The 285,644-nt window shown below is 44.2% G+C and overlaps 9 protein-coding genes, 1 non-coding gene and 1 pseudogene across 26 annotated transcripts; 2 read left to right on the forward strand and 9 right to left on the reverse strand.

Moving 5' to 3' along the window:
* Nucleotides 1–1,867: 1,867 nt before the first annotated feature.
* SPG21 (SPG21 abhydrolase domain containing, maspardin) lies at nucleotides 1,868–24,701 on the reverse strand. Of its 2 annotated transcripts, XM_049905283.1 has the most exons (9): nucleotides 24,568–24,701; nucleotides 20,451–20,537; nucleotides 17,042–17,203; nucleotides 11,389–11,469; nucleotides 9,142–9,287; nucleotides 5,644–5,752; nucleotides 4,804–4,911; nucleotides 3,681–3,821; nucleotides 1,868–2,571 (listed from the first exon to the last, which is right to left on the reverse strand). In XM_049905283.1, the coding sequence occupies exons 2-9, from the start codon at nucleotides 20,511–20,513 to the stop codon at nucleotides 2,455–2,457; spliced, it is 927 nt and encodes a 308-aa protein (XP_049761240.1). In that variant the 5' UTR covers nucleotides 20,514–20,537; nucleotides 24,568–24,701; the 3' UTR covers nucleotides 1,868–2,454. The 2 variants fall into 2 exon arrangements, with proteins under 2 accessions (XP_049761240.1, XP_049761241.1); XM_049905284.1 differs by lacking the exon at nucleotides 17,042–17,203.
* LOC126057405 (small nucleolar RNA SNORA9) lies at nucleotides 5,928–6,062 on the reverse strand. The gene has a single exon (XR_007512495.1). It is a non-coding gene; the product is annotated as a small nucleolar RNA SNORA9 (small nucleolar RNA).
* Nucleotides 24,702–24,822: 121 nt separating the features above from the next.
* On the reverse strand, nucleotides 24,823–55,608 carry MTFMT (mitochondrial methionyl-tRNA formyltransferase). Of its 8 annotated transcripts, none has more exons than XR_007519830.1 (12): nucleotides 55,388–55,608; nucleotides 53,347–53,556; nucleotides 51,843–51,965; nucleotides 50,476–50,578; nucleotides 48,852–48,927; nucleotides 43,379–43,470; nucleotides 40,490–40,568; nucleotides 38,008–38,075; nucleotides 35,003–35,153; nucleotides 27,452–27,523; nucleotides 25,362–25,403; nucleotides 24,823–25,047 (listed from the first exon to the last, which is right to left on the reverse strand). XR_007519830.1 is itself a non-coding variant. In XM_049905281.1 (10 exons), the coding sequence occupies exons 1-9, from the start codon at nucleotides 55,606–55,608 to the stop codon at nucleotides 35,052–35,054; spliced, it is 1,074 nt and encodes a 357-aa protein (XP_049761238.1). In that variant the 3' UTR covers nucleotides 25,413–27,523; nucleotides 35,003–35,051. The 8 variants fall into 8 exon arrangements, 4 of the variants coding, with proteins under 4 accessions (XP_049761238.1, XP_049761239.1, XP_049761236.1 ...); XR_007519829.1 differs by having other exon boundaries at nucleotides 26,701–27,523; XR_007519828.1 differs by lacking the exon at nucleotides 27,452–27,523 and adding an exon at nucleotides 39,423–39,505 and having other exon boundaries at nucleotides 24,931–25,047.
* Nucleotides 55,565–95,468, forward strand: SLC51B (solute carrier family 51 subunit beta). 4 transcript variants are annotated; one of them, XM_049905288.1, is made up of 5 exons: nucleotides 55,565–55,649; nucleotides 59,114–60,811; nucleotides 92,420–92,601; nucleotides 93,711–93,801; nucleotides 95,100–95,468. In XM_049905288.1, exons 3-5 carry the CDS (start codon nucleotides 92,505–92,507, stop codon nucleotides 95,296–95,298), a joined length of 387 nt encoding a protein of 128 aa, XP_049761245.1. In that variant the 5' UTR covers nucleotides 55,565–55,649; nucleotides 59,114–60,811; nucleotides 92,420–92,504; the 3' UTR covers nucleotides 95,299–95,468. The 4 variants fall into 4 exon arrangements, 2 of the variants coding, with proteins under 2 accessions (XP_049761245.1, XP_049761246.1); XM_049905289.1 differs by lacking the exon at nucleotides 59,114–60,811 and having other exon boundaries at nucleotides 55,568–55,649; XR_007519832.1 differs by lacking the exons at nucleotides 92,420–92,601; nucleotides 93,711–93,801; nucleotides 95,100–95,468 and adding an exon at nucleotides 67,899–70,329 and having other exon boundaries at nucleotides 59,114–61,271.
* Nucleotides 71,038–71,541, reverse strand: LOC126087702 (V-type proton ATPase subunit G 1-like; annotated as a pseudogene).
* Nucleotides 95,427–108,872, reverse strand: RASL12 (RAS like family 12). 2 transcript variants are annotated; one of them, XM_049905287.1, is made up of 5 exons: nucleotides 108,632–108,872; nucleotides 106,714–106,770; nucleotides 101,402–101,475; nucleotides 100,482–100,672; nucleotides 95,427–97,550 (listed from the first exon to the last, which is right to left on the reverse strand). In XM_049905287.1, the coding sequence occupies exons 1-5, from the start codon at nucleotides 108,723–108,725 to the stop codon at nucleotides 97,175–97,177; spliced, it is 792 nt and encodes a 263-aa protein (XP_049761244.1). In that variant the 5' UTR covers nucleotides 108,726–108,872; the 3' UTR covers nucleotides 95,427–97,174. The 2 variants fall into 2 exon arrangements, with proteins under 2 accessions (XP_049761244.1, XP_049761243.1); XM_049905286.1 differs by having other exon boundaries at nucleotides 108,623–108,872.
* A 7,352-nt stretch (nucleotides 108,873–116,224) lies between these two features.
* Nucleotides 116,225–117,601, forward strand: KBTBD13 (kelch repeat and BTB domain containing 13). Its single transcript, XM_049905688.1, has one exon. It carries the CDS (start codon nucleotides 116,225–116,227, stop codon nucleotides 117,599–117,601), a length of 1,377 nt encoding a protein of 458 aa, XP_049761645.1.
* Nucleotides 117,602–136,662: 19,061 nt separating this feature from the next.
* UBAP1L (ubiquitin associated protein 1 like) lies at nucleotides 136,663–151,700 on the reverse strand. Its single transcript, XM_049852601.1, has 5 exons — nucleotides 151,354–151,700; nucleotides 147,574–148,146; nucleotides 145,116–145,325; nucleotides 138,166–138,267; nucleotides 136,663–137,277 (listed from the first exon to the last, which is right to left on the reverse strand). Exons 1-5 carry the CDS (start codon nucleotides 151,471–151,473, stop codon nucleotides 137,143–137,145), a joined length of 1,140 nt encoding a protein of 379 aa, XP_049708558.1. The 5' UTR covers nucleotides 151,474–151,700; the 3' UTR covers nucleotides 136,663–137,142.
* A 6,110-nt stretch (nucleotides 151,701–157,810) lies between these two features.
* PDCD7 (programmed cell death 7) lies at nucleotides 157,811–177,804 on the reverse strand. Its single transcript, XM_049905506.1, has 5 exons — nucleotides 176,851–177,804; nucleotides 174,721–174,859; nucleotides 168,583–168,819; nucleotides 168,053–168,140; nucleotides 157,811–166,949 (listed from the first exon to the last, which is right to left on the reverse strand). Exons 1-5 carry the CDS (start codon nucleotides 177,730–177,732, stop codon nucleotides 166,826–166,828), a joined length of 1,470 nt encoding a protein of 489 aa, XP_049761463.1. The 5' UTR covers nucleotides 177,733–177,804; the 3' UTR covers nucleotides 157,811–166,825.
* A 5,429-nt stretch (nucleotides 177,805–183,233) lies between these two features.
* On the reverse strand, nucleotides 183,234–227,918 carry CLPX (caseinolytic mitochondrial matrix peptidase chaperone subunit X). 2 transcript variants are annotated; one of them, XM_049905504.1, is made up of 14 exons: nucleotides 227,574–227,917; nucleotides 218,068–218,228; nucleotides 216,954–217,071; nucleotides 208,244–208,398; nucleotides 206,402–206,561; nucleotides 204,944–204,985; nucleotides 199,360–199,536; nucleotides 198,826–198,990; nucleotides 197,926–198,014; nucleotides 196,808–196,972; nucleotides 190,760–191,059; nucleotides 189,711–189,803; nucleotides 187,602–187,708; nucleotides 183,234–186,753 (listed from the first exon to the last, which is right to left on the reverse strand). In XM_049905504.1, exons 1-14 carry the CDS (start codon nucleotides 227,650–227,652, stop codon nucleotides 186,663–186,665), a joined length of 1,902 nt encoding a protein of 633 aa, XP_049761461.1. In that variant the 5' UTR covers nucleotides 227,653–227,917; the 3' UTR covers nucleotides 183,234–186,662. The 2 variants fall into 2 exon arrangements, with proteins under 2 accessions (XP_049761461.1, XP_049761462.1); XM_049905505.1 differs by lacking the exon at nucleotides 204,944–204,985 and having other exon boundaries at nucleotides 227,574–227,918.
* A 14,134-nt stretch (nucleotides 227,919–242,052) lies between these two features.
* CILP (cartilage intermediate layer protein) lies at nucleotides 242,053–264,628 on the reverse strand. 4 transcript variants are annotated; one of them, XM_049852606.1, is made up of 9 exons: nucleotides 264,498–264,628; nucleotides 262,825–262,995; nucleotides 259,241–259,333; nucleotides 258,205–258,297; nucleotides 256,945–257,124; nucleotides 256,069–256,383; nucleotides 248,269–248,377; nucleotides 247,420–247,577; nucleotides 242,053–245,117 (listed from the first exon to the last, which is right to left on the reverse strand). In XM_049852606.1, the coding sequence occupies exons 2-9, from the start codon at nucleotides 262,910–262,912 to the stop codon at nucleotides 242,752–242,754; spliced, it is 3,402 nt and encodes a 1,133-aa protein (XP_049708563.1). In that variant the 5' UTR covers nucleotides 262,913–262,995; nucleotides 264,498–264,628; the 3' UTR covers nucleotides 242,053–242,751. The 4 variants fall into 4 exon arrangements, with proteins under 4 accessions (XP_049708563.1, XP_049708562.1, XP_049708561.1 ...); XM_049852605.1 differs by lacking the exon at nucleotides 258,205–258,297 and adding an exon at nucleotides 258,298–258,567; XM_049852604.1 differs by having other exon boundaries at nucleotides 258,205–258,567.
* Nucleotides 264,629–285,644: the final 21,016 nt, after the last annotated feature.

Consider the following 285,644-nt stretch of genomic DNA (forward strand, 5'->3'; position numbering starts at 1 on the left):
AGTCAGAGGCAAAAGGACAAATATTGTATAAGACCACTGTTATAAGATCTTGAGAAATAGCATAAACTGAGAAGAACACATACTTTTGTGGTTACGGGGAAAGGGGGGAGGGAGGGTGGGAGAGGGTTATTTACTGATTAGTTAGTAGATAAGAACTACTTTAGGTGAAGGGAAGGACAATACTCAGTACACGGAAGGTCAGCTCAACTGGACTGGACCAAAAGCAAAGAAGTTTCCGGGATAAACTGAACGCTTCAAAGGTCAGCGGAGCAAGGGTGGGGGTTTGGGGACTATGGCTTAAGGGGACTTCTAAGTCAACTGGCAAAATAATCCTATTATGAAAACATTCTGCATTCCACTTTGAAATGTGGCATCTGTGGTCTTAAATGCTAACAAGCAGCCATCTAAGATGCATCAATTGGTCTCAACCCACCTGGATCAAAGGAGAATGAAGAACACCAAGGTCACACGATAACTATGAGCCCAAGAGACAGAAAGGGCCACATGAACTAGAGACTTACATCATCCTGAGACCAGAAGAACTAGATGGTGCCAGGCCACAACCGATGACTGCCCTGGCAGGGAGCACAACAGAGAACCCCTGAGGGAGCAGGAGATCAGTGGGATGCAGACCCCAAATTCTCATAAAAAGACCAGACTTAGTGGTCTGACTGAGACTAGAAGATTCCTGGCGGTCATAGTCCCCAAACTTTCTGTTGGCCCAGGACAGGAACCGTTCCTGAAGACAACTCATCAGACATGGAAGGGACTGGACAATGGGTTGGAGAGAGATGCTGATGAAGAGTGAGCTACTTGTATCAGGTGGACACTTGAGACTGTGTTGGCATCTCCTGTCTGGAGGGGAGATAGGAGGGTAGAGAGGGTTAGAAACTGACAAAATTGTCACGAAAGGAGAGACTGGAAGGAGGGAGCGGGCTGACTCATTAGGGGGACAGTGAGTGGGAGCATGGAGTAAGGTGTATATAAGCTTATATGTGACAGACTGACTTGATTTGTAAACGTTCACTTAAAGCTCAATAAAAATTATTAAAAAAAAAAAAAAAAAAGATTTAAGAAACATTGCAGCCAAACATAAAGTGTAGGCTTAGTATGGAACCTGACTGGAACAAGTCAGCTGTAAAAAGACATTTGTGGGACAATCAATGAGTAGGAACACTGACTCGATATTAGATGATATGAAGAAATTATTGGTAAATTCTTAAGTGTGATAGTGGCATTATAGCTATTTTATCTCTTAAAGGTACATACAGAAATATTTATCGATGAAAGGGTACAATATTAGAAATTGCCTTAAAATAATCCAGTCTTGGGGAAATGTGTGGAAGAAGTGAGTGTGGGTTAAGAGATGTAACAAGACTGGCCATGAGTTGATAATTTTTGAAGCTGGGTGATGGGGACATAGTTCATTATACTATTTTTTCTACTTATTTGTGTTTAAAATTTTCCAATGAGGTAGAAAAAAATAAGGTATGCAAAGTACCTGGCACATAGATGCAGTTTAACAGATGATAACTGCTGTTATTTCACAGTGAGCAAACTGTGATTTAGGGAGATTAAATAACTTGCCTAACCCCAAAAAACCAAACCCACTGCTGTTGATTCTAACTCATAGCGACCCTATAGGACAGAGTAGAACTGCCCCGTAGGGTTTCCAAGGAGCAGCTGGTGGATCTGAACTGCCGACCTTTTGGTTAGCAACCAAATGCTTCACCACTGCGCCACCAGGGCTCCACTTACCCAAAGTCACACAGAATTAGTGGAAACTACAGCACGCTTCTCAGAAAGCACAGCCCGTGTCTGTGTCTGCATAGCCTAGTCAGGCAGCTACAATAATCACAAAAGCCACTTAATGAAATTGAATTTTTATTCGAAATGACTGTAGTGGCTCAAAAGACAACAGCTAAAACCCAAAACAATTTGCATAACTGGAAATTAAAAAGAGTTGATTTGCAGGAGAGCAAATGGTGGGGTGATAGCCTTGGCACTCTGGTAACAATTATAATCAAGAAAGCGTAAAAACAACAGATGTCCTTCTAATGCGCAATCGAGATGGGCAGCATTTACAGCAAGTTACATAAAAAGAAAGAAAGAGAAAAGAAAAGGAAAACCCCCACAAAAATCCCAAAGCTCAGAAATTAACATTCACTGGAGAAGACAGTGGTGAAGACTTTTGGTAGCAAAATTCCCACAGTCCTTAAATGGGATTACTTCAAAAGGACTTCTTCAATTCAAAAGCTAGAAGAACTGAAGAGGGAACAGTCGCACTGGTTTAGAAGAACTGCCTCCTGTCACAAAGGTGACAACCAGTCCTACGTCCAAGCCACAGTGATAAGCAGAGAACTCGGCCAACCCGAACGGAGGTGGACAGGAGCACTGACGTCACCGACTGTAGGAGAACACGCTGGTTGGAGCATCCTTTCAGAAAAGCCAGTGCTACTGCTCCTCCTGGCTGATGCTAAAATTGCCTTTCTGCACCTCCAGCTCCTCGGCACTGACCATGGACGGGTCGATGGCCGCATATTTGGTTCCGTGGAACTGCAGCAAGTGTATCTGGAGAAACGCAGAGTCGTTATTTTAAACGGCTGCCTTACAGAGTGTCATGTCTACGGCCTCATAGAAAAAGCTGGTAGGAAAATGTCACCACAGTATATGAATGTTTTATACCTCTAAAATTCTGGAGTAACACACACTAACTAGAGAAAAATTAGAAAACATAGGAAAGTCAAAGAATTTTTAAAAATCACAATTTGGGACCTTTGCTCCTCACTCCTCTCCACCTTCCTACAAACTCGTCATCGTTGTTGTTATTAGTTGCCGTGGGGTCGATTCCGACTTGTGGCAACCCCATGTGTGCACAGCAGAACTGTATTCCATAGGGTCTTCAAGGCTCTGACCTTTTAGAAGCAGATCACCAGGCCTTTCTTCCGAGGCATCTATGGGTGGTTTTGAGCTGCCAACCTTTTGGTTAGTAGTCCAGCATTTAACCATTTGCACCACCCAGAAACTCCTAAACTCTCCATAAACATCTTAAATGGCGGCGTGTACCTTTCCCCTCCGCTGTAAGGTAGCTCCTTCCTCCTTCTGCTATTATGATCAACATCTCTAGGCATCAAGTTTTTCTATGTTTAGGATCCTTTCCTTGAAATACATTTCCAGTGTATCAATAGGATCAAAACACATGACTGTTTTAGAGGCTCTTGATACTTCTTGACAAATGCCAAGGCAATCACTTCTCACTATAGAGTGTCCACTTAGGAAGAGGATGAGGAGGTATTGTTGGAGTTGTTTTTTTTTCATGCGTTAAAATTAGATCATGAAATAGCTTCATGGGACTCAGATTGAACCCGTCTAGGTTTGGTGTTCTGCTTTGGTGGATGTCACCGTGTCCAGGAGCAAGGCCACTTTTTGCCAAATGGCTACCTCAATGTGTGGATGTGTGCCTGCTGTCCCTAGAAAAGGGACGGTGGAGAGTCGTGTGGGTGTCTCTAACACACCTGTTTGAATTTCCTACAGATGATAAATGTAAGCCACTTTTACCCAGTCAATGCTTCATTGCTGCAGAGAATTAAAGTTCCCTTATTTCACCATCCAAAAAAAAAAAAAAAGCACTTTATGCTTCAAGCCATACGTGCTGCTCCAGCTTCCAGGCTGGGACTCACCTGTACATAGAGATTCACCTCTGCACTTCTGCACAGGTAGGGGAAATTGCCTCCTGTTTTAAGGTGAGCTCTCCGGGCACTGGGATACAGTTTGTACATTTCTTCTTTAGCTTCAGTTGAAAGTGCACTCTGGTCAAACACCTTTTAAAAAAACACAGGCTGAATTGAAACTTACCGATATTTTAATACATTCTTCTCACATTCTAGGAAGTGCCACTCCAATAAGCAGCATTCTTTTTCATGAAGAAAGAATGCCAAGTCGTGCAGGCCAAGCCATCTCCCAGTGCCAGGCCCTGGTGACTTCTAGCTCCAACATAAGATAATAGTTACAGACTCTGCTGCTAGATATCTTTTCACATTCTTTGGGAAAGAAATCCTACAGTGAGTTTCCCTTTTCCTCAAATGTAGCTGACTCCATTAACAGAATATTCACAGTGAAGAACAGCTATGGAAAATGCCAACTAACTTCAAAGAGATCATGGAAACCCTAAAGGAAATTTTACATTTTATTATTAGTTAAAAACAAACACTTAAGTTTATGCTCAAAGGAAAAAAAAAATAAAAAAATGAAAAGAGTAGAAGATAAAAGTCCCAGTCCTTTCCCCAGGGAGCCACTGTGAGCAGTTTGGAGCATAAGATTCTAGGCATTTCCAATGCCCATACAAATTTGTTTTACACGCACAAACGTTTTTCAAAAAAAAAAGTAATTTGAAATTCTCAACAAAATAATATTAAAAAAAAAGAAAAGACAAATTCTACACTTAAAAAAAGTGTTGATTAGTAGACTGTGGAATTGTCAATTCTCTGCCCTCACGAGGCACCTCCTGGTTGCTGCCCAGATGTGTAATAGCTAAAGTGCAGTATCTGTTGGAAATACCCTCAAATGGGTAAGGACTACCACTTCTGCATAAATCTATTTTGATTTCATTGGTGCTGCCCTGCCCAAAAAACCTAGGATGAGTCATAGCAGGTTATATGGGAATGAGGCAGCAAAGGGGCAGGGGAGGACGCAAAGGCGGCATTTGAAGAGGCACGTTAAAAATTAGAGACTAATTATAAGGAGAATACTGACATACATATTGACAAAGGTAAAGCATCTCTTTTAATTAAAAGGGAAGCTTACATCCATAATGGTCACAGGGATGTCCCGAATTTTATGAGGTTCCACATAAGAATTCTGACAATTCAGGGTAAGTCTTGAAGCCAGTTCACTCTGACCCAAACTTTCCAGCTGCAGGAAGAAACATGGGTAAAGTTTTTGAGTTAATTTTGTTTTTTCATTTACGTCAAATCCACAGACAACATTTGTGCTTGTAAAGGTGGCAACAAGTGTGGTGGGGTCACACAGGCTAACAAGGTTGGAAACATAGTGTATCTGAGGGCCGTGAACTGGGCCTCTCAGGTGGCAGCATTCTCCCATTCTGGGCACATTGGTAAGGTTCTACAAACAGAACCTGAACTTCAAAGCCGTCAACCCAAACCGCCGGCTTCAGTCAGGTCCCTGTGGGCAGCAGGCTAATTCCTGCAGCTCAAAGGTGCCAGATAAACACATACGGAACCTTAGAGCTCCAAGAGACCTCAGGAATCATCTAGCCCACCTGTTCTTAAACAGAGGTCTACAGATGTGGAACACAGAATTGCCCTGGGGTCGGGAGTGGGAGGCGGGGTAAAAATACAGATTTTGAGACCCCATGCCCTGGAATTCCAGTTCAGATGGTATGAAGTTGCATTTTTAGAAACGGTATTTGTAAAAGCTCCCCTAAGCAATTCTGATAAACAGCTGGTTTGGGAAGCACTAATGTAGCCAAATTCTGATCACTTGGGAGGTATTCAAGTTAATATGGAAGACTGCTTAACAAACACCTCGAAGACATACTCAGTGAAATAGCTACAGCCTCAGGAACCAAGCAGACACGAATATTGTCAGCATAAGGTGTCCCCAGCCCAGGGCCACAATCCTTACCCTGTCCACCATGAAATCAATGGCATCAGCCATCACAGGGTCCACTGGGCCAGATGAAAAGTTTCCAAGGACTATTTTTTTTAGCATAAATGCTGGCATCAGCCAAAAGCTGTAAAAACAAAGAGCTGATAATTTACACTTCCGAGACTAGTGCACATAAATGGCAAATATCCGTTCAACACCGAAGCCTTGTATTAGCTAGGTCCTTAAGATCTTGAGAGAAAAGGACCTGGTCCCTTCCTTCAAAGAGCTCAGCATCTAATTAAAAAAAAATTTTTTTATTCAATGGTCTGAAGCTTCTATAACCTTGCTCTGTAGATGGTGTAGAGCAAGGCCTCAAACCGTGTCAAAACTGTTCTTGCAAGCCTGGCAGGAATGCACAGGGCCACTCCAAACCCAAGCACGCTGGAGGCTTACACACTTTTCCAAGCTCCTAAAGAATTAGGATGTAATATGATTAAACTTTTATTTGAGGATGTGGAATAAATTATAAGCAACATTTCAAACTACTTTTACCAAGGCAGCCATTCTGACGATTCTAAGGCTTTCCTTTTTAAATTGGCCTATTCCCAGGGGTTAAGCTATTTCCTTTGGAAAACTGAGCACTGAAGAGAAATAGTCCTTCCTTCAGGCTGATATCACCTTTTTTTCTTTTTAAGTTTTAAAATATGCACTTAATAGATGTTAGTGTAACTACCTTTTTATATACCTTTTTCCTCTCTTTTATATAATTTATTTTTGTTGTTGTTGAGAAGACACACAGCAGAACTACACCAATTCGACCGTTTCTCCATGTACCATTCAGTGGCACTGATTACATTCTTCGAGTTGTGCAACCATTCTCACCTCCTTTTCAGTGGTTCCGCCTCCATTAACATAAACTCAATGCCCACTAAGTTTCCTATCTATTCTTTGGAGTTGCTGCTGTCAATTTGATTCCATATACCTAGATCTTAAATATCACCTTTTGATTAACTGATATTTCAAAAGAGACTTCAAAATAGTACAAGAGAGCTACTGCATCTCCCAAAGTTTGCTACTATTAGATTCAGTTGGACCAAGACAATTTGATCTTTATGGATTTCCATATATGATCTTTAGTTGATATTTATTCTATTAATTTCAAATGTTGAGAGCCATCATGGAGGAGAAGCAAAATTTCTCTAAATCTATGCTGAAAATTACTTATACAATGGTACAGATTGACAGTACAAAAACAGAAACAAAACCTGTTGCCATCGAATTGATTCCTATTCATAATGATCTACAGGACAGAGTAGAACTGCCCCAGAAAGTTTCCAAGGTTGTAATCTTTACAGAAGTTGACTGCCACATCTTTCTCCGTTGCAGCGGCTGGTGGGTTTGAACCACCAACCTTTTGGTTAGCAGCCAAATGCTTAACCATTGCACTACCAGGGCTCCTTAGACTGATAATACCCAAACTCGTTGCTGTCGAGTTGATTCTGACTCATAGCGACCCTATAGAACACAGTAGAACTGCCCCACAGAGTTTCCAAGGAGCGCCTAGTGGATTCAAACTGCCAACCTTTTGGTTAGCAGCTGTAGCTCTTAACCACTATACCACCAGGGTTTCCAGACTGACAATAGCTTGGCTTAATTAGTACAGAATCTCTGCTTTGAGCACTGTGCTCTTTTAAAGAATTACCTATATGGGATAAAAGTGACAACAGCAACTCGAAAGGTTAGATAGGAAACTTAGGGGGCAGGGAGTTTATGTTAATGGAGGAGGAATAATTTGGAAAAGAAGGGTGAGCATCGGTGTACAACTTGAAGAATGTAATCAACGCCACTGAATTGTACGTGTAGAAATTGTTGAACTGGTGTATGCTCTGCTGTATATATTCTCTACAACAAAAATAAATTATTAAAACAAAAAACAAAAAAAGTGTAGGGCATCTTCTGATATATGTTCTTAGTGGACAGCCTTGCTGGAAGCTGGGCCTCTCTGCAAGGACCAGTCCTCGACCTTCCAGTTAACCTTCTAAGTTCTCACCTGCCCCCACCGCCTTCTCATTTTTGAAAGGCCGTGATTCCTCAGTTGGCACTGGGAGGGAAGACCAGGGCTTTGCTGGAAGCTCTAGCCTCAGGGTGTAGCATACCGTAAGCACTAAGACAATGAATACAAAGTAGCTGATATGCAAGAGCGCAAAGTGGGGGGAGACCTAGTATTCTGACAACAATAAAAATCACTAAAAATAATCAATAAGCTCTAAGTGCTCATCTGGACATGATGTTTTTGTAGCTGAAGTGGACAAGAAATGGCTGTGTGGATGCTGAGTGATAAACTTCTGAGATAACATCGAAGATGTTCTAAAGATATCAGAGTACAAACTAAACTCTATCGTGAAAACCATGAAAACAACGTTTACCTATAAGATTATCTGAAAATCATACTGATCACCAAGATGGGCTTTTTTTTTAGGGTAGAGTCTACCCTTGCCAGCAATGAATACATTATTCATTAAACCAGCTTTAAGGTACCATAGATACCTATCAAACTAACTGAAACGAATGAATCTATGGGATGGCTCCAAGGAAACGGGTACCCCACTGGATGCACCACAAGCATTTCCACCTTTCTGAAGAGCAGGCTGATAACAAGGGCTGTTGAGGGGCAAAACACCTGCTGGCTGAATGCTCCGGTCTTTCCATTTTGGGAACATATCTCAAGGAAATACCCCAGAAAGAGAGGAAAAAAGGTAATTTGTACAAAGATAATTACAGTAGAACAAGGTGAAAAAACTGGGAAAAGCCAAATGACTAATGTAACTGTCAGTCAATACATAAAAAGCTAACGGAATGCAGTATCAGTTATAAATGCACTAAGGAGAAACTGTAAACGCATATGAATGTCTTTACCAAGATAGACATTCTGATATTATGCAAGAATAAAAAATAACTTAGAGTAATGGAAATAGTTTAGAGTTCATCCAATACTTTTTAAATTAAAAAAAAAAATTGTTCCCAATTTTAAAAGCCAGGGACATTTCAGAATACAGAAATAGATACAGCCCTTTCCTCACTTGCTGTTGCTGTTAGCCGCCATCGTGTCAGGGCCCAGCTCATGGCGACCCACTGCACAACAGAATGAAATGCTGCCCGATCCTGCCCCATCGCCGTGATTGGTTATGGATAAGACCACCGTGATCCATAGGGTTTTCCGCGGCTGGTTTTTGGAAGTAGATCACCAGGCCTTTTCCCCTAGCCCATCTTAGTCTGGAAGCTCTGCTGAAACCTATTCAGCATCATAGCAACATAAAAGTCTCCACTATCAGATGGTGGCAGCTACACGTGAGGTGCCTTGGCCGGGAATTGAACCTGGGTTTCCTGCATGGAAGGCAAAAATTCTACCACTGAGCCACCACTGACCCCATCCTTTCCTCCCTCCAAACCAAACAAACTCCAAAAATTCAACATTTTTCCACATTCTAATGAACAAAAATAATGAAAACTTTGGCAGAATGTTTACTTTCTTACCTGTTTGCGGTCCACGTTTGGTTAAAGATGGAGGTGTCACTGAAGGAATTACAGAGGATGAGGGAGTGGACTCTGGGAGACTTGTGAGTGTACTCGGCAAACTTCTGGGCCAAAAAGCCTCCCAAAGAAGCCCCAAAAAGGTGAACCTAATTATAAACAAACACAAGGTGGATCCTAAAACATTGGTCAATCCTGAACATGAATATTGAAAAAAAAAAATTTAATTGTTGCCAACCACAGAATACGTCATCACTAGCCAACAGACTGAAATATCTGTTAACAGTTAGAAATTAGGAAATACTACATTTAAATGCAATTTATACACCCTGTCAAGAAAACACAACTGTACATCCAGATTATACAAGTGAAAAAAAACATTATTTGCAAATTGCTTTATAGAAAATGACACCACTTAGTAGTTTATTTAAGAAAACTTGTTGTTCTTCGATGCCATCAGGTCGGTTCTGACTCACAGCGACCCCTATGTACAACAGAATGAAACACTGCCTGGTCCTGTGCCATCCTCACAAGCGTTGCTATGTTTGAGCCCATTGTTCCAGCCACTGTGTCAGTCCATCTTGTTGAAGGTCTTCCTCTTTTCACTGACTCTCTACCAAGCATGACATCCTTCTCCAGGGACTGGTCCCTTCTGATAACATGTCCAAAGTATACGAGATGAAGTCTCACTACCCTTGGTTCTAAGGAGCATTCTGGCTGTACTTCTTCCAAGACAGATTTGTTCTTCTGACAGTCCATGGTATATACGATATTCTTTGCCAACAACACAATTCAAAGGCATCAACTCTTCTTTGGCCTTCCTTAGTCACTGTCCAGCTTTTGCATGCTTATCAGGTGGCTGAAAACACCATGGCTTGGGTCAAGCACACTTCAGTCCTCAAAGTGACATCTTTGCTTTTGAACACTTTAAAGAGGTCTTTTGCAGCAGATCTACCCAACGCAATGTGTCGTTTGATTTCTTGACTGTTGCTTCAATGGGTGTTGACTATAAAATGAAATTCTTGACAACTTCAATCTTTTCTCCATTTATCATGATGTAGCTTATTGGTCCAGTTGTGAGGACTTTTTTTTATATGTTGAGGTGTAATCCATACTGAAGGCTGTGGTCTTTCCTCTTCATCAGTAAGTGCTTCAAGTTCTCTTCACTTTGAGCAAGCAAGGTTGTATCATCTGCATATTACAAGTTGCTAATAAGTCTTCCTCTAATCCTGATGCCTCATTCTTCTTCATATAGTCCATTTTCTCAGATTATTTGCTCAGCATACAGACTGAATAAGTATGGTGAAAGGATACCCTGGCACACACTTTTCTGATTATAAACCACACAGTATCCGCTTGTTCTTTTCAAATGATTGCCTTGGTCTAGGTGCAGGTTCTGCATGAGCACAATTAAGTGGTCTGGAATTCCCATTCTTTGCATTGTTATCCATAATTCGTTATGATCCACACAATCGAACGCTTCTGCATAGTCAATAAAACACAGGTAAACGTTTTTCTGGTATTCTCTGCTTCAGTAAAGATCCATCTGACATCAGCAATATCCCTTGTTCTTCATCCTCTTCTGAAAACTATCGTCCAGTATTTCCGCTCCTAGGTATATGCTTAAGAGAAATGAAAACATATGTCCACACAAAAACTTGTACACAAACGTTCATAGCAGCGTTATTCATAGAAGCCAAAAAGTGGAAACAACTCAAATGTCCATAACTGATGCATGAAGAAACAAAATGTGATATTTCCATACAATGGATTATTACTCAGCCATAAAAAGGAATGAAGTAATGATACAGGCTACCATATGGAAGGACCTTGAAGATATTACGCTAAGTAGAATAAGTCAGTCACAAAAGATCACGTAGGATTTCATATAAATGGAAGGAAGAATGTATGCTTCCATTTATATAAAATGTCCAGAATAGGCAAATCTGTAGAAACAGAAAGTAGATTAGTGGTTGCCTAGGGCTGGGAGGTGTTGGGGAGAAAAGGTGAGCGACTGCTAGTGGGTACAGGGTTTCTTTCTGGGATGATGAAAATGTCTTAAAGTTGATTACGGTGATAGTTTCACAACTCTGTGAATATATGAAAAACCACTGAATTGTACACTTTAAAGGATATATTGTATGTGGACTATATTTCAATAAAGCTGTTTTGACAAAAAGAGAGCACCAGGCTTCACAATGTAAATGTTGCATCAGGATCACAGTAAATAGTTAGCTTCTGGGTACTCACTTTATCCAACTGTAGATGGTCTAGAAGTTTTCTGAATCCATCACAGAATTCAAGATGGTCCCAATAAACTGGATACTGTAACTGCAATCATAACGATATTTTGTTATCTCTTTTTAAAACCATAAAGGTAAAATGCAACTGTATAGATCTCAAAAATTCAGGACTCATGTAACAAACAGCATTTCTCATTTGCTCAAGCTCTGCTCCTTATTCAGAATATATGAAAATAAGCTCTCACCTTCTCTTAAACTTCATAATTCATTTTACCTAACAGACCAATTAAAAAAAAAAAGAATAGCTATGTAAACACTCTCTACTGGTAGTACATGAATGACAATTTCAGTTCACATCAACTTCCTTTCCAAACAGTTGAGACACTCTGAGGTTCATGGGTGTATACAGCAAAACTCATCCCAGTTAAGAAAATACTCTTTTTCCTTAAATCTAATTTCATTCTAAATTATCCTCCGGAGAACTGGGGGGTGGGGGTGGGGGGGTCTGTCCTAAGAAGAACTCCCTCTCCTTTTGGTCGCATCTCTTTAGGGAGTGTTCAGTAAAACTGTTCCACGTCTTTTAATTGACTTAGTCATTCTATCTGATTTCTTCTACTTTTATTCGTGACAAAAAAGTGTGGTGCCTGACCCTAAGTAGCCCATCAATGTTGGCGATGATGAGGAAAAAGAAGTACAAGTTACCAACTCATTTCCAGGGGACTCAGGCTTGTCACTTAAGAATTCCCCTCTCTTTAGACAAAACAGGCTTGTTGTTTTAAGAATTTAGATTCATTTTGTCTTTGACAAATCATCAGAATAGATACCATCATGTAAATCATGAGCTAACTTTAGATCTGATATATGTTACTCCTACTATTAAGATTTCCTCTTTGGATAAGATTTCCACCATTCTGAGACACTCTTTCTAACAGAAAATTTGAGAATATGAGTCAGATGATAACATAAAAGAAAAGGGATATTTTGATGAAGACTTTAAAAATAGCTGTGCCTTACACAGATAATAAAATTGTATAGAACTTAAGACATACAAATAAAGCTGGAAAAATCTGAACCAATGGATCGTATTAATGTCAGTATCCTGGGTTGTGATATTGTACAGTAAAACATGCGAGAACTGTAACCTGCATAAGGTGGTTACCTGTCATGGAAGGAAAACTCAAATATTTTCCACTAATAGAGGGAAAAAAGGTAAGACCACACCTTGTCAAAGGCCAAAAACTTGAAAAACAAGGCAGTCCCGTCGAGTTTCAACTTTCCCAGGTTTCACCGTACAGGCAGTCCCTGAGTTATGAAAGTCCAACTTAGGGACAACTCATACTTGCCCTTTAATGTTGTGTAACTTTGCCCTCACTTTGAAAGACTGAACCAACCCCTAAACCAAGAAAACCAAACCCAGTGCCATCGAATCAATTCTGACTCATAGCGACCCTACAGGACAGAGTAGAACTGCCCCACAGGGTTTCCAAGGAGTACCTGGTGGATTTGAACTGCTGACCTTTTGGTTAGCAGCTGTAGCACTTAACCACTATGCCACCAGGGTTTCTGAACCAACCCCTACTAGTAGCAAATTCTTCATCATAATCACCTTCACTTGCTGTATGCGCAGCTTTTAAATCATTGAAAAGGCTTCGAGCCTTTTCTTGCACTAACCCCCTCCCACTGCCGTTGAGCTGATGCCAACTCATAGTGACCCCATAGGTCTTCCAAGGCTGTGAATCTCTACAGAAGCAGACTGCCACATCTTTCTCCCACGGAGCAGCTCGTGGTTCCGAACTGCTGACCTCTTGGTTAGCAGTCGACTGCTTTAACCACGGAGCACCAGAGCTCCTTTCTTCCACTAAAGTACATGTAAAGCTAAATAAGAACTATATGCACCCCTTCCGGCTTACCTACAAATTTGACTTACAGACACAGTTAGGAACGGTTCTTGTTTGTAACCTGGGGATGAGTCAATTCTGACTCATAGCAACCCTACAGGACAGAGTAGAACTGCCCCATAGGGTTTCCAAGGCTGTATATCTTCAGGAAGCAGACTGCCACATCTTTCTCCTGGGGAGTGCTGGTGGGTTCAAACTGCCAGCCTTTTGGTTAGCACCCAAGCAGTTTAACCACTGTGCCACCAGAGCTCCTTCACTGTATTATAAAAACCAAAAAACCAAACCCGTTGCCATCAAGTTGATTCCAACTCATAGCAATCCTACAGAACTGCCCCACAGGGTTTCCAAGGAGGACTTGGTGGATTCAAATTGCCAACCTTTTGCTTGGCAGCCTGAGCTCTTAACCACTGCACCACCAGGGCTCACTGTACTACACCAAAAAGAAACCAAACCCACTACCACTGATTTGATTCCAACTCACAGGGACCCTACAGGACAGAGGAGAACTGCCCCATAGGGTTTCCAAAGAGCAGCTGGTGGATTTAACTGCCAACCTTTTGGTTAGCAGCCTGAGCTCTTAACCACTGGGCCACCAGGGCTTACTGTACTATAGTTCTGCAAAATGTTAGTACTGCAGGAATCTGTTAAGTGTACAAGGGACTTCTCTGTATTACTTCTTATAACTGCATGTGAATCTACAATTATCTCGATAAAAATTTAAATTAAAAAAAAAAAGACCCATTCATCTTAACTGTTAGATACTAACAATTATCTAAATGTCTAAAAAATGTTTCCTTATAGGGTCGAGCAGTCTCATCAACTGTTAAGGACAAAGTAATTTCGAAGATACTGTTGCCTTTTCTTGATTCATTATCAAGCTGATGAAATAGGGAAAGCCCACAGCAAGAAAATTAATGGCAAAGAAGAAATACCCGGCCAGAAGGTAATTTTTTTTTTTTTAAGAAGGTAAGGCTGATGTGATCTGCTGGTGTGGAGTGATAAACACACTGCAGTACTGTCAGTCAGCACAGTGCTCTCAAGTGAGACAGACAGACTCCTGGGGGCTGTTTGGATTCCCTCTCCTGGCTAATCAACATGGCCACCAAAAAAGATACTGTCATGGATCTTAGGCTGCAGAGGGCTAGGATGGGGTGGAACCCACCCTGTTCTCCTGGGGTACTTACTGTACTTGAAGAGCCATGACTGACAACCTAGACAAAAGGGAAGCTGATGTTTCAGAGACTCAAACATGTCACATGAGGCGAGGGGGATGGTGAAAACGCCAGAGATATTCAGCCAGAGAAGAAAAGGGTCGAGAAGGTAGCAGGTAGTGTTGGTGACAACTGTTTTTTCAAGTAAGTAAAAGGCTGTCAGGACGAAGAGGAATTGGATTTGTTTTGTGTGACCCCAGTTGGTGGTAACTCCAGCAGAATTTTTGGTTACCTCCCGAGAGCATAGAGATCTGACCCACATTTCTGTCCTTTAGACAGTAAATTAAATACGTAACAGCAGTACTCCCACCAGGAGTACCATTTACATTTTAACATTCCTGGTCGGAGAAACAACTGCCAGCTCCAAAGCACTAAAGAAGGGTCTCTCTTCTTCCTGGAAGTTAGGAGACCAACCTTGATTGTTTACACAGATGAGGCAAGCCAAAAAAAAAAAAAAAAAATCAGTCACAAGCAACAGTGCCCTCCCCATCCACATCTATCTCTCACAAAAGGAGATTCAAGAATGATTAGTGGAACAACCTAGGTGCCCATCAACAGATGAATGGATGAGCAAATTATGGTACACACAATGGAATACTATGCAATGACAAAGAACAATGATGAATCTATAACACACCTCACAACATGGATGAATCTGGAGGGCATTATGCTGAGAGCAATAAGTCAGTCACAAAAGGAGAGATATTGTATGACTCCACTATTATAAAAACTCAAGAAAAGGTTTACACACAGAAAGAAATAATCTTTGATGGTTAGAGGGAGGGGAGGGATGGGGAAGGGAAACCACTAACTAGATAGTAGACAAGTGTTAACTTTCGTGAAAGGAAAGACAACACATAATATAGGGAAAGTCAGCACAATTTGACCAAGGCAAAGCCACAGAAGCTTCCTAGACACATCCAAACACCTTGAGGGTCTGAGTTACCTGGGCTGAGGGCTGGGGACCATGGTCTTAGGAGGCATCTAGGTCAATTAGCATAACATAGTTCATAAAGAAAATGTTCTACATTCTACTTTGGTGAGTAGCATCTGGGTTCTTAAAAGCTCGCGAGCAGCCATCTAAAATACATCTACTGGTCCCATCACATCTGGGGCAAAGGAGAATAAAGAAAACCAAAGACGCAAGAAAAATATCAGTCCGGAGGACTAATGGACCACCCACATGAACCACAGCCTCCACCAGCTGGAGCCCAGAAGAAATAGATGGTGCCTGGCTACCACCACTGACTGCTCTGACAGGGATCACAACAGAGGTTCCAGACAGAGTTGGAGAAAAATGTAGAACAAAAATTCGAATTCACAAAAAAAAAAAAAAAAGACTTACTGGTCTGACAGAGACTGGAGGGAGCACCGAAACTATGGCCCCTGGGCACCCTGCTAACTCAGAACTGAAGCCACTCTGGAAGTCTACTTTTTAGCCAAAGATTAGGCAGGCCTATAAAACAAACAATAACACACCTGATATAGGAACAGGCTTCTTAGTTCAATCAAGTATAGGAGACTTAATGGGCAACATCTGCCCAAAAGCAAAGATGAGAAGGCAGGAAGGGACAGGAAACCTAGACAAATGGACACGGGAAACCTGGGGTGAAAAGGGAAAGGGGGAGAGTGCTGACACACTGTGGGGATTGCCACCGATGTCGCAAAACAATTTGTGTATAAATTTTTGAATGAGAAACTAATTTGCACTGTAAATTTTCACCTAAAACACAATTAAAAAAAAAAAAAGATCAGTGGAGAGCTAGCTTTAGACCAAACTCTGCTATAAAATATTAGAAACAAAAAGTTTCTTAACCAAATTGTAAGGATATAAGCTAATTAATGAACCTCATCTCAAATGTCAACAGTTTAAATTAAAGGAAGCTTTCAGCCGCCTGTATGTTAGAAGCTCCCTCTGTTGTCTAACATTCCGCAGTCAGCTCCCCGGGAAGCAGTGGTGTAATGAAGTGAGGAGTGGAAATGCAGACCAGAGACTAAGACTGAGTTCAGCTCCTCCTGCCACCACTTTCTGGCTGGGTGACCCATGGTGATCACTAAAATTACCTGGACCCCAGTTTCCTAATCTATAAACAGGACAATACTTCCTACTATTCAGGGCTGTGAGAAGAATTACAGGGAAAATGCACAGAGAAGCTGGGCGTAGAGCAGGCGTCCAATAAACGTCTGTTCCCCTTGAGTGTCTGTGTACCCACACCACCATCCTTCAGAAAGTTTCATTTCAAAATGGAACAACCGGAATGGAAATAGTGAGGGTGTTCACACACTGTGACGAATGTAACCAATGTCACCTAACAATTTGTGTGGAGATTATTGAATGGGAACTTCAACTACTTCAACTACTATGTAAACCTTCACCAAAAACACAGTATTATTAAAAAAAAAAAAAAGATTTCATTTCACATTTCACAATACGAAAACAATATCCTACCTCAATAAAGGTCATGCCCATTACTACAGCTGATCAGAAACAGAAGCACAAAAAAACACATTGCCTGGACCTGAATTTTAATGTCAAATCAATAATACTTACAGCTATAACCCGGTAACCCCATCCAGTCAAAGCCAAAATCTGCCGGAAAAATACATCTGCAGTCCCACTCACGGGGGGCAGAAATATGAGAGGGCACCTGATACTTCTGGGGCCTGCATCATACAGTGACCATATCTTACTGTCGTCATCATCTACGATAATCTGGGGGGAAAGTTGTGAGGAAACAAACATGAAAATCTCACGCATTGGGCTTTTCTATTATTTTATGCTATAATTTCACAGACAATTTTAATGCCACTGTCTTGCTTGTTACAAAACCAGATACCATGTTAGCATGCACGTCAACTGCTTTGCTCTCCTTTTCCTTCTTCAGTGTTGACATATCAGACAGAACTGCTTTATAGCTTCCCAAAACCAAAATCAAACCCATTGCCATCGAGTCTATTCTGACTCATAGTGACCTTACAGGACAGAGCAGAACTGCCCCATAGGGTTTCCAAGGAGCACCTGGTGTATGTGAACTTCTGACCTTTTGGTTAGCAGCCGTAGCACGTAACCACTGTACCACCAGGCTCCAGATCTTCTTAAGAGCTGCTTTTTCTACTTGCTTTTTAACATTCCTTTCCATCCACGGTAATACGATGAAATCTATTTTGTTTACCATCAAAAGGAAACTCTGTGTATGGCATCTTATTTCTTCCCCATACTTCTGGCTGTGTGTGTTGTGTACGTGTGTGTTGTGTGTGTGTGTGTGTACAGAGGGAGAGTCATCTATAGTCACCCTGCAATGTGTGTGTGTGTGTGTGTGTGTGTGGTACGGAGGGAGAGTCATCTGAGGTCACTCTGCAATGTGTGTGTGCGTGTGTGTACAGAGGGAGAGACATCTGTGGTCACTGTGCAATGTGGCCCAGAGGACAGGCTGGAATCAGCATGGTATGAACAGGGGAGGTAACAAGACAAGGCTCCAGGCTCTAGAAATAAACTGGGTAAAGGTGGCCCAAGCTCAGAAGGTGCTTCTGGAACCTGACCTTGACCAAGCCTCCTGGGGGAGACTTCCGCTATAGAGGAGGGATGAGACAGGTGTAGGTGTAACTGTCCCAGGAGAAGGCTTCAAACCACTCAGTCGGGGGTGGGAGTGTGGGCGCAGGGAGAAACTGGCTTTTTTGGGAAAAGTGGGGGGAGGTCACCAGGAACTTTTTTGATTTAGTGGTTCTTGACTGGCAGGGGAAAAAGATGAGCATTAAATGAGCTGAGGCAAGTCAAGTGCTCAGCACAGAGCTTGGCCCCGAGATGAAGTGTTGAGTAAGTGCTAGCTGATATTATTATTTGCTGCATGATAGTATATTTTTTGTTTTCTTTGGCTGTCTTTTGGTGTTATTTGAAAAAGTACAATAACTGCTTGAACATTTGCCAATGCAAATCAATATGTATCCTACTTTTATGTTAAAAAAATTCAAGGCTTCCAGATTCTTTTTTTCTGAGAGCTCCTAGTGGCAGTCCTGTGGACTCTGTGGTGTCACTGGCGTCACCAGAAGCAGACAAATGAGGCAAGGCAAAGTCCAGAAGAGCCTAACAATTCCCTTTTGGACTTCCCCAGGCCAGGAATGTGACAACAATATCTCACACTCACGCTTCTGCCTTCTGTGTTTTGCTACACACATTCTGGCTTTTCATGGTTTTTTTTTGCTCTGATGGCAGTAAAAAAATCTCTTAGTGGCTTTCAATACTGTGTTACTCTTGTAATTACTCTTACAATTAATCTAATCCAAGGTGCACAAATCTTTAAAATTTTCTAGGAAATTATTGCAACATCCCAATTTGGAAGCAAAGTAACCAGAACAGCATGCTCTGAAAATCAGCCATAAACTATTTGCTTTCCACTTCAACTTTCTCGAAGTTCCGCGCGTGGCAATTTCGTCAGAACTCCTTTAGAAGACATTGATAACACCTGTTTCATATTTTAGAATCTAGTACCACAAATTTTCAAGCAAACTTATAATGACTGACCACTAGAGAGAATTACAGTAATGAAATTATTTCCTGGAACTACATGTAAGAACATTTAGCCAGCTTGGGTTGTTCGGGGTCTTGTGATCAGCTTGCTGATAGAGTGAATCCGTGAAGAGGAGTCACTTGTGGGGATGGGACAGTGTAGAAGAACCTAAGGGGTCCACTCCCCTTTCAGCATAGGTAGTGGTCAACACGCCTTTGGTAAGCACGCCAAGGGTATCTGGCTTTGACACCAGGTTAACCTGATTTCAAATCTGGACTCCACAAGGCCTTAGATTTTTTAAGCATAAAAGCAGGATACACATTGATTTGCTCTGGCAAATGTGCAGGCAGTTAATGTACGTTTTCAAATACCAACAAAAGGCAGCAAGGAAAACAAAACTTAAACACATTAATTCATCTTTAGGAATCTCCAGGTTTCCTTTTTCTGTGAAGTGAGCTCACCACTACATACCTTGTTAAGCTGTTGCAAAAATCAAATGAGCTATCTGGGCAGTTCCTACAACAGTGCCAGGCATATAGGAGGTATCCTGCCATACTTGCCAAAATGGAAAGTAACTTTGTGATTAATGCAAACTTGCATTTACTTCCACAGCTGTCTATCCTGACAAAATAACCATAACAGAGACATAAAGGATCTTAAGATCATTAAAAAAAAAATCACTGCCGTTGAGTCGATTCGACTCATAGCGACCCTAAAGGACAGAGTGGAACTGCCCCATAGGGTTTCCAAGGAGCGCCTGGTGGATTTGAACTGCCAACCTTCTGGTTAACAGCCATAGCGCTTAACCACTACACCACCAGGGTTTCCCTTAAGATTATAGTAGTCTAATATTTCTGCAAGGGAATCCGCCAAGATTTTACCCAGTGGCTTAAACAGCCTTTGTCTAGTGTGATCCCATAACACTTAGGATTAATTTGGGTCTCAGAGTCAGGCGATAAACTTTAAAACAAGTATTCAGGGTTTTTGGACAGCCCAGGCAAGTAAGGCTTGTAGACAATGACGATGGCAGAGTGAGACTGTCATTGCAAATAGGGGATGTGTGATGTAACCCACGTAAATCTTAAATCCGAGGAATAGAAAAGTGCTTTATAACAGACTCTGACTGCACTTACTATACAGTTGCTGTTGCTGTAAGCTTTCCACTAAACTACACAGAGCAGCACACATACAGCTGCTGGCTTGAATATATAAAAGCAATTATAAAATAATAAGAATAGTTATACCTTCTCATAGTTTTGAATGAAGTCTCGAAAGCTGACTGCACTTGACAGGGCCGGAGGCGGGGTAGCGGGGAGCCTCACACTCTGCAGCCCAGGGTCCTGATACTGGGCAACAGCCTTCCCTCTCAAACACTACTAAGGCATAACGCCTAAAGCACACACCAAAAACAACACAAGATTTTGCAAACAAGAGGTGCGGTAAAACCAGACATACCTTTTTGAGAGGAACTGTACTTCTAAACCAGTTATAATCAGGGGAGGCTTTAATTTCTCCCATGATTAGCTGAAATGGAGGTTAATCCTGAAATAAAAGCACAAGGCATTTCATGTCAACAATTCCTGTTTACATCAGAACTAAGTGCACAGTCTGGACTAGCTGTACCAACAACAGTTTTAAGAGTAAAACTGAGGAAATGGCTTATTTTACCTTGTCAGTACACACTTAAACTACAAAAAACAACTGGGTGAAATTCTATAATCTTAAGAGCTGAAAGAGCCCTTAGAGAGCAGTATTCTAACCCCTCTAATTCCTCCAGCAGAGGAATCTGGTCTGGAAAACATAAGTGACTTACCCGAGATCACGTGGCTATGGCAGAGCTAGGCCCAGGCCCAGGCCAGTCTTTCCCCGACATCACACTGCCTGTCCTAGTTAAATGGTTCAGAACTGCAGTACCATCACCCACCTCTGAAAATATTTTAAGAATCATTTTTAATAAAGACGTTTGTTCCTCTCTGACAGAATCATGGGGAACAGTCCACTCTTGAGAAAGGCGATGTAAGCTTGCTTCCTCAGAAGTTCACAATATGCTGTGAACCTACCTCTGGTGGGACATAACCTCGCAGGTAGTTCTTAATGCAAAATGAAGGAAAACCTCTGTTCATACTGATGCAGTTAGATGTTATATAATATTCTCTGAAAGATCTATGATAAGATACCAGCATAGACTGGAGCACTATACCTAACAACAAAATGAAACATCTGCTTTTATACAAAAAACTGCGGTCTTTTGTTGTGAGGTTAGTGATTTCTGGTTCTTCTAGCTCTGGGACCCTGGATAAATCACTGGCCGTCTTTGGGCTTGTTTTCTCATCTATGACTTGCTCACTACATACCCTCAAAGCCTAGAACAGTGAGTGCCTGGCACATGGCGAGCATTATTTACTGACTAAGTGAATATGTCCTAAGGCAACTGAATTAGGCAATACTAGAGTCCTTTCTAACCCTGGCAATTGTATGAGCTTGGGACGGGTTGAACACCTTCGGTTTAAAGGCTGTCCTTCTTTGCTCAGGCATCTGTTATATCATAGCAGGAACCGGAAATTATAGTTCCCTGTTGTAGAGTCTTATTGATAAATGAGGAACTTCCACCCTAGTCATCTGTTTGGAAGGATTCAAATACTTGCTTTGCACCCTGCTCTCTGCCCCAGGGCAAGCCTGGATTTCCTGGTAGGGCTAAGACGAGTTCGAGACTCTAGGATTTTATTCCTGGCTGACGCTGAACTGTCGTTTTAGACGGAGTCCTCTGGACTGGCAAGGAGTGAGGGGTTCTAAATCCAGTGGCGCTCTTCCTCCTTAGCCCTTCAGGAACACAGGACACGCAGCAGTCTCTGCTGTCACCTCTAACCTTGAGGTGTTACTAAACTAAACCCTAAAAATAAGGAGACAGTAAATCTAGACATTCCAATACTAAACTTGATTTACAACTCGGACATTGTAATAATGGTCTCTTCTCTCAAGGCTAAGACGGTAGTTTTAGAAAAGCTTGTTAAAATCATAAGTTGCTTTGAAGTACCAAGAAAATCATCAGCCAGTCTTGTGCTGAAAATCAATGTGCACAGACGTGGTTATTACTCACACAGAAATAAAGAACACCATTCTCTGCATATCCATTTCATCTTCACAAATATTACCACGTTGAAAAATCTAAGCCACCTGAGCTGGAGTCTCTCCCTAAGCTGATTATTACTTTTAGTTAAAAGCAACTAGCACATATAATTAATCCTGTTGTATTTTTTTACCTGGACGGATTTGAAATACTAGACATGTTACAGTAATGCATCACTAGAAACAATTACTCTATCCTATAGGAAGCAATATAAAAAACATGTTTAGCAAATAAAATCTACTTGATAGATTTATAAAAACATCTTAGCTAATTAAAGGCAGAAAGTCTGCTTCTAGATTCCCCAAATTTGAGATAAAATAAACTTCAGAGTTTTGGGATCAATTGCAACATACAAACCAAACTACTGTACAAACATGCATGTACGCATCATACAAAGGCATGCAAATCCACTCAGTCACAGACTTCTTCCCCACAGCAGGCGATCAGTAGAAAGGAGTTCCTTACCAACAGTCCTCAGTCCTATTCAAAACCACCTAAGTATTATAACATTTTATAACTAACCCTGCTGGATGGAGATATAACATCCAACTGTGACTAAATTTTTATGGAGACAAGTGATTGTAACACTTGTGCTAGTTTGGCAGTACTTGAAAGGCAACAGAGATACCAAATGTTACGGCTGACCAACAGACATCTCCCTGGAAAAAATCTCACTGCAGCAAAGGCAAAGCAGCTGTGAGTGGTAGGAAAAGGAAAGTTTGTTCTCCTACCTTTTTTCCCATCCACTAAACCAACCAGTAGCTGTGGAGACAATTCTCACTCCTGGCCATCCCATGTGTTTCAGAGTAATAATTTAATTTATTGTTCACAGTTTTGGGATCAGTTGCAATGTACAAACCTAACTACTATACTAACAGGCATGTACGCATCATACACAGGCACACAAATTCACTCAGGCACAGACCTCTTCCCCACAACAGTAAGTGGAAAAGGGTTCCTCCATAGGTTTTTCAATGGCTGTGATCTTTCAGAAGTACATCACTGGGGCTTTCTTCCAAGGCACCTCTGGGCAGATTCAAACCACCAACCTTTCTGATAGTAGCTGAGTGCTTAACTGTGTGCACTACCCAGGGGCTCCTTCATCCACTGAAGTCACAAGACGTACATTCTGAACACGGCAGAGAAGATGAACCAAGGCTGTGACCAAATTGACCAGTATTAAACAAGAACGCGCATCGTGAGCTCAATACTGATTTGATCTCTCACAATTCAGTTCTTCACAAAACACAAAAGCACCTTTTCGTGCTGGTCAGAAAAGTGCCAAATAGATTAGCCTCAATCTTGCCTAAGGAAATCTGTCCTAGGGTGTGCTGAGGACACCCAGTCCTCCCTGGCCCTTATGCTGCTGGACAACAAAACTGTCAGCCGTTGAGCCTGCCTGGAGGATCAGACACTTGTCCCTCAGGATTTCAACAGAACCAGCCAGGTTACAGGCAACAAAATGGCCTTCACAAACGTTTAAGAAGTCACATAATGAGCTTACCCAGTCAGAGACTTCCCATCTTTTACCTCAACCCATAGTTGATCTACATATGGACAGTCTCTGATTGTTATTAATACCAACAATAACAAAATAATAGTACCCAGGAGTCTCTAGGTGATGCAATCGGCTTTTTAAGGCAAGTCTCCAGACCTAGACACCAGCACATAGCTATCTTTTAAATATATTTTCAGGGAAGATATATCCTTTTCTTCAGGAACCTATTCCATTATTTTCTAAACTTCATGGAAGAAAAAGCTGTCTGCTCAGCATCTCTTCTGTGACACGGCATCTTGTGCTCTCGGTATAAAAGTTTTTGGAAATTCGGACACAACTGTTAAATTACTCCTCAGTCTTTCGGATTTTTGTGCCAACTGGAGCTGGACCACCCCTTGTAGGTGAAAACAAAGCAGCAGCCTAAGCCCAAGCCTGTAGCTCCCCAGGAAAACAGACATCCTAGCGCTGTGACTTTCCTCACCCTCATCCACGAGCCTCATACCTGGCCTTCCTCAGCAATGACAAAGGCATTTGTGACTTTCAGGCTGAGGTGCAATCTCCGAAATAACCAGCCTCTGCCCAGAGTTCCTAAAAGTTTACCGAAAAAAATGTTCCTGGCTGAGGCTGCGTAGCCCGGGCTGGGTTTACAGGAGGATGCCCTGCCTGGGCAAGCTCCCCGAGGCGACCCACACACAATCCCCCACCCACCCTCACCCGGGCCCACCGGTTGCAGCCACATAAAGGCGGAGCCCCAGGCACAGCGACCACCCCCAGGACCCAGGTTCGGCCTCAGACACACAGACACAGACACACACAGGCTTGCAGTCACGCACACCGTCACATGGACCTGCCCACTCGGGGCCACCCGTACAGTCACACCGACCGAAGCAGCCGCGCACCCTACACACGCCCCCAGCCCACTTCCCACGGCCTCGCCCACCCCTCACCTGCCGTGGTCAGCCCACGGCCCTTCCCCTTCAGGCCCGGCTCGGGCCGGGGAGGCGGCTGGCCGGGGAGTCGGGGGTCCGGGCCCGGCACGAGCGCTCAGGACCCGCAGGGCGGACGGCGGCAGGGGCGCGCTGCAGGGCCGGCCTCCGAGGGGCGGGGCGCGCAGCCGAGCGAGCCTGGGCCACCGCCTCCGCCGCCGCGCTCCCCCTCCCGCACCCTCCGCACAGCGGGCGCCGGCCTTGCGCTTCCGGGTTTGGCGGCGGGCGGGGCCACGTCACGAGGAAGGGGCGGGCCGCGTGGCTCCGGCGGTCTCCATGGTGACGCGGCGGGTTGGCGCCAGGGGTCGGAGGCTCCTAGACGCTCGCGGGATCCCGCCTAAGGCTGGGGCAGCGGGCGCCGCACCTGGCTGTGGCGTCAGGTGCTGACAGGTCTGTGTTGCCTCTGGGTCGGCTTTCGGTCGCCTGTACTGAGTTGGGCATCTAGGGGAAAGTCGTGGGAAAGAAGAGAGCGCTGGGTCCCCTGGGACCCGCTTCTGCATTCAGTTCGCGTCCACTTGGAGAAAGTAGGTGCCCGCCGTTTCCCCTCTGCCGTGTAAAGCTTGAGGGCATCCCCTTGGGTTCCAGGTTTTGGGGCACGGGGTTCTGTATACTCTTTTCCTGGCACGGTAGCGAGTGCCCCACCTCCCTTTCCAGCTGTGTGCTGACGTTCTGGGGGATTTCCGGAACAGGCTCCGAAGGAGCTTCCTGCTCCATCACTTTACCCTTAAGGGCATAGAGAATGTTGATGTACTTACGATCACTGTTCTCAAGCAAGGTCCTGGAAAAGTCACGACATCCTGTCAATAAAATAGTCGCAGGTTTGCATTGAAATAATGTATAAGGCTGAACAACATGTAAATCTCCCTGTATGATCTTGCAACAAGGTCCTGCTGAAAGTGCCTCTCCCTAATCTGCTTTACTGGAAGGCCTTCTTCAGACTTTGCCCTTACCCTGTCTAGTGTTCACAAAATTCAGGTCAGGGGACATGACTAGTAAATTGCGTCTTTAGTCATGACTTCTGTCCTCTCTGCCCAGGAGCTGTGGGTCCCAGTCTAGAACTTGGACAAATACCAAATGTATTTCCCAAGAGCACAGTGACACAGTCACCTGATTTTCTCCAAATCACCTCTTTCAGAATTCAGAGTCAGTCACAGGAAGTAATCCTTTATTATAAGCACCATATTGGCGTATAGGGCATGTTTCCAACATTAGAGGGCTTTTCTCAAAAATTTAGAATAGTTTAATGAATGGAATAGCTCTCAAATCACTCCTTGTATGTAAAACCCATTATGGAAACTCATTACATTTGTTCTCTGTCCCCAAGGTGGCCAGGAGCTTCTATGGAAAGCAAAGGCAACAGGGGTTCAGCCAGTGCCATAGGACATGTCCTAATAATTTATTTCCATTAAAAACCAAAAAAATTCACAAGAACTTTAAAGAGACACTGGAAAAATACAAAAAGACATAAGGTTTGTGTTAGCAATCAGGATAAAACAGAAAGAAGACTGGAACATTGGCACAGAAGTGGGAGGAAAGCTAAGAGTCACTTAGGAAATGGCCACTGGCTCAGTCTGACAGGGAGGCCAGGTACGTATATGAGAGTGTTGTATCCCACAGAGTCAATTCCCACTCATGTTGAATGAATGAATACGTGCATGCATGAGTGAATGAATAAATCCATCCACATGTATTCCTACGATTCCTTAGACCTCACATCCCTACACCTCACTTTAGTAACAGCCCTGATGAGATCTAAGCTATGGATTGACTATGCCCATAAATATTAGAAGTCCTTGTCTGTTAGGTTTGGTAATAATAATTTTGAACTTGACTGTTGATAATAAAAAAACATATCACTAGATAGCTATAGGGTCGCTATGAGTCCATTTGACTCAAAGGCAACAGGTATAAAGCTATGTTTTGTTATGTACCTACTTTTGTTACAATGTAAAAGATTAGACCCCAAAAATAATGACTAGTTTGCTTGTTTCCATTAGAAAAAGACCCCATGGCCCTGTTTGGATCCTCAGTTGTTCCATAACACATGACAACCAAACTGCCCATTTTCTAATCTGAACAAGGAACATTTAATACCTGGGAATTCCAGCTGTCCTGTAAGGCACAGCTGCCGGCAGCAAACTTTTGACCCAGGGTACACCACAGTGCAGGCCAACATTGTGGATGTTGCTGGGAGGGTTTGCAGCTGTTGTGGTTGGGGTCTACCAGATGGTTCCCACAGCACCAGTCCCTGTGTTAGAATCTCATGTGAAAACTGGAATGCTCACAAAATATGCTGTGAACACCAAAGTAAACATGGCCAGCTGGGTCTCAGAAGGGCTCAACTCCAAGCAACTGTGTTCACACATGCATAGAGTTTAAAACACACCTAAAAGACAATTCTAGATATATCTCTATGCATATATATACATCAGTGAATTTTTTTTTTTTTAATGTTGAAAAGCATACACACCAAACAGGATAGTGATTATCTTTGAGGAGTAATTGAAGGTAGGGTGAGGGGGTGGTGAAGAAATCTTTTGGCTTTAGATGTAGTATTTGAATCTGTATAAGAATGCATTCATGTATTTGTGTGATAAAAATAATAAAACGCAGCTATGTTCTACTCTGCCCTGTAGGGTCACTATGAGTTGGAATCGACTCAGTGGCAATGGGTTTGGTTTTTTTGGATGTTTGTGCGACTCCCTGGCTTTCAATACCACTGCCTTCAAACTAAAGTCCAAGCTCGTTTGAGCAGGTCAGGCTCTTGACCGACCTCTCTATGGGACCAAGGTACTCTCATCATACCAGCTGCTGCAAGGGTCCCAAATACCCCATGTGGTTTCACATGATATATGCTGTTTCCTCCAGTGAACCGCTTAGAGTGAATACCCACATTTTGCCTCCAGGAACCATGGATCTGTGAAAAAGTGAAAAGGACCCCACAGTCATGTTTGGGTCCTGAAGTTATTCCATATCACATGACAAGCACATTGTCCATTTTCTAATCCAAACAAAACCAAAACCAAACCAAACCTGTTGTGGTCGACTCATAGAAACCCTATAAGACAGAGTAAAACTGCCCCATAGAGTTTCCAAGGAGCGCCTGGTGGATTCAAACTGCTGATCTTTTGGTTAGCAGCCATAGCTTTTAACCACTACACCACCAGGGTTTCCTGTCCAAATAAGGAACATTTAAAATCTGTGAATTTAATATCTGTAACAAAACACTTGGTTTTTCAGACAAATACCAATTCTTGAAATACCTCTCTTTAAAGCTTCTCGAGGTGTGATTAACTGCAGTGTTACATACCAATTATGCTGAAACCCAAGACTGAAAATGAATGCAGCTCTGTGTCAAATGCACACTGCACTGGATTCTAGGGATCAGACAAGTGGGGATTCTGGAACTGCCCAAGAAAGATGCTGACATGGCTCTTCTTTAGCCTGCTACCTAAAGACCCCATCAAAGAGGAGTTATATACAGTTATTTATCATTGCTAATTAGTTATGATTGGGTAACTAAGAAACCTGAGTTCTTTCCCTGGGCAGACATTTCCTCTTGAGGCCTGACTTGACTTCCCTGTAAAAAGAGTCCAAGGATGGACTAAAAGGTCTCTAAGTCCTTTCTGATTCTAAGATCTTGTATTCTATAAATTTATGAGGAACGTATTTAAAAATCTTTGCAATAGCCTTTCCTTGAAAAACTTCTGTTAATCCCCCCTTTCTGATTTCCAATTAAACTTTAAAAAAATTAGCCTATACACAAAAAATGCCGATTTAACTGAAACAGTATTTTAACTTGTTGGAAGACTTATTGTTTGTTAACTGTTCACTTATTAAAATAGGAACTGCTAAGCAAAGGTGCCGAGTTTTTTGTATCATCTGCCAACCCAGGAGCTCATAATGTCCCTCCTGTAAAAGCTGGTAATTTGCCATCTTGGGATAAAAACAGCAATAAAGAATCTTGGAAAACAAGAGTGTCACTGTTTTAATACAAAATAAAGCAGCTTCTGACTGTAAGATTCTAGAGAATTATCGAAATTTGTAAAGGTAAAAAAAAGACAGTGATTAAGTTGTGACTAAAATGAGAAAAATCTTTTTGAAACCGGATAGTACAGTCCCTGCATATAACGGGCACTGGATTAGCATGTGTGCTCCTTCCTTAGCTTCTGAAAGCCAAAGTCTAACACCTTAAATTCCCAGATGAAGGATAAAAACATTTGCAAGTAGAGGCAGCGTATTAGAATGGTTAGGCCCTCAGACTGGAGTCAGACAAACCCAAGGTGTAAATACCAGCTCACCACTTATGAGCTATTTAACATTCTTGCGCTTTGGTCACCTCATCCAGAAAAAGGAAGATAAATAACAGTACCTGCCTTACAAGGTTATTGCAAAGATAAAATGAGATAGTCCATGTCACATCCTTAGAAATGGGGCCAGCACTCAGTAAATATTAGCTAATAGTATCGGTATTGAGAACTGACTGTGTTCCAGGCACTGTGCTAGGTGTGTTATATATATTATTTCTATTCTTCATGACAATCCTTGCAAAGTAGGTATGATTCTTCATTTCATGGATCAGTGGCATCATTAAGGGGGTGTAAGGGGTACAGACTGCACCAGGCGACACTGTCAGAGGGGGTGACACCAAAATAACTGTCTATAAAATTTTTGTGCACTGTTGCAGCAGAAATTTATTATTTTTATAAAAATATCCCTGCACAGTGTTTACAGTAGCAAAAAGCTGGACGTAACCAAGGTGTCCATCAACGGATGAATGGTTAAATAAATTGTGGTACATTCACACAATGGAATACTACGCATCGGTAAAGATTAGTGAGGAATCTGTGAAACATTTCATAACACGGAGGAACCTGGAAGGCATTATGCTGAGTGAAATTAGTCAGATGCAAAAGGACAAATAATTGTATAAGACCACTATTATAAGATCTTGAGAAATAGTATAAACTGAGAAGAACACATTCTTTTGTGGTTATGAGAGGGGGGAGGGAGGGAGGGTGGGAGAGGGTTATTTACTGATTAGTTAGTAGATAAGAACTACTTTAGGTGAAGGGAAGGACAATACTCAATACAGGGAAGGTCAGCTCAACTGCACTGGACCAAAAGCAAAGAAGTTTCCTGGATAAACTGAATGCTTCGAAGGTCAGCGGAACAACGGCGGGGGTTTGGGGACTATGGCTCAAGGGGACTTCTAAGTCAATTGGCAAAATAAATTCTGTTATGAAAACATTCTGCATCCCACTTTGAAGTGTGGCGTCTGGGGTCTTAAATGCTAACAAGCAGCCATCTAAGATGCATCAATTGGTCTCAACCCACCTGGATCAAAGGAGAATGAAGAACACCAAGGTCACACGATAACTATGAGCCCAAGAGACAGAAAGGGCCACATGAACTAGAGACTTACATCATCCTGAGACCAGAAGAACTAGATGGTGCCAGGCCACAACCGATGACTGCCCTGGCAGGGAGCACAACAGAGAACCCCTGAGGGAGCAGGAGATCAGTGGGATGCAGACCCCAAATTCTCATAAAAAGACCAGACTTAATGGTCTGACTGAGACTAGAAGAATACCAGCGGTCATGGTCCCCAAACCTTCTGTTTGCCCAGGACAGGAACCATTCCCGAAGACAACTCATTAGACATGGAAGGGACTGGACAATGGGTTGGAGAGAGATGCTGATGAAGAGTGAGCTACTTGTATCAGGTGGACACTTGAGACTGTGTTGGCATCTCCTGTCTGGAGGGGAGATGGGAGGGTAGAGAGGGTTAGAAACTGGCAAAACGGTCACGAAAGGAGAGACTGGAGGGAGGGGGCAGGCTGACTCATTAGGGGGAGAGTAAATGGGAGTATGTAGTAAGGTGTATATAAGCTTATATGTGACAGACTGACTTGATTTGTAAACTTTTACTTAAAGCACAATAAAAATTATTAAAAAAAAAAAATCCCTGCAGTTATAACAAAAACATTTTTCGTAAGTCCAGCTTACATGTATCAATACATCTGTGTCATGGATTGCATTGCATCCTCCAAAAATATGTGTCAACTTGGCTAGGCCATAATTCCCAGTTTTGTGTAATTGTCCACCATTTTGTCATCTGATGCGATTTTCCAATGTGTTGTAAATCCTACTTCTATGACGTTAATGAGGCAGGACTCAATTTGCAAAATTAGGTTGTGTCTTAAATCAATCTCTTTTGAGATATAAAAGGGCGAAGCAAGCAGAGAGTCAGAGGGACCTCGTTACCACCAAGCAAGAAGAGTCAGGAGCGCGCATTCTTTGGACTCAGGGCCCCTGCACTGAGAAGTTCCTTGACTGGGGAAGATTGATGACAAGGACCTTTCCCTAGAGTTGACAGAGAGAGAAAGGCTTCCCCTGGAGCTCTCATCCTGAATTCGGACTTCTAGCCTCCTAGACTGAGAGAGAATAAATTTCTCTTTGTTAAAGCCATCCACTCATGGTATTTCTGTTATAGCAGCACTAGATAACTAAGACAACGTACAAGGCTAAAACTCTGCTAATTTACTTTTTAAACCTAATGTGCTCCAGCCGGAGCTGTCATCATACCCAACTACAATGACACTTTGAATCACATGGTTTTGTCTGCACGCATGCACTGTTTTTGTTGCTGCCAGCATTTTTATAGTCGCTGATTTTGTCAAATTTTCTGATGTTTTAGCTACAATATTGTGGTAATTAGTATTTGTGTACTTATATCAATAACTTTTTGGAGAGGGAAATAGTAATTCAAGGAAAAGGAGGAGTGATATACGGGAATTAAAATTTCCAAGTAACATTAGTACAAAATACATTACTAAGGATTCTGTATGGTCTGGTATGGGAGGAGATCCATGGGGGAAGGGGGTGGGTGACACTATGAGTTACTGTGCTGGTTGACACCAACCCTAGTGACGCCACTGTCACAGATAAGGAAACAGATTCAGAATAATAAGTAACCAGCCTCAGCTTTAGGTCAGTGACAGGGCCAGGGCTCACACTAGGTCTGTCTGACTCAGAGACTCTGCCTCTAAAAATAATATATTTTTACCTTAGAATTCCTTGATGACTATAAAGAAAAAAGGTGAAAATAGGTTTTCACTAGAAAATATACTACCTTAAATACAAAGTATAAAAGCAGTAAACATCCTTTCAGTGGCCATTCTCAAGAGCTAAATTTTATGCTCAGAAACATCTCTTTTGTCCCCCAAACCAAACCAAGATTAGACTCTTTTTTGAAAGAAAACCTCCTGTCATCATCAGGTTCTAATCCTGGTGGTGTCACTAGCTAGCTGTAGCTGAGCCCTCATTCCATCATCTCTGAAATAAAAATTGGGGCTACTAAATCACAGATCCTTTACTGCTTGGAAATTCTTTTTCTTTCTGTATTGATCTAAAGGCATCTCCACAGGCTGGTGCTGCCATCCAGAGGAGAAAATGTTGCAGATCCAAAGAGGGGATCAGAGCAGCACTGGACTGTGGTACAATACCCACTGCCTTCAGGTCGACTCCGACTCATAGTGACCCTATCGGACACAGTAGAACTGCCCCACAGGGTTTCCAGGCTGTAATATTTATGGAAGCAGACTGCCACATCTTTCTCCCACGAAGTGGCTGGTGGGTTTGAACCACTTACTTTTCAGTTAGCAGCCACGTGCTTAACCGCTGCGCCACCAGGGCTCTTTGGTGACAGTAATAGCTACTATGCCAGGCACTGCCCTGGGCATTTTTTCCATATGTATTTCTAGTCTGCCAGGCAGGTGTCATGGGTTGAATCGTCTCCCCCAAAAATATCTGTCAACTTGGCTAGATCATGATTCCCAGTATTATGTGATCGTCTACCATTTTGTAATCTGATGTGATTTCCCCACGTGTTGTAAATCCTATCACTAGGATGTAATGAGATGGATTAGTGGCAGTTATATCGATGAGCTCTGCAAGATTAGGTAGTCTTAAGCCAGTCTGTTTTGAGATATAAAAGAGAGAAGTGAGCAGAGAGACATGGGGACCTCATACCACCAAAAAAGCAGTGCTGGGAGCAGAGCATGTCCTTTGGACCAGAGTTTCCTGCACTGAGATGGTCCCGGACCAAGGGAAGACTGATGCATCACAAGGACCTTCCTCCAGAGCCAACAGAGACAGAAAGTCTTTCCCTGGACCAGTGCTCTTAATTCAGACTTTTAGCCTACTGGACTGTGAGCGAATAAATTTCTCTTTGTTAAAGCCAACCACTTGTGGTATTTGTTACAGCGGTAGTAGATGACTAAGACAGCAGGTATTATCCATACTTTTAAACTGAGAAATCTGAGTTTAAAAAGTTTAAGTTACTTGTCCTGGGTCACTTAACTAGGGCCAGAGTAGGGTTTTGAATCGGATGCCACGGGTGTCTTTTTTCAGCTCTGACAACAACCAGGATCGAAGCATCTGGCATAAGGAAGCAGTGCGTTTGCAAACCCATCCTTTCAGCCAGAGCACAGAGTAGCATTTTTGCACACCTCCCCCCTAGGAAGCCCTGGTGGCACCATGGTTAAGCATTCAGCTTCAAACTGAAAGGTCGGCAGCTCTACAGGAGAAAAGACTGGTGATCTGCTCTCATAAAGATTACACTCTAGGAAACCCTATGGGGGCAGTTTTACTCTGTTCTGTAGGGTTGTTATGAATCGAAATCAACTTGACATAACACAACAACCCCCCACCAAAGGACCTCAGTCCTAGGGGCCAGCATATGGCTCAGATCCACGTGCACCTCTTGTTAGTTAAAGCTTGTGATAATGAATGTTATGTGTCAACTTCAATAAGCTATGATTCTCAGTGGTTTGGCGGATACTATGTAATCACTTTCCATTTTGGCATCTGATGTGAGCAGCCAATCAGTTGAAAGGGGAGTTTCCTTAGGGTTGTGGCCTGCCTCCATTATATAAATGAATGTTCTGGCAAAGCTTGCCTTCTTTCTGGACCCTGTATACTTCTCATCACCTTACGTCTAGTTCTTGGGATATAAGCCTGAAGATGTTTCTGGCCTGCTACCTGACCAGCAGATTTTGGATTCACCAACCCTTGCAGCCCCATGAGCCAGCAGAAGCCTCCAGCCTGCTACCTCATGTGCAGATTTTGGCTTTGTCAAACCCTGCAGTCATGTGAGCCAGCAGAGGTCTCCAGTCTGCTGCCTGACCCACGGATTTGGGACTTGCTAGGCTCTACAATTGTGTGAATCATTTCCTTGAAGTAATTTCTTTATGTATTTATACACACTTTACTAGTTTTACTCCTTCAGAGAACCGAGGCTAAGACACTGCTCTAGCATAAAACTTATTTGATGAGTTTGATAAAATGCAGAGTCCCATATCTAGAGATTCTGATTTAAGATCTGGTGTGAGGCCCAGGAATCTACACTTTAAACAAGTGATCCAGGTGGAGCTGGTTCTGGTGAGAAACCTCCTCAATCAGACTGGACGGTGGTCTCTATAGGGGTCTGAACAAAGAGTGGGTCATGTGCTTTCCCGAGGCCTATCTCGGATGTGCACTATTTTCTTTCTCAGAGAAGGGGCTGCCATGAAGATGCCATTTCTGTATCTTGTGTTTATCTTCCAGTCCCAGGACGGCCTTGAGGCTTCTTGGATGGGAAACTGCCCTCTGTGGGGTAGGCCTTGTACTCTAGCCTCAAGATTTCATGTCTATGAAAGGTATTCCACAGAGTCCTGAGTGTATACCAGCCATGCCAGTCGTGGTGACCAACTTCCCTTTCCAGCTCAGATTGGCTATTTTTTAAGCAGGGTGACAATCACTGAAGTGGGATGGCACTGACTCACAGTTTGGCCAAGGACTAGAAGGTGGCCTGGCACATAAGGTTCTGCCCAGTAAAGGCAATGGTAATTGGCTAAACAACTAGACAGATCCCACCCAGAATGTGTTACATTAACTAGTACTAGACCGATGGGATGAACATTGGTGGTTTGGTGGTAGGATTCTTATCTGCCCCCTGGGAGGCCAGGGTTTGCTTCCTGGTCAATGCAGCTTTGACTTTGGGAGCCCTGGTTGTGCAGTGGTTGAATTTGGCTGCTATCCAAAAAAACGCTGGCAGTTCAAATCCACCATCCACTCCTTGGAGACCCTATGGAGCAGTACTACCCTGTCCTATAGGGCCCCTGTGTGTTGGAATTAATTTGATGGCAACAGATTTTTTTTTTCTTTTTTTGGTTTAGTAAGAGATCAGATAAATAGAGCACACATGTCATCAGGGAGACATGGGGGAGCAAGGGGGGTAGGGAAGGGACAGCAGCAACCCCAGAGCTGCCTTGCTCCTAACAGCTTTCCAATCCTTGCCCACTTATATTCGTGTAATAACCATCCCCCCTCCTCAACCCCTCCCCACACGTACTTTCTTAAAGGTGTTTCCGGTCATGTTCTTTGCATCCAAGAACCCAACTTCAGGCATCAAGGTTCTTGGTTTCACCAAACGCCAAAGTCTGAGGGACCTTTGAGGTTCCTTCTAGCATTCTAGAAATGCTCCTCTTGCCAAGATGGTTGCCCTGTTTTGGGGGATGACAGAGGCAGAAAATGGCTTAGATGGTGGAAGTGGAGCCTAGCCTTTCCTGGGTCACAGCTCTGGGGCCAGTGAGCTGTACCCTCGGCAAGGTTCCCCACTCTCTGTGGCAGTGTCTGCCTGGGCACATCCTTAGGCCCCTGCAGAAACCACCCTACCACACACTCAGGTACCCAGCGGGTGCTGATTTTCATTCTCTGTGCATTCCCTAACATGAGCAGAGTGCCTGGCAGGGAGTAACTCATCAGTGAATATTAATTTCAAAATAACAGCCCAAAGGCACCTTCACATAGACTGTCTCATTGATTCTCCAAACCATCCTGAGAATGGTTTTTGGTTTGCAATCCCATTTCACATACGAAGAAACTAAAGTTCAGTGATGTTAAGTGACTTCTCAGAGATCAAAGAGCTTAGTCAGTGGTGGAGCCAAAATTTAATAACCAAATGGTAACCCAGTAAGTTCTCACTTCCACCGCAAAAATCTTTCAGTTTTTCCCATTCCCACAGCCACTGTGGCACTTCGGCTCTTTACCATTTCTAACCTCCCAACACCTTCGTGCCCCAGGTTTTACGCACACTTCTGCTACTGAAGTTATCTTTCCAAAATGCAAATCTGGTCATGTCATTCCCTGATTAAAATCTATTGCCTACCAAATGTTGTTATATATATTTTTACAATTAAAAAAAGGTCTTTTGCCTACAAGATTCAGACTCTCACTGTGGTTTTCAGAGCCATGATCTGGCCTCAGCTTCCTCTTCTAGTTTTGGGTACACCGTCACATCCCATTCATATCAATTCCTGTAGTTCCTTTAAAACACCATGCTTTTTTTCCTGTATAACATGCCACTTATCTTCCATGATCTATTATTAGCTTTCTTCCCCAGCCCCACCACACACATACACACACACAAACCAAAACCAAACCTGTTGCCTTCAAGTCGATTCCAACTCATAGTGGCCCTATAGGACAGAGTAGAACTGCTCCATAGGTTACCAAGGAGCAGCTGGTGGATTTGAAATGGTGACCTTTTTTGGTTGGCAGCTGAACTCTTCATCACTGTGCCACCAGGGTTCCACATATATATGTGTGCGTGTGTATATATATAACTAGGTTATACATACAAGGAAACCCTGGTGGCACAGTGGTTAAGTGCTACGGCTGCTAACCAAAGGGTCGGCAGTTCGCACCTGCTAGGCGCTCCTTGGAAGCTCTATGGGGCAGTTCTACTCTGTCCTATGGGGTCACTATGAGTCGGAATCGACTTGATGGCACTGGGTTTGGTTTAGGTTTTGGTATACCTACAGAAGAACACATAACACATTTATTGTTTAAAGTATAAGTTAGTGTTCTTTTATGTCTTTGTACTCTACGCTTTAGGATGCTCTTCCGGGCCTTAGTCTGCATACTGAGCTCATCATTTGCAACCTTGGGTTAAGTTTCACTTCCTCTAGAAAGCCTCTGTTGACTCCCGAGGGAGACTTAATGCTTCCATTATACCTCCATTATAGCATTTGTAGTTATGTATTTTGTTTACATGTCCGCCTCCCCACTAGATTGAAGGTGCTCAATATTATTTAATCTCTGAATCTCCGGCAACCAGCATAAAAGCTAATTACACCCAAAGTGCTCAATAAATAGGATGACCAGACAACCTGGTTTGCCTGGGGGAGTCCTGGTCTATGCCTGGTGTCCTGGCATAATTAGTATAATGCCTCCTTTCACTCATGAAAGTGTCCTAGTTTAGACAACCAATTATATGATCACCCTGTCAATAAACGCTGTCGAATGAACAGGTGAACTAATGCATGGAGAAAGATTTCAACTGATGGAATCTGGGCAGAAGAAGCTGACATGAAAAGATTCTCAGGTCAAGAGCAGGACACGGCACCTCCTTCCTCCTCCAGAAATGCACAGCTCCCCTGGTGACAGAGAAGATGAGTTTGCACAGACCAGATGCTCTATAACCTTTATTTCTAAGTAAGCTGAAATTGTGAGCACGTTCCTACCTCAGGAAAACCTAAATGTAAAATGTGAATTTATAATACAGATCAATGTGGCAGAGATAAACATCATTTTTTCTACTTGATGAGAACTAGACAGTAGAGAAATAGAAATAATTGATTTAACTACTCGTTGAAAATCAGAAATGCAGATTAAGTACTTCTAAAACAGTAATATAGCTAATGGGCAAATAGGATTTTAAAAATTTAACACAGGTACTGTTTTTAAAAGGATTTCTCTAGAGAATACATATATAAACACACTGGTTACTTGCCCTTGCTCTTAGGGAAAGATACAATCTCCCTGAATTTGATATTAAGAAAAATTTTATTTAAAGCTGCTTTTGTTATTCAAGTAGAAAAAGCTGCTTTTAATTACTGTTAAAAAGTGACCATAATCTCTTCTTCCAACAGTGTCATCTCTGAAAATCAAGGTAACTAGTAACCAGTTGCCATTGAGTTGATTGTGACTCATGGTGACCCCATGTGTATCAGAGTAGAACTGTGCTTCCATAAGGTTTTCGGAAGCAGATTTTTCAGAAGTAGATTGTCTGGCCTTTCTTCCAAGGTGCCTCTGGGTTAACTTGAGCCTCCAACACCTTGGTTAGCAGCTGACTACATTAACTGTTTACGCCACCCAATGTAATTCCTTGTAAATAAGGCTTTTAATAAATTAAATATGTAACTGACTCTTGTCCATCTTCTTCCTAACTAAATACACTGTTGCATAGCAACCATTTTTTTTTTCTGCTGCTTCTTTGTTGGCAGTCTGAGAGTCTGAAATCTGCACTGGCTCGGCTGAGCCTGAGAATTTTTTTGGTACCAGGGGTGCAAATACCCATTGTAGAAATCCGTCGCTGTTAGTGTTTTCTTGAGCATCACTGAGCGAACACCAATCCAGCCATCCTAAAGGGCAAAAGACAAATAGTGAATGGGCAATGGTGGCAAAACCGAAAAGCTGAGTCAATTTTAGTTTATAAAACTTTATCATGAAAACAAATGAACCACCAAGCGTTACTACATGCGTAGCTACAAATAGCAATGTACTCAATAACATGAATACAACTCCTTGACTCTAAAAGCTTACTACCAAGAAGAGATAACAAATGTTTAAACATGTATAAACCTATTTAAACATAAAGAGAACAGAGTAAAAAGGTATGATGTTACACTTGCATGGTGCTTTAAAAATTTCAGAGTATATCCATATATCTTATTATGACTGTCATCGAAACATGTTGGTGTTGTTGGGTGCCATCAAGCGCATTCCAACTCATAGCGACCCCGTGTGACAGCAGAACTGCCCCATAGGGATTTCTTGGCTGTAGTCTTTACGGAAGCAAACTGCCTAGTCTTTCTCTTCATAGAGCACTGGGTAGGTTTGAACCACCAAGCTTTCGGTTAGTCTAACAACTCTAAAGGGTGGGCAGATCCAGAATCACACCCACTTTAGAAGAGGAAACTGATTTGTCCCAGGTGACACAGCTGGTGGGAATCACACTCTCATGTTCAGACAACCTTGGCTTTTTCTATTAGAGCAAAATGCCAGACACACAAAACATATACAGAGTCCCAGAAAAGGACAGCAAGACACATGCACCCAACACTGTCCCAGAATAAGGTAAGCAGCGATAAAGAGAGGTAAATGCAGGGGTTCTGTAGCTAAGATTGGCATAAAAAGAAAAAAAAATTTTTGCATAGTGGGGGTCAATCCAGCCCATCCTGAACAGCCCTGCTTGAGCTTGAATCTCTCTCACACACACCACGTAAGGGAAAAGACCCAGGAAATGGAAGGAATGTGGCACACTTCTCAGGACAATACCACTGTCCTACAAAACAATAATGGTCCCAAAGTAACTTTAAATAGTTAACAAATCTCCGCCCCGGCCACTGTTGAGCAGTATCACCAGCAGGATGCATGCACTGTGGGAGTTCAGTAGGTACCCTGATATGACTATCTTTTGTGTTACCAGACACAAGAGCCTGGTCATTAAACTGGATTTCTTTTAAGAAAACACTAAAGTTACTAAATCTTCTTTCATAGTTTCAGTGAATAATAATGTCTTGGCAAAACCTTACCACTTCCAAAAAATTATGCTAGAAATTCTACTGTTTCTTAAGAAGATTAAAATGTCTACTGGCCCAATCTGATGACCAGGCAGTTGACTGAAGTCCTAATCAAGAAAATGATAAAGATATAAACTATAAACTCAGTGAAGAAGTATGCCAATGCAAAACTAAATGAAAATGTACCTTGCAACAGACCAGCAGTATTTGTGACTGTTTGTGGTATATTACTGATCCTGGAATAAGAGCCCATCCTTTCAATTTTGGATCTAAAAAATAAAAATAATAATGAGAGAGAAATAAATAATTATACAACTTCACGATGCTACTTAAAAAAACAAAAAACATCCTGGGAGGCAGTACTAGACATATCTATGGATGCCTTGGAGCCCTGGTGGTGCAGTGGTTAAAAGCTCGGTTGCTAACCAAAAGGTCGGCAGTTCAAATCCAAGATCCACCTTGGAAACCCTATGGGGCAGTTATACTCTGTCCTATAGGGTCGCTATAAGTTGGAATCAACTCAACGGCAACGGGTTGTGTTGGGTTTGGGACGGATGCCCTGACTTTGTAACCCAAGACTTAGGACTGAGCTAAGGTGCTCTGTGACCATCATGAACCCAAAGGAAAGCTTTCCATCACCCAAGAAGCTCTTAACTGGTCTCCCAGTGATCAATCTGAAATGTTTTATCCAGAAGTTCTGACCACTTTGGAGAAATATCTACCCACCAATGGAGAGAAAAACAGAAGGGTTGCATTCTAAGCTGGCCCTTCCATCCCTGACCAAACAAATCCAAATTCCTAGATTCCTGGAGAACTCTATGACTACTGCTGAACTAGACCAGCTCCCTCTGTGGCTCACACTCCTTAGGACCACCATGTCGGTCCTTAGAACAGACCTGTGGCTGGCCGAACCTGAATGTTCCACGCTGGCCTAAGATTCTCCCTGAGCTGCCAAGAGATTTTCATCATGACATTCAGATGAAATCTGCCCAGTCATTGTACACTCCTTGAAAATCTTAATGTAGGGAGTCACAGAGCTTGAAATGGAGAGTACACTGCTCTGTCTGAGTAAATAAGGAAACACATGGGAGTGTATACTGCATGGACTCAAACATCAAATGGATATCAAGTGTTATCGTTACTGAACCAAAACAAACTAAAACATAGTAAATGTGACCAGCAGTAAAACATGCACATTTTCAAACAGACTATAGTGAAAACATTTTCCATGTCAGCTCTTCAAAGGTTAGTACCAGCAAGGATGGAACTGTTAACTTCCACCAGATCCAGAATTTTAACGGTATTATCCATCCAGAGTGTCTGCAAAGGCATCTGCAAATAAAATTAAAGAGGGTATGAGGAGGAAGTGTACTCAACTCAAAACCTGTTTTCAGCTACTATTTTGTGTTAATCTGGTCTGACTTCTCTCCCAATTACAAAGGAATTGGAAACTCAGTCTATACATTTTAGAGGACAGAACATAAATGTGACCCTCTGCATTAGTTTCTAGAATTTAGATATTAACTGTTATTTTTAAATCAACATTTATATCTTTATTAGTATATCTAATTAAAAATTTATGCTCATTATAAAAAATACAAACATTAAATCACTTAGGTTAAAAAACATTTTAGAAATGAAAGTATCCTTACTCTCATCTCCAGGGTAACCACTGTTAACAGTTTGATGTATATTTTCCTGTATTTTTTTGCTACAAATATTACATTCCAAAATCAGAACATACTGTTTTACAAGGAGCTTTTTTACTTAACCACAAACCGAGCACAACTTTTCATATTAGTACACACCATTTCACACTTTTTAACTGCTGCACGGTCTTCTCCTTTATGAGTATACTATAATATACCATTCTGTATACACATTTGATGAACAGACCATAATTTGTGCAACCAGTACCATCAGGGTGGATATGTCAGTTATTTTCAATTTCTTGCTATTGTAGACAATGTGGTAATAAACAGCCTTGTAGATACATCTTTGAATATTTTTATGTTTCTGGAGAATATGTATTTTATGTTTCTGGAGAATTAAGTGGGATGTCTAGGCCAAAGAACATCAACATTTTATTGTTAACACGCCTTGATAAGTGAAAACAATCTACTGCTGTTCAGTATTAGCAAGGCTGAAAAGCCTGCCACATATTTATTTTAATTTTTATTTATTTCTCTATAAATGGCCTATTTCTTTGCTCTTTTTTTTTTTTTTTTTAAACTAGGTCGTTCATCTCTTATTAGTCTGCAAAGCCTTTTATATAGTTAGGAAATTAGCCCTCTAATTCTCATATGTATTATGTTTTTTCTACTTTGTTGGCCTTTAATCTTGAATGCAGTCATTTTTTTTCTATGTCTAAGTTTTTCACATTTATGGAGTTACAGCTATCAGTCTTTTCTCCTATGACCTCAGTGGTTCACATCATGCTTGAAAAGGTCATACCAGACTTTATGATTATTAAATATAGTAAAATCATTCAGCCATGCTTTTTTCCAGCCCTTTACGGTTTCATTTTTTACATTTAAATCCTTGAGTCATCTAGATTTCCTTCTGAGTTTAAAAGGTAGGATTTGAAGGTTCTCCCTTCCCAACGGCTAGCCACTTGTCCCAATGTTGTTTGCTGGATAATCCAGCTTACTCTCCCCATCCTGATGTGAAATGCCACCTCTATCATATAACGAATTTTTAACATAACTGAGACCCTAAAACTGGACTGTGTATATAAAAATTAACACACACCAGGAAATAAGTTCTCTCAAATTTCTGACTTGAGTAAGTTTATTTTCAGACTATAATTCAATGCTCCATTTCACAAACAAGGAAACTGAGGCCCAGGGAGATGCAGCTATCTTCCCAATACCAGACACAGCTAGTTAGTGGCAGAACCAGGATCAGAATCTGTGGCCCTGAACAACTCTCAATAATCACTCACTGAATGTCTACATTAAGCCTCAATTTACTCAACTTTAAAATGGGCTAATAATCCGTACGACCTGGGGTTGTGATCCTCCCTGGAGAACCTGACATGCCGCAGATGTTGAATGGCAGTTCCTCACTTACCTGACATTAATAACAGAGCTGGTCCATTTAAAACCTCACACTTGCTAGGTCCCAAGGTTCAAACAACACAAGATGCTATCAAAATGAAGGAAAAAAACCTCACAGATGTGTCAAAGAACTGAGAATTAACTCAGACATTTTAGCAAGCTGTTAGGTATATGTGGAATTCAAGGGTTTAAGAATTTGATTGTAGAAAGTTGGGCAGGGGCAAAAATGCATACTAGAAAAAGCAGTGGATTAACCCAAACCAAGCCAAGCCTACTGCCCATCAAGTCGACTGTGACTCACAGCAGCTCTATAGGAGAGAACTGAACTGCGCTGTAGGGTTTCCACAGCTGTAAATCTTTATGGGAGCGGACAGTCGCATCTTTCTCCCTTGGAGCGGCTGGTGGGTTTGAACTGCAGACTTTTAGGTTAGCAGCTGAGCGCTTTAACTGCTGTGCATCAGGACTCCTCAGCATTGGATTAGGAGTTAGAAAATTTAAGTTCATTATTCAGTGACTGGGTAGCCCTGTTAGTCACCTCATTTCGATTTTCCTCATCTCTGAAATAGGGATAATAAAACTTATTTATTTGAAACAGCAAAATACGTATTTGAAAGTGCTTTGTAATTTCTAAGGCCCTTATAAAAACTTAAGCTTTAAAGATTATTTTTAGAATGCATTTCACTTTTCCTAAGTTGAGTGCGGGGACAGTGGTAGTTCAGTAGTAGAATTCTTGCTTTCTGTGTGAGACGCCCAAGTTCAATTCTTGGCCAACTCACCTCATGTGCAGCAACCGCAGCATGTTGCTATGATGCTGAACAGGTTTCAGTGGAGCTCCCAGACTAAGAGGGACTAGGAAGAAAGGCCTGGTGATCTACTTCCAAAAATCAGCCAATAAAACCCTATGGATCACAATGGTCCAATCCCCTTGTGCATGGGTTGCCATGAGTCAGGGGCTGACTCAACAGTAGCTAACAACAAGTTTAGTTTATGAGATTTATTCCTAAATAAAAATATTTAGAAAGTGAATCACACACACACACACCCCAATAATTAGGTAAAAGTCCAATATGACTTCCGACTTACTGTATTTCCAATGGCACGATAAAGTCTGAATATTTGCTCTGAAGTTTGCTCCTCCCATTTTATACAGCTAGTACCAGTAGAAATCTTAGGGGCTACAAGATAAAGCCAATAACAAGAATGAATATCAGGTTCAGTAGCTATGAATTGACAATTACTGAAGCTGAATAACAGGTATAAAAGAATCACTATATTATTCGACTTTTATGTATGCTTGAAACTTTCCATAATGTAAAGTAAAATAAATAAATAAAGCATATAAGTACTAGAAGAAAACACAGGTAATTTTTAAAATAATCTGGGAGTAGAAAAGCCCTTCTAACTATGACTCAAAATCCAGAAGTATGATGAAATGAGTTCCTCTACTTGGCCTTTTGCCTCAGTTCTTCCCAAAAACAGCTTGAGAGATTTTCTCCCTATGCCTTGAGGAGTTACTTTTACCCTAGTTTTCTACCCCAGAGAGTTTTACATTTGTCCAGGTTAACTGACATGTCCTGGGTAAGCCATGGACAAGGTGATGGTTTGATACTTTTTGTCTGGCCCTGGGCTGCAGCTTGCCTTGTGATTGATACACACCTGTCAGTGACTGGTCAATATACTATGCAGATGAAATGACTATATACTACACAAATGAAGTGACTATGGTCCACTGAGGGGATTAGTCAGTTTGTGACTCTGCTGGGAGTGCCATGCCTTGAAACTGACAAGGAATTTGCTTATATATGCAGCCAACCCCATAGAGGTTTCGGAAAGAAAGGAGAAAAGGCGAGAGAAGCAGAGAAAGAGGGATGAAGAACCCCCTAAAAGAGCTGTAATACTGAAGACAGTAAGAGGCCTGGGAAGGGCCCTGCAGCAGAATGGGTGGTGACGGCTGAAACCTACTGCTAAGAATGCAGCTAGGAGAGCTGAACAAAGCTACCACACTGGCTATGAGTTGGGTCAGTTAGCAATGGAGGGACCAACAGCAGGGAGACCAAAGGCAGAAAGGCCTGACCTGAGAGGGGCCAAGAGGAGGCCTGCACAGCAGAGAGAAGGGCCTGGTTGCTTGCAAGGCCAAGAGGAGCTGAGAGAGCTGTCCTGCACTGAAGGGAGGGATGTGCTGTCCACTTCAGGGGAGCCTTCCAGACTCTGCCTTGCTTTCTGATCCTGATCCAGACCCTGAATTATAGCCTGTTGATCCTGATCCCAAGTTGTACCCTGTTACTTCCTGAATAAACCACTTAACTCTGAGTTATCGAACCCAGCAGAGTAGTAGAGTGCTGTGGGGGGAATGAAGGGTGGCTTATGTCAGAAATGGTAAAAAGTGTGGAGTGGGGTATGTCTCACCTCCACCTCCTAGGAATCAGCTTTGGGCTTGATGCTGATGGTGATTCTCATTATCTCCCTGAAGTTAGACAAGGTCTGACATCACCACATTGCAAGAAGCAATTTAAAAAATATTGATAAATGTTACCACATAAAAGTAAACATTTGCAAGACAAAGAGAAATGCTATAAGCCAAGTCAACAGATAAATGACAAACTGAAAGAAAACACTTGCAATTTATAGCACCCCCAAAAAACCAAACCAACCCCTTGCCATCAAGTCGATTCTGACTCATAGTGATCCCATGAGACAGAGCAGGGTTTGCATAGGCTGTAATCTTTACGGAAGCAGACTGCCACATCTTTCTCCCACAGAGCAGCTGGTGGGTTCGAACTGCTGATCTTTCAATTAGCAGCTGAGCGCATAAGCACTGCAACACCAGGGCTCCTACCTATTAGATTAGAAAGTAATATGTGCATAAGTTTATTCATTGTGGCATAATTTGAAATAGTAAAAGATTGGAAACAACCCAAATGTCCATCGATAAAGGATCTGTTGAATAAATCATGATATATCCATATAAGTCACTACTAAGAACTATGCTGCCATAGAAAAGAACGAGGAAAATCTCTTCTTACTGATAGGAAGTGATCTCTAGGTGCTGTATACAGTGCTGCATAGCAGTATAGTGATCTCTATGCTGCTAAATGAAAAAAGGTACAAGAAAGTATATATTTCATGCCACTTTTTTATGAAAGAAAAAAGGAAAAATTAGACTATATGTATTTTTGCTTATTTTAGCAAAAGGAAATACAGGAAGGTTAAATCAGAAACTAATTATGTCTACGAAGTTCTGAACTCAGTACCCTGGCTGTATACCATTAGTAGGATATAGTCTAAGGGCAAAAAAACTGTATGGAAATCTTAAAATTGTACTGAGTAGTTTTATTATTAGCAGTGATATTGGTATTGTAATTTTGAAACTATGTATAGAAAATAAGTAAACAAGTTAATATTAATAAAAAATAGTATAAGAGAAAATACAAGAAAAATCCTGTAAAGTTAAATATGAATGAGAAATAATATGAGCTCATCACTTTTTAAAAAAATAATTCCTTGCTTTGCCCACTGACCTGCCATCTTGGAGTGACACACTGTTGTACCAGGTGGTTTCTAAATGCCGCCCTCCACTAAAATGAACAAGGGCTCCTTGAGAAATGGCTGATCCTAATATGGGGAAAGAGAATTTACTAGGTAGGCCTATGACATCTTGTGGCAGAAAGCAAGGCAGTACCAAAGATAAAGGAGACAACTGTAAGGAGTTCCCACTGGCCAATTTTGGGACAATTTAAGCTGCACATAAGAAAACGTAACTGTAAAACACAATAAATGAAAATCCACAAGTCAATGATACTTTTATAAAACTCTAATTCACCACCATAATTGAAGGCCATTATGGCAGCAACTCCTTACTTTAAAAATTGATCATTAAAGAGAAAGAATTAAGCAATCTACCCTGCCATTTTAGGATGCACTAAAATCCACTGCCAATGAATGAGGAAAAGTTCTTTCTAGAACAATGCCAAATACTAAATGTAAAAGAAATTGAAAAATCACCATATTGCAAGCCCTCATGAAATACAGGAGCCCTGGTGGTTAAGAGCTACGGCTGCTAACCAAAAGGTCAGCAGTTCAAATCCACCAGCTGCTCCTCAGAAACCCTACGGGGCAGTTCTGTCCTACAGGGTCACTATGAGTCGGAATCAATGCGTCTAATGAAATACAGGTATCCCCTGCTTTTCCAAAGTTTGCTTATGCCACTTTACTTTTACGAAAGACCTACTTTAGTGCCTGTTTTCGCTAACCAGAAAAAATCTAAAGAGGATTTCCGCTTTTATTAAAAAAAAAAAAAAAAAAACGATGAAAATCGGAAATAGGGCTCAGTGAGCGTTAAAGATGCAGCGCACACCCGGAGCAGCGAAAGCGGCGTTGCCAAGCTCCTTCCCTGACATCTACACTCAGCATCTCAGTGTCGAGCTGCCCTAGCTTTGAACTGTGTCTGTGAGCATCTGTGCTTTCTCTCGATTTATTTTGTGTATCCGCTAGCAAGATGTGTCCTGAGGTACCTCCAGAAAAGCCTAAGAGGTGTCCTAAGGGTTTTCTGTGTTATCTGGTATTTTTTGGGTCTCGGAACGCTCAAAAACTTTTCCCATATAAATTAACAGTAACTGCATCTTCCCTTTACGCCATTTTGGCTTTCATAGGCATGTCCCACTTGCAGATAGCAGGGAAAACCTGTAATTCATCCAGGCAAAGAGCATCAATCTGTGCTACAACAATTAGGGGAAAGGTTGTTAGGGAACAGGGTATTTTGCACAGTGCCAAGTACTACCCCCCGGACTACCTGCTAATTCTAAAGGGGAAGACACAGCTTTCCACGGAAAAGATCTGAGGGTCACCACCTCAACCAGTGATTAAACTCAGCTTCGCTAGCCTTGCTGCAACCTGACATTATGACTTACTGATGTAATACCGTAAGACTGGGACAGAAGCAAGACTTCTCGGAATATATCCTTTTAAATAGTTTTAACTTTTGAATCATGTAAATGTTTTATATATTCCAAAAATAGAGTTAAATCATTAAGAAAAATAACAAGTAACCCCTAAAATTAGAAGCTAACTGAAACGAATGACAGAAGCACAGTATCATCTATGAAATATTCTTCCCAAAAATTTTAAGTCTGAATCTAATTGAGCCTTTAGAACTTCTAATTTAAAGAAAATGGTAAGGCATAGAAAACAACATCAGAAGGAAATAAACAAATCAGCCAACTAGCCTGGTCTCTTCCAAAAATCAGTGACATGAAGGAAAAAAAAAAACCCCAAAATAGAAAAAAACAGTGGGGGCTTTGGAGAGTGGCGTCTGGGGTCTTAAATACTAGCAAGCGTCCATCTAAGATGCATCAATTGGTCTCAACCCACCTGCAGCAAGGAAGAATGAACACCAAAGACACAAGGTAATTATGAGCCTGAGAGACAGAAAAGGCCACATAAACCAGAGATTACATCAGCCTGAGACCAGAAGAACTACATGGTGTCTGGCCACAACCAATGACTGCCCTGACAGGCAATACATAAGAGAACCCCTGAGGGAGCAGGAGAGCAGTAGGATGCAGACCCCAAATTCCCGTAAAAAGACCAGACTTAATGGTCAGGCTGGGACTAGAAAGACCCCGAAGGTCATGGTCCCCAGACCTTCTGTTGGCTTAAGACAGGAACCATTCCTGGGGCCAATTCTTCAGTCAGGGATTGGACTGGAATATGGGATGGAAAATGATACTGGTGAAGAATGGGCAAGTAGACACATGAGACTGTGTTGGCATCTCCTGTCGGAAGGGAGATAAGAGGGTAGGGGGGGTCAGAAGCTGACCGAATGGACACGAGGAGAGAGAGTAGAGGGAGGGAGTATGCTGTCTCATTAGGGGGAAAGCAATTAGGAGTGTATAGCAAGGTGTGTATAAATTTTTGTATGAGACTGACTTGATTTGTAAACTTTCACTTAAAGCACAATTAAAATTAATTAAAAAAAAAAAAAAAAAAACAGTGGAGGAATCATTCCAGATTAAAGAGGCAAAACAATTAATTGAACCCTAGTCTGGGGAAAAAATACAGCTCTATAATTTTTAGACAATTGTAAAATTTAAATACAGACTGGCTATTAGATGCAATTAAGAAATTGTTCATGTTTCTTTGGAGATGCATGCTAAAGTATATAGGGGTGAAAGGTTCATAATGCTTCCAAATGGTTAAGCAAAATTTAAATACATATTATAAATAAACACACATATATAGAGAGAAAGAAAATATGGCCAAACGATAATAACTGTTGATTCTGGAGTACATGGGTATTCACTTTATTAGTTTTTCAACTCATCTCTGATACTTTTCAAAACACAAAGTTGGAAAAAATGTTCCAATTCTTCATGAGGCTACACGCTAAGCAGGAGAGGGAGACCTCGCCAACCATTCTTTGGAAGAGGACATCCAAGTGGGCACTCAGTCTCTAGTCGATATTAACGAAGACGTGCAAGTGAAAAAGTCAAAGCACTGAGATGTCATCATGACAAAGAAAACCTTGTAAAAGACCCAGGAGTTTGCTGCCTTCACTCACCATATGTCACCCCTTCGGTTGGCTGCTGCCTTCCACTGTTCAAACTTTCAGGCAAATTTTTCAAAACTGAAATAAGCTTCAAAAAAAATAAAGAGCAATATAACAAGGATGAACAGAACAAAAGCAGAATACATTATAATTCAGTCCCATGAGACTGGCTAGAACTCTAGAAGAGCTGTGTGGCAGGGTGGGGGAGTAAACTGGCTTAAGCTGTGAGGGTAAGGGTCTACTCTGTGGGGTTTTAGTACAGATGCCGCTCTCTGAGAACACAGGTCACTAATTTGCTTCCGGAGAATGCTGAGCTTTGCCTGGCTGTGCAAGTTTCCACATCAGGACAGCCTGTGTTCAGCTAGCCACACTCTCACCCCACAGGAAGGAAGGTAGTGGAGCCTTACAGAGGAGACTGTACTCTATGGAGTCACACAGCTCTGGGTTCAAATCCCAATTCTACCACCTACTAGCCATGTCTTTGTTGAAAGTTATACTTTACTTCTCTGTGGCCTTTGATGTCATGATCTGTAAAACAATTGAGAGCAACAATCGCCCCAAAGGTTTATTGAGAGGGTAAAATTAAAAAGTCTGAGGAGTACCTAGAACAGCCTTGGCACACAGCCAGTGCTCGATAAATGGCAACCACTATTACAACAGCATTTCCAAGGTGAGTGCCTGGAATACGAAGTACCATCTCTACAGTTGGGAAAAATGTTTTCTTCTGTATAAAATTAACTAGTTCGTATGAAAATCATTAAGCATTCACACAGACCCTACTGTATGCAGATCCAATGAGCTATATAAAGTCACAGAGACCCAAGAGATTATTTTGGGGGGGGGCGGGTAGTAGGTGTCAGCAGAATTCCAGTGCGTATGGATGCAAATGACTGGAACATCAGGACAGAAGGAGAAAGGAAGCTAAGAGTCACTTAGGAAATGGCCATTGGTTTAGTCTGACAAGAAGGCCAGGTACATATACTGGAGTGTTATGTGCTGTAGAGTCGATTCTGACTCATAGCGACCCTATAGGACAGAGAGGAGCTGCCCCATAGGGTTTCCTAGGCTGTAATCTTTACGGGAACAGATCACCAAGTCTTTCTTGAGCAGAACTGTACCTTTTAGTTAGCAGCCAAGCGCTTAACTACTGCACCACCATGAGTGAGGAGAATGACATCAGGTAGAATATTTTAAAGGCCTCGCTATCAAGTAGAGTGGACCATATAAGGTCACCTGTTTCATTTGAAAGCCTTTATTAAGTGCTTAAATAAAAAAAAGTCAAATCCACTGTTTCAAGTGGATTCCAACTCACAGTAACTCCATAGGACAGACCAGAACTGCCCAATAGGGTTTTCAAGGAGCGGCTGGTGGATTCAAACTGCTGACCTTTTGGTTAGCAGCTGAGCTCTTAACCACTGTACCACCAGGGCTCCATTAAGCAGATACTCTATAAATTCTCAAAGCCTTTCGGAGGCCACAAATGCCAGGCTAATTTTTAGGAACTGAGAAATAGAAACCACTTTTTTTTCCGCCCCCGAAGCTTAAAATTACACATTGTAAAATTGTTCCTTTTACTCTAACCACTTAGGAAACCTACTGAATGAATACAAAGTAGTGGGACATTGGAAAACTGTACCATGTTGGCACCCAGTCTTGATAACACTGCTTCCAATTCCTTTGTGGTGCTCTTAGGTGGCACAGAGACCGTTTCCTGTTTTAGAATTGGGCCTACGTCAAACCTAGCAAAAAATCAAAAGCAAATAACATGATTACCAGCTATTTCTTAAGATCAACATGTTTGTCTACACAAATGTTTACATACCACAAGGTTAGCTTAACCCTAGTCATGAACTGGACGGTTAGCCATCAGTAAGCAAGAAATGTCAGTCTGGAAGAAGGGAAAGCAAAAACTGGCCAATATTTAGATTTTAAATTTCTTTTTTCCTAAAGGCAAAAAGCATACAGTTGTGTATCAGGGATTTAACTGCAATTATAAATACTCCTATTATTTGTAATCAATAGTAGAAAAATCTCTATCTGTATATTGACAAAATAGAGCGAAGTATCTATTTTCCAAGGATGTACAATTAGAAAATCCACACAGAGGACAAGAGTTTTGCCTTGATTGTAATCACTGAGGATTAGGTAGGCGAGAGTGTATCTGTACTCCCACGAGTCTTACATTCTACATGAGCTTCTGGAAACAATGGCCATGGGTTTTTGTTAGTGACGTGCTTTATTCTAAATACCTAACTTTGTGGTTCTGTTTATTCTATTTTTAACCTGTAAGCTTTAACAATAAGTTTATTATGAAAAATTACATTTACAGAAATAGTGTTTAGTATAATGAATCACCATATACACATCACCTCGATTTTAGAATTAACAAACTTTTGCTATTCTGGTTTCATTGACCCCTCCTTTTTTCCTCCCTAAAGTATGTTAAAGTAAATCCCAGATTGTAGCCTGTTGTTCCTGTAAATTCACGAATTGCTCTTTTCTCTGAGACATAACTTGATGAAAGCAGGGGCTTAATACTCCTCAATTTTAAACAATTGTTTCTGAAATTGTAGGTATGATCTAAAAAATTAAATGTTTAAGACAAGTATATTCTACATTGGCACACAATGAATTCTTACTTCAGATTCCAAAAAAATTTTGACCAGTTTAGAAATCAAGGCCAGTAGAATCAATATTCCTAACAATGAACACAAAAGCCCATCTCACTTATATAACCTATTTTACAGAAGGCCAGTTGTTAATAAATATAACTTATTTCAATTAAAAAATAAAAAATTTCACAAGAACTTTTAAGAGACACCGCATAATACAAAAAGACACAAGGCTTGCGTTAGCTATCAGGATAAAACAGAAAGGGACAAGAGCAAAGGAAGCACCCTGGACTTACAGAAATTATGGAGCACCACCCATTACACCTCCCAAAACAGACTGACAGCAACATTTAAAATCACAAAAATCTCAAGAAAAGGAAATGTGCTGTACCTTTTTGGACTAATTTGCATAATTGTCACTCCAGTAACCGTGTCTCCATGGAGGACTGTATGGATTATAGGGGCTGGACCACGCCACCTCGGGAGGCAACTGGGATGGACATTCAATATGCCACTGAGTTAGAAAAGCAGAAAACCGTTTACAAGTGGGCTTCGCCATTTAGTTACTCATAGATAAACTACCATGCTACTTTTCATCATTTGACTTTTCCAGGAATTCTGAAAAACTTACAGTTAAATCTAGTCATGTCTGATCTAAAAGGAAGGAGTCAGAGGTAAGTTCACTCTCTACCATAAGAAAACAGTGAAACCTAATTAAAAACAGAGCAAGAACAGCTATTCACTGTTCTAAAGATGTTCTATAACATCTCCTGATGTTTGGGAGCTTTTAAACAAAAACAAGAAGGCGTCTTTGTTATCGTATAAGAAGAACCACTCAAACCTTATTATGCACCTCATGGACAACATGAACTACATTTATAATGTAGTCACATAATTACCCTCACTTCACTTAGTTCGCATATAAAGGCCTCAAACAAGCTTCCTGAATCCCCAACAAATGATCTATTTATCCCAATACACCTAGCATCCACTGATAAGCATTTTAAATACTTGACAAACCTGTTGAGTTTACTGCTGTCTCCTTCAGCATGGGCGTGCTCCTGAGCTCGTGTGCATGTGTGCGAGTGGGAAAGTTTGACATTGCTAAAAGTTCCACCGTTCAGCCCCGTTCCATTCATCCAATAAATACTACCTGAGCACAGCTGAAGTGCAGGCTCTGTTCTAAGTGCTGCTGGGGATATATGTGGCAAGGAATCAAACTGAAAAAAAAAAAAAAGAAGCTCTGCCCTCAGGGAGCTTATTTATGTACAGAGCGGGACACAAGTAATAAAAACCAAAATCTGTAAAAAGTGGAGCGTGGTAGAGACCAGTCAGAAGCCTACTTCAATAGTGCAGGCCAGGGCAGTGGTGTCAGTAATGAGACACCCTCAGACCCCAGACAGATTTTGCAGGTAGAACCCAAAGGATGTCCTGATGAATTGGGTATGGGGTGTAAGGTAAGGAACCAAGGATGACTCCAAGGTTTTGGGCCTGGACAAGTAGAAGGATAGAGTTACCATTTTCTGAGATGAAGATCTGAGGAGGAGCAGGTTTGGGAGAAAAGTTCAGGGATGTGGTTTTAAATGTGAGAGTTGTCAAGGCAGTTGGGTTTAGGGGTCTGGAGTCTGGAGAGCAGTCTGAGCTGGAGGGTAAATTTGGGGGTTGTCAGCATATGGATTTGGAATTTAAATGAGGCTGGATAAGAGCCCATTGAGAGTGATAAGGAGCTTAAGTCAATATATTTGACAACAATTCCTGCTACTACAAAGTCTTTTATTCTAAGAGAAAATACTAAAGAAAGTAAAATTAGTGTTCAAGTTACCATACTTTAGACACCACGTCTATTTATTAAGACCAAGGTTTCTATACTGTATTTCCTTATAACTAAGACTTACTAGGGAAATTTAAGAATAAGGGCCTCGCTCAAAAGTCGGCCGAATGAAGCCACTACTCCAACATCATATTCCCCAGATCCCACATCTGGCCACTCATACACTGGAAGCCCAGACTGCACGGCGTAACGCTTCACTGGCAGTCCTTTTAGTGATGGGGAGGGCACTGTGACCACCTCCAATTTTTCTATTAATTCTTCCTCTTTGTTTTCCCTAAATTGGAAAGATTGGAAGAAAATGTGACAGTTAGTGTTGCGGACAATGACTCAAAAATAAACTATCTCACGTGCCTCTAAAATATATTTATGATTAAACTCATGAACTATTCAGCGCTAAATAATTAAAATTAGTGCCTCTGAGCAACTGAATTTAAAATTTCTAAACTTAGACCACATAATTCTAGAGATTTCCTGCGCATACAGAAACATATATAGTACAGACAGACACTTTACACAACTGGGATCATTAGACATACTGTTTTGCAATGTCTTTTTTTTCCTTAACGATGCTATCTAAACGTAGTGTGCTATTATGTGAGTTTTGAAGAAAATGTATCATATGTACAAATAACTTATATGCACATAACACTTCTAGAATAATAAACTGAAAACAGGGCTGTCTCTGGAGAGAGGAACTGGGAACTGGCAGACAGAGGTAGAAAGAACTAACTTTTCACTGTATATCCTTTGGAAACTTTTCAATTTTGTACCATAACCATGTATGGTTCGAACAATATTTTTTCAAAAATAAATATGTATACCGTGGGCATCATTCCATGGCAGTACATGTAGCACTGCCTCTTCCTTTTACCTGCTGTATAGTATTCCATTGCCCAGGGGCTGGACCTTTATTTATTAAACAGGTACTGCATGCACATGTCGAGTTCTAAGAAAGAAGTACATAAGAGCATTGACGAGAAAGTGCAGGTGTTGTGGAGCTGCCAAGGGAAGCACCATCAGAAGGGTCAGGATCCGCAGTGAGAGGCGCATGTAGCCATATGGGAAATAGCAGCATGTGCAAGTGCACTACACAGTGGCATAAGAGGAACACGGTGTGTAGGGCTGGTTTCCAGGTCTGAGTAGGAGGGGGTGTGTGTAGAGATAGGAAAAGGATACCAAGGAATTGATGAGAGACTCAATGTATATGGGGGGGGCGCTGCTGTGAAGTATTTGTAGGGAAGACTTGATGAATAATGACAAATGAGTATGACGGGAGTGTGTGTCAGGAAAAGAGTAGGGAAATTAAAAAAAAAAAATGTTGGAGGAAAAGAGGCAGATCAGTATATACCGGAATAGCCACCACATACCATAGACTTTTAGGACAGGTTAGATTTCAAATACATACATTTTTTTCCAGTATACAAGATTTGTTAAAATTGTATAAATGCTAAATGTATACCTAAGAGTTCTGACTTATAAACTTATTCGTTTGGAAAAAAGTTCATTTTGGATTAAAAAAAATTTTTTTTTCACACCTCATTTCGGCTTCGGAAAATTGGGTCCCATTGTACGGAAGAAGAACTCGGGGTGCTAAAGAGCGCTATGGCTGTGCAGAGGGATGCACGCGACTGCTAGGAGGGTACAAATTAGATGGGCGGGGGGCAGTAGGAGAAGCGGAAAAGGGGAAGACTGAAGTCAGACCCGGTTTGACTCCCAACCTGCTCAACTGATGACCCTGGACAAGTCGTTTAACCTCTCTGAACCTCAGTTTCCTTGCACGCAAAATGGGCCGGGGAAGTGGCGGGACAGCACGAAGGTAATATACGCAAAGCGCCTAGCAAGGGTTTGGCACGCGGGGCGCTCCGTAAGCGCTTGGAAAACAGAAAGGTTACGCCTGGAGTGGGGGGGTGTAGAGCGGGCGGGATCGGGAGCCACGGGGCTGCGGCGCACCTTCCGGGCGCCTGGAAGACGCCGAGATCGGGGCCCGAACCGTTCCAGCGCAGCTGCTTTTCTTGACCTGGAGGCCCAAACCCGCGGGGGCCGGCCGCAGTGGCTCAGCGTCGGCGCCCCCAGCGGCCCGGCCCCCCGACCCCTGGCCCCGGTACCTGGCGGCGTGCAGCGCTCGCAGCGCCTCGCCGGCGAACTGGTCTGTGCCGAAGAAGAGCACCCGCCACGGGGGCTTCTCGCGGGCTCGGGCGCCCAGGCCTTCCTCCCCGCCGGAAGACACGCCGAGCCCGACCAGCGCTCGCCATTGTGGAGTCGACCTCACGGCCGCGGCGCGGCGGGCCGGCCCTGGGCCCCAGCAGTGCCGCACCAGCACCCTCATCGCCCCGGCGCCGGCGGCCTACACGGCGTACGCACGCCGGGGTGAGGTGGAGTCCATTGGCTGGGGACGGGGGCGGGGCTTGGGCCGGGAAGGAAATCTGGCGGGCGGGGTCTGAAGGCGACTGGGGGCGTGGCCTGCAGATTGGAGGCGTGGCCCGGTTTCGTGGTTGCTGGCCACAGAATTTGCCGGTTCAAGCGCTCTGGAGATTTTTGTTGCATTTGTTTGCACTATTTAGCCAATCCTTATAAAGAACTTTCTAGGGTACAAATCATGTGTTTTCAGACAATGAAACCTCATTTATTAAGTTATGCCGTGACATTTTTCTCAGTCCTTATAATTAATAATTACTGAGTATTACTATGGAAACCCTGGTGGCGTAGTGGTTAAGTGCTATGGCTGCTAACCGAAAGGTTGGCAGTTCAAATCCTCCAGGCGCTCCTTGGAAACTCTAGGGGGCAGTTCTACTCTGTCCTATAGGGTCGCTATGAGTCGGAATCGGCTCGATGGCAGTGGGTTTTTGGACATTTGACTAAGCATTTTGTATCCGTTATTTCAGTTCATCCTCATTATCAGCCATACGAGATAGATATTATTACAACCACTTTACTGCAGAGAACCTGAGGCTCAGTGCAGTTATGGGACTTACAGGTAGCTAAGGTTGAGTTGTGTGAGAGTCTTGTCCATGGAGCTCCAAAACCCGTGTGTCTTATCATTTGGTCCTATGGAGTAGGCAAGTCAATGTCCCTGTTTTGCCCCTGAGGAAACTGAGGTAAGTTCAGTGATTTCCCCATAGTCTTTTTTTTTTTTACTGGCTTAGATAGCTAGTGCTGCTGTAACAGAAATACCACAAGTGGGTGGCTTTAACAAACAAATTTATTTTCTTTTATTGTACATTAGATGAAGGTTTACAGAACAAACTAGTTTCTCATCAAACAGTACATGCATTGTTACACCAAGTTAACAACCCCACGACATGTCAACACTCTCCCTTCTCAACCCTGGGTTCCCTATTACCAGCTTTCCTGTTCCCTTCTGCCTTCCAGTCCCTGCCCCAGGGCTGGTGCACCGCTTTAGTCTTGTTTTGTTCCATGGGCCTGTTCAATCTTTGGCTGAAGGGTGAATCTCAGGAGTGACCTCATTTCTGAGCTAATATGGTGTCTGGGGGCCATACTGTCAGGGTTTCTCCAATCTCTGTCAGGCCAGCAAGTCTGGTCTTTCTTTTTTATTTTTTATTAACTTTTATTAAGCTTCAAGTGAACGTTTACAAATCCAATCAGTCTGTCACATATAAGTTTACATACATCTTACTCCGTACTCCCGCTTGCTCTCCCCCTATTGAGTCAGCCCTTTCAGTCTCTCCTTTCGTGACAATTTTGCCAGCTTCCCTCTCTCTCTATCCTCCCATCCCCCCTCCAGACAAGAGATGCCAACACAATCTCAAGAGTCCACCTGATATAATTAGCTCACTCTTCATCAGCATCTCTCTCCCACCCACTGACCAGTCCCTTTCATGTCTGATGAGTTGTCTTCGGGGATGGTTCCTGTCCTGTGCCAACAGAAGGTCTGGGGACCATGGCCGCCGGGATTCCTCTAGTCTCAGTCAGACCATTAAGTATGGTCTTTTTATGAGAATTTGGGGTCTGCATCCCACTGATCTCCTGCTCCCTCAGGAGTTCTCTGTTGTGCTCCCTGTCAGGGCAGTCATTGATTGTGGTCGGGCACCAACTAGTTCTTCTGGTCTCAGGATGATGTAGGTCTCTGGTTCATGTGGCCCTTTCTGTCTCTTGGACTCTTAGTTGTTGTGTGGCCATGGTGTTCTTCATTTTCCTTTGCTCCAGGTGGGTTGAGACCAATTGATGCATCTTAGATGTCCGCTTGTTAGCCTTTAAGACCCCAGACGCCACATTTCAAAGTGGTGGTCTTTCTTTTTGAGTTAGAATTTTGTTCTACATTTTTCTCCAGCTCTGTCTGGGACCCTCTGTTGTGATCCCCTGTCAGAGAAGTCAGTGGTGGTAGCTGGTCACCTTCTAGTTGTACTGGACTCAGTCTGGTGGAGGCTGTGGTAGATGTGGTCTGTTAGAGAAATTAATTTTCTTACACTTTAGGAGGCTGAAAGTTTGAGTTCAGGGTGCTGGCTCTAGGGGAAGATTTTCTCTCTCTGTCAGCTCTGGAGGAAGGTCCTTGTCTCTTTGAGCTTCTGCTCCTGGGTGATCTTCATGTGGCTTGGCATCTCTCCCCTCTCTGCTTCTTGATTGCCTGTTTAATCTCTTTTATATCTCAAAAGAGATTGGCTTAAAACACACCCTACACTAGTCCTGTCTCATTAAGATAACAAAGAAAACCCATTCCCAAATGAGATTATAACCAGAGGCATAAAACCCAAACAAAACCCGGTGCCGTTGAGTTGATTCCAACTCATAGCGACCCTATAGGATAGAGTAAAACTGCCCCATAGTTTCCAAGGAGCGCCTGGTGGATTCGAACTGCCGACCCTTTGGTTAGCAGCTGTAGCACTTAACCACTACACCATCGGGGTTTCCAACCAGAGGCATAGAGTTTAGGATTTACGACTCATAGTTGTTTAGGGACACAATTCAATCCATAACAGTCACCTTGTGAACTGAATGCTCCACTCTTGCCCCTACCCAGCAGGTTCCTTTGCACACAGGGGGTTTCAAGTTGGGTACCACATAGGAGATTCCTAGGGAATATGGGCAGGAAGACTGTCCCCAGAAGACCTCTGAGGACCTTTAGTGGTGAGATACTGCATTCCCAAGGCCTGTGCAGTGGCCTTCTTGAGTATGAGCACATACTCTTGAAGTTGGCCCAGGCTATAGAGGGGAGACCAGATTCCTTTTCTCCACCACACAAAGTCTTTGTTCCAGCGACCCTGGACCAGTCCCTTTTCCTAAAGTATGCATACTTACATCCCCACCTCTGTGCCTCTGCACGTGCTACCCTTCCGGGATTGCCGTCCCCATGGCCCATCATCTAAATGGTATCCATTCTTCAATATCCAGCTCGGATATCCCCCTGAAGCCTTGCACTTTCACCTCCATGGATTGAATGTCTTTTTCTCTGCACCCTCTTATTGCTCTGTGGGAACCTTGGCTTCCCACATGGTTTGGTATTATTGAGGGGAGTTGTCTAACGTGTGCATAGACATAGGCAAATTCACCTGTGTGCTGAACAGAGAAGAGAGAGGCAAAGAGGAAGAGACAGACTATTTCCAGTGACTCCGCTCATCAGAGTATATATGAGAGGGAGAGTGAGATGGGACTGCCAAACCTGCTATTTCCTCAGCCAAGTTCCCTTCCGGTATTTTGCCTTAGGGTAAGCAGAGTGTCATTCTAACATTTAAAGAACAGGCTTTTTCCATGCAACACAACCTATAAATGCAACCCAAATAGTCATCTGGGTAATTTTGACAGATTTTCACCCTAGAACCTGGCCGCTGTCTAAAATGTGACACTTTGTATTTGCGTTCCTGTTGTTTTTCCCGTAGCTGGTTTTAAGCTTCTGGAGCCTGCCTCACCCTACGTTTAATTTTCAGCAGTCCAATCTCGCCACAGGTAGCGCTGTCCACTAGAGCTGCTTGGAACTCCTCACAGCGCCCTCTGCCGACCACACAGGAACTACTGTGTCTGAGGGGCCCTTGTCAATCGTGTTTTCCTTCCTCCAGAGCTACCTCCTGCCATTAACATCTAATTTTCTGGTGGAAGGTCTTTTGATTTGCAGTAAATTCCCAGCCACCCCCAAAAAGAACATAACATTATTGCAATGGCTGAAAGTTATCCCAGGATGCTGAAACGAAAGTATTACTGAAACCTCTTGGTGGTGAGTGTGGGGTGTCCGGAGGGTCCAGTTCCAAGCTCAGGCAAAATCACTGCTGAAACTATTATAAAGCACCCAGCAAAGATGAGGACGCCAGGACTGAATGGCAAGAATTTTTAGGTAATAAATGAAGACGTTCATTGATGCTCGCTTCAGTTTCCAGAAACTTCTCTTCCCTGAAGAATGGAACACTTCTCCATGTTGAATCAATACCATTATCCCAGGTTTTGGGTCTGGGCGACAAGACAATGGCAGTGTCATTAACAAAGAGAAAGAACCTGTCTAGTGGCAAATATGGCAATGCCGCAGCTTTGAACTCTTTGAAACTGACTGATGAGATGGAGCAAGTGGAAATGTTTGGTAGAACACTGGAATGTGGGATTGGCCTCCATGGCTGGGGGGTGGGAGAGCTGATTCTGGAGTGGGAGGAAGCAAGAGTCCTCTCCCTGTTTCCATCATCCCACCCTACCCCTAACCCTGAATTCGGCCGGGTGAGAAGGTCGGCCACAGATTAAATGTCTGTGTGACTGTGTGTGTTTTCTACCTTGGTTAGAGAGATGCCAGAATGTTGCCTTGATAGCTTGAGGAAGACAAGCCCCTTTTGGGTGAGACCACAGGTATCTTCCCCTCCTCTCCACAGGAGGGTCCACAGAAAGTCCTCAGAATGTTCTCCGCAGGAGGACAGGCCGATGCGTCTACTCAGTGTGTGTGTGTTGTGTAATCGATGCTTTTGCATTGAGGGTCAAAAACGGAGAGCAGTCAGATCCCTGGGAGAGATGGAGGAGGGATATGAGGAAAAAAATGGCCAGAACTCTGGTCTGCAAGGTGGCAGATGCCTGAGTCCATCAGAACTCCTGCTTGTGGCCTGGGAAACCATGCCACGCGCGTGACCAGGGGAAGGTCGGCCCCACACAAGCTTCGTGCATGACTCTGGTTGCAGTCGAAGTCCACTAGGTGGCGCTGTTCACCGGTCTGTCTAGTCGTGGAGCGCGGTGGACGCTTCTCTTGCTCCAGCACCTCCACGTCTGACTAGGCTGTGTCGTTACTGTCTCCTGTGGTCTTTGTAGAAGTTGTCATTCCTCCATCTGTCCAGCCGCTCGGTAAATCAAGGCTGGGGGTGCAAGGCCACATGCTGGGCACGGACTGGGACATGCTCTTACAGAGGATACACGAATGTTAAGATGGCTGTTCTGTGCAACAGACTACCCCCAACCAGGAACCCGGGATGTCTTTCCACCCCAGGGGAGAGCTTGAAGAGGCAGGGTGGGCCCGCAGGACTGAATGGCCCCTAGGAGAGCCTCTGGAGAGGTACATGACATCTGAGGGACATCAGGAGCCCCAGGTTGGGATGCCAGATGTGGTACCACAGGTAGGAGAAGCAGCTGAGGGATACCCAAGCTAGTAAACCTGGTAAACCAAGCGATATCTCAAGTAGACTTAACCAAAACCAAACCAGTTGCTGTCCAGTCCATTCAATTCGAACTAATGATGACTCCATATATAAAACCCAACCAAACCCATTACCATCCAGTCGATTCTGACTCACAGCGACCTTACAGGACAGGCAAAACTATGGATCCTGTTTGTGTGCTTGGGTTTCCAAGGCTGTAATCTTTATGGAAGCAGATTGTGACATCTTTCTCCCCAGGAGCAGCTGGCGTGTTGGAATCGCTGACCTTCCTTCCGGCTAGCAGCCTCGCTTTAACTACTACGCCACTAAGGCTTCTTTGACCCCGGGTATGCAGAGTAGAATTGTGCTCCACAGGGTTTTCAAGGCTGTAAACTTTCAGAAGCAAGGCTGCCAGGCTTTTCTTTCAAGGCACCTCTGGGTAAGTATGAACCACCAACCTTTTAGTTAGTAGTCAAGCACGTAACCATTTGTGCCACCCAGGAATTCCTCAAATAGACTTAAAGAGATAGAATCTTAAAATCTTTAGTTTGTTTCCTATCCCCTACCCTCTGGCAAAAGAGCTGTGACAATGTTAACAGGCAAACTACTCCATGTTGTTAGAAGTTGACATCATTGCCACCTTTGAGTTTGGAAGGGCGCACAAGAGCAGCTTCCAGGTGTCTGTTAATGTCCTGTTTCTTGATCTGGGGCTTGATTACAGAGGTGTTTGTAGTTTTGTTGCAGGGCAAAGCTTCCCAGCTCGGGACTAAGCCCTGCCTAGGCTCTTGCCTTCTACTGGACAAGAATGACCAGGAGAGGCTCAGAGGTTCCACGTGAACAAAGGTTTATTAGAGTAAAGGGTTGTGAGTGGGGTACAGAGAGGGACCAAGCAACACTAGCCTCTGTTCCCCTGAACAAAGGTTTTGCTGGGGCTTATATGGGTTTGGCCAGGACAATACAGTAACGAATATTTAGTAGATTAAAGGGGCGGCTACTTCTCAGAATGATGGTTGCATACTAAATTAGGTTGCACTCGCATCTGGAATCCAGAATCCATAGCAAAGGCTTCTGGGACTGGGTGGCAGGACTTATTATGGGGTGTCATGCCTGCATAGCCCCTCCTGTGGTGCCGGTTTGATTCCTATTGTGGGTACTTGCATCAGGCAGAAGTCATCCGATGGTCACTTTCCAAATGTCTGCACATGCTCCAGGGCTGGTTCCTCTGAAAAACGTCTTACAAAGTTTGTTTTTTCCTTGTCACACATTCGAGGATGGGGGTTTTGCATCACTAGCCAAGCACATAATTTTTGTCGGTAAGTTGCAAGTTGCAGGTTTGGCAGGGCTCCTTGCCTAGGAGCTCAGTCCCTGTTTCTTCCCTGTCTCAGTTTGTGAAAAGTCAGCGAGATGCACACTTAGGATTTATGGATCCTGTTCATGTGCTACACTTCAATAAAAAGCAGTGTTAGTAAAATGCCAACAAAACATTTCAGTTCATGAGAGACTAAAAGTTTAAGACTATGTAGATGTAAGCATGGGGTCTCAACTAAATTTCATCATATTAACTAGTATGCAGACTTCAGGCAATGTTGCAAATTACGTAGACCCACAGAATCCCTCCACTTTACTCTCCTGAGTAAAACTTAGGTTACACATGTATCAACAGTGATTATTATTTAATGTAAATTCAAACTGTAATTCCAAGGTCACTAATTAAATTTAAGAACTTAGACTAAAATTAATTAAGAAATGACTTTTGGTTATCTAAAAAAAAAAAACAATGAAAAGGTATAGACATAGAATAATTCACTGTACAATATGTTTTATGGCAGTTACAAAAGACTACATGTTGTATGATTCCATTTATATGAAATACCCAGAACAAGCGAATCCATGGAGACAGAAAGTAGATTGATGGTTGTAAAGACTAGGGGGTGAGGGAGTGGTGTTGGAAGGAAATAGGGAGTGGCCACTAGTGGGTGTGGCATTTCCTTTTGGGATGATAAAAATGTTCTTACAGTCTTGGTGGTAAGGACAGTACCAAAAAAAAAAAAAAAAAAAACCCATTGCCATTGAGTCGATTCCGACTCATAGCGACCCTATAGGATGGAGCAGTACTGCCCCACAGAGTTTCCAAGGAGCACCTGGTGGATTTGAACTGCTGACGTTTTGGTTAGCAGCCATAGCACTTATCTGCTATGCCACCGGGATTTCCAAGGACAGCACCAGATGCTCTTTTTTTTTTTTTCCCAACAGTTTTATTGAGAAGTAATTCATATACTATACAATTCACCCATTTAAAGCCTACAAGTCAATGTTTTTAGTATGTTCACAAGGTTGTGCATCCATCACCATGATTAATTTTGAAACATTTTCATTATCAAAAAAAAGAATCCCACCTCCGTTAACCACCCAACCCCCTAACCCTCCACGAATCTACTTTTTATCTCTATAGATTTACCCTTCTGGACATTTCATATTAAAATAGAAGCATGCGATATGTGATCTTTTATAATTGGCATCTTTCACTTAGCATAATGTTTTCAAGAAATGTTATAGCATGTATCCACACTTCATTCCTTTGACAAATATTTAATTGTATGAATATAACACATTTTGTTTATCCATTCATAAGGTGGTGGACATTTGGGTTATTTCTACTTCTTGGCTATTACGAATAATGCTGCTGTGAACATTCGTGTACACATTTTTGTGTGGACATGTGCTTTCAAGTCTCTTGTGTATGCGCCTACAAGAAGAATTGCTGGGTCACGGTAACTTTATGTTTAAAAATTTTAGGAATTGCCAAACTGTTTTTCCAATTGACTGCACAATTTAACATTCCCACCGGCAGTGTATGAGGGTGTACCAGGTGCTCTTAACTATTGACGCTGTAGGGAATAAACTCGTGAGTTCAGGCTTCTTAGTGTGAGCTGCCTTTGCCACTACACGTGGACACCTGACAGTAGGAGCCAAAACCAAACCCACTGCCGTCCAGTTGATTCCCACTGATAGCGACCCTATAGGGCAGGGTAGAACTGCCCCACAGGGTTTCCAAGGCTCTAAATCTTTACAGAAGCAGATTGCCACATGTTGCTTCTGTGAAAGAGCTGGTGGATTCAAACCACTGATCTTTCAGTTAGCAGCCAAGCGCTTAACCACTGCGCCCGCAGGGCTTCTCAGAAAACTTTAATATCAGGGTTTCTGGGACTCCTTTTATCTAGAAGCAGATAATCCTATGAATGTGGACAGCTGACCCAGGATCTGCCCACAGAGAATTCATCATGCAGGACTGAATGAAACCAATGGTGGAACTCAGACTGTTTGTCTTGGAATTTTTTTTTTCTTCCAATTGTTCTATTCTGCTAGGAAGGAGCCAAATGCAAGCAATTTGCGATTGGCTGCTCACCAATAGATTGGTGGTTTGAACCCACCCAGCGACTCCGAAGAAGAAAAGGCCTGGGAACTGCATCCATAAAGATTATAGCCAAGAAAACCCTATGGAACAGTTCTACTCTGTCACACATGGGGTTGCCATGAATCGGGGGTCTACCTGAACACAGCTAACAACAACATTTTGCTACGCATAAGACAAAGGCCATTTTATTCCTTCTTGTCCCATCTCTAACCCTCAATTTTAGCAGGCTTTAATTGTTCAAACTGAAAGGAGCATTCTCTTAACATACACAGTTAAGGAGCTACTAAGAAAACCCTGGTGGTGTAGTGTTTAAGAGCTACGGCTGCTAATCAAAAGGTTGGCAGTTAGAATCCACCAGGTGCTCCCTGGAATCTCTATGGGGCAGTTCTACTCTGTCCTACAGGGTTGCTATGAGTCAGAATCAACGGCAATGGCTTTGGTTTTTTGTTTTTTTTTTTTTGGTTTAATCTATATCTCCCTATTAGCTTGGACCTCAACAACAAAAAGACAAATAACCTAATTAAAAAATGGGCAAAGGCTATGAACAGGCACTTCACCAAAGAAGACATTCGTTCAGGCAGCTAACAGATACATGAAGAAATGCTCATGATCATTAGCCATTAGAGAAATGCAAATCAGAACTACCATGAGAGACCATCTCACCCCAACGAGGCTAACATTAATCCAAAAAATACAAAATAATAGATGTTGGAAAGGTTGTGGAGAGGCTGAAACACTTATACACTGCTGGTGGGAATGTAAAATGGTACAAATACTTTGGAAATTGATTTGGCCCCTCCTTAAAAAGCCAGAAATAGAAGTACCATATGATCCAGCAATCCCACTCCTTGGAATATATCCTAGAGAAATAAGAACCCTCACATGAATAGATATATGCATACACATGTTCACTGCAGCACAGTTCACACTAGCAAAAAGATGGAAGCATCCTTGGTGTCCATCAACGGATGAATGGATAAACAAATTACGGTATATTCACACAATGGAATACTATGCAATGATAAAGAACAATAATGAATCCTCGAAACATCTCATAACATGGATGAATCTGGAAGGCATTATGCTGAGTGAAAATTAGTCACAGAAGGACATTGTATGAGACCACTATTATAAGAACTCAAGAAAATTTTTAAACACAGAAGAAAACATTCTTTGATGGTTGTGAGGATGGGGAGGCAGGGAGAGGGGTATTACTAGATAGTAAACCCCCCAAAAACCAAACCCACTGCCGTCAAGTTGATTCCCACTCATAGTGACCCTATAGAACAGAGTAGAACTGCCCCATAGAGTTTCCAAGGAGCACCTGGTAGATTCGAACTGCTGACCTTTTGGTTAGCAGCCAAAGCTCTTGACCACTATGCCACCAGTGTTTCCAACTAGATAGTAGACAAGAATTATCTTAGGTAAAAGGAAGGACAACACACAATACAGGGGAAGTCAGCACAAATGGACTAAACCAAAAGCTAAGAAGTTTCCTGAATACAACCAAACACTTAGAGGGGCAGAGCAGCAGGGGCAGGGATCTGGGAACCATGGTTTCAGGTGAAAACTAGGTCAATTGGAATAACAAAGTGTATTAAGAAAATGTTCTGCATCCCACTTTGGAGAGTGGTGTCTGGGGTCTTAAAAGATACAGAAAGTGGACATCTAAGATGCATCAATTGGTCCCAACCCACCTGGACCAAAGGAGAATGAAGAACACCAGAGATACAAGGAAAATACAAGCCCAAGAGACAGAAAGGGCCACATAAACCAGAGACTCCATCAGCCAGAGACCAGAAGAACTAGATGGTTCCTGGCTACCACTAATGACTGCCCTGACAGGGAACACAACAGAGAGTCCCTGACGGAGCAGAAAAAAAGTGGGGTGCAGAACTCAAATTCTAGTAAAAAGACCAGACTTAATGGTCTGACTGAGACTGGAGGGACCCCAGAACACATGGTCTCTGGACTCTCTGTTAGCCCAAAACTAAAACCATTCCCAAAGCCAACTCTTCAGGCAAAGATTAGACCGGACTATAAGACATAAAATGATACTTGTGAAGAGTGTGCTTCTTAGCCCAAGTAGATACATGAAACTAAATGGGCAGCTCCTGTCCGGAGGCGAGATGAGAAGGCAGAAAGGGACAGGAGCTGGTTGATTGGACACAGGAAATCCAGGGTGGAAAGGTGGAGTGTGCTGTCACATTACAGGGGGAGCAACTAGGGTCATGTAGCAATGTGTGTATAAATTTTTTTATGAGAAGCTAACTTGAACCGTAAACTTTCACTTAAAAAAAAAAAAAGCACAATAAAAAGAAAAAAAAAAAAAAAAAAGAAGGCTCTTGGTCCCTGGTCTCAAAGAAGACACTCTGATATGGTCAATAGAAAGCATTTCTGGCACTGTGGAAGGTTTGGAAACTCAACCCTAGGGCTTTAGGGGATCTCCACGCAGAAGTTAATTCTCTGGCTCGAATCTATGGCTCTAATTTTGCTGACCTTTAGCAAGGAGGTCTTTGCATTTATCAATGCCTCCTATCACCCCTCTAAATTAAAACATGCCACCTAAATAGAAGATACATAATTCAGGCTCATAAACTACATGAAATAGTTACCACCAATCCAAGTCACCATACAATGTTTGGAAACTCTTCCCGTATGTAGGAAGCTGATTGGAAGAAATAACATCAATGTGGAGGCAAATACTTGTTGCAATGGCAATTGTATATGTTTACTATGCCACCATTTATTAAAAAATGTAAAAAGTGAGCAAATTCAGTTAATGCAAAGAAACAGTCCTTTTCTTGACTCATATTTAAAAATTATCTGAGCCAAAAGGAGGAACTTTAAAGGAAAAATTATCCTGAATCTTGTCCAGGACAGAACTTCCTTTTTTTTTTTTTTGCATGATTTAATCCACAACTTCCTTCTGCAAAGAAATTAGGATTCCTGGTAAAATGCTCAAGAAATTTTCCAGTAAATGTGAAGAAATTAAGACTTGTTCTGGAAAACTAGCAACCCACCGGCTCAGCTGATATCAGTCACGAGTCTAGTGGGCTTTTAACTAAACATTATTTTTTTTTTCACCTACTGTTAATTAACCAACAGTGCTTACTTACCAAGTTGTTTTGACATTCCTCAAGCACATTATTGAGCAGCTTTAAGTACCTCATAATGCAGTAAAACCTGCAAAAGTTGGAACCGATGTAAGGCAGAAACCTGTCCGGGAAGGAAAATGCAAATATTTTCCACTAAAAAGAGTGATAGCAAAGTGGCAAGACTGCGCCCTGTCAAAGGCGGAAGACTTGCGAGACCAGAAAAACAAGGCAGTTCCATTGAGCTCCAGCTCTCAGAAGGTTTCACTGTAATTGAAACGAAAGCCTAATAGACTTTGATTTTATTCTACTCTTGGACTCTGATTTAGTCAGAGATTAAAGAAGGTATTTGGTTATACTGTAACCAGGAGCAAGAGGTCAAAGACAGAGAAATAGTTAAGGATTATAAATAAGGTTCAATGGTATAGAAAGTCTCAAATGCCATAGATAAGGTGAAAGGATGAAGGTGGTGGCTGCAGAATGTCTTAGAGAAAGTACATATTTTTTATTTCATTGTTTCACACACACTTCTGCTCAATCTTCCCACACTTCACAGATGTTCCTGAAATGCTTCCAGCAAAATGTGCATGTGCTGAAAAGACATTTGGTAGCTGAGATATCGTACTTCAGCAAGTGTAAAGATGGTTTCCTTTTGGACACTAAACCACCCTATTGCAGAAGAAGCCATCGAGTCAGTGCTCAAACACCAATAATTCTGGATGTAATTAACCTACCTCTTCCAAAAATTACCTCACTAATTCCAATACTTGTTCTCTCCCTTCTGGGTTTAATATAAAAATTGTCCCCTAGAAGAAACGTATGCCTCCATTGGTATCATAATTTAACCATTTTCCGGTTCTTTGACATCTAGATTTTTTGTCTTTTACTATTTTAAGCAATGCTGCAGTGAACATCTTTATACATGTATCTCTGCTCATATGTGTGGTCTCTTCTGTACATCACCGTGTTTGGACTTCATTTTATTTTCCATGAAGCTTTCTCTACTGGGAAGAGAAGGTGCTGCTATTAAGGATTTGGCAGAATTATTGCTCAAACTGAGTGTGATAGTTAAGGTTCTGTGTCAACTTGGCTAGGCCATGATTCTCAGTGGTTTGACAGATATTATGTAATCATCCTCCATTTTGTAATCTGAAGTGAGCAGCCAATCAGTTGAAAGGGGAGTTTCCTTGGGGATGTGGCCTGTACCCAATATATATAGATATTCTGGCAAAGCTCACCCTCTCTGGATCCTGCGTCCAACTCATCATCCTTTGGCCTCTGGCTTTTGGCATATGAGCCAGCAGCCTGCGGTCTCACCTGTGCTGTGAGCTGTCTGACCTGCTGATTTTGGATTCAGCAGCCCATGCAACCACATGAGTCAGGATAAGCCTCCAGCCTGACATCTGACATGGATTTGGGACTCGCCAGCCTCCACAACTAGCCATTTCCTTGAAATCTCTCTCTCTCTATATATATATATACACACACACACACTTTATATATTCTTTACTGGTTTTACTCCTCTAGAGAACCCAGCCTAAGACATTTGGTACTGACAGTGGTTCTAGAGGAACAAAATAGTAAGGGCGAGTTTTCTGAATTGGTTCTCAAATTTGGCTGATCATAAAGGCACTGATGACTCTGCCTCCAGTAGTAAAAAGGGCACTGCCAATCCATGGCATGAGGTGGCAATAGAAATACACAAAATATCACCACCAATGTATCAAATATTTGTGAGAGAGGCTCTGGGTAATGGCATATTTGATACTTCTCTACAATTGTATCAGAATGAGAAGTATGGGGGAGGTGATTGGTTGGTCCTGCTTTTGCTAGACAACTGGTGAAAGAAAGAGATGAGCTCAGGGCTTTGGAGTCAAACACAAGCACCACATAAAAAAAAAAAAAACATAAAAGACCTGAAAGTTGCCACTTGTGCCCTGAGAGGAAGCCTTATTTCTTGTAGTAACGGAGCATTTATTGCAAAAAATCAAACCCAGAGTCTTATCATAAGAGTGGCTGAATTACAAGGCTAACCGAATTCCCAACCTTGAATGATGTCTGAAGTTAAAATGAGGGCAATGATTGGGAAGAAATGGGACCCTGAAACTTGGGGTGGGGACATATGGGCAGATAATCAGGAAATTGGGGACATTGAGCCCATAAATTCTGTTGAACCACCCCTGCCAACAGAACCAGCCCTCTTACTCCCATCTGAAGAGATTATACCCACTTATCGACATGGTTAAGTTCCAAAGGCCAGGTTGTTATGCAAAAATCACTGTTACTCAAAAAGGGAGGGTGATCACACCAGATCAAAAAATAGAGGATGACTACATCATTACATAACTGTCAAATTATAGCATTACATAACTGCCAAACCACTGAGAATCACGGCCCAACCAAGTTGACACATAACCTTAACCATCACAGCAAGTGTTACTCTTGCCTTGTACCTTAGTGTTTGTTACTGCCAGACGTATATAACTAATGCACAAAATAGTCAGATAGTACATTTTTTACTATTGTTGTAAATGTGAAATGTCAGATAACCAGATAGTCCATAAGTCAAGAATAGATGTACTCCATCTTTATCTGCTAAACCACCCTGCCCAGTAAAACCATTATCCATTATCCCTTCCACCCCACCTGATGAAATTAACCCAGCTGTGCCTGAATAGTCTTTGTCTGAAATATCACCTGGGGTGGCACCTGGGGGATTGCCGGAGGCAGATGCCTCACAAGACATTGCTGAATGTCCCCAGGACCCACGCCCACCACCCATGTTTGCTTCTAGACCTGTAACTAGATTTCAGTTCCAATGAGCCCCAAGGGGTGAAGTACAAAGTGTGACCCAGGAGGAGGTATGATACACTCAGAAAGAGCTGCTCAATTTTTCTAATATATACAAAAAGAAACCTGAGGAATATGTGTGGGAATGGCTATTAAGGTTGTGGGATAACGGTGCAAGGAACATGAAGTTGGATCAGTCTGAGTTTATTGATATGAGCACAGTAAGCTCAGATTCTTTTTTTTTTTTTTTTTCATTCCAAAGAATCTTTACTTCTAAGTGATTACCAGTACATTAAGTAATTATCTATTCGATAGATGTTTGGAGTCTGTTATCTAGCAATTTCTATTAAGAGAAACTAAAAGCAGCCCAAACAACTACACTAGTGTTCATTGTTCTATCCCTTAAACAGAAAGGATTATTTTAAGGCTGGCTGCTGTTTATACAAGTTACAAAAAAGCTATTTACTACTTTTTCATTGAAATAGCCCCTGACCTTCAAGAAAGCTTTAGGGAAATGAAATATTTAACCCATTTCTGTCTTCAAAGAATTGTTTTGTTTTTTAAATAATTTTTATTGTGCTTTAAGTGAAAGTTTACAAATCAAGTCAGTCACATATAAGCTTATATACACCTTACTACATACTCCCATTTTACTCTCTGCCTAATGAGTCAGCCCGCTCCCTCCTTCCAGTCTCTCCTTTCGTGACCATTTTGCCAGTTAAAGAATTGTTTTTTTGTACTAGATATCTAAGAAAGAAAAGTCACGGAGCTATATATGTTGCTTTGGCTAAGAAGCATAGGAAAACACAGTGTATACCCATTAAATTTATATGAAATATGAGGTAAAAAAGATGAAATCTTTGGATAAACTCTAAGTTTGTACAAAGTACTAGGTTTGCTACTCTCTAAAAGTAAAGGTAACTACTATAGAATACACAGAAATAATTTAATGCCTTTTCACAAGAACGTAACTCTAGCTTTGCTAAAGCTTCTTATTCCATGTGAGAGGGCATCTAAAATGCCAATCCATGGAACAGGTGTTTCCTTTTCCTTTATCTATTTATGTGGTAGTTTTCATGGATTTCTGGGTGGATGTCACAGACAAAGGTCAAGAGGTTATCCAGGACTTCATCCCTGTTCTGCAGTAAGTAGGTCTGGAGGATAGTCATCTTCTCCTGGGTCTCCTTCTCCACTTCACTGCTGCAACTGCCATGGGACCCCAGAGCGGTAGCTTCCTTGGCCTTGAACTCTTTCTCCCTATGCAGGCGGTTCTGTTCAATTTCAGCCTGAGCTGCTTCTTTGGCCTGCTTCAGCCTCTGGTTCTTTCACTTGCGGGCCTCGGACACCTTCTCCGTGGTGCGCTTCTCCGCTTGCAGCAGCTGCTAGATACCTTGAGACTGACTGGCCATGGCGACGGAGACCCTAAGGGCGAGCTGAACCGCCTAAATCAGCTCCATAGCCCCCTCGAGTCAGGTGACCCAGAGGTTCATTGAAGCTCAGATACTTCATTCAGTGTTTCAGCTTGAGAGGTGAGAACAGGATCTAATAATTTATTTGGTTGGTTCACTGAAGCATGGATTAAGTGGTGGCCTATACTAAATCAAGCTGAAATGCCAGACCTGCCTTGGTATACTGTAGAAGAGGGTATCCAAAAGCTTAGGGAAATTGGCATGTTAGAGTGGATTTATTAGGTTGGACCCACAGATCCACCCATGGGGTGCCCAGAGGACATACCTTTTACCACAATGGTGATGAGTAAATTTGTAAAGGGAGCCCCAGCATCTGTGAAGACTACTGTGATTACTATTTTATGGAAGTCAGATTTGACAGGGGGAACTGCCCTAACTAATTAAGACCCCTAACTATAATGGGGCTGATTGGACCTCATGGTGGTAGGGCCAAATGGTGGCACTTAATCAACAAAGACAAGGTGGGTGTGGTTACAGTCAAAGCTGTAATTAGAATAGTCTGACTTGTATGGACTTACGGCACTGGCTACTTAGTCATGGTTTCCCTAGGAGTGAAATAGATGGGAAATCTACTAAATATTTATTTGATCTGTACAAGCAGAAGAATTCTAGGTCAAGAGCTCAGCAGTCTAACTTGAATTTCCAGAATAAATAAAGAATCACAGCCCCTCAGTCAGTTCCCAGACTTAAGCCAGTTTAGACCCACAATCACTTGAATGAAGGGGAGTCTGGGTCCTCTTGAAAAAGGACCCCACTACACTGCAAAAAATTTATACTGTTAATTAATCTTTATCCTAGCCTTCCTCCAATGGATCTATGGCCTTTATGAGAGTGATTGTTCACTTGGGAAAAGGAAATAATATCAGACTTTTGGGGGATTACTGGGCACTGTCTCTGAACTGACACTAATTCCAGGAGCCTCAAAACATCACCAAAACATCACTATGTCCCACCAATTACAGTAGGGGGCGTATGGAGGTCAGGCTATTAATGGTGTCTTAGCTCAGGTCCATCTCACAGTGGGTCCAGTGGCTCCCCAAACCCATACTGTAGTGATTTTCCAGTTCCAGAGTGCATAATTGGAACAGACATACTCAACTGGCAGAAGCCCCACATCGGATCTCTGACATGAGAAGTAAGGGCTACTATAATAGGAAAAGCCAAGTGGAAGCCATGAGAACTGCCCCTGCTTAGGAAAATAGCAAACCAAAACAGTACCGCATTCCTTGGAGGAACTGCAGAGATTAGTACCACCATCAAAGACTTAAAGGATGCAGGGATGATGATTCCCATGGATTCAAAGCTGGTGGATCCAAACTACTGATTTTCCATTAGCAGCTGAGCGCTTAACTCTTGCATCACCAGGGCTCCTTACCTTAACCCTAGGCTGAGGTTAAAGCACCCGGAGCTGAGGGGTCAAGACCCTGGACAGCTCAGTGAGTGTTCCTTACCCCCTCGCCCCATTATTCTTTAGGAAAAGGGTTCTCCTTTGTACTGGGTTTTTACCTTATTTAGCAGAAAAGCTAACTGGTTGGTCCCAGGGGAAAATCTACCGAGTTTGAAGAACCTGGACTTTGTCATTACACAATTGACCCCTTGGTAATGATTTCTAAAATACCTTTCCTTTTTATTCCTCTTAGAAGCTTATAAAGTTTGATAAGAAACTGAGGTCAAAAAATTTTCAGCTATGACATCTCCGACCAGCGCCTGATCTCTAAAATCTATATGATTCTGTTAAAACTCAACCACAAAAAGACAAACAACCCAATCAAAAATTGGGCAAAGGATATGAACATGCACTTCACTAAAGCAGATATTCAGGCAGCTAACAGATACATGAGAAAATGGTCTCGATCATTAGCCATTAGAGAAATGCAAATTAAAGCTACGATGAGATTCCATCTCACTCCAGCAAGGCTGGCATTAATCCAAAAAACACACAATAATAAATTCTGGAGAGGCTGTGGAAAGATTGGAACTCTTATACACTGCTGGCCGGAATGTAAAATGGTACAACCACTTTGGAAATCTATCTGGCATTTTCTTAAAAAGTTAGAACTACCATACAACCCAGAAATCCCACTCCTCGGAATATATCCTAGAGAAATAAGAGCCTTTACACAAACAGATATAGGCACACCCATGTTTATTGCAGCACTGTTTTAAAAAAAAAAAATTGCTGCAATAAACATGGGTGTGCATATATCTGTAGCAAAAAGCTGGATGTAACCAAGGTGTCCATCAATGGATGAATGATTAAATAAATTATGGTATCTTCACACAATGGAATACTACGCATTGATAAAGAACAGTGACGAGTCTGTAAAACATTTCATAACATGGAGGAACCTGGAAGGCATTATGCTGAGTGAAATTAGTCAGAGGCAAAAGGACAAATATTGTATAAGACCACTATTATAAGATCTTGAGAAATAGTATAAACTGAGAAGAACACATTCTTTTGTGGTTATGAGAGGGGGGAGGGAGGGAGGGTGGGAGAGGGTTATTTACTGATTAGATAGTAGATAAGAACTACTTTAGGTGAAGGGAAGGACAATACAAAATACAGGGAAGGTCAGCTCAACTGGACTGGACCAAAAGCAAAGAAGTTTCCTGGGTAAACTGAACGCTTCGAAGGTCACCGGAGCAGGGGCAGGGGTTTGGGGACTATGGCTTAAGGGGACTTCTAAGTCAATTGGCAAAATCTATTAAGAAAACATTCTGCATCCCACTTTGAAGTGTGGCGTCTGGGGTCTTAAATGCTAACAAGCGGCCATCTAAGATGCATCACTTGGTCTCAACCCACCTGGATCAAAGAAGAATGAAGAACACCAAGGTCACACGATAACTATGAGCCCAAGAGACAGAAAGAGCCACATGAACCAGAGACTTACATCATCCTGAGACCAGAAGAACTAGATGGTGCCGGGCCACAACCGATGACTGCCCTGACAGGGAGCACAACAGAGAACCCCTGAGGGAGCAGGAGAACAGTGGGATGCAGACCCCAAATTCTCATAAAAAGACCAGACTTAATGGTCTGACTGAGACTAGAAGAATACCAGCGGTCATGGTCCCCAAACCTTCTGTTGGCCCAGGACAGGAACCATTCCCAAAGACAACTCATCAGACATGGAAGGGACTGGACAATGGGTTGGAGAGAGATGCTGATGAAGAGTGAGCTACTTGTATCAGGTGGACACTTGAGACTGTGTTGATATCTCCTGTCTGGAGGGGAGATGGGAGGGTAGAGAGGGTTAGAAACTGGCAAGACGGTCACTAAAAGAGAGACTGGAAGGAGGGAGCGGGCTGACTCATTAGGGGGAGAGTAAATGGGAGTATGTAGTAAGGTGATATAAGTTCATACGTGAGAGACTGACTTGATTTGTAAACTTTCACTTAAAGCAAAATAAAAATTATTAAAAAAAAAAAAAGAAATTGAGGTCAAAATAACTAGCCCAGGGTCACACAGTTGGTCAGTAGCAAAGATGGACAGGCTTAGAACGCAATTCTTCTGTTGCCATATTATTCAGTTATTCAACAAATTAATATTGAGCGTGTACAAGGTATGTATTAGTCATTGGACAGCCAAAGTTTCTGTTACCAAAGAGACCCCAAAACACAGTCTCTCAAATAGTACCACACTTTACTTCTCTCTCGCTTAACATTCAGAGGTGGACAGGGGGACCAGGGCAGACAGGCTGCTCTGCTCCATGAGGTCATTCAGGGACCCAGATTCCTTTATGTTGCTTGGGTTGGCCAACTTTTGCTGTGAGCTTTAGGAAGTAAATAGCCAGGTCTTTCTTCTGAGGCATGGAATATGGCCATGCCCATTTGTTTTCATATTGATTATGGCAGCTTTCGGAGTCCTGGTGTCACCGTGGTTAAGAGCTCAGCTGCTAACCAAAAGGTCGGCAGTTCGAATCCACTAGCCGCTCCTTGGAAACCCTATGGGACAGTTCTACTCTGCCCTACGGGGTCGTTATGAGTCGAAATTGTTGACAGCAGTGGGTTTGTTTGTTTGTTTTTTATTTTGGTTTGTGGCTGCTTTCATGCTGTAGTAGCAGAATTGAGCAGTTGTGACAATGATTGTATGGTCCACAAAGCCTAAAACGTTTACTCTCTGGCCCTTTACAAGGCCGCCTGGTTAGCGCACATGGTTAACGTGCTTGGCTACTAATCGAAAGCTTGGTGGTTCGAATCCACCCAGAGGTGCCTCAGATGATCTATTTCTGAAAGGTACACAGCCATGGAAAACCGTATGGAGCACATTCTACTCTGAACACATGGGGTGACCATGAGTCAGAACAGATTTGACGGCAACTGGTTACTGGTTGGTTTTCTGTATGTATGTTATATTTCAATGAATTGCAAAAAAAAAAAAGAAAGAAAGAAAAAGTGATTCAGAAGTCACACATCACTTCTTCTCATATTTCTTTGGCCAAAACTTAGTCAAAGGACCCCTCCCAACTGCCAGGCGCATGGCACCTGGGAAGTGCATCCTCCGGCTGGATGGTGATGTGCCCAGCTAAACCTTAGAAGGGTCTTCTATTAGAAAGAAGAAGGGAAGAATATACCCTGGGAGACAATTAGCAGGCTCTGCTATAGTCTACACAGCAGCCACTGGTCCATGAAAGTTATCAAATCCTGCTGAGCATAACCTGTAAAGACCCCTTGCTCTGGCAGTAGAGTTAGTCCACTAGTTAGCCCACCTGACTGCCCTGGCCACTCTTTTATGGGAATAACTCCTTGATCATTGTCCTCCTTGTTGTCAGGGTTTGATCTCTGGAAGGCTCTTTGTCCATTATTCTCCATGGCCATGTCTTTTTGTTCTCCTTCCTTTTTTCTGCTTGGAACTGTCTATAATGGCAGGAGCTGCATCAGCCAAATTGGGACCATGAGGGAAAGGCCAAAGGAATCTCAGAAACCTCAGCCTTGATTTCCTTGAGCTTCTGACGTTAGTCACTGGCTGCTTCTGGAATTCTTATATGAGGAAAATAAATACTTGTGGATTTAAACCATTGAAATTGAGTCTTTTTTACTCAAAGCCAAACACAATTCTTAACTGACAGGGAAGGCTTCCTGGAGAAGGTGACATATAAGGATTATGAGGAGGCAGGTATTAGAACAGTAGGAAAAGTCAGAAGCCTTTCCACTCCACTCCACTGCTGATCGCCCATCATCTTCTAGGTACGGAGCCAAGAGACTGGAGAAGCCAGGAAAGGAGACTCCAGGGTAGGGTTAATTAGTCCAGAAGTGATATTTGGAGCAATGAGGATGGGAGGGCTTGGTGATATGCTCTCATCTCTGTGAATGTATTTCCTTCCTGGCACTTGCCACGTAGTAGTTATAATCACATTATCCCTAATGTCACCATCTGTATGTCTGTCTCCCCCCTAGACTGCAGTCTCCATGAGGTCAGGGGCAATGCTTATGATGGTTTACCATGAGCACAATGCCTGGCACAGAGCAGACATGGAATAAATAGTTCTTGGATGAGCTGTAGCAGAGAGCGCTATGGTAAGGGAGGAAGAAAAAGAGACAGAGAAGGAAGAGTGGGACAATCTGGAGGTGGGGCAGGTTTCTCTTACATGGGACACAATTCTGTTAGAGTCCCTGATACCCCCCAAGGCAGACAGGGAGGACTGTGGCCAGCGAGTCACTTCAGGGACCGACGCTGGAGTGGCTATCCAGCTCACAGCCTTTTCCTCCTGGCTACCTGTTGGGCGTAAGAATTGAGCTGGGCCATTCGTGGTACCTCGCTGTTGGCCATAACAGTTGGTCCAAGGATGGGTGCATGATTCAGGACAGGGTAATTAGAATCCTTTCTCAGGAATGTTCAAACTGGAGCTGAGAAAAGGGACTCCTTCCCCTACGGCTATATAGGTGTGAGCCTGGCTTTCCTGCAGCTGCATGGAGAAGGCTAGCTTGTGGAAATGAGCCCAATATCTCAAGAGAGAGAGCTAAGGATCTTCAAGCTCCTGGTCCAATCATCCCTAAGGTCAGCTCTAGCCCTGCCCTTCCCAGTTATGTTGTTGTCAGGTGCCATTGAGTTGGTTCCGACTCATAGCGACCCTATGTGCAACAGAACAAAACACTGCCCGGTCCCGCACCATCCTCACGGTCATTGTTATGCTTGAGCTCATTGTTGCAGCCACTGTCAATCCATCTCATGGAGGGTCTTCCTCTTTTTCGCTGACCTTCTCTTTTACCAAGCGTGATGTTCTTCTCCAGGGACTGATTCCTCCCTCCTGATAACATGTCCACCGTATGTGAGATGAAGTCTCGCTATCCTCACTTCTAAGGAGCATTCTGGCTGTACTTCCAGGAAGTAATAGGAACCAATAAATTCCTTTAGTGTTTAAGAGAGTTAGAGTTGAATTAGTTTCCCTCTTTTTCTTTTCTCTCCAAAACGCACCCTGAATCTGACCACTTCTCACCGTCTCCACTGCCACTTCCCTGGTCCAAACCAACTGCCCATCTATTTCCTGGACGAATATAATAGCCCCTCAACGGGTCTCTGGCCCCACTTGGGCTCCCCTACAGTCCACTCTCCACCCAGCAGTCTGAGTGATCTCAGAAAATGCCATCAGGTCATGTCACTTTCCTGCCTAAAACCCTCCAGTGACATCTCATCACATTCAGGGCAAATCACACTCCTTACCCTGCCTTATAAGGCCCTGCGTGATCTGGCTGCTGCCTACCCTCCAACTTTATTCCACACCACTACCCCTCACCACCAGGCTTCAGCCACAGTGGCCTTCTCTTTGTTTCTCAAACAGTAAGCTCATTTCCTCAGGGCCTTTGCACCTGCTGTTTCTTCTGCCTCCCAGATATTTGCATGTTAACTCCTCCTGACTCAGTTTTGAGCTTGAGTGTCAGGTCCTCAGAGAGGCGTTTCTTGATGATCTTGAAATGTTAGCTCCCGGACCCTGTCTCTTTCTATATCATTACATTGTTTCAATTTTTCACAGAAATTATCACTAGCTGAAATTATCTTATTTACGTATTTGCTTTCTTTTTTGTTGCCTATCTCCCTTAGTGTGTGAGTGCCAGGAGAGTCTTGCTTACCATGTATTCACAGAGTAGGTGCTCAATTAATATTTATTAAATGAATGAATCACTCCCAAGATGATTAGGAGCTGGAGGTCCATGCAGGTCTGCTATGTTCCCTGTTGGGTCCCCTTTTCTCTGCACCATGCTGCCATCCACACTGACATCCACACTGTCCTCCACAGTCATCTACACTGTTATCCACACTGTCATCTACACTGTCGTCCACACTGTCATCTACATTGTCCTCCACAGTCATCTATGCTGTTATCTGCACTGTCATCTACACTGTCCTCCACACTGACATCCACACTGTCCTCCACAGTCATCTACGCTGTTATCCACACTGTCATGTACACTGTCCTCCACAGTCATCTACACTGTTATCCACACAGTCATCTACGCTGTTATCCACACTGTCCACACTGTCGTCTACACTGTCATCCACACTGTCCTTCACAATCATCTACAGTGTTATCCAAACTGTCATCCATGGTGTCCTCATCCACACTGTTGTCCACACTGTCCTCCACAGTCATCTACACTTTCATCCACACTGTTGCCTATGCTGTCATCCACACGATCATCCACACTGTAGTCCATGCTGTCGTCATCCACAGTCATCTATACCGTCACCCACAGTCATCTACACTGTTACCCACACTGTCATCTATACTGTCATCCATGCTGTCATCCACACTGTCATCTACACTGCCATCCTCTCCTTGTACACTGCTTAACTGACAGAGAAACTAAGCCCGTCACTTGATGTCACTCAGTCTTTTATTCTCATTTGTGAAATGGGAATCTCACACTGTGCTGAGCCAGCTCCAACGGTTGCTGGGGATGCAAGGAGCCAGTGGGCAGAAAACCCCAGAGCCCACAGACTATCAGAATTGATTGGGTCTGGCCTGGTGGGGAGCCCCTCACTCCTGCTTCCAAGGCTTTTCCACCCCATTCTGTTTTGCTCAGCTGCTTCCCCTGCTGAGTCATTGGCGCTCAAACGGCCCAAAAGCCCATCTCCAAAGGTCTCATTTTATAGCTCCTTTCAAGTAATTCACATGATGCTATGACCTCAGGTTGTAAAAGGCCAGTTGTAAAAGGCCAGGCTCCCTGTTCTGTGGTTAAATATTGATTATACCGGGGGACAGATGCCAGGAATGAGAACAACACAAACACTCCCGCAATGCCAGAAGCCACAGGCCACAGCTCCTCTCCATCCCACTCCCCCAGACTCGCAAGAGGGTCTGGGTGTTTTCACTTGAGGCCAGCATGTAAGAAGGAAATAATTGCGCTGGTGGCTCTTTTGGATTGTGAAAACCAGGTGAAGCTTGATTGCCCTGCGAGGACACCGATTTAAGAGGTCAGTCACCCCAGGGTAGCAGGGAAAGCTCGAGGCCTGGGCGTATGCTCAGAGAAGAGCTACCAGGTAGGTCCAGCTGCCATCAGGCTCTGCAGGCACTGCCCTCACCCCCCACTCCAGGTGACAGGCGTGCCTGCCTAGGAAAGCTCAGGGGCAAAGACCGTCCAGTGCTCTGGTGAGGAGGAGGGTGAGGAGGACGCAGAAATCAGTGCCTGCTCCCAAGAGAAGATCTAGGTGAGGCTTCAGGGTGAGTCCCCTCAACCTCCCTGGGGATGGCAGGACCAGGGACCTTGACAGGAATCACAGTCCAATGGAAGATGGTTAAAACAATCAAAATCCAAATGCATTGCCGTCCAGTAAATAAGTGGTATGCATCCGAGTTCTTGGAAGTCTTAAAAGGTCTTCCTCCCTGACTTCCACCTCCACCTTGATACATGACTCACACACAGTCATGTGTGAGAAGCTTAGCTAAGTATTATATTCATATCCACGTATTTTCTTCAGAATCTGTAGGTGTTCCTTCAGCTTTCTCAGAGCATTGGGTGTTGGAGGAAACTCTGTTTTCTGTCTAATCTTTTTGACGGGCGCTCTATCTCTCTGTCTGGCCAGTTCCCAGTGGTTGTTTTTGAGTGCTTTTGGCTGAGTGTCCAAAGGCTATTTCAGGCTGAGGTCTGTGGCCTCCAGATGGCAGTGTCAGAGGAAGAGGAGGCTTGAGATCGCCCCCGGGGCTCTCCTCGGTTTCTGCCTTTGCCTCTCTCCTTGTTCCACAGTTGGTCTGTTCAAAACCCTTCTCCTGTTTTCTTCCTTTATTCACTTTTTTCTCTATGCCTGCTCCCATTTTCCTCCTCCCTCACAGACAACTATCCCAATGTGTTTAATGTGTTTCCTTTTCTTGTATGTGTTCTTGTAAAATCTGTGTTGTTTCATGAGCATATATTTTGAATTATCATAAGTGGTTTGCTATGTCCCCATCTTGGAGGTAATTTCTTTGGGATACATACTCAGAGCAGAACTGCTGTATCCTGGGGTATGTGTATATTTAATTTGACTAATTTGATCTCAAGAGTCCCTGGGTGGTACAGTTAACGAACTCGCCTGCCAACCAAAAGGTTGGAGGTTCGAGTCCACCCAGAGGCAATTTGGAACAAAGCCCTGGCAATCTACTTCTGAAAAATCAGCCATTGAAAATTCTGTGGAGCACAGTTCTACTCTGACACACATGTGGTCGCCACGTGTGCGAGAAAACACAAGTTGTAAAAGGCCAGCTTCACTCCCTGTTCTGTGGTTAAATATTGATCATACCGGGAGATAGAGGCCTGGAGTGGGCACAACACACATACCCCCGCAATGCCAGAACCCACAGGCCACGGGTCCTCCCCAGCCCATTCCCCCAGACTCGCAAGAGTGTCTGGATGTTTTCTCTTCACCTGAGGCCAGCATATAAGAAGGAACGATTTGGGCTTGTGATTCTCCCGGATTGTGAAAACAAGTGGAGCTTGACCGCCCTCTGAGGACACTCATTCAAGAGGTCAGTCACCCCGGGGTGGCAGGGAAAGCTCGAGGCCTGGGCTGACACACGTGGTCGCCATGAGTCAGAATGGACTCAACAGCAACTGGTTTAGTTTGCTCTCCAGATAGTTGCCCAATCTACACTCCCTCTATCAGTGTGTGAGGCTGTGAACCCAGAGCCCCACCAAAACCCATTGCCATCAAGTCAATTCCAACTCGTAGTGACCTTATAGGACAGAGTAGAACTTCCTCATAGGGTTTCCAAGGCAGTAATCTTGTTTTTTTAATTTTTTTTTTATTGTACTTTAGATGAAGGCTTACAGAACAAACTAGCTTCTCATTAAACGGTCAGTACACATATTGTTTTATGACATTGGTTAACAACCCCATGACATGACAACACTCTCCCTTCTCAACCTTCAGTTCCCTATTACCAGCTTTCCTGTCCCCTCCTGCCTTCTAGTTCTTGCCCCTGGGCTGGTGTGCCCCTTTAGTCTCATTTTGTTTTGTGGGCCTGTCTAATCTTTGGCTGAAGGGTGAACCTCAGAAATGACTTCATTACTAAGCTAAAAGGATGTCCGGGGCCATACTCTCCGGGTTTCTCCAGTCTTTGTCTTTTTCGTGTGTGAATTAGAATTTTGTTCTACATTTTTCTCCAGCTCTGTCCTGGACCCTCTATTGTGATCCCTGTCAGAGCAGTCGGTTGTGGTAGCTGGGCACCATATAGATGTACCGGACTCAGGCTGGTGGAGGCTGTGGTAGTTGTGGTCCATTAGTCCTTTGGACTAATCTTTCCTTTGTGTCTTTGGTTTTCTTCATTCTCCCTTGCTCCCAACAAAAAGGGTGTAATCTTTACAGAAGCAGACCGCCACATCTTTCTCCCGTGAAGCGGCTGGTGGGTTCCAACTGCCAACCTTTCAGTTAGCAGCTGAGTGCTTAACCACTGCGCTGCCAGGGATCCTACTTAACAATCCAAGCCCCACTTTTTTAATGTTAGATTCAACAGACATAAATTACTCTATCAAATCCTGATTGTTATTGTTGTTTCATGCCATCGAGTCAATTCCGACTCATAGTGACGCTATATGACAGAGGAGAGCTGCCCCACAGGGTTTCCGAGGCTGAAATCTTTACGGAAGCAGACTGTCCCATCTTTTGCCTGTGGGGCAGCTCGTGGGTTCGAACCGCCGACCCTTCGATTAGCCTCAGAGCAGTTAACCACTGTGCCACCAGGGCTCCTTTTATTATTAGATGCCCTAAAGATTCCAACTCATGATGACTCCATGTGATAAATGCTCCTAAATGTTTACTCTTAATTTCTGAACAGTAGAGGACCAGTTACAAACTGTTCACAGATGGGCACTGGTCCACAGCCCACACCGCCTAGCCTTAGGCTAGACCTTTGGAATCAGCCTGGAGCCAAATGCAGCCCGGCAAACGCACATGTGCTGAAGTTAGAGGGCTCTGGAGTCCCTGGTGGTCCAAATGGTTAACACGCTTGGCTGTTAACCCAAAGGTTAGAGGTTTGAGTCTACTCAGAAGTGCCTCAGAAGAAATGCCTGGCGATCTACTTCTGAAAAATCAGCTATTAGAAACCTAATGGAAGACGGTTCTACTCTGACATAGATGGGGGCACCCTAACGAGGGTGCACCTGACCACAGCTGGTGGTGGTGGTCCTCTTCATGGGGAGGAGGAGCAGACAGTTCCCTCCCTGCATGTCTGATGGGGCTGTACTTAAGGGAGATATTTGGGCCTCAGCTTTAGTCCGCAGCATCCCAAGTGCATTTGTTCAGATATTTTGACTTATATTGGTCAGACTCATGGGGACCTGAGTTTCATGCCAACAGTGTCTTTCCACGAAGGGAGCAACTTTTCAGGGGTAGAACTGCTTGTGCCCACCAATCAGGATAGTTCCTTCCCATTGCCCACGTGGCTGAGATACTAGGTCAGGCATCTGAGTGTTATGACCAGAAAGGATGTCACTTCAACGTCTGTAGTGACTGGTTCTTATTCCACCCAAGGTGACCTTATTTTCAAAGTCTGAACACATCTCACTCTGGTCACTATGTATATAACGATCAGGCTTCAGGTCAGCAGTTCATGAAATCCCAGGCCAAAGAGGCGGGAGGCTAGAGGTCACATGACCCAGTGTTTCCCCAGGGTATATGAGTAGGAAAAAAAACATTTTTTTTTTTTTTTAACATGAGTCCTACAAGGTGATTTTGGGGGTATATAGGTCTACACTTTTTATTTTAATAATTACATATTTATATCTCTATGACAAGTGATACTCCTTTTTAAAGATTATGATAATAATACATGGGGTCACCATGAGTTGCAATCAACTCTATAGCAACTGTTTTTTTGTTATTTGATTTCTTGTTGTTGTTGAGAATATACACTAATTCAACTATTTCTACATGTACACTTCAGTGACATTGATGACATTCTTCAAGTTGTGCAACCATTCTCACCCTCCTTTTCTGAATTCTTTCTCCCCCATTAACCCAAGCTCATTGCCTTCTAAGTTTCCTCTCCAATCCTTAGAGTTGCTGTTGTCAATTTGATCCGATATACAGGGTTGCTATGAGTTGGAATCAACTTGACAGCAACAGGTATAGATAGTTCTTAAAAGAACACAATGCTCAAGGCAGACTTACTTTACTAATTAACCTAGAGTATTGTTTGGTTGGAGCCCTGGTGGCACAGTGGTTAATCAGTCGGCTGCTAACCAAAGGGTCAGCGGTTCTAATCCACCAGCCACTCCTTAGAAACCCCATGGAACAGTTCTACTCTGTCCTATAGGGTTGCTATGAGTTGGAATCGACTTGATGGCAATGGGTTTGGTTTTTGGTATTGTTTGGCTTAAAGAAGACTTCAGGGAATATTTTTGGTTCAAGGTTTAAAGATTATCTCAGGACAATCATTTTGGGGGTTCATCCAGCCTCAGTGGCTTCAGAAAGCCTGGATTCCATGAAAATCTGAAATTTTTTTCTACATTTTTCCCCCTTTTGATCAGGATTCTTCTGTAGGATCTTTGATCCAGACATTCAGTAATGGTAGCCGGGCACCATGCAGTTCTGGTCTCATGGCCAAGGAGGCAGTTGGTCATGGAGGCAATTAGCCACATAGTCCATATCCTCTTCCTGTTGCTGATTCTCCTTCTTCCTCTGTTGCTCCAGGTGAATAGAGACCAGCTGCTGTACCTTGAATGGCTGCTTTCAGCAACTGGTTTTTTTTTTTTTTTTTTTAATTAACTTTTATTAAGCTTCAAGTGAACGTTTACAAATCCAATCAGTCTGTCACATATAAGTTTACATACATCTTACTCCGTACTCCCACCTGCTCTTCCCCTATTGAGTCAGCCCTTTCAGTCTCTCATTTCGTGACAATTTTGCCAGCTTCCCTCTCTCTCTATCCTCCCATCCCCCCTCCAGACAAGAGCTGCCAACACACTCTCAAGTGTCCACCTGATATAATTAGCTCACTCTTCATCAGCATCTCTCTCCCACCCACTGACCAGTCCCTTTCATGTCTGATGAGTTGTCTTCGGGGATGGTTCCTGTCCTGTGCCGACAGAAGGTCTGGGGAGCATGGCCGCCAGGATTCCTCTAGTCTCAGTCAGACCATTAAGTATGGTCTTTTTATGAGAACCTGGGGTCTGCATCCCCCTGATCTCCTGTTCCCTCAGGAGTTCTCTGTTGTGCTCCCTGTCAGGGCAGTCATCGATTGTGGCCGGGCACCAACTAGTTCTTCTGGTCTCAGGATGATGTAGGTCTCTGGTTCATGTGGCCCTTTCTGTCTCTTGGGCTCCTAGTTGTTGTGTGACCTTGGTGTTCTTCATTTTCCTTTGCTCCAGGTGGGTTGAGACCAATTGATGCATCTTAGATGGCCGCTTGTTAGCCTTTAAGACCCCAGACGCCACATTTCAAAGTGGGATGCAGAATGTTTTCATAATAGAATTATTTTGCCAATTGACATAGAAGTCCCCTCAAACCATTTTCCCCAGACCCCAGCCCCTGCTCCGCTGACCTTTGAAGCATTCATTTTATCCCGGAAACTTCTTTGCTTTTGGTCCAGTCCAATTGAGCTGACCTTCCATGTATTGAGTGTTGTCTTTCCCTTCACCCAAAGCAGTTCTTATCTACTGATTAATCAATAAAAAACCCTCTCCCTCCCTCCCTCCCTCCCCCTTTCGTAACCACAAAAGTATGTGTTCTTCTCAGTTTTTACTATTTCTCAAGATCTTATAATAGTGGTCTTATACAATATTTGTCCTTTTGCCTCTGACTAATTTCACTCAGCATAATGCCTTCCAGGTTCCTCCATGTTATGAAATGTTTCAGAGATTCGTCACTGTTCTTTATCGATGCGTAGTATTCCATTGTGTGAATATACCACAATTTATTTACCCATTCATCCGTTGATGGACACCTTGGTTGCTTCCAGCTTTTTGCTATTGTAAACAGAGCTGCAATAAACATGGGTGTGCATATATCTGTTTGTGTGAAGGCTCTTGTATCTCTAGGGTATATTCCGAGGAGTGGGATTTCTGGGTCGTATGGTAGTTCTATTTCTAACTGTTTAAGATAACGCCAGATAGATTTCCAAAGTGGTTGTACCATTTTACATTCCCACCAGCAGTGTATAAGAGTTCCAATCTCTCCGCAGCCTCTCCAACATTTATTATTTTGTGTTTTTTGGATTAATGCCAGCCTTGCTGGTGTGAGATGGAATCTCATCGTAGTTTTAACTTGCATTTCTCTAATGGCTAATGATCGAGAGCATTTTCTCATGTATCTGTTGGCTGCCTGAATATCTTCTTTAGTGAAATGTGTGTTCATATCCTTTGCCCACTTCTTGATTGGGTTGTTTGTCTTTTTGTGGTTGAGTTTTGACAGAATCATGTAGATTTTAGAGATCAGGCGCTGGTCTGAGATGTCATAGCTGAAAATTCTTTCCCAGTCTGTAGGTGGTCTTTTTACTCTTTTGGTGAAGTCTTTAGATGAGCATAGATGTTTGATTTTTAGGAGCTCCCAGTTATCGGGTTTCTCTTCATCATTTTTGGTAATGTTTTGTATTCTGTTTATGCCTTGTATTAGGGCTTCTAGGGTTGTCCCTATTTTTTCTTCCATGATCTTTATCGTTTTAGTCTTTATGTTTAGGTCTTTGATCCACTTGGAGTTAGCTTTTGTGCATGGTGTGAGGTATGGGTCCTGTTTCATTCTTTTGCAAATGGATATCCAGTTATGCCAGCACCATTTGTTAAAAAGACTATCTTTTCCCCAATTACTGACACTGGTCCTTTGTCAAATATCAGCTGCTCATACGTGGATGGATTTATATCTGGGTTCTCAATTCTGTTCCATTGGTCTATGTGCCTGTTGTTGTACCAGTACCAGGCTGTTTTGACTACTGTGGCTGTATAATAGGTTCTGAAATCAGGTAGAGTGAGGCCTCCCACTTTCTTCTTCTTTTTCAGTAATGCTTTGCTTATCCGGGGCTTCTTTCCCTTCCATATGAAATTGGTGGTTTGTTTCTCTATCCCCTTAAAATACGACATTGGAATTTGGATCAGAAGTGCGTTATATGTATAGATGGCTTTTGGTAGAATAGACATTCTTACTATGTTAAGTCTTCCCAACCATGAGCAAAGTATGTTTTTCCACTTAAGTATGTCCTTTTGAATTTCTTGTAGTAGAGCTTTGTAGTTTTCTTTGTATAGGTCTTTTACACCCTTGGTAAGATTTATTCCTAAGTGTTTTATCTTCTTGGGGGCTACTGTGAATGGTATTGATTTGGTTATTTCCTCTTCAGTGTTCTTTTTGTTGATGTAGAGGAATCCAAGTGATTTTTGTATGTTTATTTTATAACCTGAGACTCTGCCAAACTCTTCTATTAGTTTCAGTAGTTTTCTGGAGGATTCCTTAAGGTTTTCTGTGTATAAGATCATGTCATCTGCAAATAGTGATAGCTTTACTTCCTCCTTGCCAATCCGGATACCCTTTATTTCTTTGTCTAGCCTAATTGCCCTGGCTAGGACTTCAAGTACGATGTTGAATAAGAGCGGTGATAAAGGGCATCCTTGTCTGGTTCCCGTTCTCAAGGGAAATGCTTTCAGGTTCTCTCCATTTAGAGTGATATTGGCTGTTGGCTTTGCATAGATGCCCTTTATTATGTTGAGGAATTTTCCTTCAATTCCTATTTTGGTAAGAGTTTTTATCACAAATGGGTGTTGGACTTTGTCAAATGCCTTTTCTGCATCAATTGATAAGATCATGTGGTTTTTATCTTTTGTTTTATTTATGTGATGGATTACATTAATGGTTTTTCTGATATTAAACCAGCCTTGCATACCTGGTATAAATCCCACTTGATCATGGTGAATTATTTTTTTGATGTGTTGTTGGATTCTATTGGCTAGAATTTTGTTGAGGATTTTTGCATCTATGTTCATGAGGGATATAGGTCTGTAATTTTCTTTTTTTGTAATGTCTTTACCTGGTTTTGGTATCAGGGAGATGGTGGCTTCATAGAATGAGTTGGGTAGTATTCCGTCCTTTTCTATGCTTTGAAATACCTTCAGTAGTAGTGGTGTTAACTCTTCTCTGAAAGTTTGGTAGAACTCTGCAGTGAAGCTGTACGGGCCAGGGCTTTTTTTTGTTGGAAGTTTTTTGATTACCGTTTCAATCTCTTTTTTTGTTATGGGTCTATTTAGTTGTTCTACTTCTGAATGTGTTAGTTTAGGTAGGTAGTGTTTTTCCAAGAATTCATCCATTTCTTCTAGGTTTTCAAATTTGTTAGAGTACAATTTTTCGTAGTAATCTGAAATGATTCTTTTAATTTCATTTGGTTCTGTTGTGATGTGGTCCTTCTCGTTTCTTATTTGGGTTATTTGTTTCCTTTCCTGTATTTCTTTAGTCAGTCTAGCCAATGGTTTATCAATTTTGTTAATTTTTTCGAAGAACCAGCTTTTGGCTTTGTTAATTCTTTCAATTGTTTTTCTGTTCTCTAATTCATTTAGTTCAGCTCTAATTTTTATTATTTGTTTTCTTCTGGTGCCTGATGGGTTCTTTTGTTGCTCACTTTCTATTTATTCAAGTTGTAGGGACAGTTCTCTGCTTTTGGCTCTTTCTTCTTTTTGTATGTGTGCATTTATCGATATAAATTGGCCTCTGAGCACTGCTTTTGCTGTGTCCCAGAGGTTTTGATAGGAAGTATTTTCATTCTCGTTGCATTCTATGAATTTCCTTATTCCCTTCTTGATGTCTTCTATAACCCAGTGTTTTTTCAGGAGGGTACTGTTCATTTTCCAAGTATTTGATTTCTTTTCCCTAGTTTTTCTGTTATTGATTTCTAGTTTTATTGCCTTGTGGTCTGAGAAGATGCTTTGTAATATTTCGATGTTTTGGACTCTGCAAAGGTTTGTTTTATGACCTAATATGTGGTCTATTCTAGAGAATGTTCCACGTGCGCTAGAAAAAAAAGTATATTTTGCAGCAGTTGGGTGGAGAGTTCTGTATAAGTTAATGAGGTCAAGTTGGTTGATTGTTGTAAGTAGGTCTTCCGTGTCTCTGTTGAGCTTCTTACTGGATGTCCTGTCCTTCTCCGATAGTGGTGTGTTGAAGTCTCCTACCATAATTGTGGAGGTGTCTATCTCACTTTTCAATTCTGTTAAAATTTGATTTATGTATCTTGCAGCCCTGTCATTGGGTGCATAAATATTTAATATGGTTATGTCTTCCTGATCAATTGTCCCTTTTATCATTATATAGTGTCCTTCTTTATCCTTTGTGGTGGATTTAAGTCTAAAGTCTATTTTGTCAGAAATTAATATTGCTACTCCTCTTCTTTTTTGCTTATTGTTTGCTTGATATATTTTTTTCCATCCTTTGAGTTTTAGTTTGTTTGTGTCTCTAAGTCTAAGGTGTGTCTCTTGTAGGCAGCATATAGATGGATCGTGTTTCTTTATCCAGTCCGTGACTCTCTGTCTCTTTATTGGTGCATTTAGTCCATTTACATTCAGCGTAATTATAGATAAATAAGTTTTTAGTGTTGTCATTTTGATGCCTTTTCATGTGTGTTGTTGGCAATTTCATTTTTCCACATACTTTTTTGTGCTGAGGCGTTTTTCTTAGTAAATTGTGAGATCCTCATTTTCATAGTGTTTGACTTTATGTTAGTTGAGTCGTTACGTTTTTCTTGAGTTATGGAGTTGTTATACCTTTTTGTGGTTACCTTATTATTTACCCCTATTTTTCTAAGTAAAAACCTAACTTGTATTGTTCTATATCGCCTTGTATCACTCTCCATCTGGCAGTTCAATGTCTCCTGTATTTAGTCCCTCTTTTTGATTATTGTGATCTTTTACCTATTGACTTCCATGATTCCCTGTTATGTGTGTTGTTATTTTTTTTTCTTAATTAATCTTAATTTGTTTGTTTTTGTGATTTCCCTATTTGAGTTGATATCAGGACATTCTGTTTTGTGACCTTGTATTGTGCTGGTATCTGATATTATTGGTTTTCTGACCAAACAATATCCTTTAGTATTTCTTGTAGCTTTGGTTTGGTTTTTGCAAATTCTCTAAACTTGTGTTTATCTGTAAATATCTTAATTTCGCCTTCATATTTCAGAGAGAGTTTTGCTGGATATATGATCCTTGGCTGGCAGTTTTTCTCCTTCAGTGCTCTGTATATGTCGTCCCATTCCTTTCTTGCCTGCATGGTTTATGCTGAGTAGTCTGAACTTATTCTTATTGATTCTCCCTTGAAGGAAACCTTTCTTTTCTCCCTGGCTGCTTTTAAAATTTTCTGTTTATCTTTGGTTTTGGCGAGTTTGATGATAATATGTCTTGGTGTTTTTCTTTTTGGATCAATCTTAAATGGGGTTCGATGAGCATCTTGGATAGATATCCTTTCGTCTTTCATGATGTCAGGGAAGTTTTGTGTCAGGAGTTCTTCAACTATTTTCTCTGTGTTTTCTGTCCCCTCTCCCTGTTCTGGGACTCCAATCACCCGCAAGTTATCCTTCTTGATAGAGTCCCACATGATTCTTAGGGTTTCTTAATTTTTTTTAATTCTTTTATCTGATTTTTTTTCAGCTATGTTGGTGTTGATTCCCTGGTCCTCCAGATGTCCCAGTCTGCATTCTAATTGCTCAAGTCTGCTCCTCTGACTTCCTATTGCGTTGTCTAATTCTGTAATTTTATTGTTAATCTTTTGGATTTCTACATGCTGTCTCTCTATGGATTCTTGCAACTTATTAATTTTTCCACTATGTTCTTGAATAATCTTTTTGAGTTCTTCAACAGTTTTATCAGTGTGTTCCTTGGCTTTTTCTGCAGTTTGCCTTATTTCGTTTGTGATGTCTTGAAGCATTCTGTAAATTAGTTTTTTATATTCTGTATCTGGTAATTCCAGAATTGTATCTTCATTTGGGAAAGATTTTGATTCTTTTGTTTGGGGGGTTGGAGAAGCTGTCATGGTCTGCTTCTTTATGTGGTTTGATATGGACTGCTGTCTCCGAGCCATCACTGGGAAACTAGTTTTTCCAGAAAATCTGCTGACTGGTACGCTGGCTTCAGGCTCTGAAAACAATCGCTGCCTCTCCGTATTTGTTTGTTCTCCATCTCTAAATCTGTGTTTGTTGTTCAGGGTTCGTAGATTGTTACGTATGTGATCGATTCACTTGTTTTTCCGAGTCTTTGTTGCAAGAGGGATCGGCGGTAGCGTCCACCTAGTCCGCCGTCTTGGCCCCGCCTCAGCAACTGGTTTTTAATAATATAAAGTTTCCTTCTAAAAATCTATTTTAATTAAAGTGTGGCTTAATTTGAAGAAAAATATTAATAATAAAGGTAGTACAAGAATAAATCAAAAATTGTGTTTTGACTGAGCTTTGGTAAACACAGCTTAACCTGTTTTTATTTTGTAGGGATACAAGCAGGCTCAAATTAAGGAGCATGGGTTCGGGTTCAGGTTTTTCAGCTGCAAACAACAGAAGCCAAATCTGATGATTTATCCCAAAGAAGAAGTTACCAGGGGATTGCAGAACCCAGGGCCATACTGACCAGTCAGGTCTCGGGATGGGGAATTTCAGCAGCCAGAGTTGGCAAACCAAAACAAATCCTTGCCATTGAGTCCATTCCGACTCACAGTGACCCTACAGGACACAGTGGAACTGCCCCATAGGGTTTCCAAGTAGCAGCTGGTGGATTCATTTGCCAACCTTTTGGTTGGCAGCCAAAAGGCTCTGAGCCACCAGGGCCAGAGTTCGCAGTGACCCCTAATATCAGCTCTGGGTCACTGGTTTGCCAATCCCCAGGAAAGAGACAGTGATAGGCCCGCCTGAGCCACGTGGGAAAGAAAGGGGCCGTGGGCGTCGGGTGGGACAATGCAAAGAAACCACAGTGCAGGACTGCAGGTGCTTTGGAAGTGGGGTGGGAAAGTCGTCTGCATGGGTCTGTCCTCTTCATTCTCAGATCAGTGCTCCTTCTGTGCTGAGTTTTAATGAAGATTTGAGTCACTCCACCCCTATGGTCTCTGCCTCTCCAGTCCCCTCCTGCTCCTGAGTTTGGGCTGTTCTGGTCCCATAACGCTGGCCAGAGGAGGGCTGGATTTGGGCATCGTTGTTGTTAAGTTGCTGTTGAGTCAGTTACAACTCATGGCGACCTCATGTGGGCAGAGTAGAGCTGCTCCATAGGGTTTACGAGGCTGTGACCTTTCAGAAGCAGACCACCAGGCCTTTCATCCAAGGCACCTCTGGGTGGGTTTGAACCACAACTTTAAAGCTAGGAGTTGTGCACTTAACTGTGCCACCCGGGGACACCCTGGGCAGGAAGAGGAGGCTGAACGAGGATGGCTATCCAGTCACACACTCTGCTTTGTTTCCAGGAGTCCTCAGGGCCAGAAAGGCAGCTGGGGGGCCAAAAGGCCCTGAGAACTTTGTTGCCAGGAACACACCCCAACCAGGAGCAGCATGGACCATGGCGAGGGGGCTGCCAGAGCCCCAGCTGGCACTGCTGTGCCTCAGGAGTTGCTGGAAGAAATGCTTTGGTTTTTTCGGGTAGAAGATGGTAAGTGGCAGGAAATTTGGGGTGAGGGGAAAATGTTCCTCAACACATGGAGTAGAATTTGGCTGAAACCCGGTGACACGGGCCTCCTCCTCCCTGGCAGGCCACACATTCCTTCTCGGCAGGGGCTGAGGCTGGACAGCCAGGACCCAGAGGGCTCCGACACACCGTGGGGGCCAGTAACATGATGTGGGAACGAATGACACCCTCTTCTTCTCAGGGTGTGGTCACCCATTTACCCATCCATCTACTCATTCAACAAATATTTATTCAGCTCCTACTGTGCTGCAGACACTGTTCTTGGCACTGGGGTTCCAGTAGCGGATAAAACACAACAATCTTTGCCCTGGTGGAGTGTGCGTTACAGTGGAGGAGACAGAAAATAAACAGAATAAATAGCTACAATGCAAGGTGTGTTGGTGATGAGTAAGGAGAAATTAAGCCAAGAAGGCGGATAGGAAGTATGTGGCAAGGGTGGAAGCATCTGAAACTGGATAACGTGGTCGCATAAGGTCTGGATAAGAAGGCGACCTTCGAATAAAGACTTGGAGGAAGTGAAGGAATTAGCCGTGCAGAGCATGTGAGGAGGGACATCCCAGGCAGAGGGAACAGCAAATGCAAAAGCACTGAGGTTGGGTAGCGTCTGTTTCGGCACAGTGTGGGCAAACCGTGACTGTCCAAATTCAGGTTAGCCATTTTTATGTATTACCTGCAGCCAGGTGTTAAATCCAGTTTAACTACCACTCCCTCCCTTCCTTTCTTCCTTCCCTTCCTAAACTATACAAGCCCAGCAGCTTCTGGTCAAACTGAAGATTGTGCAGTGTGTCCTGGCCAACCTCTCTTCCTGCACATTCTTCTTTACTGTGCCACTGCACTGCCATCTTCCCCGTTAGGTTAGGGCTTCTCCAGAGCAGTTTGTCATCTTGTCTCCCCCACCCCCTTTCAGAATGGTGGTTCCCCCAGACAAGAGGGCTCATCTCCTCCCACCGCACCCGGTCCACAGCAGGGGCAGTTGATGCTGTGAGATCCGTCTGAGTCCAAGCCCCAACTCCTAGTGGGCCCGAGGGGCACCTGGCCTCTCCCTCAAAGCTGTCTTGTGTGTCCCTCCTCAGCATCTCCTTGGAATTACGCCATCCTTACCCTGGCCTCCATGGTGATCGTGATAAGCACCATACTCCTGGGAAGGAGTATCCAGGCAAACAGGTGAGGTGTTGGTCTGGGGGTGGCCTCTGGAGGTGGGGACCCTGTTTTTCCAGAGCGTACCTGTGACTCTGCCCAGGCAGGGGTCACTTAGAGGCTTTGACTGTCCACCCTCTGGTTCAGAAAAATGCAGCCTTTAGGGCCCTTACAGGGAAGCTGTTGAAAACCCAGCAGCTGTCCCTGATTGCTGCCCGACCTCTCCACCCCAGCCCTGGCCAGCAGGCAGGGCAGGGGCTGGTGTGCCTCAGAGGATATAGTCTCTGGCTCTTCGGTCACACAGACCTGGTTCAAATCCCAGCTCTGCCATTCACTAGCAAGGCAAGTCACTCAATACCTCGGAACCACTGTTTCTTCTATAAATGGCAGTATTAAAGCATTCCTTCCTCCCAGGACTGTGCTGAGTGCTGGGTAAATGATGGCTATTGCAAAGTTAGGTATGCTGCTTAAAGGGGAAAGGCTTACCCCGCTCCAAGGCCAAATCCAAGGTCGGATAGAGACCTGAGATCAGCTGAGGCTCCTGGGGTGTGCTTCTTAACCCTGGATGCATGACAGAATCACTCAAGGAAGAATATTAAAAAGTACAGAATGCTGGACCTTGACTGGTTCTGACCTAAGCCTCTGAGGTGGGATGATTCTAACATGCAGCCAAGCTCTTAACCACTGCACCACCAAGGCTCTGCTACTGCAAGGGAGGCTGGAAATGTAACGAAGAACAAGATCACGCAGGGTCTTGAATGCCAGGTGGGCAGTGGGGAGCCACTGAAGGTGCTTGAGCTGGGGAGTGATATGTGCACACATCATGACTGGCATGTGTAGGCTGTTTTGGGGAAGCAAGCAGGGAGATTCATTAGGAATTTCCTATAGTAGTTTGTTTGGGGGATGGGGTGGAGTGAGGGGGGGGATGGGATGTGGGGTGACCAGGACCTGCACTAAGTAGGATGACAGTCCTGGGATCAGAGACAGTGCGGTTTGGTAGAAAGAACACAGGCTTCAGAGTCAGGAGACGTAAGTGCTCATCCCAGGACTGAGCCACATTTCCTCACCTCTTGGGGTGGGGGTTAGGGGGGCAGTAATAGTTGAACTCACAGGTGTGGTGAGAACTTGATGAGATAACACCTGTGCAGGTGTAAGCTGTTTCTCTGCGAAGGAACCATCTTGGCTTCTCCCCAACAGCTCTCAAAAGAGCCTGTAGGATTTTCCCTCAAACTCTCTAACCCATTTGGGAAAGCCCAATCCTGCCCTAACCACTCAGTATTCCAGCTCAGGGAGTTCACATTCAAAAGCGTTTTCTCTCTTCCCAGAAATCGAAAGAAGCTGCTACTGGAAAAACAAACTCCAGAAGTCTTGTATTTGTCTGAGGCCAGAAACAAAGATGACAACAGCACGGACATCCTAAGAGAGACTTTGCTCTCAGAAAAGCCACACTTGACCCAAGTGAAAATTGAATTTAAAGATCGAGATGTCCCATTGGTTCTCACTCCAGACCTCCCAGACTCTTGAGAGCAATACCTACCCTCAGCCAGGGCCCTGGTCAGGCTCACTGGCCTGAAACCTCTCCGGTTTTGCTGCCTCTCTCAAGCAGCCTTTTTTTTTTTTTTTTGGTAAGCTGATAAAATGAATGAACTGCAATTAAGCTAAAAATTGTTATTAAATAAAAACCTTTTTATTAAAAAGGCTTTTCGAAGTGGGCAGTTGGAATTGCGTAGCTTGTTCAAATAGTCGTGGTCCACGCACAAGTGGCTGAGAGCAAAAGTGCAAATCCACAGTGGGCCTGGGGGTCAGGAAGCTTGGCCAGGATCCTCAGCATGTGGTCTTGAGTAGTTTACTGCCTCCCTCTGACCTCAGCTAGAGGCTGGGTTAGAACTGTTGTTTTCAGTCCAGGCTCCCAGACAGCTGAGAGCAGAAGGAGCAGGACTCTGGATTCAGAATCCCCTTCTTACCCTTTCCACTCTGCAGAACCCTTTTCTTTACCTGCTTATTGTTGAGCATCTAAGAAAGACCTCCAGGCCAGGGACCTTGTGGTAAAGTTAAAAAAATAATATTAAAAAAACCCCACAAAAACCTATGGAACTTCCTAACTCTGAGATCCTTTCCTAAGACCTCCTAATAGTTGGATCCCAAGTTGTATCAGCATCCACATGAGTATCCAGATCCCGTGTCTAAGCCATCATGTTTTGATATAAAGCTGTGGTGGCAACACCAAATAACTTATATACAAAAATTTATTAACCAAAATGCTTTAGGTCCTATCTTATAAAAGTGGCCTTTGAACACTCAGACCCATTGCTGAGGGTACTGGGTCCCACCAGACCGGACTACCCAAACCAAACCTGTTGCCGTTGAGTCAATTCTGACTCATAGCGACCCTACAGGATAGAGCAGAACTGCCCCATAGAGTTTCCAAGGCTGTAAATCTTTATAGAAGCAGACTGCCACATCTTTCTCCCGTGGAGTGGCTGGTGGGTTTGAACGGCCAACCTTTTGGTTAGCAACCAAGCACTTTAACCACTGTACCACCAGGGCTCCTTCCACCAGACTAAAAATAGGTATAATTTATACACTGTGTTTCTCCCTAGCAGCCTTGGGCATGCTAAGAGTGCTACTGGGTGGCATCAGATACTGCCAGTTGTGGGCGCCCTGGAGTCCTGGGTGATTGTCACTGGAGAGAACGACTTTGTTCTGCAGCTTTGATCATTAAGCTTGAGGAGGCTGATCCCGAGGGTCTGTGGACAGAGTCCCTAACGGTGGGAAAACAGGGGGCCCTGCCTGCTAGTGAAAGAGTCCTCGGTGCCTCCATACACTGGACAACCCATAGCCCTTCCTTCCACTCTTGCTGAGGAGAGGCAAAGTGCTGGAAATACCTCTTCTTGAGACTTCTTCGAGGCCGCCTCATAAGATTATTTTAACTAGATTTCATTTGGAAAACTGTAGGGCCTAGCCTAGGGCTTTTATGAGGTCAGAAGACAATGGAAGGGTCGGGCTCCAGCCTCCAAAACCCGCTGCCGCCCTTCCCTTCCCATCCACCAGGTGGCGCTAGACCTAAGGGTTGTCTCTCTTGTAGGCTGTTAGGTCCACATATATGCTGGCCTCCCGCGGAGCCTGGCCCAGCTGTTTCTGCAGTGGAGACAGGGTGGTGACACCAGGCTGTCGCAGTGGCTGTTTCCCTGCTGGGTTACCATGGAGCCTAAGGCCTGGAGGCAACAGGAGCAACATCCCTGCCTGTCCCTCCAGCTCATACAGTGACTGGGTGAAAGGGACAATGCTTGGCATGGCAGGAGGGGTCAGCTGTCCACCAGAGGGAAAGGCTGGTGGTGAGAAACCAGCCCCTGTTCCACAGCCCTGCCCAGTCGCCAAGCCCAGGACCCTGAGGAGGGCCTTAGAAGATCTTGAAGCCCTTCAGTAGGGTCAGGGTGGGTGCCTTGCGCTTGCTCTGGGCCCGGGATGACTTCACGGTGACCAGCTTGGCCTGGGCCACAGTGGGAATCTCCTTCAGGCTGACGGTAGAGAGTGTGTTGAAGGTGCAGCTGGCCAGCCCGTGCCGGGTGGTGAGCGGGGGCTGGTGGGGCAGGGTCCTCTCCTCGGAGATGAAGAGGGGCCGGGCCAGGGGGCTCTTCTCCAGCTCCCGCCGTGCCTCCCGCACCGCCTCATGGAACACATGCTGCACGTGCTCAAAGTCCAGGCAGGCAGAGACCTCGAAAAACAGACACCCGAACCTGCCTGCCAAAGCCGCACCCTCTGCCTTGGTGACCTGCCTGGCAAGGAGAACAGGGCATGACAAGGAAGTTAGGAAAGTCCCTTCCAAGTCAGGCAGACCTGGTTCCACACCAGCTCGCCTACTTACTAGAGGGAGGACCCTGGGTCAGATTCATCTTTTGGAGTCTCAGCTTTCTCATCAGTAGAAAGGGATACTCTGCCCCCTAGGGTTGTTGTGAGGATTAAGAAAGACAATTTGTGTCTAGTGCTTAATACAGCACCTGGCACGGAGTCAGCACTCAGTAAATGGTATCTGATGTCACCAGAGCCAGAACTGAGGAATGTGGCTAGGAGAGAGGGAGGAGCTGGCCTAAAGTCTCCCATGCTATGCCCTGCCTGTGGCCAGAGAAAAAAGGCCATTCCCAGCTCCATCTCTTCCCTTCCATGACATGGATCCCTCAGCCAGGAAATGGGCCACCCATAGCCCTGGCTTGTGGGATCAGCTCTAGAGAAAGGCAGTTGTTTGGATCAAAGGGTGGTAGACCACAGTATACAGAGGCATGGTGGGCTGAGGTGACTCAGGAAGGCTTTGGTTAGCAGAGTTCTCAGGACTTGTGAGGAATTTTGTCTGCCTGCCCAGAGGAAGGGCAGAGAACAGGGTGACAACATCAGAGGAGGGGGGAAAGGAGAGAGGGAGTAACACCTATTCCCAACTTGGTCCTATACCAGCTTCCATGATGGTGGGATAGGATATCTGTAACTGAGAATGTTCTGGAAGCTTCCTACCTGAAAGCCATGGGAATCGAGGTGGGAGGAAACAGCCTGGCTCTTGGGTAGGTCAAATATATATAAGAGGGAAGAGGCAGGGGTCCCTGGGGTCTTGAGGCCAAGGTTCTAATAACTGAATGTTCCTGTCCACCACCCACTGTTGAGCTGCCCCAACCGCCATTCCAGGACAGTGGCACAGCCCATGAAATAAGAGGAGACGTTAGGGTGGGCACTGGTGGGGAAAGGCTTCTCAGCCAAGGTTAATTTGACAGGAACAGAGGGTCCAGAGTGGGCTACCTCCTCTAAGTACTGACCCATGGTGGGATGTGGGGCAAGTTATCAGAGGAACAAAAAAGGGTCGAGGCAGAGCATCTAATCCACTGCCCACCTGTGTCCTCATGAACCTCTCTGAAAGAATACTTGGTATTATTTGCTTTTATGATGAACTTGAATCTGTAACCTGGTCGCTGTGGGAACATGATGAATGGACTTTCAGAAACAAGATCTCCTGTGCATGCACACATGTGTGAATGGCTGACGCGCACATAACATCATCCTTTTCCTTATTTTGTTGATGCCTAGTGAAAGTTTTATCAGCGCGTAGGGAACCACCAATCTCACCCATATTTTACCCTTTCAGCTGCCAGACAATCATGAGACATTGTGACAAATGTGTGGCTAAAAGTTAGATTTTCTGTGTCTACTGACTCCTGATCTACTGGCCCTGGAACCTAGTCAAGGAGGGAAATGGGGATAAATTGTCATGACTTGTTCTCAGCGAACTGACGTTGCTTCTTTTGAGCCCTGTATTCTTGGTGATTTGCTTTAGACCCATTTTTAGACAACCCCTTTGGCAAAGATTGGGGTTAGAATTCTCACCCCTTTCCCAGACACTGTGATTCCTCAAAGACCACCGTCAGTGGCTTTAATGTCTCTCTTTCCCTGAGCTGTGTTTTGGGTCTGAGGGCTTGACCACCTTTGAAGGCCCTGTACTGTCACTCTGCCTTTACCAGCCCACCCTTCCCTTTGCCCATTACTCACCTGACCTGCTCTAAGTAAAGGGTCTCCCTCTTGCTAACACTAATCAATGGGCCTGTGGGGCGTGGGGAAGCAGCAGTGACCAGCTGTCAGTAGGGAGGGTCTCCCTATGGCCAGAGGAAGATGGCCGTAGGGAGGGTCTCCCTATGGCCAGAGGAAGATGGCCATTCTAGCTCCATCTCTTCCCTGCCACAACATAGGTCCCTTGCCACACCTCCCAGGTGGATTGGCCACGTAGGAAGAATGGTGAAGTCCAGTGGGATTACTCTTCAAGTGTGGGTATCAATCTCAAATGCGTCAGGGGCACGCAGGCAACGTGAATGCATAAAGAGGGTGGAGGCAAACCATTGGCAGTGGGGGGCTGGGGTGGGGCGGGGGGGAGTGCTGTGGTCAGAGAGAAAGAGCACGCCCTACCTCAGAAACATTCCAGTTCCACTAAAACATGGTGCCAGCCAAGCAAAATACGGCTGCAGCATTCCGTTGTAATCTGCCCTCTGGCCCAGGCCGTGACCTCTGATTCAAACTGAACTCTTTCTAAGAGAACCTGCTTTCAGTACAGCCAACTGTGGGAGAACCTGGGGCCATACCTGGATGAGGTAAAAGCTGGATGGACCAGAACAGACACCTGACCCAAGGGAGCCAATCAGAGTCTCTCTCTCTAGAACTGGAATTGAGCACTGACGACAGAGTCAGCGGTGGGGGGGTGGGAATGGAAGGTCACACAGACTCTGGCAAGAAAGGGTGAAGCCAAGAAAGACCCCAGGGCCCCATGGGGAAGGAAGGAGTGGCCTCTCTCCTGACTTTTGGGCTCCTGTGTGGCCCAAATACCCCTCCCATCCTACAAATACCCATAGTACTCTTACAACTCACCCTGTTTTACCTGAATTAGAGTGGATTACTGTTCTTGGTGGAGTCCCTAGGTGGCTCAAGCAGTTAAGCGCTCGACTACTAGCCAAAAGGTTGGCAGTTTGAACCCATCCAGAGGTGCCTCTGAAGACAGGCCTGGCGATCTGCTTCCCTATGGAGCAGTCCTACTCTGCACACATGGGGTTGCTGTGAGCTGGAACTGACTTGACGGAAACTAACAACCGTTCTTAGCAGCCAAATAGTCCTGGAAGACACCAGCTCCCTTGACAAATGAGGAAAGTGAGCTCTGAGATGTGAGACAAAGTGTCTGAACTCACCTGTACTGGGCCATGTCCAGCTTGTTGCCCAGCAGCACGGTGGGGTAGCTGCGCTGGGTCTCCTTTGCATGTAGCGCGAGGAGCTCCAGGTAGCTGCAGCTGCTCTCGAAGCTCTGGCGGCTGTCGACGCTGTACACCACCAGGAAGGCGTGGGCCCAGTTCAGGTAGCGCTCACAGTTCCTGGGGGTGTCCTGGGGCGCAGGAGGGAAGCCCCAGTCAGGGGCAGAGCAGGTTGGGAAAGGCCTCACCTGAGCTGCCTCATCCCCCCTCGCCATTCCAGGGTCTTTGTATATTGTTCCCCAGCAGAGCCCTTTTCAAAGGGGCGTTTGAGCGTGGACTTGGCTTGGCCTGAAAGGAGACATTGTCTTGTGAACCTCCCTCCCACCATCAAGCCAGGGACTTGGAGACCTTGGCCTGTTGGACATGGAGCCAAAGATTCTGGCATGGCCCCTATGGAGACCTGGCTGTCCCTGGGTACCGCTGGTTTGGGGTCAAGTTCATGCTGCCCCTCTGGTTTCTGAGAGTAACTGGCATCCAGCCTGGGCAGGGGGTGGTGAGAACACAGAGGAGATGTGTGTGTGTGTGTGTGTGTGGCAGGGGTTACTCTGGCTGAGGGGCATTCGCCAGGAGTGTCTGTGTACACACGTGTGTGCACCTGTCTCATGGTGCATACATAAGCACAAAGCACCAGCACAGGGCCTCAGAGCAGGGGGCTGGCAATCATCAGGTCTCCCCAGCCCCGTCCCATCCCTTCTCATTTGCAAATGAAGCGATACAGGCCCAGAGAGGTCAGGGTCACAGAGCAAATTGGAGCTTAAAAGGGACCCAAATTCCCATCTGAGGCCCCCCATGCTGGGGCCAGGGCTTGTCTGATGGCTGCACTGATTCTCAGTGCTCCATAGATAACGCGATCAAGTTACCAGGTCTGCAGTGTCCATGACCCTCAGGAGGATGGGCTGGTGGTCTACAGTCTCCTCGGAGCTGTAGGTGTCCTCTGTAATACAGACAGTCAGCAGAGTCAGAGGCAGGGCAGGCCACCGTGATGGTCCCTTTGCGCTAGACTCCTGTAGGGCCTTGGGTGGGGGTCCTCAGAACCCGCTCTGGGACTGGCTGAGCTGGGACCAGTGGAAGGGGCTTTCTTTCATCCACGTGGAGGTACAGAGGGCAGAACCTCCCACCAAGGAGAAGCTGTTCCCCAGTCAGTACTCAAAGGATCAAAGGTCACTCACAGAACATGTCACGGGGAAGGGGATTGTGTTCTATCCTACGCCAGGAAACTGGCAGGATGGAATGTGTGGTGCATGGACCCAGTAAGTGGCAGAAGCCTCAGGAGCTGCACTGCCAGCTCCACACTCTTCCCCTCCAACCACACTACCTGGTTCACAGGAAGCCCCCAAGGACAACCCTCCAGTCCCCAGTGAAGAAGAGACAAAGAAAAAACAAGTAGACCAGATGGAGGAAAGGGGATCGGACCCCATTTAGGAGTTTCAAGAAGGTCTTACAAATACCCATTGTCAATTTAACAGCAAAGGAGCATGGCTTAGTCAAGTTTTAGCTTTGGAGATGTAGGCTCAAACCCAACTTCAGCCACTTTCCAGCTGCGTGACTTGGCCAAGTCACATCATCTCTCTGAGGATCTGTCTCCTCCTCCTTTTATCATAAATGGGAATAATGTAATAATACATTTTTACTCTGTGCCAGGCACTGTGCTAAATGCCTGTCCCTGCATTAGCTCCTCCTGTGTGAGGACTGGATGAGACCCTGATTATAGGGGCTGGCAACCCATTAGTGCCTGGAAAACAGCAGTGGCTGTAGAGCTCCACAGCTTGCAGGGCAGGTTTATATGCCCAGATAATTTTTTTTTACTTTTTATTTTGGAATAATTTTAGAATTCATAGACATTGCAAAACAGTACAGAGAGTTCCCATGTACCCTTCATCCAGCATCCCCCCAATGATAACATCTTACATAACCATAGTACAATGATCCAAACCAGGAAATTGACATAGGTACCGTAATATTAACTAAACTACGGACCTTATTTGGATTCTTACAGTTTTTATATGCATTCTCTCTCTCTTGTTTTTGGTAAGTTCTCATAGCCTCAAAACATGAGAAAGCAGCAGAGACCAGACCTACAAAGAGGACCCTGCTGTCATTTTAGCAATCATTCTTCCTACTCTCCACCCTGACCTTGTACCCTTGGCGGTGTGTGTGTGTCTGTACTTGGCTTTCATTTTTCCCTGGCTGCTCCCTGCCCAAGTGACCCTGAAGAAGACCCTTGTGGACAGAACTGGGGCCCCTCCTGCCTTCCTGGCAGCATTCCACCATGAGAAGAGCACCCCCAACTCTGGCTGAATCTGCAGTCAAACACTTCTCTGTGAGGGCCACTGGCAGCCAAGCTGGGCCTGGACACATTCCAGGTCCTCTAACATCCAGCATGAATCACAGACAGCTCCTCATCCACAGCCGGCTGTGGGGACTGGGATAAATGGCTGCTCTTATTCTAAGACAAAAAAATCAAATGGAAAAAATGCCCCAAATGTATAACTATATTTGGTTCACGGAGAGCTGCCCCTAGATGCCTGTCTTGTTCAGGTTTTTCTTTATTTTCCTGCCAGACTTGCCTGATGCACACCTTTAGGCCCTCTGCCCTCCCTGCGCCCTGAAACAGGAGCATGTTCTGCCCAGACTAGGGAAAAGCGCTAGCCCAGCCCCAGTCTCCTGTAGTCCCTTTCAGCACAACAGCCTTTTGACGTTAGCCCCATTGGACAGAGATGAAAAGGAGAGGCCCAGAGAGAAAAGGAACTAGCCGAAGGCCATAGGGCACCCCGTCCGCAGAAGAAACTTGAACTCAGGTCTTCTACGCTTGGTTTTCTCCCCATTGGCTAATGTGTGGATCAGCCGATCCTCCAGCCTTTTCTGGGCAGAGTCCAGAGCTGAATAACAGCCTCAAGAGAGACCAGAAGTTCTCAGTCCAGCTGGGGTGGTAGGACATGCACGGGTGAACCAGAAGAAGCCCTGGAAGTCATCTTGTTCAGCCTCCCCTATTACAGGCGAGGGGACTGGCCTCAGAGGCCAGAGAAGGAGAGGCACTTTTCCAAGTCATACAGCAGGTTGGTAGCAGAGCCAAAGTTTAATGTCTAGCTTTCCCAGTGCCAAGTTCCTGCCCTCAAAGGCCTCTGGTGCCCTTAAATCTATGGGCTCCGCAGCTCCTGATTCTAAACAATATTCTTTGTGCTCTAACACTGAGAGGGGGGTCCTTGGGACCTGCTCTGGGGCCAGCTGAGCTGAGACCAACAGAAGAGTCTTATCTCTCATCCACATGGAGGATACGAGCAGAACCTCCCACCAAGGAGATGCTGCTCCACCTATCAGTGCTCACAGAATCAGAGGCCAAGCCGGGTGAGATGCCCCAGCCCCTCTGACAGGAGAATGTTCTCCTAGAGAGCTCTATTCCCTCTGGCGGGGTGGGGTCAGCACAGGCAAAGCCCTTGTTCACAGGTACAGGATCTCTCAGCTCCCACCATTTCTAACAGATGCAATCCATAACAAAGCAACACTTCCGCAGACAGCACACAGTCAATCAGTCTCATCTTCCACATGGGGAAACCGAGGCTCAGAGAGCCCAGTGCCACACGGCCTCTGACTCTAGCCCTCTATGGCATAAGGCTGCACCCAGTGGAGGGCAACTGGAGTGGTGCCTTCTCTTCCTTTGCACCTGAGGTTCTCTGCGATGTTAGGTAAACAACCCTTTCTGCCTAGGTTTCTCCACCTGTATAATGGGAATCATAACACAAATTCTTCTTTAAAAGGCAGTCCTAAAACCAAAATTGAGTCCTGTGGTTTAGAGCATCTATGTTGTGTCTAGTACCGCGCCGCATGCTGGGGTAAGGCAGGTCTCTACCCTCAAAGGGCCCCCAGATGAACTGAAGCTCTCAGAAGAGCTTTGAAAAGGATGAAGGGTTGCCTTAGTGATGTCTGCCTGATGCTAACTCTCCCTCTGAACGCTCGGAGCTTTCTCCACAGAAAAAGAAACGCTCTGGTTCCAGAGCTGTTGCTGGAACCAGCCATGGGGAAGTGGCCTAAATGTTCAGACCCTTCCAGGTGGAACAGAACTCCTGAGGAGTGGCACTGGCCTCCCAGAATGTCTCAGGGCAGGGTGTCTGGTCAACTCTCTAGCCAACAGGCTCTCAGAGCTGAATGTGGGACCAAAGGCCCAGGTGACTAACCACTGAGGACAGCAGTCCCCCCATCCCATTGCCAGGTCAGAATGCCAAAATTACTAGCCAATCTGTGAAAAGGTGAAGCTTTCAATGTTGATATATACTGATGACTCTGTAACCTGCCTTGGGCTCGGACAGACATGGCTGTGGCAGCATGCTTGTCCGTTTTCCCATTCGTGTTTCTTCTGTAATATTCTCTGGACTCGGACAGATGTGTCTGTGGCAGCATGCTTGTCTGTTTCCCCATTCTTGCTTACTCTGTAATTCCTTTGATTTGGGCAGACATTAGCTCTGGCAACATGCTTGTCCCTTCCCACTTTTGCTTTTTGAATATATGCTGAATAAAACTCTTTTTGCTTTACTAAACTTTGTGATGTTTTTCCCTTACAACACTACTGATAAATCAATATTAGTTCATCAATTACAACAAAGGCATCACAGGAACACCTGTTAATAGGTAAAATAATGTGCAGCGGGAGGGGGCAAATGGAAACTCTCGGTACTTTCTGCACAATTTTTTTGTAAACCTGAAATTGCTCTCAAAAATAAAGTCTGTTAAAAAAAAAAAAGAGCTAGGATCACGCAGACTTCCCATTGTTCTCAGTGCACAGTTTACAATAAGCAAATATTAAACATGTGAACTTTACATTACATTTATACTAATAAAAGTATGCTTTTATTTGTTTTAGATATTGGGGTTCTATATGAGAGGTTATTTGGGGTAAAATCCCTGCTGGTAAAACACTGATTTGATTAATCTGAGGGAATATCAGCAGCCATGGGTGGGAAGCCATTTGAGGAGGAAGGAGAAGGAAGGGGGAGGGAATATGCGTTGTCTACTGTAGATCAAATACCATGCTAGATCTTTTACATGAGTTACCTCTTTAAGACTCACAGTAATTCTTAAGACAGGTATTTTTATGCCCATTGGATAGATGAGAAAATGGAAGCTCAGAGAGCCTAGGTGATTGGCTCAGGGTTACATAGCTAATAAGTGGCACAGCCAGGATTCAAACCCAGTGCTAACTGACACCAGTGCATCTCTCTTCCCAGTATACCATGATACAGCGATAACTGGAGACTAGTTTTCTCTTGTGGTTCAAAAACTGGTTCAGGATCAAAGATTCTATAGGAGAATACTGATGAAAAGGGGTGAACATCTGGAACAGAATTTTAAATTCTCATGGAATCCAGACTTTCAGGAGCCCTTGAGTCTGGATGACATCCCCCCCGCCCGCCCCAAATCACTGCCCTGAGAAAACCAAAACTATCCCTGAAGTCATCTTTAAAGCTAACAATCGTTTACCTTGATTAGTAAAAAATGCTTGAGTATTGTGCTTTTTAAAAGAATTACCTATATGTGATCAAATTGACAACAGCAACTCAAAAGGTTAGATGAGAAGCTTGAGGGGCAGTGAGCTTATGTTAATAGTGGTAAAATAATTTGGAAAAGGATATTGAGAAAGGTGACACAACTTGAAAAACATAACCAATGTCACTGAACTGTTGAGCTGGTATGTGTTTTACTGTGTATATGTTCACTAAAAATAAACACAAAACCTGGCTCAGAAGCCAGCACCACTAGAGAATTTCTCAAAATGTCTTGTCCAGCTTTTCTGGAAAAATGCAGACCAAAAAAAAAAAAAAAAAAAACAAAGTGACAAGTTTGAAGAACAATACCTAATTAGATGTGGGTGTTTTGCTGTGCTAGGTTGTCTTTTTTACCCAGTCTCATCAGATCTCTGATTTTAGGGCAAATTGGCTTCTCTCAGTACACCTAATTGGGCCAACCCCCAAGTTGTTTGGGGTGGACTGTGGAAGGATGCATTTTGGTACTTATAATATTTTCCCCACAGGATGAGTCACCATGGTGACTCCTCTTCTCTGACCCCTCCCCCAACCCATGGACAATCCTGGACAAGCCTGGGCCACCCACTGGGTAGATACCAGGGGAGTATTCAGGGCAGGCAGAGAGGTGGCAGAAGGAATGGGGAGTGGGTCCTTACCCAAGTTGGGGTCATATTCACTGATAAACCTCTTGGTCAGGAACTTCACCGTCAGGGCTGTAAGAAGCAGAAAGGAGTTGGCTCGGTCTTCCCTGCCACGTCTGGCTATTTCTTCTCCTCCCCCTAGGCTGCTCCCTTCCTTGTTTTAGGAAGGCCTTATCTAACTTCTGTGACCCCTGGGAGTTGGTTTGAGAGCTTCAAAAGAAGCCAGAAATATGAGGAGCTGTACCCCTCCAGTTGGACCCTGGGACTTTCGATTGTTTTTTTTTGGTGAAAAGAAAAGCCATGAGAGGCAAGCCTAAAGAATGTTTGTGAAGTCCTGAACTAAGGGGTCAGGACCCACACAGTCAGTTACCTGAGTCATACTGGTGATGATCTGACTGAAGGGAGACGTACCCCACCCTGGACAAGTAACGACGACTCTGAAGCACAGGGCATTTATTCCAGCTTTGGCTGTAAGCCAAAGAGAGTAAGGAGAAAGGTGATGGGTGGGCCATCCCTGGGAGAGTGTGAACCCTGAAGGGTCTAGGATTTCCAAGCGACGCCCAGGCGAGATCTGCGTCCCGAGTAAACCCACTCTATCCTCAGTGCTCCATGTCTCAAGTCCTAGCTCACTGTAGGGCCTCGATGCTCCTCATGGGTGTCTTGGCAGAGTGTAAAGCTGTAAGAAGGAAGTTCTCCCCAGGTGACATGCGTTAACCGGACTCCAATTTTGCTTTGAATTTCGCTGCATAAAGCCAACTATTCTACTGGCCTCTTAAAGAGTAATGTGATATTTTTAAGAAAATCTTTAATATTCTTTCCCAGGATTCCTAACCACGTCAGTTTGCAAACTAACACCCAGGGAATACATATTTTAAAATTTAAACTCCTTCATTCATGTCATCACTGGCTGAACTCTAATGGTGACTCAGCTACAGATCACAATTTGATTTTCAAAGCGAAGAGGTTAAATCTTTTCTGCAGGAAAACTGGATGCAGAGTCCCCTCTCTGAGCTGGGCACTGGTAATTGTCCAGCGAGTCTCAGAGAACATTCTAGAGAAGGAGACCCACAGCTAATGGAGCCCATGTTGGCCTCACACTAATGGCTGTAAATGGAAAAACAGCCTATGGAGAAGACCCCTGCCCCCTTTCTCTCCCCTTCAGCTGCTCTTTCTGGGGTCTCTGCCTACAGTGACCCCACCAGCACCCCCAGTCGGGTGAGAGCTATCAGGAGTGGCAAAGGCAGAGTTCAGTGTTGACAGAAATTATTTCAATGGAAACCCAAGATCTTGGTTCATCAAGGACAAGTCCCAGGCACCTGGGACCTGTCTGTTTCCAGAAAGTCAAGAGAGGGGTCTAGCTTGAAGGAAATACATTAGATAAGAATGCAGCTTGTCCTAGAACCCCAGGAATTGGGGTGAGGAGTGTGGAAGCGGCCCCTCCCATGGGAATCCCAGTATCCAGTGTCACCTTTCAGTGGCCACGGTGGTCTTCCTTCACCCCCACCTAAACCAGGGAGCAGCAAAGCCAGGACTAAGTGCAAATTGGGGCCCTGGGCTAGGGATCAGCCACTTCACGGAATCTTTTTGGTGCCACTCATCAGGACTGCTGGCCCCAGCAGAGGAGGTAGCAGGGAAGAGACAGAGGAGAGAAGGGCAGGAGTCATAGACACCGAGGGCAGAAGCACAGTGGAGGAAGAGAGAGTAGAGGAAAGAGGTGAGAAAAGCTGAGGGAGCTGAGAACAGACAACCCAGCAACAGAGAAACTGAGGCAAAAAAGAAAATCATAGTGGGTCTCTCAGTTCACCTGGGTGCAGACGGCACTAAAGCCAGTGGAAGACCCTGCCCCCAAGTCGACAGCAACCTGTGCTCGCTTCTCAGATCCCCGCCTAGTCCCCTCCGTTCTCCTGTCCCCAGCCCCACTCACCGGACTTGCCTGCCCCGCGGCGCCCCAGGATGGCCAGGTTGACCTCGGGGGACGCGCTCGGTGGCCCGCTGCCCGCGCGGGGTTTTCCGAACACCGACGACATGGTGACGCTGCGGAGAGCGACACGGGGTCCTCGGCCGCAGGGTCCCCAAGCCGCGCGCCCGCCCGTCGGGGCCCTAGGGAGCTGGCTCCCCTGCACTGGCGTCCGACCCCGCGCCGAGCCAGCGGGCTGCGTTCCCGGGGCGGCGGGCCGGAGGAGGGGCCGAGGGCCGGGGGAGGGGCCGCCCAGCGCCGCGCTCCTTCTAAGGGCTGGGGGGCCCCCCGCCGCGCGCCCCCCCGCTCCCGCCGGCCGCGCCCCCACCGCCAAGCTGGGCCTCCAGGGCCCGGGCGCCCTCACCGCCCGGAGCGCCCCCAGACCCGGCAGGGAAGGACCGGAGAGGGAGTCCCGGGGGATGGGGGATAAGAGGGGAAGAATGTTTCAGTCTTGCCTGACCTTCCACTCAATCTCTTCTCAGCGGTCAGAAAATCCATCCTTCCCTTAAAATTCATCCATCGCTCTGTCTTACCGAGCCGGACCTGCCTCCTCCTCCGGGAAGCCTCCCAGGTTCAACTCCGCACCTTTCCCTTTCTCTAGGATCACAGCCTGCTCAGCTTTGGCCCTACACTTCCCCGACCACCTTACCCTGCCCTTCAGTGTGAGGACTCTTAGTGGCATCACTGCAGAAGGCAGGCCACACCTCTCACTTCACTCAGACCCTTTACAGTACTCACCTTTCATGGGCACTAGGGTCCAGCTTCATGCTGGGTTACTGTTTTCTCCATGATGAGAGCTAATGAGTTGCAGGTGTGGCTAGTCTAGTGCCTCAACAGGGCGTGGCATTTTATATCTTTTTTTTTTTTAATTGATGTGAAATTCAAATAACATAAAATTAACCATTTCGGAGTGAAAAATTCACTGGCGTTTAGTACATTCACAATATGGTGTAACCACCGTTTCTGTCTAATTCCTAAACACTTGCATCATCCCCAAATAAAACCCCATGTCCTTTAAGCAGTTATTCCCCATTTCCCTCTTGCTTTAGCCCCTGGCAACCAACAGAAAAAGAAAAAAAACCCAAACCCATTGTGGTCCTTTGAGTCGATTGCAAATCATAGCGACTCTATAGGACAGAGTAGAACTGCCTTATAGGGTTTCCAAGGCTGTAATCTTTAGGGAAGCAGGCCACTACATCTTTCTCTTGCAGAACAGCTGGTGAGTTCGATCCACCTGCCCACCTGAGGGTTAGCAGCCCAGTGCTTTAACCGATGTGCCACCAGGGCTCCTTCACTGGGAACCACCAATCTGTTTTCTTTTTTATGGGTTTGTTTATTCTGGATATGTCATGTAAGTGGGATCATACGATATGTAACCTTTTGTGTCTATTTTATTTTATTTACCATAATTTTCCGGAGGTACACTTTATATTATTTGCTCTGAAACCTGGTACCCCCTTTTGCCTACAGGAATTCTGGGTTTGGTTGATGAGCCTGGTATTCCCCTTGGGACCCAGTGTAAATCCTGGCCATGCTGGAAACAGGGCAAAGGGTCCACACAGGAACCTGGACCTCGGCTCTAGTGCCAACTCCTTCACTGAGTGACCTTGGACAAGTAACTCATTTCTTTGGACTTCGTGTACCCATCTAAAAATACTAAAAGGAGGGTAAACAAAATTCACAATTCCATGATGTGGCTCAGGCCTCCTAGACAGTGGCAAAATCAGCCCTGGTGCCTTCTAGAACCCTGTGGGACCTCTCTTCTGCAATATACTCTAGGCTAGAGTGGGAAATTACAATTACCTTCTCCCCACCTGCCTAGTTATCTAGTGCTGCTTTAACAGAAATACCACAAGTGGGTGATTTCAACAAACAGAAATTTATTTTCTCATAGTTTAGGAGGTTAGGAGTCTGAATTCAGAGCTCTAGGGGAAGGCTCTCTCTCTGTCAGCTCTGGAGGAAGGTCCTTGTCTCTTCAGCTTCTGCTTCTTGGTTCCTTGGAGATCTCCTTGTGTCTTGGCATCTGTCTTACCCCATCTCTGCTTCTAGCTTGCATTTAATCTCCTTTATATCCCAAAAGAGATTGACTCAAGATAGCCCTACACTAATCCTGACTCATTAACATAAAAAAGACAACCCCTTCCCAAATGGGACTATAACCACAGGCACAGAGGTTAGGATTTGCAACACCTTTTTTGGGGGAACACAATTCAATCCAGAACACCACCCACTCACAGAGAAACCATGGAAACCCAGGTCAGCAGGCAGAGGCCAGACTGGGGACCAGGGTCAGAGCCCAAAGGGAATAACTTCTCAACCAAGAACGAAAATTATTTTTCTTGACACAACATGAATACTAACTCGGCCTAATTGTGTTTTTGGGAGATTATGGTAAACCAGCTGTGTTATTAAGACTCTAAGATTGGGAAGAATTTGTTTAGATTACACCCTCTGGCCAGAATCCTTCACAGAGTGAATGGCCAAGGGTTTTCCTTTGAGTTGTAGGAGGAGAAAAAGTGGGAGCCAAATTCCAGCCACATCCTTGGGCTGGCCCCAGGCCTGAGAGGACAAACTGGTTCCAGACGGGGCGTATGGGGACAGAACCAGTTTCACTGGAGGACTGAAGAGAGGGCAAGCTGTGCACCCCCACAAGCCCAACTGAGGGTAAACCTGGGCTCTGCTCCTTCCCAGCTTTGTGATGCTGGGCGAACTATTTAACCCCCGTGTGTTCTCAGGCTTTCAGTCTTTAAAACTCAGGCCATTCAGGTGAGAGCTGCACGGAGACAGATTCTAGCTCAGGGTGAGGGTGATCCCCCATCTGAGCTGTCCATAGTCACAAGGGACTGTCTTTGGGGAAAATGAGCCCGTTGACATTAAAGGCACCCGAGGGAGTGACTGCTTCATGATCCAGATGACATGCATGACTTGCTGGATGGGATGAGATGACCCTTCATTCCCTTCTAGTTCAGAGATTACTTGAGTGTGACTGCTAAGTGCCCAAAGTCTGGCCTTCCTCTGAGGTTTGGGAGGAAAAGGTGCCCACTGCACTGCTGCAGCCAGTCCCTTCCACTCAGTCTTCTCATCTGTGGGCTGCTCATCTAGCACCTAGAAGTGCACCTTGTGGACTAGAAAGGTCTTTGGAATCAGTCACTTACTGCCAGACCCTGAAATATACTGCTTTGCCCTTCAGGGCCTCACTTCCTCATCTTTAAATTTGGGGGGAATATTAAGGATTAGATAACATGGAAGTGCCCCATCCCTACACACGGAGTCATCCACCTACCAAGAAGTCACAACTGTCTAGTAACCATAAGTTTGGACACTTTAGGTCAAGGGAGAGGTTATTCTGTTAGAGCAAGTCCCCCAACCTTCCCTGCCCACCTCAGCGCTCTCACAGGGGGCCCTCAGGCACTGCAACTGCAAAGGGTAAGGCACCTAGTCCAGCACAGGGCCCACAACAGGGCTAAATAGATGTCTCTGGAATGAACAAGTAGGGCATGTCCAGGTCTAGATATGTGGGGCCTGTGTCGCTTTCCCAATTCTAGGTCCTACCCATGCCATCTAACCCCCCAGGAGCTGTCCGTGAAAAGCTAAGCTTTGAAACCCCTTTGTGATGTCACTACCTTCCCTGGAGGCACAACATGACAACCACTTCTGTGACTGTTCCATGACAAATTCAGATGCCAAAGCTGAGCAGAATGTTAGAAGTCAGACCCAAACACCATTTCATAGATGAAGAACCAAGGCCTGGAGAGGTTGGGTAGCTTTTGCAAGTCAGTGATAGTACCAGCACTAGAGCTGGTTCCTGGCTCCTAATCCAGTGCTCTTTCTTCTCCAGGTCCAGGCTGTGCAAGCTGCTCACCACCCTGTGTGCAGAAACACAGCCACGGGTGGTGAGGGCCAAGGCTCCCCATCAGACTAGGTGGCCTCCCAGTGCACGGGCTGTGTCTCCTCCATCAGATTGGAGGCTCCCCTTGGATAGGGGCTGTGTCTTCCCCATCAGACTGGGGAATCCCACAGACAAGCGTCCAGGGGTGTACTTAACAGACCCCTTCTGAGCCCCTACTGTGTGCTGATCATTGTGGATACAGAGATGAACAAGGCTGGGTCTGAAGACTTCCTTCCCTTGCCCCACCCCCTAATCTCGCACGGTTGGGGGCATGTAAAGTGGAGAGCGGGGTTGGTTGGGGATCGGACAGGGCCTGGGAACTCCGTGGGCTGCCCACAGCCAGGATAGTTCCTTGTCCTCTCCAAATCCCAGAGGGACACTCACTGTCCGGGAGGAGAAACTCACCAGCTGCAGACAACACCCCACTGGGGCCCTGGGGGTGGGGCCAAAGAGCTGATCCTTAGCCCAGCTTCAGAAACATGACCTCCCACCTTGGGTGTCCCCCTCCCCACTGCCTGGCTGCTGAAGGTGGGAGCCCCAACCCACTTAAACAGGGTTGGACTTGAGAAAAATCAGGCCAGGGAGCGAGCTTCAGCCAGGACTCCTGGGTCTGCACACCCTCCCCCACCTGCTCTCAGTAGAGGCTTGCGCAGTTGTTCCACCTGGTTGTGTCTGATAGTGACCAGGTGCCTGGAATGGGCTATCTGGGAGGGACCATGCAGCAGCTCCCCACCCCCTGCCTGTAAGGCCCTCAGCTTGAACTCTGCATGAGGCAGCTGTTTCCGTCCACAAAGCCTGTGGCAAGGCTACTGTGGGTGAGGAGGGGCAGCTGGGCTGGGGCTGGTGAGCAGAGTCTAGGGTCAGTGGATGAGGTTCTGTTCAGTCCCACACCCTCGTTCATGTCCAAGGAAAAGTCATCCCATCTCTAGGCCTCGCTGTCCCCATCTGTGAAATGGGAACAGTCAGACACCCTCTCTCTAACACTGCAGTCAGTGACAAAGACCTGGTCAGGACCCGGCACCACAGAGCTCACCTGCCCCCAAGAGGGAGGATTGCCATGCCCACTGTCTAGATGTTCCAGACCCTTTCAGCCAGTGTCTGGCCTCAAGGAAGGAGGGAAACTGGCAGAGGGCCTGGGACAATGCTGATGGGGCTCCTGCTCACCCCTTCCATCTCCTCCTCCTCTTCCTGTCTAGTCCCTAGGGCACAGTGTCCAGGCTATTTCTGGCTGCCTCCTCCTCAGTGCCTCTGGCTTCCCAGGCTCATACAAGTGGCCCCAACACCCCAGCCTGCTTTGATGGAGTGACTTGGGTGGGAGCGCCCTGGCTGGGGGAGGCACCTTGGTGTTGGGTCTGCAGACTCATATGCGAGGGTGTGTGCATACATGTGTCCTGGGGAAGTTCCCTTCTTCCTCCCACCCCACTTCCCGCTTGGTCTCTGTGAGTCACTCCATTCTCCTGAAGAAGTCCTTCGGTGAGGATGGGGCAGTTGAACATCTCCTGACTGGCAGATTCTATCCTATATAGGTCTTGGTTTCTTGTGATTTGGTGATTATCCAGCTCACCTGGGATTTGGCAGAATGACGTGTCAGTAGGAGATAATCACCAAGCTCCCTTCCACCTGACATTTTGGGATCCAGAGTCTTAGCTGGTCACCCATGAAAGTCTGTGCTGTGGGAAAAGTGCCCTGGGGTAGGTAGCAGAAGGCCTGGGGATGCCTGCTCCACTCTCCGTGACCCTGGGCAAGCATCTTCCCCTCTCTGCCCCAGGGTCCTCCACTGTAAAAGGTTCAACCACATGAGTCAGAGTTTCCTTTCAACTGTGACCTCCTGGTGCAAGGGGACAGCCTAGCATTTGTAGCGCAGAGAGACAGTAGAGCATAGTTAGGGGCACACACTCTAGAGTCAGACTGGCTGCGTTCCAAGCTTAACTCTGCTACTTTCTAGCCACGTGACCTTGGGCATGTGATTTAACCTCACCTGTGAAATGGGGCCATTAATAATACCTAATGCATGGTGTTGCTGTAAGCAACAAATGGCTAATACCTATTAAATAAGGGAAAATAATAGTCTTTTCATAGGATCCTTGGAGGATTATGAGTTAATATAAACGTTTACAACAGTGCTTAGCCGGAATCCACTCGAAGAGGGCAACTGGTTTGGTTTCGGCATAGTAATAGCTAAAAGAAGCCCTTGTGTTTCCCACCCATAGACATATGACCCCCTCAGCAGCCCCACTTCCCTCCCCACGTCCGCGGCCACATGGCAAAGGAGGAGTCAGGAGTCGGGCAACTGAGGGATAGACATCAGTTCCCAATTCAACCGAAAGTCAGGAAGGACATCTACATGTTATCGGTGTTGTTAGGTGCCGTCGAGTTGGTTCTGACTCATAGGGACCCTACGTACAACAGAATGAAACATGATCTGGTCCTGCGTCATCCTCACAATTATTGCTACGTTTGAGCCTATTGTTGCAGCCAGTGTCAGCCCATATCTTTGAGGGTCTTCCTCTTTCTCGTTGAACCTCTGCTCTACCAAGCATGATGCCCTTCTCTATGGACTGGTTCCTCCTAATAAGATGTCCAAAGTACATGAGATGCAATCTTGCTTCTAAGGAGCATTCTGATTGTGCTTCTTCCAAGATAGATTTGTTCCTTCTTTTGGCAGTCCATAGTATATTCAATATTCTTTGCCAACACCATAATTCAAAGGCATCAATTCCTCTTTGGTTTTCCTTATTCATTGTCCAGCTTTCACATGCATATGAGGCAACTGAAAAATACCACGGCTTGGGTTCACATACAGGGGGTTACTAGACACTCATCTGCAAAGTGGAATTGCTATGCTCCCAGTTTTACAGAGTGGAAAACTGAGGCTCAAAGACAGATGGGACTAGCTGCGAGTCAGGGGCAGAGGCCCAGGCTAGTTAGAACCCTGCTCACAGACCCAGCCTGGACCAGTTTATTTGCTGCACCTTTGCCTCTCCTTCTTTGCCTCTCTGAGCCAATGGGATGGCCTTAGTGTTAATTAATCCCGTCTGTCCTTCCCAGTTGAATGACTTTGGACAAATCTCGTAAACTCTGAGCCTGATTCTGAACACTTAACAGATACTGTCCTGATACCATAAAATAGGGGACACTACTGGCCACATTTTGCAGATGAGGAAAAGGAAAGTCAGAGAGTTCGGGTACCTGCACAGGGCACAGTGCTGGTTTAAAAAAAAAAAAAAAGAAAGAAGCCTTTGCCGTAGAGTTGATGCCGACTCATAGTGACCCTAAAGGACAGGGCAGAACTGCCCCACTGGGTTTCCAAGGAGCGCCTGGTGGATTCCAACTGCTGACCTTTTGGTTTGCAGCCATAGCTCTTAACCACTAAGCCACCAGGGTTTAGTGCAGGTTAAATGGGATATCTCTCGTAATGCAACCCTCACAGTGCCCGATATGCAGGTGGGCTGTCTAATTACCACTATTTCTCATTTGAAAATGAGTGGCCACGTGTCTCCAGATCCTCCTTGGGCCTGCAGCCATCCAGCCTGCTGGCCACTCCATCACATGAGTCGCACTATCTTTAGCCAGGGAGATATTTATATCCCCCCGGGCAAGTATTTTCTGTGGGGGAGCCCCAGAGTCTGCAGTCGGTGACTCCAGAGCCCCCAACGGCGGCCTCCGCCCTCTGGCTCGCCATGCCGCCGGACTTGGCGGCTCCTGTGCAGGTCTGGGTGGGCGGCCAGCTCTTCCAGGCCGACCGCACCCTGCTGGTGGAGCACTGCGGCTTCTTTCGCGGCCTCTTCCGCTCCGGCATGCGGGAGGCGCGGGCTGCCGAGGTGCGCCTAGGCGTGCTCAGCGCGAGCGGCTTCCTCACCACGCTGCAGGTGCTGCGCGGCGAGCAGCCGGCGCTGGCCGATGCAGAAGAGCTGCTGCAGGCCGTGGAGTGCGCCGCCTTCCTGCAGGCGCCGGCGCTGGCGCGCTTTCTGGAGCACAACCTCACGTCGGACAACTGCGCGTTGCTGTGCGACGCAGCTGCCGCCTTCGGCCTGCTGGACGTGCTCCACAGCGCCGCGCTCTTCATCCGCGACGGCGCACGGGAGCTGGCGGCCGAGCTGGTGCTGCCTGAGGCCCGCGCCTACGTGGCGGCGCAGCGGCCCAGCAGCTACGTGGCCCTGAGCGCCCACACGCCTGCGCCCGGCTTCCTGGAGGACGCGTCGCGCACGATGTGCTACCTGGACGAGGAGGAGGACGCGTGGCGCACGCTGGCCTCGCTGCCCCTGGAGGCAAGTACGCTGCTGGCCGGCGTGGCCACGCTGGGCAACAGGCTTTACATCGTGGGGGGCGTGCGTGGCGCCAACAAGGAGGTGGTGGAGCTAGGCTTCTGCTACGACCCGGACGGCGGCACGTGGCGCGAGTTCCCCAGCCCGCACCAACCGCGCTACGACGTGGCGCTGGCCGGCTTCGACGGCCTCCTTTACGCCATCGGCGGCGAGTTCCAGAGGACACCCATGAGCTCCGTGGAGCGCTACGACCCGGTATCGGAACGCTGGAGCTTCGTGGCGGACCTGCCGCAGCCAGCCGCTGGCGTGCCCTGCGCCCAGGCGTGCGGCCGCCTGTTCGTGTGCCTGTGGCGACCGGCTGACACCACGGCCGTGGTGGAGTACGCGGCCCGGGCGGATGCCTGGCTGCCTGTGGCCGAGCTGCGGCGCCCGCAGAGCTACGGCCACTGCATGGTGGCCCACCGCGACAGTCTCTACGTGGTGCGCAATGGACCTTCCGACGACTTTCTGCACTGCGCCATCGACTGCCTCAACCTAGTCACGGGCCAGTGGACGGCGCTGCCCGGCCAGTTCGTTAACAGCAAGGGGGCACTCTTCACGGCCGTCGTGCGTGGCGACATCGTCTATACAGTCAACCGCATGTCCACGCTGCTCTACGCCATTGAGGGCGGCACCTGGCGGCTGCTCAGGGAGAAGGCCGGCTTTCCCCGGCCGGGCTCCTTGCAAACTTTTCTCCTGAGGCTACCTTCTGGTCCCCTGGGGCCTGTGGCCTCGACGACGCCCGAACTGTGACCCCTGAGCTGGGCTTTAGGATGGGGACAGCTGAGAGTCTTCCCTGAGCTATGGCTGAGTTTGTGGGGCTAGCCCTAGCTGGTGCCTGGGACTTTTCTCTTCCTGATTGAGATACCCAGGCCTCTTGCCTTCTGGTCGTGTGAATGTGTCCAGTCCAGGGAAGGAGCGACGACGCTGGGGTCTGAACCCTCAAATTACATAGGCTCTGCTAAGAACCGGTGGGTCACAATGTCAGTGGAAGTGGTGTGTGGAGGGATAGGATTTGAATAATCCAGGCTGTGTGTGAATGTTCCACTAGCTTGCGGGTAGCTAGGACTGGGTTAAAACAAACAAGCAAACAAATAAAAAATCCATTGCCTTCGAGTAGATTCTGACTCATAAGCGACTCTATAGGACGGAGTAGAACTGCCCCATAGGGGTTCCAAGGAGTGGCTGGTGGATTTGAACTGCTGACATTTTGGCTGGTTAGCATCCATAGCTCTTAACCACTGTGCCACGAGGGCTCCAGGAGTGGGTTAAGTGATGTTAAATTGTCCGTCAGTAGCCAAGAATTAGGCGCCTACTGTATCCCCAAAACCGGAAACCCTGGTGGGGTAGTGGTTAAATGCTACTGCCGCTAACCAAAAGGTCGGCAGTTTCAATCTGCCAGGCGCTCCTTGGAAACTCTGTGGGGGCAGTTCTACACTGTCCTATAGGGTTGCTATGAGTCGGAATAGACTCGACGGCAGTGGGGTTTTTTTGGGTATGCCCAAAGGAGCCTTGCTGGCACAGTGGTTAAAGCAATCGACTGCTAACTGAAAGGCTGGCAGTTTGAAACCACCAGCTGCTTTGCAGGAGAGAGATGTGGCAATCTGCTTCCATAGAGATTTACAGCCTTGAAAACCCTATGGAGTCGCTCTGAGTTGGAATCAATTGGCCAGCAGTGGGTGGATGCGCCGAGCACAGTGATAGGCCTGATGTAGGCTGTAGTTGCCAGACAGGGGGCCTGTTGGAGCTTCGAGTCTAGCCCAGAAAAAACTCGGCAGTTGCAGGACACCAAAGGTTTACACATACATGTCCTGATCCACAAAATGTTAAAGGCAGTGCACGGGGGGAAGGGGTAGGGGAGACCCACAGTGTAGTAAGTGGCAAAGGAAAAATAAGGAGAGGAAGAACGTAATTCTAGCAAGGAGCAGAGTATGCAAACTGGGTGGGAGAGATAAGCAGAAGACCCTTAGCTGCTGAAAGGGGAGGTTCAGACTGTGGGGACCCTGAGAGCTCAGAGGAGCAGAGATGGGGAAGGGCTAGAGCAGATGGGAAGGGTCTCTGTGCAGCCAGCCTTAATGCAGAACAGCTGTAGCAAGAGGCAGGTGGGGAGGGGATGAGGCTGGGCTGGCTGGTAGTGGTAGCAGACAATAACTAGCTAGCCTGGAAGTGAGACCCGTCTGAGAGAGAAAGGGTTCCTCACAGCCCCTTCTGGGCATGGAGACTCTCAGAGGAGAACCAGCTGTAAGCCCCTTCCCTGCCCGCTTTTTTGCCATCCCCCGAGGTGTAGTGGGCAGTTAACCCCTGTGACTTCAGCTCACTCAAGGGATGAGCCCAGCCCTAGCCAGGTCTTCCTGCCTCCCTGTCCTTGCTTATACTCTGCTCCCCCAGGTCCATTTGCTCCTCCTAGCCTCTGTTCCTGCCATTCCCTTGGCCTCGAATGCCTTTCCTCTTCCTCTGTGTTGGCTCTGTAGCCACTTCCTCTCTGCAGGGCTGGCTGATCCAGCTCTCTGTCCTCCTGACCTTGGCTGCGTGCCTTGCTCACTGGACCCCTGGCCGTGACATCACATCATTCTCTGTGTGTGTATATATACGTGTGTGTGCGCGCGCCCCCGGGCACGTGTATAGATGATAAGGGCTGAGATCCTGTTGTGCTGTCAGCTGAGCTGGGGTACTTCCTAGCCTGCAGGATAAAATGACAGGGTCTTGAAAGAACCTAGGAAGTGGGAGGGGCTATAGAGGCCACTAGGCAGGAACCTGGTGCTGACCTCTGGTGTTAGTGAGGACTCTTGTCCCTCCTCTAGAATACTTCAGCCCTGGCTTCTGGGCAGGTACCTGCTCCAGCCCTGCAGTGTCTCTAGACCCTCAGGTAAACTTTTCTGAGTGGTCTCCACCCTGCAAGGACTGAGGCCCATGGGAAATCCTGGCCTCCTCAGAAGTGGAGAATGCAGTGTTGGCATAGGGCTTACCGAGCATGGAGGCTGGTGTCAGGGCTGTGCCCAGTTGCATCTTCCCCTGGCTTGGCTGACCTCTGCCCCAAGCCCTGGAGAGCAATGCCCTCAGAAGCCAGGGACTTTTCGGCCCTGGCGTAGCCTAGTCTGATGAGTCACAACAATAAACCCTGACTTTTGTGTCCTCTGACTGGTGTGCAAAGTACTTTCACATCTGTCTGCACTCTAGCTCCACCACAGACCTGGGAGTTGGGTACCCTATCCTGTGGCAGATGAGACGTGGGAGGCTCTGAGGCTGAGTGACTGGCCCACAGCCACACAGCCTGGCAGAGTCCCTCACTTTTGATTTGTGGCAGTATAACTTTTGAGAAGTTAAATTGGATTCATATAAATATAAAATGATGGCATGTCAAAGGTTTATTTAATCCTCTAATGAATGAACCAGAAGAATGGTAAAACTTGTTCAAAAGAGCATTTGTGAGACAGATTTATGTAGTTTGTTGGAAAAGTGCTGAAATAAGATTGCTAAGTTAGAGACAACTGGTTAATGCCTTCTAGGGCAATAAACTAACTTTTAGGGCTACCTTCTCTATTGGACAGAACTCCTTTGCATCTTTGCTAGAGAAAAATCTACACATTAACCTATAACCTCACAAAGTCTGGGCCCTAATCGATAGTAAATTGTAAATCAAAGGTACATTCCACTGGACATTTCAATCCTTAGGGGACCCATTAAACGCTGTGTCAGATGACATTAGAAGGGCATGCAGGCTTTTCTTTGCTTCGTTCCCAAGTTAGGGATAAATTTTCTTCTTGGAACAGAGCACGTTCCTCCTTGCACACACCTCCCAACCAATGCTAAACATCCTGAGACTTGCAACTTCCAGGTCCATCAGCTCGTGAGTCTCCAACCCACAGAACTTTGCACTTGGCAGCATTCAGAGCTGGCTACATGGCTGTGCTCAGACGGGGCCTGCTGGCTGCGGGGGTTTAGTTGTTCCTTGATCCAGAGCAGCCCTTCCTAAGATGATTTTTGATCATAATAGTAACACAGTGTTCACTGAGAGCTCTCCCACAGATTGTCTTATTTGAACTTTATAAGAATTTTAAGTGGGTAAGTGTTTGGCATCATCCCCAGCCCTGTTGTTAGGTTCCATCAAGTCAATTCTGACTCCTAGCGACGCTGTGTACAACAGAATGAAACACTACCAGGTCCTGTGCCATCTTTACAATCATTGCTGTGCTTGAGCCCATCGTTGCAGCGACTGTGTCGATCCATCTTATTGAGAGTCTTCCTCTTTTTCAGACTCTCTTAACAAGCATGAGGCCCTTCTCCAGGGACTGGCCCCTCCTGATAACCTGTCCAAAATAAGATAAAGAAAAATTCCCAAAGGGAAGGTGGCCAGAAGAAACACAGCTTCTAAGTGGTAGGGCAGGCTTTGAACCCAGGGTCACAAGCTTGTTTTCTGTGCTGCCTCACACTTGGCTGAAGTTCTGAGCTGGGCAGGGTATTTCTGCCTGTCTCCTCAACACCTCCTCCCAATTACCCTTCTGTCTGCACCCCCTTCCCCTTTGGGGGGTTGATCCCCTCCCTTCAACCCAGCCGTTTCTTTCTTTCTTTCTGCTTTTACAGGAAAAGTAACTATCCTGGCCATTCCTGCCTTAGGACCAAGCTAAGGGACTAATGGGCCACTATAGGAGGGTAGTAGTGACTAGATAAGGCCCTGGAGGGGGTTGGGTATTTGTACTTTCATACATACTCGCTCCCTCTCAGAAAGTGTGGGGGAAGTTTGGAGAGCTCAATCCACCTTCTCCTCTGGCCTAAGGGTCCTCACAGTCAAGGCTCTGCAGCTCTTCCGCCTGCCACTACCTGTCCACTGCCCACCACACTGATCACCTGGCTTGCAGGTGAGACGACCAGCAGAAAGCCAAAATGACTCACTCCAAATAAGTGGAAAAGCAGGACCATGAACCTAGGACTTGGAATTCTCAGCTGCTCCTACGTAGTCTTAACCACTGTGTGAAGGTGTTTGGGGGCATAAACCAGGTGAAGGTGAGCAATTACAGAGCCACTGAGTCGTTACGGAGTCCTGAGGGCAGGGCCAGGTTTGGAATCTTCTCTGTCTCAGCTCAGAGACCCACTCTATGAGAAGTGTGTTCTTCCAGACACACACACACACACACAAAAGCATGTGAGTGCACACACACGGCCGTGGGGGCGTTTTTTTTTTTAATTGTGCTTTAAGCGAAAGTTTACAAATCAAGTCAGTCTCTCATAAAAAAATTTATATACACCTTGCTTATATACTCCTAGTTGCTCTCTCCCTAATGAGACAGCACGCTCCTTCTTTCCACTCTCTATTTTCGTGTCCATTCGGCCAGCTTCTGACCCCCTCTGCCCTGTCATCTCCCATCCAGACAGGAGCTGCCCACATAATCTCATGTGTCTACTTCATCCAAGAAGCTCACTCCTCACTACTATCATTTTCTTTCCCATAGTCCAGTCCAGTCCCTCTCTGAAGAGTTGGCTTTGGGAATGGTTCCTGTCTTGGGCTAACAGAAGGTCTGGGAACCATGACCTCCGGGGTCCTTCCAGTCTCAGTCAGACCATTAAGTCTGGTCTTTTTACGTAGCGGGGAGCATTTTCCTGAACTTCCATGACAGCTCTGAGGTCAGACTCTGAAGCTCTTTCCTCTTTTACAAACTATCTCTTTGTCCCCAATTCTGAATGCCCTGCACCCCCAAGCTTTCCTCTCCCTGAAAATGACCCTGTTGTGTTTATATAGCCTGCCTGGCAGAGGCAGAAGGAGAGGCTAGGCCTTCCCACACTCAACCCTGCTTTCCTGCTTGCTTCTCTTCAGTCTGTTCACACAGCTGCCAGAGGGATCCTAGGGAAGTGTCAGACCATGTTGCTCCCCCACTCAGAGCACTTGGTGGCTCCTCATCTTATGCAAGTGAAAACCAAGGTCTTTTCAAAGGATCCTCCCATTTCTTTGCGGACTTCATCTCTTACCACTCTTCCCCCAGCCTGGTTGCTATTCTTCAAACACACCAGGTACACTCCCACCTAAGGGCCTTTGCATAGGTATCTCTCTACCTGGCACACCCCCTATCTCCTATAGGTCTTCACTCAGGTGTCACTCTGAGGCCTTTCCTCACCACCTTATTGAAAATCACCCTCCCCCTTCACTGCATTCCCTACTCCCTCTTCCTGTCTTATTTTCCTCCATGACGTATCTGGCATATTGTGTTTGTACTTGTTTATTGTCTGTTTCCTCCTGCTAAAATGTGAGGTCTGTAAGGGCAGAGAGTTTTGTCTGTTTTTTTTTTTTTATATCTCCAGGACCTAGAACAGTGACTAGACTGTAAAAAAAAAAAAGTAGAGGCTTAATAAATACTTGTTGAGTGAGTAAATGAATGAATGGTGCTCAGTGGATGTCTGTTGAAAGAAGAAACGAATAATCAGGAAAGAGATAAACTCATAGGAAAGGAACAGAGAAAGGCTCACAGATTTCAGGGGAGGGAGTGTCATTTCTGGTTGGAGACCAGAGAAGACATTCAGGAGAAGCTGATGCCCTGTTGAGTCCACAGTACACCCTGGGAAGGCTGGAATCCGAGAACAGCAGCCTGTGAGTCACTTTTCTTCTATCAAGGGAGGGGAAGAGACTGGACTTGGAAATACTAATCAGCCTGTGAAGAATTGCTCTTCTTGGCGGTGGAGTACACACAGGGCCATTCTGTTTATTTTCCTTTGGCCCCAAGCAGCTGGGCCTCTTTTTCATCCTAATTGCTTTGTTTTAAGTTGCTGTCACTTCCCAGGAACCAAGGCAAATTAACTGTACTGGTGGGAGACACAGCTGTTGGCCCAAAAGGCGGGCTCTGAGCATGCCCATCATAGTATGGGATATGGGACCCCAGTGGAGGGCATCCCTTGGGGATTCATCCCAGCAGTGTCTTCTGCAGCCTGCTGGGAGGAGGGGAGCATGAAGAGAGGGATCCTCTCTGTGTGACTTTTCTGCAATTAACAAAAGGTAAAACGGGGCCCAATTGGATTTCCACCTGCAAAAGGTTGAAGTTGGGCCCATATATCACACCATATACAGCAATTCAAAAATTGATCGATGACCTAAATTCAAACAAAATCCATTGCAGTTGAGTCGATTCTGACTCATAGTGACCCTACATACAAGAGCTAAAACCATAAAACTACAAGAAAATGCAGGGGTAAATCTTCAAGACCTTGTTTTTGAAAATGAATTCTTAGATATGACACCAAAAGCATGAGCAACAAAAGAAAAAGTAAATAAATTGAACTCAATCAAAATTAAAAGTTTATGTGAATCAAAGAGCCTTATCAAGAAATAGCCAAAAGGTGAAAACAACCGAAGTGTTCATCAACAGATGAATGGATAAACAAAATATGGTATGTACTTACAACCCATTGATGTCAAGTCAATACCGACTCATAGCGACCCTATCAGACCTAGTAGAACTGCCCATAGGGTTTCTGGGGCTGTAAATCTTTACAGAAGCAGACTGCCACATCTTTCTCCCCCTGAGCAACTGATGGGTTCAAACCACAGACCCTTTGATTAGCAGCCATAGCTCTTAACCACTGTGCCACCAGGGTTTCCACAACAACAACAAGTGTGAGTTATATCAATGGGCTCCCTTGACTCTGGCCCCCAGTAGGGAGCACCAGCAGATGGTGGAGGTGTGGGGGAGGGTGAGGTCAGGTTATTTATTTCCCAGGCCTCTCTGTGTAGGGCCGCCTTGCACTGACCTTTTTGCCTCTGCTGACCAGAAGTCACAACTCCTTTCAGGTAACCAGGCTGTGGTGGCTGCCCACCCACTCACCCTCCAGGCCTAAGAGTGGTGAAAGCCACTCTCTCACCAGCCTTGCACTGTTCTTGTAGTTGCCCTACAACCTTTGTGTGTTTCCTCATATCTGCTGAAATTACCAGATTTGTATGTGTCATCTCTTTCCTGTCAGGACCTGCCTGATACACACTCTGTCCCTTCTGGCCTTCAACTCCCTGGGCATCTGTCACTGAGAGACCAGGTTTGGGCACAGCAAAGGATACTGGGAAAAATCCATCTCAGAGCCTTGGCCTGATTACACACTGATGGAACCAGAGGAATGTCTTATGGGAAAGGGTGGTGCCTCAGTGACAGGAAGCTGGGGACTTGCCTCCCAAGCCACTTGAATTTGAGGGGAAAAAATTGACCTTTAGAAGCTCTCTGAGGAGTGGCTGGGAATGAAAACAGAACCAGATGCACGAGCTCCAGGGAGCACAGGTTCCGCTTCCTCCTCCCAAGTGAGGGACCCAAGAAGTCTGCAGCCCCAGCTTAAAGGTGGGGCCTGGCTCTCTGTGCCCTGGCCAGACCTGACTTTATCAGGTTTAAACAAGGGGTCCTGTAGGTATGGAGGGAGAGCCCTGGAGACCCTTGCCCTGCCACCTATTTGCTGTGTGACGTTGGACTGGTTACCCCACCTCTCTGAGCCCCAGCTTTGCATCCATCAGTGAGGACGATGACCCCTGTCTGGTACACAACATTGCTGTGGGGTCAGGAGAGGGTACATGTGTGCAGGAACCTCATGAAGGGGCCCAGTGCTGTGTAGTGGCAGGGATGTTCCAGCTTCTAGCTCAGACTTCCTGGATTCTAGTCCAGCTCTTGTACTTGGGGCGGTTGTTTCACCTCTCTGCACCTCACATGAGCATCTGTCAATGAGGACAACAGCAGTGCCCAAACTCCCATCATTCCTCCTGGGTAGGGCATGGTCTGCAGAATATAACCCCCTGACCCCCGCTCCATTGTCTTAGGGACATAGGACAGTAAAGTCTGGTGGAGGTGGTGGGGTGGGGGGACAGTGCTGGGGGAAGGGGTTGGCAGCAACATGTGAAACTCCTAGGATATGAGCACCCTAACCTGGGCTGTGGAGATGGCTGGGTCTAACTGAAGATCCAGATGCTGAGAAGCGTCACTGCTGTGATACTTGGGCCTCGGCCCCTGTAGCTGAAGGCCCTGCGCCCCTAACCCACTGCTGCTAAGTCCATTCTGACTCACAGTGACCCTACAGGACAGGGTAGAACTGCACCATGGGGTTTTCAAGGCTGTAATCTTTTAATCTTTACAGAAGCAGACTGCCACATCTTTCTCCCACAGAGTGGCTGGTGGGCTCCAACTGCCAACTTTCAGTTAGTAGCTGAGCGCTTAACCACTGTGCCACCAGGGCTCCTTCCTGCACCCCTAGGGTGTTCAAAATGCTTCTTTAGGCTCCAGCTTCCCACCCTAAACACTGAAAACATTTCTTGGCTGCCTCTAGCCTGTCCCCTTTGTCACCTGCTGCCACACGGCCTGGGGTTGGAGTACCCAGAGCAAGGCTCCTCTCATAGACAGGGTGGTGGCTTCCTTAACCAACAGCATCCACCCTTCCCCTCAGAGCTCAGTGGCCACCACAGAGTGTGGTCACAGCTCGGACCTTCTGCTACGTTTTTCTTTGCTCAGCCCTGCTGCCATAAAAAGGTCCACGAACTTCCCAAAGGACCACACCAGAGGGAGCATGAGCCAACTCGGACCTCTCTTCCTTCTCATGGGCACTTGGGAGCGGGGGGCATTGTGCAGATTAACACCAAGGCTCTCGCAGAAACCACCAGGGTCTCTTCAGTCCAGTTACTGTCAAGTTGATTCTGCCTCTAGGACTTCACAGTCGAGTACGGGGGACAGCCCCCCCGCCCCCCAATCATCCAATTATAGGACCACAAGGTAAGTTGCCTGATGGAGCTAGCCCCCTCTGTGTGAACTAGGACTTCTAAACCTTGTGGCAGCCGATGGCCTCAGCCCAGTTTTCCATCTCAGACCTTTCTCAAGGTTAGTGGGCTGGCAGGACACACCCCGCCCATTTGGCAGCTGTCCTTACTACCCCCCCCCCCCCTTCCGACTCCCCAGCCCTTGCCATGTTCTGTCATTGCATCCAGCAGGGTGCTTTGGTTGGCAACAAGAGAAGCCACCTTTGGCTGAGTTAAGGAGAAGAGGATTTTGCTGGAAGAACTTTGGGTAACTCAAGGCTTCCTGGGAGGACCAGAGCACCAGGCTGCAGAAGGACAGGGGGTAAGCAGCTACAAGTGCCCAAGCAAAGTCCCTTTGGGGCCACAGCCAGGACGAATGTGCTCAAGACTGAAAGGCTCCACACCAGAGTCTGCCTGGCCCTGTGTGGGTGACCTGTGCCCACCGCTTGGTGAGGGCAGGACAGGGCACTTTGACTAACCATACACCAAGATGGCCCACAGCAGGCAGAGAAGTAATTACCCCACTTAAGAATAAGGAGCAGTCCCTAGGCGGATGGTGAGAATACAGCTATGACCATATGGTCTCCCTTCTGCCACCACCGTTGGCTGTTTTGTCATTCAGCTATCCCATCTTCCCCCTCCAGCATCTACCTGGCCACAACCTCTAGGCATCCCCCTTCCCACCCCAGGTTGCTTTGTGCCTGGGTGATGACTGCCTGGAATGTCCTTCCTCAACTCTTTGATGTGAAGAACTCCTGCCCACCCTGCAAGGCCCATCTCATTGTGCCCTCTCTTAGAAGACTCCAATGTCAGTCTGAAGCTGATCGCCCAGTCTGGCTTAAGCTCCTGTAGTGTGGCCTTACCTCTGCCTGCCCTGCACCAGAATCGGTAGGTTATGAGGTTTCTGTCCCTATGGTGGAGCCCCAGAGGCCTCCATCTTCTCCTTGTGTCCAGTTCAGGGCCTGCTGAGGCTCATAGAGTTGTTTGGCTTCTGGAGACATGCCCTGGCACTGGTCTGTTCCTGGGCCCCTGGCTCCCCAGGCCCCTGGCTCCCCATCCTTTCCTCTCACTTTCCCCACCCCCTGTCACTCAGTTAATGTTCCTGCTCAGCCTGAAGATGTCTTCTCAACGAAAACCAGATAAATAAATAAAATTGTCGGTTCAAACTCTTGAGCAGTGAAGCAGCAGATGACGTTGTGTGGGCAGCAGCCCAGGGGACACAGAATGTACATCTCCTGAGTGGGTGGCCTTATAAGGACAGGTTCAGGAGGAGAATGGGCAGGAGGGCGGGTTGCCCGCCAGGGAGTGGGAGGCTGGGCAGGGGGCGGGTGCCTGGCCGCTGGGCTGAGTATGGAGCTAGCAGGGGTGCTGGCTAGGACCCAGGTCCACAGGGGGATTTGGCAAAGCGCCACCCTAGAGGCATTCCTTGGGCCAAAGTCTGTCAGCCCCTCTGCCTTCTCTGCCATCGTCACCACACAGGCACTGACCTATTCTCAACTGGCTGCCCCACTGCCCTGTGCTGCCAGCCCAGCACTGGGAACCTCTGCCCATTCCTGGCCCAGCAGTGCTTGGCACTTAGCTGGTATCAGTTAAGGTTTGTGGGATGGAAGGATTAATAAATGAGTGAATGGCTCTTTGGTGGTAGTTTTGGCTCATCCACTGGGGCTGTAGCACCTGGAACACAGGGAGGTGTTTTCTCTTTTCTGAGGGGTCAGCACAGGGTTGGGTGCTTAAAGGAAGGATTTGTTGGTTGAGCGGGCACTGCCTTTGAGTACAGCAATCAGTTCTTGCCCTGCTGAGATCGCCCTTGTCCCCAGCATGAAGGCACGCACACCTTCTCCAGATAAGGCCTGTGGCTGGGGTTTTGCTCCCCTTGAGGATAGTGTGTAAGAGAGAGAGACAGAGACTTTCTGGGAGAGTCCTGATTGTCTAAGCATTCCTCAGACTCCAGCCTGTCTGAGGACAAAGCTCCAGCCCTAAGGGTAAGGAGAGCTGTGAGCTCGGAGCTCACCAGCACGGGAAGCCTCCCCAGCCCTCATCAGGAAAGATTCTTCCGGCATCTTTCTGAAGCCCCAAATCCTCCTTATAGTGAGTCTTACAGACAGAATGGATGGCCAAATGAGTTGAGGAGCTGGGACGGTCACCCCTTCCTGTTGCCAGGTTTTAGCGTGCCTAAAAGCTGACCATTTACGTGCTTCTGAGTTAAGCATTGCTGCTTCTGGGTTAAGCATTGCCCTTTCCCTTAAGTCCTCTTCTAAAAGGCAGAGTGTACCCTTAGGAGGGTTGTAGGGTAATGGTATTAGCTATATGCATCCCCTCCCAATGGAATCAGCTTTGCTCTTCCCCGAAGCATGCTAGGGATGAGTTTGGGATGGCCTCAGGCTAAGGTACAACGCTGGGAGTGGCATGACTGGGCCAGCGGCCAAGGCCAAGGCAAAGGAATGCCTTAGCAACAGGAAGGAGAACATCTGGGCCTCGATGTGAAGTCCCTGGGAACACTGACTGCCCAAGGACGTGGGAGAAAAACAATGAGCCCTGGTTCCAGCTGGAATGGTATATAAGCTGTGTCCCTTGGTAGGTGGTTGTAGAACGCTAAACTGGTTCAGCTGCCACCCTGGGCCACAGTCCTGTAAGTAAGCTTCCCAAATAAACCATATGTCATAATCGCTGGTTCTGGAGTCTTTCTTCACCCTCTTGGAGATGTGGCTGACCTTGGGTTCATGTGCCACTGGGTTGTTACCCAACAATTGGTGAGCCAGCCAGAGACTGAGGAAACCTCCGTGAGCACCGGACATATGGTGGGGAAAGAGACCTTGATGGAGATATCCCAAGATGGCCCCTGTCCTCCATGAGGTGGGGGGGTTGGACGGCCCCTGCCCTCCATGTGGGGGGTGGGTTGCCGCTATCTTGGATAGCTGGAGCCCACTGCGTGAGTATGGGGATGCCCCGAAAATGCCTAAGGGCATTGAAGATATGCTGTATCAGGTGGAGGCCCCAAAGCGAAAGCCAGATTGCCGTGCTGAGGCAGCTTGTGTGGGGTGGCTTCTACTGGTAGCATTGAGAGGGGTGTCCGGTGTGGAGCCAGCCGCTAGGGCCCTAATTAGGCAGCTGGAAGCAGAGCTGCAACTGGAGGATTTGCGGGCGGCATATTCCTCCTCCACTGAAACATTAGTGCCCAGTTTGCGGAAGCAAGAGGCATCTTCGGGGAAAATCCCAGGGTGGCCAGTGACCTCTGTCTGGGGAGGCCTGGCCCGTATGCTTTTCTGTGGGAGAAATCCCAGGGTGGCCAGTGAAGCCCAGCTAGCTCAATCAGTAGAGCATGGGACTGGAACTAGTTGGATGGGATAAACAGGTCCCTGGCTCTGAGAACACCCTGTAACACCTAGTGCAAAGCAAGAGTTAAAACAGCAGGGAAAAAAGAAAAAAAAAAAAAAAAAAGAGTAAGAAGCCCTTCAAGATAGCTTGTGTTGAGCGACCTTGAAGAGACCTCAGAATTCTCTCATAGCTGCCCTGGACAATATAACTGAACAGCAACCTAGCTGCAGCTGCAATGGTAAGGGGAAAGCTAAAAGGGGGAGGGGGGCTACCTCCAGGTTACCAGGCAACTGGGCTGGACCCAATGCTTGCACTTGGTGTGGTGGAGGAGTGGCTCCACAAATGAGTGAGGGCTCTGCTAGCTTTTCCCAGATCTTCTTTCAGAAATAATTACGATTGAGGATTAAGCCTAATTTCTCTGTCACCAGTGAGGAACAAAGGCCTTGTGTTACCAAATAAAGTCCAATGAGGTATACTTTGGGTCTGAGGTCACTATCATTGAGACACTTGCCCCAGCCTGACTATGGATAAGTCCCTTGGGGCCCCTACAAATCCTTACTGTATGTACTGATGATGCTGACGTATTAATGCAAACCTTTGTAAACTTTTGCCTCCAAGTCCTGATGGGAATTGCTGCAGTTAGGGCCATTTTTAGAGGGGCACAAGGAAACTGTGATGTAGGCTATAGCTAACAGCCTGGCCATTCAATCTGGCCACTGACAACCCTTGGACTGACATATAAAGCAAGCCCCTATAGAGATAAGACATCTAGGCAAAAAAAAAAAAAAAAAAAAAAATCAGTTCTGCTCCTGATAAGCTTTTGTCACTTGTGTGGGTAGTCATCAGAAAAGCCTCTATGCTGAGAGTGGAAAAGAGCCAACGAGCAGATCGCTCTAACCAGTTGACTGCAGAGGCTGAAGCATTGTCTGCTCCAGAGTAAAGAGATGTACAATCGACCACGTTCTGGATCTAAGAGAGGACCATCTATGGAGGTTCACACACCATCCTAGATGGGGGCTACACGCATGGACTGCCATTGTCATCAGAAAATGCTGGATAGCACAAGAAAGCTGACTCACCTACGAGACCCTGGCCAAGGCTAAAACCTGTGCAGGGACAGATTCCTGAGCCAACAGGCCAGGGCTTTCTCGGCAGGTAAATCATATCGAGGCTTTTTATCCTATGCAGAGGCTTCCACTGGATCTTGAATGAACTCTTCACACTCTTTATCACCCCAAGACATAGGGGCAATTGAGCACTTCAATGGACAAGTTTAAATGGCTGATTGGAGGGGACAAGACAACACCAGCCTGGACCATGCATCTTAGACAAGCAGTCTGGGGTCTCAATGCCGCAGTTCCCTGCAAGGGCATTTCTTATTTGTGCCATATGTTTAATCAAACGGTCTATTCTATGTGTTTCTTTGGTGTAGAATTGTTCGTGACAAAAGATCTGGGTTCCACAAAGGCACTGACCAGAGCCCATGAGAGGAGGCCAAGCCTATGGCTCCCCCGCCGAGGGGTGGGAATCTCCTTCACCCCTTGACTAGAGGTGTGGCCAAGGTGCACCACAGTGCAGGAAGCCCTCTGCTGGGTGACAGGGAACCGGAGGCCACACACTGAAATAAGCCTACACTGGATGCCCACTAACAAGCAACATGTTTTGGCTTTGGTGGACACCGGAGCAGAATGCACTCTGATGTATGATAACCCAAACAGGTTTAAAGGGCCACTAACAGCTATTGATGGGTACGGGGGTGGGGCCATCAGAGTGCACCAAATCAAACTAGTGCTGCAGATTGGAAGGCTACCCCCAAAGGCCTACCAAGTATACATAGCCCCAATACTGGGATACATTCTGGGCAGAGATACCTTGTTGGGGCTGGAGCTGCAGACCTCCGGTGAGTTCCACCTGCAAGTGAGAGCCGTAAAAACTGTAGTACCAGGTAATGCACTCCCCAGCTGAGGTCAGGGTTCTTAAGCAGTACAGCCTCCCTGGCAGGGACCAAGAAATCACTGAGGCCTTGCAGGAACTACACCCAGTGGGGTTTCTGAGACCAGCCAAGAGCCCCTTCAATAGTCCTGTCTGGCCAGTGCGCAAGCTGGACGGCTCCTGGAGAGTGAGGGTAGACTACTGGGAATTGAAAAAGGTGACTTCCCCCTTGTTTGCAGCTGTACCCAACATCACACAGGTGATGGGCAAATAGGGGAGGCATTGGGCACTTACCACTTTGTGCTCAACTTGGCTAATGCTTTCTTTAGCATCCCTCTACACTCAGACAGTCAGGACCATTTTGCCTCCAATTGGGAGGTGAGGCAGTGGACTTTCACCGTGCTCCCACAAGGGTACCTGCATAGCCCCATCATATGCCACGGCATGGTTGCCACTGATCTCAAGCGGTCTATCCCCCCTGCTGAGGTGGCCGTATTCCACTATATTGATGATGTCATGCTGACACAGTGGCTGCAATAATGAGCTCAAGCGTAACAACGATCGTAAGGATGGCGCAGAACCGGGCAGTGTTTCGTTCTGTTGTGCATAGGGTCGCTATGAGTCGGAACCGACTTGACGGCACCTAACAACAACAACATGCTGACCTCTGACTCGTTTGCTTCTTTGCAGACTGCAACTGGTGAGGTAGACATGCACCTCCAGTCGTGGGGATGGGCAGTGAACGAGGGAAAAACACAGGGGCCTGGTTTGTCGGTCAAGTACTTGGGTGTTATCTGGTCGGGTAAGATGCAAGTGATGCCTGAAGCGGTGATGGATGAGGGCCAAGACTACCCCTGCCCAGAAACTGTAAAGCAAATACAGGCTTTAGGAGTGTTAACACAGGGTCAGCTGTGCAAATTGGACATAGCCTGTCACCCCAAGGGGTATGAGTAGGCCTGTGGCAATGGCAAAGCAACAAGAGAGTGCCACTGGGATTTTGGTCCCAGTTGTGCTGAGGACCAAAAGAAACAGTCATGCGCAGTGTATAATGCCCTACTGCAAGGGGAAGAAAGTCCTTATGAAGAGCCAAGTTCCTCTTCGCTGGGAGTGTCAGAATGGGACTTAATACCTCTTGTCCCCTCAGAGTGATGGGTTGGACCCCCGACAACAGTGTGTTAGAACCCTGCTAGCTGTTGCCAATAGTTGGTTAGGGAAGCAAAAGCAAAGCCTACGGGCAGGGGCATACCCATCACCCAAGGTGTGGCTTTGGACATGTGGCCTGCATGAGTGGCCGTAACTGCCCTACAACTGGGTGGGGCGCTGCACCTGGGGGCAGCTGCACAGAGCTGGTAATATTTACATGGCCCTCCCCAGTGTTCCCATCAGTTGGCCAACTGTAACAGCCCAGCACAGATACCAGCTCACATCATGGTGGTTTTGCCCCTTGTTCCTGTTCTCGCCCCAGGCCACCACTATAGATGTGGAGTGGCAGGTAGAGGTGCCAACCAGACACCACAGCTGCACTTAACACCACCAGGTGGGCTAACACCCTTCCGAATATGGAGACTCAACAAATACAGAAGGTCATCCTTCAGAGTAGGATGGCCCTTGACGTCCTGACTGCCACCCAGGGTGGCACATGTGCCATGATAAAAACTAACTGTTGCATGTATAGCCCTGATGGCTCTAAAAATGTATCTTTGGCTCTGCAGGACTTGCAGCAACACCACACTTCTATCAAACATGACGCCGCTGACCCTGTCTCCAGCTGGCTGCAATCTCTCCCATCCACCTGGCGGACAGGCTTCTGGGTGATATTGGGATTCTTATTACCATGTCTTTTCCTGTGTTGCTGGTTATACTGAGTATGTGGTCTGGTTTTGCAATGCTCCTTTGCATACCAAGTCCGAGGGCTATCGTGGAAGAGGGGGCGGTAAGATTGTAAGGACATTACGAGGGTATGCAGGGGTGGATTGCAGGGTAACGCTATTCAGCTGTATGCATCCCCTCCTAATGGAATCAGCTATGCTCTTCCCCAAAGCATGCTGGGGATGAATTCGGCATGGACTCAGGCTAAGGTACAAGGCTGGGAGTGGCATGACTGGACCAGCAGCCAAGGATGAGGAATGCCTTAGCAACAGGAAGGAAAATGTCTGGGCCTGGATGTGAAGTCCCTGGGAACACTGACTGCCCAAGGACATGGGAGAAAAACGATGAGCCTTGGTCCCAGCTGAAATGGTATATAAGCTTGCGTCCCTTGCTAGATGGTTGAGGAGCACTAAACTGGTCCAGCCACAGCCCTGGGCCACGGTCCTGTAAGTAAGCTTCCCGAATAAACCATATGTCGTGATCGCTGGTTCCAGAGTCTTTCTTCGATCTCTTGGAGATGCAGCAGGCCTTGGGTTCAGGTGCCACTGGGTTGTTACCCAACAACGGTAAACAATGGAATTCTCTAATCACCAGGTAAGAGGAGAGGGCTGCTAGAGGCTGGGGAGAGGGGTTGGGCAGGAGTGTGGAAGAAAATGGCTGAGAAGGGAGGAGGGCCCAGAAAAGGAGACTCCTGACTGTCCCACCAGATCCCTGGAGGCCAGCTGTGACCCCAGGGTAGTATATCCCGCTATACCTCTTCCCTCTGCCCCTTTCCCCCACTACCCAGAATTTAAAGGGCTGCGGCGCTGGGGGGGTGGGGGGTGGGGGCTCTTCAGCTGGTGCTGGTCCTGGTGCTAGGAGAATGTTGTCGGCTGCAGGAGGTTGACTCAAGTAGCAGCAAAAGCAGCAGAGGCTCCTACCAGAAGTCAGACAGGAGCAGCGCCAGCTGTGTCTACTTAGCCAGCCAGCGCCACGCCCGGCCCGAGGCCCTGACCTCTGGAAGCGGCTGCCCTCATCCACACATCCAACCCAGTGGGTAAAGGCAGGTACTCAGAGGGCCATGCAGAAGGCCCGCCCTGCTGTCATTCTGTTCTAAAATGGACACGTCCGTTGTATAAAGAGTGATACGAAACACAACAACATTCTTGTGTGACTGCCTAAAATTCCACCACTAGTCATGTATTATTTGGGGTTAGGCATTGTTCCTCTGTGGTGGGCTGAATAATGGCCCCCAAAGATGTTCACATCCTAATCCCCAGAAACTGGGGATATATTACTTTGCATATTCCAGGTGGCACTCCCAGAATCCTCTGCTCTGGCCACCTTCTTAAACCATGCTGACCAGAGAGGCTGAGACATTGGGGAAAGGTTCTACCAGGTTCTCTGAGCTTGATTATAAATGCTGGAGATGTGTTAACCATAACAATGATGAGGAGGCTGATCAGAAGAATGACCATAGTGATTATGGAACAAGGCAGGATGTAAGTATGTATAAACAAGGAAATAGCACTAGATAACATGACACAAAGTTCCTGTGTGCTGTCCCATTCAGGCATTCCATGTGGGAAGTTTGAGCATCTCTATTTTATGGATAAGCAGCTGAGGCACACAGAGATTATGTGATGTCAAAAGGTCACAGGGCTAGTTGGAGATAAGGTTGTAGTTTCAGCCCAAACCTGAGTTTGAGGTCCATGCCTCTAACACCATACTATTCTGCCTCCTAAAAATTTTTAAACTAACAGTTCTTCCATTAATGTCTCATTTTTAATCAAGCAAGTTTTCTAGGGATGGAAAGGTTTGGGGAAGGTGAGACAGTGACATGTGTGGGGGCCCTATGGGGGTGGGTAAGGGGCTAGCTAACTGGCCACAGCTAATAAGGGGACTTAATAAAGTAGCAGACCAAGGAAATTCCCTCAGTCAGAACATAGATAGCTTTGGAATAAAAAAATTGCACCATAAAAATTGAACTTTAATTTGTACTGTCTTTCCCAAGTGTAATTTTATTTTTGGCCACAGAAACATGACCAACTTTATGCCATCTTGCCTATTTTCTCAAATACGCAAGTTCTTCAAAGCAAGTTTTAAGCATAAAGAATATTTTTAATGTGATTTTAAGTTGGCAGGCGTCAGAGCTTAGTGGAAAGTACCCAGGGGCTGGATGGGCCTCAGGAGACCTGGATTTTAGTCCCAAACTTGGTCTGTAGGCTTAGAGAAGTTCATCCTCCTTGTTCAAACAAAGTGTCTGGCTGGGTTGAAGCTCTGAGAAATGTGGAAGTTCTTGTTTTTTACAGGCTTCAGCCCTGGTTCAGCCCTGTTTGCTGGGTGGAGGGGGCTGAGAGGGTTTGGTTCTATGGTGACTGCTCCAGGTCTTTCCACAAGGCCAGCCAGGAAGGGTCAGGGCACCAGTGTCTTGGCCTCTGGCCTCTGCAGCCATGGGCGGCTCCAGCAACTGGTCCCTCATTCCCTGGGGACCTCCTGAACATAGGCCTGGGGTGACTGGAGACAATCCTGGTCCCAACGTGTCCACTCCCCAAACGAGGAATGCTTATTTAGCACCAAAGATTGTTAGAGCAGAAAGGCACCGAGGTTGGCTGGCCCCAAGGGTCCCACACACTGGCTGTGGACTCAGTGAGTAAGAATCCCCAGAGCTTCTTATAAAACAAAACAAAACAGATTCCTGAGGGCCTCCACGCCAGGCTTTCTGAATCAGAATATCCAGGGCTGGGCCTGGGATTCTTTAACAAATTCTCCAGGGGCTTCTCAAGGATAGCCACCAGGTCCAGAAAGTTTTGATCTGGCTCAGTAGCTCCCCAATTTTCCGGGGGAAAATGAGGCCCAAAGAGGCCTGGAAACCGCCACCGGCAGAACCAAAATCAGAAATCAGGTCTTCTGACCCCCATTCAGATGCTCGTTCAACACCAAGACCAGGAGCCTGCAGAATCTAACAGAACTACCCATCATATTTATTTGTTCTAGTTTTCTTAAAACCAAGTTACTAATGTGCACAGTTTAAAGAGTCAAATACAGGTAGCTTGACAAGGCTTGTATGAAAAACCACAGTTCCTTATCCACGCTAGCTCACTCACCCTAGCTCAACTCTTCCAGCTGATTCACCCTTGGCATTGTTTGCATTTTACAGTGAGCATACATTACTTAAAAAAAAAAAAAGCAAAACCAAACCTGTTGCCTTCCAGTCGATTCTGACTCATAGTGACCCTATAGGACAGAATAGAACTGCCCCATAAGGTTTCCACGGAGTGTCTGGTGGATTTGAACTGCCAGCCTTTTGGTCAGCAGCTGTAGCTCTTAACCACTACGCCATCAGGGTTTCCTGCATTATTACTGTAGAATTATTATTTGTTTTTAGCAGTACAGTTAGGACAGATGGCCAGGCCTGGCACAGGACTGGCCCCCACGGCACTGTGGAGCTCTCTGGCGATCACTGGGCGCAGGCCACCAGCTCCTCCAGGGCTTGCTCGCGGCGGTTGCCGTGGACCAGCAGCACCTCCTTGATGCGGTCCTGCTGGAAGCCCATGTCGCTGAACTGTGCCCAGAGCTGAAGGAACTCCCCTGCCTGAGGAGACAGAGGAGGGAGGGTGTCAGTCCCTGGGAGCTGGGGTGCCTCCTCCTGGGTGAGCACCTGCAGCTTTCCTGTACTCCTGGGGTGACCGTGGGCCCCAACTCTCCATTCTCTGCTAAGGAAGGAAAGCCCCAATCTGGCCCGTCTTGGGCCTCCATTTCCTAGCTCCATCCTGGCTTTACTCCCACCCCCCACCTCACGCCCTTCTGTACTTGGTGCTGGGGGCAAGAAGGGCCAGGCTGCACATTAGTGTCCAAAGGCTGAACGGCCTGGGGTCTCTGCCCATTCTCCAAACACTGCCAAGATTTCACACCATGCAGCCTCTGCCCTCCTTCCGGCCTCCAGCCCCTCTAACTCCCCACCTCATCGCTCTTCTTCAGCATCTCTCCCGCCCTCTGTGCCCCCTCACTGCCCCACCTCTCCGTCCACTCCCCACTCCCTCTGTCCCTCCCTCAGCCTCTGTGAAGAGCCACTCTGCCGAGCCTGGGTCAACTGCCTATGATTGCGGACAGGTTGTCTTCATCGGCACTTAGAACTGACTATGGTCCACAGCTGCATGGGTTCTGGGTTTCCAGGTGGGAGGCAAACACCCTAATCAGAGAGTACAAGCTTCTGTGTACTGCCCAGGGGACCCATCTAGGTATCTGACAAGGAGGGGGCACTCGATACTATTTGTTGTGTCGGTCCAGTGAAATAAAACAAAACCCTTGCCTCTCTCTGTGCTTCCTGTTGGCCCCCTCCTGGCTCTGTTTCTCCCCCCCGCACCATGGTTCATCTCCCTGGGCCACTGCCTTCTCCCCAGGACTGAGCAGGTCTCCAAGCTCAGGCCAGCTTTGCTTGGCCCCCACCTTCCCCGGGGCGTGGGTGGGAGGCCCTGCTCACCTGGCTTTCAGAGAACTGGAACATCTCCATGGCCTCTTCCACCAGGCCCTCCTCATAGCCCTGCCGCAGCAGTCGGTCACAGGCGCTAAGGTAGCTGAGAAACTGAGTAGGAAAAGGGCAGAGAGAGAGGGGCCATAAGAGGAGGGGCAGGGACAGGAGACCAGGGTGGAGCTGAGGGCCAGTTGGAATGGGTAGCCCATCACACACAACATGGCCCTAGTGCCCCGTGAGCCAAGAGAAGAGGGACAGAGGCCTCCTCTAGGTCGGGGACAGGTGGATGGCAGTGGGTCTTGACCAACTGTCCTAAGCTGGGGGCTGGAATCTCAGAAAAAGACTGTTAGGGTGGGTTAGAGTGTTCCCAGAACCTCACCAGGGAAGGGTCAGGCCTCAAACATAGCCCCACCCACACCCAGGCCATCCCATATACATGAATCATCCACCAAGCCCTGGCCACCCTCCTGGTGAGCACCCACATGTGGGAAGGTGCCCATCCAACCCAGCCATATCTGCATTCCAGGACTTCACAAGCCCCTACCATGCAACAGGTCCGCACCAGTGCTGGAAAATGCTGGAAGGGGAGGGAGACAGTGGAGGACACTCTGGGGGTTGAAAACCTATTCAAGTCACTCCCTGCTTAAGTCACCAGGGACTCCTTTGACCCCCAGGATAAAGTCCTGCCTCCTGATTGTTGTTGATTGTTGTTAGGTGCCATCAAATCGGCTCCGACTCATAGTGTCCCTATGCACAACAGAACAAAACACTTCCCGGTCCTGCGCCATCCTCACAATCATTGTTATGCTTGAGCCCATTGTTACAACCACTGTGTCAATCCATCAGATTGAGGGTCTTCCTCTGTTTAGCTGACCCTCTACTTTACCAAGCATGATGTCCTTCTCCAGGGACTGGCTCCTCCCGATAACATGTCCAAAGTATGTGAGACAAAGTCTCACCATCCTTGTTTCTAAGGAGCATTCTGGCTGTTCTCCTTCCAAGACAATTTGTTCGTTCTTCCAGCAGTTCATGGTATATTCAATTTTCTGTGCCAACGCCATAATTCAAATGAATCAATTCTTCTTTGGTCTTTCACGTGCATAGGAGGTAACTGAAAATACCATGGCTTGGGTCGAGCAAAACTTAGTCCTCAAAGTGACATTTTTGCTTTCTAACACTTTAAAGAGGTCTTTTGCAGCAGATTTACCCAATGTAATATGTTGTTTGGTTTCCTGACTGCTGCTTTCATGGGCGTAGACTGTGGATCCAAGTAAAATACTTAACAACTTCCGTATTTTCTCTGTTCATCATAATGTTGTTTATTTTTCCATTTATGAGGATTTTTGTTTTCTTTATTTTGAGGTGCAATCCAAACTGAAGGCTGTAGTTTTTGATCTTCGTCAATAAGTGCTTCAAGTCCTCTTCACTTTCAGCAAGCAAGGTTGTATTATCTGCATATTGCAGGTTGTTAATGACCCTTCCTAGAAACCTGATGCTGTGTTCTGCTTCATATAGTCCAAGTTCTTGGATTATTTGCTCAACATACAGATTGAGTAGGTATGGTGAAAGGATACAACCCTGATGCATACCTTTCCTGACTTTACGCAGTATCCCCTTATTCTGTTCGAACTGCCTCTTGGTCTGTATACAAGTTCCTCATGAGCACAATTAAGTGTTCTGGAATTCCCATTCTTTGCAATGTTATCCATAATTTGTTATGATCCACACAGCCAAATGCCTTTGCATAGTCAATAAAACACAGGTAAACATCCTTCTGGTATTCTCTGCTTTCAGCCAGGATCCATCTGACATGAGCAGTGACACCTGTGGTTCCACATCCTTTTCTGAATCCCGCTTGAATTTCTGGCAGTTCCTTGTTGATGTACTGCTGCAACCGCAAAATTTTACTCGTGTGTGATATTAATGATATTGTTCTATAATTTTCGCATTCTGCTGGATCGTCTTTTTGTGGAATCTGCGCAAACACAGATCTCTTCCAGTCTGTTGGCCAGGCAGCTTTCTGTCTCCTTACTAGGGTTCAAAGGCCTGCTCAGGCCCCCTGTCCCCACCCTCAGTTCCTCTTCACCCCCTCTAGGCCTTTGCATATCCGGCTCCCTCAGCCAAGGCCAGCCTCCTTCCGTTCCCTGGAAGCCTCCCCGACCCTGAGTCTGAGTGGGTGCTGGCTGGCCTTTGTGCTCCCGGCTGGCCTTGGTGCTCCCATAGGGCCCTGTGCTCCGCCATGGCAGCATGTGTGACTGTGCAGTTGCTTTACTTATCTTCGTCATCTTCCAATTCACTCACTTTCTGCTCCACGAGGGAAGGGGTGTGTCAGTCCTGTTCACCATTCTGTCTCCAGCACCCAGCAGGGCAGGCAGAGGAGCTCAATAAATGTATGCCGAGTTTGTAAAATGAATTAATAACAACCTTCAAGGAACTCCCAGTTTAGCAGGGGAGATAAACCAGATACAGGAAAACATCCTTGCCAGGCAAATCAAAGCAGGGTTTATAAGGAGGTGGTACCAGATGAGGGCTCCAGGCCCTAAGAACGATGGGTATATGTTGAAAAAGAGCAGGTTGGGTTCCTGCAGACCTTCAGAGCTCAGCAAAAAGTACAGCTCTTCTGGGATAATGGTTTTCAAATTGTTTTTGCTTCTGAACCATTGGTCTGGAGCACAAGATGGCTTCAATAATAACAGGGTAAGGTCAGAGCTGTTCTGGGAGATGTCCTGCCCCAAAGGGACTCCTCAGCCGCCCACTCTGCCCTCTGAGTAGTTTGAAAACCACCCACCCAAGACCTGCTTTCACAGTTGAGGAAACTGAGGTTTAGCCAAGGCAAGCCTTGCCAATGCCTTGTCCATCGGAGAGCTGGCCACTAAAAGAAGAGCTCTGAGCTGGCTTGAGAGCACACAGGGTTTTCAAAGGTGAAAACAGGAGAGAGGGCAAGGCCAAATGGTGGATGCCCCCTCACCTCTTGGTTCATCTACAATGATGGGTTCTCAATCTTGGTGCTCACTGCTTTAAAAATGGCAGATGCCTGGCCCCATTTCCAGAGATTCTGCTATTTTTGGTTTGGGGTGTAGCCTGGGCATTGGGGTTTTTAATAGTTCTCCAGGTGATTCTAACATGCAGCCAGGTTTTGAATCACTTGTTCAAGGGACCGCTGACTCAATCCAGTAGGCCCCAGGCCAGACTGCATATCAGAACCATCTCCAGATCTTCAAAAATTGTAGGTCCCTGAGCTCCACCCAAAGAAGCCCTGGTGGCACAGTGGTTAAGCGCTCGGTTGCCAACCAGAAGGTTGGTGGTTCGAACGCACCAGCCACTTCACAGGAGAAAGATGTGGCAGCCTGCATTCATAAAGATTACAGCCTTGGAAACCCTAAGAGGCAGTTCTACTGAGTCCTGCAGGGTTACTATGAGTCAGAATCGACTTGATGGCAATGGTTTTTTTTTTCTGGTTTGAGCTCCACAGACTGGGACCTTCCAGGGTGGGGCTTGGGAATCTATATTTGTAAAGATTCAGCTGCTTGTTCAGCCTTGAGGCCTACAGGACTGGAGCAGGCACCAGTCAGGCCCCTGGGAAGGTGACAGTGTCATCTTCAAACCATGAGATGTCAGGGCTAGAGGGGCTCCCAGAAGTCATTGACTCCAAAGAAACATGTCCCTTCCATTTTGTGAATGGGGAAACTGCGGCTCAAAGGGGGGGCCTGGTGTGCCTAGAGTCCCATAGCAAGTCTGAGCCTGGCCTGACCTGTCCCACATTTGTCCTGTCAGACATTCAGTGGGTGCTCTGATCACTGTGGAAGGAAGGAAAGAGGGATGGACAGTGTTTGTCTTTTATATCTCTTTCTTTCTCCCTGACTCTTCTAAGTGCTTGGGCTCCATCACCTGACACCCTCCCTACTGGGTCACCTGACATTTATCTCTCCAGTCAAAAAGGATTTACTGTCTTGTGTGTCTGTCTTTCAGGAGCCCTGGTGGCACAGTGGGTTAGCATCTGGCTGCTAACTGAAAGGATGGCGATTCGAACCCACCAGCTGCTCCATAAGAAGAAGATGTGACAGCCTGCTTCTGTAAGGGTTTATAGCCTTGGAAACCCTAAGGGGCAGTTCTACTCTGCCCTGTAATGTTGCTGTGAGTCGGAATTGACTCAACGGCAGTGAGTTTTAGTTGGGTGTCTGTCTTTCATGGGGAGAAGGAATCTGAACCCAGAGGAATTGCTCAGTTAGTGATGGAGCTGCATAGAACAGAGGGAAATACTAGCTTGGCTGGGGAGGGAGGATGAAGTCATCCACCCCTCAGCACCTGGCCCCTGACTGTCCACTAGGGAAGAAGGCCACCCAGGGATCTCTGGGCCAGGCAGGTGGTCAATCCCTGGAGACACAATGTTCCTGACATATGGATCCTTCCAGCCCACCCACAGGGAGACCCCTGCTTTGACTAATCATAAGACCCGTCCCACCACCCAGGGAGGGCCTGAGATCTTATCCTCATCACTGGGACTGGAGGGACTGGGGAGGCACGTCAGAGCCTGTGCCGTGGGTCTGTTCCCTCACAGCCCTCCTGCCTAGCTTCTTGGCCAAGGTCCTCACAGCTGAAGGTAGGAGAAGTTTTAAATCTACTCCTAAGTCTCAAATCAGCCTGGGGTGCTGTCCTGTGGGGCTCTCGCACAGAAAACAAGAGCATAGCACTGTGCAACAAAGATAAGGAGTCAGAACAGACTGGCTTCAATCCCAGTGCTGCCGCTGACTGGCTATATGAACCTCTCTGGCCTCAGTATCCTCATCAGCAAAGTGGAGGTAATAATAGCTGCCTTGCAGAATTGAGAAGACCTAATTGAATGCCTTCAGATTGAGGGCCTAGCACAAAGAAGGTGTTCAATAAGTGTTAGCACTGCTCGCCACGCCCCCGCCCCACCCCCATTTTGGCTACATGGGGGTTACTCTGTTGAAAGGTTTCCTCCAGGGAAGGGCATGGACTGGTGAACTCAAATGAAGCAGGAGTGGGTGAGGAAGGAAACCAGGTGAATTCCCCGCCTCCCCAGTGTGGGGGTAGCACATTCTGCTTCTGGCTTCAGTTTGAGTGTCACTTCATTCTCCTTTTGTCCTTCCTTCCCCCAGGAGCAGGCTTCTCCAGGCCTCAGAGACCCAACATTCAGCAGTCATCAGTGATTATGGAGAGGGGATCCCCAGCCCTCTGGTGGTGGTAGGACAGGAGAAAGGAATAAGTGCCAACTGCCCCAGGACCTTTCAGTACTAGTGCTCAGCTTTGCGACCATGGGTACAAAGGGAGAGAGAGATGGCTGTGGATATGGATGAACTGCCTGCCCCTGGTGTGTGCCCAACAATGCAAAGGGGGATGCTGCATTGAGGTAGAGGAATGGGGGTTCAGAAGTGGCATTCGGTATTACCTCCTGCCCTGTGCCTGTTCACCATTCTTCCACGCCTCCCTTTTACTTCAGCCCAGCACTCAAAGTACCTTCAATCTGCCCCCAACTCCCCTTCCCTACCTTATCTCCCATCAGCCTGCATCATGCACACTCTACTTCAACAAGACTGATCCAAATCAGTGTCTCCCAAATGCTTCCTTCCTGCCTCCATTCCTTTGTTTGCACTGTCCCTCCTGCCTGGAATATCATCCCTTCTCCTTCCCACCAATTCAGGAGTCATCCATCCTTGAAGCCCAGGTAAAGGCTTGGCACCTCCATAAAGCCTGTCTCGATTACTGGAACCTCCCTGTGGTAGATTAAGAACAGCCATAAATCCTTTGCAGCTCCTCTCATCAAGAAGGCCATTGCTGCTGAGTTGATTCTGACTCACAGTGACCCCATGGGACAGAGTAGAACTGCCCCCTAGGGTTTCCAAGGCTGTAAATCTTTATGAAAGCAGACTGCCACATCTTTCTCCCATGGAGCGGCTGGTGGGTTTGAACTGTCAACCTTTCACTTAGCAGCCAAGCGCTTAACCACTGTACCACCAGGGCTCCTTCTCATCAAGAGCTAGTGTCTATTTTCCCACCCCTTAAATCTGGGCTGGTCCTGACCAACAGAATGAGGTGGAAGTGACTGTGTATAACTTTAGCCTAAGCTCAAGATGTCTTGAAGATTTCACACTTGCACTCTTGGAACCAAGTCACCATGTGAAGAAGCCAGGGCTAGCGTGCTGGAGATATGTGGTCCAGTCGCTAGATATCATCAGTCACCAGACTGTGAGTGAGGCCATCTTATACCATCCAGTCTCAGTTATATCACCAGACTGTAGTCACATGAGAGGCCCCAGGTAAGACCAGAAAAACCATCCAGCTGAACCCACCCCAGACTGCCAACCTACAGAATCATGAGCAAATAAATGACTTATTTTCAGCCACTAAATTTTGGGGTAGTCTGTTACACAGCAATAGATAACTAAAACATTCATAACTGTCCTGCTCCCAGGTAACTTGTCACTGGCACCTCTCTTCTGGCACTTTGGGGGTCCTCATTCTCCTGCAGATGCTTTCACATTCTTGGTTATACTGGGGATCAAAACCTGCTCCCAAATCTTAGGCTAGCCTGGGGTGCTATCCTTTGAATGTCTTCATGAGTGTCCATCAGTCTTCCAATAAGAATACGAGCTCTTTAAGAATAGATACAGAACATCTCTATCATTGCAGGAAGCTTTACTGGAGAGTGCTGGAGAGATTCTTGGCTGCCGAAGCTCCAAGCCCCTGTGCTTGGGGCAGATATTGAGAACAGGGTTATAATATTTAGACTCCCCAGGTGGGTATGGGGATTCTTGATAAATGCCTATGGAAGAGGTAGCATTAGGGTCTACAAATTTGCTCATAACTCCTAATGATTATGGCCATGCTGAGGTTATGGCCATACTGGGGTTCTGCCTCTAAAAAGAAGAAAATAAAACTTCAAGTTAAAGACAAAAACCACATGGCCACTCACTCGGCTTTCTGGGTTTCCCACTCACCTGGCTCAGGCTCTGCCTCCCCGTCTTCTGCAGAGCCATGATGGCCCTATGCAGGGGATACCCCAGAGCAACCACAGGCCCAAGGAGGTCTTGCTCTTCCTGGCTCAGGGCAGACAGCAGGTCAGCCGCAGAATCAGGGTACGATCGGCGGGAGTCGAGAGGCTGGGCCATCACCCCAGGGGGTGGCAGGCAGGTATACGGGCTGAGCGACTGAAATAGAGACAGGCTAGACATACCAGTTACCACAGGAGTTGACACCCTGCTGGGCTGGACATTTTAAAAGGTGCCTTTTTTGTACCACCTGGCACTAGTTTTTTTTATATATATATAGAGAGAGAGAGAGAGAGAGAGTGTAGGGACTAATATTGTAGAGGGCTTGGACTCTCACATGCCTGGGTTCAAACCCCGGCTCTGCCATTTACTCAGTTTACTCATATGTAAAATGGAGGCAATCGCTGTAGCTACCTCAAAGGTTGTTGTGAGGCTTAAATAAGACAATGTGAAAAAAGTGGTTAGCAAAGTGCCTAGCGTACAGTAAGTGCTAATATTTAATTTACTGCTTTCAACAACCCTGCAAGAGAAATATGATGTCTGTGCTATTATCCCATTTCATAGATATTGAGCTCTAGGTTCAGAGACGTTAAAGATCTGATAAGCCATACATATTTGGGACCTGAACCCTATTCGGAATCAAAGTCAAGAGCTCTTTCCCTGACATCTTGGTATAGCATAGATGTTCCCAGCCAGAAATTCCTTCTTGAGTTTGGCTGGGCTGGGGCTTGGCAGAGCATGGAACAGGGTGGGGACTGGGTACACCTGCCCCTCAGTTGTGGTGCTGAGGAGACTCAAACAGACCCTGGACTAAGGAGGATGGTTTGGAGGTGTTTCAGTTAGTTTAGTTAGCATCACCCCAATTCATCCCCCATCTGCCAAGCCTAAATGCACTGACCTTCCCCTTCTGCTCCTCAAGGGAAGCCTAGCTGTTGCCCTGGTTCCTAGGGATGAGGGGGGTGTGTGTGTGTGAATTCCCCACACAACCCCACCTTGTCAGGGATTTCCTTGCCATCCTAGGGTCTGCCCTTTGCTTCCAGGGGTGGGGGAAACATGCAAAACTTAGGAGCTGAGTCCACTCTTGTGACCTTGAAAAAGATCCTTAGCCTCTCCTTGTCTCATTTTCTTCATCTACAGGACAAGAATGGCATTTGTTCCCTTCCTCACAAGGTTGCTGCTATAAAATTACATTTAATCTCGGCCCAGGAAGAACCTGGTATCGACATCCAGACCCTGATGTGGGCATGGCCTGTCCAGTTTACAGAGCCTCTTCTCCTCCTAACCAAACCAGCTGAAATACCTCAAGGCCATCCTCCTTAGTGGTGTTTGCTCTAAACAACTGTGTGAGGGGTTCACCCCCACAACACACACTTTACAGGTAGAAAGGGGTGGCTCAGAGAGGTTTAGCAACTTACCCAAGGTCACACTGCCAGTGAGTGGGAACAGTCAGACTTCAAGTCTGTCTTTTGAATTTGATTTCAACTTGGTTTTATTCTGTTGCATCCCTGGCCTGCCTGGGGTTGCTGGGGGTTGCGGGGAGACGGAAGGCAGAAAGCTGCGCCTAACTGCCACTTTGTGCTGTCAATCCTGACTTGCTCATGGGGACAGAATATAGGCTTTGTGGAATCTGTACTTAGGCAATTCGGGAGAGCCCTCTTAAAGAAAAAGGACACACATTATGAATACAAAATTAGGTACAAGGCCCTAGAAGGAGCAAAGTAAGGCGCGTGAGGCTTTAGCTTCACTGGCTTCACTGTAAATTCACTTCTGCTCCCAGGGCTCTTCTGGGTCCACCTCCCCAGTCCTGAGGCCGCCTCAGCCTACATCAGCCCTCGCCCTTCTCAATGCCGGATCTTTCCCCCACGCAGCTCTGGGCCTCATCCCACCCTCCCTTGGCCAGCTGTTTGTCTCCTGGTTCTGGTCTTCTGGCAGGAGGGCACTGTGCGGCCATTAGTCCTTGAGCCTCCAACTTCACGCAGCCTACAGCAAACCTCTCCCAGCGGGAATCCCTAGATTTGAATCACCCTTATTAATTCAACATTCATTCATTGAGCACCCCCTAGAGGCCAAGTCTGCTACTGCGAGCTCTGGAGACAATGCCTTCGATCCAATCCCCCGCCCTAAATGATCAATTCATCCACTAAATTGGAATTGGTAATTCGATCATCGTAATCACTGTGACCTACACCCTAAGAGGCAAAGCGGACGCAGCAGGAAACGGAGGGCGTGGGGGGCCCTGAGCAGGGACTATTCCAAGGAAAGGGCCTCACGGAGTACGGTGTGGTACAGGGCCGGGTGGGCGCAGGTTAGGGTGGGAGTAGTACCGCAAGGAGGGGACCGAGGCTGCCGCCCTGGCTGGGTACCCAGATAGTGGGGCCTCGGCTGGCGGAGCGGGCAAAGTTCTTACCGCGACCGTGGGCTTGTGGCTCCTGAGGGGGGGCATGGCGCCGGCCGTGGAGGGCCGCGGGGCCGGCGCGGGGGCGCGGGGCGGCAGGGGCGCGGGGCCCGGGGTCGGCGCAGGGCCTGGGATCGGCGCGGGGCCCGGGCAGAGGCTATGCGCGCGGTGGCTGCGGAAGCAGTGAAGGAGCGCGCGGGGGCCAGAGGCCAGCCTTCCCTCGGAGAGCCGCCGCCGTGCCCCGGCCAGCTCCGACCGCACGCCGCGCAGCACGTCCAGCGAGCACAGGCGCTGGCCGGGTCCGGGGCTCGCCGGGGAGCCGGGCTGGGGGCTGCCGGGGCACGGCTCCTCCTTGCTAGTGGAGGAAGCTTCTTCCTCGTCCTCCTCCTCCGACTGCTCCTGGGCTCCGGCCTCCGGGCCTTGGGCTGCAGCAGGCGCGGGCACCGGCCTGTATTCGGGGCTGACCAGCAAGAGCCAAGCCGGTGGGGCTGATGCTGTCCCCGAGCCACCGCTTTGGCACCGGCAGGGCCCCCGGACGGCGGCCTCCACCCAGAAGAGCGCCTTCCTCTCCAGGCTGAAGTCGTGCTGCGGAGAGAAGCCGGCATGAGGACATGTGTGCAGAATGAATGATTAAAGAAAGATTGGTGCAAAATAGACAGGTACTGAAGGGTCGGCCAAATCCAAACCCACTGCCTCGAAGTAGATTCCGACTCACAGCGTCCTTATAGAACAGAGTAGAACTGTCCCATAGCGTTTCCAAGGCTGTAGTCTTTATGGAAACAGACTATCATTTTTCTCCCGTGGAACAATTGGTGGGTTCAAACCACCGACCTTTCAGTTAACAGCCGAGCACTTTAACCACTGCGCCACCAGGGCTCCTTAGTGAAGGACAGAGGGAAAATAATAAAGCAGTGAGGAAAAGAGACAAGCAACGGAGTGCTTTAGCCACTGTGCCACCAGGGCTTCCTGGTCATCTGGGTAGCTAAGGAAACAAAGCTGTAATCTGTCTCACACTGTATACAAGGATGAATTCCAGAAGGATCAGAGATTCCAGTGTGCGATATGAAACCATAAAAGCACTAGAAGAAAGCCTGAGAAATCCCTACAACCTCAACATGGGAAAAGAGTGATTCTCACTGAATCAAAATCCAGAAGCCATAAAAGAAAAAGATAATTTAAACACACACACACACACACACACAAAACCTGCATGGCAAATACATCCCATAAGCAACGTCAAAGGACAGATGACAATGTGGGGACAAAACAGCTCTCACATCACAGACGGCTAACTTCACGAAGGTTGAACCAAAACAAAAAAATAAACCCAAGCCCATTGCCGTGAGTTGATTCAGACTCACAGCGACCCTATGGGGCTGAGTAGAACCTGCCCAACAGGGTTTCCAAGGAGTGGCTGGTGGGTTTGAACTGCTGACCTTTTGGTTAGCAGCTCTCTTAACCTCTGCCTAGAAATAGATAAGAAAGAGCAATAGCCCAACAGAAAAATGGGCAAAAGACAGGAACAGTCCATAGGAAAGGACATCAAAATGGCTCAGTGTATGAAAAGATGCTCACCATAAGAGGAAAACAAGTTAAGTCTACACTGAGGTGCGATTTCCACGCGTTCCTCAGGGAAGACTTCAAGTCTGATGACGCTCGGTCGGGGCGTCTGTGAGGAGCAGGCACTCTTGTACACTGTTGGCTGGGACATGTATCTGTACAACCTCTACAGGGCGATTTGTCGATATATGTACATAAATTCCCAGCACAGAAGGAGACTGGGAGAAGGAGGGGGCCTAACTGGGGCAGGAAGATTTGTAAAGATGCCAGCTGGGGAAGACACCTGGCTTCATTAGTAGTGGCGCTCTTACGGTGGACTTTTTGCAGCTGAGGGGTGGGAATCTGGAGTATTGTGTGGCCTCTCTGCCACTGTACCATGGGGGCTGTCAGTGAGATACAGGTACAGAGACTCGGCTCTGACCAGCTCCGGCCCCAGCTTGATGCATGGTCCTATGAATCCTTTGATCTCCACTGGCCTCAGTTTCTCCATGTGGGTAGGGTCAGGTGATCTCAGCTGTCTCATAGCTCTGCCATCAGTGTGTTCAGTCTCCCACAGGAAGCTTCTTTCTGGAAGGGGTTGTGCCGAGTTGGTGGCTGGGCCTTGGCCTTTGCGTAGCCTGCTTGTCCCTCTGTCCTCCCCTCCCCATGTGTCTGTAGAGACTATGATCTGAACACCACTCCCTGAGGAATCAGGCAATGTCACCCCAGCTTTGGAGGGGCCCTGTCAAACTGCTGGGGGGCTGAGAGGGACAGCACTCATTTCTACTTCTAGAGAGAACTTTCAGAATAGCCTCTTACCAGCTGGGCTTGAGCTCAGCAGAGAGGGAAAAACAGTGATAATCTGCCTCTATGGCATGCTTGGAGCCCTAGTAGTGCAGTGGTTAAGAGCTTGTCTGCTAACCAAAAGGTCGGCAGTTGAAATCCACCAGCCACTCCTTGGAAACTCTATGGGGCAGTTCTACTCTGTCCTATAGAGTTGCTATGAATTGGAATCTACTTGACGGCCACAGGTGTGGTTTTGGGTTTTGACTGCACGTTTAATAAAGCAAGTTCCTCTTCCCAACATAGGCCCTACTCCCTGAGTGACAGGTCACAGCACAGGCTGCCTGGGACAGCAAGAGCTCCTGCCCCACAGAAGGGGGTGGACACTGTGCTCTGGACTTTACAAAGCTTTTTCAAGCTTTGAGTCTCGTCCTGTGCCCCCAGGCCAAGCCACTCTACCTTCCCTCCCCAGGTCTCTCCTGCCTGAACTGTGTGCTCTGCTCCTGACTTCTCTCTAATTGCTTTTTCCTTCAAACCTTACCTGTCCTGTGTCTCTCACATTCTGAGTCCTGTTCTCAACTAATCTGAAATGACCTGGAATCAAGGGACCTGGGTTTTACTCTTGCCACTAACTTTGGGCAAATCATTTCCCTTCTCTGAGCCTTAGTTTCCTCATCTGTAAAATGAGTTAGAGTTGAACCAGATCCCAAACTTTTCTACTAAGTACCCTGTAGGCAGTGGAGAATGAACACACAAGAGTTGGGGAACCCAGCTGCAAGGGCCCAAGGCCAGCTCCACAAGCAAATATGTTTCTTTTTTAAAATTCATGTGAGTTTTGCATTCTACCCTACGATAAACCTGTGTTGTAATATAAATGCAATGGATTTTCTCTCTAATACATCTTCACGTAAACTTGATTCTCCAGGAAGTTAATCCACGTTCATCCCGAGGTCATGGTGATACCACCACATTGAGAGGGGGTTCATATCCCAATATGAGGGCCATGCGGTCTGGAGTTCTCCAAGGGCACCTCCAGGGCAGACGTGCTATAGATCTGTGGAATAGTAATCCCTTCTAACATGTCCAAAGTAACAGTCTGAATTCTAACAAAGGATTCTGGAAATAGCGTCTTGGCCCAAAGGAGTGATTCTAATGATGGAATTTTAGACATGGTGACAGGTTGAGAGGGACGAGAAGAATTGGCGCATCCTTGCAAAGACACTAAGTCACTTCACACAGGCAGCCTCCCAATTATCCAAAGCTTAAAACAAGCCCTATTAACAATCCCCATCACCAAACCACCAGCCTTCTTCATGAAACACCTCTTCCTCTACTGGGTTATTTCTAGACTCCCTAGAATATACCACAGCAGACCTGGCTCCTCTTTAAAATCAAGGAACAAGGCCCCCATAGGGCTCAGTCTCACTCACAGACCCACGAGCTAGGAGACAGACAGAGAGACATACATACCATGGAACCCAGCAGAAGCTCCCTGCAGGCCGGGATGCAGAGCTCTGGCCCAGAGATGGGCTCTGTGTCTATCACAAAGCCCTTGGACACCTTGAAGAGGACACCATCCAGGGCATTCATTCTGTCAGAGTATAGAGGTGGCTGAGCAGGGCTGGGCAGGCCACCTGATGGCAGGGAGAGGGCACAGTCCTGAGGGCCTGGATCAGGCTTCAAATGGCCTTTTACAAAAATAAAATAAAGATTGGAAAAGAAGAAATAAAAATTACCATTATATTGTATATGACATAATTACATGTAGAAAATCCAAAAATCTATGGATAAAGCTATTAGAATTAGTTGATTTAGAAAGGTCATTAGATACAAGGTCAATATAAAAAAAATCAATTATATCTTTATATACAAACTATATAAAAGGTAGCATTTAAAAATTTTATTAGAGGTTGAAATTTTAAAAAAGGGTATCATTTACATTATCAACTACCTATGAAAAAATGTAGTACAAGTTGTATAAGACCTCTACACACAAAAAAACAATAAAACATTAGATTAAATGGAGGAACATACTATGTTCATGGATTGTAAGACTCAACATTGTAAAGATCAATTATTCTCAAATTGATTTATAGATCCCAGGGATCAAAATTCCAGCACTTTTTTTTTTTGTATAAATTGGCAAGCTAATTCTAAAATTTAATTAAAATATTAAGGGCCTAGAAAAGCCAAGACAATCTTGAAGAAGCAACATAGTCAGAAAGTTTATACTATCAGAGATCAAGGCTTACTTTAAAGTTACAGGAATTAAGACAGTGTGGTTACCTTAGGCTGGGTTCTCTAGAGGAGCAAAACCACTAAAGCATATATATATATATATATATATACACATATATATTTCAAGGAAATGGCTCATGCAGTTGTAGAGGCTGGCAAGTCCCAAATTTACAGGTCAGGCATCAGGCTGGAGGATTCTCCTGACTCACATGGTTGCAGGCACTGATGAAACCAAAATCTGCAGGTCAGGTGGCAAGCTGCTGGCTCACATCCCAAGAACCGGAGGTCAGATGATGATGAGTCAGATACAGTATCAAGAGAGAGCTTTGCCAGAGCATCCATATATATTGGATGCAGGCCACACTCCCAAGTAAACTCCCTTTACATTAGATCACAAATGGAGGATAATTACGTAATACTGAGAACCATGACCTAGCCAAGTTGACACATAACATTAACTATCACAGTGGTATTGCATGGGGGCTCACAAAGAGACCAATAGAACAGAAAGAATGCCCAGAAACAGACCACACATACATAGATCTTTAATTTACGACAAAATTGCAATGTGATAGGAAAAGGATGGTGCTTTCAATAAATGGTTCTGAGTTAACTGAATATCCACCTTGAGCGGGAGGGACAAAATCTTGACTTCTACTTTACATCATACACAAAAATCATTTCCAGGTAGACTGTAGATCTGAATGTGAAAAGTGAAATAATAAAGCTTGAAGAAATACTTGATTGACCTTAGGACAGCCAAACATTTCTTAAGCAGGTTATAAAAAGGACTAACCTAAAGGAGAAGACTGATAAATCAGATTACATTAAAATTAAGAACTTCCATTCATCAAAGACATCATTAAGAGAGTAAAAAACAAATCAGAGAATGGGAGATGTTTAAAACACATATGTCTGAAAAAGGACTCATATCCAATATATAAAAAAACTTCTACAAATCAGTAAGAAAAAGGATCAAACAGAAATATAAGCAAGAGATGTGAACAGGCACTTCACAAAAGAGGATATCCAAATGGTCAATATATGATAAATTGTTTGACCTCATTAGTCATCAGGGAAATGCAAAATAAAACAATGAGGTATGACTGCGCACACACACCCACACACACACACAAATGACCAGAATAAAAAAGTCTGACAGTATCAAAGTGTTGATGAGGATGGGGAATATCACATGCACTGTTGGTGAGAAAGCAATTAGTATTTGTCAAAGGCATCTACTAAAGCCAAAATCTGAGAATTAAAAACTCATTCACGCAGAGTTCAAGCTCATGACTGCCTATGGTATATACTAAAATTTAGGCTCCTGACCACAGTCTGGCATTTTGCAAACGGCTAGGGTTTACCAGAGAGCCTGCACCAGACAATGTCTTTGGCTTAACTCAATCTGTCATGCCTGCCAGGATGATGCAAAGCCCTGCTGCTAGGGGTCACTGGGGTTATCTCCACCCCATATGAGAGTATATTGTTCCTCATGAGAGGTAAGTAGGTAATCTGGGTAAGAGGCCAAATGAGACCAGGTGGCAAATCTCTTAATTCTCTCATCTCTTCCCCCCTCTCGATCCAACTCTTCTCAGTGTCTTCCTGTATGTAAGACCCAAAAGACTTCTCTATCCCATGCCTGGAGACATGTCTGCCAACACTTTGGGAGGTGGCTCCTTGTGCTGTCTCCACCACACAGGATCAGGCAGGTCCCACTGTAATTAGTAAGTTATCTGCCCTATCAGCTGGTTCTTACAGAGGCCCTTTGAGATAGAGCGTGCTGTAGGAGACACAGGAAGAGTCAGGTCTTTGGCATTTTCAGATTTATCATTCACATTTTCTGATATCATTCAAATTTTGAACCATGGGGAAGGGCCATAGTTTTGTTGAGACCCAAGCATGAACTGCATGCCCAGTGAACTCTTAACTCTAGGCTGAGTGCTGACTTCATTCAGGTGGTGAAGACACACCTGAATGGACCTGAGGATGGGGGGGTGGGATGGGGTAGAGTGGGGATATTAGGATAGCCAGGCTGTGTATGCTTCAGCAAACCCAAAAAACTCAGGGCCTCTCAAACACCGGTCAGTGGGTGTGCCCATATGACTATACGTGAGCCTGGGGGGCGGGGCCAGATGAAGGCAGTGAGGCCCTAAGCAGATAATCTGTGGTGCCTCCTCCTCTGCTCCCTCACACATTCAAACGGGATAGGTGAGTTATATATATACATGTATATGTGTGTGTATGCGTGTCTCAGCTACCCATGATGCAACTTCTTTTTAAATGCAATTAAAATATTAGCGATTGAATGCTGAAGTGGCTCCTGCCATTTTAGCGATATGAGATGAACTGGATTATAAAATTTTAGTGGATGTGGGGTACTAAGATTTTTACTATATACCACATTTTCTACACAAAGAATAATGCACATATTCTGCAACAGAGAAAATGAGTCTGTGAACTTGGTTGTTTCGACAGTCAATGTAAAATTCTGTTGATCTCTCAGGACGAAAAATCAACTTTCATCAGTTTTGCTTTAAATGGATCATACTTCAGTTTTGATGCTTGTTTTGTAATAAATGCTATCATTATAAATGAGCAAATGAAGATGCCATAATATAAAATTTAATGATCAGAAAACAAATGACAAATTATTTTATTTTTAGATCGTTAATCTCTAATATAATTAACATTTCTTTCTGTTCTTTGCTCTTACAAATTCTTCAATGATTTCATCACAATTAAGCTGCTGAACAATACCTACTTCCATACATGATAAGGATAATGAATCGAGTCTTTCTTTAATCATTGTTGTGCGTTGATGGTTCTGAGTCTCTCTAGGGATGAAAATGAGCATTCTGTTGTGCAGTCTGTGCTTGTTAAAGTTAGGAACATGTGTAAAGTGATTTCGACATTGGGAAATACACATTGTATTTTATCTCCCATTATGGAATCATACATGTCGACACGAGTAAAATGTCTTTCCTGAATCTGTAAGCTTTGTTTTTATGTAAGAATGAAATTGTTCCACTTTCTGTGTATTTAAGTCATGGGATAAACCTGCACTAATTTCTTGGATGTCTTTATGTATTCTTCGTCAGGCCTAGCCACATCGTTTAAGAAGGAAAATCTATTTGAAAGAACTTCATACGCTTTCGCCCTTCTTTTCATGCAAGATCCAAGTGTGCCAGTGATGGTGTAGTACGAAGTTAGGCGAAATTGATCTCTGGCACTCAATACTTCTGGAGCACTTCCGTCATTTACTTGTTTCTTTCTAATGCTTCTGTGATGGTGAACTGCTTGATAATCAGTATTTGCCAGTATTTGTTTCGTTGTATTTTCAAAATCTTCTCTTAAATTATGTAAATACCCTGTTAATGATTGGCGGAGATCTGTGCATGTTTTTAAATTTACTTCTGAATCCTGGACAGGTTGACTTGTCCAATGAAAATGCTGCAATATATTATTCTACAAACCAACATAAATAAATACTGTAGTATTTGCATTTTGTTGGTGATGTTTTCAGCTTCTCTTTTGGCATCTCCTTTTTGTGTCTGGTCTTCAGCAATAATTTCTAAGGCATCTAGAATCTAAGTGTACGATTCCAGGATTGCACTGTTGCTACAGCATGCGTTGCCCAACATGTATTGTAGTTAGGTGCTGTCGAGTTGCTTCCGACTCACAGCGACCCTATGTACAACAGAAGGAAACACTGCCCGGTCCTGCACCATCCTTACAATCGTTGTTATGCTTGAGCCCATTGTGGCAGCCACTGTGTCAGTCCACCCTGTTGAGGGTCTTCCTCCTTTCCGCCGACCCTGTACTTTACCAAGCATGATGTCTTTCTCCAAGGAGCGATCCCTTCCGACAGGATGTACGAAGTATGTAAGATGCAGTCTTGCTATTCTTGCTTCTAAGAAGCATTCTAGTTGTACTTCTTCCAAGACAGATTTGTTTGTTCTTTTGGCAGTCCATGGTATGACATGTATTAGAAGGACATTTTAATACTCAATTATTGCCTAAATATGTTTTGAGAACTGCCCACTGGTGAGCAGAGATGGCAAAAAATGTGGAAAGTAACTGAACAGTAGGAAAAAAAATCAACTGCTTCTGGACAACAGTCTACTTCTCTACGTCCTACAAGATTAAGTGAACGTTCAGCACATGGTATGAAAATGGCATATTCATTACATTCTAGAATTTTCTGTGGCATTCCTTTGTAACACCCTGACATACTGGCAGCATTGTCATAAGACTGGCCTCTGCACTTAGAAAAATCAATTTAGCAAACTTCACATAAATAGTGAAGTACTTGATTTCCAATTTCTTTACTGGTATGACCTTTTAAGCTAATAAATGTGATAAATCGCTCGAATGGTTTTCTATCTGTTGGAGATACAGATCTTAAAACAATACTTGGTTGAGCTGTATGAGGAAGATCAGGAGTGTAATCTACGGACAAGCTGAAATACTTTTCGCTGAAAATAGTTGATCGAACTTTATCACTTATCAAGTTTATTAATCCTTCACATGTTGTTTTAGACATATACAATGGGTTGCCCTTTCCTGTGTTACCATATTTGGAGATGTGACCTGCTAAAAATGGATCAAACTGAGCAACAAGTTCAAATAAACCAAAAAATTTCCATTTTGTGGAGACCCAAACACTTCCTTTCTTCCTCAAAAAGACAGTCCATGTTCAGTGATTGTTACGATGACAGCAACAAGGCATTGCAAAACGGCTTTTCAATGCAGACGTTCTTCATTAGTGTTTTCAGCTCATGAGTTAAGCCAAAACCATGTCTTTGGTTTAAATATGACAACATACAACCTCTGTGAACTGAACTGTTTTCATGTTTATCAATCATATTGGAGTTGTGCCAATGGCTAAATCTATCTGTGGCAAATTGAGAATTAAATGATTTAGGACTGAATAGGTTGCAAACAAAACAATATACAGAGCCGACTGATGGAGAATACGGTAGCCACTCCCTCTTATAGTTTTCCCCATGAGCTTTGCGCTCTAGAAATATATTCTGGCTACAGAACCTTGTTTGTTTACCATCCAGAAATTTTCCACATGAATTTTCAAATGGTCCACTGAGATGTTGACAATCACTTGGCCCTCTTTCAATCCAATAATTTACATCATTAGGAGAAAAATTATTCCACAAAGCAGGATCTGTATATCTTTTATGGGGTCTGTAGATGGGACAATTTCAGATTTTAAAATAGTTTCACTTTCTACACCATTATTAATTTTTTAACTACAGCAAGGAATGGATGCAGAATTGGGAACAAATTGTTATATTTGTATTGCTATTAGTAATTTCAGCACTAGCGGTACTTGTACAACGATTTGCACCCATTAAACTTGAGCCTTCAGTGGAAGAAGTCTCTTCTGATTCATTACGTTTTAAAAAGGAAGTTAATTTTGGAATTGTCTTTAGGGATTCACAAATCCTTTTATATCTTCTGTGAGCTTTCGTTTTTGCGCTCCACTTAGTTGCTGCCTTGTCATTTTACCTGGATATAAAATTATGCCACTTTTTAAATTTGGTTCTACTGTACCAAATAAATTTGGATAATTGAAAATAAAATTTATAAGATAAAATTTACATTTGAATTTGGATGTTGATCCAAAAATTTGTATTTGAAAATAAGTAAGTAAAAAAATTGATTTGGAATATGTAATTTTGTTCTTCAGGTCTGAGATAGTCAAAAGAAATAGTACTTTCAAGGCAGTCAGAAATAATTTCATTCGTTTGTCATACGATGTTTTGCCAGCAGGTCCTTTGCAGATCTCTATGCATGTTTTTCGTCTTGAAATAATACTTAAAACCTGCCTCTCACTTTCCATCCTTTGATGCTGCGTCTTCAGGGTTCATTAGACTACTGCTAATACCCTATAGGGGTGACAGCGATCGCAAAGAGCATGATGCAAATACAAGGGTATGCTCAACCTGAAGACGTATTTTCGTTCACTTTGTGCAAGACAATACTAGATACGTCACGAGTCACGTGACTGGCATTCTTATGTGGTCTATGAGAGAGAACTGAATGTGAGGTTATACCTGATCAGTTCGAAATGAAAAGGAAAATGTAATTGTTATCATATTTATAAAATGTACATTTATTTCTCTGTGGGATTGTTCAACTCCCATATTCAAAGATACGTACAAAATTGATGTAACAATAGCACGACTTCTCCACAAGCAAGTTTGTTTTGCGAATCGTAGCAATATCAATCAATTTCTTAAAAAAGAGTCTGAAGGGAAATGGAAAATAAAATACATTTATGTAATTTTGCTATCCATTTATTTCCTTGAGGATTGCTCAATTCCCTTACATGGACATATGTAAATATTCTGATAAAACATAATGCTCTGATAAACGCCCTTTGTTGCTTTCTTGGAAGATAAATTTAGTAACACACTTGTTGCAAAACAGAAATACATCTTGCACGATATTGAATTTTGCATGCTCTTAATGTGCCTAATACCTCATTAGCATATATACAGTCATATCAAGTATTGTGTCCCACACAACAGACAACAAAAAATGAAACTCACCTGATATATGAATTAAAACCTTTTGTGTTAGATAAATATTAATAGTTTCAGTATTTTTGGACATTTGCTATGTTGGTATTATATTATTGTCCATGTTAGTATTTTATAAACTGTATGCTAGATTGTGTCCGTGTGTATGCCAAACATATTTTAAAGTTATAAATACAAAATGTAAGACAGAACTCCGTATGTAAATGCTACACTGTTAAGAAGTAACTTGACTGAATTCATTGCAACAGTGGACTTATTCAAGTTCCCTCCCTTTTCTGTGTCATCTGGGACTAGAGTTCCCATCGGTTTACCAGGATGTGTTAAAGAGCATACCCTTGTGTTTGTATCATGGCAAAGAGCATTGCTGGCCCTCCTGACTGGAGTTGCTGGTTCAGCAGATGTGGAAGTACAAGACAGTTCTCTCAAAATGGATCAGAGACCTGTTATCCATTAATATAATCTGTCCTTGCCCAGTAACCGACCATGTTGGATCCAGTTGCATATTGGGTGAATGTAGCCAGAGTTAGACTCAACAGCCAACCCCTACTTCTTGTTTATTAGAAATAGTATACTCCCAAGAGACCTGCCAAGATAAGGAATTTCAATTACATAGACTGTAGGAGACAAATGTCAACGAAGGTGTTGAAGTGGTATGTGTCTCACAGCTGAAACAATCTTGCGTGTGGGCACCACCCCCATGACCCTGCATGAGCTTTATTTCTGGCCAGCGCATTCGCACGCACTGGAGCTGGTGACATTTTCATTTAGTGCCCTGCCAGTTCCCTTCCACTGTGGCACTAGCTTTTCCTTGAATCCTGTCTGCTTGGCATCTATGGGTCTTTGCTTTGGACAACTGGTGCCCCTGTTTTGATGATGCCCTAAGCACATGCTTACCTTGCTGATTGGGTAGTCCATCCCTATTGGGGAGGGTGGGGGGCAGAGAGTGACAGTCGTGGTAATTGGTCTAGGGTGGGTCCAGGCAATGACATTAGTATTGCTTTTTAAGGCTCTGCACTATACTCTAAATGACTTCATCCTTGGCCACAGTTTCAATTATCTTTACGCCAATGACTCACAGATTTGCCAGTTCTCTTCTGAGATAAATTTTACAAGGCATCTCCCCCAGGATGTTTCAAGGGTGCCTCAAACTCAACAAATCCAAAGTGAGCTCCCCTCAAGTGGCTCCTCCTCCTCCAGGGTTCCCTGTCTCAAGGAATGGTGGCATTCATCCAGATGCACAAGCTTAGAACTCATCCCTGACACCTTCCTCTCCCGTACCACTGCCCATCTCAAATTCCCTGCCATGATTTATCTCCTGAATCTCTGGAATCCAGCCATTTCTTTCTACCTCTACAGCTATCGTGGGACTCTAAGCACTCATCATCTCTCACTTGGACAACTGGTTTCTTCGTGTCTTTTCATGCAAATTCAAACTCATCAGTTGGTCCGTGGGAGAAAGATGTGGCATTGTAATTTCGTTCCACACACTGCAGCAAGTGATCATTTCAAAACACAAAATTAAGCCACTCTCCTGCTTAAAATCCTCCAATGATTCCCAACAACTCTCAGAATAAAACTCAAACTCCTGACAAAAGCTTCTGAAGCTTTGCAGGGTCTGACCCACGCTCGCTGTCACCTCCCATCTTACTTCGGCCATGTTTTTGCTTTTGTTAGGTGCCAGTGAGTTGGTTCTGACTCATAGTGACCCTATGCACAACAGAAGGGAATGCTGCCCTGTCCTGCACCAGCCTCACAATTGTTGCTGTGTTTGAGCCCATTGTTGCACCCACTGTGTCAATTTATATCATGGACAGTCTTCCTCTTTTTCACTGACCCACTACTTTACCAAGAATGATGTCCTTCTCCAGTGACTAGAGCCTCCTGATAAGATGTCCAAAGTTTTGCTTCTAAGGCGCATTCTGTCTATACTTCTTCCAAGACAGATTTATTCGTTCTTCTGACAGTTCATGGTATATTCAATATTCTTTGCCAACACCATAATTCAAAGGCATCAATTCTTCTTCGGTCTTCCTTATTCAATGTCCAGCTTTCGCGTGCTTATGAGGTGACTGAAAATACCATGGCTCGGGTCAGGCATACCTTAATCCTCAAAGTGACATCTTTGCTTTTTAACACTTTGAAGAGGTCTTTTGCAGATTTGCCCAATGCAATGTCATTTGATTTCCTGGCTGCTGCTTCCATGGACGTTGATTGTGGATTCAAAGTAAAATGAAATCCTTGACAACTTCAACATTTTCTCCATTTATCCTGATGCTGTTTACTGGCCCAGTTTTATTTGCTTTATGTTGAAATGTAATCCATATTGAAAGCTGTAGTCTTTGATCTTCAAGTTCTCTTCACTTTCAGCAAGCAACATCGTGTCACCTGCATATTGTTAATGAGTATTCCTCCAACCCTGATGCCATGTTTTTCCTCATATTGTCCAGGTTCTCAGATTATCTGCTCAGCATATAGACTGAATAAGTATGGTAAAATGACACAACTCTGATGCATACCTTTCCTGATTTTAGACCATGCGTTATTCCCTTGTCCTGTTTGAACAACTGCCTCTTGGTCTATCTACAGGTTCCACATAAGCACATTCTGGATTTCCCATTCTCCACAATGTTATACATAATTTGTTATGATCCACATAGTCAAATGCCTTTGTATAGTCAATAAAACACAGGTAAACATCCTTCTTGTATTATCTGCTTTCAGCCAAGATCCATGTGACATCGTCAATGATATCCCTCATTCCACATCCTGTTCTGAATCCTGCTTGAATTTCTAGCAGTTCTCTGTTGATGTACTGCTGCAATTGTTTTTTAATTATCTTCAGCATAATTTTACTTGTATGCGATATTAATGATTGTTGTTGTTATGTTGTTAGGTGTCAGTTCTGACTCACAGCAACCCTGTGTAAAATACTTCCCAGTCCTGCACCATCCTCACAATCCTTGTTATGCTTGAGCCCATTGTTACAGCCACTGTGTTAATCCATCTCGTTTAGGACCTTCCTCTTTTTCACTGACCCTCTACTTTACCAAGCATGATGTCCTTCTCTTCAGGGACTGGTCCCTCCTGGTAACATGTCCAAAGTACATGAGACAAAGTCTTGCCATCCTTGCTTCTCAGGAGTATTCTGGTCATACTTCTTCCAAGATACTGTTTGGTAATTTCCACAATCAGTTGGATCACCTTTCTTTGGAATGAGTACAAATACGGATCTCTTCCTGTTGGTTGGCCAGGTAGTTATCTTCCACATGACTGGCATAGATGACTTTAGCCATACTGGACTTCAACTGCCATGGTCTTCTTGGCCCACCACAGGGCCTTTGCATATGCTATTCCAGATACTTGTAATGTTTTTCTTCCCTGTCTCTTCCCCCAAGCTAGTTAAGAGCTGTTCACCTTCAAAGCTCAGCTGAAAATCACTTTCTCAAAAAAGCTTTCCCTGACCCCCAAATTTGGTTAGGTTCCCCTAGTACAGTGGCTTCCAAGATTTTTTTTTTACGTGACTCATGAAATACATTCGACTTTGCAACCTAGCATACCAAAACCCAAACCCGTTGCCATCAACTTGGTTCCAACTCATAGTGACCCTACAGGACAGAGTAAAACTGCCCCATAGGGTATCCAAGGCTGTAAAACTTTATGGAAGTAGACTGCCACATCTTTCTCCCACCAAGGGACTGGTGGGTTTGAACTGCTGACCTTTCGGTTACCAGCCAACCACCTAGCCACTGTGCCACGAGGGTACCTCCAACCTAGCATACAAATATAAGCTTAAAAATGGTAATTTTTACTCGAAATTGACTCAACTGCAACAGCTTTTTTGGGGGGATTATATGATACACTGATATTTTCTATTATTTCACCTAAATGTATTACAGAATCTTCAGTCTGAAAAAAAAAGTTCTAATTCATAATTTCATAGAATCATGCCTCCCTTCAAAGCACTCAGCACATTTGTTTTTACGATTGTTGGATCTGTCTCCCTCATAACCTGTATTCTCTATGAGGTTAGGGAGTATTGGGTATTTTGTTCAACATTATAGCCTTGTACTTAACAAATTATCTGGACTGCAACAGGCACTTAATACTTGAACAATGAAAAATATAAATCCACAAATAAGTACTTTTCTCTTGAGGCATTTATCACGATTTTACTTAAATTATCTGTATAATCATTAAGTTTCTCTACTACAGACGCTAACTCTAGCTGGGCAGGGCAGGAAACCTGTCTGTCTTGATCTTCTTTCTATCTCTGGCACCAAGCAGGGTACCTAGCAAGTGGTAAATAAAAATGATTATCCAACGAACGCAGTTCAAATCCTGCTACATAGATTCTGGCAAGCCTGAATTAATACAGCTGAGGAAAGTGTGTCCATTGCTGTGCACAGTTAAGCACTCTAACATCGAGTTGCTTCAAAGACCTCAATCTTTGGTTCAGAGCCTATGAGAAGTCCGGTTTACTCCAAAAGTCAGAACTTGCATTGGAAACAAATTCTTCATGGGTGTCAGGCCAGGAACGACTGTGTGGATGCATGCAAAAGTGAACAGCTTATCATCTGGGAACAGTTTATTGGTTCTAAGCATTGCAAATACTAGTAACGATTTAGTTAGAAAAATTGCATGTCATCTCTATTCTTTAAACTATATCATTCCTAATACTTCATAGCATTCACAAGTCTTCTATATATTGCATATTATTTAATAGAAGAAAATATATTTTGTACTCACCTGGTAATTCCTAGGCTTGCTTCCCTGTGGACAAAACATGTAGAAGTAAAAGCCTACAACAGATGGTGTAATCTTAGCTAAGCTTCTTGATACATCCTTGCACAAAAGTCACACGGACATAGGAACATGAATGGCTTGAGTTTGGAGTGACTAAGCTAGCCGGCTTACAGTAGCAAATCCTCTGACGTCAAACTCAGCCACTCAGTTGAACGCCCTTAGTATTTAACATCTTTATTTCATAGCTTCCTACTCCTCTCTGTATTTACCAAATTTCTTAAAAATAAATGCTTTTGTTAGAGCTTCTCAAAAGCCCAGTCTTCTCTGTGCGGAAATAATATAAAACAATATTCTTGTATACAGGGAATGATTAATCAACAGATAATTGGTTTAACTTTCTGGTTGTTCTTTGAATTTCATTCTTCTATTTTCATTAATTCATGTTCAATATATAAAGAATTTAGGTATAGGTGTGAAAAGGATATTATTTACAAAAGGGCTGAAGGCTCAACAGAACTGTAGTTCCCAGCTCGGCTGACTGAAAAGAATGGGAAATGCCAACTAACCCAGTACCAGCTAACATCCCGATCACACAGGCTGTGGACTTTAAATATCTTTTCCACCGTAGAGGAATGACTGATTCCAGATCGGGGACAGAAAATGTACAAGATAAGCTTAGAACAGAACACTGGGGCTGTATCAAAAGGACTCAGAGGCCAAGGTGAAGTGGCTCCCACTGGCCAACGATGAGATAATCAATAAAGATAACAACAACAGATTGAAACACAAATATGTTTAGATTGGAGTTCGTAATTATACTTAAAGGCTAATGATGATACTTAAAAATTCATTAGCCACCTTTGGAAGATGCTAGAGAACCAGCCCATTATTTTGAAAAGTGGTAAATAAAGGGAATTAAGTATTTATCTCGTCTTTCGTATACAAATTACACCCCACAGTAACCAAATCATTGATAAGTTCCTCTTTTCAGAAATAGTCCAGCTAATAAATTAAGAATGAGAAAATTAAACTATCAGCATTTTGTAACCCCTAATGAATTCATGGACCTAGTTCCATTAATACCAACAACAAACAGCAACGTATGGATCGTATTTAGATCCTATTCTGAACAAATGGTAAAACACATTTATGAGATGGGGAAATCTGAACATTGATGGAGTCTGATGATATTAGGACCAATTTCTTCAGGTGTGATAATGGTGTGGTGATTAAAGTTTTAAAGCTGTAGATAATGAAATGTTTATGAATGAGGTAATATCATGCCTGGGATTTGCTTCAAAATAATCCAGGATGAGGGGTGGGGTACAGATGAAACAAGATTGGCCATGAGTTGACAATTATTTGAAGCCAATGATGGGTACATGGGCAATCATTATACTATTCTCTTTACTTTTGAATATGTTCGAAATTTTCTGAGAAAAAAAGATTGTGGGCCAAGATTTCAATGGCACTGTTCATATTCTCAGAAGTACAGTCTTTCTAAAACTGTAGAGGACCAGTGGCTACTGCTACATACAAGCAATAAACCAGGGAAAACACCTTTCCAAACACAAAACAACACTCACTTGATTAAAACCTTGCAGAGGCCAAACGAGAAAAAAGAGGGCCTATTTATTTCCATCTGGGGGTTGAATGCCTTCCTCTCCTTTAGTTCTGCTGCCTGAACTTTCCTGGAGTCCCTGCTTCACCATCCCACCAGCCCCTATCAACACAGGTGTCTTAGTGGCAAGGCTATCTGGACACCAAACAAATATCGTACAATTCATTTTGATTTCTACTTTTCTTGCATCTCATAGAGCAAGTGGTGAGATTCATAACAAAAAGGCACACAGAGCTGTGGGGTTACATGAGGCTAATCACATCGGATTCTATGGTTTATCAGCTTAGACACACACTTTGGAGGAGGAGTGCAGGCCGTCACACCCTATGTGTTAACTCTGTAATGTATAATGTATAAATTAAACAATGCAAATTAAACAACAGGAGAAGGGCCAAGGGGTCAGCGTCCTTTCTCATTATCCAAAGTTGGATTTTGCAGACTACTCTGGCTCTCAAGATTCATCTTCCTGTAGAAAATGCCTATTTAATAAATTTGAATTTTGGAGTGAAAATGTGTTTCATCAATACAAATTCTGTGTATAGTGATTCTGAAGGCAACAAATCAGGGAGAAAGGCTCAAACTAAAAAATAAAAATGGTTATTTATTTAGCTTTTTGGAAATATAAATAACACGACAGGAAAAAACAAAAATGGACATTCTATATGACTGATCATTTCCAGGCATAGCATTTATTCATGAAAAAATAAATTTTATTATTTTCTATCTGATTTCTCTCCAGCTTTGACTACATGGGCGCCCTAGTGGCACAGTTGTTCAGCATTCGGCTGCTAACCAAAAGGTTGGCAGTTCGAAATCACCACCTACTCCCTGGAAACCCTACGGGGCAGTTCTATTCTGTCCTATAGGGTTGCTATGAAATCGGCATTGACTCCACGATAACGGGTCTTTGACTACATGGGTGCTTTTGGGAAGCCTGAATCCCTAACAAGATGTCACAGCTCCACCAGCTCCTCCAGTACAGCTGAGTGAGGTTAAAGTCCTGCTCCTATAGAGGAATACATTTCTGTCCTTAAGGGTTCTGAGCCAGACCCCCAGGAACTTAAAAAACAGGTGCTTTCATTAGAACCCTTCTAACTTGGGGAAAATCCAGCCACTGTCTGTTTAATCACGATCAAATTTGGGCACAGGTACTCCTTCAGGTTTTCTAAGCTCTCAATATGGATACCAAGCTAGGCCACAGTCTTTTCTGGCAGCTCAGCCTGCAGCCAAATGCCATCTTCCTTAGCAGCAGCTTCCCAAGCTGCACCAAAGGAGGGATTAACAAAACTACAGATAAAGAGCATTTTTTTCACCTTTCTTCCTGGAAATTATGAGGGCTCTCTGGGTAGAAGGTAAGGAAATTTTGCATCAACCTTGCCTTTAGCGCATGAGGGCAGCTAAATCCAGCCAGCACACACCCATATTGAGTGTATGTGAGTACTTAACCATCACCACACAAGGAAGTTAGAGTCAATTACCAAGTCACTCTGGACCAAGCCCCTCAAAACAGAGGCAAATCTGGGGAACAAAGGCCACTGACTGTGTTACCAGTTAACCACAGTTCACCTAGGTCCTTTCCTGAAGAACCATATTAATCTCCTGATTCAAGAGGCACCTCTGGCCAGGACAGAGCACAGAAGGGAAACACAATTTCAGGGTAGGGTGAAGCCACAGAGTTCAAAGGTTCTGGGTTAGTCAAGCATAAGACGATGGCAGCATCTCTAATATTTAGAGCTGGAACGGGCCTTGGCTGGACCACACTCCTGGAGCATCTTTACTAATGCAGCTTAATAGCGGTTGCCCAGATGTCGTTGCTGGGGAGCGGAGGAAGGACCCATCCTTGGGGAACGGAGTTGCCTTTGGGATGATCGGATGGCACCAGGTACTGATCCCAATCATGCCTTAATAAGAACATTGTACAACAACTGCTTATTTCTGTTTTATTCTCAGCAAGGTGTTCAGCAACTAAATATTCTATTTCTAGGACTTAGTTTTGACTAAGGTAGTAATCCATTATAGAACTTGTTCCTAAAATTATGCAAAAAACTGTATTTCTTTAATGTACACATGGGGAGGGGGCAACTCTAAAAATAAGAATGGATAACCAAATAATGAATATACACATGTTTAACAGCTAAGGCTTGTATATAAGCCAAAAATGCCTTTTTCCCAGAATATAAACTTGGTATGCTAAACAGCATTCTTTTCTAAGAATCACACATCATTAGAGCTCTGGAAGGGATCTCAGAGATTACTTAGTTTTGTGGTTTTCAAACCATGCTTTGAAGACCCCTAGAGCCCAGTATATGCTTTTAGGGACTCTAGAAATAACAAAGTGTTTTCAGTTAACAACAGATTTAAACCACCCAGGAAACCATTCATTCTGTTTTGCATAGCGTTTTCTCAAAAGACTGCATTTGAGACGAGTGCGGCTGCTAGTTCTGAAGGCCACCATTCCAGCCCACCGTCTTCACCTTATAGATGAGGAAAGTGAGACCCAAAGAGCTGAGAACACTTCCCAGCTCATCAGTAACTGCAAGTTAAGATGAGAGTCCAGTTCCCCTTGTTCTTCACTTTCTTGGCTTTGACTTTTAAGAGCTCGGAAGCCAGTATGGGTCTCAAACAGTCTCCACAGGCAAGAACCCCAGGGTGGGCTTCTCTTCCTTGGTCTGTTTAGCACCAGAGAAGAGAATCAGGAAAGAGAAGCCAATGCTTTAAATCAATCTAACAGCTCTAGCATGGGAAAATACAGAAGGGCCAACAATAACCAGAGTTTATGTTTCCTCACCTGTTAAAACAGGGACACCACCATCCCCTTTCTCAAGGATTAATGAGAACTAAACAAGATGTACGTGGCATCAGTGAACAATGACAATATTATAGGCCCATAAAGAACTTTAAAAAAAGATACAGTAATAGACCTCAACAATATAATAAGCACTTCATCAACTGCTTCCTGCTACCCATGGGAAAGGTAGCACGTTGGAGAGCCTGCCCCTTTTACCTTATCTGGATGAGCGCTGGCACGGAGTGTTCAGCTTGGAGGTAATACTGTCGGAAAGGCTGCAAGAGGTGAGCAAGTGGGAACTCATCTGAGAAAGAAAGGCAAAATACCACATCATCATGCTTTATATCCAGAGTTTATTTCTCAAGACAAGGTGACTGGGCCTGTGATTGTGACAATATGATCAAATGTGTTTCATCTTTACCCATTAATCCCATGATACAGTAAATCCTGAATGTCTCATTTGTTGCCTTCTACCCCTCAGCTTAAGAAACCTTGGTGGTTGCTAACTGAAAGGTTGGCAGTTCAAACCCACCCAGTTGCTCATGGGAGAAAAGACCTGATGATCTGCTCCTGTAAAGATTACAGCCAAGAAAACCCTCTGGGGCAGTTCTACTCTGTCACATGACATTGTGATTAGTGGAAAACTGACTCAACAGCACCTAACAACAATAACACCCCTTAGCTTAAGCTGAGATTATCTATGATGAGAAGGGCCAAGTTAGTCTTTTCCTTACAGAGGAACTTACCTGGATCCCCAAATAACTTGGACTCAATTTCACGCTTCTGAAGTAAAATTTTCTCCTTTTCTTTTCTTTGCTTCTTTTCCAATTCTCTTTTCCTCTCCTCCTCTTGTTCTCCTTCCAGCATAACTCTGAGGGCTCTCTCTTCAGCTTCATACAGTTCAGAGCGTTTTTTAATGAGTCTTCTCAGTCGCTGCAGATGATGCTCAAAAGTTTCATCTGCTGAGACAGGAGGACAGACCCCTGGGCGGAGAGATCCAAATGGCATTTTAGATGCTATTTTTCAGATACCCAGATTAGAACACACCCGTGTTCTAATAATCAGACTCAAAGTCCTATCTATGAGTTTGCTTAAGGTTTGTGAATTCTACCCAATTTTCAAGGCTCAATTTGGCTTTCTGGAGTATACAATTACTGTGATCCTGGCCCAACTTTCTCTGAACTCCTCACTTAACCCTTGATTTTGTTTATACTGAGTGGCCCTGATCTTCCAGTTAGACAGTGAGCTCACTAAAGGCAGGAACTTACATGTGAGATGAACAACGTTCCCTCTGACTGAGCCTGAAGTTTTGGAAGCGCACACTTCGAGTGGTGAAGAAGACACACTTAACTGGCTACACTGACACACAGTCCACTGCTGGCAGAGGTAGTCAATAGTCTCTGTCTGCCTGGTTTTAGCACTGAAAGTTGCACGTCCTGGGAAACTTCTCAATACCAAGAAAACCAAACGGTTGGTCACCCCGGTTAACTGTGAGGTCAGCTAACAGTACAGTTAACATTTAGGAAGCGACAATTGGCACTATTTGATCATGAACTGCTTAATAGGTGAAATCAAAGTATTACTGCTGCACAGAGTTAATAAAAAGATGTCTAAGCTTTTTCAGAGATACATATATAAGCACCTGGGGGAAGTGATATGTCTGGGATTAGCTTTAGTTGAGCAAGGAAATATGGGAAAATCTTGAAAATTATTTAATTTCGATGATTAGTATTTAGGAATTCTTTTTTTATGCATGTGTGCAATTTTTCATGAAAGGAATGCTCAGTGAATATTCAAGTGGATTGTAGGTCAGCTCACTGTTGTAACAGCCCTGCAAATAAGAGCCGATGAAGCTCCTGATGAAGCTGCTGCACGATTCAGTATCACAGATGTGGGGGTGGCCCATTTTATACGGAAAGGTATTTATCACACAAGCATTTTAAGAACACCAGATACAAAAAAGAAAAAATCCTAATCCTTCTACCATAAGCATAATCTCCATGTTCCTTTCCAGACTTTTGTGCCCATGTATTAGCAAGTTCCCATGGTTCAACCTAACACAGATATAATTTCTATGTGGCTGTATGACCAGCATTAATTATCCACATTCTTTTTCAGTCCTCGTAATTATTTAGCAGCTCTATCCTAGTTTATCTCATCAATGCGCCATAATTTACTTAACAAGCAGCAAGCTCAGGGGTCCTCAGGGCTCCCCTCACTTCTGACCTCTTGGCTCTCACTATCCCGGTGGGTTGGATAATTCACTAGGACAACTGAAGAACTCAGGAAAGTGCTATACTGAGGGTTACAGTTTTATTAAAGCAAAAAGGACACAAATGAAGAGATGCATAGGGCAAGGTCTAGGAGGGTTCCCAATGCAGAGCTTCTATGTCCCCAGAAAGGAGATGGTACCCTCCCACACACATCGATCGATGTCTTTCACCAACCAGGAGGCCATGGAGCTTGCGTCCAGAGCTTTTACTGTGTGTCTTATTAGTAATTCAAACACCAGCTACTCTCTCTCGAGGTTGGTTAATAACACAGGTCATCAAGAGGTGGGTCTTTCAAGGGTCAACTTCAGTGAAGGTAAGGACAACACACGATATATGGGAAGTCAACACAACTGGACCAAAGCAAAGCAGTTTCCCAGACACATCTGAACACTTTGAAGGACAGAGGAGCTGGAGCCTGGAGAACATAGTTTCAGGGGACATCTAGGTCAACTGGCATAACAGTTTATAAAGGAAATGTTCTATATCCTACTGTGGTGAGTAGCATCTGGAGTCTTAAAACCTTTCAAGCAGCCACCTAAGACATCTATTGGTCCTATCCCACTCAGAGCAAAGGAGGATGAAGAAAATCAAAGACATAAGGAAAATACTAGGCCAAAGGACTAAAGGACCAAATGAACCAGAGACTCCACCAGCCTGAGACCAGAAGAACTAGATGGTGTCCGGCTACCACCAATAACCACCCTGACAGGGAACACAACAGAGTCCTGGACAGAGTAGGAGAAAAATGTAGAACAAAATTCAAATTCACGTAAAAAGACCAAACTTAATGGCCTGACAGACTGAAGAAACCATGGAAACTATGGCTCCCAGACACTCTGTTAACCCAGAACTGAAACCATGCTCGAAGCCCAGTCTTCAGACAAAGATTAGACAAAACTATAACACAAAAAATAATACACATGAGGAACCCAGTTCTTAGTTCAATCAGATATATGAGACCAAATGGGCAGCTCCTGTCCAAAAGCACAATGAGAAAGCAGGAAGGGACAGGAACTGGTTGAGTGGACACAGAGAGCCCAGGGTGGAAAGGGGAGTAGTATACTGTCACATTGTGGGGACTGCAACTAATGTCACAAAACAATATGTATACAAATTTCTGAATGAGAAATTAACTTGAGCTGTAAACTTTCACCTAAAGCACAATTAAAAAAAAAAAAAAAAAGGTGGGTCTTTTTGGCCTGGCCAGCTCCTCCCAAGAGTCACCTCATTAGCATAACCTGCTGGGTTACACGTAGTCTGGAGCCCTCATCAGACACCTATGATAATTGGGGAAATTCTTAAGTTTTAGAGGTTATTTCTCAGGAACAAAGACCAAATTCACATAAACCCCACAGCTCCCAGCATGCGTGCAAGCACACACACACACACGCATGTGCACACACACACACGCGCGTGCACACACACACACAGCCAGCCAGATAACAATCTTGCTTTCTTCACAGGGGATCTTTTAATAAATTGACCTCATTGTTTCTTTTTCATCTCCTATTCACTCTATTCTAGTCTGCCTTCTACCCTACCCCCCTACCACTCCACTGAAATACCCCTAGCAATGGGAAATTTGTGCTCTGCCGGGTACTAATTGCCATGGATGTTTCTCAGCTTTTAATTACTCAATAATAAAAATAACAACATGAAACACTCACAGCATTAACTGTGTGCCAAGGCTGTTTTAAGAGTTTATACAATACTTACTAATTTAATCCTCAAACACTCTATGGGTGGTACCTTATTATCCCCGTGCTACAAATGAGAAAACTGAGGCACAGAGAAGTTTAAGTTACCCACCCAGGATTACATGATGTCTCTAAGTATTTGCCACTTTCCAGAAGGAGGCAGGGGGTCTACTTTTTCCTCCCTGAGTCTATCTTTTCCTCTTGTCCCTCTGTTCTCTTTTGTGGCCTCCTCTTTATCCACCTTGACTTTGACATTCCCTAGGATTATGTTTTCTCAGTCTTCATCTCATGCTATACAACCTCCTTGAGGTCACTCCTACCTGTGGCTACGTGCTGATGAACTCTTAACCAGGCTGTTCTACAGATACCGCAAGCTCAACAGGTGCCAGACTAAACTCGTCAACCCGAACCTGTTCATCCTCCTCAACTAAAAAGGTACCACCATCGTTCAGTAGACCAGGCTACAACCTAGAAGTCATTTTTTCCTTTAGCTTCCATATGCTGAGTTCCTATTTTTTTTTTTTATATTACTTCATTCATACTTCTTAAATCCATTTACTTCTCGCCAATTTACTGTCTGCCCCTTATCCAACCCTGCCCAGACTACAATAGTCTTACCAGTCTCTCTCCCTCCCTCCCTCCCTTGCTCTTGGATGCTCCAAATCTTTTTCCACGCTGCCAGCACTGATCTTTCTCATCTTTTCTCTCTCCAGTTAAAATCCTTCAATGGTACCTCACGGCTTTAAGCATAAGGTGGGAACTCTAGCCAAGCCCATTAGACACTTTGCAATGTGGCCCTGCTCATGTATCAGCTTCAATTCTCAGCATTTACTTGGAGATGCACATGTTTTGAAGAGAGCAAGTTAGGAAGCTGCTAGTTTCCTTCTAAAATTTCCCCCCTTTTTTGGGCAGCTATTTAACCACAAGGTGAGGAAGACTAATCTGGAGAAATTACGCTGGTAAATTCACTTGGCAGGAGTTTACTGACCACTCACTCATGGGGGATGTGAGGTGGGGAAATATTAAATAGTAGTCCTCAGGTTTTTGCTTTCTAATAAGGAAGAGATAAAGTGTCTTAGTTAACTAGTGCTGCTATAACAGAAATACCACAAGTGAGAACTGGATGGTGCCCAGCTACCATTACTGAATGTTTTGATCAAAGATTCCATAGAAAAATCCTGATCAAACGGGGAAAGATACAGAATTCAAATTCTCATGGACTCCAGACTTCACAGAGCCATGAAGGTGGGATGAACCCCTGAAACTACTTCCCTGAGATAATCTTTAAACCTTAAGCCATAAATACCCCCTGAAGTCTTCTTAAAACCAAGCAACAGTTTAACGTAACTAGAGAAAAATGTCTGCCTTGAGCATTGTGCTCTTTTAAGAACTATCTATATGGGATCAAACTGACAACAGCAACTTGAAACATTAGGTAGGAACCTCAAGGGGCAGCGAATTTATATTAATGGAGGAGGAACAACTCAGAAAGAGGGTGAGAATGGTTACACAACTCGAAGAATGTAATCAATTTCACTAAATGGTACATGTAAAAACTGTTGAATTGGTGTATGTTTCACTGTGTATATTCTCAATGAGAAAATAAATAAAATTATATATATGTATATATAAAAAAAAGAAATACAAGTGGGTGGCTTTAATAAACAGAAATCTCTCATAGTTTAGGAGGCTAGAAGACTGAATTCAGGGCACTGGCTCTAGCGGAAGGCTTTCTGTCTGCTCTGGGGGAAGGTTCTTGTTTCTATTCAGCTTCTATTCCTAGGTTCCTTGGCGATCATGTGCCTTGTATCTTCTCCATCCATTTGTGCTTGCTTCTCTGTGCCTAATCTGCTCTTTTTATATCTTAAAGGTGATTAGCTTAAAACACATCCTACACTGATATGGTCTCTTAACATACAAAGAAAACCCATTCCCAAGTGGGATTATAACCACAAGTGTAGACGTTCGGATTTACAACACATATTTTTGAGAAACACAATTCAATTCGTAATATATGGGTAAACACAGCAGATGCTAACTCCCCTCTGACTATTCATGAGTACCCCAGAAGTACTACAATGCGGTCATCTGTATTGACTCTGAGATTACATCTGAGTCAGCCACTCTGTAGTATGCTGGAAGGCCAACGCCAATCACTTAGCTAGTTAATGAGCCTGCCTCACTGTATGAGGGTCATATCCTGACAAAACTTAATCAAGAGTCTGAAGGAGTCACAGTTTTCATTTATATTTTAAACTACACAGGGGAAACCATTTGCTATGGTGATACCTGATTGTGTACTCTAAAATATCCCTGATGAATGTCAAAGGTCTATCAGTAAGGCAGCCTGTGGTCCACACCAGGTACAAGTGACAAGGAGCAGGAGGTCACCTCAGCCCAGATGAGGGCAGACTTCCTGGAGAATGCTGCATCTGTATTTGGTTTTGAAGAATAGTGAGGGCTTAAAATGGTAAAGATGGGGACTGAGGGCCCTCCAGACAAACTGGCAGGAGCAAAGATCTGGATAGGCAAATGGAAAGCATGACTGGGAACTTCTAGAACACCAGCAAGGCGGGAGTAAATTTTTGAGGAGAGGCTTGGACTGCCTGGCTAGTCTGGCACTCCTTGCAGAGACCACTGAAGTCTTCTGAGCCCAGAAGTGACATTCAGGGAAGCTGGGAAGCTCTGTACACTCTGCAGGGCACTCCCTAGCCTGTCCAACCATTTCATCAGCACTGAGTTCCTACAGGTGCTACCCGGGGCTAAATATCTTCCAAGGCTTCCTGCTTCAGAAGCTCTGAGCTACTGCTAACAAGCCCAGGAAAAGTATCAAGCGTTTCTGCTTCAAAAATATCTGGGGGGCTGTGGTAAAGAAGGGCAAGAACTGCAAGTGGAAATGCAAAGCCACAGTTACCTTTCCTCGCTGCAGCCTCTTTCCTCAGCTTCCTCAATTTCTCCAAGGCCCGAAGAAGGTCCACCATTCTTTTGGTGTCTGCTTGTTTTCTCCTCACTTCAGACAGGACGCCATCAGCAGCAGCTTTGAGTTCCTGCTCCTGGAGGTGAACCAGAGCCCACAAGACCTATCATCAGGAACAACGTTATGGCAGAGAACAGCTGCCTGACAGGTCAGATTTCAGGGAATCAGACAACACCAGGGTTAAGACAGACTATACTGGATCTACATCTCAATTTCCTGGGCCTTGCATAACAACTCTCTACACTGGCCCAGCCAAGGGGTCAACCCCTTCCACTGATGACACAACTCTCATCTCAAAGGAGAATCGCTTCTCTTTGTAGTTTCCATGTGGGCACTGGTCTTTGTTTCTTCCTCAGTGTTTCTCTAAGTGTGGTCCAAGGAACAGGGCTCCCTTGTTAAAAATGCACCTTTTAGACGTGAAGATTCAGACTCTCATGGAAGATAAGGAAGGGGCTGAAGAGGCCCAGGACTCTACAAAGCTCTCCAAGTGACAACCAACACACAGAGTTTGTATCCCACTGCTCTAGCATCATAAGGATCTCTTCCACATGACAGCCTTTCAAACATCTGAAAGACCACTATCCCACTCTTCTTCAGTTGGACTAAAATAACCATGGTTCCTCAAGCCACTTCTCATGGGACATTCATCACCACAGGTGGTGAGGGGGGGCCTCCTGCCTAAACTTCTCTCTCTCATCTGTCAAAAAAGTGCCTGTAATTCCATTGTTACAGCCACAGCATGCTGCTTCACTCTTCGGCTTGTATTACTCCCCCTCCCTGCAACTGATGCTCTCACATGGCTTTGACATTTCCTTCAAGACTCAGCTCTGACATCACTATATCGTCCAGGAAGCCTTCCCTGACGCCGTCCCCCCAGTAGATTAGATATGCCTCCTCTGGGCTCCTAAAACACATACAGTTGAAATCCTAACACACACCATGCTGTACTGACATGATCCCCCACGGGGTTCTAAGCCCCTCAAGGACAAAGGCAATGTCTTATTCATTTTAATCTCCAGGACCTGGCATCAGGCCTGGCACACAATGTGCTCTCAAGAAATGTCTCCTGAACCAAATCAAACGTTCTCAGATTAAGGTGTTGCCTCTTCAGGCATTCTTCCTTAAAACACTGATATTCCTGGGGACACAATGACAAAACTTGCCATCAATACACTTCAGAATGAAGTTATAGCACATTCTAGAATGGTAGAGTATCAGACACAAGGAGAAGGAAAGAAGACTCTAGCTGGTTATGGACAGTGGAGGGAGAGGCAAAGAAAACCCCAGAGGCTCTCAAAGTAAGGAGAATGAATGCCTTAAACAACCACCTGATCAATTTCCAATTTCACCCTGGCCCTATGTGGAGCCTGAAATCAACAGGCTTTGGAATCAGACAACTTGGGCTCAAATCCCGAGTGAAACTGCCACAGACCAGTTGTGTGACACTCAGTTAACCTCTTTGTGCCTCAGTTTCCTAATCTGTAAAAGTGGGATAATACCATTTACTTTTCAGGGTTGTTATAAGGATTCAATGAACTGGTGTAGGTGACTAACTCTGCTTAAGACCTAGTATAGAGTTACTGCTCAAAAACACCATTGCTGAACCTGGGGATATGTGGTTTAAAACTTGTAAACAAATGAAAATTAAGGGAACCACCACTATTATGCCATCTGCCAATTAGGGTATATGTTCCTTGAGGCAGGGACCCAAGTTTTCTATATTTTGTATTCTTTAATCACCTAGAGCAATCCAAAACTCACGAGGACCCAGGCACTTGTTATCCTTGAATGTTAGTAAGGGGATAGAACGATGGAGCAGGAGACGGGAGGCTGTCATCCTTGCAATGCCACAGTGTGCACCCAGAGCTTTGGTGGTGTGTACTCTACCTCGTAACATACAATAAATATAGAGACATAGTATCAGGTCAGAGAAGAAGCAAGCTGTCTTTTTATTTTACGGATAAGGAAACAAAAGTTTAGCCCTAGGACACGGCAGCACAAAGCCTCATGTCCCCTCAGGCTCCAACCACCACCACCCCTGGCCCCATGCGCGTCCGCTGTTCTCACCCGCTTCTTCTCCTCCACCTCCTGCACGCACTTGACCCTCCAGCGGTCAATCTCCTGCTCACGCTCCACCGCCCGCGCGGCCTCCGCCTCTCGCTCGGCCTCGCGTTCCCGGGCCCGCTCTCGCAGCCGCAGCCGGCGGCGCCGAACCCTCTCGAGTCTCCGCCGCACCTCGCCCACATAGGCCGCCTGGGTCAGCGGCTGTAGCCTCTCGGCCAGTTCGGCGCGCAGCGGCGCGGCTTGGGCGTGCAGCAGAGCCCATGCCGCGCCGTCTGCCTCGGCCTCGCTCATGGCCCGGCCCAGGCCCCGCAGCCGCCGCACCAGGCGCAGGGCCCCGCGCAGCCGCGCGCGAACTTCGCCTAGGCTAGGCCCGGCGGGCGCGCGCGGAGGCGCCGGGCCGCCAGCTCGCCGCGGGGCTCCGAACACCGCCTCCAGCCACTGCTGGTCGCGCAGGCGCTGCAGAGCCGCCTCCCCGAGCACATCGGGCGGCGGCGGCGCCTCAGGCCAGCGCGGGTTCCAGGGCGGCCCCGGGCCCGGAGGTGGCGGCCGCGGGCGCTCGCGAGCGTCGGACCCTGGGAAGGGCCGGCACTGGGGTGGCGGCGGAGGCAACGGTGGTGGCGGCACAGGGTAGAAGTTTCCGCCGCCGCTGCCGCCACCACAGCCACCGCCGCGGGAGGCTTCCGCGGGGGCCCGGGGCTGCAGAGCCAACGGGGGCTGGAGGAAGGGGGCGGAGGCCCCCGAAAAGGGGCCAGGCCGCTGGGGAAGAGGCGGTGGGAAAGCCGAGGAGGACAGCGGTGGTGGCGGACAGCCGAAGGGAGCGGGAGGCGGCGGCTGCGGAGGCGGCGGGCCCGGACGACCCGGAGCGAAGAACGGCGGCAGAGCCATGATCACAACTGACGGACTCAAAAATGACAGGAACCTCAGCCGTTCCCGGGAGAGTCTTCCGGGAGGAAGTGACGCCATTATGACGCGCCACGCCCAGAATGCCTGGCGGTGGGCGGGCTTTCATTCGCTCTGGTAAATACTGTACTTACTAAACATCCTAGGTGTGGAGCTAATAGCGCAACGTCCAACGAAAATTAAGACTTACAGTTTCTCACTTCGCGGAACTCACTGTCTAGTAAGGAAGATATATTATCATACAAAGAAATGTACGAAGTGCTGTACTACCAAAGAGAAACACACAGGGCAACAGAGCGTACAGAATTTGACCTAGTCAAGAAAGTTGGGGAAAATTGCCCTAATCGAACAAGCCAAATCTGTTGCCGTCGAGTCAGTCCTGACTCATAGCAACCCTGTAGGATAGAGTAGAACTGCCCTCAAAGGGTTTCCAAAGACCGTAAATCTTTATGGGAGCAGACTGCCACATCTTTCTCTTGCAGAGCCGCTGGAGGGTTCGAACCCAACCTTTGGGTTAGCAGCCGGCGCTTTAACCACTGCTCCACGGGGGCTCCTTCTGAAAGGTAAGTAGGAATTAAATAGAAGACGAGAGGGAACACGGTTCACTTGGGAACGGCATGGGAGTATGCCCAGTGGGGGGACAGAAAACCAGTATGAATGGAGCAGAGAAAGCCTGAGGGGAGCCTGGTGAGGTTAGGAACGTGGACAGGGGGCAGGGTGGTCAGGGCCTCATATCTTAAAAACAGTGGGAAGCCAGTGGAAGGTTTTAAGCAGGAGAGGAAGGAGAGGACATGCTACATGATTAAATTTTTAAACTTTTTTTTAAGGTAATTATAGATTCATGTACAGTTATAAGATCCTGGGTTTGTTTGTTATTGTGCAATTATAAGATTCTGGGTACTCTTTACCCAGTTTCCGCCAATGGTAACATCTTGCAAAACTGCAGTACAATATCACAGGCAGGATATTGACATTGATATAGTCAAGATACGGATCACTCCTATCACCACCAGGATCCCTCATGCTGCCATTTTATAGCCATACCCACTTCGCTTCTGCCCCCACCCCTAGCAACCACCATCTGTTCTCCATTTCTATTATTTTTGTCCTTTGGAGAACGTTATATAAATGGAATCATACAGTAACTTTTCCGGATTTTTTTCACTCAGTATAATTACTTGGGGATTCATCCAGGTTGTTTCATAGAATAGCTGGTTCCTTTTTATTGCTGGGAAACCCTGGTGGTACAGTGGTTAAGAACTACGGCTGCCAACCAAAAGGTTGGCAGTTCGAATCCACCGGGCACTCCTTGGAAACTCTATGGGGCAGTTCTACTATATCCTATAGGGTCGATATGAGTCGGAACCCACTCGATGGCAACGGGTTTTTGGTTTTTTATTGCTGAGCAGTATTCCATGCTCTAAAAAGCCCAGGTGGTGCAAAGGTTAAGTGCTCGGCTGCTAACTGAAAACTTGGAGGTTTGACCCCACCCAATGACTCCTAGGGAGAAAGACCTGGCCATCTGCTTCTGTAGAGATTACAACCTAGGAAACCCTGTGGGGCAATTCTACTGTCACATGAGGTCATGATGAGACTACTTGAGAGCACCTACCAACAACATTATATGATATGGATGTACCTACCACATTTTGTCTAACCATTCACCCCTTGGAGGACATCTGGGTTGTTTTCAGTTTTGGGCTATTATGAATAAAGCTGCTATAAACATTCATGTACAGGCTTTTGTGTAAGCATAAATCTTCATATTCTGGGATAAATGCCCAGCAGTTCAGTTGCTGGGATGCATGGTAGTTGCATAGTTTGTCTTGTAAGCAATTGCCAAATGGTTTCCCAGAGTGGCCATACCGTTTTACATTTCCACCAGAAACATACAAGTGATCCAGTTTCTTTGCATCCTTGCTAGCATTTTGTTTTACTCTTTTTTTAGGCATTCTGATTGGAATATCGTTATCTCATTGTGGTTTTAATTTGCATTTCTCTGATGGTTGATTAGGAGCCCTTGTGGCACAGCTTTTAGGCACCTGGCTGCTAACAGAAAGGTCAACAGTTTTAACCCAGTCACTCCGTTGGAGGAAGATGTGGCAGTCTGCTTCTGTAAAGATTTACAGCCTTGAAAACCCTATGGGGTACTTCTACGCTATCCTATAGTTTCGGTATCAGTCGGAATCAACTAGACAGCAGTGGGTTTGGTTTTGGAATGGCTAATATTGAACACCTTTTCATATGCTTATTTGCAATTTGTATATTTTAATTGAAATGTCTGTTCATGTCTTTTGCACATTTTCTATTTTTTTTCCTACTGTTTAGAGGGTTCTTTATATATTGTAGATACTAGTCCTTTGATCCATGGTTTACAGATATTCTGTCCTAGTCTGTAGCTTGTCTTTCATCCTCTTAATAGGCTTTTTTGCAGAGCAAGTTCTCAATTTTGATGAAGTCCAGTTTATCGGTTTTTCCTTTTATGGATTATGCTTTCGCTGTCAGGTCTAAGGGCTCTTTGCCTAGCCCTTGATTGTTAAATTTTCTCCTGTGGTTTTTCTAAAACTTTTGTAGGTTTAAAGTCTGTGATGCATTTTGAGTTAATTTTTGCACAAGGTATGAGAGACTTAGGTCAAGGCATAACCAAAAACCCGTTGCCATTGAGTCAATTCTGACTCCTAGTGACCCTGTAGGACAGAGCAGAACTGCCACAGGGTTTCCAAGGCTGTAAATCTTTATGGAGCTCACTGCCACATCTTTTTCCAGAGAAGCTGCCGGTGTGTTCAAACCACCGACCTTTCTGTTAGCAGCAGAGCACTTTAACCACTGCACCACCAGGGCATGGGAAGTGCTTAATAAATGTTTGATGGCAAAATGAAACAGGGCATGTCCATCATCCAGTTACCTTGCTGAAAGAGTAACAGTACTTTGAAATTTAAAGATCTAATCATGTGATGCTGGCACAATTGGAGATCCATAGACCAAAAAAAACCAAAACCCTCAAGTCTCAAATGTTAGACAATGATAAATAAACAAAATGATAATATACTCATATAGTGCTTGCTCTATGTCACTCTGTTATATACTCACTTAATATAACAACTCTATCAGGTAGCCACTGGGGAAATGCAAATCAAAACCACAAGGAGATAAGACACCACTTCACACCCACTAGGATGACTATTATTTAAAAAATTTGAAAATAAGTGTTGGTGAGGTTATGCAGAAACTGGAACCCTCCTGCACTGATGGTGAGCACGTAAAACGGTGCAACTGCTGGAGAAAACAGTTTGGGAGTTCCTCAGAAAGTTAAACATAGAGTTACCATAAGGGTCAGCCATTCCACTCCTAGATAAATATCCGAAAGAACTGAAAGCAGGGATTCAAACAGATACTTGTACACCAGTGGCCACTGCAGCATTATTTCCAATAGCCAAAAGGTGGAAACAACCCAAGCGCCCAGCAACAGATGGTTAAACAAAATGTGGTATAGATGTACAATGGAAGGAGCCCTCGTGGCATAATGGTTAAGGGCTTGGCTAGTCGGGGGTTCAAACCCACCAGTGGCTCTACAGGAGAAAAGACCCGGAGATTTTACAGCCTAGGAAACCCTATGGGGCAGTTCTACTATAGACTTGCTGTGAGTCGAAATCGACTCAACGGCACACGTGTACAATGGAATATTATCCTGCCATATAAAGCAATGAAAGTTTTAATACATGCTATGACATGAGTGAACTTTTAAACCATTATGCTAAATGAAATCAGTCAGTCGCAAAGGACAAATACCGTATGATCCCATTTATGAGAAATACCTAGAAAAGGCAAATGCAGAGACAGAAAGATTAGTGGTTACCATGGGCTGGGAGGAGGGAACAGGGAGTTATTGCTCAATAGGTAGTTTGGGGATGATAAAGTTTTAATGGTGATGGTTGCACATTGCAACTGTGATTAATGCCACTGGATTTTACCTGTGAAAGTACTTAAAAATGGCCAATCTTGTTTGTGTATATTTTTGCTAAAATTAAAAAAAATGTATGGAGCACCAAATATGAATGACTATGGTAGGTGCCAGTTATACAGTTAACAAAACAGTGTGGTCTTCACCGTAGCAGAAGTTATGGGGTAGCTCAAGGACAGGAAATAGTAGACAGTGTTTAGATGCTGCTGGGCAAGATTGAGAAGGAGGGAGCCCGGTAACGCAGTGGAGTAACAACTGAACCAAAGGCCTTGAGAAATGAGGGGATGATGGGATCCAGAGAATGAGTCCTAGTAAGAGGGATCCTTGAGCAGTGACAGGAAAGCAAGTGCTGAAGTAGATTTATAGATTTAATGGTGGGAAAATGAGTTCCATCTGATGGTTTCTCAGTGAAAAATGATGCAAGGTCTTCAGCTGGATGGGGAGAGTATGGTTATTTCAGAGCAGAAACAGAAGGTCATGTTGTTCTTTTTAGGTGCCGTCGAGTTGGTTCCAACTCATAGCGACCCTATGCACAACAGAACGAAACACTGCCCGTTCCTGCACCATCCTCAAAATCGTTGTTATGCTTGAGCTCATTGTTGCAGCCACTGTGTCAATCCACCTCGTTGAGGGTCTTCCTCTTTTCCGCTGACCCTGTACTCTGCCAAGCATGATGTCCTTCTCCAGGGACTCATCCCTCCTGACAACATGTCCAAAGTATGTCAGACGCAGTCTCGCCATCCTTGCTTCTAAAGAGCATTCTGGCTGCACTTCTTCCAAGGCAGACTTGTTTGTTCTTTTGGCAGTCCATGGTATATTCAATATTCTTCACCAACACCACAATTCAAAGGCGTCAACCCTTCTTTGGTCTTCCTTATACATTGTCCAGCTTTCACATGCATATGATGTGATTGAAAATACCGTGGCTTGGGTCAGGTGAACCTTTGTCTTCAGGGTGACATCTTTGCTCTTCAACACTTTGAAGAGGTCCTTTGTAGCAGATTTACCCAATGCAATGCGTCTTTTGATTTCTTGACTGCTGCTTCCGTGGCTGTTGATTGTGGGTCCAAGTAAAATGAAATCCTCGACAACTTCAATCTTTTCTCCATTTATTATGATGTTGCTCATAGGTCCAGTTGTGAGGATTTTCGTTTTCTTTATGGTGAGGTGCAATCCATACTGAAGGCTGTGGTCTTTGATCTTCATTAGTAAGTGCTTTAAGTCCTCTTCACTTTCAGCAAGCAAGGTTGTGTCATCTGTATAACGCAGGTTGTTAATGAGTCTTTCTCCAATCCTGATGCCCCATTCTTCTTCATAAAGTCCAGCTTCTCCTATTATTTGTTCAGCATACAGATTAAATAGGTATGGTGAAAGAATACAACCCTGACGCACACCCTTCCTGACTTTAAACCAATCAGTGGCCCCTTCTTCTGTCCAAACAACTGCCTCTTGATCTATGTAGAGGTTCCTCATGAGCACAATTAAGTGTTCTGGAATTCCCATTCTTCGCGATGCTACCCGAAGCTTGTTATGATCCACACAGTCAAATGCCTTTGCATAGTCAATAAAACACAGGTAAACACCCTTCTGGTATTCTCTGCTTTCAGCCAGGATCCATCTGACATGAGCAATGCTATCCCTGGTTCCACATCCTCTTCTGAAACCGGCCTGAATTTCTGGCAGTTCCCTGTCGATATACTGCTGCAGCCGTTTTTGAATGATCTTCAGCAAAATTTTGCTTGCGTGTGATATTAATGATATTGTTCTATAATTTCCACATTCGGTTGGATCACCTTTCTTGGGAATAGGCATAAATATGGATCTTTTCCACTCAGCTGGCCAGGAAACTGTCTTCCGTATTTCTTGGCATAGACGAGTAAGCACCTCCAGCGATGCATCTGTTTGTTGAAACATCTCAATTGATATTCCATCACTTCCTGGAGCCTTGTTTTTCGCCAGTGCCTTCAGAGCAGTTTGGAATTCTTCCTTCAGTACCATCGATTCCTGATCATATGCCACCTGTTGAAATGGTTGAATATCGACTAATTCTTTTTGGTATAATGATCAACTTCTTCATTGCAAATACCTTCTTTCACCAGCATAAATGGCAACTATACACATGGACCTCACCACATGGAACACACAGAAATCAAATTGACTACATCTGTGGAAAGAGATGATGGAAAAGCTCAATACCATCAGTCAGAACAAGGCCAGGGGCCGACCATGCAACTGACCATCAATTGCTTATATGCAAGTTCAAGCTGAAACTGAAGAAAATCAGAGCAAGTCCACGAGAGCCAAAATATGACCTTGAATATATCCCACCTGATTTTAGAGACCATCTGAAGAACACATTTGATGCATTGAACACTAGTGACCGAAAACCAAACGAGTTGTGGAATGACATCAAGGACGTCATCCGTGAAGAAAGCAAGAGGTCACTGAAAAGACAGGAAAGAAAGAAAAGACCAAGATGGATGTCAGAGGAGACTCTGAAACTTGCTCTTGAGCGTCAAGCAGCTAAAGCAAAAGGAAGAATTGATGAAGTAAAAGAACTGAAGATTTCAAAGGGCCTCTCGAGAAGACAAAGTATAATAACATGTGCAAAGAGCTGGAGATGGAAAACCAAGAGGGAAGAACACGCTCTGCATTTCTCGAGCTGAAAGAACTGAAGAAAAAATTCAGGCCTCGAGTTGCATTAGTGAAGGATTCCATGGGGAAAATACTAAATGACGCAGGAAGCATCCAAAGAAGATGGAAGGAATACACAGAGTCATTATACCAAAAAGAATTAGTCGATATTCAACCATTTCAAGAGGTGGCATATGATCAAGAAGGTCATAGTTGTGCCTATTTCTCCACTCCTAAACCTCTCTGGTTGTTGTTTCACACTTCTGAGCTTTGGACTTATCATTATTCTTGTCTGGCAAATTCCTACTTATTCTTCCAGGCCCATCTGGGACACCTCCTCTGTGCCACCACATCTGATACATACCTCATCTTCAATATCATAATGCATTGAAGTTTGTGTTTGCCTCCCCTACTAGATTAGTAAAGTTCTTGAAAAGTTTGGTCTGTGTCCCTAGTGTTGGGTTCTGTGTGCAACACTTAGGGATTTTAAATATTTAGTGAAGTTTTAATAATACTTTTTGTTTGTGGAGTCTACAAACTAGGAGAATAAAAGATGGACATGAAAGTGCCAAGGATTAACCAAACCCTAGAAGAAAGCAGGTCATATGAAATCTGTGCCCTTTGGAAAACTGCACTGCTGGCAGAGGGCTCCTGCACTCCGCATTACAGACACACCACCACATGGGCTTTCATGTAGTCCTTGTTTTATTCAAATGCCAAAACATATGTTTCTAGATACAAATTGTAGTTATATTCAGTTGTTTTTGATTTAAAAACATCAATTATGCTTTGTTAACAACTTCCAAAACCAAACATGAGTTGTTTTGACTAAAATGTCTCCCAGTCCATTTCTGGAAGATTACCCTTAATATATTTAGAAGCTATTCCAGTTTTCACTCTACAAAAAGGAAAATGATGGTGCTGTAAGAAAAAGATAATGAGCAAAGTTATAATCTGAAGACTTCTTGAAAGGAACTTTAACCATTACTAGGGAGACTAAGACGGATACTTGTTTCTGTTTCATATGATAGTAACCAGGCTTGCATACTCTGCAAAAGTGCATTTCTGGTCTTAGCCCAGCCATAAACAGATATCTCACATCTTTTTTATTATCACATAGAAAGCCCAACTCTTCGTCAACAAGATCAGAATCTGCTAATAGCTTAAGGTTCTTTTCCTAAGAAAAAGGGGTAAGGAAAACTCAAGAGTCTATAAACCAAAATATGAAAACAAATATTTCAATATACTCTGATTTAAACAATTTCAAATGAGGTTGAACTGAATGAGTAATATAGAAACATATCAACATTATAGAAGGAAAAAAAAAATTTAAAGGTACCCAAGTATTTTAATATTTATGGAATCAAATGATACTTTTTTTTTTAAGTCCCTAAATTACCTCCCACTTTTTAGTTTTGCTTTATAATGAAGGTCAATAAATTATATTTTAGTGTAAAGACATTTACTTCTGTTGACAGTAAAACACAGATTGTCTTTCTTGTTCTATGAAGCCAAAAATTTAGACAAATACCAGGAAAATAAAACAAAAAACCAGATACACACTAGCTCAAGTACTTTAGGTAATACACAATATTAGGATATTTCATTTAGTTCAGCACATGGCTGTTACTTTGACTGATACTGTATGCTATTTATAAAATTAGATGTATACTTTTTTTTCTGAAGATTTAAGCCAAACTTCAGTTCCATCTGCTCACTAAATCAGACAAGTCAGCAAGAAGCTTTTTTTATAGTACTAATTGGGAAGTTAGTGTCATGCACTAGCAGATAAGACTAAGAATTTAACATAAATTATCAAAATATGTTCTTCAGGGTTCTTTTTTGTGAAATTTTCACTACGTGGAATCTACCTGTTCCAATTTTTAAAATGAATAAAATTCTTGTATTTTCAGGTCACAAATGTTGGTAGAAAAAGGTTAAAGAATGGTACCTCAATCTTCAATTTTAAATAATTTATTTTCCCATTTGTAGAGTAACATTATTGTAAAATCCATAGTTCCTGCAACAACTGCACTGCTTAAATGAACTAAGAATTTTGTTAAAGCGTATTTTTAAAAAAATGAACCAAAATAATGTACATTTTATCTCTGAACATTGTATCATTAAAGTCCACATAATGTCCTTGTGTATAAATCAATGTGATGTTACAATATAATACATGATCTGATTCTTATCCTAAAGGCTTCTGACCATGTATGCTATCCAAGACAGACCCAAATCCTTTAATGTCAGACTGTAGAAACAGTTATGATCCTAAACAAAAGGAGAAGCTTTATATACATGACAGGAGTCTGACAGTTTAGCTGTTTGCAGCATCTGCTTGGCGAGGCCATCCTTCCTCTTCAACTCCAGAGTCATACTCCTCTTCAGAGGATTCTTTCGTTGGAGCCCTACAATCAAAAGCCATCAGTTTTGTTTTTTTTTTTAAAATAAAAGTTGATAGAAAAAAAATTATATAAGACCAAAGGGTTAACACTATTTTAAAGTATTGATGAGAAAGTTGGGGGGCAGGGACATTTAAGTAAATGGAAATGAAACAACTAGAAAAGAAATAGGGAGAATGTTGACACAACGTGAAGAATGTAACCAATGTTACATTATGACTAGAATCTGTGGAATGGGAGTGGGTTTTGCTGTATATATTTTCATTAAAATTAAAAAAAAAAATTAAGGATAAACAAGATTTCTAGACTTTAAATAGTAAGTTAATCCACCTAGCTAGAAAACCCATAAAGTAGGAAATACTAAGAGCACTTTTAACAGGATTGCTTAGTGGCGAAATATGGAAAACATGTAGACCACACAGCCAAGGGTTGTGAGTAATTTCCTCCACATTTCCCGCAATAGATTTATTATTGAAATAAACAGATGAAGCTTCAGTTGTGAAGGTTTAAAAAATACACTTACTCAGGAAATGAAGTAGAATCTGTTATTTCCACCAAATTGCCTGACATTTAGCATATGTCTGTGGGAGAACCTGACTTCTGACCAAGTCCAACTGGATGCAAATCAGTCAAAGTGAAGATTCAGACCATAACTCCTTTTTAAAGTTATGTATGAATGACATTAAAGATTATGTCTCTTGGAAGTAAAGTTGTTCAGTGAAAAATTTATGAGATTATTGCTTCCCTTACAAATATAAAGGTTTGTATGGAATTTTCATAACAGACCAATAAACTATAGCAATAAGGAGCTGATCTTAAATTTCAGATTGTTCTGGCTTGACAGTACACTTTACCGGATGTATGCTGGTTCCTTTTTTCCTTCTACTACTTCTTTGTCAACCTCCACACATACAATGTCAGAATTTGGGACTTCAAACATTGGTTCTAGTAACAGCTTTTCCTAAAGAGATAAAAAGTGACAAATTACATGGAAAACTGGAGTTACACAGAAAATACTCGTATTATAAAAAAAAAAAAAAAATTTAGGCCACCAATTAAACTCATTCACTCACTAGTAGTGAGTCCCTATTATGCACCAGGAACTGAATGTTGAAAAAGTCAATGTGAAAGGTTTCATATTCTTCATATTAAAACAGCTTCTAACTAAATCCAGAGAGAAGTCATTCTGTAAGGGAAAGCTATACTTGCCTGCAGTTCTGCCTAGTTTGGTCGACATGCACACACAAAAAGGCTATACTTTCAGATTCAGAATGTTCCTCAGAAGCATTACCTAGCTTATCCTATGACAGAGGAGGTCAACTGGTAATCCTTACTTTGAAAACTGTTTACTCCTAAATCAAGCTCAATTCCCAACCTTCAAATGAGCTTTTACCTCAAGTGCTGCAGTAGATCTAAAGTTGCTTACTAAAGAAAAGTAGTTTAAAGAAAAAAGCAGTTTTGCCTACAGGTAGTGGCTGGGTTACATTCTACCTAGAGGAAAATACTGGTTGAGTACCTCAAATTTCCGAAAAATGTCAACTGTATCTATCACCTTCTCTTCTAGTTTGCATGCTTATAAATGTATCCTTTATCAGTGACACCAGAAGTCCAGACCTTCAGAGAGTATCATCTCAAGCTGACTGTGATAGATGTGCAGTTCCAATCAAAAGTCCTACTTAGCAGGTCTTTTGATTGGAACTACACAAAGTGTTACTCAGCAATGAAATCCTTAAACGGGCTAGGAGCATGTGCCTGCTTTGGGAGCAGGTGGGCAAACAATAACCAACCCACTGTACAGCCAAACCTAGGGGCTAAGGAAGAGAACTCTGAGAGTAGGTAGTGGCAGGAATATAGGCTGGGGTCTCCAGGATCGTTAATAAAATTAAAAAATAGTGAATTTATACCATGCTGAAGAATTTAGGGGTAAAGTATCATGGTATTTGCAACTTACTTTCAAGTAAAACAAACAGAATGGGGATTTCAAAGGGCCTGAGAAGGGGCTCTGCAGCTTAGTTAAAAGGCCCATGTATAATTTCCTAAAATTCATTTTCCTATAATCCGGATTTCATCTATTTCATTATTTGTATTATGTGTGTGTCCTTTAGTGAGAAACACTTTGAAGTTCCTTTTTAGAAAGAAGCAAAAATATATAATTACTATGACAAAAAATAAGCAGCAATATGATAAATGGAGAAAAGACTGAAGTTGTCAAGGATTTCATTTTACTTGGATTCACAATCAACACCCACGGAAATGGCAGTCAAGAAATGAAACGACATTTGGTAAATCTGCAAAAGACTTCTCTCAATTGTTAAAAAAAAAAGCAAAGATGTCACTTTGAGGACTGAGGTGCGCCTAACCCAAGCCATGGTATTTTCAATCACCTCATATGCATGAGAAAGCTAGACAATGAATAAGGAAGACCGAAGAAGAATTGGGGCCTTTGAACTATGGTGTTGGTAAAGGATACTGAATACACCATGCATTGCCAGAAGAACAAATAAATCTGTCTTGGAAGATGTACAGCCAGAATGCTCTTTAGAAGCGAGAATGGTGAGACTTTGTCTCATGTACTTTGGACGTGTTACCAATCAGTCCCTGAAGAAGGACGTAATGCTTGATAAAGTAGAGGGTCAGTGAAAAAGAGGAAGACCCTCAAAAAGATAGACTGATACAGTAGCTGTAACAACAGGTTCAGACACAGCAACGATTGTGAGGATGGCGCAGGACTGGGCAGTGTTTTATTCTGTTATACATGGGGTTGCTATGAGCTGGAACTGACTTGACGGCACCTAACAACAGCAACAACATTATCCAAAAAAATATAATCCACAAAAAAACCTTAGGTCAGTTTTCTGGTTATATAAAAAACAAACAAACAAAAAAAACCCCCACAGAAGCTTAATAGTCTCAGAATTCAGGCCAGGAAATAATCGAGTTTTTGTATAATAAAGCCAACTTACCATTATGGACCGAAGGCCTCTTGCACCAGTTTTTCGTTCTAGTGCCAATCTGGCTATAGCTTTCAAAGCATCCTCAGTAACATTCAATTCACACTACAAATACATCCAAAAGATATGAGAACTTAAGATAATCCTTGATGATGTTTTCCTAATAGAATCATATAGTATTTGGCTTAATATTAATACTACCTACCACCATTACTCAGAAACCCTGGTGGCATAGTGGTTAAGTGCTACGGCTGCTAACCAAAGAGTCGGCAGTTCGAATCCGCGAGGCGCTCCCTGGAAACTCTATGGGGCAGTTCTACTCTGTCCTATAGGGTCGCTATGAGTCGGAATCAACTCGACAGCACTGCGTTTGGTTTTGTTTGGACCACCATTACTAGTCCTACAATCACAGAATTTTAGAACTAAAACGGACCGATGTCCTGAATTTACAGATAAAAAAATAAGTAACTTATTCACTGAGAGTGTTAAGTAAACTGATTCACTGATACTCAGAAACACAGGTTGGGTCAGAACCTATGTCTTGACTGACCCTACCTCCATTAAGACTAAAGGATTACTTAGACTTTTTTACTTCACTCCTAGAAAACGTTCATTGGGTCCCTATAAACTACATTTTACAGAGGGTTACTAACCCTCTCATCCTAAAAAGTACATGTAAAACTTCAGCCAAGTCTAAGTTACCACAATGTAGATGTGAGTACCAATAAAACTTTAGACAAATGTATACAAAAGCACACACAGTATGTCACAACCTAAGCATCTAGGACAATCTTGTGTGTCTGGCTTGGAGGGGCTAGGAGTAGTCTTCTGGCATCATTTTGCTCTCGTTCTATATATATATCTTTGGGTTTTATGCTACAATGACCATTTTAATTAGGCAGAAATAAAGCCAACTCCTAAATGTCTGATGGCTATATTTAGTGAGGAGTAAGCTGGTATTCCAGATGAACAAGGTTGCTTTTTAAATTTATTAGGCTAAGTTATGCAAAATTCCAACAGCAAGAAAAACACAAATGAAGTATGAAAAATGAAAACCTCACCTTATCCATGCTGAATAAGGCCTGGTACTGAGGAATAACAGCATTACGTGGCTCAGTTAGTATCTGCACAAGGGTTTTCTCATCTAGGCTATGCAAAGGAACTACCACAGGTAACCGTCCCACAAACTCAGGAATCATGCCAAACTCAATGAGATCTCTGGCTTCCACATGACGTAATAATCGATCTTTCTCTTCAATGTCTTGATGGGTATTTGATTCCCCACTTCGATTGGCAAGATCTGCAGCAGCTGCAGCCCTTCTGCCTTTTCCCAGATTAGATGGTGTTCCGAATCCAAGATACTGTCAAAGAAATGGTTCGTGTTATGATGAAACTGCAGGTAGGTTTTCAATCGAGGTATAAAATGCAGATAATATACAAATAAAATTAAAATATGATCAATTTTGTACTAAAGCATATTTTACAAAGATGCAGTTCTAGACGCTGTGCAATGAGGTTAGGAAATTTTTTTTTGGTTTTAAGTAACTTTAAAGATTTTTCCCCCCAAAATTGTGAAAATTTCACACAGAGCAGGTTAAATGAGTCAAACAGGAAAATCCTAATTAGTATTAATGAACTACATTAACTCCTAGCTGAAGAAATAGACTAGAAAAGTTATCTCCAAGTGTTTAATCAGACAAAGAACAACAACAATTAGCAATTCAAAAGGCAATGAATCCTAGTTTAGAAGCAGAACATGCTCTAATTAGGCAGAGGAGTCTTTTCATAAGAAAAGGAAAAAGTGCTTAAAGGACAAAAGACAAAACATTTAGTTCATAAACTGAACAAATGGGACTGGCTTAATCATGAAGGATAAAGGAGAAGAGGCTTTATTTCTGTTTTTATTTTTCTCTACTAGTTTGATTTATTAAACAACAAATGGATCTGTATCCTACTACTTACACTGCAGAATAAGGGCATATCAGCACATGCTGTGAAAGATGCATGCAATCCTAAAGTCTTTTCATTTAAATATTACCAAAATACTAAAATCCTGGTTACGCATGCATTTCTGTAAGCTTGGAAGTAAGATAAATTTCTAAAACCGAATACGTGGCTCATTAGTCAAGATATAACATTAGAAAAGAATATTTTTATAAAAGGTCATTCTTTATCTCAAATTGTTACAAAAGTATCACATGGGTTTTCTACCTAAATGAGAATACTGAAAATACATGCTAGAACTGAAATCTGTTAATTATAGAATAAGTGGGCCACTAAGAAAAATATCTTGACTGATGAGTACAACAAAACATATATGCAGTAATTTCTAACCAGAAATTGAATTCCTCTCAACTTATATTATTACTATAAATAACAATTATTGTCAATCTCATTTATCTGCCAGGCACTGTACTAAGTACTTTACATGCATATCTCATGTGACCTTTGCAACAACCTTGTGAAACAGGCTCTATTATCACTCACATTTTACAAAAGATAAAAACTGGCTTAGAGAGGTTAAGCATCTTGACAAAGGTCTTGGTGCTGTGAGTGGCAAGGCCAGGCTTCATAATCAGGTCTGTCTGCCTCCAGAACTGAGAACCTAACTGTTATATAATAGCCAACTCTCAAAGAATAAATCCTAGTAAAAGCAGATAAAGTAAAAACCATAAAGGGAAGTCCCTTAAACTCAGATTATAATGTCGCAGGGTTTCTCCAAGACCTCTAGACTACTGTGGTTTCCAAAAGGTGTAAGAACTGTGAAAATAGAGATAATTTTTTTTTGTAGCCAAATATTCTACTGAAATTATGGTTTACGGTTACATACGTCAATCTTTTAGAAGAATTTAGACAGAATATATAAGGTTGACATCAAACAAGAATGTTAACTTTGCTGCACAAGGCTGGGTATCTAAGCTGTATGGCTCAGTCAACATAAAAGAACTATACAAGCAATTGTCAGAAAGTTTAATTTTGACATGTCATACAGTTTTTGTCAAAGATACAAAAGAAGCACATGATAACTATGAATAAAGCCTAAATTAAAGTCTATTCTTCTGATTCCCTAAGCTGTGTACATACATATTAGTGTATCAGAAAGCAAAACACCTTACATTCAATAATTTAAACATTTATTAAGCATTTATTTTGTGCCAGACACTGTGCTAAACACTGGGGTTACAAGCCTGCAGACAGTCCTTACCCTGAAGGAGGTTATTTAGAGGGAGAAACATGAGGGCGTTAAGGCGTTAAAGCATTAAAGTATAGGTGCAGTAGTAGATGACTGTACAGGGCACTGTGGCAATAGGAAGGAAGGAAAGGCCTATGTACTGGGGATGGAGAATAGTAAGGTGACCAAGAAAGGCTTCACAGAGAAACTGACTCATCATTTAACAGTCTGAGTCTTGAAAGATGGACAGGTATTTGCCAACTGGATTCAGGTAAAGAATGGCATGAGCAAAGCCAAGAGGAATAAAACTCAGGACTATGAGAGTTTCATATGGTTGGAATATAGGTATATTATACCTTTGGCTTTCAATAAGTGTTGATAGAAACAATATCCACATGGATGTTTTTAATCCTCTATGAAAACATTAAAAAGACAGGAAAGAAAGAAAAGACCAAAATGGATGTCAGAAGAGACTCTGAAACTTGCTTTTCAATGTATAGTAGCTAAATCCAAAGAAAGAAATGATGAAGTAAAAAAGCTGAATAGAAGATTTCAAAGGGTGGCTCGAGAAGACAAAGCAAAGTATTATAATGCTACAGGTAATACAGGTGCAAAGACCTGGAGGTAGAAAACCAAAAGGGAAAAACATGCTCAGCATTTCTCAAGCTCAAAGAACTGAAGAAAAAATTCAAGCCTCGAGTCGCAATATTGAAGGATTCTACAGGGAAAATATTAAATGATACAGGAAGCATTAAGAGAAGATGGGAGGAATACACAGAGTCGCTAACCTAAAAAGAATTGGTCGACGTTCAACTAATTCAGGAGCAAACATATGATCAAGAACTAATGGTACTGAAGGAAGAACTCCAAGCTGTACTGAGGCATTGGCAAAAAACAAGTCTCCAGGAATCGACAGAATACCAATTGAGATGTTTCAACAAAATGGATGCAACACTGGAAGCACTCACTCATCTAAGCCAAGAAATTTGGAAGACAGCTACTTGGCCAACCAACTGGAAGAGATCCATATATGCGTCTGTTCCAAAGAAAGGTGAACCAGTGTTGCTGTTATGAGGTGCCATTGAGTATACAACAGAACTAAACACTGCCCCGTCCTGTGCCATCCTCACAATGCAATGTGTCTTCTGATTTCCTGACTGCTGCTTCCATGGGTGTTGATTATGGATCCAAGTAAAATGAAATCCTTGACAACTTCAATCTTTTCTCCGTTCATCATGATGTTGCTTACTGGTCCAGTTGTGAGGGTTTTTGTTCTCTTTATGTTGAAATGTAATCCATACTAAAGGCTGTGGTCTTTGATCTTCATCAGTAAGTACTTCAAGTCCTCTTCACTTTCACCAACCAAGGCTGTGTTAGTCATCTGCATAAACAGGTGGTTAATGAGTCTTCTGCCAATCCTGATGCCCCATTCTTCTCTACAGTCCAGATTTTTGGATTATTTGTTCAGCATTAAAAAAAAAAACCCAGTGACGTCGAGTCGACTCTGACTCATAGCAACCCTATAGGACAGAATAGAACTGCCCCATAGAGTTTCCAGGGAGCACCTGGAGGATTCGAACTGCCGACCCTTTGGTTAGCAGCTGTAGCACTTAACCACTATGCCACCAGGGTTTCCACTGTTCAGCATACAGACTGAATAAGTATGGTGAAAGGATACAACCCTGACACACACCTTTCCTGACTTTAAACCAATCAGTATCCCCGTTCTGTTCGAACAATTACCTCTTGATCTATGTACAGGTTCCTCATGAGCACAATTAAGTGTTCTGGAATTCCCATTCTTCACAATGTTATTCATAATTTGTTATGATCCACACAGTCGAATACCTTTGCATAGTCAATAAAACACAGGTAAACATCTTTCTAGTATTCTCTGCTTTCAGCCAGGATCCATCTGACATCAGCAATGATATCCTTGGTTCCATGTCCTCTTCTGAATCTGGCTTGAATTTATCATAATTCCCTGTCGATATACTGCTGCAGCCACTTTTGAATGATCTTCAGCAAAATTTTATTTGCATGTGATATTAATGATACAGTTCGATAATTTCCGCATTAGGTTGGATCACCTTTTTTGGGAATAGGCATAAATATGGATCTCTTCCAGTCAGTTGGCCAGGTCACTGGTCTTTTTAATGACCTCTTGCTTTCTTCATGTATGATGTCATTCCACAGCACGTCTGGTCTTTGGACATTAGTGTTCAACGCGTCAAATCTATTCTTCAGATGGTCTCTAACCAACAGAACGGTTTCGTTCTGTTTTACACAGGGTCGCTATAAGTCAGAATAAACTTCACAGCACCCATCAACAATAAAATCACTGTTGAAGAGTGTCTTATGTCTGTCTCCTTTTCATAAAGACCCATGTGATAAACTCCTCTTTAACTTTATTACCATGAAACTTCATCTCTCTTGAAGACATCATACACCTCCTCTTTCAGGCAAGAAGAACTAAAAAAAACTAGAGCCCATGATTTCTCCCTATTTTTCATTAAGAAGCTCAAAGTTAAATGAGTGACTTAAGTTCCCTTAAGTAGAACTATGACCCAAATTTCCTTCTACATGTTTCTTATCTCTTTATGTGACATTACTTTTAACTGTTCTGTTCTACATGTTTCTAGCTTCAAATCCTTTTTGGAAGTATGAAGAAGTATTATAAACAAAGAAAGAAAGCAGCAGCATTATTTTATTTTTACTACTACTAAACTGCTACATAAATTACTGCACTGAAAACCAAGGAGACTTAAAGCAAGCAATATAACAAAGAGCTAATCTATGATATACTCATTTAGGCAGGATATTATGTTATATAAAAGTGATCATGTGTGACTTTGTGTTTTATGTAAAACACAAAAACATGGAAAATACAAGTGTGTTCTGGGATTCTTGCCATTACGTTGGCATTACGGAGGATAAGTCACAGTCCTAGTTAAAATTGGGGTTTATAAAAATGTTTAAGAAACAGCTATAAAACTAGGTGGAATCAAAACTCCTCTCCCTTGGTCCTTAAACTGCCTCCATTCATTTCTTAATGTCAGCAGTGATCTGTGATAGACTCTACCAGTGGAGACAATGGAGACAAGCTCTTTATTGGGGTTCCAGTGAAGTGGGCAGGAGGAATGAATCAGAATTTTATTGGTACAGCAGCTACCTCAAATAATAACAGAACTCCTTAGATAAAATATAAAATTGAACTTGTCAAGGTATACTTTAACAATGCCCATTTAGAGATGATATTTAGAAACATTCCAATTTACTAGTCCTGAAATATAAAAAAATCACTAGTAATATATTTCAGGTATGTCCTGAGAAAAAAACAACTCTTAAAAATTCATGACTGGCAGCCAGCCAGATATGAGAATAGAAACCAAGTGTCTACCCTCTGTAACTTTAAATGCTGTCTATCCTGCTGTCATGGATTGAATTGTGTCTCCCCGCAAAATGTGTATCAATTTGGCTGGGCCATGATTCCCTGTACTGTGTGGTTGTCCTCCATTCTGTGATTGTAATTTTATGTTAAAGAGGATTAGGGTGGGATTATAACACTCTTGCTCAGGTCATATTCCTGATCCAACGTAAAGGAAGTTTCCCTAGGGTGTGGCCTGCACCACCTTTTCTCTCTCAAGAGATAAAAAGGAAAAGGGAAGCAAGCAGAGAGTTGGGGACCTCATACCACCAAGAAAGCGGTGCCTGAGAAGCTCTTCAACCAGGGGAAGATTGAGGACAAGGACCTTCCTCCAGAACCGACAGAAAGAGGAAGCCATCCCATGGAGCCAATGCCCTGAATTTGGACTCTTAGCCTACTTTACTGCAAGGAAATAAATTTTTCTTGTTAAAGCTATCCACTTGTGGTATTTCCGTTATAGCAGCACTAGATGACTAACACACCTGCTAGTAACCTCTCAGAAAGACTTACCTTTTCATTTTTCCTCCTGCTGATGATTCTGTCTAAACCATTGAAAGCACCAGATGCAACAAACAAGATATTTGTTGTATCAACTTGTACTGTTTCTCCACGTAGCTTGCGAGAATTCTTTTCTGGAACATTGACTATCGTACCTTCTAGTAATTTTAGTAAGCCCTAAATAAAGAACAAATGATTTACAGCATCATTATATAAGTGCATTATTTATTATACTTTAGATAATGGGACTTAATGGGGAAAATAATATGTGGTTATGGCCAAGGAACCTAACTAAAAACTCCCACATTTCCACAACATAAAGATCTAATACATTCATTACATTAAGAATCTATAAATTTATTTGGATTGGTTATAGGACTCCTGATGCATTATAACTCAGGAAGCAGTCAACCTGAGATGTTGTTTTTGATGACAAAAACATAATTCTTTATTGACTGTCTAAGATGATAGCCACCATGGTGGAAACACTCAAAATTTGAAAATAGCTGAAGATTTGTCTTTCACATAAATTAAAATTCTATTCTAATTCTAGTATTAAATTTTCAGAATACCTGTATTTTGAAATGCCTTTATAAACAAGTTATCCAGCACATTTATAAGTGGGATCATACCTCTCTGTGTCAGTCAAAAAAACTGAAGCAATTTTCCTTACCCTTTAGTTTATATCATTAGTTACCATTAAAAGGTCAAGTTGGTCAATAGATCATTATGACTTCAATTAAAATTCTCCAAGGAATGAAACACTACTTTATACCTCTTTTCTAACTAAAGTGGAAGGAATGAAAAACATACATAAGTCATTCATGTCTATTTAGGACCACAACTTTCCTCAAGAGAGTCCTCCAGAAATGTAACTGGGCCTTTGAGAAACAAAAACAAAGCATGAATTTCATCTTTGCTGTTCTTCAGAATACTTCTATTTTATTTAAAATCGCCAACAACAATTTTATCTTAGGATCTGAACTACTTCTAAATGGTATGTGGAGTTCAGGATGGGAAAAAGGAACAAAAGAGAATCTAATTGAATGTGAAACCAAACGTACAATATTTGGGAAGCTGATGTATTCCCTTCCTTTTAGTGGGCTTGAACAAAATATTCAACTGCTTACTTGCTGAACGCCTTCTCCACCTACATCCCGTAACTGATGAATGCCTGGCACACTGCCAATCTTATCTACTTCATCCAGAAAGACAATTCCTATAATTTAAGGAGGATTCTATTTATAATGTGAAAAAGATACACACAAGATAACCTCAGCTTTAAAAGACTAAGTAGCTAGAGAGCACCTACTTCAATGCTTCACACTTAACATATGCAATGGCTTGATATTACAAAAAATACACTGCTATCTCTCCCATTCATTATTTTGTGCAATTTTTTTTTATATTTTATAGAATATCATTTGGGCATGGTAGGTACTTTGACAGCAATTATCTACCCCACTAATATTTTCAAGTTCTTTACTCTAGGAAGCTGAGATAAAGGTATAGTGTGGAAGCAGGAGGTATATGCAGTGTTAGTACTAGCAAAACTTTAGCTTACTCTTCCCCACCTTTATTTTTGTCTTACAGGAATTCAGATAGGAAGCTGTCAAGGTCTTCACGTAAACAAGGACAGACAGTAGATGGGGAAAGGAGAAATGCAGCATGTAGGACACCCTCCAGGTCAAGAGGCTAAATCATTTCTATACTCATACTGTTCTCTCCCCACTCTCACCCTGGCCCTGCCCCAACCCCAGCATTATGAGTCTGGAGGAGTCAAAACAGGAAAAGCACTGACAGTAGTAAAGACCCAACGGAATAGGTATTTGGACTTTCATCCCAGCTGCCATCTTAGTGACAATAAGGCAAAGCAAACTTTGTGGTCCTTATTTAGCATTTTGTAAGTGTATAACATACTCTTATTTAACTACAGAATTTTAGTATTTGACTCAAAGTATTATTTCAATACTAGATTGCAATCCCAGCAGACTACATCCAGGGACAGACAAGCTATGCTGAAAACATACCTTGTTGTGCTTTTTCTACATTATAATTGGCATCTTGGAGCAGTTTGGCAATCACAGATTCAATATCTTCACCTACATATCCAGCCTGAGTCAAAGTCGTACAGTCACAGATAGCAAAAGGGACATCAAGGCATTTAGCTAGTGTTTGCGCCAGCAGGGTTTTACCTACAAATAGAAACAGTAACTAAAAGTTTTCTAGAAATATGTTGGCACATACTTATACTACAAAAATGCAAAATCCATTTGTAGTAGTTTACATAAAAATTTGCCGTTATATATTTACCATTACTGTGATCTACTTGTGTTTTATATATTTTTATAAATTCTGTTAAGATTTTAAAGGTTGGCCTAACAGGCAACAGCAACATCAAAGCTTCGAATTCAGCTTGAGGCCTACGCAGGAGCACTGATAACATATGACTGGCCTTAGATTTTCTTCTAAAGAGCCAGAATCCACCAATCACAAGACAGAGGGTTTAGAATCATTTACATTCTATTTTTAAAAATGAGTAATAAGTTTTCTCAGGAAGTTACCTGACCCAGTTGGTCCAAGGAGCAAAATATTACTTTTTTCAAGTTTTATGTCATCATGCGCAGAATCCAGCACTTCACCTCCTCGCTTTTCCTGAGGGACTTGCTGATTTACCTGCTGCTGCATGGAGGCTCCCAAAGCATTACCATGTGGACTAATCCCAGCGATCTGAAGCAATTCTGAAAAAACGCCAGAAGAATTACTACAGCTTCATCTGAACTCACTTGAAAAACTGTCCAATAAAACCCTGTTTCTAAAACCAAGCATCCATTTAGAAAAATTTAAATATTTTGATACTGTCTTCCTAAAAAAAAAAAAACCTCAAATTATCTAGTGACAAATGTACAATACATAATGATTACTGTGTATTACACAAGGAACTTTAAGTAAAGGAAATGGATTCTTTTCACTCTCCTTATTCATGTACAAATATAGGAAGGGAAGGCAGTATCGTTGCAGAACAGTACTTGGGGTCACAAGTTTTAGCTTTAAGTCTTCGTCTCTACATAGCTATGTGAGTCTGGGTAGTCATACAAACTTTGTGTTTGTTTCATAATCTATAAAATGGCAATGATACCTGTCCTGTCAATTTCAAATACATAGTTGGAAGGGGTAAAAATAAAATGCAACTGATTTGGAGGCATTTTGGGAGTTTAAGCGAAGATGTGTGTCTATCTCCCCCCAGTACAAATGAAAAGAAGTAGGGCTATAGAGAAACCAAGAAGCGCTGACCTAAGAATTCGGTAACTTAGGTTCTACTCTCGGTTCTGTGGCTGCACAGCTGTGGGACCACAGCAATCAGTTAACTTTCCTGGGCCTACTTCCCTACCTGAAGTAAAAATACTGAAGCAGATGACCTCTACAGTCCCCTCCACATCTAAAAATGATTCTGTAAGTCTACCAGAGAGACCAAATATGGTATATCTCACTATTCCTGATCCAATCTAAATCTATGATTTTATAGGATCTCTCTAGTCCCTCTAACAGAGACACAACATTTAACTACATGGGCTTTGATACTGCTGGTGAAGTTATCAGTTGATCAGCTGGTTTCCTACAAAAATCAATCTTTACTCTTGCTCTCTCTTGGCTGAGAGAAAGAATTCAAATAGTCTTTTTCATATTATCTGATTTGCAAATATCCAGATTGTACCTGGTCCTCTGCATTTTTGAGATATCTATAATCATGTTATACATGTTCATATATTCTGAAATTATTTTTAGGTTGTTTCTAATAAATGGGTTGAGAATATCAGCACTTTCCAATGCATTATTATTTTTCCAAAGCAATGACAGTATAATAGTTTATCAAATATAACTATTACGTTCCTATTCCATCTGGCTATCACTTTCAAGCTATCTTAGGGTGATACTTAAAGGGTTATTCCATTTATCAAAAATAACGGGCATCCTATAAACATGTGAATTTAATTATATTTTGCCACCCTTGAGGGTTAATGATTAGTGAATAATTCACAATACTAGTCTCATTATAATCCACGGGAGGAACAAAGTGCAGTCTCCTATATGAGTTCAGTTGTTTAGCTAGGTGTCACTGCAAAGTTTTTCTTTATTTTAGTAAAATCTAATTACAACACTATAGGAAGGAGTGACTCAAGTTTAGCTCTGTCCAATGGGAAAAAAATGATTTATGTGAATAATTTGAACAAAATTACAAGAGGCAAATTACGTACAGTGGAATCGTATGATACACATATTTAACTTAATGATTTAAGTTAAAAAAAGGAGAATACAGATGATTCTGACTGACATTCTATTTTATATGTCCCAGAGTAAGTTTGAGATGACTCTCCTATTCTCCATTCCTGCAAGTCTCTCATCGCATAAGCAGCTTACTACAATGAGGAACCCTGTGAGCGAGCAGCCTAGCATAGTGTTTAGATGCATGGAGCTAACCAGCTGTGTGGCCCTGGGTAAATCACTTAAAATGCCTGTGCTTCAGTTTTCTCATCTGTAAAATGGGGGTGAAAACAGAAGTTTCTATCTTACAGGGTTTTGGGAAGATAAACTGATATATGTCAAACACTTAGAACAGTGCCTAGCTGATTGTTTTATAAGTGCTACAGAAGAATTTGCCATTATTATTGCTATCATTCTAGTGTTTAATTATTTGTACAACACCGTCCTTAAACACAACTCAACTATTTTATCCCAACTGAAGAAACATTATGTCCCAATGACGGAGGAAAAGCCAGTTGTATTAATTTCACTAAGAGCAGTGTGTAGGTGTCTAACACGTGATTTCCAAGAGAATTCAAGAATAATTTTGAAAAGGAAGACACTGAGAGGAACGGAAGAATAAAGAGCAACTACTGTAATTACTATAGCACAGACAATCCTGCGACAATAGCATTAACAAACAATAATCTATGAATGGATACATAGGTAGATGTTGTTGTTGTTGTTAGGTGCCGTTGAGTCAGTTCCGACTCATAGTGACCCTGTGTACAACCAAACAAAACACTGCCCGGTCCTGCGCCATCATCACAATCGTTGTTATACTTGAGCCCATTGTTGCAGCCACTGTGTCAACCCATCTCATAGAGGGTCTTCCTTTTTTTCGCTGACCCTCTGCTTTACCAAGTCCTTTTCCAGGGACTGATCCCTCCTGATGACATGTTCAAAGTATGGAGACATAGTCTCGCCATCCTTGCTTCTAAGGCGCATTCTGGTTGTACATATGTAGATAGCTACGATAAAGAGGTGTGGGAGGGTATAAGGGAGCACACCAACCTGCAGATACAGGTTTGGTAGTGGATGTTTCTACATACATAATTGTAGGTGCTGCATGTATATTAATATAGACAATAGAGCACACCACGGGGAGAAACTTCTTAGACATAAGCAAACACCTCACGAGACAAATTTCCTAGGCTCAAAGGCAAAGGACCACAGACTCAGGGGGCATCTATGTCAAATGATACAACATAGTTCATAAAGTCAATGCTCTACATCCTACATTGGTGAGTAGCATCTGGGGTCTTAAAAGCTTGTGAGCGGCCACCTAAGATACAACTATTGGTCTCTTCCAGTGTGGAGCAAAGAAGAGGGAAGAAAACCGAAGACTCAAGAGAGCAATTAGTCCAAAGGACTAATGGACCATATGAACCACACGACCCTGAGCACAGAACTAGATGGTGCCAGGCCACCACTACCAACCGTTCTGACTGGGATCACAACAGAGGGTCCCAGACAGAGCTGGAGAAAAATGTAGAAGAAAAAATCAAATTCACAAAAAAGACCAGACTTACTAGTCTGACAGAGAGTGGAGGAACCCCCGAGACTATGGCCCTAAGGCACCCTTCTAACCTGAAACTGAAGCCATTCTCAGAGACCACCTCTCAGCCAAACAAGAGACAGGCCCATAAAATAAACAACAGCACCCAGAGGAACATCTTCCTTAGAACAATCAATTATATGAGATCAAAAGGACAACATTTGCCAAAAAGCAAAGATGAGAAGGTAGGAAGGGGTAGCAATTCAAGATGAAAGGCAACAGTGAACCTAGGACAGAAATGGGGAGGAGAGTGCTGACACACTGAGGGGAATGCAACCAGTGTCATGGAACACTTGATGTACAGCTTACTCAATGGGAAACTAATTTGCTCTAGAAACTTTCACCTGAAACACAATTAAAAAAAAAAAGAATTTTGACTATATATGATTTTGACTTAATCTCCTAACTTTACAACCTAAAAGGCCCATATAAGACAAAACCAAATTGTAAATAAAAATAAATTATTATTTAAGCCTTCAAAATATTATTTCCAAGTCAATCAATGTAATTACAAATTATTTTTACCTAAGTTCTTAAGCACTGTTACTTGTCAATATTTAAATTATATCAAATCACTTTATGTATCAAATGATATTTCTTTCAAAATATTTGCTATAGACTTCTCCTTAATTAATTCATACTAGTTTCAGCAGCCATCACCTCAAATTTATAAATGTAGTATTTGCTATATACTTTGTTCTATTTCTGGATTATAAAATATAAATTATACAGGCACCTAAAGTTTATTATTTAGAAATTACTTTCTTACATATAGTCTAATTCTACTCCACTTATTATATTTCTTAATTTTACTGTGTACAGTGTAATCATATTTTCACACAATTCGAAAATAACTATGGATGATATAATTCTATTACACACAATAAACATCATGCCAGAGTTGATAAACCAGTATGTTCTTCTCATGGCTTGCCCTGTATATATCCAAACTCCAAAACGAAACCCACTGCCGTTAATTCTGACTCACAGCGACCCCACAGGACAAAGTAGAACTGCGCCTTCCAAAGCTGTAATCTTTATGGAAGCAGATTGCCACATCCTTCTCCCGCGGAGTGGATGGTAGGTTTGAACCACTAATATTTCAATTAGCACCCAAGTGTTTCACCACTGAACCACCAGGATTCCTTGCCTATATATATCACCTAAAACCGGGGACCAAACCCACTGCTGCCGAATTGATTCCAACTCACAGCAACCCTATAGGACAGAGTAGAACTGCCGCGTAGGTTTTCTAAGGAGCGGTTTGGTGGATTCAAACTACCGACCTTTTGATTTGCACCCAAGCTCTTAACCACTATGCCACCAGGGCTCTGCCTGTATCTATTAACCCACTGACATCGAGTCAATTCTGACTCACAGCGACCCTATAGTACACTTTAAATAGTGGATATAATAATAGTGCTTGCTTCAAAGGAAAATATAAAGTAACAAACTTACCAGCGAAAAAATTTCACACTGGCTTATCTATTAGTATTTTATTTTATCTGTTATTCCAACTACTGAAACAGAAGGCCATGTAGAATTTTCTATGACAGCCCTAGAACCTTCACTCTCTGTGCAGCTCCTATATCCACCACCAAAGGAGCAGTTGCAAGACATCTGAATGGCCACTCTCCTTGGCATATAAGGTCCTTCCACACCCTCCATCAGACCATCTGATGAGCAGGGGGGTAATCCAGGGCTGGAAGCAGTGATTTGGGGCTTATTCATAATTTGCAAGGCTATAGTAAATTTCACAAAACAACAAACAAAATAAATAGTATAGTTTCTGGCAAAAAGAGCTAGAAGATAATCTGCCTCCCCTATAAGCAGGCCAACCCTAATTGTACTCTGGCAAAAAAAATGACATAACATAGCAAGCTAGATTTTTTAGAAATACAATTCCTGTAAAATTATGCAGGTCTTATAATTCGTTGTAAAGGAAATACAGAATACAATGTATTTATATTCTGTAGAATATAAATGTAAATGTAGAATATAATATTCTATACTCCTGTAAGTTACGCTTTTAAAAAACATCACAATGGAAAAGATAAAATCAAATGGCTGTAATAGCCCAACATATACAAACTACACAAATTAGCTATAAAAAACTACCCCAAAGTTATATATATGTCATATATGATAAACATTTAGACAAGATTCATCTTTCTTGGTCATACACATGGAAACATATGACTACTATTACTACTGCTGACACTCTTCGCTGAGGTAAATCTCAAAAGGGAGACTGATTACAGAGGAGGACCTGAGGAGAGGTCACTTACTTGTAAATCTGTACTCATCCTCCCGTCTTCTTATTTCTAACTCTAAGAAAGAGGATGAAAATGGCAACACGAAAATATTACATATTTGTTTAGGGGAATAAATAAGAAGTAGTTTTCATCCCACTTCTTGCCCTCTTCCAAACATATTTAAAGGATGTGTTCATTAATTGTTTTTTCAGCTTTTCAAATTATAAAATAATCCATATGCTTAACCTTTTCTATATTTAAAAAACAAAACAAAATGCTTAATGATGGCTATCTAGTATCTAATATTCATGTTTTTCATATACAAAGTTAGTATCTATTTTAAAAATACTAGTAGTTATTTAAGTCTTCAATAAAGTCAGAATTAAAACCCCTCACACTATAAACACCATATAACCATTTGTTCTTGCAGCACCTGAACAGAATTAAGCACTGATGTGTCGACTGGATGAACCAGAAAAAATCACTTTGCTCCATGACTAGACAGTGCTATTTGGACCTTACAAAAATGAAGGTTCCAAATGTCCCATTAGTTATTATGACTCACACTTGCTAAAAATAAAGTAACTGATACTACTACATAACTGTTTTCCAGTTAGTTCAACAAGTGTCTTCATTGAAATCAGTTATATATTTAGTAGCTACAATATCAACAGATGCTGTAGTTCTATAAACTCAATTAGGCTATAAGTATTTAGCAGAACTCCCTCAAGTTGTGATGTGATGGCTGAAAGAAGCTAAAATGATGGCTTGTAGGCCTAAATCAGTAATCAGGCCTCTTTGGCCAACAAAATTAAATATCTCCATTTTACTATATGTATAGTTTGTTTTATAAGATCATTCTAATATACATTATTATCCACAGTGAGTTGAGATTATACAGTATATTGGTGTATCAGAATCTATCATTTATAGATATTGCACTTTGAATCATTTAGACATTTGCCCTTAACCTTGCACTCTGCAGCTGGGGTCCAAAAGAGTGATGGATATACTATGTAACAGTTCCCATCTCCTTTTCTCTCTGACTTGAGCAAATGAAATTCTGTATCCTGAGCTCAAGAGAGAAGAGCTGACAAGTAGTGCACAGCATTGTTGTGATACATTCGTGGTCAACAATGACCTCTGGCTCTCTACCCCAGTGGCTCACAAACATTTTTTTTATTGAGACACTCAATAAAGAATACATTTTACTCCGTAACTTGGTACCCATACATATATAACTGAAAACAAAAGTCTGAAGAAACAACACTTACCTTAACTACAAATCAACGCACTCTGAAACTGTCTATTCTCACCTATTACACTTTTTTAAAAAACGCTACTGGCAACCAACCAAAATGATTTCATGACCCACACTCTGAAAGACTGCACTATACTAAAAGCATTTTAAGACCAAAACAAGGAGTTACAAATAAAGACTATCTCTAAGCATAATAATCTCTATTTTGTTTAATTATCAAAAACACCAACCTCTAGGTGTTAATGATGTCTGCTTCTCAACCTCTGCTTGCTGCCTCAGGTTAGCTGGGATGTTGTTATATATTCTCTTATAGTGATTGTACACAGCAACTGAAAGCACCTTCTTAGCAAACGACTGGCCAACAACATACTTGTCGAGGTAGTTATAAATCTGAAAAATGATTAATGATTAGGTATGATTAATTTACTGTGAACTAGCATAAAAACATACATTAAAAAGTTGTATGCTGAGCATATTTGCCTACAATTTTAAACTCGAATAAAGATAACTCATTAAAAACGAAATGCCAAGGGCATGTAGCAAAGATTCAGAGGTCCTTTCAGGTTTATCCTAAATGAACAAAAGGACATTCATTTGTTCTCTAGTTTAACAAAGTATCTCTGTACTCTACTAATACCATGCTAGTTTCTATTCTATCAACAATGCAATTGATCCTAACTTTTAAAAAAATATTAAAGTCACTTAGAATACCTATACATGCCATCATGGGTCTAAAAGTATCACTGTTAACACAAGTCATTAACTTAAAACCTGTGTACACCTCTCTCAATCATATGAATAATATTTTTCATAAAAATAATGTATTATAAAATCACCGTGTTTAAAAAAAGCATTATATAGTCAAGAGTCGTTATACTACCAGTATCTGTGCATCTTAATATTCACAAATGAACACTTAGTTTTTTACTCAGATACTAACTTTAAAAAAAAAGCTAGTCATTTATTTCAATGGTAATCTAAAAGCTTAATAACTAAAGCTCTATGCTATGCTTGGATATTGTCAACAGCTTGAGCCTGGGACAAATTCCTTCAGCTTCTGGTGAATAGAAATGAACTGTGAATATTTACCAACTCCTGAAAACGGTTAAATTGTTTATTTTCTAGAACTACAATTTGGATGTCTAATGCCTACACAAATTAGTGGAGAATATAAAGCTTAATAGCTACATTTTCTATTGCAGTACTTATTTTTACATGACAGACACATATAAAGACATTTTTGTTGATACACAGTTTATTCTAGGTTTTTAAAATCTTTTTCATTCCTCAGAAGTTATACCCATGAATTAATAAATCTGCCACAGCACATCTGGAAGTAGAGAAAAATGTACTGGGATTTAAGCACAGTAGAAAAAAGCCACACTGAGGCAGAGGGTAAGAAATAATCTATGTGTACAAACATCTGAGACGTGGCTGGAACAAAGGCACACAGCCAGGAGCTAGGCTCCCAGTTCTCAGAGCGTGCACACTAAGTACCCAACGAAGCTGGTGGGATATGCTTTGTTTCACAAGGTCAACTCACACTCCACCTGAGACTCCTGGAAAGAACCCACACCACAAAAGCAACAGCGCTACACAGGGGAGCCCTGGCACCCCGGCCATGAAAATCTACTTGTTATATTGTTAGACTGAAGGCTGTTTTACCCTAAAATAGAATAATTTAAGGGGGAAAGTTGCAGGCTGGTATTATTTAGGGCCCAAACTACAAAAACAAATCCATAGACACTCCATTGTAATAATATTATTTTAGATTAATGTGGTATTACTATTTTAATAGTGTTAAATATTTAATTAATAATATTTTATTTTAATAGTCATCCAACTATATTTCATTGCTACTGAGTGTAGTAATCACATCATGCAAAAAAAGCAATGGACTCCATACCTAAATTCTAAGTATCAAATACCTGTAACAACTTAGATAAGAGTCCACATTAAGAACTTATAATACTTGTTTACATAGTAGCATTAGGACTCAGTAAAAACTGGATAGAAGGGAGAATGAAATGTTTTCAAGACAAAATGCTTATAAATTGCTCTAAAGCCTATACCTTCTTGGGAGGGGGAGGTGGCTTCTGCTGGAATGCCAATTTTACAGCTTCTGCTGCTGATTCGGGTTCTTTAATTATGCTTTTCTTTGAGTCTGCTTCAGATAGCACAACAAAAAAATGATGACACTTTTCACACTTCACAAAACGGGTGGATGCTATAAAAGAAAATAAATGTCAGCAGAGGAAAATAAAGAACTGAAAGTCTTTAAATGTAAAGACTCACTATAAAAGAAAGCTATGCACTTGACAAGAGTATGCTGCAGTTCACCCCACCAGCCACAAAAAACAACAGCCTGGTTGGCACACAAAGGTGAGTTAAGTAAACTACCTTTTGTTCATTTCCACTAGGTTCTTTCATTTTGTGACCTACTTCATTAACAGAAAAGATTGGTTTAGATTCTTTCTACTTCCCATTCACTGAAGTTAATTTAAAAACCCACCACTATAAGTGTAAACCAAAAAAAACCAAACCCACTGCCGTCGAGTCAATTCAGACTCATAGCGACCCTATAGGACAGAGTAGAACTGCCCCGTAGAGTTTCCAAGGAGTGCCTGGTGGATTCGAACTACCGACCTTTTGGTTAGCAGCCATAGCACTTAGCCACTATGCCACCTTAGTGGGTAATAATTTATTTCATTGAAACATAAGAATGAACTGTGAAAAATGTATAAGTAGATTAATCTATTTCTAACATTTTATTATGAAAATTTTCAAATATACAGAAAAGTTGAAAGACATAAATCTATTTTAATCCCTAAAAATATATAAGGCATATACTTCAGGCTCTCTCAAAGACTATTTCTGAAACCTTCACTTCGTGAAGATACAAAATTATTTCACACCTTACTTATGCTCATCTTTAACTATTCCACTAATTCCTAATGTCTGACCTAAGAACCACGAAGAAACAAAGTAACAACTTTCTCAGGTGAAAGTGGGAGTAAAAAGGGCAGGTGAAAGTGGGAGTAAAAAGAGTTTCTCAATTTTAATGCATCAACAATACAACATCTTCTGTTAAGCCAAAGGTGATTTTTTTTCCTCTTTTCTCTCTTTTTCAAAAACACAGCTTTAGAACGTAGACATATGGACATAAACTCTTAACCTTCTCTAAGCCTAGCCCTACCTCAAAAAGCAGCAAGGTAGAGAATCCCCTATAGACTATTAACAGACACAAGTAAAAGTCACATCAGAATTAGCCACCTGCTGGTATGTCTAAGTAATACACTTTTGTGTTATCTGTGTAATCTAACTAGACAGGTAGATCTACAAAGAAAAACAATCAAAACGAATGCGAATGTCTCTCCTGACAATATTATAAACATCCACAGAGACCTATCCATAGATTACAGGAAAAACTGTACTGGCAAGCACAACTAATCTTCACAAAATAATCTAAGTGAAAAGAATACACATCTCCACATTTAAAAAATAAATTTAACTACTAATTCTTATATTTCCATTCTTAAACACAAGGCCAATCACAAAAATATATTCTGAATAAATTGTAACAGCAAAAATATATATATATTTATATATATATTTATATATATATAAAATATATATATATATATATTTTAGGACTAGCAAAAATTGTAAACATCCATGTTTTCTATTTATTGACCACCTATAAACGCTTACCTAAAGAAAAAGATCAAACTATTCCAACCACCTTTGAATGACACAAGCCCAAGTACATAAGCACCATTTCCCATTTATAGGAAAGACAGTCAACACCTTAATTTTCTAATGAGGCACCAGTTTACAATTGTTACTAATGGTAAACAGGAGCAGGGATTAAAGGGCAGAGAAGCCTCTGATCTGTTCAGGCTGTGTGACAGGAAAATCCTGCCTGAGAACATAAAAACAAATCATGTGTCTAAGGAAATTAGATCAAAGGGGAAGAGCTTAAACACCAACAAACTACATTCCTCTTCTCTTACGGTTGAAGAGTTGCTTAAATTCTACTTGAACATCTATAATACAATTTTACACTGAAACGTGCAAAACATACTTAAATTCATAGATTCAATTTTATTTATAAAAATACCATTAAAAAAAAACCCAAGCATTTGCAATGCGTATTTCTTTACTCCTAAAAACAAGGGTTAAAAATCTAATTTTCTTAAATTATGAGGAGCTAAATAAACCTTTCTTTTTAATGATCACTGTTAGTATTTTATATTCCTATTTACAGATTCCTGCCCCCCGTAAACATGCTTGTATGTTATGGCAAAGACAGCCTACCTTAGCAAAAACCTTTTCAGGAGACTTGTTTAAATGAAAGTTCCTCAAGATTGTGAACATGTTTAAGGGTCCGACATAAAATCTCCAAACCATTACAGAAAAGTTCAATCCCCGCCCCAAGAGACAGTGGTATAGTAACCCTTCAAAAGGTATTGTGTACATAAAAATATATACAACTTCCATCAGTGGATGAACGGATAAATAAATTATGGTATATTCACAGAATGGACTACTACGCATCAATAAAGAACAGTGAGGAATCTGTGAAACATTTCATAACATGGAGGAACCTGGAAGGCATTATGCTGAGTGAAATTAGTCAGTTGCAAAAGGACAAATATTGTATAAGACCACTATTATAAGAACTTGAGAAATAGTTTAAACTGAGAAGAAAACATTCTTTTGTGGTTATGAGAAGGGGGAGGGAGGGAGGGTGGGAGAGGGGTATTCATTAATTAGATAGTAGGTAAGAACTATTTTAGGTGAAGGGAAAGACAACACACAATACAGTGGAGGTCAGCACAATTGGACTAAACCAAAAGCAGTTTCCTGAATAAACTGAATGCTTCGAAGGCCAGCATAGCAGGGGCAGGGGTCTGGGGACCATGGTTTCAGGGGACATCTAAGTCAATTGGCATAATAAAATCTATTAAAAAAACATCCTGCATCCCACTTTGAAGAGTTGGGTCTTAAACGCTAGCAAGAAGCCATCTAAGATGCATCAATTGGTCTCAACCCACCTGGATCAGAGGAGAATGAAGAACACCAAGGGCACAAGGTGATTATGAGCCCAAGAGACAGAAAGGGCCACATGAACCAGCGACTACATCATCCTGAGACCAGAAGAGCTAGATGGTGCCCGGCTACAACCGATGATTGCCCTGACAGAGAACACAACAGAGAACCCCTGAGGGAGCAGGAGAGCGGTGGGATGCAGATCCCAAATTCTCATAAGACCAGACTTAATGGTCTGACTGAGACTAGAAGGACCCCGGTAGTCATGGCCCCCAGACCTCCTGTTGCCCCAGGACAGTAACCATTCCCGAAGTCAACTCTTCAGACGTGGATTAGACTGGACAATGGGTTGGAGAGGAATGCTGGTAAGGAGTGAGCTTCTTGGATCAGGTGTACACTTGAGACTACCTTGGCATCTCCTGCCTGGAGGGGAGATGAGAGGGTGGAGGGGGTTAGAAGCTGTCGAAATGGACATGAAAAGAGAGAGTGGAGAGAGAGAGCAGGCTGTCTCATTAGGGGGAGAGTAATTGGGAGTGTGTAGTAAGGTGTATATGGGTTTTTGTGTGAGACTGACTTGATTTGTAAACTTTCACTTAAAGCACAATAAAAATTATTAAAAAATATATATATATACAACTAAAGGCTATACCTTAAGTACAAGTGGGGAGACTATTCATGTTTGAGACATTATTTTTTAAACAAACAAAAGGAAACAGGATAGTATATAACTAGTTTTTACAATCAAACATTTCGTGGATATTAGTCTTTGTCCCTCAATTTCTGATGATTTTCTAATATAGCTATAAAAACTGTATTTTATCTCCATAAACGGAAGCAAGAATATGCTATTTTAATATCACTATAAGAAAACAAAAGTCACTAAAGTACATTTACTTGCAAGATGAAATACCTTAAGCAGGAGTTGGCAAACTACTGCCTCTTCTACCTTTTTTCATAGAATCCATAACCTAAAAATGGTTTTTACATTTTAAGTATTTGGGAAAAAAAATTCATGACACCTAAATATTACATGGAATTCAAATTTCAGCATCCATATACAAAGTTCAGGAACCCTGTTGGCACAGCGGGTTAAGCAGGTTGGAGGTTCGAACCCATGAGCTGTTTCGCAGGAGAGAAATGTGGCAGTCTGCTTCCATAAGGATTACAGCCTCAGAAACCCAATGGGGCCGTTCAACTCTGTCTTATAAGGTCACTATGAGTAGAATCAACTCCACAACAATGGGAAGGAAGGAGGAGAATACAAAATTTCACTGGAACAAGGCCACCCCATTCATTCATATTTCTATGGCTTCTCTTAACCACAGGAATACCTTGGTGGCGTAGCGGTTAAGAGCTACAGTGCTAACCAAAAAGTCAGCAGCTCAAATCCACCAGGTGCTCCTTGGAAACGCTACAGAGCAGTTCTATTCTGCCCTACAGGGTCGCTATGATTTGGAATCGACTCAACAGCAACAGGGTTTTTTTTTTTTTTTTGGTTTTCCCTCAACTATAACAGAATAGAATATCTGCAACACAGATCATATGGCTTACAAAGCCTAAAATATTTACTATCTGGCCTTTTGTTGACTTCTGCTACATAGCATTTAAAAGGAAAGGACTACCCACAGAATGGGAGAAAATATTTATAAGTCATGTATCTGATAAGGGTCTCCTATCCGAAACTTAAGATCCCTGTGTGGTACAAACAGTTCATGCTCGACTGCTAACCCAAAAGCTGGCAGTTCCAACCCACCCAGCAGCTTTGGGGAAGAAAGACCTGATGATCTGTTTCTACAGAGGTTACTTAAGTATTTTCAATCCCATGGAACAGTTCTGCTCTGTAACACATGGGGTTGCAATGGGTCAGAGATCAACTCGATGACAATGGGTTAAAAAAAAAAAAAATCCAGACTATGTAAAGGACTCATAATTCAACAATAAAAAGACAAATAGACTGTATAGTGGACAAAGTTACGGATACTTCTTAGACATAACCAAACATCTCAAAAGATTAGTTTTCTGGGTTTGAAGACTTAGGACCACAGTCTTCATGGGACAACTCAGTTAACTGGCAAAAAATAGTTCATATAGTATATGCTCTATATCCTAATGCAGTGAGTAGTGTCTGGTGTCCTAAAAGCTTGCAAGTAGCCATCTAAGGTACATCTATTGGTCTCTACTTGTCTGGAACAAAACAGAAAGAAGGAAACCAAAGACTCAGAGAAGAAAGTAGTCTATAGGACTAACAGCTTACATGAACCACAGCCTTATCTACCCTGAGACCAAAAGAACTAGATGGTACCTGGCTACCACTACCGACCATTCTGATCAGGGCCACAATAGATGGATCCTGATAGAACAGGAGAAAAATGTAGAACAGAACTCAAATTCTTAAAAAGTCCAAACTACTAGACCGGTTGAAATTAGAGGAGTCCCTGAGACTATCACCCTAAGATACTCTTTAAATCTTAAACTGAAATTATCCCTTGAGGTCACCTTTTACAGAAATAAGATTGGCTCATAAAATAAAGAATATCATCTGTAAGTAATGAGCTCCTTTAAAAAAATTCTCTATATGAGACCAAATAGTCAAAATTACAGCAAAGATAAGAAGGTAAGGGAGCAGGGAAACTGGAGTACAGGAAACAGTACAACCAGAACAGAGCGAATGAGAATGATGACATACTGTGAAAAATGTAAATACTGAATGACTTGTGTAAAAATTTTAAATGAGAACCTAATTTGCTGTGTAAACTTTCACCTTAAATACACACACACAAAAAGGCAAATAATCCAATTAAAAAATGGGCCAAGGATTTGAATAGACATTTCTCCAAAAAAAATATATGACTGGCCAATAAACAGTTGAAAAGATGCTAACATAATTAGTTACTGGAGAAATGCAAATCAAAGCCACAGTGAGATACCACTTCATACCCACTAGGATGGCTATAATAAAAAGTGTTAGGGAAGATGTGGAGAAACTGGGAAACTCATACATTGCTGGTGATGTTGTAAAATAGTGCAGCCACTGTAGAAAACAGTTTGGCATTCCTCAAAAAGTTAAACAGAGTTTACCATATGACCCAGCAAGTCTATGCCTAAGTATATACCCCAGAGAATTAAAAATACACGCCACGCAAAAACTTGCGCACAAATGTGCACAGCAGTATGATTCACAATAACAAGCAGAAAAAACCCAAATGTCCATCAACTGATGAATGTATAAACAATGGACTATTATTCAGCCATAAAAAGGAATGAAGTACTGATACATGCTACAACACGGGTGAACCTTGAAACCATTACACTAAACGGAAGAATAAAAACCCAAAGGGACAAATGTTCCATGATTCCACTTATATGAGGTATCTAGAACACGCAAATTCACAGAGCTAGAAATAGAGGTTATCAGGGTTTGAGGGGAAAGAGAATGGGGCGTTACTGTTTAATGGGTACAGAGTTTCTGTTTGGGATGATGAAAAAGTTCTGGAAATAGATAGCGGTGACGTTACACAATGCTGTGAATATACTTAACACCACGGAACTGTGCGCTTAAAAATTATTAAAACGGAAAATTTTATGTTCTATATTTTACTACAATTAAAAAAAAGAAAAAAGCCAGGCACTAATGCCACATATTGCATAATTCCATTTACACAAAATGTCCACAGTAGACAATCCAATAGAGACAGAAAGTAAAATAATGTTTGCCATGGGCTGGGGGATAAAGGGTAGGGAGTGACTGCTAACAGGTATGGGTTTTCTTTTGGGGGTGATGAAAATATTCTGGAGTAGAATAGTGGTGACAGCTGTACAACTTGGTGAATATACTAAAAATCACTGAATTGTTCATTCTAAAAGAGTGAACTGCATGGTATGCGAGTATCTCAATAAAAAATTAAAAATAAATTTATAAAAGGAAAGGACTTGATATACATATCAACGTCTAGCTCTCAAAAATATTCCTGAGTTAATAAAAAAAAAAAAGCAACAAACAAACAAAAAACCTGGGAACAATATGACACCATTTATGTTTTTTAAAAGTCATGTTCTATGAAAATAATCACAAAAACTACCTTTATCCATAATGTTTTACATTTTTTTTTTTTAAAGAGGGATATATGCACATGTTGCCATGGATTGAATTGTGTCCCCAAAAACCATGTGTTGTAAATCCTAACCTCTATGCCTCTGGTTATAATCCCATTTGGGAATGGGTCGTCTTTGTTATGTTAATGAGGCAGTATTAGTGTATGGTGTATCTTGAGTCAATCTCTTTTGAGATATAAAAGAGAATGAACAAGCAAGCTAGGAAGCAGAGATGGGGAAGAGAGATGCTAAACCATATAAAGACTGTCCAGGAGCAGAAGTTCAAAAAGACAAGGACCTTCCTCCAGACCCGACAGAGAGAGAAAGCCTTCCCCTAGAGCTGACAGCCTGAATTTGGACAACAGTAACTAAACATTAGATGAGAAGTTTAGGGGGCAGTAAGTTTGTGTTAATAATGGTGAAATAATTTAGAAAAGGATATGGAGAAAGGTGGCACAACTTGAAGACTATAACCAATGTCACTGATTGTACATGTAGAAATTGTTGAATTGGTGTTTTGTTGTATACTTTCACTAAAAAAAAAAAAAAAGTAAGAAATTTTTTAAATGGTAATTTTCTTGGTTAAAATATATTTAATGAGACGCTACCATCATGAACCAAATTTTGTTATTACATTATATCAAATTTGTTAGTAGTAAAATGTTTAGAAAGTTTTACCACCTTCATTTTATATTGTGACCCAAATTAATATTTGTTCAGACTGATTTTTGTCTTTCACCTGTTCCTAGGCAAAACCATGAAGAGAATCTCTAGTACTTCAGCTATAAAACAGAGCTACTTTAAGTCCTTCTGAAACTGTGAAAACATGCCGCATTTATAATATTTTTTTCATGTGGTGGCCAGTTAATATTAATGGCAAATGTGAAATTCTAACTAAGCCTCAGTGTTAGGATTAGAATACAGAGAATCCTCTACAGCTAATTATCACAAACTCAAAGTCCCGTCTAACAGGACCAATGACCTTCCCAGAACTGGATTGTATAGGAAGAGTGACATGGTGTGGTACAATTTAATTTACCCTTGAGTCATTACTATTAACCCTAACCCTGTACGCAATGAGTTACTTCATTCATTAAACACAGTATGTGTAATAGCATCTTTGCATTTCAGAGTCACTGACACTATGTACAAGTAGGACAACTGATTTCTTCCTCCTGTTAGTGTCTGTATCATTAAAAATTGTCAGACACTTCCTAAACTGAGGGCTTCTCCTCTGCTAGATACTCCAAGAGGACAATTACCTTAACATCTGAATGACTGACCTCCACAGCCATGAGATGCTCAACAGGTATTTGAAGAATATAGTAATAAACACAAGATAAACAAGGCTCAATTTTCCTACAGCCCAATGGCCACAAACATGGAAGCTCACAGAATCCGTATTTAAAATAAATACATGTAACCAAAAAAAAGAAGCAAAAATATTTTTCTTAAATTATCTCTTACACCACAATGCAAAGTATATCAATTCTGGGGATTTTTAGTATCTGGTGAACATAAGAGAAAATCACATAAGCCCAGAAAAAAAACAGCTCTGGTGTATATAATTTATACATTTCTATGAATTCATAGAAAAGGTAGGGGGAAATGAAGAACACTAGAGGAAACAATACTTACACACAAAGGTCTCTACATGTGTGCACAAGTCACCACATTTAGGACAGCGCAGCTGGTTTCCACCTTTCCCAGAATTCCCAGAGCCTGATTTCTTACTGCTTCCATCACTTACTGATTTCTAATGTTTGTGAAAGAGAAAAAAAGGCTGTCAATTACTACTTTCAGGCAACCTTCTTATACATAACTTAAATGTAAACTATATAGTTTATAATTAATCTTATAATTTTTATAATTTCTAGAATGGAATTATTCATATAATTAATATCTCTACTATCACTGGTGTCAAAAAATATATTACCACAAAAATCAAATCAGTTCTAGTAAACACATATTTATCTGTATGCTGTCTTCACATGGTACGTGCCAGCATGTATAATAAATAGCTTTCTTTCAATGACTCGATAAGAAAAAAGTTACTATAGATTAAAAAAAAAAAAAAAAAATTTCAATGAAATTGAACCAGGAGTTATTATCATGGCACTAAGGACTCAGCATTCTTGATTTAACTTTTCTTACCTTTAATACAGGGCTAATTTCACCTATTTTAGAGGGTCATTGTTAGGATTAAGAACAGATATTAAAGTACCTAGCATTTTGTCTAGATATAATATTAACTCAAATGTTAGTCAAATTTACATAATGAAAAGAAATCGATAGTAATTTACTGACCCAATACAACCACCAATCATCTACTTACTAGCTACAAAACAGCACAATATTAACAGCAGAAATCCAAGATTTTTAGGTACAGGATGAAGCAAGGCTGATGCTATCATGAGTTGTAAGAGTTATATGGACACAGGCACTGATGGCTATCCCTAACTCAATCCTACTAACTATGTGGATTATTTAATGAAGCCCCTTTACTACTCTGAGGTGTTAGAAATTTTAAATAACTGCTTACTAAGTGCAATGCTTGTAAAAGTATTTTATAGTTCAAACTGAAACACAAAATAAAATTACATAAAAGTTTTCAGATCATTTTATATATTTCATATTTCCTACAAAGAACATATATAAGCCAACAGAATGCAGAGTATTACTATTATATTTAATTACTTAAAGGAGGGAACCCAAATGTGTATACAGGTGCCAATAAAGATAAAACGATTACCTTATTTCCATCTCCAGAGCCATCTTTACTTATCCCATCTTTTGAGGCAAAGTAAGCTGGTGTTTCTGTAAAAGTTCTAAAAGGAGCGCTTCGCAGAATCTGAGCTTCAAAGGCCCCAAGCCTTCCTAAAACTGGTATGTGAATGCGACCACAAGAAAGACCTGAAAATTAAATGAAATCTATTAGTCTACACATCGACACAGACATGCCTCAATAAATCCCCTGGAAACAAAAATTCACTGAGCGTAAAGGAGTCTGAAAAAAGCTCTCATTTTCATAGCAGCCATACAGATTGGTAGAAGAAATAGTGACACTGTCAGGGGCAAGGCCCTCTCAATTACAGGCGGGTACAGAGCTCAGACTCCAGCTGAATGAAGATGTTTCTCTCCAGGTGTGTCCTCTGGAAGTGAGGCAAGACCACCCAAATCCTAACAGCATGTGGCTCTTTCAAAGTCTGAGAGATAAGGAGTTCAAAATCTGCCTCATCCGTAGGGGTTAAAGGCCATTTATGCCCTATATTCTTGTTCGTCTTATAGTATTTCTACCAATGAGAGTAAGTATCTGACAGTAATTCCTGCCTGTCTCTTTGGTTATGTGGGGGTAATACCTATAATCTGGAAAAAAACTTCAAATGCTCTTTTAAAAGTTATGTGCTTGCTGTTCAAGGCAAACACACATTTTAATGAAATACTTCGATATCACTGAAAAAAAATATAAATAGGTATCATATTTAACCACCATCCTGCTTTCAAACATTTTTACCTTTTGTTGTATTTGACATTAACATTCTTAAAAGGAATATATGTTAATCACTGACCCATTTAAAGGTCAGCAAACTTTTTCTGTAAACAACCAGGTCAGTAAATATTGTCAATTTTGTGGCCATACGCTCTCAGCCCTAACTCCTCTTCTGTTGTAGCAAGAAAGCAACCACAGACACTATGTAAACAAGTGGGTGTGGCCACATTTGGCCCATGGGGTCATCATTTGCTGATTTTTCTCATGTAATTCTCATATCCAAAATAAATCCCAATATAACTTATGGACAATGGCAAGGCAAAACAGCCATGCTGCATAGTATGGGATAGCATTTCCCCAACTGGTATTAATCTGTGTATCTCTAAAAGAGTGTTCCCTGCACAAGTAAGTTGAATGGTCCTAGGTTAAACACAATCCATAGATTTCAATACTGTACAGCTACTCAGAATCTTGCATAAGCTAAGGTGCATTAACAGATTGCCAAGAAGGAAGTTTCTCAGCAGTTTTTAAGAATACTATTAGTCTCAGGGGAGACTAATCTACATCCTATTTTGAAGAGTAACCACTGGGGTCTTAGAAGCTTGCAAGTGGCCATCTAAGATACATCTATTGGTCCCATCCCGTCCCAGGCAACGAAAAATGAAGCAAACCAAAGACACAAGAACCACAGCCTCCGCCAGGCTGAGCCCAGAAGAACTAGATGGTACTTGGCTACCACCCACGGCTCTGACAAGGATCACAATAGAGGGTTCCGGACAGAACAGCAGAAAAATGTAGAACAAAATTCAAATTCACAAAAAAGCCCAGACTTACTGGTCTGAGACTGAAGAAACCCCCCCAGACTGGCCCCCAGACACTCTTTTAACTCAGGAATGAAGTCAATCCCAAAGTTCACCCTTCTGCCAAAGATTACACAGGTCTATAAAACAAACAACACCCGTAAGGAACGTCCTCCTTAGATCAATCAAGTCTACGAGGCTTCCCAAAAGCAAAGATGAGAAGGCAGGAAGGGACAGGAAAACTGGACAAAGCGAAATGGTGAACCCAGGGTGGAAAGGGGGACAGTGCTAAGGCATTGTGCGGACTGCAACCAATGTCACAAAACAATTTGTGTATAAATTTTTGAAGAAACTCATCTGCTCTGTAAACTTTCACCTAAAGCACCAAAAAAAAAAAAAAAAAAAATGCTGTTAGGAGTTAATAAAATAAAAAAATAAAAAAAAGAGCAGTTAATGCTGAAGTAAATTTAAGGAACTGATTTTGTCTTCCTCATTTCATTCTAAGCAAAACTCCCAACTCAGACTCTAAATTTTTGTTTCTACACCTGGTAGGACCTTGATCAGATCACCCACATGTGTGCACATACACAATGTGTCCAAATGCAAAAGCTAGTTTAAATGTTATGCCCTTCAAACAATTCTAAGACAAGTGCTTGGTTATATAACTGGTTTTATTAACTCCAATTTTCCAACAGTGTGCACTCTTAGAACTGGTTTCTTTAGTTATTCAGTTTGAGCCTCTTCACCTCTTCATTTACTCCCTAGGCTGTTGGATCCACTTGCACAAAGTACAAAAGCCAACCTGCCAAACTTCTCAGGAACCTGTAACACGTCCTTTTCCCAGGAAAGATACAAATAAGGTCTATCAAAATTTGTTACCTCTCAAAGGTTTATGACACCCCACCCCCTAAAACACAGACCATAAACCTTGGCTTAACACTACTGAACGTGAAGATTAGTAAGAAAAAACTAAATTTGATGTTTTTCTTCTAAGTAATGTTTTTAAAAGGTATTTGAAATTTTCTTAAGTGTAATATTCCCGTTTATTATACTAAATGCGCCATTATTCTCTCAGGAGAATGAGATTTAAGCTAAATGTTGACATTTTTCCAAGGCCATACTAAAATTTAAAGACTCCAAAAACCAAAGCCAAACCCAATGCTGTCGAATCGATTCCACCTCATAGTGACCCCAAAGGGCAGAGCAGAACTGCCCCATATGGTTTCCGAGGCTGAAATCTTTATGTAAATAGACTGCCACATCTTTCTCCCACAGAGTGGCTTTCCAGCCGACCTTTCGGTTAGCAGCTAAGTGCTTTAACCACTGCGCCACCAGGACTCCTTATTCAAAGACTACGATAGCAAACGAAACTCACTGCCGTCAAGTTGATTCTGACTCATAGCGACCCTATAGGACAGAGTAGAACTGCCCCATAGACTTTCCAGGGAGTGCCTGGTGAATTCAAACTCCCGACCTTTTTGATTAGCAGCTGAACTCTTAACCACTGTACAGACTAGGTAAAACTAAAAAGCAAGCCTAGAAGAAGTAATGAGAGGGTAAGAGCCATAGATGAAATCAAGAATGCTGAAAGTTAATGGTTGCTGAGGCTGGATTATGGGTATTTGGGGGCTCACTGTTCTATTTTGTGTGTTTGAAAATGTAAGTTAAAAAATGTAGGCCTAGTCTGGGGTCTTAAACACTAACAAGCAGCCATCTAAGATGCATCAATGAGTCTCAACCCACCTGGATCAAAGGAGAATGAAGAACACCAAGATCACAAGGTAATTATGAGCCCAAGAGACAGAAAGGGCTACATGAACTAGAGACTACATCATCCTGAGACCAGAAGAACAAGATGAAGCGCAGCCACAACCGATGATTGCCCTGACAGGGAACACAACAGAGAACCCCTGAGAGAGCAAAAGAACAGTGGGATGCAGACCCCATATTCTCACAAAAAGACCAGACTTCATGGTCTGACTGACACTAGAAGGACCCCAGCAGTCAGGGTCCCCAAACTTCCTGTTGGCCCAGGACAGGAGCCATTCCTGAAGCCAAATCGTCAGACATGGATTGGACTGGACAATGGGTTGGAGAGAGATGCTGATGAGGAGTAAGCTACTTGCACCATGTGGACACTTGGGAAAATGTTGGCATCTCCTGTCTGGAGGGGAGATGGGAGAGTAGAGGGGGTTAGAAACTGGAAAATGGTCACGAAAGGAGAGACTGGAAGGAGGGAGTGGGCTGACTCATTAGGGGGAGAGTAAATGGGAGTTATGTAGTAAGGTGTATATAAGTTTATATGAGAGAGACTGACTTGATTTGTAAACTTTCACTTAAAGCACAATAAAAATTATTTTTTAAAAAATGTAGGGCTATGAAGGTAGCATAATTAATCTATGTAACAAGTATTAACTTTTTAACTGAACCATTTGATGCACTCCCAAAGAAAACTAAATACTGTATTATAACAACACTTTAAAAAAAAAAACTAGTGCTTTAGGTGAGGCTATTTGTATCTGGATGTTTAGGGCAAAATTTAACCTTGAAGTACCACACATAGTGTATTATTTCCCATTTACGCTACAATAAAGAATGCAGTTTTAAAAGGTTTAACAATTTATAATATCTAATTTTTTTTTTTAATGTCACCAGGAAGTGCTCAGCTTCTGGAAAGTCAGTCATTGAAAACCCTACAGAGCAGGGTTCTACTCTTACACACACAGGGTGGACAGGAGTTAGAGCTGACTCAGTATGGACAGCGCAGTGGTGGTTCAGTAGTGAATTCTCACCTTCCATGCAGGAGACTCAGGTTCGTTCCCAGCAATGCACCTCATGCGCTGTCACTACCTGTCTGTCATGGAGGCTTGGATGTTGTTACAATGCTGGACAGGTTTCAGCAGAGCATTCAGACTAAAACGGACTAGGAAAAAAAGGCCTGGCAATCTACTTCTGAAAATTAGCCAATGAAAACCCTATGGATCACAATGGTCTGATCCACAGCTCATCTTGAGGATGGTGCAGGATCTAGCAGCACTTCATTCTGCTGAGCACAGGTTTACTGTGAGTCCTGGGGGCCAACTCAATAGCAGCTAACAACTAGTATCGAAGATATCTTGCCATACCAAAAGAATGCCATAACTACAAAACCAACCAAAACAACCGCTACCGTCAAGTCGATTCCGACTCATACTGACCGTATCGGACAGAGTACAACTCCTCCATAGGGTTTCCAAGGGGCGGCTGGTGGATTCCAACTGCCAACCTTTTGGCTAGCAGCTATAGGGCTTAACCACTGCACCACCAGGCCTCCATTGGCTCTCAAACTTGAACATGCATCAGAATGACCTAGGGGCCTTGTTGAAACAGATTGCCAGCTCCTCCCTGATTCTGACTCAGGCCTGGGGTGGGATCTAAGAATGCATGTCCAACAAGTTCCCAGCTGGTGCTGATGCTGTTCGTCTGGGGACCACAATTTTAAAACCACTGTACTGGGGGAGAGAGAGAAATAGTACTAAAAACAGAACCACCAGAATACAATTAAAGAGAATGCTGACACATTTTGAAAAAATTTAACTAACGTTACTGAACAATTTGAGCAGAAGTTATCAAACAGGAACCTAATTTGCTGTGTAAAATTTCACCAAAAAAAAAAAAAACACTGTACCAAATAATTAAAATGACCATCCTCCAATAAATCTTATAAAATCTTTGTAGAAAATGTAAGGCACTGCCGCAAACTAATCAGGATTTTTTTTAAACCTTTATTGTGCCTTTGGCAGTATGGTATGGACCTCATCTCAGGATAATGTTTTTAAATGTATAAAATGTATAAAACAAAATACATAATGTAATAAAGGAAACCAACTATATTACTTACCAAAATATTTTAAAAAGTGTTTATTAACAAAATTAAATAAGATCTGACAGCAATTCTAATAACTACCATAATTTCACTAGTGAAAAGCATAAAAATATTTTGAGATATCAGCAACAACTGTAAAGTGATATGAAAATACATGTAACCTCGGCTGGTGACAAGTTCAAAGATACTGCTAATACTACTGTGGTTTGTTGTTACATTCATAATTAAAGAAAATGCTATATTTCAGCTAGAAGTTAGTGAAAACACAGTTCACAGATCCTTTTGAATTCTATCCATGGACCCTTGGGGACCTGTGAACTCCAGGTAAGGAACCCCTAAAAGTCAAAATGGGAAGTATTTCATGTAAAGTATCATATCTCGCAAGACTCCTTGGCAGCAGTGATAAAAGACAGTTAAAAGTTTAACTGATTACAAAACTTGTGCCACACAGGTAAAGCTTTCTGAGTTTCAAAGCAGCTGCTTTTAAAAAGAAAAATCTTTAATTTACATTTTAGAAATAAATTAGTGAAAGAACTAATGAGAAACTAAAAATTATTATTTACGGTGACAATATTTAAATGTACAACAACTGATGAAATGGCAAATCAAGTTAAATGTCTGGTTAAACATGTGACCTCTAACCTCTAAAACAAATTGAAAAAAAAAAATTTGAACAAAAACAAACAATGCTAGCAACTTGGTAGTTTTAGTGATTTTATTAATCCCAAATCTTTATTTTTTGTTTCATGAATTCTATATACTTCTTAATAAAGAAAAATAATATAATTTCTTTGATAGCTTTTCCCAAGCTTAAAAACATATGATGGGTTTTCACTAAGGCTATCTGCTGGTCTGAAGATGAATAAAAAAAATTTGGTTGAGAAATGGTTTACCTTGCAGAAATAAAAACGCTTTATCATCTGTTCACTTTGCCTTATTGAATTTGTATTGTACTTAACTACAAAAAAAAAAAAAAAAGAATTAAAATCTAGGTGAGAATTGCGAGGTAGACACATTATGGAACTATCATGAAATTATGGAAAATGACATGTCTGAGAACCTTCACCTCTTCACTTACACACTCATGAGGCGACACTCACTGAGTGAAAAAGGTCAGAAGGCAGTCAGAAATCAAGTAGGCTACAGGAGATCCCACAATTCCTCTAATTAAATTCAGATCCTGTATTGTCACTAAGAATTTTTAAAATGGAATTAAGAATTTCTGAATGCCCTCATTTAGAATACCAGTTGACCTATCTCTACATAGCCAAAACATATTTTTAAAAAACATTAAAATTAAAAAACACTAGCAATTTGGGTGGGAAAAAAGTTTCTTTAAATTTGTACTTTACTAAAATTCAAAGAAAATAGTGAGAGAAAGGAGCCCTGGTGACGCAGTGGTTAAGAACTTGGCTGCTAACCAAAAGGTCAGTAGTTCAGATTCATCAGCAGCTCCTTGGAAGCACTATGGGGCAGTTCTACTCTGTCCTATACGGTCACTATGAGTCAGAATCGAGTTGATAGCAATGGGTTTGGTTTTTCGGTTTGGTGAGGGAAAACACATTTGATTGGACAGACATAGCCCACTAGAAAAACAAAAAAGATCAGGATCTAGTATAATTTACCAAATATTTATTTTCTAACTACCATGTAAAATGTAAAGTCTAACAACAAGTCCAGGGAAATAAAGAACAGCTCTGTATTTCAGAAGAGCTCTGAAATCTCTCCTTCTATTCTTGCTTCATTTCATAGGCAATCCCCCCACAATTTCTTCTTTAGACTATTCTGATGAAATTCTTAACTTGACTGTTTTAAAGTAGCCAAACTTTAGCCCTGACTTTTCTTTACCCACACCCCCCTTCCTCTTTCCAGGAATCTTAAATAAAAAGAGCCCTTCTGGCTTTTTTTTTTTTTAAAGTCCTTACAAAAAATATTTTCATATTTTTGTACATTCATGCATAATGTTTCTACTATGAGAAATAAACATTTTACAAAATTAAGGTTTTGTTCTGCTGTACAAAGTGTTGCTATAAGTCGGAACTGACTCGACAGCGCCTAACAACAACATTTGTGAAAGTCTTAAAGGAACGTGAAAACCACTTGCCATTTCATTGTTACATACAAATATTAAATTCTACAAATAGATTGGGTGCTGTCATATTTGAAGCTTAATTTTGGCCTTTATGGTGAAAATAATGGCTCTGTATTGGGGTTTTATTTCTGAAAGCCTCTGCAAATTTACATTGATATACAAGTAAATAATTTTTAAATAAGCCATTCATTTGTGTTGATTTACCTAATGATAAAAAAAAAAAAAGTTGCCCTCCAGCTGACTCCACTCAGGGTAACCCCAAATATGTCAGAGTAGAACAGTGCTCCACAGGGTTTTCAATGGCTGATTTTCTGCAACATGGCCAGGCCTTTCTTCCGAGGCACCTGTGGGTAGACTCCAACCTCCAACCCCTCGGTTAGCAGCCAAGCAGGTTAACCATTTGCACCATCCAGGGACTCCTACCTAATAAATAAGGAACCAAAAAAAACAAACCTGTTGCCCTAGAGTTGATTCCAACTCATAGCAACCCTACAGGACAGAGTAGAACAGCCCCATAGGGTTTCCAAGGAACTGCTGGCTGTTGGTTAGGAGCCAACCTCTTAACCACGCACCACCAGGGGTCCCAATAATGACAGATATATTTTATTTTTTAAAGAAAACAATGAAAAGAAAAATATAACTACACATCTCCTACAATTCAGTTTTCAGGAACTCTTGGCTGAAATGTATCAAGAACATTCTCAAAGAAGCCTTCCCAGGCTAAAGAGAGCACACACATACTTTAGCCATCCCTAGAAAAGATCATTGTCTACCCCACTAGATTTAAACTTGAGGGTGAGAAGTGTTTACCACTTTACCTCCAGACCAAAACAGTACCTGGCACATAGTTGGCCCGCAACAAATATTTGTTAAATAAATGAATTAAAAATCTGCCGCTTTCAAGTGTCTGCAAATCAAATTCCTGGAACAGGAACATCTACGTGCTGAGGTTTAACAATGTCTTAGAATTAATTCACTACCTTATATGTATCATTTTACAAAATGCTTCTGCACACCTAATCTCAGTCCCCCTGTTAGAAAATATACATTCAGTAAACGGTAAGGATCTTATAATCAACCTAAAAATTAGTAAAAAGGGGCTTTTTAAAATTTATCCAAGTGTCATAAACTGCTAAGTCCAAAAAAGACGAATTTGTCTAGAAGTTACTGATTATAACAGGATCTAGCCTCCTAGTCTGATATTCATAGATTTGGAGAAGGGAAAAATGGTTTCTTTTCCGGGATCACTTGGCTGGGTTTCACAACTCCAGATGAGCATAAAAGAAAGGTAAACAAGCGCCACCCTTAAGAAACTAGAAACTATCCCGACTGTCAAGTTGGGGAAGCCGGAAAACTGCTGATAGACGTAATTTCTAAAAGAACTCCTGCTGGATTTCCCGTCTCCCTGGCCGCTTTCCTGCCGCGCTCGAGGTTTTCTCGGGGTCAGGAGCCCGAGGCGCCGGTGAATATTGTGAGCTCTGTTTATGTCCTGGTGTCGATGGCCGCACAATGACAGTGACACCAAGATCCGAGCGTAGTCTCAGTCCGGGACGGCCGGCTCGGCGCCCCGCGATCCCCGGGGAACCCCAACAGTGACAGCCCTTGGCCCGAGCCTTTTCCGGAGCCCCCGAGGGGAAGCCGACCAGGTTCCGGAAGAGGAGCCGCAGCTGGGCAGGCGATGGTCCCGGAGATGCTCTGACCCGGGTCTGGGGACACTTTTTAATGAAATAAACATTTTGTGCTCTTTCAGAGTTTCCGCGAACTGGCCGCACTTCGGCCCCTAAGTTAGGCGGCCTTAGGGCGCGCGGGCGGGGGAGCACAAGGGGTTTACTTCGAATTTGGGAAACGGCTGCTCCAGAGGTTGGCAGAACCCCATCCACGGGGAGAGTCGGTGTCGTCAGGCAAAACGGCGCGCATTCCCTCACACCCCTGTGCCCTCCCAGAGGTCCCCACCCATCAACCGGCCAGTTCCCCCAGCGCCGAGTGCTCCGGCAAGGAACTACTTCGTTACCTCTCTGCGCGGAGGCGAGCGAGGAGGTGATGAGCCTCGCAGCAACTGCGCCGCAACTACAAGCGCCGCAGCCGGACATCTCCGCGGGGCCTAGACCGGGGCTTCGCCCCCTGCTGCCCTCTGGTCTGTGGCCCGACGCCTACTCGCAGGTCGTGCTGACTTGGTTCCGGCCTCTCCCGGCGGGCCTAGGCACAGTGTGGAGTTCACCCGCCCAGCGGCTGGGCCGTTGTGCTCTTCGTGCCCCACCGCCGCCTACTTACCGGAGTAGACACCTAACTCTCTCCCTTTTCCTCCTCCCCCCATCCCCCGTCCACCGGGCCCCGGGAGCGTGCGCGCGCCTGCGTTCTAGGCCCGGGAGGGGGGCGTGAGTATGCGCTGCGCGTGCGTGCTTGAGACAACAACGTGAGGCGAGGGGAAGGGGGCGGTGACTTGGAAGCCAATGAGCACGCGACGGGCGGCCGCCTGCCCCAACTGGGAGGACTACCGGTCCCGACCTGCAATTCTTCCGGAAGTCCTTTACCCTCGAGTTGAAAGGTTTGAGGTAGACGCGGGAAGATGGATGTCGGGAGTTGTAGTCCCAGTTCGTCGTAGTTTGGCACTTAGGGTCATTTTTGTTGGTGGCACGGAAGGTCTTAGTAAGGCCGGCATCCTGGCTGGCACCAGGAAGAGCCTTTAAAGTGACTCGGCTGCAGCTAGATCCTTCCCTTGCGTGATTCCATATCCTGCGTTCTTTATCTTCTCCTTATCCTTAGTTTCCTCACTCGTAACATGAAAATGGTATTTTTGCCTAGGCTCCCCGAGTTTGTGAAGATTAAAATGCAATGACTATTGGGTGGTGACAGCTCTTTCTCCTTGTTCTTTCAGGCCTAGCGGTGGTAACCAGCTGTTGCTAGTACCTGAGTGGTTTACCGTCCTTTGTCGGCTGCCATGAATCTGACCCGACCCGTTGCCGTCTAGTCCTTTCCGACTCCTAGCAACCCTATAGTCAATCTGAGCACACTCTGCTAAATAGTTCCTTCATTAAACCCTCCTCAGCTACCCTTTGAGCCCTATATCTGCGCGGCTCCTTCCTCCTGCGCGGTTGAAGCCGACTGACCAGTTGTACAAGGCGGAGAATGCTGAGAAATCAGACTCTTCGCCCATCTGTGTTGGAGCCAGCCTGGGTATTCACTCTGTATAAGATTCTGCTCACCTATGAACCCATCAGAGAAATCGCCAGGTGAGTTTGAGTGCCTTTAGTTCTGAAACATAACGGGGAGAGGTAAGCCAGGGTCAAGGTCAGGCCACATAAGCCGGTTAACTCTCATCAGTCTTGGGCCAGAGAAATGTGCCCTTTATTTCCTTTGGTCTGGCTGCGAGAACGGACATTGGCCTTGGCCCAGGTCACGTTCCCCCCCCCTCCCCCCACCGCCTTTTCTCTCTCTTCTTCTCTCACTTAACCGACTGCTGGTACTCCCTCAGCTTAAAGTGCAGAGACCGGAAGGTAGCTGAGGTCTTATATCACCAAGACCTGGCCCTTGCTCACCTGCCTCCATTAATAGACTTTTGAGAGAGGAGAGACTGGAGTTGTCTCAGTCCAGTGATTTTACGAACTGTGTTCCTAGAATCTCTCAGAAACCATAGTTCTGTGGCAGGAGTGAGGGAGCCAGGAAAGTAGAGCTCTCTTGCCTCTTACCAAGTTCACCCCAAAGTCAACCAGAGCAGCTCTGCTTTTAGTTGTTTCATTTGGTAGGGTTTTGTTTGAAAATAGGATTTCCCTGCTTTAAAACAATGTTTGGAACCATTGATTCTAGAACAAACCTCTCCTTTTAGAAATGACCAAGAAAGCCACAGGGGTCCTAACACCCAATTTCAATCCCTTTCATCTGTTTTAATTAGATGAACATTTCCTAATTATAGAAATAAAGAAGAGGTTGTTTGCTGAAATCTGTAGAATAAAAGTAAAGTCAAGGCTCATCTGGGAGCACTACTCCATGAAACTTTCCCTGTCCATTCTAAGAACTTAACTTCTCATTTATTCAGTCAACAAATATTTACTGAGCATTAATTATGTGCCAGGCACCGGGAAATAGCATGCAGAAAAAATGTTTCTCTTCTAAGGGAAGTTCCATTCTAGCAGAAATGGACAAGACAGTAAGTAAAGCAATCTATGCCAGTGGTATGATGTGGTGGGAATATCCTTATTGTGTAATAGGTCCTATGCTAGACCAAGAATGGTTGAGCATTTAATTTTGTTTACGGGCTGATGTTTTGTGTGTTTAGCCTTGTATTCCTAACTAGACTGTGAGACCTCGTCATATACTACTTGGGCTGACTCCATAGTAGAAATTCAGTAAATATTTAAGTGCTTATCTCCAAACAATATTTTTGTTAGGTAGAAACCTGAGATGGTGTCCTCATACTCCAAAATAAAAGTACAGCAAATTACAATCAACAAAGAGTATTAATAAACACAAATTTTATAAACTTATGCAATGTTTTGGAAACCCTGGTGGCATACATAGTGGTTAAGTGCTACAGCTGCTAACCAAAGGGTCGGCAGTTCGAATCCGCCAGGCGCTCCCTGGAAACTCTATGGGGCAGTTCTACTCTGTCCTACAGGGTCGCTATGAGTCGGAATTGACTCGATGGCACTGGGTTTGGTTTTTTGTTTGGTTATACAATGTTTTACCCCAGAAGGAATTCCCGGGGGGGCCATATTAGCAGAGTATAGACTTTGCCCTAGAAAGTGTGAAACAGGGAGCTGTACACAGCTGAAGTTAGCTTTTTCTCAGTAGAGTGAAAAGAGTCATGTGGTTTTGGTATCAGGCCAGTGAGGGTTTCATCACTTAAGCAACACAAATTTGGTAGTTTCAATGCATCAGCCCAGAACTGTGCTCTACAGGTCAGAATATGCTTAGACCATTGGGTTCAGTTCTGGGTACTACCCTTCAAAAATGGTATGGTCAAATGGGAACCTGTTCAGAGGAGATTAGGGAAGAGTGTCCGGTACATATTTGGTACATATGACTAACCTTTAAAAGATGAGTAACAGATTCACTTTATGTGAAAAGTCATACAATCATTTAAAAATTAAACCCCACTCAGTTAAATATTTACAACTTGTTTTTATTTAAAGTAATGACACGAAATCAAGATTATGCTGAAAAAAATGAGGACATGTGCGTACTATAAAAATCTCTTATTAAATGAAATCTCAGTCATTCAACAAGCATGGAACACTAACTTTGTGCTAGGCTCCGTGATGGTACAGACCTTATAGTGGTCTTCAGACTGGGGAACTTGTACCCATGGGGATATACCAAGACTTCCCAAGTGGTATTTGAGCACAGATGGGTGTCAAGTTTAAATGAAATAGCATGTGTTGGAAAGAGCTCAAAAATAAAGGATCTTTCTTTAGGAATCATTTGGCTGTTTGACAAAGGAGCACGTTCTGTTTTACAAATGTACATTTTCTGACCTGAAATACTCAGGTTGGTATAGTGTCTTTGCTCCAGAGAATGGCTAGGTAGCCATGAGATGAAGCAGAGCCTCAGGTCTAAGCATAGAGAGATGGGGCTCCAGAGGCACCCCAGGACTGTTCTCTCACTCAGTACCTCATGGATAACTAATGTTCAGGTTCCTTTTAGGCCATCCTCTCAAGTTCTGCACTCAGAAGCAAAGGGCCATTTGAAATTTTTCCTGTGATAAAATGGATCCTTGATCAGGAAAATAATAGCAGATACGTATGTTGTTGTTACTAGTTGCCATCCAGTCAGCTCCTACTCATGGCACCCTTATGTATAACAGAACGAAATGTTGCCCGGTCCTGTGCAATCTTCAAGATTGTTGGTGTCTTAGTTATCTAGTGCTGCTATGACAGAAATACCACAAGTGGATGGCTTTAACAATGAGAAGTTTATTCTCTCCTAGTCCAGTAGGCTGGAAGTCCAAATTCCAGGCGCCTGCTCCAGAGGAATGCTTTCTCTCGCTATCTGCTTTGGAGGAAGGTCGTCGTCATCAATCTTCCCTTGGTCCGGGAGCATCTCAGTGCAGGAACCTCAGGTCCAAAGGACACGTTCTGCTCCTGGTGCTGCTTTTTGGTGGTATGAGGTCCCCATTCTTTGCTTGCTTCCCTTTCCTTTTTTGTAAAATAAAAGGTGGTGCAGGCCACACCCCAGGGAAACTCCCTCTATATTGGATCAGGGATGTGACCTGGTAAGTGTGTTACAGTCCCACCCTAATCCTCTCTCATATAAAATTACAATCACAAAATGGAGGACAACCACACAGTACTGGAAATCATGGCCTAAGTTGATAAACACATTTTGGGGGGGACATAATTCAATCCATGATAGTTGGTATCTTTGAGAAACAAGGAACTTCTAGGGGAAGTGGGGAGGCTTGATCTTGGAAGGGTTTTGAGCTCCAGACCTTTCAGCCCAAGGGATAGAGGCCGGGGAAGACCCATGGGGCCTAAAGCAGTGTTCTCAAATCGTTTTGAGTTTAAGAATTTGTTGTGGGATGGGGGGCTTAATATACAGAATCCTAAATCTTCAACAAAATATTAGCAAACTGAGTACAAAAGCATGCTAAAAGGATTATGTACCATGATAAGGTGGGATTTACCCCAGTAATGCAAGGGTGGTTCAACATTAGAAAATCAATCAACACAGTACACCACATAAATAGAGCAAAAGAACAGAACCACATGATCATTTCTATTGACGCGGAAAAGGCATTTGACAAAATCCAACACCCTTTCATGATAAAAACACTCAACAATATAGGAATAGAAGGGAAAATTTTCAATATAATAAAGGGCTTTTATGATAAAACCACGGCTAATATACTCGATGGAGAAAGACTGAGAGTTTTCCCCTTAAGACTGAACAGACAAGGATGCCCACTCTCACCGCTGCTGTTCAACATTGTGCTGTAAGTTCTAGCCAGAGCAATTAGACAAGAAAAAGCAATAAAAGATAACTAAATCAGGAAGGAAGAAGTAAAATTATCCCTTTACGCAGTTGACATGATCTTATGTATAGAAAAATCCAAAGATTCTACAAGAAAGCCATTAGAGCTATTAAATGAATTCAGGGAAGTGGCAGGGTACAAGGTAAACACACAAAAATCAGTTGGATTTCTATATTTTAGCAATGAGCAAGCTGAAAAGGAAATTAAGAAAACGATTCCGTTTACAATAACATCCAAAAGAATAAAGTATCTAGGACAAGGTACATTTCCAAAAGAATTAAAAGCAGCACAAACAGAAACCTGTACACCAGTGTTCACTGTAGCGCTACTCACAATAGTCAAAGGGTGGAAACAACCTGAGTGCAAAGGATGCATGAATAAACAAAATGTGGAATGTACCTACAGTGTAATATTACTGAGCCATAAAGAGAAATCAAGTCCTCTAATACCTTCTGTGACATGGATGAACCTTGAAAACATAATGCTGACTGAAATAAGTCTCTCACAAAAGGACAAATATTGTATGATCCCAGTTATACAAAATAGACAAATGTATAGAGACCAAAGCTGAATAATGGTTACCAGGGTGGGAAAGGCGGGGGGTCATTACTTAGGGGCATGAGTTTCTGTTAATGGTGGTGGAATAATTTGGAAAAGGAGCGTGGTAGTGGTTGCACAACACGATAAACATAATCAGTGTCACCGAATTGTACATGTAAAAATTATTGAATTGGCAGATGTTTTGTTATATGTTTTTTATCACAATTAAAAAAAACCCAGAGTCCCAGGCCCCATTCCAGAGGCCTGAGAATGTGCAGTTTTAACAAATACCCCATGGCTGGGGCCCAAACCCTTCTCAATTGCCAATCTGACACAAAGGGTCCTTGTCTTTTCCCAAGTGAGAATGCACACGAAAGACAAACTTTATCTGCAGCAAGCTTTATTTTGCTTGAATCAAGCAAAAGGAGTTGGGGGGATCTAAGCCTCTCCATAAGACTGACTCAAAAAACGGAAGCAAGGCTAGGGCTTATATGGGTTCAATGGAGACAATAGAGCAACAAATATTTAGTGGGCTTCTTTCAAGGGGCACGTACTTCTCAGAATGGGGGTGTATGTTAATTAGGTTGTGCTGGCATCTGGAATCTAAGGTGGAACCTGCTGATATTCAAGATGGAGTCCTCTCGGCAGGCCCTGGCATCACTTATTATGGGATATAGCTCAAGCGCACTTGATCTTTGGCACTACATCACCATCTTCGGAGGGCTAAGGAAGGTCAAACAGCAGTCACACTCTGCTCCTCTGCGCATACGGAGCCTGCAAAGGAGGGGACTAGAAAGACACTAAGAAGGAGATAGTAATTCATGGGGTGCCCCAATCCTATCTCATGCTGATGGGGTGGGTTCCTGTTTACCCAACTTCTAGATGATAATCTTTTATAAGCTCTTTTGAGAGATTTCATACTCTTTATTCTTAAAGGGAACATGGGTGAAGGTCTCTTCTTCTGTAACTTCTTCATGCTGGCAAATGGGTGCTGTCCTGCCTAATAGAGTAGAAATCACTCCCTACCTGGTCTAAAGTTTTGTAAGGACTGGCGGTCTCACTTTCAGGAATGGGCTGGAAACCCTGCATCATCTTGGAATTGCTGTAACCTAGAGGACACAAACTTTATCAGAAGCTTGAGGAGACAAGGCCCAAAAATCAGAAGTATAGGGACTAAAACTAGGGGGCCTGAAATGGTAGAAACCAAGTAACAGAGGGAAGTGCCTCCTGCATTGTCCACTAAATATCTTGGCCTCCCTCTCCTTTGTTTTTCAGTCTTACACTGTTCTTTACATTTTCTGTGTTTCTGTCTCTCTTTTCTTATGGGCTCTCTCCTCACTCTCGCTTTCTAGAGGTCTCTCCCATCTCACTTTCTCTCCAGTCTTTGTCTCTTTTTGTCTTCTCTCACTCATTCTCTTCTCTTTTATCTTCTTGTATCACTTTCTCACCCAATCTTTTTGTTTACTTTAGTCTCACTTTTTCTTCACTAACCTGTATAGGGGCCGTAGGCTGTGGCCTACATGAGGTATGAAGGGGCACCAGTATCCTAGGAGCCCAACAAATGCCTGTGGTTACTTCACAGTTTCTGGGCGGGGGTAGGCTTGGACCTTATCACCACGTCAGGCATCACTCCTGTCTCACCTGACCAGATGACACTCAACTACTTGACTGACAAGCCAGGTCCCTGTATTTTTCCTTGTTTACTGCCCATCCCCACAACTGGAGGTGCGTGACTATCTCACCAGACACAATCTGGTCCTCCATCCAATTTCTGGAGTTTTTTTCAGATATCTGTAGAGCTTTGTTCTATGAAGATGATATTAACCATTCGTCGATTTTCAGTAACCTCAGGATCTATGTCAGTGCGTCTCCGGAAGGCCTGAAAAAGTCTTTGAAGAAACTCGGGAGGGGCTTTCTTTAGGTCCCTGAATTCATAAATTTTGAGAGGTTTTTCTGTTTTTGTATCCCAGTTTTAAGGCCTTTTAGTGAGTACTTTCTGTAATGCCTCAGCCTGCTCATGTCCTCCTTTGAATATTAGTCCCACTCTGGATCAATTCCAGGGACTGTGTTACTGGCTGGCAATTTGTCAGGATTTTGGGGGTTTTATTGTTCCAACAAATTTTCTATTTACTAAATGCTAATAGAAAAAAAATTTTTAATGGAAAGTCTTTTGTGTTCTGTTTGATTGGCTTTATGTGAAAAGTTCTCTAAAAGATAATTTTCAGGATTGTCTCATCTATTGTCTTAAAAACCACACTTTGAGAAACCTCAGTGGTGGAAGCCAAGGACTCACTCTACCCCAGTGGCTGTGGTGATAGGAGCCTGTGCCTTTATTTCTCAAGGTCTCTTTTTTAGGCTTCCTCTAACTGCCACCACTTTCTCCCACAGGGAGTCACTACCCAGCCTAGGCGTCCTAGGAACATTGAAGGACTACAGGGAGGTAATCACTGTCCTGCTGGGCTTGTCTCTGGGGGCTGGTGGTGACCCCAGATCTTCAATTAGAGGATGTTGTTAGTTGCCCTGGAATGGGTCTGACTCATGACTACCCCATGTGTGTAGAGTAGAACTGCTCCATAGGGTTTTCAAGGCTGTGACCTTTCAGAAAAGGATCGCTAGGCCTGTCTTCTGGAGTGCCTCTCTGTGGGTTGGATCCGCCAGCCTTTAGTCTAGTAGTCTAATGCATACCCGGTTACATCACCCAGGGACTCTGAAACTGGCATTCAGTCTTCACCCTGATGTTCAAGGAGGCAGTCAGCAGATGGTGCTAACTCACCATGGCTTACCTCTTTGAATCCGTGGGACCGAGGGAGAGTAGAGGGGAAAAAAAAGAACATGCTCTTGAAGCTAATCGATCAGATTTTGGTGCACTAAATCTTGAAAACAGCTCTAGAAAATGCATGTTCAGTGTTTCCAAAAGGGCAAAAGGGCACAGATGTCAAGGGTAGAAGGACTGGCATGTTAATCCCAGGTAGGCCACTTACCAACTGTGTGACTCTGGCAAGTTACTTAACTTCATAAGTCTGTTTTCTATGTGGAAACCCTGGTGGCATAGTGGTTAAGTGCTATGGCTGCTAACCATAGAGGTCGGCAGTTCAAATCCACCAGGCACTCCTCGGAAACTCTTATTGGGCAGTTCTACTCTGTCCTATAGGGTCGCTATGAGTTGGAATCTACTTGATGGCAGTGGGTTTAGAGTTAATGTAAGGAACTCTGGTGGTACAATGGTTAAACGCTTAGGCTGCTAACTGAAAAATTGGCGGTTCGAATCCACCCAGTGACTTCACAGAAGAAAGACCTGTCCGTCTGCTCCTGTAAAGTTTATGGCCTAGAAAACTTTATGGGGAAGTTCTACTCTGTTACATGAGGTTGCTATGAGTTGGAATTGACTCCACGACACAACGACAAGGGTTAATACAGGAGTGCTGGGGGGCAAAACGGTTAAGTGCTAACTACTAACCAAAAGGTTGACTGTTTGAACCCACCCAGAGGTACCTCCAAAGAAAGGCGATTTGCTTCTGAAAGGTCACAGATTCAAAAACCCTGTGGAACACAGTTCTACTCAGCAACACATGGGGTTGCCATGAGTTGAAATTAATTTGAAGGCAACTTGTTTGGTGGTTTTTTTCCTTTTTTTGGTTAGGGTTAGTGTGAGGGATAAATTTCTTTTTTTTTTTTTGGCCCTTAAGGAAGCCCTGGTGGCGTAGTGGTTAAGTAACTACAGCTGCTAACCAAAAGGTTGGCAGTTCAAATCCGCCAGGCGCTCCTTGGAAACTCTATGGGGCAGTTCTGCTCTGTCCTATAGGGTCACTATGAGTCGGAATCGACTCGACAGCACTTGGTTAGGTTTTTTGGTTTAGGAACCCTGGTGGCGTAGTGGTTAAGGGCTACAGCTGCTAACCAAAAGGCCTGCCGTTTGAATCCGCCAGGAGCTCCCTGGAAACTGTATGGGGCAGTTCTACTCTGTTCTATAGGGTCACTATGAGTCAGAATCAACTAAATGGCAACGGGTTTTTTTTTTTTTTTGGTTACCCGGTAGATACTTAATAAATGTTAAAGGTCTTTTTTTTAAACTGGATAATGCTGTGGTTTATGGCTTTCCATTTATGCCTTCAAAATTTTCTTTTTAATTGTGCTTAGCCAACTTATTGAAGACTCCACCCTACTCCATTGTACCTTTTTGCATTGTAAGAAACTGTCGCGATTTCAAATGAAAAGCTGGAGAAGAGAGATGGAAAAGGGAGGATATGAACCCATGGTTTATAAGTAATTTCCAACTGGCAATTAACTGGTTATTAACCATAATATTGGATAATAAAAGTGATATTTGCTTCCTTAATACCTGTAATCATTTATTGCTTGCAAGCAATATTTATCATACACGCCCACTGTACTGTGGGTGTGAAGTATTACCCAGAGATAAGTTAGTCAATGACAAGGAAATAAGGAGACAAAGGCTTCTGAGCCACTGAAACAGGTGTTACAAAGTTGGCACATCAAACATCATGTGCTTTGCTCATACCTGTTGTGTGCCATCAAGTTGATTTGGACTCATAGCAGCCCTATAGACCAGGATAGAAGTGCCCCATAGGGTTCCCAAGGCTGTAATCTGTATGGAAGCAGACTGCCACATCTTGCTACCATGGAGCAGCTAATAGGCTTGAACCACTGACCTTTCAATTAGCAGCTGAACACTTAACCACTGTGCTACCACAGCTCCTCTTTACTCGTACACAGGCTTTCAGAATCTCACTCAGTCTGTTTACTCTTATTTGAAATACTGATTTGGTCATCCTGATCCCCAACCCTCAAGTGAGTAAATTAGAAAGGGGAGAGGGGCTAGAAGCCAGAATTAACCACAGCCAAAAGGATTCTCTCAGAGCCTGACAAAAAAGGAGGAAACAGAAAAGTTGATGCAAGAACTCAACAAGAAGAATTGTGGTCTGGAGCCACTTGGTGTTGGACCCTGGTTGCCATTTCATAACATCACCATAATAATTGATGATCATAACGGTGTTCCTGATATACCAAGAAAAAATTGAATTATGTTGTTACCAGTAACCAGTTGCCATGGAGTTGATTCCAACTAATGGCAACCCCATGTGTGTCAGAGTAGATCTGTGCTCCGTAGAGCTTTCAATGGCTGATTTTTTGGACAAAGGTTGCCAGGCCTTTCTTCCGAGGGACCTCTGGGTATACTCGAACTTCCAACCCCTTTATTAGCAGCCAAACGCATTAACTGTTTGCACCACCCAGAGACTCAAATTATATTGTTGTCTCTGTTTAAAATATATGGCACTTACATCTAAAACAAAATAAAATATTTTTTTAAAGTAATGCAAAGAATTGGAAATCAGTAGTGTTAATGCTTGTACAACGTGATGAACATAATGTCTCTGAACTGTATCTGTAAAAATTATTGAGACAAAAAATATGTATGGAAATATATACTTTCATAAAGATTTGACCCAAAACAGGCCAAAATAAAAGTTATGAGGTTTTGGAGCTTAAATGGAATAAGATTGAATTTCCTGAAAAACTACTTCTCTTGAACAATTTGTTTCCCTAGGTGTCACAAAAATGAAGCGTCACCTTATTAACATACACAAATTTTCTGTCTCTTCCAACAGTGTGGTGCACAGTAATAGCAGCACTTACATGGTGGTTACAAAAAAAAAAGAAGTTGCCATGAAGTTGATTCCAGCTCATAGTGATGATATACGTTAGATTAGAACTGCCCCTTAGGGTTTCCAAGGGTTACCACATCTTTCTCCTGCAGAGCAGCTAGTGGGTTCAAACTGCTGATCTTTCAGTTAGCAGCCGAGTGCCTAACTACTGCACCAACAGGGTTCTTTATATGGTGGTTACCAAGTCTTGCTTACTTTGAACAAGTAACTGTGAGGGACCAGTCCCTGGAGAAAGACTTCATGTTTGGTAGAGGGTCAGTGAAAAAGAGATGGTCAGACATAGTGGCTGCAACAGTGGACTCAAACAGCAATTGTGAGGATGGCGCAGGATTGGGTAGTGTTTTGTTCTGTTGTACATAGGCCCACTATGAGTCAACTTACTCGACAGTACCTAACAACAACATGTGCCAGTGAGGAGCTCTGATGGGGCAATGGTTAAGCAGAAACAGCTATGCAAAGCCTGGGGGTGAAGGCTGGGAAGTGATGGTAGACATCTCTTTCAAGAAAAGGAAATTCTGTTCAGTCAAGCTCACGACACCTTCTAATTTTTTTTTTCCTCATTTTTTTTTTCCTCCTAATTCTTAAAGCCATTGACTGCTAACTGAAAGGTTGGCAGTTCAAAACCTCCAGTGGCTTTGAGGGAGAAAGATGTGGCAATCTGCTTGCATAGAGAAAACCTTAGAAACCTTATGGGATCTCTATGAGTCGAAATCAACTTGTCAGCAGTGGGTTTTTTGTTTTTGCCTCCAAAGGCAGCTCTGTCACCTGCAAGCTGTGTGACTGGTCAAGTCAGTTTTCCCTGGGCCTCAGTTTCCTTATCTCTAAATAAAAGAGTTGGCCTAGATAAGAATCTAGGTACTTTCTAGAAGTGCTTTCTATGATTTTCAGTTAGGCTAAGAGCACAGTGTCCAGGATGACTTTGGTTTGCCAAACCATTGATGATTCACTGGGTGTTCCCTTCCCCAGTGGAGCTTCTTCCTACTGGATGGACAAAGCATCAATCTCAGAAAAGCTCTGGTCTCAGCCTGCTGTATACTGGTTGATCATCAACCACCCAGTTACCAAGTATGAACTGTATGAAGGCGTACACCAGATGGTAGGGAGAAAGGGCAGAGGGGCCAAATCAGACTGCTTCTGCTTCCAGCCAAATGAGTTTTCCAGGCAGAATGCTCTCTGCAGGCTCAGATAGTTCTAGCAGCTGGGGTGAGAGAGGGAAACGTCACCATGTCAGGACAAGAATAGTCTTGAAGGACTGAGAAGACTTAGACAAGTTGGAGGCAGTACAGGGATGGGTGGAGTTTCAGGCAAAGGGAACAGCTAGAGCCAAGAAGCAGAGGTTGGACTGCACACTGGAGTGGAGTCTTTGGGCTACAAGTAACAGGGATGCCACCAGACATCAGGAAGCACTGGAACCAGGAACTGCAAAGCAATTAGATTCCAGGCCATCACTTCCCCCTGGTTTCCTCTGATTCTCTTATTTTCTCTCTTTCTCTCTCTCACACACGCACACACACACATATATTTAATTTTTACTTGGATTAGTCATTGGTATACACCAAAACCGAAACAAAACAACCATTGCTGTTGAGTCGATTCCAATTCGTAGAGACCCTATAGGACAGAGTAGAACTGTCCCATAGGGTTACCAAGGCTGTAAATCTTTTTAGAAGCAGACTGTCGCACCTTTCTCTCACAGAATGGCTTGAAGTTTTGAACTGCTGGCCTTTTGGTTAGCAGTCGATGGCTTTAAGAATTAGGAGCTGTCATGAGCTTGACTGAACAGAGTTTCCTTTTCTTGAAAGAGATGTCTACCATCACTTTTCAGCCTTCCCCTCACCAGGCTTTGCACAGCTGTTTCTGCAGCAGGCTAGCTCCTAGCTATCATTCAGACCTCAAATGAGATGTTACCTCCTCCAAGAAGCCTCCTCTGACCACCCCTTCCAGGTCTGGTACCACTCATCTCATACATGCCTGTTTGTGCACATAGCCTCACATGGCATAGGCATTCAGTAAATGTTTGATGAGTGAAGAAAAGAGCTGCTGCCTGCTAGAGTCCTTTGTTCAGGCCCTCATCGATAGGGAAGGGTATGGGCTGGGGGCCTAGTCAGTCCACCTTTCCCAGAGCTGCCTCTCTGAGTTTGAAGAGAACTACACAGAGTGTTCAGGTTGAAACAGCATAAGCCCTGGCTCCTGAAGCAGCTGGGGCGTCTGTGGTGGAGATGACGGTACAGTGGCCCCTCAGTAGAGGCAGCCAAGCCCACCAAGCAGTTGGTGAAGCTGCTTCCTGGGAGCAGTGGGACAGAAGTGAAAGTTGGAAGTGGGCCCAGGCAATCACAAGGCCGCTAGGCCTCAGCCCTGCATTCGCTTGCTTTCTCAGAGGTGATGGGGATGGGGCTGCTCAGCCAGAGAAATTTCTAATTGATTTCAAACTGAACCCTCAGGAACCAGGCAGATGCTGAGCCAAGAGCACACAACCAGCCCAGGCCAGAGGCAGCCAAAAAGGAGTTGTACTGGGCCAGTCAGAGGATTAGGGAAAGCTTTCTGTCCTGACTGTAAACTCCTTCTCCAATCCTCTTTGCCTCTTTCCTGACAGATTCTGCAAAGGTTGGGAGAGGTGCAGTCATTGCTTCTTACCCAAACCGACACCCCACCACCCCAATTGTTGGTGCCTCCAAGATCAATCTGGCACCATCCACTGGCCTCTGATTGCTATTTTAAACCAAATACCTTTTCCAAAGACAAAACCAAAACCCTGTTCATTTGGACTGGTTGTTTTACTCAAGGGGACAGGGGCTGTTACAACTGAGACCTGGTGTCTGGGAAAGCTGGGCATCTCTAGAAAAGCTTGGAAAAAAAGTGAAAAGCCCATCATTTTTGAGTGAGGTCAGCCAGCCCAGCTGGAGAAGGCAGCAGGCTGTGGGGTAGCTGAAGGACCACTTGGCCAGCTTGCCATACCCTGGCCTAAGCCATTGTAATCAATAAGCTCCTCAGTATTGGAAAAACAGGGGAAAAAAAAAAAAAGAAAAGTCAGAGCATGTTTTTAGCCTCACTCAGGAGCCCAGAACATGCTCACAACTCCAGGAATCTCAGCTCTTTCCTGCGTGCGGAAAATATGATCATGAGAACAAACTTGGCTGTTGAAGTGTGTGCATAGTTACCCAGCCCTTTAACTTAGGGACCTGGCTTCACACCACCTTGTGACTACTTTCCAGAGTTGCCTTTGCCTCTCTGAGCTGCTGGTTCGCTTTAATGGATAAAAGACAGGACACTGGCCTAGAATCAAAGTACAAAATGTGCATTTATTGACATCTGCCCTGGGCTACACTAGGCTTCTAGCAAGAACAAAAAAGCAAGTGAAAGTGAAACATGCTAATACTGTTAGTAACCTAATGTGGTTGTGGATACAAGGAGATGTTCTGTCCACACTTGGTGGAGGAACTCTGATCACCCTACATTCAATAGTTTAACATTAGATGTGCATTAAAGTTCCAAATTGAGCAAAGAAATAAATAAGTTATTTACATTTCAAGTAAAAACATTATAGTTTATCCCTTTATTTCACCACTGTTTATACAATGACCTGTGATGGAGTGCCAACTTACATCCTGTGGAGTAAGACCAAGAAATATGCTTTGTATTGGTTATTTGAACTTCAAAATCAGATTTTTATTATTGTGAAGGTGGGCAAAAGCATGCAAAAAGAAAAGTACATTTCCATTGATGGCACTAAATGAGAACGGTCAAAGCCACAGTGTTTTCCTAGTGCCCAATTTCTTGTGTTTCTTTGAAAGAACAAGACAAAGGGGCTTTATTCTGCCGTTTTGGGGGCTCTGTGCCAATCAGTATCATGGGACGAGGTAACTAAAAGCATGAAGAAACAAACAAGCAAACTGCACCAGAACAGATGTGCTTAAATTAACCGAGTGACAGTTTGTGCGTCGGTCTCACAATGGCTGTCACGTGAGGTGAGGGGAAAAGAGGACGGAGCACCAGGAGACTTAATTGCTCAGCGGCGGTTGAGCAATCCCAGGAAGCCTCAGAGAGGCCACCCCTCCTCGCCTACGCAGGCCAGCCCTTCTTGCTCGTTGCTGCCTCCTGGAGGCCAATGTTCCTCGGATATTGCCTGCGGAAGGTAGCCGGGCTGGGGTGCTCTGGAGATACTGGAAAGCGCTCTGGCGGCCCACCTGCCTCTCTACGCAGTTAAAGGTGAGGGCCACTCCCACGTTGCTTTTCATGATTCTGGAGGAGCCATCAGATGTGCCATCGAAACACCGACCAAGTGCGATCTCCTTGGCCGTGCGAGGGTCCTGGTCAGTGACGGTGTAGATGCCATAATTATGGCCCAGTGGGTCCAGGGGCGCCAGCATGGTGTACTCGCTGGTGTCATTGTTGACTGCCAGTGGCAGGTGGTTGACCAGGTACTCATGCAGCATAGAATTCACACTGACTCGATGGCAGCTGCCCTGGGGAATAACCTTCACCAGGGTGCGGTCCACCCGGTCCTGGTCATACAGCATGCCGCTGCACTTGAACTCCAAGCAGGCAGATGAGACATTAGGCTGATCCCTGTCCCGTGTGCTCTTCACATCCCGGATTCCATACAGCTTCCCCACTGTCCGCCGGTGGGTGCCCCCCATATTGCGGGATCGCACGTTCACCTCCAGTGGCCCCACAATCTTTACCTTAATGTAGCAGGCTCTGAATTCCATTGGTTTGGGCCACCATGCAAGGTAGTCTTCAGTCCAGCTCATGGGGTCATACTCATTGAAGGGCACGGTGTTATAGTCATATCGATCCCCCTCAATCTGGTAGAACCGGAAGTGGGCTGCACTGGGTGGCGCCTCCTCACATGCCCGGAGGTTTTCAAAGGCATAGATAGGCCCGTTGCTCTCTTCCGCTGAGTTGGGTCTTGGCTTGGCCATGCTGATCTGGAAAGCTGTCTTTTTAACTCGTGGGTCCTCATGGTCTGTCCGTCGGTACTTGAGCTTGTTGAGGTAGGGCTGAGGGACGCCAATTGCATTTGGATTGAATTTAGGAGAAGATTCCACTGCTTCCAGTTCCTCCCCAGACAGACTTGCCAAGACATAGGCGGAGTAGGCATCAGGGGACTGGTCATCACAGAAGGCAGGCAGACAGGCCCCATTGGGGCCTGTAATGACACTGTCAAAGCGGCCCCAGGCCCTGGGGTTGGTGGAGAAGCCAGTCCTGGGCTCCAGGTTGATCACGGAGACCACAACCCCCTGGATCTGCTCACTGGGCAAGAACCTCTCACTCCGGTAGGCCCTCACCTTGATAAAGCACCTCCTGTTTTCAGGAACATCCAGGTTAAAGAGTCTCCTCTCACGGATCTCCATGTTGCCCACCAGGAAGGTTCTCTCTTCCCTTTTGTTCCGCCTTTGGCTTTCAAATTTGAAGTCACTTTCCTCCTCCCACAGCCCTGTGTCTGGGTTGAGTGACCAGAGCTTCATCATGGGCACGTGCTCTGGCATCTTGACCTGAGCTGAGTCAAGGTGGACCTTCACCTTGCCAACGTTGAGTGACTCTGAGGTGGCCTCATCTGTGAAGTCCACAGAGAACATGCCATATGTCCGAAGGGGGAAGGTGTCTCCTTCATCGTTGATGAAGTTCAGGTCACTCTGGGCGGCAGTGGCTGTGGAAATATTACGGGGATCCAGGAAGGTCACGCTAGCCTTCACTTTTCCTATGTAGGGCTCCCCATTCTGCCTGTAGAAACTCTTAGATGGAATCTCCAGCTCAGCCACAGGATCTTCACCAATCATCTCCCCCAGGGGGATAATATTGGTCTCCAGGGCCTCCAAGGTGATGGGCTCTTTCCGCCGAAGCATCTTGATCTCATGGAACACTGTGCTCCCCTTCTTGTTGAAGGGCAGCACTTTAGTGGTATTGATGAACTTCTGCAGCCTGTCCACAAATGTAAGCACCAGCCTCTCAGTGTCCTGGGGGACATGGAGGGTGAAAGTTCCTTTGTAGCCAGTCATGCTCACACGGTTGCCCCCCATATACACGTGGCCAAAGCGCATGGGCTCCCCATTGTCAGCAGCACTGACACGGCCCCGCACGATACTCCGAGTCTCTGTACACCGCTGGCAGCTACACTGCATGGCCACTTTTGTGGGTAGTGTGTACCCACTGCACTGGATCTCCCTCTCCTCTGTCTTGGAGATGCCACAGCAGTTCACAGCATCCTTACATCTGATCCCATTATCCTGCCGCCCTGCACAGATCTTGATAGGGCAGTGGCCCACGTCATAATAGAAGGAGTTGGTGGCATTCTGGAAACAGTCATGGGGCAGCCGGATAAGGTAGCTCTCAGGGGTTGGGTTGCAAGCCGTCTCATCAGGGGCTGTGGAGGGAAATGGTGTGGACATTAGGTGTAAGTTCATATCCTACACAAATTTTGCCTGTGTCTCACCTCTTTCAGTGCTTTATAGTTTTCAAAGTACTTGCATATCCATGATCCTGATTGTCATAGCACTGCTATGAGAGAGATGGGCAGCTATTACTAATCCCATTTTATAGATGGGGAAACAGAGTTGGTTGCTGAGACCACTAGAGTAGTGTTCTTAATGGGGTTGTGTTTAGGGATATCACCAAAATTGGGGGTGCTACTGGCATCGAGTGGGTAGTCATTGATGCTGTATGTCTTCCCAGGCCTGGCACTGTCCTACATAAAGAACTGTTCTGCACCCTGCGTGACTTTCATGTATCTCACCAGACATTCATGTAGGTGAAAAACCTGTTTAAAATTATTGAAGCCTATGTGTTTTTTGCATGACCTTAACATGCACTAAATTTTTCAAGAATGGAACTACCACGTAAACTGAGCTAAGATTGTACTTTGTTTAGCTTGGAACAATACTAAGTATTGTTCATCTCAGAAGAATCACATACCTATGACCACATCTTGGCTAAGCCATGATGCTCAGTGGTTTGGCAGTTATATAATAGTGTAGTCACCCTTCATTTTGTAATCTAATATAACTATGTATTATACGTCCTAAAACCTCTATGAGGTAGAATTAGAGTGGGGTATAGGTTTTATACTTTAAGTTACCACCTTGCTTGGGCCACACCCTTGCTTGGGTCACGCCTTTTATTGTACAAGAGATAAAAGTAAAGAATTGAGCAAAGAGAAGAGAGGGCACTACTACCACCAAGAAAGAAGAGTTGGGTGTGGAGCACATCCTTTTGACCTAGGGTCCCTGCATTGAGAACCTCCTAGACCAAGGGGAAGATTGATGGCAAGACACATGGAGATCTCCAAGGAACACCCACAGATGTTGAAAGGAGACACGGACCTTCCTCCAGAGCTGACAGAGAGAGAAAGCTTTGCCCTAGTGCTGGCGCTCTGAGTTCAGACTTCTAGCCTTCTAAACTGTGAGAGAGTAAATTTTTGTTTGTTAAAGCCATCCACTTGTATTTCTTTTATAGACCAAAACAAAACAAAATCCATTGCTGTCAAGTGGATTCCAACTCATAGAGACCCTATAGGACAGAGTAGAACTGCCTCATGGGTTTCCCAAAGAGTGCCTGGTGCATTTGAACTGCTGAACTTTTGGTTAGCAGCTGTAGCTCTTAACCACTATGCCACTAGGATTCCCCCTTTTGTAGAAATACTAGATAACTAAGACAGGACCAGATATATTTTTTGGAAATTATATGTAGTTATTGCCTATAAATTTAAATGGTCCATAATAAAGAATAGTAAATAAAAAAGAATAGTAAAGACAGTATTTTTTTAAAAACTGTTAAAAAAACTGTGACAAATGGGTAGCATTGCCATGATGGGTTGAGAACCCCTGCTGAGGGGGCTCCCCATCTCCTCTGCCAAGGTCCAGAATGCCCTGCATCCTGCCTGTCCTGAGGTCTGTTGCTCAACTTTCTTGGAGCCTGTGAAATATTTTAGGATCTTTCCAGTAAAATCTCTCTTCCTCTACCTTTTGTTTTATTTTATTTAGGCTAATTACTAATATATTCTACTCCCAGCCCTCACTTTTCAAGTGCAGGTTCCTAATTGCCTTCAGCCTTGAGTTGTTCCTGCCACAATTCACTGCTTGAAGCCATCTCTGATCAGATCACGCTTTCTTGTAAAGCCCCTCTGGTTACCCACTTTTGTTCTTTTGCTTGCTCTGGCACTTCAGTCTGGAATGTTCCCATCTCCATACACACAGCCCTGCCTATTCTTTAAAGCCAGGGGTTCTCAAACTTGGCTGCAAATTAAATCACCTGAAGAGCTTTTAAAACTCATGATGCCAGGCCACATCCCAGACCAATTAAATTAGAATCTCTAGGGGTGAGAGTTAGGTATCATTATTTTTTTAAAAACTCACCAGGTGATCCCAGTAGGCAGCCAAGACCCAGCTGGAAAGTTGCTCCCTCAAGCATCCATCTGGGATCGTTCCCACCTGAAAGTTATCTGTCTCTCCTCTATAGAGACCACAGCTCCTTATCTCCCATTTGTTTTAGCTGCATTTTTCTATATTATTTACATCTCTTCACCTTCCTAGAGTGATACTTGGTGAGGTAGGATTCACATCTCTACCATCTTTGCTTCCCAGAGGGCACAGCACTCTGCATAACACAGAAAAGATTCTAGTGCCCAGTTATGCAACCTGGGGTGCTCAGCCATCCCCAGCCAGCCTTACCTATGACAGTCAGCTGGGCAACCTGGGACTTCACAGCCCCAGCATCACTCTGGGCCTTGCAGAAGTACTCCCCACCTTGGTCCCGCTGCAGGTTCCTCAGCACCAACTTGCTCTCGTGCTTGTAGAGAGAGGGGTCAAGCAGCGTGTCATTGTGATACCTGTAAGGGATGGAGAAGTGGAGCCTGAGGGGTCACTGGGAGGGCAGGTATCCCTGGGGGGCAGTGCCTAGGAGCAAGCAGCTAGAGAGATAGATGGTGAATGGATCCCTGCAGATACCAACATCACCTCTGACGTAGCTCACCCAAGAGCGATGACTGGCTGGGAGTCAAGGAACTTGGTTCTGAGTCACAGCCCTGCTACTTAACTGTCTATGGATCCTTGAACAAACCATCTCACCTCTCTGAGCTTCAGTTTCTTGGTCTATAAAATGGGAACAATGATCCCTAGTGGACCTCACGGGATTGTTGGGAGGGTCAAACAAGACAATGGCTGTAAAATGTTTGTGAAGGCTAAAGGACTCATAACCATTGGGAATTCTATCCTTGCTTGCCTTAGTCAGGGCTGAGGAACTTTGTTCTGTGTCCTGAGGATATGCAGTTGGGACCCTGAGACCAGAGATGCTCTATGGGTGCCCCACCTTCGAGAGGACAACCAGAGAGTTTGATGATTGTCTGGGCAACTTCAACCTTGACGGCTCCCTCTTTCAAGTGCCAACACCTGGGCTGTGTACCTGTGTCTGGCTTGTAACCTTATTCTGTTGATTATTATTATTAATAAGTCCAGACCCAATACAAGAAAGCTCTGGTTTCCAAGAGGCGAATTGGGCAGGGTAGCTGGCAGAACACTCACCAGAAATACTTGTCTGGACTGGGCTTCCCCGTGGCCTTACAGCATAGGGACACACTCTGTCCAGCTCTCCGTGCTTTGGTCTCAGGATTCATTATGATATATGGAGTCTCTGGGAGAGGAGATTATAATAGCAAATGAGAAATAGTGGTTTGGGTTTTTCTCTGTGACAGATTCTACAGAGCCTTCCTCCCTTAGGTTCTTTGGCTTGCATTAAAATTGTGTGACTTCACCCCCACCTCCAACCCCTCTTGAATGACCCTAATACTAGTCAAGAGTGGAGTCCACCCCTTCCACACCATCTGCCTGGGATCTGCTCCCATGGCCTCTCAAGCAGCACCTGGAGGGGGCAATGGAGAACCCCGGGGACCTTGTGCCAGTCCAAGATTCCCAAGCAGTGCCATTGGGACAGAGCTGGTTGTTTTAAACAGTGTAATATACCCATTCTTCTTCCATTAGCAGAATTTTCTGGCCATTCTACACTGTTTTTTCACTCCTCAAGCCTCTCTCTTTATGACCTCCAAATTCCACACTATACTGTAATCAACTGTTTTAGATAAAGTGACCATAGAAGGCAGACCTCATGCATTTGAGGAAACAAGCCATGCTGATATCTGGGGGTAGAACACTCCAAACAGAGTAAATACCAAGTGCAAAGGCCCTGAGGCAGGAGCGTGTGTTGAAGGAACATAAAGGAGGCCAGTGTGGCTGCAGTAGGGTGACTGCATGTGCAGTAGTTGGAGAGAAGATCAGAGAAGTACTGGGGGGGCCAGATGATGTAGAGTCTCATGGGCTGTGGTAAGAATTTTATGTTTTACTCTGAGTTAGCTGTGCACCCAGCTCTTAGTACTTGTGACCCCTCTATTTAAAAGTCCAGCCCTGGAGTTCCAGCCAACATGGTGGCTTAGGCAGACATTCCACACTGTCCCACTACAGCAGAGATGCAAGAAACCAAGTAAAACAGATATAGATGACAATCCTGGAACCCTGAGCATCAAATGAAAAGATAAAGAACTAGATCAAACACCAACTGGAAAAAGAAACTGAAAACAGCAAACAAGAAGAGACAGACCAGAGGGGCCCTGTTAACCACCCCAGGACAGAGTGGCCATCTTGAGACAAAGACAGCAGCAATCCCATGTGAGAAGCACAAAAGGCAACTTCACAGAATTCCCAATAGGACACAGATTAACTGTGTAGATATTTAAAAAAAAAAACCAAAACCTGTTGCCACTGAGTCAATTCCAACTCATAGCAGCCCGACAGGACAGAGTAGAACCGCCCCATAGAGTTTCCAAGGAGCCCCTGGTGGATTTGAACTGCCGACCTTTTGGTTAACAGCCATAGCACTTAACCACTATGCCAGTGGTTTCTAACATACCTGGAGTGAAATAAGGTCCTGATTGCTGGAAGCAGCCAATGGGAAGAACCCAGGCACTCTTGCCCAGTGACCTAAAGGAGCACATTCCCCCTCCCTCCACCCTCCTGGTGATTAGCAGCACAAACTTACCCCCACTCCCTGCAGCCCCACCTGCTGGGGGCCAAAGTATGAGCCCTGCCTTTCTTTCACAGCCCTGACCACCACCCCTCCTCTGCCTGATGGCCCCACTGAGCAGCAGCAGGCCGATCCAGTGTGGCCCCAGCTGTTCCTCACACCTCTCTCCCTCCACCTACTCTGCCGAGTGGTAGCAGGCCACTCCATGTGGTGCCAGCCACCTTCCCTGTCCCTCCCATCCTCTGACCCCTGCCAAGCAATGGGTAGGCCACTCTGGCACAGCACTGGCTGCTCCCAATCAACCACATGGTGGCTATTGTATGCCCACACACTCGAATGCTTATCACCCACCCCCTCACCTGGCAAGTGGCGGCAACCACGCATCTGTGAGCTCACCCACATGTCACCCATTCCCCCCCTTCCCCTACCCAGTGACTGGTGGTGATTGCATTCCCACACACTGGCCCACTTGCCACCCAACTGCCCCACCCTCTACCCCCACTTGTCCACCACCCCCATCACACCTGCAGCCCTACCCACTTGATGAGTGTAACTGCCTGCTCCCGTGGCACTGGACAGACAACAGACAACAGCCAACACTCACCCAGACAGTCCCCAGCTGCTGGGCACAACCAACAGAGACCCATACTCATACTACCAGCCACTGCCCCACTCACCCAGAGACAAGTGGCGAGAACTCCAGTGCTGCCAGACTTGAGACCAGTGAACCACACAAGGCCCGCCAGCCCAGACAAAACAAAAAATCAGAAGGAAGCAAATAAACATATAATCAATAAATAAATACAACAACACCTGAATGCCTCAAAGACAACAGACAATAACAAATCATATAAAGAAACAGAACAAGATGGCTAAAGCAAGTGACAAAGAAAAAGAAAACCTTCCTGAGGAAAAAATGATAATTGAACTACCTGATAAGAAATCCAAAAGACTTATATTTAGGATCCTCAAAGAAATCAAAGAAAACACCAACAAAGCTCTAGAAGAGTTCAGGAAAATGATACAAGAAGAAAATGACAAAATAGATAGAAACCATACAAAAACAATAACTAGAAATCCAGAAGATTAACTCTAAAATTTCAGAAATAGAGAATTCATTGGAAGGACAAAGAAATAGAATTGAGTCAATGGAAAACAGAATCAGCAAAATAGAGACTCACTTGATACCAACCTGTTGAGGAACAATCAGAAAAAAGAATGAAGAAAGTCTAAGAGTTATATGGGTCACTATCAAGAGGAATAATTTATGCATGATCAGAATTCCAGAACAGGAAGAGATTAAAAGAAAAAAAAAAGAACAGAAAAATTTTGAAGATTTGTTGGCAGGAAACTTCCCTAATATCATGAAAGACAAGAAGATATCCACCCAAGAAGCCCAGTGAACCCCACTTAGGATAGACCCCAAAAGAAAATCACCAAGACATATCATAATCAAGCTTTCCAAAGACAAAGAAAAAATCCTGAGAGCAGCTTGAGAAAAATGAAATATTACCTACAAACAAAGGGGAACCAATAAGACTAAGCTCTGGTTTCTTGGCAGAAACCATGCTGGTAAGAAGGCAATAGGATGACATATATAAAACCCTGAAAGAAAAAAATTTCCAACCAAGAGTTATATATCCAGCAAAATTGTCTCTCAAATATGATGGGAAAATTAGGACATTTCCAGATAAACAGAAATTAAGGGAATTTGTGAAAATCAGGCCAACCTCACAAGAAATACTAAAGGGAGTCCTTCAGACAGAGAACAAACTATGTCAGACAACAACCTGGGATTAAGACACATGACAACATCACCTGAATACCAACCCAGATAAAGAATTTTCAAAAATAAAATAAAATAAAGCTACAAGGCTGAAAACAGGAAACCAGAGATGTCAACATGTAAGTGCCAACAATATCAAAATAAAAAGGGAGAATAAATGGTGTAGTTACAGAACTTCCATACGGAGAGGAAGTCAAGGCTATATCAAGAGTTTTAAACTTAGGAAGATGAAAGTAAATTTCAGGGTAACCATAAAAAGCACTAATAAACCTTCTTACCAAAATAAAGAAAAAAATCAGAAAGACTCAGTAAACATAAAAACAATAGCAGTGAAGGGAATGAAAAAAGAAAACCCATAAACAAAGAGAACTCAGCACAGAAAAGTATGGAACAAAGAAAACATCAACACTACAAAAAAAAGTACAACAAAATGACAGCAGTAAATTCATACCTAATGAATATAAATGTATTAAATGCACCAGTCGAGAGAGAGAGTGGCAGAATGGATAAGAAAACACAACCCATCAATATGCTGCCTACAAGAGATATACCTAGACACAAAGATAAAAATAAGCTAAAAATAAAAGGATAGAAAAAAGAGCAGGAGTGGCAATATTAATCTCTGATAAAATAAGACTTTAAGGCAAAAACCAGCATGAGAGACAAGGAAGGGCAGCATATAATTATTAAAGGGTCAATCCAAGAAGAGGACATAACCGTAATAAATATCTACGCACCCAACGAAAGAGCTCCCAAATATATAAAACAAATTTTAACAGAATTGAAAAGAGAAACAGCTCCACAATTATAGTAGGAGACTTTACCATACCACTTTCGATGAAGGACAGAACAACTAGGAACTCAGCAAAGATTCAGAAGATCTAAACAACACAATCAATCAACTCGATCTCATATACATAGAGAACATACATAGAAACACTCCACCCAACAACAGCACAGTACACATTCTTTTCCAGTGCATATGGATCATTTTCCAGAATAGAATACATTAGGCCACAAAGCAAGTCTCAATACACTCAAAAATATTAAAATAACACAAAGCATCTCAGATCACAATGCTATAAAATTAGAAATCAATAACAGGAAGAACAAGGGAAAAAAATCAAATACATAGAAACTGAATAACATCCTGCTTAAAAACCACTGGGTAATAGAAAAAATAAAATTCCTAGAATCAAATGAGAATGAAAACACAGCATACCAAAGCCTATCCGACACAGCAAAAGCAGTGCTCAGAGGTCAATTTATAGCAATAAATGCACACAGCAAAAAAGAAGAGCCAAAACCAATATCTTAACTCTACAAGTCCAACAAAGAGAAAAAGAGCAGCAAATAAACCCCACAGTCACGAGAAGAAAGGAAATAATTTAGATTAGAGCAGAAATAAATGAAACTGAAAACAGAAAAAACAATAAAAGGAATCAACGAGACTAGAAATTGGTTCTTTGAAAGAATAAAATCAACAAACCACTGGCCAAACTGACAAAGGAAAAGAAGGGGAAGATATAAATAACACAAATAAGAAATGAGATGTGTGACGTTACAACAGAACCAATTGAAATAAAAAGGATCATAATGGAATACTATGAAAAACTATATTCCAACAAATTTGGAAACCTAGAAAAAATGGGCAAATTTCTAGAAATACACTACCTACCTAAACTAACACAAACTGAGGTAGAAAGTTTGAACAGACCCAGAACAAGAGGAAATTGAGGAAGGAGGTCATTAAAAAAAAAAACTCCCAAGAAAAAAAAACCGTGGCCCAGAAGGCTTCACTGGAGAATTCCACCGAATACTCAGAGAAGAGCTGACACCAATTCTACTCAAACTACTCCAGAACATAGAAAAGGATGGAATACTCCTGAATTCATTGTATAAAGCAAGCATAACCCTGACACCAAAGCCAGGCAAAGACATCACTAAAAAAGAAAATTATAGACCAATCTCTTTCATGAATATAGATACAAAAATTGTCAACATAATCCTAGCCAGTAGAATCCAAAAACATATCAAAAAAAACAATGCATCATGACCAAGTGGGTTTCATACTAGGTATGCAGGGATGGTTCAACATTAGAAAATCAATCAACATAATCCACCACATAAATAAAACAAAGGAAAAGAACCGTATCAATCAATGCAAAAAAGGCATTTGATAAAATCCAACACCCATTCCTGATAAAAACTCACAGCAAAATAGAAATAGAAGGGAAATTTCTCAACATGATTAAGAACATGTATACAAAACCAACAGCCAACATTATTCTCAATGGAGAAAGACTGAAAGCATTCCCCTTGAGAATGAGAACCAAACGAGGATGTCCCTTATCATCACTCCTACTCAACATTGTACTGGAAGTCTTAGCCAGAGCAATAAGGCAAGAAAAGAGAAATAAAAGGCCTCCAAATCAGTAAGTTAGAAGTAAAACTATACCTGTTTGCAGATGATATGATCCTATTGTTGTTGCTCTTAGGTTCCATTGAGTTGGTTCAGGCTCATAGAGACCCCATGTACAACAGAACAAAACATTGCCCAGTCCTGTGCCATCCTCACAATCATTGCTATGATCCTAAAAAAAAAAGTCATAGAAAATCCCAGAGATTCTGCAAGAAAACTACTGAAAGTAATAGAAGAATTCAGCAAAGTGGCAGGGTACAAGATCGACATACAAAAATCAGCCAGATTCCTCTACACTAACAAAGAGAACCCTGAAAACAATACCATTTACAATAGCCCCCCAAGAGATAAAATACTTAGGAATAAACCTAACCAGGAATGTAAAAGACTTATACAAAGAATACTACAGCAAGAAACCAAAAGAGACCTACATAAATGGAAAAAACATACCATGTTCATGGATAGAAAGACTTAGATTGTAAAAATGTCAATACTACCCAAAGTGATCTATAGATATAATGCAATTCCAATCCAGATTCCATCAACATTCTTTAACGAGATGGAAAAACTAGTCATCAACTTTATATGGAAAGGAAAGAGACTCCAGATAAGCAAAGCACTACTGAAGAAGAACAAATTAGGAGGCCTCACACTTCCCGATCTCAGAACCTGATATACAGCCACAGTAGTCAAAACATCTGGTACTGTACAATGATAGACACATAGACCAAGAGAACAGAATTGAGAACTCAGAAGTAAATCTATCCACCTGCGGACAGCTGATCTTCAACAAAGGGCCAAAATCCATTAAATGTGGAAGAGATAGTCTCTTTAACAAATGATTCTGGCAAAACTGGATATCCATTTGCAGAAAAATGAAACAGAAGCCACACCTCAGTCCATACACAAAAACTAACTCAAGATGGATCAAAAAGGGGGGACCTCATACCACCAAGAAAGCAATGCTGGGAGCAGAGTGCATTCTTTGAACTCTGGGGTCCCTGTGCAAACAAGCTCCTAGTCCAGAGGAACATTGATGAGAAGGCCAATAGAGACAGAAAGTCTTCCCCTGGAGTTGACACCCTGAATTTGGACTTTTGGCCTACTTTACTGTGAAAAAAATAACTTCTTTTTGTTAAAGCCAAAAAAAAAAAAAAAGATGGATCAAAGACCTAAATGTAAAACCTAAAATTATAAAGATCATGGAAGAAAAAAATAGAGGCAAACCTAGGTGCCCTAATTTATGGCATAAATAGCTATCAAAAAAAAAAAAAAACACACAACTAAAAACGCACAAACAGCAGAGGATAAACTAGATGACTGGGACCTCCTAAAAATTAAACACTCATGCACATCGAAGACTTCTCCAAAAGAGGAAAAAGGAGAACCTACAGACTGGGAAGATTTTTTCAGCAATGACATATCTGACAAGGGACTAATCTCTAAAATTTGTAGAAATCTTCAACATCCCAGTCACAAAAAGACAAACAATCGAATTTAAAAATGTCCTTTGCCCATTAGTCTGAGACCAGAAGAGCTAGATGGTGCCCAGCTACCACTACCAACAGCTTTGATGGGGATCACAATAGAAGGTCCTGCATACAGTGGGAGAAAAATGTAGAACAAAATTCAAATTCTTAAACAAGACCAGACTTACTGGTCTGATAGAGACTGGTGGAACCCTCAAGACTATGGACTTTAGACACCCTTCAAACCTGGAACAGAACCCACCCCTGGAGATCACCTTTCAGCCAAACAATAGGCCCATAAACAATGACACCCTTGAGGAATGTGCTCCTCAGAACAATCATCCATAACCTGAGACCAAAAGGGCAGCATTTGCTCAAAAGCAAAGTTCAGAAGGCAGGAAGGGGCAGGAAAGATGGGCAAAAGGGAATGGGGAACCCAGGGAGGAAGTGGGTAGAGTGCTGTTACATTGAGTGGATTGCAACCAGGGTCATGAAAGAAAATGTGTATAAGTTGTTGAATGAGAAACTAATTTACTCTGTAAACTTTCACCCAAACCACAATAAAATATTCAAAATAAATAAATAATAGTGGAGCCCTCTTTCCCAGCCCTACACCAAAGAACTCAAGTACCTGCCCTCATGAACTCTGCATTGATGGTGACCACCTTCAGGCTAGTCTTTGGCATTGTGAGCATGATGGGGGCAAACTTGGCCTTTGTGATCTTCAGGATGCTTTTGCCATCGGGACATAAGCCAGGGACTCGGAATCTTCCACTACTGCCCGTCTGGGTCAGTTGCTTAGGTGTCTTGGTCAGCAGGTAGACAGTGGCCCCTGAGGCTGGGGCACCCCCGGGGAGGGAGACAGCCCCTTGCAGCACGAAGTCCTGGCACATGCAGGCATCACAATCAGCATTCACCTGGCCCATGGGACAGGTCAGGTCACAGGCTGTGGGAAACAGGTCCAGATCAGCACGGGTACATAGATTCTGGCCCCTCCCTCAGCCACATCCCAGCCTGTAGACTCACATCCACTCCCCCTCTTCCTTAGGCCTTTGTCACTCTTCATCAGCCTGCATGACTAACTCCTACTCATCCATCAAGAATCAGCACAGGACACTTCCTCCAGGAAGTCTTCCTATGGTAACTAACCCTGCTGTGTGTGCCCACCAAAAAAAAAACCCAAACCCATTGCCACCTAGTTGATTCTGACCCATACCAATCCTATAGGACAGAGAAGAACTGCCTCGTGGAGTTTCCAAGGCGCAGCTGGTGTGTTCAAACTGCTGACCTTTTGGTTAGCGGCCAGGCTCTTAACCACTGTACCACCGGGGCTTCTGTGCTCCCACATAACCCTGTATATCTACCATCAAAGTATTTAATGAACGCTCAATTAATACATGGTGAATAAATGAAGCATCCGTTCCAGTCTAGCCTTCCAACCCTTCCTCCTAGGCTGCTTCATACTCACCCCCCGGGCCCTGCCCTGTACCAGGAGTGAGGGTAGTACCTGTACACTCCTGGCTCACGCACAGCCGGCCCTCCTCAGTGGCCTCATTGCACAGTGACATCGTCTCTGCCAGGCAGGTGCGTGTGCGAGTCTGGACCCCTGTGTGACCGCAGGCAGCTGAGCACTTGCTCCAGGGAGACCATGGGCTCCAGGTGCGCTCTGTGTCTCTGCGCAGGGACCCTGCAAAGCAAGATCAGCTGATGGTCTGACTTCCCTCCCAAGGGCACTCTGTCCGGAATCTAACCAAGAGGCTATTTCTTCTCTGATGAGGAGGGATCAGCGCCTCCATTTACGTCATAAACGCCACTGATATTTATATTTATTGCAGTGATTCTTCCAAAAGATGGAAGTCAAGAATCCTGAGGGAAGTGGTCTCTTTCTAATTTGCACAAAGGCACCATATGGGCTGGGGGTGGCCCTGAGAAGGGCTTGTTGGCCAAGCACTGAGAATTTGATATGCTGCCTAGGATGTGCAGGTATGGCGCCATCTTCCATCCCCACCAGCGTGGAAACAACCACGTGCTCCTGGGAAGTTGGGACCTGTGACCTGCAGTGACTTAGGCATCAAGCCCCTGTCTGCCCACACTTCTCAGCTCTAGTCTGAGGCCTGTGTTCAAGAATTGGCCTCAGACCTTGCCCAGGAGTCCAGCCTGAGCTCCCACTCCAGATGACCGCCACTCCCACTTGGGCCTGCGGGGTCAGGTGGTGTGGACTGACAGGACCCACAAGAGGAGAGGGTGTGTGTCCAAGAAGTGGGCAAGCCTGTAGCTGGCTCCCCTCAACATCTATATTGTCCAGCATGGGGGGTTGGAAAGAGCGTAGATTGCAAACACAGACCTGGTTCAAATCCCATCTCTGTATTTACCAGCTGTGTAATCATGAGACGTCACCTAGCCTCTCCAGGCCTTGAGTAACTTGTCAAAACAGATTCCTCAGAAGCCGGTTGTAAAGATTGAATAATGTAGACAATTAGCATGGTGTTAGCGAACATTTACCGTGGATTAACCCCCTTTATCCATTTTCTCATTTAATCCTCCTAAAAACCCCTGTGAAGATTTACTAGTATTACTTCTGCTCTACATATAAGAAACCTGAGAATCAGAGACTGTCAGAAAAATTTGCCTAGAATCGAATCCAAGCAGCCCATGGTCTTAACCACCGTGCCACATGCACTAAATAAAATGGCTCTAGTGGAGGGGACCCAGAAACACAGACACTTTTGGGAAGACCATGGTACTAATGATGCTAATGGGTTATTACCAGAAAGTTGAGTGTGAGTATTTGTGTGATGTCCAGAGTTCCTGTGACCAGAGGCAGGTCCAGGCCTCTTCCTGGGCTTGTGGGAGGGCTCACCTGGAGGGCAGAGGAAGCGTACAGTGTAGTTGGAGCAGTTCCGGCCAGACCACTGCTCCCTGTTAAGGCACCAGAAGCCCTCTCGGGGGCTTCCATGGACCACCTGACCAGCGCTGCCTGCTGGTATCCAGTTGGTGGTCCGAGCCTCTAGCCGCAGGGGCCGGGCACACACACGGTCTCCATAGTAGAAGCGAATGGCGTCCAGCCGCTCATAGTCACCCTGCCCACCTGGATGGTCGATGTTGAACCATGTTGTCCACTCACCAGGACCTAAGAGATCAGAGCCAGCTTGGCCTGCAGCCATGCCCTGGAGCCCCAGGGATGCTGCAGTTCCCCTTTCCTGCTCACCATCTGGGAGTCATCCCTGATACCTGCCACCCTCCCCAATCAGTCTCAGGCCCTGTTGTGTCTCTCTCTTCAGCATCTCCCTGATATCTTACCCCTCTGCATCCTCCACCACTGAAGCCTCCGTTCAAGCTCTCATCAGCCCCCTGTACCATGTCAGTAACTTCCTGCCTGGTCTTGGTACCTCTAGGCTCCCCCTCCACCACCCTCTCCTTTCCACCTCCCTGCAACCAGGGTGAACTTTCTCTATATGGCTTGGACCACAGCACTCCCCAGCTTAAAAAATCCCTTAGCCAGGCATTCAGGGTGCTAGCGAGCTGGCCTCTGCTATCTGTCCGTCCTCATCTCCCTCCTCTCCCCATTAGCCTGTGCTGTGGCTACAGCAAGCTCTACAGCACTCTTGGAATCTGTCAGCCAGCTCCGTGAGTCTGAGCTGTCTGTATACTAGGTCCCTCTGCTTGGGCAGAGGCATAGGCCAATGCCTTGTAAAAGTGGGTTTCCATGGAAACCTAACCTAGTGCCCTGGCTTCAGAGATTCTCTTAGTAGCTAGGTAAAGATACCCCCTCCCAACACCTCCCTGCTCCAGCAACCACTCACTCTCCAGGGGGTCAGCAGGCTTAACAAAGATGCTACGGGTCCCCTTCCCAGGCTGGACTCTTCTCACGGACTGGGTGAGCAGTGCCTGCCTCCCTGAGGGCCAGGAGGAGAAGAAGCTGAGTGAGAAGTCAGGACTTTAAGATATGGGGACCCACATCTAAGATGCATCAATTGGTCTCAACCTACCTGGAGCAAAGGAGAATGAAGAACACCAAAGATACAAGGTAATTATGAGTCCAAGAGACAGAAAGGGCCACATAAATCAGGGACTACGTCAGCCTAAGACCAGAAGAACTAGATGGTGCCTGGCTACAACCTACGACTGCCCTGGCAAGGAACACAACAGAGAATTTCTGATGGAGCAGGAGAGCAGTAGGATGCAGACCTCAAATTCTCATAAAAAGACCAGACTTAATGGTCTGACTGAGACTAGAAGGACCCTGGAGGTCATGGTCCCCAGACCTTCTGTTAGCCCAAGACAGGAACTATTCCCAAAGCCAACTTTTCAGACAAGGATTGAACTGGACTATACGATAGAAAATGATACTGGTAAGAAGCAAGTTTCTTGGCTCAAGTAGACACATGAGACTATGTGGGCAGCTCCTTTCTGGAGGGGAGATGAGAAGACAGAGGGGGATAGGAGCTGGCTGAATGAACGTGGAAATACAGGGTGGAGAGAAGGAGTGTGCTGTCTCATTGGGGGGAGAGCACCTAGGAGTACATAGCAAGATGTATATAAATTTTTGTACGAGAGACTGACTTGATTTGTAAGCTTTCACTTAAAGCACAATAATAAAAAAGAAAAAGATATGGGGCCCCAGCAGGGTCCTACTACCAGATTTCCAGGACTCCGGAAAACAGTGAGATGTGGTAGAAAGAGCATGTGCCCAGGACATAGGTTCAAATCCCCACTCTGCCACTTGTTGACCTTGGAACCTATTTCTTCCCCTGAACTTGTTTCCCCATAGAATAGGGATGCATTAATAATGACTACATCATAGGTCATAGTGCACATTCAGAGTGGTAGTGAACCTAAAGGCGCCTGGCATATAGTACGTACTCAAAGAACGCTAGCTCCCTTTTTGCTCCCACTCTAAAAATGCACAGTAGGATGCTGCTGAGCAGCCAGTGGGTTCGGGCTCCTGGTTTGGGATCTGGACCTGTCCTTCTCAGAAAACTAAGCCTTATTTTTCTGCTCTGCAAAATGGAGATATTAGTCCCCACCTCACAGGGCAGTTCTGTTGACATGAGTATTCCCTGAGGTAACACTTTCCATAAGAAAGCAGCTCTGGAGTACACCATTGAGACTGAGAGCGTGGGCCTCAGAGGCTCTGCTACTTCCGGACTGTATGACCTTGGGGAAGCTACTTAACCCATCTGACTCCCTGTTCCCTCACAGAAAATGAGCATAGTAATAGTTCCCACCTCAGAGGATTGTGGGGATTAAATAAGCTCATTCATAAAATCCAATTAGGGCACTGCCTAGCACATAGTGTATACTGAATCAGTGCTAGCAACTCCTTTTAGCTCAGTGCCTGACACAACAGATGGATTCCTCTCCCCTTAGCAAATTTGGCTTTAGGAGTCCACCCTCCCATAAAGGAAGGACTCATATGGCCTAATTGGGGCAGTGGTCCTCAATTTTCTAACCCCAGGCTGGAAGGATCTTCCTGAGGGTGGGTATAGGGTCCTCAGGACACAGGGAGCTTCAAAAGCCAGCCCACTTGTGAGTCTGGATTGGAAGGGAAAGGGGAAAGGAGAACAGAGAACTGCAAAAGCTTCCAAAGGCAATTAGCTCTCTTGTAGGGACCCAAATCACAATACTCTGTCTGCTTAATTGGGGTGATAGGAGCTCTTTTAATCAAACTAATCTGATTTCCCCTCTGATGGCTGAATGTTAATCATCTTCACAAACAGCAGCTGTCAGGGTGGAATGAGCAAGGCGGGTGGAAGGCACACACAGGATTTGGCAAGATGCTGAGACAGCCTTTGTTCCTGCATCTGTGGTCATGAAGCCTGCAGTGCATGCGGCTTTAAAAGAGGGCCTTGAGTTGAGCAGTTTTGCTTTACCTGAGTATGTGGTTAGAAATCAGGAGAGGAAGGGGAGTGGGAGAGTGTGCAGGGTAATGCTAGAGCTCTGATGCTTAGACGCCTTGGGTAGTCAGCTGTCCCACCAGGCAAATCCTCTCTACTTGTTCCTTTGAGGGAGTCTCTAGGTAGTGCAAATGGTTGACACCATCAGCTGCTAACTGAAAAGTTGGAGGTTTGGGTCTACCCACAGGTGCCTAGGAAAAGAGACCTGGCAATTACTTCTGAAAAATCAGCCATTGAAAACCCTGGACGTATAAGTTCTACTCTGAAAAATGTGGGATTGCCATGAGTTGGAATTGACTCAAAAGCAATTGGTGGTTTCTTTGAGAGCTCATTGTCACCAAAGGATGGGGTCAGAGGGCAGGGAGACCAGATGCCCCCTTTGAATGACTGATCGAGGAGGTGCTCTGGTGCTTATGTCTCATTGAAGGGTCTAACTAAAATTGAGCTTTAGGTCAGAAGCATTTTCATGAAACTAAAAACACCCCAAACCTGCTAAACCTGCTCCCAAGAACTCAATGATGCTCTGTGATTCCCTTTTTGCTTTGGTTGCCTGGAAGCTCAGACCTAAATTCAATACTCAGGGGCAGTAACCGTCTTTTCTCCTTCCTCTAAATGATTGCTCATCCCTCTCCTCATTTAAAAATTCTGTTCTTCCCATCCAGGGCAACGGAGAATGAAGAAAACCAATGACACATGGGAAATGTTAGTCCAAATGACTAATGGGCCACAACTACCACATCCTCCACCAGCCTGAGCCCAGAACAACTAGATGGTGCCTGGTTATCACCACCAACTGCTCTGACAGGGATCACAATAGAGGGTCGCGGACAGAGCAGGAGAAAAATGTAGAACAAAATCACAAAAAAAGAGCAGACTTACTGGTCTGACAGAGACTGGAGGAACCCCAAGACTATGGCCCCCAGAAACCCTTTTAACTCAGGACCGAAGTCACTCTTGAAGCTCACCCTTCAGCCAAAGATTACAGAGGTCTCTAAAACAAACAATAACACACATAAAGAACATGTTTCTTAGCTCAATCATGAATATGAGACCAAATGGGCAAAACTGCCCAAAAGCAAAGATGAGAAGGCAGGAAGGGACAGGAAAGCGAAACGGATAGAAATGGGAACCCCCAGGGTAGAGAAGGGGAGAGTGTTGACACATCGCGGGGATTGCAGCCAATATCACAAAGCAATTTGTGTATAAATTGTTGAATGAGAAAGTAATTTGCTCTGTAAACTTTCATCTAAAGCACAATAAAATAAATTTAAATAACAAAAGGTTCTGTTTTTTGAGTCTTAACATTGGGAACTATCTCAAATCCTTTGGGAAAATAAGCAGGACATAAATTATGATTAAATTCATAAACGATCCTCAGGCCTTGAAGCCATTGCTGTGACATAAGGCAGATGTGTAGCTGGACCGTAGACCAGACATGACTTCACTATGGCAGATGGGGACTTGGGAGCTACCAGATACTTAGCCTGTACCCAACACAGAGGTGACCTCGAGGACCAGGAGTAAGACTATGCAGGCCTTGGTCCCCAACATCTTTCCCCCAGGCCCTGTGGGGAGCATGGCAAGAGATGGACGAGGGTGCTTCACAGTGTCAGCTTGTCCCTGGAATGTGGTCTCCCAAGAAGTTTCTCAGATTCAGTGACCTGCAAAGAAACAAAACATGTCAGGTTCCATGTTTCTGAGTCACCTCTTACAGATCTAGTGGGAATATTTCTTGAGCTGTCAGGGATGGAAAGGTGGACGGAATGAAGTCTTGTGGGAGGTGACACCTGCCTGAGTTGCAAGACCCGGCAGCTTAGGTGGTACAGAATCTGAGTTCAAATGAGGCAGACTCCTCTGGGGTCCAGGTTCCAGGGCCTCAATCAAGCAGCACCTGAGGGAGAGTAGGGTGGGGAGGATCCATGATAATGAGCATCAGCCAGGGCTTACTCCCAGCAGCCTCTGGGTGACTTATCAATCACTTACAAGACCTGGGCTTGGCGGGCAGTTGTTTTTTTACCCTTTGGTGGGGCTCACACCCTTGGGCTGCGTGTTAGGACCATGCAGCCCCAGCCCCCACTCCCGTGGCCCCTCACAAGCAGGCAAGCTGGAGGGCAGTGCCTCACACACCACACCTCAGGGAACCCATTTCCAGATGCACACGGGCTACAGCTGGAATACATTCTGACCTGTTTGGGACCTGGCTGGGAGTTACACAGCCAGGAGCAGCTGGGGGAAGCAGAGAGGATGTGTTGTGAGAGGCCAGGGTTCCCCAATAATTGCTAAAGAGGGGCTAGGGGCTGCAGGATCGGGGAGAGGAAGGTAGGCACAGTAATAAGGGCAAGGAGCCATGGGGTGTGGCCCAGGCTTTAGCTCAGCTGGACACTTTTTCTCTCTCCCCAGAGCTCTGGCAAACCCAGAATCTGACTAGTTTCTGGAGATTCCAACGTGGTTCCCTTCAACTCCCAAGCCTAGGGTTTGGTGGGAAAAAATTTCAAAAACACTTGGATTTCAAGGACCCCCCAGGGTCCCAGGGAAAGAGCCAACCAATCCCACATTGCAGACCATCTAGCTCTAAACCTGCTTCCTCCATCACCACCTGTTTCTCAGATGAGGTAGCAAAGGCCCTGGGAGGCCCCCAAGATCTCCAGCTATTGCACGTCTTACCCCAAGTGGCTGGGCTCTGAGCAGGGAGCTGAGTGGGCATGAACTCAGCACTCAGTCTGAGACGGCTCTGAGGCTGTCTGAGAAGCCAAGGTGGCCTGAGGCACCTTGTGGAAAAACCATTTCCCATTTGGCAGACCACAGAGGTTTCTCTCAGCATCGCAGTCGTTTCCTGAGCCTATGCCCCGTCCGTTAAGTTCTTCATCCCACATACCTCAGAGCTCTCAGACAAAGCAGACTGGCTAACCAATTGAAAAAAGCAGGAGCACGCAGAGGTACCGAGACCCTAAATGGGACCACTTGGGGAGCCTGAACTCAGGTAGGAGAGAGGAAGAGGCTTGGGACTAACGAATGGAGGGAAAAAGAGAACTGCAAAGCCGAAAGGGGCGTCTACTCTGTGGGAGACGAGGGATGACCCAACAAAAGGAAGAATAGGGGTAGTCAAGGAAGGGCAGGCAGTGGGGTGCAGAGAGGGGGTGAGGGGAACAGGAATGGAGCTCACCGTGTCTCAGCAGGACTCCTCAGCTGGGGGTCCCAGTCTTTGCGTCTCCAGCAGTCCAGCTTCCCGGGCCTTATATAGCACAGCTGGTGGCTCAGCCTGTGGCAGTGAGCCACAGGGAAGCAGCAGCGAAACCAGATCTGAGCATGAGGAAGCTCAACCTCCCTCTCCCCTCCCCACATCCCCTGCAGCTCACAGAGGCTCAATTTCACTTCCAGATCCGTAGGGGGAGATGCAGCAGGGCCTGGTGATGCGCCAGGTGGGCAGCTGCCTGGGGATCCAGAGGCTGGAGCAGAGCGACAGGGGTAGAGAGGTGGGGTGGACATTGGGAGCAGCCCTGGGAAGGGGCCAAGGGGAACTCTACACCCTGGACAGCATTTCATGGCTCAGGGGATGGTGTGCTCTTGCCTAAATCTTCTAGCTGATCCCCTCAACTCCCCTGGCCCTGCCCGTCCATGCAGAGAAAGAACTTTGCTGGTCTTAGCACATACCCCAAACTCTCATGCATGCACAGCTGGCTGGGGGAGCCTAGTCTGTTTGGCAGCTACTCAGGTGCCCTGGCCTCCGAGGGAGCACTCAGGGAACCTCAGAAGAGACAAAGGACGAAGGGATTATGAAGCACAGGATGTAACCTGGTGAGAACAGTTCTTCCCCACCCTTCCCCACTTCCCTGGGGCTTGCCCCAGCTGGGTGCCTGCCTGTACCCATTCGGGCCCCAGAGCCCCAGCCAGACTCTCACATATGTGCTTGGGTGAGTTACATGTCTGACTCTGGGCATGAGCGCCCACAAGCGTATGAACAGTCAGCCTTACCCGTAGGTGGCAGAAGCAGGGGCCGGTGCTTCAGACATTACCTCCAGCATGAGGTTGCCTTTTGTCAACAGGCAGTGGCTCTCCAATTTAAGCATGCATCAGCATGACCCAGGGGCCTTGTTAAAACACAGATTGCTGGGCCCTACCCCCAGAATTTCTAATTCAGTAGGTATGAAGTGGGTCCCAAGGCTGCATGTCTAACAAGCTCCCAGGCGAAGTTGATGCTGCTGGTTCATGACCACACTGAGAATTACTGGTCACAAGGATAGAGCCCCAGCTTCAGCATGGCTTTGATGGCAAAGGTCTGAGCGAAGCCCATGTGAACTCTGTTGGTCCAAGGTCATCAGCTGACTTAGGAGGAAAACTGGAATTTGGGTCAGAAGCCTAGTCCTGGCTCTGTCGCTAATTCTGATGTGTGGCCTTTGACAAGTGACCCTGAGCTTCAGTATCTCCATCAGTGCAATAGGAGTTTAGGCCAAGTGAGCTTTGAGGCCCCTGCCAGCTCTGGGATTGTAAAGTTTGATAAAATGCTGACAACAAACAGAACATGGAGAAGAGAAAGGAAGGAATGACAGCTCCAAGGAGCCTGGCCAGGGGTCAAGAGGCAGGCCAGAGGAGCAACGTGACCACTGAGGATGGATAAGGACAGCAAGACAGGCAGGAGAGGAAGGGGAGGAGGTAAACCAGAGAGCCAGAGGTCAAGGTCAGGGTAATTGGCTTCTCTGCGAGGCTCCTATTCTATACTAACCCAGGGTGTGTGAAAGAGGCCTCTCCAGCCTCCCAATTGCACCCCTCTCTTCTTTCTGTAGCAGGAGGCAGGATCCTCTATGGGGTGAGGGTTTGCCCTTTAGGCCAGGATGTCTGCCTGGGTCTCCTTGTTGGCCCAGTTCATACCGAGGCCCCATTTAGCCCCAAATGCCAGAGGGTATTGCCATGGTTGATACAGAACTGAGAGCTGTGAGCTAGAATCCCTGGGTTCTCATTCCAGCCCTGCCATTTTAGTCTCTCTAGCTTATCTCCAGAGCCCTTGTGGCGCAGTGGTTAAATGCTTGGCTGCTAAACCAAAGGTCGGCAGTTCAAATCTACCAGCTGCTCCTTGGAAACCCTATAAACCTTATAGACAGTTGTACTCTGTCCTATAGGGTTGCTATGAGTCAGAATCAATGCAATGGATTTGGTCTTTTTGGCTTAGCTCACCTCCAAGGAGCCCCGGTAGCTCAGTGGTTAAGCACTCGGCTGCTAACCCAAAGGTCGGCGGTTCAAGCCCACCAGCCTCTCTGGGGAGAAAGATGTGGCAGTCTACTTCCATAAAGATTACAGCCTTGGAAACCCTTAGAGGCAGTTCTACTCTGTCCTATAGGTCTCTATGAGCCAGAATCAACTCCAGCAATGGGTTAACGGGTTAGCTCATCTCATCTCTGCCTGCTTCCATCAAAGAGTCCTTTCCTGCCCCCAAGTGGAATTGAGCTGTGAGCTGCAAAGGGTTAGATTGGGGGAATCTGAGCTTAGCCTGCCCTCTCCTCCCAGGACTCCTTTGAAGAAGAGGCTGCTGCTCTCCTCACCCAGGACCCCAGGATAGACAGGGCTTGTGAGGCAGTGCAGGTCTGGACTGTCTAGGGCCTGGCCTAGATGGGTCATTCCCAGCCATGAGTGTCCACTTGGGGCCTCAACAGACCAGGCTAGTCTGTAGCAGCTCCAAGCTCCTGCCTGGAACCCACTGGAAACCCATCAATCATTCCAATTCCTGCCCAGGGGATTAAAGATCTTGGAGCCCAGTTGAGCCAGGCCACTGTGGCCCAAGCCTACAGCCAGAGGACTCCACCTTGCACTGAGAAAGAAGCTTGAGCACTGGGAGGGTTCTGACCTGGTCCTGGTAGGTCCAGAGGAGGGTGCTCTATCTCAGTACTCTCTCTTCCACCTCCCCCCTGCTCACCTTGTCACCACTTGTGGCTTGGGAGGCTTTGCAGGCTGCGATGTGGACAGTCAGCTGACAATCTCTGGGCATTGGAGGCCTTGGCTGCAGTTCTGAGTGACCATCAGAGGCTGCTGACCCATGCCTGAGTTGGGTAGTTGGGAGCTCACCACCTGACCAAACTCTCTCTTCCCTGTCCTGGGTACAGGTTAATCACTGTTCCACCTCTGCGTTTTTGTAGTTTCATTCCTCAGCTTTCCATCTTAAAATACAACCCATACTTCCCACCAGTGTGAATGCCCCATCTTTCAAAGTCCCATCACAGTCTCTCTCCTTTGTAATGCCCTCTCTGACCACCCAGGCCACCTTGATTATTCCTTCCTCAGATCTCAGGAAATAACATTCAGTCTCATGTGCTTGGCAAAGCACATTCATGATCTTTATCCAATCTTCAGCTTCACAGCTGATCTGCAAGGCAGGGATGAGCACGCCCATTTTACAGAGAATGAACTGAAGCTCAGAAAGGTGAAATCATTCAGACACAGTAGGTCTTCAGCTCAAAGTTGCCCCTGAGAACAAGGGGTCTAGGGTAGACCTCGTCATGGAGCTCTCAGCTCAGAGGAGCCACCATGGAAATCACACTCCAACTGGATGTTCCTCAATGAGAACATCCTAGAACAGGCTGGTCCTACCTGCCCTGGTGCATCTACCAGACTCTGTTGCTCTGCCTCCCAAGACTGAAGACCTCTTTTTGTGGCTCCCCTGAGAGGCCCAGGTGGCTCCTGGTGTGATGCTGCTTTAGCTCTGGCCAAGGTATTGGCAGCCCAGAAAGCCCGCGGCAGTGAAAGATGGCCTTGGGCAGGGATGAGGTGAGGTGGAAGCCCTCCCTGGCTGGCTGTTCCCAAGACACCAGGCTGTTTTATGGGCCAGAGCTGCGGAAAGTTGAGTGAGGGGAGCCTCCCTCTTTCCAAGCGGAATCTCTTGGCCACGCAGCACCTGGGCCCTGAAGATTTGCTGCCTTCCCCAGGTCACCATCAGGTCTCCTAGACAAGCAGGCAGGAAAGGGGAAATGGAGGTTAGAAATGCTGGGCTGGGCCTGGTAACGAGACCTAGGCAGATGGGATGGGACTGAGACAGACACATGGCCCTGCATGGACAATTCTTAGTGGGTTGGCCTTTTGTTCCCAGAAGCAAAGCCGAGTTCAGGGTGGCCAAATCAGGGATTTCTTCCTAGGCGCTAAGCACAGGATGTTGGGCCGGGACACAGAAGGCAAAGAAGGGAAAGAAGGAAGTTGAACCCAACCCTGATTTTTTTTAATTGGGGAATAATTTTTATACTGTAAAATTCATCCTTTTTAGTGTACAGTTCTGTGATTTTGACAAATGCAAAACAATCACATAACCACCATCACAATCAAGATATAAAACTTTTCTGTTGCCTCAATGTAATCACACCATATAAGCCTTTTGAGTTTGCTTTCTTTTTCTTAGCATAATGCATCTGAGATTCATCCATTCTCTTGTATGCATCCATAATTCATTTCTTTTTATGGGTGAGTAAAACCCGTTGCCATTGAGTCAGTTCTGACCTCTAAGAAGATTCTGACTCCTAGCAACCCTATAGGAGAGAGTAGAACTGTCCTGTAGGATTTCTGAGGCTATAATATCTATGGAAGCAGATTACCACATTTTTCTCCCTCAGAGCTGCTGGTAAGTTGAACCATCAACCTTCTGAGTAGCAAGCAAGCACTCAACCGCTGCACCACTAGGGCTCCTTATTGCTGAGTGCTATTCCATTTTATGGAGGCACCACATTTTGTTTATCCATTCACCAGTCGAAGGACAGTTTTTTGTTTTTTACTGTGGTAAATATATATTGTTGAAATTTGCCATTTTGACAATCTTCACAGGTATAGTTTAGTGACATTAATTATGTTCATCATGTTGTTCAACCAAAATTGCACCCAAATTTTGAACAATATTTAGCAATTACATTTTAGCTATAAATACATGTGTACATGTTTTTGTGTAAAGTTTTTCATTTCTTTTGGGTAAATACCTAGGAGTGGGATTGCTAGGTAAGTTATATTTAACTTTGTAAGAAACTGCCAAATTGTTTTCCAGAGTGACAGTACCATTTACATTCCCAGCAGCAGTGGATGAGAGTTCTAGCCGCTCAGCCTGCTCATCAGCACTTGATATTGTCAGGGTTTTTGTTTGGTTGTTTTGTTTTGAGCCATTCGAATGGGTGCGTAATGCTATCTCCTTGTGGTTTAATTTGCATTTCTGTATTAACTTCAATTTACTTGGATCCACAATCAACACCCACGGAAACAACAGTCAAGAAATCAAAGGACCCATTGCCTTGGGTAAATCTGCTGCAAAAAAAACTCTTTAAAGTGTTGAAAAGCAGAGATGCCACCTTGAAGACTAAGGTGTACCTGACCCAAGCCATGATGTTTTCAGTCGCCACATATGCATGCAAAAGCTGGACAATGAATAAGGAAGACCTAAGAAGAATTTTTTTTAAGAAGAATTGACGCTTTTAAATTGCGGTGTTGACGAAGAATATTGAATATACCACGGACTGCCAAAAGAACAAACAAATCTGTCTTGGAAGGAGTACAACCAGAATGCTCAAGGACAACTTAGAAGCAAAGGTGGTGAGACTATGTCTTACATACTTTGGACATGTTATCAGGAGGGATCAGTCCCTGGAGAAGGACATTATGCTTGGTAAAGTAGAGGGTCACCGAAAAAGAGGAAGACCTTTGACCAAATTGACACGGTGGCTGGAACAACGGGCTCAAGCATAACAACGATGGTGAGGATGGCACAGGATAGGGCAATGTTTCGTTCTATTATACGTAGGGTCGCTATGTGTTGGAACTGACTCAACAGTACCTAACAACATTAGCTAATGATGCTGAGCATCTTTTCATAGTTGCCATTTATATATCTTCTTCGGTGAAGTATCTGTTCAAATATTTTACCCATTTCATATTTGGGTTGTTCTCTTATTAGTGAGTATTGATGGTACTTTATATATTCCAGATACAAGTCCTTTATCAGATATGTGTTTTGAAAATATTTTCTCCCAGTCTGGGGTTTGTCTTTTCATTTTCTTAAGTGTCTTTTTTTTTTTTTTTTTGGTGAAAATATAAACAGTGTCTTTTGAGAACAGTTCTTCATTTTTATGAAATTCAATTTATCAATTTTTTCTTTTATGGATTGTGCTTTTGCTGTCAAATCTAAGAAATCTTTGCCTAACCCATTTTAAAAACAGCTTAGGGAGGTGTCTGACCTCCTCCAACCCTACAAGGTGGAAGGAGAACCAAGATGAACAGCCCAAAGCTGATTCCTATTAGGTGAAGGTCAGACACGCCCCCTCTCTCTCCACCATCTGACACCAACTGTCCCTCCCACAGCACTCAACTGGGTTCAATAATTCATTGCAATGGCCATACAGAACTCACAATTATGGGGTTTACTAGGGAAGTAACAGTTACAATTCAGGCTCAAGAACACTCAGGATACAGTTCTTCCATCAGTTGCCTCTCTCCAGCTGTGCTCACAGGCACACCTCTCCCTGATCCTCAGTCTCTCCCTAAAGGCACTCAGTATTTTCTCTCTGGGGGCAATGAAGCCCATCTTGCTGTCTCCTGCTGCCAGGTCTCTGGTGCCAGGTCTCTCCTGCTTCTTTCCTTCCTTGGTGGTGGTGGGCTCTTCTCTGGAATTGTCTCTGTTTTAAGGCAAAACTGACCAATCCCCTTGATAGGCCCCAATAACCCTATCACACAATCACCTGGGTGGGAGTTACAAGACCGTGGCTAGAAAGGCCACACCCAAAAGTAATTAATTGTACCACACCCATGATCACAAAACTTTTCTTTTTTTTCTAGGAGTTTTGTAGCTTTAGGTTTTACCTTTAGGTCTATGACCCATTTTGAATTAGTTTTTCATAGTTCATTTTTTTGCATATGGAGGTTCAATTATTTCAGCACTGTTGTTGAATAGTCCTTTCTTCATTAACGAACCTCTATTTTTTTAGCACCTTTATTGAGATATAATTCACATACGATAAAACTCACTCACTTGAAGTGAACAATTCAATGACTTTCAGTAAATTTACAGAGTTGTGCAACCATCACCACAATCTACTTTAGAACATTTCTATCACCCCAAAAAGATCCCACAGACTCATTCACAGTCTCTCCCTATTCTGAACCTCAGCCCCAGGCAACCATTAATCTATTTTCTGTCTCTTCATTTCACATAATCGAACAATATCAACCACTCCTATTTTTAAAAGACCTGAAATTTATGTCACCTGAGCATTTTGAGGCCTTGCCAACCCGTGGGTACAGGTGAGGGCACTGTAGTAGTAGAAATGGCCCCATTTCACCACGCTTGGCCCACCTGTGCACAGGGATAGTCAGCTCCCAGGGTTTCATGTTGTCTGCCCAGGAGTTCCCAGGAGACATTTTATAGGTACTCATGGACACGTCTACTCCCATGGTGCACTGTCAGTTCTTTCCACCCACTGAAGTCTTTATAGTACCACTGCTCTGTGACGCATTGGCCCCAGTACCCCAGAGCTCTCCTGGTGCCTAGCGACACAGAGGTCAGTAGCATACTGGGGACAGGTGCCTCTCTTACATAATCCCAAAAAACAGGGCTGCTTATGCCCAAGTAAGACACAGGCTTTTCAGTGGAACAGCCCTTTTGGCTTTTTACCTTCAGCACTTTGCTCTCCCAGGTCTCAGACGTGAGTCCACTGAGAAGGGTGCCAGGAGGCTGATGTGATAGATGAGCACATTTCTGAGTCCAAAACTGCCCCTCCACTCCAGTAACTCATACCTCCCAGAAGGTTCCTCGACCAGGCTTGATTTGAATCCCCTACATGAAAGTGGAGCCCTGGTGGCACAATGATTAAGCACTTGGCTGCTAGCTGAGAGTTGGCAGCTTGAGCCCACCTAGCAGCTCCGTGGAAGAAAGACTGGGAATCTGCTCCTGTAAAGATTACAGCCAAGAAAACTTCCCCTATGGGGGCAGTTTTACTCTGTCACATAGTGTCTCTGTGAGTTGAAATTGACTCGACAACACCCAACAACAACAACATACTCATTCAGCCTCCATCCAACAAAGAAGTGGAATGCTCTGAGACCGTTCAGTTGCCTTTACTTTTCTGGTTGCTTCATCTGTCAAAACTGATATTGATTTTCATTCCAGGGCCCTGGAATGCCCTACTTCCTGTATGGGCCTCTACTTCTTGCTATGGGCCTCGTGTCCAGGGAGATGGGGGTGGGAGGGGGAAGTAGGCAAGCAGGCATGACCAGCCTTCCAGTTTAAGAGGGACCTGAGCAGCCTCAGTGTACGTGACAGCAACCCAGGGGAGCAGTACCTACTTCTGTCTGAGCGGTTGTGTGCATAACCTTGTGTGTAGTGTGAGTGGCTGCGTGGGAAGGTGCATTTTAGCCTGATCAGGATCAGTGAAGAAGAGGAAGGTGTATGAGACTTCTGCCAAGACCTGGTTCCTGGAGAAGCTTAGGAACTTGAGCTTAGGAACCCAGGTCTACTAATTTCCAGTCCTCTGACTTTTCCATTTCACCACAGTGGCCTCACAGGATGATGGAGGGAGTTGGTTGCTCTTCTTATCTTCTGTCTGGGAGCCAGGGAGACAAGAGCTCCTTAACTAGCTCTGCAGTTCTGGGAACAAGGATGATGTCTCACTCAGGCCATCCTTAGTTTTAAAAAAAAGGCGGAGGGAAGGGGGTTTCTTGTGAAGATAGGGATGGTCAGGAGCTGGGGAACTCTCACAGGCCTCCTGGTGTATGTCTCCTTCTCTCTATGTGGCAGCTCCACTTGTTTTTTGGTCCTGAAAATGATCCATCTTCTGCATTTCCTTAGTTCAAATCCTCACTGGAACCAGTCTGGCTCAGTTACCACTCCCACCCGTCTTGGGCAGAATCTTCCCCATTAAGCTGCCTCACCTGTCACCAGCCAGCCTGTGAAAGGTCTGAGTTTAGGCCAAACCCCACAGTGGCACTGCTTCCTTGAGCAGGGGCCTATGTTTGGGGCAGTTACAGCTAGAAGGGGATGTGGGGTGTGGTGGCACCAACTGGGTTACCAGCACCTTTTGAGGGTTTGTCCTCACACCTGAAACATGCGCACACTCTTCCTAAGCACCACCGTCCCCACATCTCTCCTCTCTCTGAGCTTCCCCAGCTTGCATCTCACCTTTTCCCACTTGGCTCCATGCCCTGAATTGAGTTCTCCCCTCCACCTGGGAATACTCCTTCAGTCACTTGACTGTGAGTTTCCGAAAGGCATGGACTGTCTTATTTGTGTCTGTGTTCCCAGTACCTGGCTCAGTGTCGTAAATTCATAGACCCCCAGAGAAGAGGAAGGGCTTGCCCAAAGCTACTCATGAAGGGAGGGCAAAACCAGAGCTGGAGCCAGGTCTCCTGTTCCACATTCAGGCTCCACTCACCACTCCAGCAGCCTGCTGGCATTTCACTGAGATGTGAAGCTAGGGGCCTGAAGTCCCATTTCTGGATCTGGTGAGGCCTCTGGCTTTGCCTTGAGACACAGAGACATCCTCCCTTGAGGATGCAGGCCCAGCCCTCACCCCTGACATTCAGGCAGGTCTGAGTCAGTTCTGGGGGTGAACCTGCCGCCCTGCTTGTAGGATTGGGGGAATGCTCACAGCAGGCCCACAGACATTACCCCAGGGCCCCGGAATGCTCTACTTCCTGCTATGGGCCTCATGACCAAGGAGATGGGGATGGGAGGGGGAAGTGGGCAAGCAGACATGACCCAACCCTTGAATTTAAGAGGGATCTGAGCAGTCTCAGTGTACATGACAGCAACCCAGGGGAGTAGCTCCTGCATCTGTGGAAGCAGCTGTGTACGTAACAGTGCGGGTATAGTGTGAGTGACTTTGTGGGAGTGTGCATGCCCAGCTCTGACTCCCAAATGTAGTGTGGTCTTAGGCATTTCACGCTGTTTCCGGGCCTCAGTTTCCTCCACAGTAAAATGAGGGGATTAGATGGGCTCCAATGCTATGACAGTGTTACCATAGTGTCAGCAGCAACCTCCCTGCCCCTTCAAATACAGGTGAAATTGCTCTGAACCTCATCGTCCGTGACCAATGGGTACAAGAGCCCTTCCAAGGATCTCTTAATTCCAGGACGCCGCCTCTGCCTCTGGTGCTGCTCCATCTTGGGCTCAGGTTTTCCATCCCATTCCACATCAACTTCAATACTTACCCCTTTTAGTTTCCAAAACAAGCAATCATGGACACTAAGCTTCTCTGAGGCTACTAGACTTGACAAAGGGGGGTTACCCTGTCACCAACTCCCTCCCTTTTCTTTTTCCACCACTGCTCCTCACTCTTCCTTCCAGAGCTTTCTCCTTCCTCTCAGCAAAGAACTTTTCCCCACTGTGATGGTTAAGGTCGTATGCCAATTTGGCTAGGCCATGATTCTCAGTAGTTTGGTGGATATAATGTGATCATCCTCCATTTTGTGATCTGATATGAGCAGCCAATCATTTGAAAGGGGAGTTTCCTTGAGAGTGTAGCCTGCATCCAATATATATAAACATTCTGGCAAAGCTAGCTGTCTCTGGATCCTGCACCCAACTTATCATCCTCTGACCTCCAGTTCTTGGGACATGAGCCAGCAGCCTGCCATCTGACCTGCAAATTAGGTCCATCAGCCCCTGCAACCACATGAGTCAGGAAAAGCCCCCAGCCTGAGGTCTGACCCACATATTTGGGATTTGCCAGCCTTCACAACTCTGTGAACTATTTCCTTGAAATAAATCTCTCTCCCTCTTTCTCTTTATACACACACACACACACACACACACGTTTGTTATGAGTCAGAATCAACTGTATGGCAAGGGGTCTGGTTTTGCTCCTCTAGAGAACGCAGTCTAAGATATCTGGCCTCTGAAGCCCCAGTCCTGCAGATCTCCACCCACCAGGGGCCTCATCTCCTACCCCCAGCTCTTATTAAAACATTTTCTTACAAGAACAGCTCTCTGATGGAGAATGATCCTGGTCTCCACCACCTGGTACATGTGTAGTATGGGTATGTGTGTAATTATTTATGACTACATGTCTGTCTGTACCATCGTGTGTACATGATGCTTGAGCAACGGGAGAGAGATGGAAGCGTTCCCATGAGGAGACTGAGTCCATCTGCTTGTGTCTCTGTGTCTTTTTTTCCAAACACACAGACTCCCAAGAACCTGTACCCAGACACTGGCATGGTGCGCATTCTCTCAATATTCATAGCAAGGCTCAATCCAGGTACCGCCTCCTCCAGGAACCCTACCTCACAGCCCCAGGCTGAGCCAACTGCCCCTCTTCTGCATTCTACAGCCCCTGTGTCCTCGTCCAGCGGAGCATTTATCACCTTACACTACATCGTCTGCTTTCTTGCCTGCCCCATCTCTACAGGTGAAACCCCTAGAGGGCAGGGATTGAAGCTCCCTCCCCTCAGTGTCCCAGCACCTTGAACACACAGAACCCAGTGTGGATTGGGCTGGCTTGACCTCAGACACTCCCAGTAGGATATTCCACCCTCAATGGCCCCACACCTCCATGCCCACCACCCCCACCTGGAGTGCAGGTTAAAATGAACTTAGTACAGTCAGCCCTCCGTATGCACGGGTTCTGTATCCACAGATTCAATCAACCACAGATTGAAAATATTTGGAATAAAAAAAAGAAAGTTCCAAAAAGCAAAACTTGAATTCGCCGCACGCTGAGCACTACGCAGAATCCATGAGAATGAAGTGACGTGTAGGCATTCCCTGCTGTAGCTTCCTGCCCTTTCATGGATCCTCAGCCTCTCTCCAGCACACCTTGTCTGAGCATAGTTCACCTTGGGTCTGATGTGTTCTATGTAGTTAGGCCTGTGATGGTTGTCTGTACTGAACACATACAGACTTTTTTGCTTGTCATTATTCACTAATCAATATAGAATAACAACTATTTACATAGCATTTACATTGTATTAGGTATTATAAGTATACAGGAGGATATGCGTAAGTTATATGCAAATACTACACCATTTTATATTAGGGACTTGCACGTCCTCGAGGTTTGGTATCTGTGGGGGGTCCTGGAACCAATCCCCTGTGGATACCGAAGGACTACTGTATACCCAACTGGACTTTCCTTTGAGAGCCACCATGCCTGTACCTTCCTGTGGCCCTAGAAGCTTTCACTAACCCTGAAGAAGGAGGCAGGTTAGGGTACAGGAAGTGGGTAGCCCTCTGGCTGACCCCCACCACGCCCCGGAGCCCTCTACTGCGGGGAGCGGTCCTCCACTTTTCTGTTCTTTCTGGCCCTGGTGCAAACCTTTTTGGCACCAGTGGACTTTTAATATTTTCCGTTCCTAGCTGTTATACAACATTTCACCTCAAAAATGCTTCCTCCCCCTCACCAAAAAGCACATCTTGCCAGCAAGAGGCAGTGTGTCTGGATGAGCCGTGGCGACCCACCCGAGAATTCCGGGGCATGAACGAGCCACAGCCCAGCCATTTGGGGAGAGAAGGTGGCAGAAATGTCTTCCCAGCAGACTGGAGCCAAGCTCGTGGGCCGGCCTGAGGCCTCGAGGTCCCACAGGAAACCTATATCTACGCGGACGGTAGGAGGCTGCTCTGGAGTTTCCATCCGGGATCCCATTCCCATCCCTTCCACTTGCCTTCCTGACCATGGCCATGTGGCTTTATCTCTCTGAGCCCCAGCATCCCATCTGTACAGTGGAGATAACTATAGGGCCTTTCTTACAAAGTCATTGTGAGGTCCTAATGCTGCCCTTTCTAATCACCTGAGCTGCTTTAAAAAATACCCATGCCCAGGCCTCGCCTGCAGAGATTCCAGTTTATTTGATGTGGAATGGGGCACAGATATCAGTCCTTCTTAAAAGCTCTGTAGGTGCTTCTAACTCACAGCTGTGTTAAGAGCTGGGTGCTCTGATGGAAAAGTACATTCTACAGTGACTCTCTTTACAGGTGCTGGCTGCTGTTTTGATTATCAAGAGCACCATAACCCGTATTTTCTCAGAAATATGATGCCCACGGATGCCTGAAATTCCACTGATATGATGTAGAGGGCAAAGCATTTCAAAAAGGAAGGTGAGGGATCCTGGTGGTGCATTCTGTGACGTCACAATTTCCAAGCCAGCCCTACCCATAAACCGGCTACCAGCTCTGCCCCAGGCCAGGACCCCACAAACCTGCCTTGGTAACCCTCCTGCTGGGTGGGCCAGGTTCTCCTCTGACGGTACCCAGCCCTATGGCTGCCCAACAGCTTCCACTACCCAGACCCAGGCCTGGAGCCTGGAGAGTGGGACTGTGGGGTCAATGTCACCCTGTTCCTGTCACCTCCCTCTCTGCCCTCTGAGGTACAGGACAGAAGTCACTGGAGAATAAAGCATGGAGAGAGCCAGTTACCCAATACAGGGCAAGGAGAGAATGGGGCCCTGGTGGGCAGAGCCAACATCTGTTTTCCTCATCCTGAGGAGAGAGGATCTGCAGAAGATTCCTCAGCTGAGGAAAGAAAACAGACTGGGGAAGGTCGCAGAGAGTAACACCGCTGGCCCAAAGAGGCTCAGCCTCTCACAGCAATGAGTGGGTCCACACCGACCCCGGTACCATATCCCAGAGTTATATGCTCTTAGAGAAAGGAGAACAGGTTCTCTCCAGGGGAAAGCACAGCCCCCTGCCTGGGAGAGCTTCATCCAAAGTCCAGGCCCCCCAACAGAGGGCCAGAGCCCACCGATTCCCCAGGCCCAAGGATCTTCAATGGAGCGGTCAACAAGCCTGGGGGCTAGAGACTCCAGTGGCAGACTTTGGCCCATGGGAAGAGGCAGCTGTTTTTTCCTTAGACAAGCTGGAGCTCTCTGGAGATTTGGAGATCTGTTGGAGGTTTCTCTCAGCCCTTGTCAATGGCTTCACTAGGGGAGGTGCAGGGGGTGTGGACCACACTGGGTGACACTGTCAGAGGGCGTGACACCAAAATGACTGTCTATAAAATTTTTGTGCAGTGTTTCAGCAGAAAAGTATTATTTTTTTATAAAATAGCCCTGTAGTTAGTTATACCAAAAAAAATTTTTTTTCATAAACCCATATTAAGTGTATCAATATACTCGTTGTCATTGTTAGGTGCCGTGGAGTCAGTTCTGACTCATAGCTACACTATGTACAACAGAATGAAACACTGCCCAGTCCTACAAGGCTAAAATTCTATGCTAATTTACTTTCTGAACCTTCTAAATTGTATGGTTAAAATAGCAAATTTTATGTCATATGTATTTTACTACAACAATTTTTTTTTAAAGGAATTTTGGATTCCAGGCTTCTAGAAGCCCAATTCAGAAACTCAAAGATCTAAGCTCCTCAAACCCACCCAAGGGGAGACTCACAGAAACTTTGCACCCAGGACAGAGATCATGGCAAAGTTAGCTTCTTGGGGGACACCAGAGATCATTTTGTCTGGTCTTCTTAATCCTGGATCCATGATGACTTTAAACCTGTTGCCGTTGAGTCGATTCCAACTCATAGCGACCCTAGAAAACTGAGAACTGCCCCATAGGGTTTCTAAGGAATGGCTGGTAGATTCGAACTTCTAGCCTTTTGGTTAGCAGCTGAGCCCTTAACCACTATGCCACTAGGGCTCTATGATGACCTTAAAGGGGTAAAAAATATATATATACATAACATTTTGAATGTGTGTACGTACAGTTTTCTGGAGACAGGGTCCAGAACGTTCACCAGATGCTCAAAGGAGTCTATGTTGTAAGTCAGGTTGTCCCAGAAGCAAACCCTGCATTGAAGTTTCATGTGTAAGTGTTTTACTAAAGAAGTTTTCGCAGGAGAAACCAGTAAGGGAGTAGAGGAAGCAGGTAGGAAAAGGGAAGAAGCCAGGGAAGGGTGCGATTTTGTGTGAAACCTCATACTCAGCCTGATCCCATGAAGCTCAGGAGCATAAATTACACCTCTGAGTTTGTCCCTATTCCAGACAAGGCAGCTGGGCTTCTGTACTTCCACAGCAGTCATCGACCATTGGGTGGCCAACAAACAGGCCCTGATTCACTCACTAAGGGGAAAACTCAGGTGTTATGAACTTGACACAAGGAGAGTACCTTAGTGTTGGTGGAGGTGAGAAGAGGGGAGGAAAGAATCTGAACTCACTTCTGAGTCTGCATTCAGATTCACCTCCGAGTCCAGGCCCACTGAACTCATGTCTGAGCCCTATGGAGATAAAAAAAAAAAAAAAGTTGCCATCGAGTCTATTCTGACTCATGGTGGCCCCATGTATGTCAGAGTAGAACTGTGCTCCATATGGTTTTCAATGGCTGATTTTTTGGAAGTAGATAGCGAGGCCTTCTTCTGAGATCCCTCTGAGTGGGTTAGCAGTGAGTGGGTTAAATGTTTGCACCACCCAGGGACACCCCTATGGAGATAGCGTAATGAAAAACTCCAGGATTTCAAGGAACAAGCAAGTCTTCTTTGAAAACTCTAAAAGCAGAGAGAAGCAATTTCCCTTACATAATGGTATTCCCCTCAACGTTGGCCTCTCAAGTGCTCTGTCTCAACAAAGGTAGGAAATATAGGGCCGTGGAGAGATACCCTGCTGGATCAGGCTGGTTGTGAGCCTGTACAAACTATTCCCTTAGGACTCTCAGAAATGTGTGAGTGGGCTTTGCAGGGGCTGGAGGGGCTCCTCATCACCTCAGCAGGTGGATGCAAAGGACAGGTGGAATTTGGGTGCTTATTTTATTTTTCTTCATGTAGTTCTTTTTAGTTCTATTGGTGTGCCCAAACCGTTGAGGTCTAGGGGAGCTTGGGTTGTAAAAAAATATCAGCTGGGTTTGGTAATTGGTAGGTTCTTGGTGTTTTTAGCAAGAGAAGTTTCAGTGGAATGGCGGGGGCTGAAGCCAGACTGCAAAAGCGTGAGGAATGAAGGTATGGGAAGTGAGGAAATGGAGACGGTGTTGACCGCTCTTTGGAGAAATGTGGCTGGTGAGGGGAGTGAAGTCTTCTTATAGTGGCCAAAAAGGATACGTGAGGGTCCTTTTTAGAATGGAAGAGCCTTCAACAACTTGTTGGGCTGAGAAGAAGTTGCCAAGAGAGAGTTGTAGATATGGGGCTGAGTGGGGGCTGATGGAAAAAGTTTCCAGAATCTAAGGGGGAATGGGATTCAGGGACCAGGAGAATTCTGGGGCAACTTGCCCTGGGGAAAGAGGGCAGAAATGGGTGTAGGAAAGTTTGGAGAGTGAGGAGTGCTCACGTTGAGGGCTCAGTGTTCTCGGTGAAGTATAAGGTTGAGTCATTTTCTGAGACTGTGGGGCAGGAACTGAGCTGCGGGTTTGGAAAAGCAGCAGAGATGGGAGAATGAGCTGACCGGGAACAGGGAGGACTGATGAGCCAAGGTGAGACCATGAGTCTGTAGAAACTGGTGATTTTCTCCAGCAGGGCTCAGCAGGAGGTCAATCTCAGGAAGAGGAAAGGCAGATTAGATGGGTGTTATGGGAGTGAGCTGGGCCCAGGACGACAGGTGTGCAAAAACTTAAGGGGGCTGGGAAGGGAGGTGTTCAAATGACCTTTCTGGGCTCCAGGCTGTGGAAGGAAGGAAGAGTGACAGGAGGGAGTGGGAAGACTGATAAGTCTCCAGGTGGTCAAGGAGGTCAAGGAAGAGGTATAGGGGGATTAAGGTTGTCCAAGAGTGGGAAGGTACAAGCTGTGTTAGGGAGTGGGATTTGACACTTACAATTTCTGAGGAAGAGCACCTTAACCAAAACGGGACTACTAATTCCTACCCATGAAGGTAAAAGTGTTTTTCTCTCTTAGGATCAAATGACAAAACATAGAAATGTAGTATCTGGGATGTGGCAGGCATTCAATGTGTTCGTGGAAAGATGAAGGAAGGTATGCTACTTCCCCTCTATGGACCTCAGTTTCCTAATCCTTACTGATTGTTTGTTTGACCTACAGTTACCGACAGAAGTGTGTTAATATCTCCCACTGTTAATATCTCCAGAATGTGTCTATCTTTGCCCTTGCTTTCTTTGAGTTTTCCTTTTGATTTATATATTTTGAAGTTATGTTATTAGGTGTACATAAATTTTTTAATGATTATTCTATATTTCTGATGAATTAGACCTTTTATCATGATGAAAGGATGCTTTTATCTCTCACAATGCTTTGTGTTTTAACATCTATGTTGACATACCATATCTTAGTGTCCGTGATAATAACAATCATTTATTTTGTTAAATACTTTATTGTGTTTTGGGTGAAATTTTACACAGCACTTAGGTTCCCATTTAACAAGTTTTATACAAATTGTTCCATGGTATTGGTTACATTTTTCACAACGTGTCAACATTCTCATTATTTCCATTCTGTTTGTTCTGTTTCCATTAATCCTGCTTGGTGCCCTTCCTTAGCTTTTCATCTTTGTTTTAGGGTAAATATTGGCCGTTTGGTCTCATATAGCTGATTATTTAAGGGAGCACAGTACTCACAGATGATATTGTTTATTTTATAAGCCAATCTATTATTTGGATGAAAGGTGGCCACTAGGGTGGCTTCAGTTCCAAGTTGAAAAGGTATTTTAGGATTACTGTCTTCAGGGCTCCTCTAGTCTCTATCGGTCCAGTAAGTCTGGCCTTTTTTTAGGAATTTAAGTTTTGTTCTACATTTTCCTCCTTTTCTATCCAGGACCTTCTATTGTGTCCCTGGTCAGAAAAGTTCATAGTGGGGTCAGTGGTGGTAGCCAGACGCCATCTCGTTCTTCTGGTCTCAGGCTAGATGAGACCGTAGTTCATGTGGCCTATTAGTCCTATGGACTAGTTTCTACTTTGAGTCTTTGGTTTCCTTCATTCTCTTTTGTTCCAGATGACTAGAGACCAATAGTTGTATCTTAGATGACCACTCGCAAGCTTTTAAGATCCCAGTCACTACTCATGAAACCAGGATGTAGAACATTATCTTTATGAACTATGTTATGCCAATTGACCAAGTTGTCCCATGAGACTATGGTCCCAAGCCTTTAAACCTGGTAAACCAATCCTGTGAGGTGTTTGGTTATATCTAGGACGTATCCATAACTATGCCTTCTATGAGGTTTATGATATATGTGAATATATATGCAGCATACACAAACGTGTATACATATGCCTACAGATACACCTATACATTCATACTCATATACTCGTGTGTGCTTACCTATACACATATATGCATACATATCTACCTGTGTAACCACACACATTTTTTTTAGTTATTGTAGTTGTCAATCATTTATTTTTATCTCTTGCAGTTCTAGAAGTAACTTGGCTCAGCTAGGTGGTGCTCACTCAGGGTCACTCATGGGGTTACAGTCTGATGGTGGTTGAGGTTGGAGTCATTTCAAGGGCTTCCTCAGTCACCAGTTTTCTGTAGGATAAGATCTCAGTGGGGGCCATTGGCTGGAACATCTACACATGGCCTCTGCATGAGGCCTGGGCTTCCTCACAGGACAGCAGCTGGATTTTGAAAGTGAGCATCCCAAAAGAAACAAGCCAGGAGGAACCCATATTACTTTCCTGTTGTTGTTGAGAATATACACAGCAGAACATATACCAATTCAACAAATTCCACAATGACAGTGATTACATTCTTCGAGTCGTGCATCCATTTTCACCCTCCTTTTCTAAGTTGTTCTTCCCTATTAACATAAACTCACTGCCCACTAAGATTCCCATCTAATCTTTCAAGTTGCTGTTGTCAATTCGATTCCATAGAGATAGATCTTAAAAGAGCACAATGCTCAAGGCAGACATTTTTCACTAGCTAAGCTAAACTATTGTTTTGTTTTAAGAAGATTTCGGGGGATATTTTTGGTCATATTACCTTTTTCATTTTTTGGTCTAGCCTCAGAAGTCACACAGCTCATGAAAAATGGTTGAAATGGCAAATTTTTTATTACATATTTTTTATCACAATAAACTTTGTTGTAAGTAACACAGTATAACTTCTACCACATTCTATTAATTAGATGTAAGTCATTAGGCCAACACATATTTAAAGGGAGGGAGGGCAATTAGACTCTACTACCTCTTCATAGGAGGAGTGTCAAAGAATTTGCAGATATGTTTTAAAACCACCACATGCCCCTTCCATGTGCTGAATACTGGTCAAGGCACTTGGGATAGAGTTGTGAATAATACAAACCCTACTTTTATGGTAGCTTACAGTCTAGTGGTAGAGATAAACATTAATAAAATAATCTTACAAATATATGCACAATGACAAACTTTAATAGTTCTATGAAAGTTGAGTACAGACAGCCATCACAAATTTGTATGACAGGGACCAGGGAACCAAGGAAGAATTCTCTGAAGAGAAGGGAATCTAAGTTAAGACCTGGAGAATTAGTGGATGTTAACTCAGTGAAGGAGGTGGGAGAAAAGTCTTCCATGCAAAAAAGCAACAAGCCAAGGCCCCAGGGCAGGAGGGACTGTGGCCTAAAAGGCAGCCAGTGTGTCTAGAGGCAGAAGCAGGGGCGGCAGGTGGGAGACAAGGTGCAGAATTGGTTGGGGCCAGCCCCATCCCTGGGCTTTGTAGGCCAAGTGAGTTTATTGGTCAAAAGCTGTGGGAAGTTGTTGAAGGGTTTTACACTGTAGAGTGATTTGAGCAGATCTGAATTTTGAATATCACTTTGGCAGCTGTGTGGTTGGCTTAGAGGGGGCCCCTCAGCCCCTGTCAGATGCTGAATCAGGCAGGGATGGGAGAGCTGAGACTGTCTGCAGCACCTCCTCTCCCAGTGAGACCCTCCCACACACATGCTTAAGCCAGCAGCTGCCTGGGTCCTATACCTCGTACGTAGCCTGGGACTCCCGACTGGGCTCTTGACCTCCTCAGTCCCTCTTCCCAGACACAGGAAGTCCTGCCATCTTGCATTATTCAATTAGTCTGTCAGTTGAGTGCCTCCCTAGCTGTTCTTTCCTGGTAAGCTTTACTGGCTCATCCTCCTTCGGTTGACCTTTAAATGTTGGAAGGCCTCAGGCCCAGTTCTCAGACTTCTTTAATTTCTCTATTCTCTCTGCCAACATGATCACATCCATTTCCTTGGCTTGAAAATGTCATTTATTTTCTGATATCTCCCAAATTTTTATCTCCCACCCAGACCGTATTCGTGGAGCCTCAGCCATCTCCACAGGTAGATGAAACAGAACTCTTGATCCATACCCACCCCCACATGCCAATTTGTTCTTCACCTAGGCTTCCCCAGCCAATTGGTGCTCAAGCTGGAAATGTGGTGGATTTCTCCACTTCCCTCATACTAGCAAGTCTTGTTTAGGTCTCAAAATATACTTCAAATCTGTCCGATCCCCTGCATTTCCAGTGCCACCACACTGGTCCTAGCTACCAGCATCTCACCCAGACAACCACAACTGCCTCCTAACTCGACCCCCAGCTTCTGCTCTGATCCCCTCTCAGTCCATTCTCACAGCAGCCAGAGAGTTGTTTTTAAACAAATAAATCAGATGATGTTGCAGGGATTTTTTGTTTGTTTGCTTTTTCAGCTTTATTGAGGTATAGTTGACATACAATTAACTGCACATTTAAAGTGTAGAATTTAAATAGGCACACCAGCCTAGGGGCAAGGATGAGAAGGCAGGAGGAGACAGGAAAGCTAGTTATGGGGAACCCAAATTCAAGAAGGGGAGAGCGTTGACATGTCATGGGGTTCATCACCAATGTCACAAAACAATATATGTATTAATTGTTTAATGAGAAACTAATTTGCTCTGTAAACCTTCATCTAAAGCACAATTTAAAAAACAAAGAAAAACAAAATTATTAAAATAAATAAAGTGTAGAATTTGATGAGTTTAACATACGGATGCACCTGTAGAATCGCCAGTACAATAAAGATAATGAACATATCTATCATCCCCAAAAGTTTCCTCATGCTCCTTTATAATCCAACCTTCCCTCTCCCACTCCCCATCCCCAGGCAATCATTGGCCTGTTTTCTGTCACTATAGATAAGTTTGTATTTTCTAGAATTTTATATAAATGGAATAAACTCTTTTTTGTATAGCTTAATGATTTTGAGATTCATCCATGTTCCTTTTCATTGCTGAGTAGTATTTCATGGTATGGATGGACCACCATTTGTTTATCCATTCACCTAATAATGGCGATTTGGGTTGTTTCAAGTCTTTGTGTGTACACATGCTCTCCTTTCTCTTGAGTGGAGTAGAATGGCTAAGTCATGTGGTAGGTGTATATTTAACTTTTAAGAAATTGTCAAACTGTTTTCCAAAATAGCTGTACTAGTTTACATTCCCACTAACAAAGCAGAAAAGTTATTGTTGTTCCACATCCTTGCCAACACTTGATATGGTCAGT

This window comes from Elephas maximus, chromosome 13, assembly GCF_024166365.1.
Source record: "Elephas maximus indicus isolate mEleMax1 chromosome 13, mEleMax1 primary haplotype, whole genome shotgun sequence".
NCBI lineage: Eukaryota > Metazoa > Chordata > Mammalia > Proboscidea > Elephantidae > Elephas > Elephas maximus.

Coding starts and splice junctions, on each gene's coding strand:
- RASL12 (XM_049905286.1), bottom strand. CDS start 108,725: ATGTCGTCGGTGTTCGGAAAACCCCGCGCGGGCAGCGGGCCACCGAGC. Junction 106,771..108,622: donor CCGCGGGGCAGGCAAGTCCG/GTGAGTGGGGCT, acceptor TGCTTCTTACAG/CCCTGACGGTGAAGTTCCTG. Junction 97,551..100,481: donor CTGGACATGGCCCAGTACAG/GTGAGTTCAGAC, acceptor TCTCCTTGCCAG/GCAGGTCACCAAGGCAGAGG.
- KBTBD13 (XM_049905688.1), top strand. CDS start 116,225: ATGCCGCCGGACTTGGCGGCTCCTGTGCAGGTCTGGGTGGGCGGCCAG.
- CLPX (XM_049905504.1), bottom strand. CDS start 227,652: ATGTCCGGCTGCGGCGCTTGTAGTTGCGGCGCAGTTGCTGCGAGGCTC. Junction 204,986..206,401: donor GACATCATTAACACCTAGAG/GTTGGTGTTTTT, acceptor CCTCTTTCTTAG/AGTTAGAAATAAGAAGACGG. Junction 196,973..197,925: donor GTGGAGAAGGCGTTCAGCAA/GTAAGCAGTTGA, acceptor TTCTTTATTTAG/GGCTTACTAAAATTACTAGA.
- CILP (XM_049852604.1), bottom strand. CDS start 262,912: ATGCTCCCCACAGGGCCTGGGGGAAAGATGTTGGGGACCAAGGCCTGC. Junction 248,378..256,068: donor TGCAGAGTTCATGAGGGCAG/GTACTTGAGTTC, acceptor CTCCTCTCCCAG/AGACTCCATATATCATAATG. Junction 247,578..248,268: donor AGTCCAGACAAGTATTTCTG/GTGAGTGTTCTG, acceptor CATCCCTTACAG/GTATCACAATGACACGCTGC.
- SPG21 (XM_049905283.1), bottom strand. CDS start 20,513: ATGGGAGAAATTAAAGCCTCCCCTGATTATAACTGGTTTAGAAGTACA. Junction 17,204..20,450: donor GTACAGTTCCTCTCAAAAAG/GTATGTCTGGTT, acceptor CTTTCCCCCCAG/ATTATCGTAGATGATGACGA. Junction 3,822..4,803: donor TCCCTGTGACCATTATGGAT/GTAAGCTTCCCT, acceptor TTTTTTTAAAAG/GTGTTTGACCAGAGTGCACT.
- PDCD7 (XM_049905506.1), bottom strand. CDS start 177,732: ATGGCTCTGCCGCCGTTCTTCGCTCCGGGTCGTCCGGGCCCGCCGCCT. Junction 168,820..174,720: donor AGAGGCTGCAGCGAGGAAAG/GTAACTGTGGCT, acceptor CTCTCCGCCCAG/GGGTCTGTCCTCCTGTCTCA. Junction 168,141..168,582: donor CAAGTTATTTGGGGATCCAG/GTAAGTTCCTCT, acceptor TTTCTTTCTCAG/ATGAGTTCCCACTTGCTCAC.
- SLC51B (XM_049905288.1), top strand. CDS start 92,505: ATGGACCATGGCGAGGGGGCTGCCAGAGCCCCAGCTGGCACTGCTGTG. Junction 92,602..93,710: donor GTTTTTTCGGGTAGAAGATG/GTAAGTGGCAGG, acceptor GTCCCTCCTCAG/CATCTCCTTGGAATTACGCC. Junction 93,802..95,099: donor AGGAGTATCCAGGCAAACAG/GTGAGGTGTTGG, acceptor CTCTCTTCCCAG/AAATCGAAAGAAGCTGCTAC.
- MTFMT (XM_049905279.1), bottom strand. CDS start 55,608: ATGAGGGTGCTGGTGCGGCACTGCTGGGGCCCAGGGCCGGCCCGCCGC. Junction 51,966..53,346: donor CTTATTCTTAAATTTCCCTA/GTAAGTCTTAGT, acceptor TTTCTAACTCAG/TGGCATATTGAATGTCCATC. Junction 43,471..48,851: donor AACCGAAGGGGTGACATATG/GTGAGTGAAGGC, acceptor TTTATCTTGTAG/CCCCTAAGATTTCTACTGGT.
- UBAP1L (XM_049852601.1), bottom strand. CDS start 151,473: ATGAATGCCCTGGATGGTGTCCTCTTCAAGGTGTCCAAGGGCTTTGTG. Junction 145,326..147,573: donor GCCACAAGCCCACGGTCGCG/GTAAGAACTTTG, acceptor TCTCTATTTCAG/TCGCTCAGCCCGTATACCTG. Junction 138,268..145,115: donor GGAGGCAGAGCCTGAGCCAG/GTGAGTGGGAAA, acceptor TTTCCTACTCAG/TTTCTCAGCTACCTTAGCGC.